Source organism: Eucyclogobius newberryi, unplaced genomic scaffold (assembly GCF_026437365.1).
Source record: "Eucyclogobius newberryi isolate DKJ021-1_F unplaced genomic scaffold, fEucNew1.0.hap1 SCAF_14, whole genome shotgun sequence".
Classification (NCBI taxonomy): domain Eukaryota; kingdom Metazoa; phylum Chordata; class Actinopteri; order Gobiiformes; family Gobiidae; genus Eucyclogobius; species Eucyclogobius newberryi.
The window spans coordinates 15,938,875-16,199,768 of NW_027315768.1; the positions used below are offsets into that span (position 1 = coordinate 15,938,875).

General features: G+C 40.3%; 18 protein-coding genes and 2 long non-coding RNA genes across 36 annotated transcripts; 9 read left to right on the plus strand and 11 right to left on the minus strand.

The window, feature by feature from the left end:
* The first annotated feature begins 46,344 nt into the window (after positions 1-46,344).
* Positions 46,345-49,195, plus strand: hnrnpa3 (heterogeneous nuclear ribonucleoprotein A3). Its single transcript, XM_072444507.1, has 10 exons — positions 46,345-46,433; positions 46,739-46,861; positions 46,952-47,098; positions 47,160-47,370; positions 47,471-47,560; positions 47,635-47,730; positions 47,905-47,955; positions 48,030-48,143; positions 48,234-48,350; positions 48,449-49,195. The coding sequence occupies exons 1-10, from the start codon at positions 46,428-46,430 to the stop codon at positions 48,508-48,510; spliced, it is 1,017 nt and encodes a 338-aa protein (XP_072300608.1). The 5' UTR covers positions 46,345-46,427; the 3' UTR covers positions 48,511-49,195.
* A 1,674-nt stretch (positions 49,196-50,869) lies between these two features.
* On the minus strand, positions 50,870-56,306 carry nfe2l2a (nfe2 like bZIP transcription factor 2a). The gene is made up of 5 exons (XM_072444489.1): positions 56,198-56,306; positions 53,677-53,943; positions 53,348-53,437; positions 53,107-53,280; positions 50,870-52,362 (listed from the first exon to the last, which is right to left on the minus strand). The coding sequence occupies exons 1-5, from the start codon at positions 56,222-56,224 to the stop codon at positions 51,172-51,174; spliced, it is 1,749 nt and encodes a 582-aa protein (XP_072300590.1). The 5' UTR covers positions 56,225-56,306; the 3' UTR covers positions 50,870-51,171.
* LOC140359528 (uncharacterized) lies at positions 53,943-55,204 on the plus strand. The gene is made up of 2 exons (XR_011926866.1): positions 53,943-54,180; positions 54,408-55,204. It is a non-coding gene; the product is annotated as an uncharacterized lncRNA (long non-coding RNA).
* A 909-nt stretch (positions 56,307-57,215) lies between the features above and the next one.
* Positions 57,216-58,241, plus strand: LOC140359164 (uncharacterized). The gene is made up of 2 exons (XR_011926833.1): positions 57,216-57,315; positions 58,027-58,241. It is a non-coding gene; the product is annotated as an uncharacterized lncRNA (long non-coding RNA).
* An 852-nt stretch (positions 58,242-59,093) lies between these two features.
* On the plus strand, positions 59,094-78,004 carry agps (alkylglycerone phosphate synthase). The gene is made up of 20 exons (XM_072444504.1): positions 59,094-59,299; positions 60,266-60,355; positions 61,718-61,808; positions 61,881-62,001; positions 62,073-62,147; positions 62,879-62,950; positions 63,113-63,192; positions 64,094-64,174; positions 64,911-65,036; positions 65,190-65,298; positions 67,126-67,253; positions 67,398-67,449; positions 68,721-68,797; positions 68,872-68,984; positions 70,812-70,881; positions 71,527-71,588; positions 72,132-72,221; positions 72,970-73,069; positions 73,177-73,234; positions 76,512-78,004. Exons 1-20 carry the CDS (start codon positions 59,121-59,123, stop codon positions 76,631-76,633), a joined length of 1,896 nt encoding a protein of 631 aa, XP_072300605.1. The 5' UTR covers positions 59,094-59,120; the 3' UTR covers positions 76,634-78,004.
* A 1,181-nt stretch (positions 78,005-79,185) lies between these two features.
* On the minus strand, positions 79,186-110,581 carry pde11a (phosphodiesterase 11a). The gene is made up of 20 exons (XM_072444500.1): positions 109,562-110,581; positions 108,845-109,003; positions 99,631-99,720; positions 99,024-99,164; positions 98,819-98,883; positions 97,630-97,762; positions 97,075-97,150; positions 95,115-95,182; positions 94,933-95,025; positions 94,213-94,263; positions 90,794-90,940; positions 90,604-90,711; positions 89,710-89,819; positions 88,328-88,418; positions 86,472-86,572; positions 86,150-86,227; positions 85,665-85,728; positions 85,154-85,228; positions 82,787-82,870; positions 79,186-80,056 (listed from the first exon to the last, which is right to left on the minus strand). Exons 1-20 carry the CDS (start codon positions 110,348-110,350, stop codon positions 79,835-79,837), a joined length of 2,745 nt encoding a protein of 914 aa, XP_072300601.1. The 5' UTR covers positions 110,351-110,581; the 3' UTR covers positions 79,186-79,834.
* Positions 110,582-111,565: 984 nt separating this feature from the next.
* LOC140359529 (cytochrome c-b) lies at positions 111,566-112,698 on the minus strand. The gene is made up of 3 exons (XM_072444490.1): positions 112,568-112,698; positions 111,962-112,136; positions 111,566-111,883 (listed from the first exon to the last, which is right to left on the minus strand). The coding sequence occupies exons 2-3, from the start codon at positions 112,131-112,133 to the stop codon at positions 111,738-111,740; spliced, it is 318 nt and encodes a 105-aa protein (XP_072300591.1). The 5' UTR covers positions 112,134-112,136; positions 112,568-112,698; the 3' UTR covers positions 111,566-111,737.
* Positions 112,699-116,233: 3,535 nt separating this feature from the next.
* Positions 116,234-140,650, plus strand: osbpl6 (oxysterol binding protein-like 6). 7 transcript variants are annotated; one of them, XM_072444491.1, is made up of 23 exons: positions 116,234-116,477; positions 120,613-120,871; positions 125,816-125,938; positions 126,115-126,168; positions 126,833-126,946; positions 127,031-127,201; positions 128,172-128,316; positions 128,418-128,521; positions 128,805-128,897; positions 130,020-130,188; positions 130,383-130,513; positions 131,918-132,028; positions 132,344-132,475; positions 133,266-133,353; positions 136,292-136,545; positions 136,708-136,845; positions 137,024-137,087; positions 137,187-137,265; positions 137,475-137,619; positions 137,692-137,836; positions 137,922-138,048; positions 138,140-138,262; positions 138,344-140,650. In XM_072444491.1, exons 2-23 carry the CDS (start codon positions 120,716-120,718, stop codon positions 138,453-138,455), a joined length of 2,778 nt encoding a protein of 925 aa, XP_072300592.1. In that variant the 5' UTR covers positions 116,234-116,477; positions 120,613-120,715; the 3' UTR covers positions 138,456-140,650. The 7 variants fall into 7 exon arrangements, with proteins under 7 accessions (XP_072300592.1, XP_072300593.1, XP_072300594.1 ...); XM_072444492.1 differs by having other exon boundaries at positions 131,918-132,025; XM_072444493.1 differs by having other exon boundaries at positions 128,175-128,316.
* Positions 140,651-142,105: 1,455 nt separating this feature from the next.
* Positions 142,106-144,708, minus strand: prkra (protein kinase, interferon-inducible double stranded RNA dependent activator). Its single transcript, XM_072444499.1, has 8 exons — positions 144,521-144,708; positions 143,976-144,148; positions 143,774-143,855; positions 143,484-143,553; positions 143,088-143,205; positions 142,924-143,018; positions 142,690-142,852; positions 142,106-142,411 (listed from the first exon to the last, which is right to left on the minus strand). The coding sequence occupies exons 1-8, from the start codon at positions 144,562-144,564 to the stop codon at positions 142,254-142,256; spliced, it is 903 nt and encodes a 300-aa protein (XP_072300600.1). The 5' UTR covers positions 144,565-144,708; the 3' UTR covers positions 142,106-142,253.
* A 239-nt stretch (positions 144,709-144,947) lies between these two features.
* Positions 144,948-148,633, minus strand: casp10 (caspase 10, apoptosis-related cysteine peptidase). Its single transcript, XM_072444506.1, has 12 exons — positions 148,534-148,633; positions 147,797-148,080; positions 147,613-147,718; positions 147,409-147,541; positions 147,212-147,282; positions 147,103-147,130; positions 146,969-147,010; positions 146,798-146,893; positions 146,646-146,707; positions 146,448-146,556; positions 145,736-146,234; positions 144,948-145,162 (listed from the first exon to the last, which is right to left on the minus strand). Exons 1-12 carry the CDS (start codon positions 148,555-148,557, stop codon positions 144,997-144,999), a joined length of 1,620 nt encoding a protein of 539 aa, XP_072300607.1. The 5' UTR covers positions 148,558-148,633; the 3' UTR covers positions 144,948-144,996.
* Positions 148,634-153,594: 4,961 nt separating this feature from the next.
* adam23b (ADAM metallopeptidase domain 23b) lies at positions 153,595-168,200 on the minus strand. Of its 6 annotated transcripts, XR_011926868.1 has the most exons (28): positions 167,908-168,200; positions 167,191-167,408; positions 166,758-166,834; positions 164,250-164,313; positions 163,581-163,663; positions 163,429-163,492; positions 163,085-163,157; positions 160,944-161,011; positions 160,789-160,854; positions 160,640-160,708; positions 160,189-160,355; positions 159,999-160,083; positions 159,841-159,928; positions 159,236-159,287; positions 158,877-158,976; positions 158,722-158,793; positions 158,126-158,212; positions 157,958-158,038; positions 157,762-157,812; positions 157,624-157,687; positions 157,431-157,536; positions 157,183-157,302; positions 156,934-157,102; positions 156,593-156,704; positions 156,158-156,248; positions 155,312-155,402; positions 154,428-154,615; positions 153,595-153,766 (listed from the first exon to the last, which is right to left on the minus strand). XR_011926868.1 is itself a non-coding variant. In XM_072444501.1 (26 exons), the coding sequence occupies exons 1-26, from the start codon at positions 167,981-167,983 to the stop codon at positions 153,721-153,723; spliced, it is 2,349 nt and encodes a 782-aa protein (XP_072300602.1). In that variant the 5' UTR covers positions 167,984-168,200; the 3' UTR covers positions 153,595-153,720. The 6 variants fall into 6 exon arrangements, 3 of the variants coding, with proteins under 3 accessions (XP_072300602.1, XP_072300603.1, XP_072300604.1); XR_011926867.1 differs by lacking the exon at positions 156,158-156,248; XR_011926869.1 differs by lacking the exon at positions 154,428-154,615.
* A 3,809-nt stretch (positions 168,201-172,009) lies between these two features.
* Positions 172,010-174,285, plus strand: cmklr2 (chemerin chemokine-like receptor 2). 2 transcript variants are annotated; one of them, XM_072444508.1, is made up of 2 exons: positions 172,010-172,137; positions 172,739-174,285. In XM_072444508.1, exon 2 carries the CDS (start codon positions 172,751-172,753, stop codon positions 173,825-173,827), a length of 1,077 nt encoding a protein of 358 aa, XP_072300609.1. In that variant the 5' UTR covers positions 172,010-172,137; positions 172,739-172,750; the 3' UTR covers positions 173,828-174,285. The 2 variants fall into 2 exon arrangements, with proteins under 2 accessions (XP_072300609.1, XP_072300610.1); XM_072444509.1 differs by having other exon boundaries at positions 172,742-174,285.
* A 954-nt stretch (positions 174,286-175,239) lies between these two features.
* Positions 175,240-183,905, plus strand: ino80da (INO80 complex subunit Da). The gene is made up of 10 exons (XM_072444510.1): positions 175,240-175,496; positions 176,723-176,969; positions 177,054-177,904; positions 178,005-178,107; positions 178,192-178,416; positions 179,526-179,635; positions 179,759-179,892; positions 179,964-180,178; positions 180,319-180,476; positions 180,637-183,905. The coding sequence occupies exons 2-10, from the start codon at positions 176,752-176,754 to the stop codon at positions 181,620-181,622; spliced, it is 3,000 nt and encodes a 999-aa protein (XP_072300611.1). The 5' UTR covers positions 175,240-175,496; positions 176,723-176,751; the 3' UTR covers positions 181,623-183,905.
* Positions 183,906-185,627: 1,722 nt separating this feature from the next.
* Positions 185,628-191,574, minus strand: stk24a (serine/threonine kinase 24a (STE20 homolog, yeast)). The gene is made up of 11 exons (XM_072444511.1): positions 191,206-191,574; positions 189,752-189,982; positions 188,834-188,890; positions 188,635-188,743; positions 188,392-188,549; positions 188,006-188,191; positions 187,801-187,937; positions 187,587-187,713; positions 187,441-187,509; positions 187,212-187,348; positions 185,628-187,143 (listed from the first exon to the last, which is right to left on the minus strand). Exons 1-11 carry the CDS (start codon positions 191,245-191,247, stop codon positions 187,110-187,112), a joined length of 1,287 nt encoding a protein of 428 aa, XP_072300612.1. The 5' UTR covers positions 191,248-191,574; the 3' UTR covers positions 185,628-187,109.
* Positions 191,575-192,256: 682 nt separating this feature from the next.
* cfap91 (cilia and flagella associated protein 91) lies at positions 192,257-196,592 on the plus strand. The gene is made up of 17 exons (XM_072444512.1): positions 192,257-192,443; positions 192,534-192,610; positions 192,845-193,002; positions 193,080-193,160; positions 193,253-193,309; positions 193,377-193,555; positions 193,719-193,896; positions 194,158-194,315; positions 194,393-194,551; positions 194,638-194,753; positions 194,825-194,929; positions 194,999-195,070; positions 195,147-195,293; positions 195,354-195,575; positions 195,796-195,944; positions 196,028-196,110; positions 196,391-196,592. Exons 1-17 carry the CDS (start codon positions 192,356-192,358, stop codon positions 196,564-196,566), a joined length of 2,205 nt encoding a protein of 734 aa, XP_072300613.1. The 5' UTR covers positions 192,257-192,355; the 3' UTR covers positions 196,567-196,592.
* Positions 196,593-198,059: 1,467 nt separating this feature from the next.
* On the plus strand, positions 198,060-202,135 carry nr1i2 (nuclear receptor subfamily 1, group I, member 2). Its single transcript, XM_072444513.1, has 9 exons — positions 198,060-198,195; positions 199,235-199,407; positions 200,060-200,190; positions 200,284-200,453; positions 200,530-200,831; positions 200,899-201,044; positions 201,528-201,644; positions 201,796-201,901; positions 201,974-202,135. Exons 2-9 carry the CDS (start codon positions 199,241-199,243, stop codon positions 202,116-202,118), a joined length of 1,284 nt encoding a protein of 427 aa, XP_072300614.1. The 5' UTR covers positions 198,060-198,195; positions 199,235-199,240; the 3' UTR covers positions 202,119-202,135.
* A 425-nt stretch (positions 202,136-202,560) lies between these two features.
* gsk3ba (glycogen synthase kinase 3 beta, genome duplicate a) lies at positions 202,561-219,859 on the minus strand. 4 transcript variants are annotated; one of them, XM_072444515.1, is made up of 11 exons: positions 219,069-219,856; positions 214,370-214,563; positions 210,267-210,350; positions 207,343-207,453; positions 206,990-207,120; positions 206,755-206,861; positions 206,336-206,433; positions 206,142-206,237; positions 205,789-205,975; positions 205,249-205,347; positions 202,561-205,137 (listed from the first exon to the last, which is right to left on the minus strand). In XM_072444515.1, the coding sequence occupies exons 1-11, from the start codon at positions 219,154-219,156 to the stop codon at positions 205,067-205,069; spliced, it is 1,266 nt and encodes a 421-aa protein (XP_072300616.1). In that variant the 5' UTR covers positions 219,157-219,856; the 3' UTR covers positions 202,561-205,066. The 4 variants fall into 4 exon arrangements, with proteins under 4 accessions (XP_072300616.1, XP_072300615.1, XP_072300619.1 ...); XM_072444514.1 differs by having other exon boundaries at positions 206,130-206,237; XM_072444518.1 differs by lacking the exon at positions 205,249-205,347 and having other exon boundaries at positions 219,069-219,859.
* A 1,439-nt stretch (positions 219,860-221,298) lies between these two features.
* On the minus strand, positions 221,299-230,745 carry gpr156 (G protein-coupled receptor 156). Of its 2 annotated transcripts, none has more exons than XM_072444520.1 (10): positions 230,580-230,745; positions 228,425-228,573; positions 225,518-225,645; positions 225,314-225,437; positions 225,130-225,240; positions 224,922-225,047; positions 224,748-224,843; positions 224,287-224,523; positions 223,620-223,778; positions 221,299-223,248 (listed from the first exon to the last, which is right to left on the minus strand). In XM_072444520.1, the coding sequence occupies exons 2-10, from the start codon at positions 228,533-228,535 to the stop codon at positions 221,971-221,973; spliced, it is 2,370 nt and encodes a 789-aa protein (XP_072300621.1). In that variant the 5' UTR covers positions 228,536-228,573; positions 230,580-230,745; the 3' UTR covers positions 221,299-221,970. The 2 variants fall into 2 exon arrangements, with proteins under 2 accessions (XP_072300621.1, XP_072300622.1); XM_072444521.1 differs by lacking the exons at positions 228,425-228,573; positions 230,580-230,745 and adding exons at positions 226,516-227,687; positions 228,170-228,307.
* A 3,042-nt stretch (positions 230,746-233,787) lies between these two features.
* LOC140359545 (leucine-rich repeat-containing protein 58-like) lies at positions 233,788-240,964 on the minus strand. Its single transcript, XM_072444519.1, has 4 exons — positions 240,286-240,964; positions 236,352-236,480; positions 235,997-236,274; positions 233,788-234,829 (listed from the first exon to the last, which is right to left on the minus strand). The coding sequence occupies exons 1-4, from the start codon at positions 240,741-240,743 to the stop codon at positions 234,636-234,638; spliced, it is 1,059 nt and encodes a 352-aa protein (XP_072300620.1). The 5' UTR covers positions 240,744-240,964; the 3' UTR covers positions 233,788-234,635.
* Positions 240,965-241,437: 473 nt separating this feature from the next.
* On the minus strand, positions 241,438-258,190 carry LOC140359547 (follistatin-related protein 1-like). Its single transcript, XM_072444522.1, has 11 exons — positions 258,006-258,190; positions 257,839-257,895; positions 246,081-246,182; positions 245,852-245,981; positions 245,395-245,427; positions 245,101-245,231; positions 243,592-243,710; positions 243,331-243,443; positions 242,809-242,919; positions 242,634-242,728; positions 241,438-242,498 (listed from the first exon to the last, which is right to left on the minus strand). The coding sequence occupies exons 2-11, from the start codon at positions 257,893-257,895 to the stop codon at positions 242,457-242,459; spliced, it is 933 nt and encodes a 310-aa protein (XP_072300623.1). The 5' UTR covers positions 258,006-258,190; the 3' UTR covers positions 241,438-242,456.
* Positions 258,191-260,894: the final 2,704 nt, after the last annotated feature.

The window sequence follows — 260,894 nt, forward strand, 5'->3', positions numbered from 1 at the left end:
AACACCTCATGTCCCAGGTGACCTATTTTCCCAATTACTGCCTACATTACTCAGCACTTTCCTGCCCATCAGGCCAGATGAGACATCCAGATTACTGTAGGTTTGGAGAAATGCCTGACGACTACATTAGTGTACATTTTTTTGCAGTCTCTTCAGAGAGAACAAGAGTTACAGCTCCTCTCAAATGAATGGGACTGGAGTGATAAATCTGCTGCTCCAATGTCTACGCTCTGAGTTTTGCACTGTAAATAAAGACATGGGAGACAAGCTGCACTTACTTTGGGAACGCGAAGAGGAAATGCTTTTCTTGAAAACAGATGGGTGTGTACGAATCCAGCCAATCAGAAGGCATCTACGGACTTTCCTTTTCTACAACCAACCCTATATGGTCTGGCTGTTGTCTTTGTCATTATTTATACTAGTAATGAAACAAACACATTTCATGTGATCACATTCCCATGTAAGGGATAGAAATATCCTCAGAACACAACTTTGTTTAATGCGGGGATGCTGGAGATCTGTGAGGGATAGTCTTTACAAAAGACAATAATACTGTCACTTAAATATGTAAAGCTTAATAATATACAAAAAAAAAAAAAACGTTTTTCTTTTTTTCCCTTTTTTTTACAAATTCACACACTACTTTGATCTATCTTACCTGCGAGGCAAGTTGAACAATTGCAATTGCAAGTTTTCTTCTTATGACAACATTGTGAAATAGCATGAATATGAGCCAGGACATGAGGGAACATAATGTAATACATACCTCCCAAACTGGCACATGAACTTTTTTCACTGGATCCCCAAATAACAAATTATTAGACAATGTAAACTAAGCAATTAGATAACTGTCTCAGCATCCTCTGACCTTACCCTCCTTCTTAGCGAGTGTTGTGGAAATTAATTAAAATATGAAAGAAGAATTCAAGGAAAACAGAATATCTTTTGCAGAGTTACAATCTTCCCCAAAAAAGGCTGTGCTGTTTACAGTTTCTATTCATAGGTCTTCACATCACACGAGAAAGGTTGAGCGAGGAGGAGAGACGAGGGAACCAGTTTGTACCCTCAGGACACAAAGTGAAACTGTTATGATAGCAATATCTCAAGATCTTTTTAGCAGTTTCTCACAAAGCACAAAGCTTCATCAGTAATTTCCCATAACACGAGAGGGAAAAAAAACAAGAACGAAAAGAAAACAGGTTAATCATTATTATTATATTATTACCATGCACTGGGACGGTTTGCAGCCGAGTGTGAAGCGGCTGGGATGAGAATCAGCACCTCCAAATCCGAGGTCATGGTTCTCAACCCGAAAAAGGTGGCTTGCCCTCTCCAGGTGGGTGGGGAGTCCTTTCCCCAAGTGGAGGAGTTCAAGTATCTCAGGGTTTTGTTCACGAGTGAGGGAACCGGTCAATCTACGTCAATCTACGTTTATGCCCTCACCTATGGTCATGAGCTTTTAGTAATGACAGAAAGAGCAAGATCACAGATACAAGCGGTCGAGTTTCCTCCCCCAGGTGGCTGGGCGCTCCCTTAGATAGGGAGGAGCTCAGTCACATGGGAGGAGCTCGGAGTAGAGCTGCTGCTCCTCCAGTTGAGGCAGCTCGGGCATCTGTTCCGGATGCCTCCTGGGCGCTTCCCTGGGGAGGTGTTTCGGGCATGTCCCACCGGGAAACGGCCCCGTGAAAGACCCGGGCCAGCTGAGAGACAGTCTCTCGGCTGGCCTGGGAATGCCTCGGGATCCCCCCGGACGAGTTGGAGGAAGTGTCTGAGGAGGAGGAAGTCTGGGAGTCCCTGCTTAGACTGCTGCCTCCGCGACCCGGCCCTGAATAAGCAGAAGAAGATGGGTTGGGTGGGTGGATGGATGGATATATTATTAATATTTAGTATTAAAATATATATTTTTTTGTAAACCGCAATATTGATTTACAACAGCTTAATGAGAGAAACGGATCCACCGACTTGCAGAACTGAGGCCTCTTCATAGTGACATTTTCATTTCTGTGTTTTTATTGTTGAATAATGTCAATGTGTGCTGCTCGGTGGTCGAGTGGACAGCACATGTGCGTGCTATGTGGCCAGGTTGTGGCATCGTGAGTTTGAATCCGGCTTTGACAATTTCACGCTTTATCATCCTAAAAAAGCATCTGGGCAAAGATCTTGGTGTCTACAATAGGAAATGTGTAACCACACTATCTGAGAAGAACCACCTATTTGTGCCTATAAGTGATTGTAAAGCTCCATTTTGGACACCTTTAGTTAACTCTTACTCTCTGCTGGTGATGTAAATTGTGTTGCATTACCACATACATATGACAACTATCCTCATGGGGTCAATATTGCTTAAGACCATCAAAACCTCATCCATCCTGACTCGAGCTGTGGACACTGTTGCAACCTTAATTGCCGTCCTGATACATTCACGCTGTCAAAACAAGGTGATAATCAAGATCTTTCCACCACAGCCATCGATGTTCTGCACTAATCAGAGCTCCTTCATTGATAAAACAGACATCTGTATATAACAACGCCGTTGGCTTTGAAATAAGGACCTAATTTCATCTTTGCAACGTGCGCTTGATTCTTGTCATTATTTTCTCATTCATCAGTTCAAACAATACAACAACTTCTCATGCTTTACATTAGCATTGCGTGGGTGGAAACCGCCTTCACGCAGACCATCAAAAACAAATTGCTTTGGAGTGGAGTAAATCAAAGAGCAGATTTTAGATGAGGCCTTCAGTGATGGAAACATCCTTTAAGTAAATGTACTAGTCTTTTGCAGCACACTGCACCATGCTTCATCCGACCTGGCCTGTCCGATTGTGCACAGGTGACAGACAATTCATGCTTACTCCGGACTCTTACCTTTTGCTTTAATGAAGTCCACAGTTACACTCGGAAACTTCTCTGGGTGGAACGTATTTGTGGCTTCCCGATGGGACACGGTACAGATGGAGCAATTAAAGCTGAGCCACAACAATTGTCTTGGCTGCGTATCGGAGAATGAGCACAAACAATGCTTTCACTTTTAAGAATTTCTAACTGAAGTCCACAGAAAACAATATAACTAGCCACATGAGGACACGGAATGTGAGGCTGCAGCTAAACAGCAAGCCTCTGTTTTGTTCAGGGATTTCAATATTTTTCTGCTAAGTGCATCAGGAAAGTGAGGAGTATGTTAAATTTAGCCGATTTGTAATGCTGGGAAGAGTCTTTCTTTCCAACTAAATGTGTTCTGTTCTGTTACATACGTCTCCTGCACACTGTCCTCTGGTTGTGGGTTCAGAGGGAGAGGGAGGGTTGCAACGAGATGTGAAAATTCAGATTTTGTCCCATCTTGTAGTCTTCTTCTAACTAACAATATTATTCTGATAATATTATACATTTATTACATTTATTACATTTTAAATTCCAGGATTAAAAGCTCAGTATGACACTTTCTGCAGGTGGAAAGTCGTCTGCATGAATCCATTGAAATACCTCTTATCCATCTCTATGCTGATAGATAAGTTTTATATCATATTGTGGAATATTGGAATGTAGAATAAGGAGAAAAATTACCATGGAAACAAGAAGAAGGAGGCTCCTCCTCCAGGCCACGTAAAAGTCAATTTTGTGGAGATGCCAACACGCTTACAGTAAGGACAATTTTTCCTACATTTTTAGAGCAGCTGGATTTTTATATTTTTATGTAATTTAGTCTTTCGACATCTTTTCCCAGTATGCAATGATTTAATGCCTTTTATTCAATTTTAATACCTTTTTGATACACACTATAAACTGCAATTTATTCACATTGGTATAAAACATAGATATTATTATATCGCACTTGGCTATTTCAAAACATGGTACATATGGTGGGTCCTATAAGAATCTATAAGCCTACATATCATAGCGTGACAAACACCCATATTATTTCAGAGAGTGCACAATTGTACCTTCGTTGTTCATTTCTAGACAGGGCAAATCTTGGGATACACAAACACTTTGATTATTATTATTACAATTATCATTATTAAGTACAATTTCAAAATATACATATTATTTTTTTATTTAAGTTAAATGGCAAAATGTCGTCTCTCTCCGGGCAGCACTATTGCAGTCTATAGTGAGTGATTTCAGACACATTCCCGTTGTGTTGTTGCAGCAGAATCACAGATGGGCCACACACTCAGCTCATTATTCCATTATAGCAATTAAAAGAAGACTACCTGGTGTGCAAAAATGGAGAGCATCCTGCTTGGCTAAACGGTATGACCGCGGGCGAGCTGGTCAGCAAGTCGCACACAAGTTTGTAAAGTTTAATTGAACAAGCAACATGCTTTCTTCTAAAGATTCTTAACATTTTGTGGCAGTATAAAACATGCTCACACTATTTATGTTGATGAAACAATATCAGAAATTAAATGCTCATTGAGAAAGTTGTGAAAGACTTAACTCTGTTTGTGGCAGCTTTCCAGACTCATCTAGATTACCTTTTGACAAATGATTATGATGATTGTGATATTTTCCACAGACAATTCGACTTTTTCATTTCCGGCTAAATTGTCTCGGCTCCAGTCTCCGTGTCCTGGTGGGCTTCCCTCCAGTCTCATCTGTGCTCAGTGGCTTTATTAAAACTTAACATTTGTCAGCAGGATGATAGTGGATATGCAAAATGTGGAGCGACGCTTTAGTAAGTCTGCCCGTCGGAAAAATGAGATATGAAGAACACCCGACACAACAGATAAGACTCATGACTAATGTTGGCAAGATTTGGGCGTTATTATCCTTTTATTATGTTTTTTTTTTTTGGATGAATACACACACGCACGCACACACGCACGCACGCACACACACACACACACACACACACACACGCACACACACGCACACACACGCAGCATTTCAATGTGAACAGATTTAATAGCATCTGCACAAGCTGAAACTAACAAGCAAGTATGGTTACCAAGGCCTACATGTAAAAGCAGCATTGTTTATTAGAATAATACTTGTGTTATAGTGTGTTGGGGCGGAGCATCGCTATTGAGAACAAAAACAAAATGACAATCTGAAAAAAACGACTGGCTCGGTGGTAAAGTCTGGTGAAGATCAATGCACAAAATAATGGGGACAAAACTTTGAACTGCTCTGTCTCTCACAGAGCATAATCTTCATCATGTCTAATGAAAGTTCCTCTGGTAAAATTGGGAATTTGGGAAAATATATAAAAAAATCTTCTAACATACACTGATTCAATTTGTGTTATGTGAATATGTGTTTTTGATCAGATTCAAAGTGTACATTTTAAGGGAATTGAATAAATGACTATTTCAGAACATGTTTGTGCACATCTAAACTACAGCTTAACCCATTTTTATGCCGAAAATATATGTTTTGTTGTTTGTGGACAAAATTACTCCAAAAATTGAAGCCTTTGCAATGTGGTAAATGCTTCCATTCAAATTGTGATTTTCATTAGAATCTTGCTGCACTTTCCCCTAGTGAGGGAAACTCTTATACCTGCCTCTGTGTGCTGTAACAATGAGCACCTCAATCTTTTATTGGTGACATATTGTATCTTTATATATTCGGCTGCAACTAACAATTAATTATCCCTTGAGGCCATCCTGATTATATATTTAGGTTTTATATCAAAAACACTAAATGTACAATCTTCCTGTGTCATTTTAAAGTAATCATTGCTTTGTATAAGACACAACACTTATTTTCTTATTATTTTGCACAACTGACCATATACTGCTGCAAATGCAGTTAATGTATTATACTCTCAAATGATGAGTTGCCCTTGACTTGTTTTTCATCCAATGTTGTAAAACTACTCACACCATCTTATTTGAAAAAGTATTTTCTACTAAAAAAAAAGAAAAAGAAGCCTGTAGAATGTATTTAATATTAGATAAACATAATTTTCATTAGAGTCGTATGTTGCTTTGTTGCTATGGTGTGGCACTAAATGTATAGATGTAAAGTCATTTCAGTGAATACCATTTGTGCTGGCTCCATGAAGCCAGGGGAGCATGCTGTGTGAGGAAATTGTTCTGCTAAGTGACTCTTCCCCTCACATCGCCGAGCGGCATTTCTCTGTATAAATGACCGTCCGGGCTATTTGACAGGAACACACATCAATCTTTGTGCGTGTCACTGCAGAGCCAGGAGGTGAGCGCTGCAACCACCAGTCACAATGTGTTGAGTTTGTCTCCTCCGGCCAATCTCGCCCTGTACAGCATCAGCGCTGAGCCGTAACAATGTTCTGAAGAGTGGACACATTCATTAGAAAAATCACCACAGAAGACCACACCAAGATATACCTGGCATTGTATGTTGTTAGGTAGGGGAAAAAATGAAACAAATGATCTTGTAATTGCCTACTTTTCTTACCAAGCACAAATAATTGTTAGTTCCTACGAATTACCATGCAGTAATTTGTACGATTTCATTCGCCAGTAAAAATCCGTTATCATAAAAATGGTATATCTATAGTTGGGTTTTACTGGTTCTCTCATTTTTCATGCTTACATTGTCATGACCTAGAAGAGTGTGTATGTTTCTGATGTGTAGAATAATGCGGCGTGCTGGTGTGTGCTGCTGCGGCCAGGGGAGCGCGTTGCCATAAAATATTAACGACTTGGAAGCCCAGCCTTGTGACAAGATGAATGTAATTGGCCCTCGCAGCTCTATCTGTGCATGTTAATGAGAAGGGCTGGTATTTAAATCAGGGGCGCCCCAGACTCTGAGGCTGCAGTCCAGAGCACGCAAAAACAAAGACACCCTCAAAGAGCACAGATGTAATGAGATAGATGCTCCAAAGGAGGCATATCATGTGCTATCTCTTTTTTATTCTTCCCTTTGTTCAAAAGGAAAGATTAAAATGGAATAAAAAATGTCTTCCATATGAAAAATACTGGCATTTATTAGTTATGTTTGATTTATTTTACTATTATTATTACAAGTTCTTAATAACTCACGCTATGGTTGTTCATCCATAAATGTAGAAAACATACTCAAGACACAAGGTCTCAGCAATTGGTCCAGTAATTTGTTTCTGTACATATAAATACAACTCGTAGTTCCTCTGAAGTGTGTTTATTATTGTTCAGAAGGACAGAGTTGTAGGATGCACACGTCTAGGCAAGGCAAGTTTATTTGTAGAGCAAAATTCGTACACAAGGCAATTTAAGTGCTTCACACAACAGGAAAATATTCTATAAAATCAGGGACTGACTTATGTGAAATTCTCCCAGCAAACTCCGAGAGCTTTGACATGTTTTGACTATGTTTGTCATAGAAATATTAAAACATCACATAATGGAGCTTAAATGATGTGATAACATGTGCTAGAGTGTATTTTATTATGTGCTGACTGAATTTACAGAGTCCTGTGCTGTACCTGTCCTGCAGCAGCTGGGGTCAGAGCACACTGTCACTGAAAGACAGGACTGTGGAGACAGGCTAGTCTCGTACAACATGACCACCTCAGGAGAGAACACAGGGCGGAGGTAAGTGCACACAAACAGCTTTAGACTGCCCTCCTAGGGGGCAGGACATGGAGCTGGAGCAGGCTGCACCACCAACATTATCTGGATCTTAAAGGGGAAGAAGGCCACCTTGTGCAGAATGCATGTGTGGCTAATGCTTTGTTCAAACTGCAGGGAATTCTACATTCAATTATATTAAATGAATTGATTAGATGCAGTGCATCGCTGTGTTTGACCTCTAACCGAAGGTTAGCCAGTTCAAATGTCACCCAATTCCAAACAGTCATTGTGTCCCGGAATAAAAGAGACTGCTTTCTGCAGTTTTAGAACCATTGTCGAGTGTGTTTCAATACTTACTTGAAACATGTAATGTCGGTTACCTTGTTGTAAATTTTGTTTTAGTGTGTTTTTGATTATTGGCATATACTAATCTAAGATGACCAAATCTGATTCCAGCTTCTTTCATGACCAATGCAAATTTGCAGTCTGCAGATGTGAAACCGTGTTTCTTTCCTTTTGTTATTGGTGCGGTTGAACTTTGATGTGGCAGTTGCAATGTGTTCATCCTCAGTAGCACCCTATAAAAGCTCGCCCACGGGCGGTGCTCTAGTCACATGACTCTGGTGAAGGAAGCTGTGATGTATCTGAGTCCTGGTTGGCATGTTGCTGCGTTTGTGACTCTGTACAGACTGGGAAAGACCTGACACCCTAGGGTGGGGGAGGAGCAGGTGTGAGGACAGATGGTCTCCCTCATGGTGGCTGAAATAAAAGAGGGAATCAGAGGACTCTGAGGTGTAGACTCTTGACGGCAATTACAGCAAATAGATTGGAAGTGGACCTCCAGGCACCTGGGGAGTTAGCTCTGTGGGGAAGCTCCACCTCTCCAGATCAGAGAGCAATGCAGATTCAAACAGTGACAGAGTCCAAGTTCACTGGTATTAGCATGCTATTGCTACAACAACAAAAATAACAAACCTGAAATTGGATTTCTTTCTCGACATTTTCTTTGTTTGTATCTGTGTAAAAGACAACTTTACAAAACCAATTTCAGACATCCCTGGGAGCTGTTTTGGTTAGTTATTCAGCTGCCTGCAGGAGTTTGAAAACAGTCAATTATTTTTGTCTTGCTCGCTTCCGCCCATTGATTCTCAAACGATTTTCACTGCCCTCCCAAGTAAGGATATGCAGCAATTGAATTAAATAAGCTCACCCAATCAATATAAAATACGTAACACGTCCACAGCTCTTTTCTTTTCGCCTGTGGAGACTTTGAAGTCATTGTGGATGAAAATGCAAACAAAGTTGATATGGACTTTTATAGATTTGGGAACATCTTTTTGAAGAGAGTAGATATCTAACAAATATTTGGGATGTAATGTTTAATGCATGTCCTCTGGCAATATTTATGTTTAGAATTTCAAGTAGGATTTAGTGTCTTTGTTCTTTTCCCTGTATTGCGAAGTCATTTGAAATAGTAGAGATCAGCAGATTCCATTAGCTCTGCCCTGTGGCTGAATGAGTGAAATACCACTTAGAGGACAAGTGTCTCTAACCCCAAAACCTCGCGTTCCCATCAATGCAGAAATGATAAAGACTCACCCTAATGAAACTAAAGGCTTCCTGCCAATGCCCGCCATAAAAGTAACATTTGGGTGAGAGGAATCTAAAGCTTATCCATTAACCTCAGGGATCTGTCTACAAGACTGTGCCAGCGCTTCTGAAATACAGACAAGATGGCTACAGTAAAGCTTGATTTACTTTGTTACATCAGCACTAATTATTAAAACTTCCAACAGCTCCCCAAACCTCCATCCTATTATCATAGGCTAATTAATACTGGTTTGTATTCAATAACTGGCCCCACATTATCTACAAACTAAATGAGGAATAAGCGTTATGTATTGTGTACAATGTAAATAAGGACAACTTTTGGCTGGTGAGTTATGGCCTCCTGCTCGGGCTGCTTTCCCTCGCTGCATAAATGCATGAACAGTAAATCACCAACTTCTAAAAACAAAAGAGAAGAGTCATGCATAAAATATAATTAGGACATGAACATATGTAACTGATCAAAGCGGTACCCACGTTTGAAAAGTGTTCAGAATGGCACCGCTAACATCCACACAAGTTCAAGTTGTATTTTGTAAACGTGAACATATTTTTTATTATTTAACCCTGCGACAAGCTGGCCCCTGTCCAGGGCATACCCCGCTTAAGGCCCTAAGTCACTGGGACAGGCTCCGGTCACCCGCGACCCCTAATGAGAAAAAGCGGTAGAAAATTAATGAATGCACTTATTTGTAGTTGTGAAAAAAGAGAAACAAATTGGAAATGCATGTTTTTCAAGATGTTCAACAGAAAGGATAACAGGACAAAAGAAAGGGAAAGTCCAAGTAGTATAGTTATTGTCTATACACAAACAAATAACACATTTACATTCGGTACACACCACATGTTACAGTGTGTCCCTGATTGACCACACACAGTCGACATAACTGTATACAAATGCATAAAAGTGCACACAACCACCAGATGGTTGCCCTGATCTTGCTATGACAAAGCTCTGAATATTCTAGAATAAATGTATATAAATTACACAGTTTCTGCGACAAAACCCATGAAACTTTTCAAATGTTAAAAAAATACCCATAAATCTATACTATTACAGAAACCTCAAAAGTATATTATAGTCTATTTATATTTTACACAGTTGGTTCTGCTGTTAAAGGCATGCAGACGCAGCTAACACCATTAATTACTGCATGGGAACAAAAGCAAGCATTGCAATGACCTAATCCACCTCAGATATTTCATTTCATGGTTTGGCACATGCAATTAGATTATTATTCATTTAATACATTCAGATTGCAGTCATGTATTTCAACACGCATAACACATAATGCACAATGTAAACACACACCAGTCTAAATGTAATAATCATCAATAGATTTAATCCAATAAAAAGTAAATCTTATCAGCTGTGTGGAGTCTTTAAAGAACTATTCAATATCCTCTGTGAATGATTTTAATAGAGTGAGTCATATTTCAGGTGGCCTGCATTTCAGATTGTATCACAGCTCAACATTCGTCACCTGTCAAATTATTTTCCCCTGCATGTCATGTTCATTTGTCAAGAGCGCCGTTGTTCAAAGTTGCCTGCTGCTTCGCATCCTCTGAAATCAGATTTGGAGGGATTTTTATTTGGATGTCATATTTATGGTAATGCTACAATAATAAAATTGCTCGCAAGTCTAAATGCTATTTATCTATGTCTTAATGTATTAAAGCAAAAATATGAGACTAATGGAGGAATGAGAAGTGGAATTTTTTCACAATGTAAATGAAAAACTGTTTGTTGTTTAATGGAGAAGTTATTATCAGACGTTCACTCATTATTATCATGATTGCATTGGTTGGCTATACCACTTAGTATTGAATTAAAGAATTAAACTAAAATACAGACCAAAGATAAAAGTTTTATTATGAAAAAACACAACATCATTTTATGAAACATCAGAATGGAAAGTTCTTGCTGATATGGACCTTTGAGATGTGTGTAGAGACAAACATGATACTTTTCTAAATTCCAATAGAGGGATGTCAAGATGATTTAGTTAATTGATAGGTGTGATTATTCAGGTCATAATAATCATGAGAACTAAAAAAATATAATTTTGACAATGTAAGAAGCAAAATCAAGAATTTCTACTTCAATTTATAGACTTTTTATCAGTTTGTATTTGTCATATTGACTTTACTATTATTATTATTATTTATTTATTTATTTATTTTCCATAATGTTAAATTTTATAAAGCTGGTCTCAAACTCTAGAAATAGTGTCATGTTAGACAATGGGAATAAAACTAAACTGAACTAAATATTTCACTGATGTTTAGTCATGTCTCAGTAATTGGGATAAAGCGTTAACTTTTCTCATAATAATCATAACTCTAAAATGTGATATTGTTGTGTCATAGATTTGACTGTTTCCACCTTTGCTAAAGCAGTTTTACGAAACATGAATCACTTGTCAGAGGTAAACAATTGCTGCCTGTTAAGTGTAAAAAGGAAGTCGTTACACTTAAACCCATGTTACCTGAGTTCTGAAGGAGCGTTAATGAGTGCCGGACCTGGCTGGACTCTGGACCACCTCAGACCGGTCTCCTATGAGCTCTTGTGGCTTACCAGCTTTTTAACACCTTTATATTTCTTGGGGCCCTGATCAATGCCAGAGGAAACCATTTCTTATCATTCTTGCAGCTACTTAGCGGCACGCCTGAATTATAGCCGGTGTATCCCATGCACATTTATTCTTCCATCCTGACAGTTTTATGGAACTCATTATCCGCTTTGTGGCCATAGCTGTGAATGGAGAACCTGTGGGGGTTTTATGTGTAGCTAGTAGCTCCTCCGCTGACCACTTTTAATGTCCTCTGAGAATCGGGGAAAAAAAGAAAAAAAGCATAGATGGGGAGCGGCCTGGAAGGGAGACAGGCGAACGTATAGTAGTTAGAGTCTGTTGATGTAAGGGCAGCCGAGAGAACTGGACCCCACTTTTATTTACCTCAGGTGCAATGGCTCATTATAATGGTGTTAATGAGCAGCAGATGTAGTGGAGTGAGGAGGGAAAAATATGGCAGGATTGGGTGGATGGTGGGGGGGTGAGGTGTGGTGTGGTGTGTCCAGGACTGGCCTACACGGAGGTCCGGCCCCTGGATCCCATATTTCCCCCCCTGTCACAACAAACGAGCTCTTCACGCAATAATATCTACTCAGCAAGTGCCATTAGCAGACTCTGAAAAAGCAGGATTTAGCGCGTACTCCAGGGACGCTGCTAAGCTAAGAGGTTACTGCACATTGATTAGTAGTACTTATCTATTAAAGTAATTTATTTGAAAATGCTTTGTGTATTTTTTTTTTCTATTTTCACGACAGTATGTGTGGACAAGACGCTTTGACCTGTCCTGTGTGGATGTTTCAGTCTGATTGTGTGATGGTTGAAAAAACAATCACACTCCATGACAATTTTTCCTGTGGTAAATAAGACGGTAACTAACGATTATTGCAGTAGTCGACTAGTCAGCGATTACTTTTGAATTAGTGGATTAGTCAAACGATTAAGTGCGCAGGGATTTTTAAAGCACATTTTTCACCAGATAAATATGAAAATATACAGACAAAAGACTAATTGACAGAGAGTATTTACAGATAAAGTCTATCATCGAGGAAAATTGACATTATGATGATAAAACGTCTTTTGGCATGTGTTTTAGAGTCTGTATCGATGAATGATTATCAATGCTTATTTTAGTCGTTTAGTCATGATCATCCTAATTAATTGTTGCAGCCCAAGTGCAGAAAGATGGTAGTCTAAAAGTGAAAAGTATTTATTTTCATTGATTGGTTTATTAATGGACAGGAGAGAAAGGCAGAAGAAAAATAAGCAAAATAATGAAAACATGCAGGTCATTAGGATCAGCTTATACAGTTAATAGTAAAATAATGCGTTAAAAGGATACATTAATTTACGTTGCACTTCTACACTGTCTTTCTGCCATCATGATTTTCCATATAATGTCAAGCCACCGAAGTGTTTATTTATTAATCAAAATTAGCACAGAATGACAAACACCAACAAACAGCTTTTACACGCACCAGACTGAATCAATTTAATGTTTTGTAAAGTTAATGAGGACGTCTGATTTGTTTCAACATTTGCTAAGAAATGAGAAGGGCTTGATTGGCTAAATTTTGTTTTTTAGTGATAATATATGGAATTTATGTGGAAAGGAATGTGTATATGATTATACTAGATGGAAAAACAATGCATAGACACTCTTAACAAATATATTATAGAACTGTATATATCTTTATTTAACAATTCTGAGCTGCAATACATTGGAATAAAAATAAAATACACATTGTAACCTTGTGTAGTATTATTTGTACTGTAAATCGTGACATATTTCATGTAGTGACCGGTACTCATTGTTTGTGATGAGTACGCAGCTTTGGTCCCGTGTGTTTCCCTGGAGACGCTGGTTGTGGAGGGAGAACAGTGTTTGTTGGAACAACACATTTGTCTCCCTGTTGAGTTTATTATTTTCTCATTCATAAAAAGTAATGTGCAGCTAAAACGCTCCGTTACCCTGCACCATGTATCTGCTTTATAGCAATGTAAAGAGAGCTTAGGTCCACCACCATTAGATGTATAGAAAAACGTTTCAGAATATAATCAATATAACATAATGTGAAGCATTAAATATTGTTAAATGACACACAAATATGTAAATGACCTCCCTAAAGGCACTTTTTGGTCGTATTTCACACTAACTGAACCATTGAAGTTAGATAAATGTGGAACTGATATGTTGTCATGCACTTGTTACTGCTCTAGTTCTTATTTTTTTGCTTTTCTATAATTGTTCCCAAAAGGAGACATTTATCATCTTTATAAGTAAATGTTGCCATCAAAGTAAAAAGGAAACTTTACCAAATTCTTTACCAAAATGTAAAATGTTTAAGTCTAAAATGTCCAAAATGTTTATAAATGTTTTTTGCTTGCTATATGTGACTGTTTGCTGTACAGAATATGCTACATGGTCTTATTTGCAATGCCATGTTTGGGATTATTTAGGACTGAGATGTGACAAATAAATGTTGCTGTAAACCCTGATAAACATGAGTCTCACAATCAAACCAAACTTTATAAATGCACTTTTAACTTTTTGTCATTTATATAAGCTTGATCTCTGAAAAGCAGTGAAAATGTCACCTTCACTCTCTGACGTTTCCCATTGAATGCGCTGACAATGGAGCGGCTCAGCTTTGAGTTTGCCTTTGTGTGTTGTTCTGTGACTGAGGGCTGCCAGTAATGATCTCCAGGAGACCAGTGTGCATGCCAATGGAGGGCCGTAACAGGCTTTATTCAGGCGAAGGTCTGCTGTGGGAGCATCCTCGTCCCCACGACAACAATCCAGGCAGCCGGGGCACACACTCACTGGGCCCTCTTTTACCTTTTTATGGGCCTGGCCTTCCCCCTGCTATTCAGCCAAATGTAGGCCATCAAACTAGACAATTTACGACCCAGGCTACATTTGACCTTGGGCCCCTCAAATGCCATTGCCCTAAGAAAAAAACCACATGCTATAAATTTGAAAACGTCCATATTGAGACACTTTAATAGTTTTGCTGTTTATATTTTATTGTAAGATATAGATATAAGATAAGTTATTACTCACCTTTGCTCCAACTTTAAATTTTACCCAATTTCAAAATAGTTGACATCTACTTAAAACTGGGATTGTCCAGTTCAGAGGTAAATGCACTATGTCATCAGCTATGATATTTTTTCATTATGAAGCTCAAAAGTCCCACCCTCCTTGAAGTTTGCTCTGGTTCCAGAAGTAAAATTTCCATTATTTTTTCCCAAAGACTTGAACATTTAAACATTGCAGCTGTGTCACCTGATCCTTAACGCTACATTACTTTTGACCTAAAAGTGTCGGCTAAATGTCTGTCTAAATTTGCAGTTTATAAAGTTGCTGAAATATATGAATACAAATTTTAATGTATTTATTAATGTATTTATTTGTTTATTAATTATATAAAAAAGTCACAGTATTTAACTTTTCTGGAGGTGGAAAGTCACTTGCATAATTCCATTGAAATAGAAAGTTAAAACCATTCTCCATGCAGATAGAAGTTTTATGCCATACTGTGGAATATTATAGCTAAATGAACTGCATTTCCATGGAAACAAGCTGAAGGAGGCTCCTCTAGGGCGAATACGTGTCAGGTTTGTGGAGATGCAAGTCCTCTCACGGGAAGGATATATGTTTTTGTGTGTGTTTTAGTCACTTTTTTGGCTAAAAGGTTATGTGCTGTGTCTTTAAGTGATAGGTCTTTAGTTGGCACATAGCTGCATGCATTCAAATTATATCAAACCAGAACACAAGAAGTGGGCGGGACTGTTGAGCTTCATACTTAATAAACCTTTTTAGACAAAAATTTAAGTTCTTCCATTAGTAACAAAGTTTTAAAATAAAATAAATATTCAATGACCAAGAAGGCATTACAAACCTACAAACTTCCAAATTGCTTAACAAAAACTACTGACTCGTACTGGCAAAAGCAGCACCATCACGGCACAGTTAGACCCCAGGTTACACAGGCTTTTATAATGTGCTCTTACTTTCCTCCACTACAAGCCATTGCACTCTTTTCGTCGCTGCATAAAGCCTCTATTAGAGATAATGGAGTTGTCCTTCACGCTCAGAGCCTCGGAGCCACTGCACCTTTAGGGCCTGACCTCTCATACCTCTTCACTGTTATTTCCCCCCCCATTTCCTGACGCAACACCCTGACCTGGCTGACTTGTGCCTTCTGGTTTGTGAGCATGGCTGTAGGGAATTCCATATTATTTACTGCAGGGGTGTGCCCGGCCCTGTCTTCATCCTCCTACAAACCCACACTACCTCGCACGACAAACCACTGCTGCTATCACTTTTTTATAGCTCCGGTTGTTTATAGCGCATTGGGGGTTTTTTCGTGGAAGTGCAAATCCCCAAGTCACTGATTGCGTCTTTCACACTGGTCTTTGTAAACAGTGTAAGAATGCGTAAACAAATCCTGCGAAGAGAAGATTGCATGAAAGTCGCTTCCGCCTTAAATGCGTTACATTAGGGGTGTTTCATTAGCATGTGCACATTGGCGTAAGAAGCATGAATGATACAAGAGCAAAGCGGGGCTCTCCATCTCTGCTGCGTTCCATGGATTCTTCTCACGCATTTCCCTGCGAGACAAGGGCTTCAGTAATCTGTATCCTTTAGTGAGAGAACCCCACCGAGATGCATTAAAGAGATAAATTGGTATCATCCACGCGGTGACAGACTCCTCATCTGTCTCTGCTCGCCCCCATTGATCACAATTTATTTTATTTGTGTTGTTTCATTATTAGGCGGAAGAAAAACATTGCATTAATAAAGCGCTGATTATAAAGTGAAACAGAAAGGCTATACGGCGGCACAGGAAGATCGGGTTAAAACATGCGGGCAATGGGACGCCGGTCCTCGTATCTGCTTACACAATCAACAGAGATGGAATTCATTTCTTAACGATTATCAGACTCTCTAATTGTACACACTCAACTAAAGAGGGCACCAAATACGATTATGTCCTGTTGTCTTCTCCAATAATGGTGAATGGTGAATTTATGTTGTAACTTAGGAACATAGATTAGATAAAAGATAAAGAGCTTTTTTCTCCCAACATCAATAAAAACCTTTAACCTTATAGTTATAGAAAATATTTAGAAGTGTAACAATTACTCACTATTTTCTGAATCAAACCTATGAAGAGCAATCTGTACTAATGTAATACACTGTGACGTTTGTCTCAAATGACCAATTTCTGCTTCTCACACAGACTGGGAAATAACTTAAAAACCTGCTTTAGGAAAACCTTACATTCAACTTTGGGGCAAGTAGACTTAGATAGATTTTAGACTTAGACTTAGGCTTTATTGTTAGTCAGATAGACAGAAGAGTACATAGAACAACATTTTTTAGTATTTGTGCACAGAATTGGAAAAAAACATCTGCATAACATTTAATAAAACTTTAGGTATTTAAAAGCAGCAGATATAGGTGACAGCAGTGCAGTAGTAATGTAAATATACATTCCTAAATCTCAAGAAACAATATAAATCTTAACCTGTAAAAAAAAGGTTGAACAGAATCCAGTGCTGAATAAGGCTGGTGTTGACGGTGCTGTTAATTACTGTAGGTTTATTCAGGTTAGCAAGGCGCTGCCAGGAACAACACGGTGCTAAATGTTCAGGTCTCGGTGTGCGTGGCCTCAGCTGTTTGTCATGAGGTGATGTGCTAACGTGCTGACAGCGCCATACATCAGCACCATTTCAAATGACCTGTTTAATATTATACCTTTATACGTTTCTGCAGTTGACCATAAACACGCCTCGGCATACAAAATCCTGGACTTGCCTATTGCCTATTACAGCCCATTATATTCATTATAGTTGCAATAATAACTTAATTTAGCGAGATATAGTGAGCATAAATTTCTGTTTTTGAGTTTAATCATCCTTTTTAAACATTACTGGTCAATATATTCCGTACCAATTTTTTCCTTTAGTGCCAGTTATTGGCAGTATTCCAAAGGTCCAAGGTGAGGAGACATCCACGGTCTAATGGCTCTCGTAAAACTGCTCACTGATTGGATATAATCTATATTTCCTTTATTGCAACTCGGGGGTTATTAAAAGCCTTTTCACTTTCTCAGATCTGGCCAATAAAAGTCACGGGGAGCGGATAAAATAAGCTGTAATACGTGAAGTAATGGTAACGTGCCCGCTGAGATTTGGGCACTGGTGTTCTTGATTTCATGCGTTGCTCCTACAGCGGAGAGCTGCTGTCCGGGTTATTTTTACCCAGGCACCTGGATGTCTTACACGCTCACACTGGTCTTAGCATGATATCAGGTGCGTGTGAGAGCAAGTCATTGCAATTAAGATTCTGCCTTCATCTCCTCTCAGCGCACAATTACCGCTCGGCTGCTGTTGGCTCTAATTGCTCTTTCTGCTGGGGATTGGTGGAAAGCCAGTGCTAGTGATGGGGCTGGGGATTATCTCCTTTTCTTTCTTACTCCGGCCCCTTAAAAAAATCATTTGTAAACTCCCCGGTGTAATTACTGAGCTGCATGATTAATTGTCTATTGAAATTAGCCCTGCTCTAGCTTTCATTTTTACGGCAACGAATATTAATTACTGTTAACGCTCTCTTTGCTTTTCACATCCTTTTGGATATCTTTTGAATATTCATCACCGAGCAGCGCCTTCGAGCCACTGAACTGACACTTGGCAATCAAAAAAAATATACACATTCCAAATTAAATATGTGTTTTACTGCTATAAATAACACTCACAGGAGGTCGGCAGGTGAAGATGGCATGTTCGTATTTAAATCCAGGCTCATCCGTTAGTCCCGGCGTGTCAGGGAATATGCAAAGCAGCTTTTGTTTTGCTTTGGAGAGCCAAGAATGGCTACATATAATTCAGTTTGTTTTTGTTTAACCCTTGTGGAGAATGACACGTTGAATAAGTGCTATATAATCACATTCAGCATATTGTCATGGTGTAATGTGTGGAGAGCAATGTCACCTTGAATAAAGCATGTGTCCGGAGAATACATTTGGGTAATAATATGGAAATCACGCTAAGGTCTGAATCAGATTATCATTTGAATATCTTCATATTCTATCAGCAGACCCGCGCTCTCATTGGCCTGGACCCCAACCCACAACTCCACGCACTTAGACATTCAAGTAGATGGAGCGAGTGGTCAGATAATGAGATGATGCACCTATCTGTAAATAGAATGAAATGAATGAAATTTTCTTTGTTTACAATGTCTTATGGAGTCATGATAAGAGTCACTGGGGAAAGGCTTTGTTTCAATTGCTATCAACACCAAAACTGAACAACAAAAATGCTTTCCAGACAGAAAGGCAAAAATAGTTTGATGTTTAATTCCCACAGCTTCACTCGAAATGAAAAAAAATAAATGTTGACTTTAAACAAATATAATAAATGTATGTATTTTTTTTTAATTATTATTTTATGTTGATCTGAAGCAAATTATTCATTTTTAATGGGAACTATTTAGATAATATACGTACATTTTGCATACAGTATTTAAATTGAAAGAGTGGTACAGTATATCTCTTCGTTTGTGGTCTTATATGAAGTACTCTGGACATTGGCCCATTTCTTGCACAATGCTGGCCAAACGTGAATAAAACAATGCTTTGTTAGATTCAAATCTATGAAATTGGTTGGATTCCCAGTTTTGCCTTCCACTTTACGCATGTGTTGAAAGACATTATTATTTTGACAGTGAGTGTCAGTTAATGATGTTGTTCATGTTGGCATTTACAAAGGCAAACACGCTCTCATTCATACCCCAGCGTAAACAGACCAAGGACATAATGACAATGTGCACCATCCGGAGCTGGCACTTTCCGTGTGAAAGTGAATGCTGAGCCACTGCTGCTTTATTATAACATCACCATAAATAACTAAGGTAGTATTATATGTTTTGAAACTGGATTTCCTTGCTTTCATGATTTTTTAAAATGATTTTTTTTCCTGCTACAGAGCCCGTCTTCTAGCATTTCTCTGTTAAAGCTCTTGTTTAGTGTAGCTTCCCAAGAAATGAATTCGACCTTGATCCTAAATCTGCATTCCTGACAAATATTTCAAGGTGGTGCTTCTGCATATAGCCGTACAGATGTGTGAATGGCTGTGACATAAGTTGATCCATGTGGTGACGATGCACAGCTTCACTTGCTGCCTGTAATACATCAGTGCCAGGTGAAGCTGAGCTGATTGGATTAGAGGCCAGGCTCTGGGGACACTTCATCTGGACTTAACCAATACTCACTTTAACTCTATCTGTGCTAACATAGTTTAAGGACTTTGAGGACACTGCTACAGCCCCCTTTAGACGGAACAATTTGAAGCCAGAGGTGTTTGTGTATTATTGGCAAAGATGATATGGCTATGGTTTATAAAGTCTGCCCGTCCTTCATGTATCTTCAGTTTTCCTTCTACTTAAAGGGTCTGAAACATACTACTCGCCATCAAGGATTCATCACATCTTTTTCTCATGCAAATGCTATTGTTTCACCTGGAATTTGTATCAAAATGGTATAAAACTGGGCAATCTCTATGGATACAAGCAGGCGACTCGACTATTTTCTATATCCAAGTATTTTATGGCACTACAACGACCAGTTGAGTAAAAGAAAAATAGATACTGAGGTGGACACTATTTTCTATGACTTACACACAAAACATTTTATTGTGAAGGGACTCGGGATGTGTTAGGTCGATGTTGCTCAAATGTATGTTAACTGTCGTGTTGTAGAAAAAAGATTCAGTTGTCATCTGGACGTTGTTTTTTGAAAAACAAGTCGTTTTGACTTTCATCCAAAACTCATTCTCAATCTGTAGATCTAGTCTGAGAACTTTGAGCTAAGTAAGTCCTGCCCACTGGGCGGAACCTTCAGATAATAGCATGTCCTGTTTATCTATTAGTTTGCACTGTTTTAAGATTCCCCTGAAACATCTTTGTTACCCTAACAGCCCTGTAATGGGTCATAGAAATTCAGTTGTTAGCTGGCTGCAGCTCCCTCATCACAGATGAATACCTGGTTAGCATCTGAATGGCCATGGCTGATGCCGCCCTGTGGATTCAAAATTTACTTGTACTGTATATTACCGGTAAATTGAACCTATAACCTCCATTTCTGTTTAAAAAGAGATTTTTTTTTTTTTTTTAACAAAAATAGCTTCCTTAACTCAAACCATCTCTTCTCCTGCTTACAATCTTCACCTCACTGTGTGGTTTGTGGCTTTAACTTTGAGTTTTGCGCTGTGTTCATCGCTACGCTGTGATTGGATATTTTTGAATGAGATCTCGCATAAGAGACAAGGTCAATTTACTTTAAATAAAAGTTATTTAAAATATTCTATAAAAAATAGAAGGAGTGGATTAATTTGGGTCTCTTTTTCACATCAGTTATTTCTGGAGCTGCCTATGCTATAGTAGTGAATGTTGTACATGAATGTTATTCACACATTTAATCCATCTAAATACGCGCACATTTCCACCATCCTCTGCTGAAATGGTTTGAAGCTTTTGTGAAACTGAACGAATGAGGAGCACATGGCTCCTATAAACACAAATACGCACATAGTCCTGGTTAATTACAAACATGAATAGCCTGTAAAACCCAAGTCATTATGGGCTCAAATCAAAGTCAAGTCACAAAGCGCCGGTCCTAAGTCAAGTCTTGTTTGTGGTATACTCACCGAGTAAGTCTCAAGTCGTGAGAAAATTGAGACTCGAGTCTGACTCGAGTGAGGTCAAGAGACTCGATTCTCTCACCTCTGCAAAACGTATATAGTGCACCTTTAATATGGAACTGTATGAGTGAAAGGGAACAATTGAAACAGAATCAGATAACTTTATTCATCCCGGAAGGACAATTCAGTTTGTAGCTGTCATCTAGAGTAAAAACAAACATCAATACAAGCAGTGACACAGTCTCACTGTGTCACTGTGTCACTGTATTGATGTTTGACTGTCAGTGTCAGTTCAGTAAATACAGGCAGAGGTTTTACATTCTCTGCACTAAAGTGCAAAAGCTAAAGTGCTATTTCCAAATAATATATATATTTTCTAAATGACAGCTTTAATTTTGGTATTAAAAACCGTGATCAGAGTAGCCTACTCAATGCTACTGTCCACTGAGTTTAGAACGATTCTCTGTTATGCTTCAGGATAATGAGTTACAACAGTCCAAGATGTATAGCCTTAATGCTCATCGAACTGCCCTCGCCACGCACCCACTACTAATCAAATGGTGTTCGTAAAGATTGCCCAGCAATTATTTGTTACAACACGTTCCAGTGAGGTTTTTCTGAAGTTCTAGGAATGTTTCCTATTTCATTATGCGATATATTTAAAGTGGATATGACAGGTTAGAATACACATTTCACTGCAACAAGTGGACATGATTACATAAAAGATTTTTACTTAACTTTTTGCCTGAATTCCTCAGATTGACAATTTTGGTGATAGTTGGAGATGGGCAACAGATATGAGATAAGTAGAGGTTGTAAATTCTATAATTGTTACCTAGCAACCATATTGTAAACAAAGGCCAAAATACATATAAATTACACAATAGTTATGATTTGACAAATAATAAAACCTGATTATACTTTTTTTTTTTAAAGTGTGCATTTTCTGAACTTGCACAAAGTGTCTAAGGGCACAAGGGCGCAGGGTTGTGAAGGCGGTAAAGAAAACAGCTGTTTAAAAATATCCACAGCTCAGGTTAGTTTGGATCATTTGCTGAATTGGCCACAAACAAATGAGGACAAGCTTAAGGTTTTTCCTGTGTGAGTCACAGATTTGTTTAAAATACCATCAGTGTAACTGTTAAGATGACATTTCTTTCCATTGTTCTAGTCTTGAGTATCAGTGTGGACGTAAATGTATTTGAAATATGATTTATAATTTCAGTTAATGTAAATGTACATACACAACATTAAATAATGCACAGATTCAAGTTCTTCCAAAAATAGACACAAAAACAATTTTGAAGATAAAGTTCCAAGCAAATAAGCTCGTTCACATAACACTTTTATCACTTTAGAATTACTCACAGTGGGGAGAGTAACCAAATTGTTTACTCAAGTAAAAGTATTTTTACTTCCAACTAAATATTACGTGGTAATAATAAAGGTGTTGTACAATTTCTTGGAAAAGTTACTCAGGTAAATTTAACTCAGTACTACCCACTTCTGGAGCTCCGCTCTACTTCCTTTTAATTTAAAAAAAGAAATAATAAAAACGTGTCTTCACAAAATGCAACTATGATAAATGTTTACCACATTTTCTTTTCCATTTTCCACCATCGTACTAATTAGAAACACATGAAAACCTGTCACATGCACTTCCCTTGACAAATGTAAGATAATTGAAGACAACAATCTGCTTTAATTAAGTTAGCATTGCCTGCTGAAACTATTCTAAAAAACATTTCAACAAATAATTGACATTTCCCATCTGCATTATTTACATAAGAAATCACCTGTTTGATGGACTGGAAGTAAAGGACACTTGATGAATGACCAGTGCCTCAGACAAATGATTGTAAAATTACCTTTAAGAGAGAGATAAGAGGAATCTGATTCTCACAACTTGTCCCTACCCTGTTTATATTCACTGCTACATTTGTCTTACAAGGTAAAATACATATAGCAACTTCTACTTGGCATATTGTATACAAATTATACATTGTTATTGTTCCACCTGCCAATAATATTCTTGAATGGAAATAATGGTATATAATTTTGTTTCAGCTAAATTTGCATTCTTTACCATTTGAACCTTTAATTGTAAATAATTATTACAAGTTGTATTTGTATTTTAACATTCAACGCTTTATTTCACATAATATAATTTATGGTTAAATATCATGCATAGTCGTGGCTATACCTGAGTGTACTGGCATGGAGCAAGGACAAGTGAGGTCTTCTGTGTTGTAGGCCACCTCTCCTAAAACGAATGTCCCATCTCATGCACCGCCGTGACCCCGATCCTCTGTGGACTGCTAGAGCCCCAAAGTAGCCTGAGTTGCCATAGTTACCTCCTCCTGGCTACTTCCTAAGGTCACCAGCTCCAGAGCATGTTCCCTCGGAGAACAGCATAACTAATGTCCTGCAGGTTCTGGCTTGTTGTAAATAGTCTCCACTGACAGCCCACTGTACAAATACTCAATAGGTTTGCTTAAAGGAAATGATTTGTTGGGACGCACGGCACTCAACTTATGTGACATCAGCGTTGCCTGGGTAACAGCCGCTGATTGCATGGACTGGAATTAGGTATTGATCAGAGGAGGGGGCTTGGCGCCAGTGTGGGACTGGAGCAATTTACACAGAAAAAGGGGGTGGGGGCAGGCTGCATACTTTGCCCCAGCTCTATAAGACCAAAGCCCCTCAGGAACCAATTTACACAGCACCACAGTGCAATATCTTCAGCAGTCAATAATGGAAATCTGATGCCCCCTCGCCATCAATGTGACCGCTCCTCACGCTCTCGTTAGAGCACCTTGAAAGTTCTAGGCCAATCCATGGACACCATGGATTTCCAATAGTGTGAGGATATTTTGACTTTGGAATTCTCCCTGTAATTACACTTTAAAGTAAAGTACTGCCTCAAAACAACAGCACATTGTAGTTCTGCTCGGATCTGTGTTGTAGCACATATCCAGAATGATGTTAAGTTGTAATTGTAAGAGAAAGGCTTATGAGATATTGAACAACAATCGTGGAGTCTCATATTTCAGCTGTCTTTGTTTGTCTGTTTCTGTATATCCAGGTTAAGTCATGCTGAGAATGTATTGTGCCTAATTTAACACATCAAAATGGTGGCCGTTTTAATGTCTCCTATTTTATTGGAAAGAACATTTACTTGACTTTAATAATAATAGTTATCATTATCAAACAATAGACAATAGATTCTCTCTTTTTCCAGCCACATATCAAATTTCAAACTTTGTGCCTCATTGTTGTATTTGTCAGTGAAGCTCAAATACAGCCAAAAGTTACCATCAAAAACTGGCCATGCACTCACCAGAGACGCTCCATCTGGTGGCAGTTAAATGCAGTGCTGTCCACTGTGTCATGCGGGTGATGAAACACTCTTTGACATCTGAGGACATTTAACCCTGTATTTATCCATTATCTTGCTCCATGCGAGATAGAGCTGTCTGCTTGACACTGACCAGACCCTCTGTATGTCAACCTCACGTCTCATCACGGGAATCGATTAGGCAATACATTTGCCATAATATGATGAATGCATATTAAAGTAGAGCACAAAAGCAGCAGACCTGGGCTTGTTAATGCAGTCCAGCCATCCTCAGGAGTAAATTCCAGGACATAAATGTAATGGAAACACAGCCTGCCTGAAGACCAGGTCTATTCTGGGCTTTTAGAGGTGTTTATGACGCTGGGGCACTGGTACCTTTCCTTTAAGTGCAGTAATTCAATGACACCAAATACACAGTGACAAAATTATGACCCGTTCATCAAGCAAAGCAATAAGAGCTTCATAAAATGGGATTTAATTGGATAGGCGATGATATAGAGTGAGTCAGATATAAGCCAACGCCAGAAGAAGAGAAATCATCCATTCCTTAGTAATTCCGGAGAATCTAATCAGGACTCCGGTGTGAAAACAAAAATCAGATACCTCCTCAGAGCGGCTGCCTACACGTCTATTCATTTTCTCCTGTTTGTTTGCCATGATTACACAGCGGCTGGCACTCCGACTTTAATATGTTGTACATCTTTTTTGTCTCTTTCGCAGCAGTCCGTTCAATGTCATCTCTTTGTTGTCTCAAAATGCAATCAATGAAGGTGTTCCCAGCCCATCCAGTGAAAGTCACAGCCAACCTATCCTGGGCCTCTCTGAGCTCTTCTGTCAAATCTTCCAATCGGGCTCATATTTCTTGGAGTCATGTTGTGCGAGGGCTCACTCCAGTTTGTGCGCGCATTCCCACCTAATATACAAAAGATCTATTGAAATATGCATGAGGCCTGTGATGCCGGCACTAAAAATACACTCAAATAGGGAATACATTGACAGCTCTGTTATTGAGCTCTCCTTGAGATTCTTCTGTCAGCGTGGCCACGGATCGCTCTCAGACTCATGTATTATCAAACACACGCAGCACCTATCCCTCCTCCCTCTGCCTCGCACGCCAGCCCCTGTAATCCATCTCTGCACCGCGCCAGCACTACCACTTTTTAAACACATCACTCTTTGATTTGCACACATGCAAATTCAAAGACATTGTGTTTAAATGTGTCTTTAATATTTGATTAAAGCTATGGGAACACCCTGCATACACCAGTGACACAAAGACTGCTGTTGATACTTAAGTAGGAGCTTATATCAATCAAACCTGGTTTTGACTGTGTGTAGGTTGTTGTACTATGACTAAACACACCAAGTCTCCCTGTTTTCCTTCTGTCACTGGGAGACACTTGCAACTAAGAGAGTCGCTGACCCAATGACATGAACAAGATAGCCGAGGCTATATTTCACACTCCCAAAGGCAGAACATTTGAGTATAGATATGGGAAAAAAGTAAACCAGCATCTCACAGAAGATAACAGGACAGGAGTATTTATAACATTATGTTGTTATAGAAGTCTATCTTAAGATCATTTAAAAGCAGATTGTTTAAAGTTGTTTCAGCAGATTTTCTAATATTTCTGTCCATCATGACAAAACCACTGTACTTTTGCAATAGACTTAAATGGCCACATTCACCAGCATCAGGCCCTGTTACACCTCTGTAATTGGGAAAATTTCAGGAAGGTGCTATGAAAAACACCTCTGCAACTTTAATAAGTTCCCGTGCTGGGCTGCAGTTTGGTGCTCCCGAGGTGCTGGTCTTAGTGGCCCAACATTTATCACACAAACATCGCACACCTCTCTTGCTAAAGCAGACAAATGCCTTCCTGCTCTGCAAGCCCTTCCTCGGTCGTCAGAATCAGGGCAACAAATCCCGCTTTAATAGTTATCTATGGACTCGCTCGCATGCAATGAACACCCACATTTACTTTAGCACGTTCTCCCGATGAGGGTAAGTGGATCAATTAGTGAAGACTACAAGTTCAGCATCTTTACACATAGTATCAATTGTTAAGTTGGGCCACAGCAGGTCCCCAGATTATCTGTGATCTGCTCCTCCTCTCTCCTCTGCCTGCTATCCCTCTCCTTTGCCTCCTGCTCGGGCTGTGCGGGATCCTTACATTACAAATGATCCTGATGCACACAACCTTGGCACACACCTTAGCGCTAATGGCCCACAGATTGATTTTTAATTAGTAACACTTTTGGAAGCAAGCCAACTCAAATGGACTTTTATGAAAAACTAATCACCTTTTAGTTTTAAGCGTTGAATAGTGCGAGTAAGTGGACTCTTAACCGCATTTGGACATCCACATATGAAAACAGTTAGAATAGCATTATACAGAATAAGTCTCCATTTGTCAAATTATTTTATAACTGATAATTACATATATAAGTGTCCATGTATGTGTGTTTACAGCACGTATATCATGTATGCTCATTTGTTAATTTTGGTGTCCCAACCAAATAATCAAATAATAATAATAATAATAATAAAAATTGGAAGTGGACATATTTTAGACTGCACAATGTTTTAACCAGCAAATAATAATTTGAACAGAAGGTAAAAACTGAAAAATTATGTTTATGGACACACTCAACAGCAGAGTGTTTAGAATAGCTACATTTTAGTGCTTCCTGGTGGTTGAGTGGTTATAGCAGCAGCACATATGTCTGACTCCATGTGCAGGTGACGGCAGTGTCGTGAGTTTAAATTTTGAGCTGGTTAAATCTTGATTATCATTTTAGCTACCGTACTGTATACTTTTGAGTGCAGCTTTGATTTGAATAACTTATCTTGATCTCCTTTTAGTTGTTGCTTTTATCTACTATTGTTCTGCGCACATGAATGTTGGCTGTAGAAGTTACTAAAAGTTGTGTGAGGGGACAAAAGTGGGTCAGGTGACGTATGGTGGCAGGTTTTGGGTAGGGGCAATGTGAGTTGGTCCCACTCTCAGGTCAGACAGTGCACATGAGTTCACCCGGCACTGCTCATTCCCTCAGTGCGCCCGCCCTCTGCGTCTGAACTGGGCCAGTGTTTGTGATGGCACAAAGAGGCCCATCTGTAATACTTCAGACCCACATGTGCACTCAGGGCAGGGCTGTGTAGTCTAAGCACAACCAAACATCCATCATAGAGACTTACTGTCACTTTTGAAAAGGGCCTGGCCTAAATATATTATTAAAATGACAATAGTTTCATTTAAACTAGGTTTGTTTATTGATGTTGGAGTATCATTTCACTTATTTGTGCAATTTATGCTGCATTCATTTATTTTATTTTATTTGGGCATTTTTCTTCTTTTAAAAAATGTTCAACAGAACTTGATAAGGGAATCTTCTTTGTCATTTTTTCTTTCTTTTTTTTAACATTTTCCTCTACATAACAGATTTAAGCAAGAAAGGATGCAAAGAGTGGAGAGAGACATTAAGCAATCTGGGATCAGTCTAGCTCCAATATTACACATTTATTAAAACATGTTACATATCTAAATACGTAGTGGTTTTTTGGCTTAGTCAGCAAAGAAAACACTGATTGTATTTGATTTTATACTGTACTTTTTTTTTTTTTTTTGAATCTCAAAGATGCGTCACATTGTATTTTTCATTCCCTCCACACCTGGTTCTGGTAAGCCACTATTGTAGCCACAGCTGCCCTGGGGCCAATTGACAGAAGCGAGACTGCCAATCGGCCCCTCTGACCACTATCAATCAGTCACTCACTCACCGTAAGATAAGATAGCCTTTATTTGTCCACACAATGGGGAAATTTCGGTGTTGCACGCAAGTAGATACGGACGTAAAAGAACAGATAACTTATAGGAAGCTTTAAAAAAAAACTCTCTTAATAGTACATACATTCTAAGCAATGTGGCTGGAGTGTCTTGGCTAAGGGAGCCCTTTCTGTGGCCCCTGGTGTTCCCCTTTTTATTTCATTTTTTTATTTTTCAAAAAGGTATTTCGAGTATTGCACATTGCACACTCATTTTAGTTTCCCTCACCAAAACTGTTTGCTTGTTCAGGAAAATTAACAAATGGCCAATGTGTGCCGTTTTATTTATACAAGCAGCACTACAAGCAGTTAGCCCTAGTCACAGCGTTTATTAATACAATGGGATCACACAATATGGTTTCAGTCCAGCATACTCCACTGCACACCTCTACTGGCTGCCTCTGTGAGCCATTGTTGTGTGTTTTTGTTTGTGTTGTGTTTACCTTGCCCGGGGGTGTGCTCAAACGTCTGTGGGTGATCAGGGCTATCGCACACTCCCTTCATGCGCGTGCGCACACACACACACACACACACACACACACACACCTCCACTTGTGACCTAACAATCCACTCAACAGTAATTTATTGGTGCGATCCATCATTATCATGTTTTACTATGGCCACCATTGGAGATATATTTCACAAATAGTTGCTGGGCTGGGGGGATGACAGTGAGCTAGAGGGATGTCCTTTACCTTTTGTCCTCTGCCAGGAGTCTCAGTCCCACAGACACGGCCCAGGAAAGGGGCAGAGTGTGACTGGGGAACTGGCTTATTAGCACCGCTGCATTGTGGGCCAGCTGCAGGACTCCCAGGGTAAGAGGGAAGAAAGAGCGTGGTCCTCGGTAACAGCAGCGTCTATGCCATGTCATGTGACCACCTTTGTATTCGCTGGCCATAACTCACTGCCTGAGCTGTGGGATTGATCCGAGCCTGGACACTCCCCGGAGGAGCCTGGCACTCAGCGTACTCGGAGCCCACAGATTAATGCTATAGGGATCCTTGGTCCGGGTCTTTGTCTCCGGCCAAACACTAAATGTCCCCCGAATTTGTATCCAGCAAAGGTTGAGTTCCATGTTTATTTGGGTAATGAATTGCTGTAATTAATGCACCTATTGATTCCTCCTCAGTGTCTTCCACAAAGGCCAGTCCGATTTCTAATTTAAAGGGAGTGGGAGTGTTAGGATGAGGAAGGGAAAGAGATGCTGGCGTTATACAATCGGACCACGGGTTTGTAGAATGGGAGTGTAATTGTTCAATGAATCACATTTGAATACATTCAATTAAATCTCTCCAAGTGCAGGGCGCTGTGATGCAATAAAAATGTAAATTGTCAGAGGGCACCAGAGAGCCCGCGAGCACAGTTGCCAAGCGCCATCTCGGATCTCTGGTGCCACACTAATAACCACAATGCAATTTTCTCACACAAACAGGCCAGAGTGCATTAGCATACAATCCCCTAGAAATGTGGCTGCACTTATCTCCATCAATGTGAAGATTCCTCATGCAAAGGTGGAGTCTGTGTGTGGAGCAAAGCAACTCTTCAAGGTCAGAGTAAGTAGAAATGTAATCCACTTATCTCACTTTGATAAAAAGTGTAATATTATTATGACATTGTGTGGTCTCCTTTAGGTGCCCTGCTCCCTCCGTGGTCGGTCCTCCACTAAACGTTTAACAACAGCTGATTCATTTATTACTCTGTTGGCTGCACCTCCCTGCTGTGAGTAATTACACAAAATCAACCTTTGACCTTTGATGTTTATTGGAAAAAACTTGCACTTAAGTGTAATAATGTCAATAAGTGCATATTGATCTGACTGTAATTGCTGATAAATAACTGGTCAACCCAGAAGTGTAAGGTTTAACTTTTAAAAGAAACATAAATTACACCTGTTAACGCAGGCCTTATAAACTAATCATGAGGTGGTTCCCTGATGTTGATGATGTGTGATATGTAAATCCAAGCACTGCACCATTGTGCGACAATATAACACAGCCGGTTCTTCGTCTCATTAATAACAGGCTTCAGTAAATGATATCAAGCAGTGGAGTCTATTGCCCAGTTTTCAGTGTTTTAAAAACAATGATGATGACTAATGATTCCTTCGAGATTTTCCCAGAACCTCTGGCATGCCTTATTAAAGACAAAATAGGTAAAAGACTAATTAAGCAGACCAAACAGCAATGACGGCATGCCCAACCGCCAGAGCCAAGTAAGAAGTTGAAAAATGGCTCTGGTGCGATTTCAATTAATCAGATGTATTTTGCCTAATTTTGTTTGACGTTGGCAGAGGATATGTCCTCTGGGAGTATCTGTCCTTTGACCACTAATGCTTTAGTAATTCTTCCATCAGTGAGAGCCGTGATTGAAACAATCAAGTGTGTGGCCAGTCAGTGTATGTGAGTGTGAATGTATAGACAACATCTGCAAGGGAAATAGCACAAGTGTTTATACACAGTATAATGTGAGAGGTAGTGAGAGCTGAAATTATACTTCTGATTCATGCAGCTCTCCATATAGTTATATCCCTCTATATATATATGAAATTTCCCCATGTGGGACAATAAAGGATTATCTTATCTTATACAGAATATGCCCTTGTGTCTTTTAATACTATACAATGCAATACAGTACAAAACAATACAACTCTAAGGACGGTGGGTCTTAGTAAAACAATTATACTGAGAAATTAAAGTTGACGCCTACATGTTTTATAAAAGCAGACCACACAAGATATGTGTCTTGGAATCTTTATAGTCTACATGGTCTATGGAGCACTTGTTCCTGTATTGGTGGGATAATTCTGCTCTCACCAGTTGTATTGGGTTTGATTGCAGAGCCCACACAACAGTGAGACGAACCTGATTAACCTTACAGTGACTCCAGAAATGTGTGAGCACCCACACTTCCCCCGGTTTTAGCTGGAACCCGGGAAGGAGATGTTGAACTTAACCTCTGCTACAGTGATGAATTAACAATAGAACAATTCAATGCCCCAGTAATTACCAAACAGTGTGGACATGAGCACATTTTTCAGTGCCAGCAGCTCTGTCTTTATAGGTGGCTTTCATGTGGAATCCTGGGGCTCCTTGCTCTTCCTAACTTTGTTTTCTGTGACGCAGATTAGATCTGCCACCCCATTACAGATTCATTTTCCTAATTTTTCATGTCTGCGCCTCGCCCCATCTGCACAGGCCTGATAATTGTGGGGACCAGCCCTGGTGATTAACATCGGCAGAATTAATTACGCCCGCCATTAAGGCTCCAGGTTGCACACAATGATCAAGAGAAATTAACTTTCTCCCAGACCCCTAAATCATCTCACCTTCAAGTGGAGTGATGGCAGACAGACAGGCCAGAGTCCTGGACCTTCAAGCACCCCCTATCCAAACACAAGGTGCACATCCACAAGGAGATGAGGAGCTTGTGTGTGTCATTTACCCCGACGTCTTGGGGGATGAGTGAGAGCTGCTCTGGGTCTGGTGACAAATGGAACTTGGCTGGAGCCACTGCCGTCCCAAACTAGGTCTGAGAGTGTCCGGTCCAAGACGGACAGATGCTGAGGGCTCAGATCAACAAATAACAGCCTTACTGCTCTCTGTGGGAGGGTGACTGTGTGAACTCTGTGTAGCCATAAAGAAGAACTGCAGACTGCTTTCGTAGTCTTATTGGCTATCTTTAGGTTTTGGTTTTAGTTTTAGGACAGTAGAGAAACACAGATTGGTGGCAGAGTGGTTTTCACCAGCTGGCAACTGGGAGAAATATTTATGTTTATTGTGTTTGAGAACTAAAGTGTACTTTTCTGCAAAAAAGAGAAACTTTGTAAATTGTGAATAACTGTTGATCTCGCCCCATCTCAGGCCCAAAAGGCCATAGCTCTCTGCCACCTTCACCAGTGAATGCTGTATTATAGTGGTCACTACATATGGTTAAGTCCCCTCAAATGATCAAATGAAGACAACAGCCTAAACCTACTCAGTACACAGCTCAGGTCCAGATGTCCTGCCTTACATGTGTCAGACAGTGCCCGCCAGTGCAGTCAGTGTGCAGCTCTTCAAGGGGAGACGGATGTGTTTGTAAGTTATGCTAATGGAACAGGAGGCCCTTTGCCCTCGCAGCAGGAGAACAGTAGTAATGTCAGCAGCCGATAAGCAAATTGCGTTGCTATCATATTGACTTGTCAAGGTTAAACAGTGTGCGCCAGGAGGGAGGAGGAGGAAGAAGCTAAGACTTGACAAGTGAGAAGGGCACCTCCCTTCTCACAGTCTTTATTTAATTTCAGTGGAGTTTAAATTTCAGTTGCTCTTAATACAACTCCCTGTTGTGATAGCGGTCACATGGACAGCAGTGTGTTCAGATGGGAAGGCTGGGCTCTCTGCTCTCGTTTACACTGATTTGATTTTACTATGCAGGATCTAATTAAGCTCAGACCCAAGCCACTTTGGAGTTTGGAGCGTCCATATTGAGTATATCAGGTTTTGAGGGATGAATTTGAGCAATCAAATATTCAAGAAATGTGAATTGGTAGTTTAGGGTAGACACACAGTTGTTATGTTAAGGATTAGCAGCTGTACAAAATGTTGCAAATGCTATAAAATGTTTTCAGGTGCATTATATAATACTAATTTTAACATATAATATCAACATGCAGATGGAGATATTTAGCCTTGTCGTTAAATACCATTCAGGTATGTACATTTAGATCTCCAATTGTAACCATCACAGCACTAATCCAAGTGCTTGGCATAACTTTATTATATATTAAACAACAGCTGTAGCATCTCCATTGCATTTTAATAATAACTAAACAATAATGATGTTGTTGCTGGGTAAACCTGATCAAAGAGATGCTACAAGTGCAGAAATAGGGGGAAACACACCGGCAGAGTCAGAGGTGAGTCCCGCAGAGATTGTCACGATACCTCCCTTTAGCTCTAATTAGTTGCTGCAGTTTTGCCTGGATTCACTGGATAATCCCTGGATGATGTGCAGTCAGCATCTTTCCTGTTCCTAAAAGCACAAGAGGTACAGTATCATCAGCTCCATCTTCTCCAGCTCTGCCTTTGGAAGATTTAATAAGGTTAAAAGACTAGTCAGCAATTACCCCCAGCTCATTGGAGGAACACTATATTGGATTTGTACTGTAGACAAATGCCAGACTCTACGTTTACAAAGAAGATGGCAAACTTACATTGGCACAGAGGATTGTACTAATGCGAAAGGTAATGAAATACAATGACTCTAGATGATTCTATACATGACAAACATGGTGGCATTCAGTCATTGCATATCACATTTTGTATGTTGTAATTATGGTCAGGGAGTCAATTACTAACACCATCATGTATTTAATATTCTTGCCCCAGTATTTTTCAGAGACTAAATGTAAAGGTCTTTAACTGATTACTGATTAGATGTTGGGATCAGCAAATACACTCTCCTCTCCTGCTGGATATATAACTTGTAATTGGCATATATTTTAATAAATATATTTTAATTAAAATCATTAATAATAATGATTTTAATTAAATACAATAAATGTATATGGAAACGCAATGTAAACAGACTTTCTGTGTGGAGTTTGCATCTTCCTCCACCACTACAAACACGTAGTGGTCACCTTTGGGGTCAGGACTCAATTATTCATTCCAAATCTCAGTGGGACTATCCTGGTCAAGTAAATAATAAATTAATTCATTCAACACTTACAAATATAGTGATATATATGGTTCACTTTTCTATTTTGTGACAACTACAGCCATGTCAGCACCTTCACCTCCTATGCCCTTACTCCTTACTAAACTCTTTTTTGAACTCACCAGTCTTCCCTGTGTTTGGTCTATCTCCTAATGGCCTGGCTGAGACTGTCCAGAGAACGCCGTTCTTTGACATTTACTGCCTCTGCTGTTTGGAAACAGGTAAGCAGAGCACACCATCTACAAAGTGGTCCCCTTTGACACAGGCACTTCACAAATCAGGTCTGAAGGCCAGGTCTGCACGGAGGGTTGCTCACACAGAGGTCCTTAAGAGTGGACCAGGAATGTGGCAGAACAAGCAGGCGTCTGGGACTTGTCTGGCACCGTGTACTTGGTTTTTACTAAGCTCAGCACAAGACCAAAGTCCTGGGAAGTGAAGGGGAAAAAAGAATCTCGTTCAAACTTGTTCCACTAAAATAAGTCAACACTTTTAGCCCAATAATAAAACTTCTATGTAACAGGCTTACACAAGTCTCCTGTACAAAGGCAAGAGTCCAGTGTACAAACTATATATATATTTTTACTGATTTAGCTTTTGACTAAGAACTGATTTGAACTTTTAGTCAATACATTCAACACTAGATTATTTTACCAGATTGAATAGATGGTTCCTATGATATTCCTTTCAGAACCTGTCCTTGTGGGTGGTACGGCCTCTGCTGAAATTAGTCCTGCTCTTATTTGATAATACTTCCTGTATTAGTTGTTCAGGGGTGATTGCAGGCAGATTTACAGCTCTTTACCACAGAGCGACTTGTGCGGTGCTAACTCTGCTCATTAAACAGAGGATGTCATCACTCCACACCAGCGCTGCATGTACCGTGTCACATTTATCCCCCATAGGCTCAGTGTCCGTCCACCTCCATCCACAACATCCTCTAAATCAGTCACTGCCACCTGGAGAGGCCACATGTGCCTGGACATTACACCTACTCCAATACAAGACCCCTACACCCTGCTACATGTGTGGAGGGGCGCCTGGGACTGTGCTCGGTTCTTCCCTTATTGGCCGAGGTTCAGGCGTGACGCTCATTACACACCCAACTTCTGTATCAGGCCCGATAAGAGGAGCAGGGACAAGATAAGGAAGCAGCGGCAGCCAGATCTCAGAGATGAAAGTGGCACAGAGACACTATCCAAGCATTTACTGGTCACCCCTACTAAGGTAAAACCAGACTAGAGCTAATACTTTGCGTCCCAAAGTTAGCCCTACATTCAATTCAGGAATACGTACATGTTTAAATTTAGATTTCTTCTCTTGAAGTGTATCAACAATCACACTTATTCTGAATATATTAGCAGTGTTTTTCAAATAGTGGGTCTGAATGCTGACTAAAAGGTCTCTCTGAAAGTTCTGCTCCTTTATACAGTATGTATTGTATTATATATCTAGTAATGGACAGACTTTAAATGATCCACACGCCAGATCATAGCCATGAGCTATAGTCCATCCGTTCTCCTTCATTCACTCTCACAAACACACTCTCATTCATGCACCAGTTTACAAGGACACTGAAAGTAAGGTGAATGTAGTGTATTGTCTATAGAGACAACAGTAGGCACTACAGAACTTGCCGCACCTGGTGTTCCCAGCGTAGAACTAACCAGATCTGTGATCTGACGAGATCGGACATTCTCTAGTCCAGGTGGTATGGTCATAACTAAAACCTTTACCTTTGATTAAAGCACATATTCACTTTGACATAGTTTAATTAAGCTTCTGCACTATCCAAAGATGTATGTCTATCCAGTGTTGCATTATTTTTCACCAGTTGATCTTGTATTGATGATGGAGAGTGACCACTGCACAAAGCCTTCTCCAGCTCCTCTCAAACACTCTCACTGAGGTTCAGATCTGGAGTACATTAGTTTCTGCTTCTCCTTAGATATTTACTCTGCTTGATGCCAATGTTTTGACCCCTTCTCAAACACACTGGCATCTGTTCCATGACACTCACTGCATCAGTTGAGTTTAAATACTGTGTTGCAGCTGAAATATCATCATCCATGCAGCAATTATCCTGTAGGAGGCTCGTACCTACTGTATTTGCTTAGTTGAATCCAAGTGGCGGCTTTTGTTCAGTCAAGAAGACATGGCAGTTACTTTACAATTACAATTGCATTACATTTTGAGAGAAAGCAACGAGCCTCTAATCTTAAAATTTCTCTCAATATGTTAATTAGAGAATTATAATTAACAAAAAAGAGAAGATGCTCCCTCCAACGTTACCTAGAATTATTGCAAGCACTTTTCTTATATACAAATATTCCAATTCATTAGGACCTTGTTGGCTATACACCTTTATAACTACAGGTCATTATTAATATAATATATTATTATAATTCTGCCTATTAATTGTTTATACCTAATGACAAGGCATAATTAATGACAAAACATATATGACATATATTTTGCCTGGTCAATATGTTTTAACTAGATCTTTCAAACATATTGTATATCTTTCCTTAAAAGGAGCTCAAAGAGCAAAGAGGATTTGCTTACAGGTTGAAAGGCAAAATGACCCATGCCAGCTCTTGATAAATGCTTTAGCATTTGACTCCTGTAACTATCCCTTGTACTTATTTTTATGGGATGCCAACTTATTAGGCTTGAAATGAAAGATTGTGTTTATTGACTCGCCGCCATGATGAGAAAGTGTGCCACAAATGAGCAGGGGCCTGTAAGCTCAAAATAACATTGGACCCCTTGGTGTGAAGCTCATAATTCAGCCTCCTCATGGTCATGCAGATAGTGTCCAAACGGTGCCATTAGACAACTTGTCGACAGGAATTTAACCATCGCCTCTGCCAGCGATGGATTACTACTCTCACCGTCAACACTGCAATCATTCTGGGCGATAGTAAGTGCAGGGGAGGGACGTGAGGAAGAGGCCGGCCCAAAGATGGATGTGTGTTATTGTTTGTGGGATGACAGTGTGTTTCAATCAGGTCCTTGGTGCCCTAATCCCAGGTAGAGCTGTCCAGAGTGCTGAGTCAGGGCCTGCTCTATCGATCCATCATGGCGGGTTAGTTGTGGGCAGGTGTACTCCTCCGCTCCCCTGGGACGGAGGGAACACCTGCCCCACGATGCTCCAGTCTTCATCATCCCGCCATCCTTTTGTCTCCCTTCTGCCGCCAGCTCAACGTCGGGGCCACAAAAAAAGTGTGAAAGCTGCACTTTTCTGCTCGTTTGTCGCCCGTACACAAAAATTAGAGGCAATCGGGAGAAATGGTTTTCCCCTGTCGCCCAAACCTACACCCCTCCTACCTGGTGTACACACAAGATATAGTAAATGGACCGCACATAGACCGTTTGTCCCAACAGTGGCAGATTTCAGAGGGGCAAAGTAGAAATGATATTCTCAAGACTCAGGTATAGTTAGGAATACTATTTATATATACTGTCATATACATACTCTTTTAATGTAGCTACAGTTAGTATTTCTTTATAAGAACATAGATTTAAACAAAATTCTATCACAGTATATTTTGAGTCAAGTAGCTGGCCTTACACACATTATGATCATATATTTTAATAGTCAAAAGTCTCCAAAATGACATCCATCACAGGTAAATGTCATGTGACTGAAACCCTTAATAATAAAATATAATATGAAAAGCTATCTAATGTGGTGTTTTGACTTGGTTTATGGTTATAGGTGTACTATGTATTTGCATGGAATGTTCCACAGTATGTCTTTATTCATTTACAGGCCTTTCATGAAGAGAGATACGTTTACTGAACAGGCAAAGCAATAGGCCTATACATCTCCATGGAGATAAGTGCAGGAAACAGAAACTGTCAGCACAAACTAGGCCTAAAGTTACAGTGCATTTGGCGTACCCTCATGTTGTTTGTAATTATTACTGAACTTAGTGGGATAAAACTTGTGGTAAATATTTATCATAGTTTTATGCCAGTCAAGTGGCAGTTTTTGTAGACAACATTGAAAATGAAAGTTGAAAATTACAGGAAGTAGAGCTAAGTTCCCAATAAGTGATATTCCATCCGTCGTGACACATATTCATGTGCAATTACTGTCGTGATCACATGCAATGGTATTTATGTATTTATTTTTATCTTTATTATTTTTCCCCTCCCTCCCTTGTTAGGAAATGGGAGGTTTTGTCTATGAGAGTTAAGTGATCTATTCTTTTCTTATGTATCTACCTGCGTTGCATCAATTAAATTTCCCCATGTGGGACAATAAAGGAATATCTTATCACATGTACACCTAACCTTTTGGACGGATTAAACAATCATTTCACAAATAATATTACAATCCTAACTATTGTATAATTGATATGGATTCTGGCCCTTATTTATGGTTGTTGGGTAACATTTACCTATGTCACATCTCCCCATGTCCAACCAGGAAGTAAAATTAAAACTTCACTGAAATGATCAAACTGTGAAAATATTGGCACTTCAGATTTTAGTAAAATGTGTAGTCAAACCTGTCAAATGCTCTTAAATGTCATGAGATATGTATGTGTTCACTATCACGAATGAGGTTCAGAATTTGTGAATATTCTGTGTCTATTCTAAGTCTGAACTCAACCAATTGCAAGCTAAGGTTACGTGCCTATTAAAACCAAAGTTATAATGTGATGATGTCATAATCTCAGATGGGGGGCAAGAGTCAGAATCCACTATTCATCACATTGTACCTTGCTGTGAAATATCCAAAAGGTAAATTCACAAAGGTTTTAATTTGATGATTTTTATTAGTGACTTGACAAATTTTTTTGGATTGCAACAGTAATTTGCTGTCCCTATCTTTATTAGATAGATCATCTGAGATTCAGCAATAGCATAAGAGTTGTAGTAATTTCTCATCTAGATTATGGGTCAAGTACAGTATTGCCTCTAGAGTTTGTTTGTAGTAGTGTGTAATAAATTATTGTTTAATGTTGGTGCTTTGAGGACCCATAGGGCATATGTGTGACAGCATTGTTCTTAAATAGCAAATAACAAGATAACAAGAAGCCACAGCTGCCATGTCTGTGACTGACTGAAGCGAGGTTGTCAATCTGTGCCATCAGGCCCTCCGAACACCGCCAATCCCACACACACACACACACACACACACACACACACACGTATACACATGTATTAAGTATAATAATAATTGATGGTATAAAATAACATAATAGCGCATGTAGAAATCGAGGTATAGTATCGGTTGTAGAATTTAGCTGTTGTATCAAATGATAAATGTACTTTTATTAGTAATACTATTTGCAATTAATAATACCATAAGTAAGAGAACATCTGCACCCTGGCAATTCCCAAAATGTTCATTTCATTAGACAGTGTGTTCTAATACTGAGCTTTTATAATAACTGCAGTACTGTTCTTATTGCATGTGAGCCGCTTCAGTGAGGGGCCACAGTCTGTGTTTCTGCTGCAGGCAGTCAATTAGTGCCAGAGGGAAACACAGCTCTCTCTGTAGCCCTGCACCAGGAGCTGTAAATAAAGCTTTTATTACACTCACTATCTACGCTTCTTCTCTCCACATCAATAGACACTGGGCTGTTTCCGAGCATAATCACTGCTCCACTTCCACTCAATCTCAGGCGCAGGGAAGGTCATGGCCACTACTTTTAACTAAAGGGAATGTAGATGATGTCCATATAGTGGAAATCATCATGTTTTAAGTAATTGTTGGAAGCAAACAATTTTCCAGATACAAAAGTCCTTTCTTGACTTAAACCTATGTATATTCATCCACTTATTTACAGCACTATATATCACTTTACTCGATAGCTACACTTTGAACTATGACTCCGTGAATCTGTACCTCTCACAAGACTACTTTAGTTAGGTTAAATTATACAATGTGTGTGTGTGTGTGTGTGTGTGTGTGTGTGTGTGTGTGTGTGTGTGTGTGTGTGTGTGTGTGTGTGTGTGTGTGTGTGTGTGTGTGTGTGTGTGTGTGTGTGTGTGTGTGTGTGTGGGTGGGTGGGTGGGTGTGTGTGGGGGGGTGTGTGTGTGTGTGCGTGAGTGGGTGAGTGGATGGGGGGTTGCACTAGTTGTAAAGCAAATTACAAATAGCGCTGAGTTTATTTCTAATTTTTATAGTCTACAACAAGTTGCTGTTTGTTGCTGTTGTTTGAATTCATCTAAATTGTTAATGGCTGTTTTGTTTATGCCTATTTATTGCATTCTCAATGATTCTCTTGTGTCCCTTTATCTTATATCCTAGAATTGATTTATTCAATCCCACAGACTCAGATCACACAATATATTGTAGATTTTAAATTATGATTGAGATAAAACTGTCTCCGAACCATAAAGTATATTTTATTTTTTCCCATAAAGCTAAAAATCTAAAACCCCCTTGAGTTTCTGGTGACAAACCTAATTCGGTGGCATGTTTTCTATCAAGTGCAGACACACACATGTCAGAACAAACCAACCAAACCAACCTTCGCTCCGGCAAATCCAATGTTGATTCTATTTTTATTCTGATTTACAACACACAGTTTCCTTGATGTGAGCGAACAGGAAACAGATGCGAGGAATTGTTCTTTCCCCCAAATTCCTCAGAGAAGCATTGTAGCCCCGGTGTGTGAGCAAAGCTTTGTACTCGCATGTGAAAAGGTAGTTGACGGCGACTTAATTGACTCTCTGGTTCCCCTACTATGAATGTACATTTCCTGCTCAAAGTTTCCATTTGCGTAGGTCTGTGCGTCCAGTGGCGGCTTGTGGCAGCCATGCGCCGTGAAGAGCGTCTGCAGAACTGAGCAAGGTCAAGCTCCCAGGCCTAACGCGCCTGAGGCCCCCGGCCGCGAGCTGAGGGTCTGCCATCAACATTAGGCCCAATCAATGTCCAATGACAATTCAATATGACAAAAGACAAGATTTACACGTTTTCACCTGTTTTATAAAGCTAGCATGCGCATTTTAACGGTGGACTAGGCTTTTATTGAAGTTGATCAAATGTCATTGTATTATGATCAATAGTCAATGAAAAAGCGGTCACGTTTTGGGGGAAATTATAATTTAGCGTCTTGAAATGTCCCTAGTTTGACGTTTATGTGATTTCCAAAGAAAGACCTGTTTTTTCGTGGACCATGGTGCCATCTAGAGGATGCGTACAGCAATTGTTTACAATTATGCAATCAGTGATTTTGAGTGAGCGAATGTATTTAAATAGCAAAAATCCCAAAGGTTATTTTAGTTTGAAAAAATGTCTGTGTTAACTGTGTCTTTATTCTATTTTGTTTAATTAGTCCATAACAAAGTAATTAAATACACCAAAATATGCGCCTATGTGTGCTATTCAAGAAAGAGACATGTTTTTTTTTATTGTGTAATTGTTTACATCCCACTTTGCTGTGATGGTGTCAAAGGTTATGTGTATGTCATCCCTCACCTCACTCGTAACTCGCCACCACACAACTCCTCCCTTTCCATAATTCACTATAGCCTATAGAGAATGTTTTTGCTGACACAGTCCTCAATCGTTCCGCCTCAGATTAATGGCAAACCATAATTTGGAGGTGTAAAATGAGTATAAAACCTATATTAATTATTTAATCATACCTTTAAGTGCTGCCTTTGTGCACACGCAAGGATGTCACTCTGATATTTAGCCTATATCACTCATTTGTCAAAAACATAATTACAATCAGACTGACCAGAGTTCTGTAAGGTAAATCAGTGCAAATTGTGGCTGTTAAACAGTTTATTATTTATTTCTTACAAGATTTGTTTGACTTAATTTCCGTCTTAACTGCATTTAAATGTAACTAATTTGCTTAGATAAGGGCTATTCATGAAATATTAGAAGAAAGTATAGCTGTATTCACCCATCCCGAATGTCCCCAGTATTTAGCTCTGTGATGGTGTCAGAGTGCAGCTGTACAAAGACATGGATGCCTCAGAGATATACTGTATTATGAAACTGATGTTTCAGTGCAAATAGTACTGTAATCTTCGCATCACTTTGTGTTGAAGAGCCCATAAAGTAGCCTTTTTTTTAACCTACAAAACTGGACACATTGGTACCACTATCACATTTATTTTCACAATTGCACATGTTTTTAATGTGTTTGTATAAGTTGCTTGTTTTGACTGTTAGAACAAGGTGCCCATCAGGGTTTCCCTATAAAAAGTAAAAAAAAGATAATTTTTTGCAAGGGGAGATCTTGCCAACTTCACACAGAAAGCTCTCCAAATAATTCTGCAACTAAACCTCTGAAACATCTTGCTTCTAGACCAGCTAACCACTGAACCACCTTAAAATACAAAATAATAAAATACAAGTTGTCTATTTTTTAGTCGAACATTGGTATGAATTACATTTAACATGTCACACTTTTGGGTCTTAATGTGTCAAATACGTTTATAATACTGTAATAATTCATTACAGTTACATATATAATGTGTATGTATATATATATATATATATGTGTGTGTGTGTATGTATATATATATGGATGTATATATATGGATGTATATATATATATATATATATATATATATATATATATACATATATATACATACATACATATATATGTCTAAGGACAGGGGAGCTTGGGACATTTTGTCTAAGGACACGGGATGCGGGGACATTGCCAAGTCCCTATGAACATTGTTTAATCCGTTTTACACTGCCGCCCTCCGAGACGACCGCTGTTGTGATTTCGGTGCGTTACAAAAATAAATTGAATTGAATATAGGTCACTTGTGAATGTGTAGTTTAGTCATGTTCTATATTCACAACCTTTTTCAAAGCAGCAGGCCTAGTCCTTACTCTAAAGTTGGGTCAAATGTTACAGCTTTTGTTGTTGATCACTGAGCAGCAGCTTTTGTTGAGTGCCTCTGCTTAAACAGGCCAAGCCTACAGTAAGTGCAGCGGGATAAATTGAGCCAAACACTGACTGGCCAGACTGTGCTATGGGATCATAAATTATCATCATTAATAGTGTCAGAAAAACATTAGCCTTTTATTGGGGTTGTATATTCCTCACACTCTACAATAAAGTTAATGACGGACATTGTCTTAACCATAAAACAGTCATATATTTGGAGATGCTGGTCAGCTTCAACAAGCTTCAACTGACTCATTCATCATACTTGTCCAAGAAAGTGTCCATGTCATTTGGCTGAACAACAGACGCTAATGTAGCCTAAAACTTGTCCCCAATAGTGTGAAGAAATGTAAAATACAACTCAGAATCAAAAAAGTTTTATTGCCATTGTCAATGAACAGAATTCACAAACATAGGAGCTTGTCTTGGTGATTCAGTGCAACATAAAACAATAAACAGTGAATAAGTCAAAAGAGAAGCAGTTTAAATCTGTTATGGGATAAAAAAAATAACAATACACTATAAGATAAAAAATAAGAATACCAATTAAAATACAAATTAAAAATAAAACTCATAGCCTATAGTCTTAAAACAAATGTGCATGTGCCTTATTTGACTCTACAACTGTAGCCTATAATGGCCAAGTCGTTTATTGAATTAAGTCTTAGTGACCATAGCCTCTTTACGCTAATAATCTGATTCTAAAGCCTTATATTATTATTATTAGGCCCGAGCGCCACAAGCTGGCGAGAGGCCTATTAATCTCGTAAGGCCGTGCGAAGCACGGCTGCGAAAGTGCGCACGTAGTGCGCACGAAATCGAGCGCGAAGCGCTCGCCCACTTCCAAACACTCACTAACGCACTCCTTCACTCATGCACGCCCCGTGCATACTAATTAGTAGTAGGAAAATGGAACTTTACCGTTGTAAACGGGCGAAGCCCGTGCAAAAGTGCGCACTAAACGAGCACTTTAAAATGGGATGGTCGTCATCCCCATATAAAGCACTCATTTGCGCTAAGTAGCTCACGAATACGTTCCCCATATCTTGCATGTTCCGTGCATATAAGCATGTAATGCAAAAAATGAACATTATTACTGTATAGAGGGCCAAAAACACAAAGTGGGCGGAGCCCACTCAAAATTAACGAAAGTACCCGTCAGTGACCAGGGAGCCACACCATGAGGTAGGAAAGCGCGAGCGCTTTCCGAAAATGTATAGTTTATGATATTTGGAAAATGGGAAACATTGTTTTCGCATCGGAATATTATTCTTTCTTCTTTCTTTCTTTCTTCTCGGGACCAACCCCCCTATTTTTCACCCAGTGAACATTGACAAAAAGTCACAAAAAATTGCAAACCTCTAAAAATCGTGCCTCTACATTCTGGCTATTTCCCTTTTCTAAAATAAAAAAAATGGCGCGTCAGCGCCCCCAAATGTACCAAAAATGCATTGAGAGATGGGAAATGACCCAAAAAAAATCTGATCGTAGAATCATGAAATTTGGCGCAGAGGTAGATGGTGACAAGAGAAGTAAAAAATATTATTACGGCAACGCCGTCCGCCCAACCAAATGTCGGCCATATTGCTTCAAAAATGGCTAAACATGACTTCGGAGTTTTTCCAAACGTCGTACTTTTACGAACTCCTCCCAGGGCGGTGGCCCTAAAAAGCTGAAATTTGGTGAAAATGCTACTGAGGAGTGGGACATCAAAAGTTATCCAAATTACATTGATACCTCTCACGGTCTCTGTGCGGCAAAGCCGCAAACTGTAGCAAGAATTTCAGAAATCTCCCAAATTTAACATTTCTGCCGTTTGCGCAGATAAAGTCCGAATTGCGTCAAATTAGAATCAGTTGTTAAACTCTTTGCCCTAAACCTACTTGAAGTGAAATAAATTAATTTGGAGCCACAGCGCCCCCTACAGATTTTATATGGAGGTTAAATATTTAGTTTTGCGAAATTATATGAAATTTGACACACAACTCAATTTTGGCATCCCCATCAAAAAAGTCAATGACTCATGTCATAATTGTTATGGCTTTGCCGTAACGATGACCGAAACCTTCCATGTTATTCCAATGGGGAAATCGCCAGAACATGTTTACACTTTAGACTTTCACAAACTCCTCTTAGGGCGTTAGACATATTAACCTGAAATTTGGTGAGACTCATCTTCAGGGGTGGACCATCAAAAGTTATCCACATTTTTATTCAAAGAGTCACGGTGTCTGTGCGGCAAAGCCGCACATTTTGCCAAGAATTCAAAATAAAATTGCTTTTTGATGGTAAAACAAAGGGGAGAAGATGTGACAGCGTCACAGATTCAGCAGTAGGCGTAATAAAAGGACAATTGGGGCGCGTTAGCGCCCCCTCCTCTTGCGGCGTGGCGGCGGTGTGGCGGCGGTGTGGCGGCGGTGTGGCGGCGGCGTGGCGAGGGCCGATCATTGCCGCTTGCGGCTATATTTATTATTATTATTATTATTATTATTATTTCTATTCTTGGCCTGCACAATTGCACAATCAACCAAAAGGAGGCGCAAAGAGACAACAAATATTTAGCCTTCAGAGCCAAAACTCTAAAATAACAACTCAGATCCGATCTACTTTGGAGTTTCCGGTCTGCACGAGGCTTCGGGGCGTTTTTCTGCGCCCTCATTGGACACTTCAACTTTCGCCGATCATCCAGGCGAGGCGCAGCTTAACGGAAGCGCCTCACATCTAACTATTAAACAGGCGTAAAAGTACTCTAATAATGTGATACAAGTAAACGTATAACATTAAACCAATCTACTGAGTTAAAGTTTTGAAGTATCCAATTTAAAATGTACTTAAAGAATAAAAACGTATTTCACACAAATTTTAAGTTCTATTTTACTTGTTGAATGTAGACATTTTGATAAAGATTGTGCAGATCTTTAGTCAACAAAGGTCAATTAAAATGTATTGAAACCTACTTGAACTCAAAACCTTGTCACAGGATGTCACCACAAAGAAAAAAGAAAAAAAAACCTCAAACCAAATGAAATGTGTTCTATATATATATATATATATATATATATATATATATATATATATATATATATATATATATATATATATATATATAGTACAGATACTTAGCTCCTCTGTCAAATGGGAGGGTGCTCATTAGTTTAGGCTTGGTTTAGCGTTATGCTTGGAGCGTGGTATACCCATCCCATCCACCAGGGGCAGTGTTGTAATCCAACGCTTTATTGCATTTCCTGAAGTTGTCCCGCTGAAGCTGAAGACACGTCCACGCGCATCAAAATGGAGGTGAGGCGTTTTCTGTGAATAAAAATCTGTAAAAAAGCCTAACATCGTTAAATGCAATCATTTGGTGGTTAAATTATGATTTACTTTACTTGTGCCGTGGTTTGTGCATCCGTAATAACAGTATTAAGTCAATATTTGTTGAGTTGGCGTAAACGTGCCTTTGTTGCTAGCTTGGCGCTAACATGCTACTGTGAATGCCTCATGAGCGCTACGTGTCTACGATTAAAACGTCTTCATATACAAGATATCTTCTCCGAAACAAAGTATGGGAATATTAAATGAACACCCCCGTCCTTGTGTTGCAGAATCAGGACTGCAGAGAGCCTGAGCAGGTCAGGAAGCTCTTCATCGGAGGCCTAAGTTACGAGACGACGGAAGATTCTTTACGAGCCCATTTTGAACAGTGGGGGACGCTCACAGATTGTGTGGTATGTAATTTGGTGTATTTTATGTGACTTTAGACCCATTCAAATGCTATAAAATAATCCATTAATCGTGTAATTTATCCCCGTCAACAGGTTATGAGAGACTCTGAGAGTCGACGCTCCAGAGGATTTGGGTTTGTTACTTACTCCTCTGTAACTGAAGTGGACGAGGCCATGAGAAATAGGCCTCATAAATTGGATGGCAGGGCAGTTGAATGCAAAAGGGCCGTGCCCAGAGAGGTGAGCTAACTCATATTTTCCTTTTATAAATGTACTATGATTTAAACCAATAATCTTTCAGGATTCCAACAAGCCCGGAGCCCATTTGACAGTGAAGAAAATCTTTGTTGGAGGTATAAAGGAAGACACAGAAGAGCACCACATTCGAAATTATTTTGAACGTTATGGAAAAATTGAAAGCATTGAAATAATGGAAGAACGCGCCACTGGAAAAAAGAGGGGCTTCTGCTTTGTTACTTTTGATGACCATGATACTGTGGACAAAATTGTTGGTATGTGTTTATTGTCTACTTGGAATATGCAGATGAACAAAAATGGTTATCTAATGTTAAAGTGTTCAAGGCTAATATCCTGATCTCCTTGTCTGTAAAGCTCAGAAATATCATACCATCAACACCCACAACTGTGAGGTCAGGAAAGCGCTTTCCAAACAAGAAATGAATACAATGTCGAACACCAGAGGTATGAATCTGTTCTAGACTGTAATAACGGGTTTTGTGTACTTGTAACACTCAAAATCCTGTTCATCATTCCAGGTAGAAGTGACCGCTTTGGTGACCGCTTTGGTGAGAGAGGTGGGAACTATAGTAGTGGCGGTGGTGGTGGCGGCAGTGGAAGCAACTTTGGCAGAAGTGAGTAGCCAAGGTCTCCGATGACATACCACAACATTTTTGTTAATGACCGTTAAAGAAAATGTATTTACTATTGAAAAAAGGGAGAACACTAAACCTTTGTCAAGTTGGCTTAATTTAGACTTCTTTTGACCAGTGATTTATTGATTTTAATTAAACCATTTCTTCTTTTAGGTGGGGGTTATGGTGGGGGACGGGGTGGATACGCTGACGACTATGACAATGGTAAGCAACTATAGTTAGGGCAAATTGATCTATCTAATGATGTGTTTATCTAATTGTAATATATTACTTTGTAGGCCCAAGTGGAAATTACGGTGGTGGTTATGGAGGAGGCAGCATGTCTGGATCAGGGTATGGCAACCAAGGTGGAGGATATGGGGGAGGCGGAAGTGGAGGCTATGGAGATGGAGGTGGAGGTAAACCTTTTGCATCCACCAATAACTGACACTATTGCAATTTTTGAAAATCTGTGTTTATTCTTATTTCATGCTATTTTTAAGGATATGGAGGAGGTGGAAATTACAATGACTTTGGAAATTATGGAGGGCAGCAATCCAATTATGGGCCCATGAAGGGAAGCTATGGTGGGCGTGATTCTGGAAGCCCATATGGTGGTGGTGGCGGCGGTGGCGGTGGTGGTGAGTATCAATGTCAAATGGACTTAAGAACTGTGGTGCTTATAATGGTTTTCATAACAACTACTTCTTCAACACAGGTGGATATAGTTCTGGTCGTGGTGGTGGTGGTGGGGGCAACTATAACTCGCGGCGATATTAATAACCATTTTTGGTAAGTCTTTGAGCAATTGCACAACACCACCACAGTACAGTATAGTACAGCATACGTCTGTGCAAAGTGCAGAATAACCCTCTGTTTTATCCTGTATCCATCCAACAGGCTTCAGTTCTTAGCAGGAGAGACAGAGAGAGAGGAAAGCTGCAGGGCACTATGAGTCACCTGAAAGCATAAGGAGCAGACAGCAGTCAGACATTACTGCAGCTAAAAGACTGTCTAGAAATTCCTCATCTCTAAATGTGATGTTTCACTGAGCTTTTTTTTTCTTCTTTTGTGCGTCTAAGTTGTGTGTATTGTGCCTATGGTATCAGGGGTCCTTTTTGTATTTGAAGCCAGTTATTAATGTCCTTACTTTTTATATAGCTCCTTCTGGTTGCATTTCAATTTGTCTTTTTGCTGAACATTTAATTAGGCCCTTCATATGAGCTAGAATTACTCACATTTTCAATTTTATTATGATTGCTTAATTACAAGTGTCAAGTGTATTTTCATTTTGTATGTGACAAAGCAGTGTGAAATCATTTTATACCAGTGTCAACAAATTTAAGAAGTGTGATGCTGCATTTAGGATCTCTCAAAATTCGTGTCTTGTTCTGAGCAAAGTATAATAGATTGTTCCAAGTTTGATCCGTAGAAACAAATGAATAAAATTGTGTAGTAAAGTGCAGCAAGGTCCAGTGCTTTATTTAGAAAAAAAAAAGTTGTCTGTCTGTTGAGCTTATGAAACCTGTCACAGAATATGGAACACCTTTCCCTTTTTATCTAGGTACCAAGCTATGCATATACTGTATGTAGGACAAGCAAACATGAACTGATAAACACGTGTGTAGAGATATGCAACCAGAAGCTCCAGCAGTTGCACATGGCGATCAGACAGGACCTCTCCAGCGCGAGCTCAGCATTGTGAGACAGAAAGGCCAAAGACAGCAGCGAGCACACTGCCAATGGAAGAGGCTGGTAGTGAGCATCTATTCTCTCAAGGAAGCTGCCACTAGCGAAGAAAGACTAGTTCCTGGACACATTGGAATTCCTGTTGTCAGAAATGCGCCAGGCCAACAACAAAATATTATATTTCAGACGTTACAAGTTCAGAGCCAATAATGCTGATACAGAAGATTGAGGTAAGAGTAACCACTTTGCTTGATTTTCAGATGTGGAAAGAGGAAATCTCTTCTTGCGGAAAAGAAGTGATAACATGGAAGGTAATGGATGGGTAAGAATGTATCCCAAGTGCAACTAATGTCCTTTGCAACAAAGGTATTCATAGTGTTTTGTAATCCATGATTAGCCTTCGCTTTTAGTCACGGCTTAGCTACTCTTTTCAACAATGGGGCCCATTGACACATTAAATGTATCTCAATTGTGCGCCCCCATTAAGAATCACAGGATGTAATTTTTTTTTTAAAAGTGGGAAGCTTGCATTTATAAAATGAGTTTCAAACTAGTCATGTATCTGTATGAAATGGCCCATATTAGGCTATATAAACACTAGTCTATTGGCCAAGGGAAAAAGTGCATAACCCAGGCTTTAGTTAATGGATGTAAAAAATCATGTATATTTCCCTGATAGTCTATCCAAATAAAATGACTACTGATATTTTCTGCAGATTCATTTTTATATCTCAGGTTTAAATCTGCATGTACACCACTTCTGCAATTGGAAAGTTTTAAATCATTTAATGTCAACCTTCAAATGTGAAGTTAAGAAAAAGTTGCACAAACATCTGGGGATGCTTGACTAATGCAAATCATTTTACAAAGTTGATTTGAAGCGAACCTTTATCTCTGTCATGAAGATAAACTACTTGGTGTTTAACATCTTGTTATAATGTACATGCGATGAAAGTCAAATTAAAGTATTCATAACCGAGGGGGCTGAAATACAAACTTCATGGGGACCCAAGAATCGGACAAGTAACTGCACCACAAATGAACACGAGTGTGCTTTGGCTACCTTGACTAACCTGTTCTGCGGCGGAGGCGTAGTTTGTGTGTGAAAGTGCCCTGACGGTTCCTTTGAATAGACTGCTGGTAGGTCACAAGTCATGTATACATTTACTGTATGAGTATTGTGTGATCTAATGGGTGCTGTGGGTGTGGGTTCTTGTTGCATGGCAGTTTTAAGAATTAAGTTACTGTAAAAACATTCCGGCTAGAACAGATTGTGAAAAGCGTCTTAAGGCAATGGCTTTGTTTAAACACAACTTGCCCTTTGTCTTAAACCACTGACATTGACTAGCTGGAGCATGTGGAATGTTATGAAACTAGTCTTTACACAGCCAATTTAACAGAGTTGCAGCCATAAGTACAATGTTAAGTTCTATAAAACCGGAGCCCATATAATCAGAACATTACTTTATTGAAAATATTTCAGACTTTAAAAAAGGCAAATCAGTTCTAACAATATAATTGAAAGCACACAGAAATATATACACAGTATATACAGTAGAATAACTCAATCTGACGCAAAAGCAGGTATATATTATATACAAATAAGATGGTATCAGATATAAAATAGTAATGTTAATATATTACAACATTGTATGCATGAGCAGAATCCGAGCAATACAGTACTAAAGCAAAAATACTGTACGCTACGCAACACCAAATTATTGCATAGTGTTTCAATGTCAAAGCAGTATGTTATTTAAGTGATAGGTGGTTGCCTTCTCTCTTAACAATAGTCTTCTTAATGCGAGGAACAAGAAATACGCTTCCATCAGTGGACTGTTGTAGTGAGTAGTCGGAGGGAGAGTAACCATTCCCCTTTTCATCCTTCAATAAACTGAAGACCTCCAGGTAAAGGCTGTTTAGCTGCTTCTTCATTTCCTTCAGATTCATCAGGTTTTTGCTCTTTTCACCAAGCAAGCGCTCCTTTTCATCGTTTAGAGAATCCAGGTCAGTCTCCAAGCCTACTATGTTTTCCATTTTACGCTTTCGACAGTTTTGGGCAGCAACCTTATTCTTACCACGCCGGCGGATATCTCTGACAAGGGCAAGCTGGGGTTCATTTAGTTGGTGCTTTGACATGAGCTCATTAAAGTCATCTACAGGTAAATTGATTATCATATCAACTGTGAAGGGAATTTTGAGGGTCTTTGCCTTCTGTTCGTCTCTCGTGAGACGCACATCAGAGCGTTTCTTTGTCTTGTCCTTTGTGAAGGGACCTCTGTTATGGCCACTTTCCTCTGCCAGCCTGATCCTGTGCGTTTTTTGATTTTTATGTTTTGATTGATCCGATATGGAAATGGATGTACCTGGTAACTCATCAGGGATGAAATTTATTGTAAACATCTCTGAGTAGTCAGATTGTACACTTCCTGGGTTCTGGTCCATCTCATCCATGTCAGAATCACTGTATCCATAGCCATCGTAGACAGATTTACCTGGTGAACTTGAATTTGGACTTGCATTTGATATTCCAGAATCAGACTCTGTCATTTCCACAGTGGGGCTTGGTTTGTCTCTTTCAAATGCTGCTTCTGGTGAGAGGCTATACAGATCTATTGGTGTGAATGGTGAACTACTTGACATGACGTTGCTCTCATATTCATCACGACCACTGCTCTCAGCTGCCACATTCTCTGTGTAAAACATGTCACAGAAGTCTTCGGTACCTGCAGTATAGTTTGCAGGAGCATCCACCTGGTTTTGATTGTCAGAAGGAAGGACATTGGGTGTGACTGCATTAAAAGAGCTCAGATATTCAGTGGCACATGCACCGTTTGTGCTCTCTGACACAGGGAAGTAAGTGTAGTTTAGATTCTGCACTTCTGAGCTGTTTGGATAAATGGTTGTCTCCAATGTGTCCTCCATTTGCATGTGCATGCATTGCTAAAAGACAAAGAACAAAGTGTTAAAATGCATATAGACACATGATAAATAATGCCGTATATTTGTACAGTGCTTTACGGGCCTGACAAGCCTCAAAACGAGTCACTGTTTTGTTCATTCACTTCATACTAATGGTGGAAAGCAACTTAAGTAGCCACAGCTGCTCTGGGCTAGATAGACCAATCTGCTCCATAGGCCCCTCCGACCATATTAATACTAGGTAAAAGTGTTTCTAGGTTAGGCCACGACAGTATGCACCACAAATGTATCCAACTGATTATGACTGGTGTGAGCAGCACATGCTTTTAACTATATAATGGTTACACAAATTCAGCAAACGCTTCAAATGTCATTTGAAGTTGACAGAATTATCACTGTCAGAAATTCAAATTGTCCCAATATTCACTTTAATGGCTTCCTATAAAAACTATGATTTCAGAGTTCAACTTCAACATCCACCTAATTCAAATAAAAGTGAATAAAGCAGCTTTCTACCAACTTTTAGAAATTAAAGCAATCAAATATTTCATACCATATTCTCTCCCCTTGTGATATTGCTATTTAAACAATTTACGTTAACTGAGTTTGCTGCACACACCTGCTTCCACACTAGTGCCAAATCCCACACTCAAACAAAAAAACGTTTGTCCTGAAAGCCGGGCTCCAGCCGTCCGTGCATTCTTTTGATAATTGTAACAGTGCAAACTACGACTCCATTGAGGCAGTAGAATCCATGTATTATACCTGCAGCTCGGGGAGAGACAAAAGCTCCATCCAGGCCTGCTCCAAATCTATGGACATCCTCTGTGAGGGCAGTTGAACTGGGGAAGGTGTGGTGGGCAGCAGAGATGGCTGTTCAGGAGTCATCACACTGGTGCAGGGCGAAATGTCAGCAGTGCACAAGCGCAATGAAGTATTCTGTAAGTAAAACATCAAATGAGCAAAAGATATGATCAAATATCTACAGTTTCATTAAAGTATTTACCTCAGTTTCCTCTACAGGAAATGTCTCCGACAGTAGCTGCAAGCATTCATCAAATGAAATGGTATTATTTTCTTCAACGAATGTCAGATTCTGCAATGACAATACAAAAGTAATTTAGATCGACAGTATTTTAAAAACTGCACAGTGATCTCAATACAGGCGAGGGCCTATGTGTTCTATTTACACCGATGCAAAACACCTGACCCACCTTTGCCTCTGTAATGGCACAGGATGGGGTGGTTACCTGGCTACAGCAGCGTGGGCCTATCAAAGGTAGAGGGAGCGGTCCTACAGCCATGACATGAGTAATGAAGCTTTTGTGCATTTACCTGTGTAACCTCCAGAGGTGTGCCTGCTGACTGCAGTGAGGTGCTTGGCGCGGGGAGGGGTATGTACTCCCCGGTCTCTTCATCGAGCTGGAGCTCTGCCAACACGGCCTTCTCCTGCTCCAGAAGCAGATGCTGCCTTTTCTGCTCTTCCAGCTCGCGCTGCCTCTGAAGTTCATACTCCTTCTGTCGATGGTTGTAGTCAAAAACCTCCCGCCTCGCACCCAGATCTATGTCCTGTTTCCACAGGATGTCTATCAGGTCCATGTCCTGAGGGATACAAACACGGTCAGGCGCACAAAATGGTTAAGCATGGTGGCTGCAACTGCCACATCCCTGCCACGGTACCTGTGCCCTAACAAGACAGGCAATAATGTCAAGTGGTAGGCCTGGAATGAATAATGGATATACTTCTCTTTTTTAATGCTGCCAAGACACCGCCACACCAACGCCACTCAGTCACCTTACCCGAGGTGACTGACCCGTTGCCTGTCTGATTAAGGCAAGGTGTGACTTTCATCTGTCGTCTCCAAAAGGCAGTTGCTCAGTCAAAAAAAAACTGAACAATTGTATACAAAATGGGTACCATTACTAAAGCCTTTTTTTCTGATTTTATTTGTCATTTAATGATTTCCAATCTCTTTACTGAAGCAACTTTCACAAGGGAGAGGTGTTGCATAAACCAATGATCCTTCCTGTAATGTTTCAGAGCATCTGACCAGCTTGTTCCTCAGATTTGTTATAAACAGAACTAATGGACTAATTCTCATGACACAGCCTGGGGAAGTGGAGCGGAAACTGCCCACAGAAACAACCTAAAGATACAGAACAAAGAATAGTAAACACCATAAAATTACTAGTTAATATCCCCATGCCACTTTACAGGGATCTAAAAGAAAACACAGTTGGCAGATCACTCACTTGGATTTTACCTCTACAGGAATAAAAAGCCACAAATCCGTTGTACCTCAGCATTGCATCAGAGCTGTGGTTGCCGAGGATTACATGTTACTTAGGCTGCCTACTATAAATCATACTCGCCCACTGAGAGGTGCGCACACAAGCAGACATTAAGGCTACTGCGGGAATAAGGAAGTCTCCTTAAAATGCCTGCGCACACATCTTGAGGTCATTTAATTCCAAACATGAAAACCCGACACTTCTTTATTTGCTGGTCACACCTCATGAGCCTATCAGACAAGTCATACAAGTCCTTTAGAAAAACAAATAACCGCTGCAATGACCATAAAAGGAGGAGTTAGGACTTTTCATCCGGCCCTTCAATGTGAAGGTGATATCGGTTATTTATGGTGTGGACAATAAATTGATCGACATATATTGTACCTAATCTAATCCGATCAAACACAATGAGAGGAAAAAAGGGTGTGTAACATATCAAGTTATCAGTAACCAGGCTCATTTGGCAGTTGCACAAGGAAGCTGGCAATTACCTTCAATACCCTGCATGTATTTTTAAACAATGCTTGTACAGAATAGTATAACATGTCAGTAAAATCCACACTTCTAGGCTCTGTTGTGTATTTCTCTATCGATCCAATCAGGTTATACGACGCTTTAAACACTTTTTAAGATAAAGGATCAACGCCGAACAGATATCAGAAAACCAAGTTAAGACAGACACAGCGCTGAAGCTGGAAATGACCTTCGAGATACATTTCAGCACGAAGCACAATACAGCAGCTGTGCCACGATCACAATGTCGTCTACCACCACCACACATGAGTTCAAAGTGTGTGTACTTTTAGTTCTGGAGTTGTTCATTTACCACTCTGAGGCTGATCACCAGAGGGCCTCAGGAAGGACCTGGCTCTCTCATCACACGCCATGGTCATCCACCCCTGACCATGGATGACGAAACACAGCTGCAAACGTTCCAAAAACAGCAGGATCACTCAGCCGTGGACCACCAGTGACCTCTCAATATGACAAGCAAAGATAAACTCTGAAGCCCACGGACGCATTAGCTGCATATTTCACTGCTTTATATCAACATGATGATTATTTCATGGCCTGTCCCCAGAGAACATGTCCAGGACGGTGTCTACACGGTGACACAACCCACACGGGGAAACAGAGAATATGACTTTAATATTATTCTCAAAAGGTTATAAACTCAAGACTCTTTTGTGGAAGATAAGAGATCACATGCCTTGAAAGGGGAGGAGTAAAACGAGGCAGTTACGAGAAGGATCTGAACGAAAGTATGTTGAGGTAAAACAAAAACAAACGCCTACAGCATTACGTGAAATTCAACATACAGAGCTGGAGATGATTATGTCTAATGAAAAGAACATTATAATGGTACAAGCCAAGGCTCAACACAGCAGCTAGTTACATGTAATAACCCGAACTGTGACCGAAACTCTTTAACTTCTCTGATTCTAGGCAACGACACAAAGTTACAGTACGTCAAGCACAGACTGACAGTGTGAGGCCCGGTTCTCCTCGTCCAGGGAAAGTGTCCGCGTCCATGTCAGGTGATGTCTGGTCACTTTTACAGTACCTGTTGACTCTGATGCAGCACCTCCATTTCCAGCAGCGGTGACACAGACTCTTACTGTCGATATGTGATTTCCCGTACAAAATGTTGAACAATCCTACACAGTACGAGTCCTTTTGCGTTGCGGAGTTGAGAGAAATATTGCTGCTTCCTCTAATCTGATGATGATCATTACGGAAATAAGAGCTCCTCCCCCCGCGGCGGCGTCAGTAACGCCCCTCTGCGCCGACCAATGAGAGACGCGCTCGGACTTCCTCTCGTCTGGTAAATAAAGGCCTCCATACAGTTCTCCCCCATGAAATACGTGGTGATAAAAATCCAACCACATTCTTATTTCTAACGTATCTTCGCCAAACCCGCTCGGAAAACGTCAGTCGTGTCAGATTTGTTGTGTGGTGCCCCCTGCTGGTGGGATAGATTATAGCGTTAAACTCCTGGACACATCCGCGCTTAAACGTCCCAGATTATATAACAAACCTTCTGAATCCAACTACACTTATTCAGACTTGACCCACAGTTAGTGTGACTGTCTCCAATGAAACACTATCCTGGACGGTAATGGGCCGTGTTGTTTAATAGTTCGCCTATAATTACTGTTCCCAGTGGTATGATGGTGAATGCGTGATAAGGAAGCAGGTTTATAACATAGATAATTACAAATATGTCTAGTTAACGGCTTGGGCTACACAAAAGTTACGCTGAAGTTGCCTAACAAAGCAGTAATGACATTTCCCCTCTATAACACCTCTTTGTAAAGGAGCTGACACTGAAGTGCAGTCTGCTGTGCCGCGGTGCGAAAACACACTCAAAAGCCCGTTCCCTCTGAAGCGCGCTCCTGAAACGCGTTCACGTTTGGCAGCTCCACGTCGACATTCTTCCAGCTGCATATGGTGAACTGCACAGGACTGGGGGAAGAAAAGATAAAAGCAGTCATAGCCACCTTACGACCAGAGGACTGCATGCTCCGGGACTACCGCACCGAAATCTGCCCTTTGCATTGACATTTCTGCTTTTGGCGTGGTATGTGAGGAGATTGTCTTCTACTTTAATTTGTAATCATAGCATTTCTGGCTCCTGTCTGACTGCAGCTTGTCCCCCTGCGCCAGCCTACATTACATCAGGTACAGTATGACATAACTTTGTTTTATTTTAAGTTGCAACTTCATAGTTTGACTGAAAACAATTGTTATTAAACGTGATGTTGTATAGCCTATATTTTTAAATTGAATAAAATTTTGAGGTAAATTGTGTGTAAAAAAGTGTAGCTTAGTTTCATGTAAGAACTGCAGCTTCTACCACTTTATTGTTGCTATGACTTTGAACATTTTCTGCATTCAGGATATGTGGAGAAAGTTCTGAACTCAACAGGTAGGTCTATAGTCTCTAAAACACAGAGCACTCGAATGTCGATTAAGCATATGGCACATTTGTCATTGGCGGATATAAATACATTTGGCATTCATATCCAAATGGTTAATTGTTAGGAAAGTGAATGAATAGGCTATACTATGGGCTGCACACTGGCTTCACAATACCATAATATGGGTTGAGGCATTATAATTCTGTTGATAACAATATGACAATATGTAAGATGACTCCACCTGGCCTGCTTTACCTGCGCGACACAAGGGAGGAGCACCCAATCCCATCAGGGCCAAGATTCACTCATTTTCAGGTTGTGTCTAATTCATTTCCCATTGTGTCAGCCAATCAAGTCTGGGGTTACAAGTTCCACAGGCCCCAAACAGGGGGCCTCTTATTATATTAGATTTCCATTGGGGCTGTTTAGGGTGAGATGCAAAGTATTATGTCTATGCCTTTGTGTTTTTCAGAAAAGAGGTGAACCCTTGTGATGTGGCTTATGTCTCACACAGACATGTGAGGTGGCAATGTGGCTTTCCAAATGAAGTTCTGTGATACACTTAGACTCTAGTTGTTTGTAGTCAGTGCATTACAGAACTTTGTTTTGGGAGCCAGTATCTTTGGAAATCACACGTGACACTGTGTTTAAAATGTTCTTTCTGTTAATAAAGCTGTTGACTTTTGAGAGGCTGTGTCGTTTTGCTCATGATTACTCAAGTGCACATACTCAGCTCGGCTAGGTCAATAGACCTAGTGTCCTAGAGTTAACATTATGCAAACTCTAATCAGCCTAGTAAAGTGCATCTTTTGAAAAAGTACCTTTACTTTCAACATTAGTCTTATAGGCTATAGTTTTAGTTAGATATTTTTCCACTGTTGTTTTAGGCCTACTCCTAGAACTATTTTTAGATACCAATTTATAGATAATATGACATGAGAATGATTTTGGCAATGAATTTCTGCACTATACTATTTCATCTGATTGTTGTCAATCAAGTTTTAATCAAGATATTAAAGATATACAGCAGTCCTAACCCTTTCAAGTAGTCGAAAGAAAAGAACCACTGGTAGATTTTTGCATTTGAATCAAGTGTCTATATATTCAGCTCAGTATACTTTATTACATCTTAAAATGAATACTTCAATGTATAATGTATGCACACATATCTTATGGCGTACGTGGTTCCCAAAGAGGGGTTCGGTGCACCTTGGGGGGCCTCGGTGGTACAGTAGGGGGACCATGGATGTAGAGGGGGGCCCATAGGTCGAATTATTACTGGGGGGGCGTGAACCACCGGATCTAAAAGGGGGCCATGACCATGTGGACTTTTGGCAAATTCAGCTAGAATTTAAATGAATATATTCAAGACTATTCTGCACGGTGTGTATTCTTCTTGTATGCGGGGGGCTGCGTATTCAAATAAAAATTAAAATAAACCAAGTGACTAAATGTAACAAAATGTAAGGGTTGTAAATATTAGTTTTGTTTGAACTGACCGTGATGTCCGTGAAGGCGGCGCGCGCGCCTGCTCCCCCCGCCCCTCGGCACAAACACGGAAGCAGCATGGCGGCCAACAGCAGCGGCGGCTCCGACAGCCGAGCTGCACAGCAAAGACTCAGAATCATCGCCGGGCATTTACAGAGACCCTTAGACCACCAACTGGACATTACAGCCGCTGAATGTAAAGCCCAGGAGAGTCAACCCAAAGCGGCCGAGGAGGAGCGGAGCGTGCCGAGGAGGAGGTGAGCATCCTCTTTAGCTCGTGTGCTCCTCACACTTTTCTCAGCTATTTAGCCTCACTTCTGCTGCTTAGGAGACTTTTGGACAACACTTTCTGTAATTGTACTCATTATACGCGTCACCTTTCCTCAATTATATGCTACCAACCTTATTTGTGACAGATAAGAGCCATTAATGTGCTCCACTGAGGGTGCGGTTTTGACAGTTTTATATAACCGGGGTTTTTTGGCATTTGCGATGCCGACTTTATACAACATATGTTTTGACGTTTAGACTTTTATGCAGCCTTAAGTTTAGCTTTGGCTGTGTTATAAAGAGCCTAAACGCTGTCACTTTTGATAATATCTTGCATTGATTTCCTTGTATGATTTTCAGCAACATACATTATTGGAATCGTTTGTGACAAATACTCTAGACCTACGTTATCAGACGTTTATCTCTAGGAGAACAACATACTTTTTTATGATCACACAAAGAATGTGCTTGATAAAAGTTCAAGAATGGAATTTAGAAATGACAAAAGTGACACAGTGACACTTCCTCCTCAGTTGACCTGATTGGCCAAGACAAGTGGTGGTCTGACTTTCTGCACTTGTTTGGAGTCAAAGTGCTGACATCTAGCGTCTGTCTGAGGAACATGACTCTTATCTATGGCCTCAACTGCTCTGCTTATTATCAAGGCCCTGTAGCTTATCTTTAAAACCCTGACTACTCCAGGGTTGTTCCTATAAAACTGGATTTTCAGGTTATGCTACAGTATAAATCAGTGAGTTTGTTATTAGCTGTGCTTGCTGTTACAAGACAGATCTTTGAAGGGAAATTATTCATTTAAATGCATTTATATTAATTGATTATATTAACTACTACCTAGCTGCTTGTAGAACCTGTTAATTGTTTATTTTCATGTTTTAACACTTTTCTGAACTGAATGTAAGCTGTGGTTTCTATCGTATGTGTTCTTTTCACAGGCAGGACATTATGAAATGGAACGGGTGGGGTTATAGTGACTCGAAATTTCTCTTCAACAAGAAAGGGCAAGCAGAATTTACTGGGAAAAGGTAATCAAATCAAATGTAATCTAATTGTAATGATCTGAGTCAGTGAATGTATTTCTATGTGAGATGCTGCCTCAGTATTGACACACACACAACGTATTTCACCCAAAAAGTGTAGCGTATATTACAGCTATGTGTTCCTACTGACACCTAGTGGTTGGAATTACAATTACGCAACTGTCATCCATAAGATCAATTGTGTTTCATCTTTCAAACCCCAAACTTTAGAATAAACGGCTTTTTGTCTTTACCAGGATCTATTTCTTAATTTTACTTCTTTTTTTTTAAACATAGCTCACATGCCAAAGCTATTGACTTTTTTTTCTTTTTTTTTCTCTCTTTTTATCAAGAATTGTGCTGTTTGTCCTTGCTATCTTGCGGTCATGACCAAAGCTGCCTTAGATTGTAGATATTTGTTTTGTGCATGGCATAAGTATTAGAAGCAATGTCACAGCCAGACGCAAGTAATCTGGTACAACCTGGACAACCTGCTTCACTATTACTTGGGAATCGTCCCAACAGCCTCTGCACTGGTAAAGAGGCTTTTCCACTGTGTTCATGGTTTCTTGTACAAAGACATAGTGGTACACAGCGCTGGTCTGACCCTGTGCCAGCTGCTCAGTTACACAGAACTCTGAGGTCACAAAGACAGCTTTGTTACATCTCTAGAGTTCGAGGTAGGGTTTACTCTGGGCTCTTGCTGGTATAAAAATAGGAGCTACAATCATAAAGCCGGTTGGTCTCTGAAACAACAACAACTATTCTAGTCACAAAGACATATCATGACCTCATGGGCTTTGTAACACCAAAGCAATGGAAGGAGTACTTTTACGGACTACGACAGAGTGAGGACTACGAAAAGTCTGAGGAATAAAGTCTGGCGGTAATGCAACAATTGGATGCCAACCGCCATAAAACAACAACAACAGCAACAACAATTGAATCTGGGTTGCCAGTGCTGCTTGGTGGTCGCTGGCACACTGTGGGGTCATGAGGTCACAACTGGCTCTGACAATTTGCTGCATATCCGTCCCCAGTCTCATCCCCATTTTTTCACGCTGCACTTTTCTGTCCAACAAAGCCTACAGGCCAAAGGAGCCATACAAAAAGAAAAGACGGATATATTATATTGAGGACAAATGCATTTTTCTCATTCTAAGTTTATGGACAGGCCATGTTGTCATGTAAAAATCAAGCACAATTGTATTCTCTCCACACTGTAGTTGTACTACTGTATCTTTTCACCTTTGCCTGACTTTTATTGTGCTACTTCTAAGCCATTTAAACGTGCTTCACTGCCCACTTTATCCTTCTGAATCCAATTCTCAATCCAACTGAAAGAGTGTTCTGTTTTGCATGTTATAGGTATAGACTAAGTGGTATGATTCTTCCTGGACTCAAAGACTGGTTTGAAGGCACATTTGGAGCAAGTGTTCATCACAAAAGTCCCGCAACAGTGAGTTCTGTGACTATCAAACACTCAACATGTGAAGAGCCTCATTTCTAAAATGATTCATGTGTTTTGCAGCCTATTCTAAATAACACTGCCGTACAACCTCCAACTATTAATGAGGCCTTTGTGGAGGAAGTAAAAGCCACAGAGATTCCATTCTCAGTTGATGCAGAGGACCGAGTATTCCGTGGCCATGGTAAGCAATGTTTGATATGGCTTTGTACAAGTGCTTACAGTATGTATGCTCATATGTGCCTTTTCTAATAGGACATTGTCTACATGAGATCTTTGCCCTGCGAGAGGGAAAGATTGGTCGTGTTCCTGATATTGTAGTGTGGCCAAGTAAGTTTGAAAACGGAATACCTGCATTTGATTGGTCTGTTTCCATCCACCCACATGGTAAACACTGATCCCACACTTGCTTTGTGATTTAAAGGGTTTTAATCTCAGCAGAAGCCATGATATTAATATGTATGAGTGGAGGTTTAATGGTGTCAGTGGAAGGATGGTATAAACAGCAGTTGGGCTTTTCACAGTGCAGATATGAATTATGATTTTGAGATTGGTTTCAGTTATTTCCAGCACACATTTTATTGCATACATCTGTTCATCCACAGTCATAAATTGGAAGTAAGCAACATTCCACATAACAACTTATAATACTCATTCACAACTGATATCCTTATCTTACCATTCACCGCCAGTAAAGCTTTTATTCTGTTGGCTAAAGATCTGTCTTCTAGAGACATTTCTCCAAAGCGGTGGAGGCCAGTCAAGCGTATCTATGTAGGTGGTGGGTATTGCTGCTCTTGTCACTTGCTCGCCGCTCCTGTAAATGGATGAGGGACCCATGACTAGCTAAAACACATTTGTATCGATCCAGTTCATCCCACTCTTAATAGCTTCACACTGCCTGTGAAATGTCCTGAGCACTCAAAAGCATAAGGAGCAAATAACACTTTAATAGTTAGTTTTACAGTAAAAGGCTTTCCATTTTTCTTTTTCTAGACCATTTTGTATTTTCACATTCCTTGCTGTTCTGTCATGATCTAAATGTGTCTTTTTCTTTTCAGGCTGCCACAGTGATGTTGTCAAAATTGTAGAACTGGCTTGTAAACACAATGTCTGTTTGATGCCATATGGAGGTAAGCAATAGAGACATTTTCTTTGTCCTCATTAGTCAGATAGCTCAACAGTTATTACAGTGCTGAGCTGTGCATTTACTCATATTTTCTAATGTTTAAAATGTGTGTTTAATGTTTAAACCTGGTGTATTGGAAACTGTTGACCTCTCGACTGTTGCCTAGGAGGAACAAGCGTCACCAGTGCCCTAGAGTGCCCCCCAGAGGAAACTCGTTCCATTGTGTCCTTGGACACTTCTCAGATGGTATGTAACAACAGCAGAATGTTATTTTGATAAAATACCATTAAAATAATTTAAAAATAATTTACATCGGTATAAATGTTTATTTTATATTTATCAAAATGGCTTACTGCCATATACAAAAGTGTTGCTTGTTCTTTAACAGTTGAAGACAGGAAGCAGCGGTGCTCCTGCTCACTTTACATTTGAGAGTTCTAATAAAATGGTGAATTTGCGCGCTCAGGCCCTTTGATGGCGGTGCACATAGAGGTGATTTATCAGCTGTCCTCCTGCTGCTCGCCTACTGGCTGTGGAACCTCGACACCAGTGGTCACTGTTCTGTGTCAGGGGTCAGAGGTCAGGTGACTCTAGAGGAAGCACATGAAAGGGGCTGAATGTGTAGAGCGTAAACTTTTATTGCCTCTTGAACATAATGGATGGCAGGTGTAAAACGACCTCCTGTAGGTAAAGCTAGGCCCGTTACCCAGTGCCCTTAATAAGAGGCATATATTTGTAAATGGATGTTAAATTTGAGTTAAGCCAACTTACTGTGTTTTTATCTGCCCAAGCAACATTTATTTTTGACCCATGGCGGTCAAATTTAAGAGGCCAGAATTGCATAATTGCAGCATTGAAATTTGTATTTATATTATAGTATTATACTGTATTGGATTCATTGTTAGTATGGTCATAAATTTGCTATTGTCCTAACTTGTATCCGTGGTTTCCTTCCTTTCCTTCCTAGTTTAGAGCTGACCTCCCATCGTGGTGCCTTTGATCAAGCTTTGCATTCATGTTTTAGTTTCAATATGCAGCTACGTGATGTCCATTCCAAACCCATCGATTTGTATTGCTTTCTGTTTACATTGCACGTGATACATGGCCTACAACGTGAACAAGAATATTGCATGTGCTTAACTCGCAGAATCGCATCCTGTGGATCGATGAGAAAAACCTTACTGCCCATGTAGAAGCTGGTATTGTGGGTCAGGATTTGGAAAAACTGGTAAGCACTTACATATCCATATTCATCCACTACACGCTCAGATTTGATGCTTTTAGACACAACCCCGTACAGCTATACATGCCCTTGGCCTCAAATGTGGGTGTTGAGTTTAGGACGGGAGCAGCGTGGTGGGGATTAGGGACCCAGGCTTCAGTCATGAGCAGATGGCATGGCACCATCACGCTAATTCAGAAAAATGGAGAAGGAGCAGGTCTGTGATGTAGGGATTGGTAACGCGTGAGCTGCATCCAAAGCAAGTCACCTCTGCATTTTATCCACTGCTTTTATGGAGCAGATGGATCTGAATTATAAAGTACTTGCTTGTGGAGCGATGTGATAAAACACGGTCTAACGTTACCTCCTGGTGGGATGAATGCCCCTGGGAATTATGTATTGGTATTATTCTGACTTCAGGTGACCATATATCTTAAAAGTGCCTACACCCACTAACACAGCATCAGTTCTTTGCCATTTTCAGAATGCATACACAACCGTAGTGTTTATAACTGGGGATTTTTTTTCAACACAAAATAAATCTATATGACTTGTGTAGATGTGGCATGCACCAATCCCTCTGTAAAGCCTGCAAACTGCTACAAACCATAGTTTGAGCCTTGAAACATTATAGCTCAATTATTTTACCCTCTTGCTTGTTATTTAAACATTCTTGTGGATTTGCATGGTTCCAGTCTTTACAATTACGGCTTCCCTGATTCCAAGTTGTTTGTTTCTACAGCTTAATGAGAGTGGTTACTGCACTGGGCATGAGCCTGACTCCATGGAGTTTAGTTCCCTGGGGGGCTGGGTAGCAACCAGAGCATCAGGCATGAAGAAGAACATCTACGGCAATATTGAAGATCTGGTAATAAATACTTAATGACACCCAGAATGGTTTAAATTTAGACCGTAATCGACATTTATCTTGCAAAATGTTGTTTAAATGCTACCATACGATTTGTAGTAATTTTGCAAAATGAAATGTTTTATACTTTTCCTAATTCTGATGCCTGTGTAGGTGGTCCACGTGAAGATGGTGACCCCACGTGGTGTGATGGAGAAGAGCTGTCAGGTCCCACGAATGTCCACCGGCCCAGATGTCCACCACTACATATTGGGCTCTGAAGGTGTGTTGACTCTGACGCGACTCCACTTGTGCGCTCACACGTGTTCTGTCGTGTTAGTCTACGAGTCTGATAAAAGGTAACACCAGGATTGTTCTCATGTGCCGGTACATATTAACCAGCTACTGTCGGATTTGTTTTAGTTGAGGAGGACATTTGCTAGCTCCCATCTCATCTCTGCGACCTGTCCTTGTGCGCGTCCACAGAGGATACTGCCATATGCCTGGTCCCCCACAACATAATGAGCATATTGAGACTCTTGGCATCTCTGTGTGAAACAGCTGTGCCCACAAACTTTTTATTCGCCCTACAAAGCTCAACAATCTGCTCTCTGGCCATTTTTGGTAGTTCCAGGAATATCAATTTGTAGATATTAGTCAAAATGTTCATCGACTTCTGTAATGAGTGGAATTTTCAAAAAGGGCCAAATAGATTTCACCATCTCACGACCACCAGGATGAGGCCCTGATGCAGACCCACGTCGAACTGGAGGGAAAAGTATCCTAGTTTAGGCTTGTACTTTTCTCTTTTTAGCTGTTAATAGTACAAAGTCCATTGAAGCCTGGTCTGCGGCAAAAGTATTTTCTGCATTTAGCATTTTATTTGTTTAAGACTTGCCTTATCTATAAAATGAGGCAAAGGTTGCATTATCCTATCAGAATTATCTGACTTTTCACCGACAGAATGACACAAAACAAAACACACAAAAAACACACAGTTTAACGCTCACTATTTTTCCTGAATCTAAAATTTAAGTGTGTTTTGTGTTTAGGAGATCAATTGTGAAAACTCTTTTGTATTTGTTTTTAATAGACAAAATTAAATAAAATTCAAAAAAATAGTGAGCAATAAATATGGCGATACATATTGATGCTAAGTAAAGAGGAGAGCATAGTGGTGCTAACCTAATGCACTGCTCGATATTACATTGTTGAGACTGTAGTTTGTTTTGCAGCAAGAATCTAAAGTTGAATTTGACTTGTGTTCCACGCATCTTGTTTATTTTGTTGTAGTAGTAAAAGGTTACTCATACTGCGTAGTACCACATTACTCCTTTCACTTATTCCCCTGAGTTTTTATGACCTTGTCTCATTACAACTCTCCTACTCAAACTGTTGCCCCGCCCCCAGTGTCTCTCTCGCCCCCTCTCTCTCCCATGTGGCTCCTCCCATTTTGTCTTCTCAATAGCCCCTCCTTTCTGTCAGATGGGAGGAGCCTGCGGAGCTGTCTAGGCCCCATGTTCTTTTTTACTTGGCCACTAGGGAGCAGTGTGTTGTTTAGTGACACGTAAAGACCCATTAAAAGCCGAATCGCCAGAGCTGTACTCACGAGCCATGAGGACATATTCATCTTGAATATAATTCATGATGGCTGTTTACTGCAGTGCCCAAGAACACAAAGCATGATGCAGTATAATTAATTAAAGTAATAATACACATTTTGTTATTTGAATTTGTTAAACATATAAAACTGTTTGTTTTACTGGATGGCCTTTTAAAGGGAGATCACAAAATGTAGTATATGTAAGGAGACTATAAAATGAAATACATTTTAATCTATAATTCTGACCATATTAAAGGCAGAAGCAAAATGTTGCACTGTGCCTTGGTCACAATGTCAGACCTGAATGCTAATCGTTTTTGTTCTGACAAAGCTTTTGTTTTCTTCCATTTGCTGACAAATGGTATTCATCCACAGTGATGTTGTTGGTAGAAAAGCAGATCTACTGGTGGTGAAATGTAAGACGCAGATCAAACCTAACCCGCCTGACATGTACCAGAACCTTTTAGAAACATATGTTCATTCTAGCTCATGCCTTGTTTTCTACAGGAACCCTGGGCGTGGTTACGGAGGTTACACTGAAGATCCGACCCATGCCAGAGTATCAGAAATATGGATCGGTCGTGTTTCCCAATTTTGAGAAAGGTGTTGCTTGCCTACGAGAGGTTGCCAGGCAGGTATGTGTGTGCAAATGCAAGTGTGCCATTCATTTGTTTCCTCTGCCAATATGATTTAAAACAGGACATCCAATAGGTCACGGCGTGGAGCCACTATTACTGGTTTTAAAGATTTATAGTAACTGAAATCTCTCTTCTCTGCAGAGATGCGCTCCGGCATCAATACGACTCATGGATAATGAACAATTTCAATTCGGTAGGTTTTCTGTCTTCATTAGGTTTTGGATGGTACTTGGCATCAGAATGTCTAATAAGAGCTTGTATTTAAGATCTAAATATTTAACTTGAAGTAGCACTCTATACCTTGGAAATCCCAGCGATGTATCTTTATTTATACTTTTACTCAAAATAACATCCCACTTTGCTCATAGAATTTACTGCTAACTGACCAATACTAATCATTCATTTTAGTTGATTTTAATCATTTTAATTTCTTTAGCAATTGAATACAGAGTTGTATCAATAAAGTGCTTGCCAGTTTGATTTACCTACGATAACCAGCCAAGATTTGAACGTTGTGAAAAATGACCCCAGCCAGAAATAAGCAATTGTTAACAGTTTTATGATGTTGTTCAAGAGCAATGTACCTGGAATTGCTAAAGATTTCCGTACAGTTCACCAGTCTCCAGAGACCTCATTATCTTTCCCATATTTCCACTTTTCTCCGAGTAGGTACTTCTTAGCATTAAGTAGGGAAGATGAAGCGGCAGGGTTTTCCACTAATAACTGGAAGCTCTGGCTCTCCGATACCTTCTTGGGTCTTGGGCCTATTAGTGGCACGTTCTTCCATTCTTCTAATCACACAAGCTGTTGCGGAAGGAGACTTGATGTATTCACAGGTCCTTTCAGTTTGGCACAGACTTGAGGATGAAATATTACAAATACTAGAAAAGGTGTATTAGTTATATCTTAAACAAATCAAAAAAAGCAATTGTTGAATGTTAAATAATGCAAATGCAGTGGATGTTATTAGTATTTAATTATTGACTATGATGGCTGCAAAGACCTTGAAGACCTGCAATCAAATTTTGGAATGAAAACAATTAGTATCCCGAGTGATAAAGAGTCTTGAGCATGGGGGGGAAATAAATGAAGTGTTAAGTCTCAGTAAGATCACCCGAGACTACCCTGCTGTGATTGATTGTCGTCCCATTGGCCCAAGCCCCTCATTTTCACTTGTCCACGGGCACTTTTGTGCGTCCGATCAGGAATAAATCAAAAATTGTGGCTGAGGAAGACGGATATCAGCACGTCAAACCCACTTCCCTTCGGAAACCCTCTGATTTATAGCTGCTGTCGCTGGTAGCCACTGGCCAGCTGAAAAAGTTATTTAAATGTTACAGTTTATTTAGTTCCCTCTTTGTTCTAGAATTGGCTAATTTAATCAGTTTGAGGATGTCAACATCATTATTGCATGCGTCAATGGCTGTGTCCCAGTAAATAATGTCTTCACTAATGTTTTGACAGGGCATGCACTGAAACCCCAAGTATCTTCAATGTTCACATCATTTTTGGATGGCCTGAAGAAATTTTACATCACAAAGGTAAGTTGCTGTCAAATCCCGCCTTGACATGACTGTAGCATAATGACGAATGAATCTGCCTCTTAAATGTGCAGTTCAAAGGCTTTGACCCCAACCGCTTGTGCGTGGCCACCCTGTTGTTTGAGGGAGGCCGTGAGAAGGTCCTGCAGCATGAAAAGCAAGTCTATGACATCGCTGCCAAATTTGGGTAAGGTTTTATTGAGTGGGAAGATTTATTATGATTGTTGAGCCACTTGGAGCCCAGACGACGTGTACAGTATTGTATTTATTGTATGCACACTTTTGAGTGGTTAAAGACAACATATTATACTTTTTTCTTGAGTATTTTAGTATTGAACTATAACTTGAATATTACCAACTGTTTAGTTCATGGTAACACAGGTAACACAACATTATAGGGGGTAGATGAAAACAGACATTTTGTGAGCACTCAGGCCTTGGACAATGCTGGATTACTCCAAAATTCAACATCCTAAAGATAGAATAATAATAAAAGTCCATTTTTGATATGTCACACATATGTAATGTGGGTAAATGTTCCTGGAAAAGTTGCCTCCTTGTCTGCAGTCATGCACATATAACGTTTTTAGCGTTTAAGTATTTTTTTGCCGCCACCTTCTTCATCATCCACTGAGATTGACACTTGTTCCTGAGTCGAGCCGTTATGGTAATAGTCGTCATATGTCATTCATAGCTTTTTTTTTTTTTATAATATTAAGTGGTACAATAGTGCAGTACAATCAATTCTATTCAAATGTTCCCATTTTACATGATTAGAATAATCTTTAGGTCGTTTTCACACTAGCACCAGTTCTAGGTCGATGTATCAGAGAGTGGTGCGGTTGTCCCGTTGTAAACAGCTGCTCCCAGAATGCTTAAAACGGTTAGCGCTGATGGGAGAGATATGGAAGTGATCAGGTTTCCATGGGGCTAGTAGATGATACCTTTGTTTTTTAAAGTCATTGTTGCTTATATGTATTGATGTCTTACCAATTTAGGACAATATTACAATTTTAATATATTGCAATACATGATATTGGTACGATATTGGTAAGTACTGCAATACTTTACCTATAATAAATGAAACACTAATTGTTCAGTATTATTAGCAACTGCAATACAGTCCCTGAAATAATTAATTTAAATAATGCATGAATCAAATTTCCAAAATTGATAAACTAATACCGGTATTTTGCATATTAACACAACATGACACATTTGCATATTTACATTCAAAACAAAACCACAAAAGTCTGGTTATTTTGAAAAATAATTTGATTATGTCATAGTGTTCATCGGATCAAGTAGTTACTTGTACTTTTTCCTCCAGTAACTCTAACTGCAGCTTTATTATAAACATGATGTCATTAAAGTGGTGCGCTTGTGTCCAATAGGATACAACAAAACAATGTCTTACCCTTTACCCTGATGCTTTCCTAATCTTACCCATTTCTTTAAAATTCATAAATTTGAATGACCTGCTGCCGGCAGAAAGATGAGCGATGCATGTGAACAGGACCGACCCACAAGTGAAGTAACAGAACTAAATCTAGTAGAGCGCGCTAACGTGTGAACACCACCTTAAGCATGTTTAGTTTACATAACTGACTTGAGCTCTGTCAGTGGCTCGTAATGAAACGTCTTTACTGAACTATATCGCATTGTTTCAGATCAGATATTGTCACCCATCGGATAAAGTGCCAGTGATAGATTATTGTGGTTCTGTGTGAAATGTTTTTTCCTTGAGTTAGGAAGCGGGAGGAAGGGTAAAAATCAATACAACGATTTTCTAATGAGCTTGCCCTGATTAGTTTGGGAGGTTGATGAAAATTTGATTACACACTACAGGTGATGGATGTGTGGCTGACCTGTAGCAGCGCACAGAGCATAGCACCATTGATCCGTACATTGTGGGATTGACAGGCTCCCTGGCAACTGTTAAAAGGAGGAGCAGTGGCGCCGACAAGGCTGAAAGAAAGCGCTGTTAAATATTAAGCCTGTTATCTTCTTGCAGAGGCCTGGCAGCTGGAGAGGACAATGGGCAGAGGGGCTACATGTTGACCTTTGTCATCGCGTACCTTCGGGTGGGTCACTACTCTGGCGTTTTGACGGGCAGTTGGGGAGTGTCCAGTCTTGACGAGCTCTCTTACAGCAGAATGCTTAGTGCACAACACAAAAGGTTGCAGAGTGAGACCTGGAGCGCCCCCTTTGAGGTGCTGTGGTCACTTAGATGTCAGTGTCTGTCACTCAGGTGTCCACTTCACACACAGCTCAGTAGGCGCTGTCAAACCATTATAGGCAGTGAGTTTAGAATAAAAAGTGTGACAGGGATTCTTCTGAATAGCCCTGTCATCTTATTGAGCAAAAGGTGCTTCTGTAAAGGAGAGGAGCCCAGGATTTCTTTTCAAGCAATTTAATTCTCTTAATTCCTTCAAATAAATTGTGTTTAACTGAAATGATTATTTCTTTTAACAATGAAAAGTTTTATAGCATTACAGGAGCAGGGGGTCTCCCTAATTTATCTCTGAATATCTATGAGTAGTGTTTAAAATAAGCCTAAATTTAGACTTTTATCCATACATAAAATAATCTTGCTCTGGATTCACACAATGTGCACGTTATGTTTTCATTTGACAAACAGGAAAAACAAACAAAGATTTTTTTTTAAATATGTATTTGCATGAATGGCTTGAATGTGTTTATAATTCTAACATTATGCATTTTTACAGGACTTGGGTATGGATTATTATGTGATTGCCGAGTCATTTGAAACCTCTGTGCCTTGGGACAGGTGTGTAGATGGACAAGCCACCAAATTGTTCTTTTACTAATGTCTCATCATTCTTAGCATCTTTTTGCATCTTCATCTGTATTTTTTGTCATTGTTGTTTTGCCTCCATACACATCATCGGTGTTTCTGCCTTGCATGTTTTTCACTTCCTTCATCATTACACATTGTTTTAGAACGAGTTGTCTCTAACACATACATGTAGACGCTAACAGACAAGTTTCTTGTGGCGTAGCTCAGCTGATGGAGAGAGCAAAGATCAGGCACTGATGCGAGCGCCTGTGTCCGCCTCATTACCCGTCCTCCCCCCATCCTCCCCCCCATCCTCCACACGCCACACTCCACTGCACATGCTCAGCACTGGCGGCCATTTGCACTCCAGTGGGGACCTCTCCTCCTCAAAGCTTTTTGTTCATCTGTGGCTATTTACTTTCACTATATACTATACTTCACTATATTTCTGTTTTGAGGCCTTAAATGTATTTTTGTATTTTGAGCATTTTAAAAAAAAAATATGTTTAAATATTGTATGACAATCTTTTGCAGGGTCTTGGATACTTGTCGAAATGTAAAGGCAAGGATCAATAGAGAGTGTAAAGACAGAGGAGTGCAGTTTCCACCGCTTTCCTCTTGCAGGTATCGTTTCCCTCAAACCTGGTCAATCTCATCCTCTAGTTTCGGGGTAAATGCTTGATGCATACATCAGAGGTTTAGATTTTTTTTTTCGTGAAGCGCACACTACTTTCAAGATCAAATTAATCATTTGGTGTTCTGGCATCTTAGAAAAAGTTTGTCACAACTTAGGAGCCAAAACTCGCTAAACTTAATCAATGTGAAAACGAGTGTGAGAAGGCCTCCCTTACAACGCCGCACTGACGGGCGCTGAGCCAGGCAGCAGGAGCAGGCTGCTGCTCACAGATTGTGCAAAGATTAGGCCTCTGTCTGATTATACTGCAGCCATTCATTTCCCGGCTGCAGTCTGTCAAATGATTGATTTGTCCATTTAACCTCGAGAAGAGTCAGTGTGCCAGGTGATGGGCCATGTCAAACGAACAAGGGCTCTGCAGCCAACCCCTCTGCAGAGGCCCAGCCCACACTATTAATGCAACATCCAGAAGAAGCTTTGTGTATTTTATTACATTTGGACAGAATTGATACAAATTCAAACTCTGACTTAGATTCTGTTTTTCTGTTTTTTTAGATTCTGTTTTTATGCAAACACATAATAGCAGAGTTTAAAAAATGCAAACTTGGGTGTTCAGATTTGGTTGTGTTTTATGTTGATAGAGAATTCAACTTGTTTATAAAAATAGGTAATCAGTACATAAAAATACAAAGTTGGCGCCAGCAGTGTCTTACATTTATATTTGTCTCTTTATCACAGGGTCACACAGACGTATGATTCTGGTGCCTGTGTGTACTTTTATTTTGCCTTCAACTACAGAGGACTCAGTGACCCGGTGCATGTGTATGAGCAAGTGGAGGTAGGTTCACTGGTAATGTTAAAGTGGACTTTAATTTGCCATTATTGACCATTTAAATGACAATTATATGGGCTCTACAGTTAAGTTGCTATTTTATTTCTGTTCAGCGTGCAGCTCGAGAGGAGATTCTTGCCAATGGAGGGAGCTTGTCACATCATCATGGAGGTATGTAGTTTTCATAACTAATAGAAATACCTAATATATGTAAAAACTGGTGCAACATGACATATTATGAGCTTTCACTTGCTAGTGTTTTATAATGGAAGCTTATACTGATCTGGGCAGATTAAAGTTTCCAAGGATCATTTCCTTTGTAAAGCCCTGATGAGCGTTAGTTGTGTAAATGTACATTTGGATGGAGACCTTTCACTACTACATGTCTAAAATATTGCTCTGCAGTTCAGTCGATTGGCTCCAACTTTGCCATTTATTCATTTCAGCAGAGGCCAAATGAAACGTGAGTCGAGGGGGGGCGTATCTCTGCGGCCCCCATCAGGGCTAACCGAAATGGGGCTTTATCTATATTGCCATCCGCCTCGCTGTTTTCATACATCACTTTGGGCTATTCATCACACCTGTCAAAAACAGTATGCTGTGAATCAGCTGCGATATTAAACCACAATTTTTCCTGAAGGCGGGGACGGGTTCAAAATTAAAAGATTGCTAATAAAAAGGAGGCAGTGGGCCACGGTAAATGATGCCGGTGTTATCAGTGGCTGTATAGTGACCTCCAAACGGTGGCCTGGCCACCCCGATCTGCTCCGCGTTGACAGGGGAGAGGAGGGGATATTGATGCAGCGCCTGTGTTCGGGGCCCTCTCTGTAATTGTGATTAATAACGGTGGGCCTTGCTATCTTGCCACAGACAGGCTGGTTTGTCTGCCCACAATCAGTGCTTGACAAATGGAGCTAGTTTCACTGGGTTTTGTGTATCAAACAAAACAGATGTAGTCAAGGATGGAGAGGTGGGAGGGCACCGCAGGAAATATACATTTATGTGGCCCTGAATTTACAGCAGGTCAGAGAGCTGCTGCCGGGTGTTGCTGGCACTCGGGTGCGTAGAAAGCACTGCCGAATATAATGTAAAGTGTGTTGTTTCTGGCCGTAATTGTGCTCAAACCCTTTGAAATGTGTAAACACGTGTTCTATAGGTGAAGCTGTGTAACTGGGCCAATAGCGTTGCTGCAGTATGAAGTTGTTAAACATCCATCAGCTGGAAGTTGTCCATCCATCAGGCCTGTTTTAACCTCTACCATATCACAGACGTCCAGGTCACTCCTGAAGCTCGTCTTTCATGTCCAATGTGCATTTTTCAATGAAGCCAGAGGGTCAAAGAGCTGCTGAGCCCACTTTCTGCAGTCACTGCTGTTGCAGAGCCACTCTGGGGTGCCCAGTGCCCACAGTCTTCAATTACACCGATGCAAGTCCTGGCAGGTTTCTGAACTTTGCATAGAGAAAAACGACCTATTTTAGTCAAGTTTGGTCGTCTTGCTCTTCCCTTGGCTTCTCCACTCAAGAGAGAAATCTGTCATTGCAGGAATAACTACCTGCATCTCTTTTCAAGTCTCTGTAGCACTCACAACGCTGGCTGAGATTGATTGCAATAGGACTCCAAAAAGAAAGAATATGACAAGAATAGATGTGTAAATTACCACTGTTATGGAGGCAATGATGCAGTGGCAGCACCTTCTGTTTTCTCTCTTCTTGGTGAGAGGAGGGAGGGACGGCTGTGGGACCAGGATGAACTCAGAGGTAGAGGAGTAGTTAGTGGGCAGCAGCCGATTGGTGTCTGTCACCATCTGGAGGTGTGAGAGGGGCGCGCTCTCTGGTGACCCCACTGTCTGCCTTGGTGTCGGGAGACGGGTCTCCCCAGCCTCGACGCTGATCCCCATCTGGGGTTTCCCCGCTGGCCCTCCCTCATTCATCAACTCTCTCTATGCAGCCTATTAACATGGGCTTCCCCTGGCACAAAATAACCCATCATGTTATGAACGTGAATGTTCTACTGTGCACTTTCCATCTAGTTTCCTCTGATAATCAGCCTTTAGTTATCAAACTGAACCTACTATGGCCACTTTGTTCTCACAATAAGGAATAAATCAAAATACGAATAAGAAATACTAACTTCATTATGTACTATTAAATATAAACATTTCCGGATCATTAATTAAATACATTTACTAATTCAATAAGGATAGTTTTCAATTAAACAGTTGTTTATTAGCAAGAAATAACGTTTACTTTCCTTAAGTATCTCAAGGCCTTCAATTAGACAAATTGTAAAACCAGTTTCTTCATTGAGATTTGTTTACTAACTATTATTTCAAAATGCATAACTACAAGAGTTATGCATATTGAAATAATTATATTCTTTTATCCATGGAATTTGAAATTCCCCTTTTGGCCACCAGGTGTTGCCAAAAACGTATTTAAAGACCTTGACCTACAGTTGACAGAGTAGTGGAAGTATAAAGTGAAGTGAAGTTTGCTAAATAGTGTTTAGTCCAGTCAGCAGACCTGTCCATGTCTGGGACGTCCTGCTAAGAGCTGTGGGGGGCCGAGCTGTAGAGGAAATGACAGGGGACAGCTGCTGGAGCAGTGGGGACTGCTCCAGGCCTACTGCCTCAACAGAACACTTCTGTTGGACAAAGTTCTGTTGACAGCCGCCCAGACAAAACTGCTCTAAGGACAAATAGGAAGTAATAAATACATAGCAGAAATTATTTTCAAAATGTTTTTAGTCAAACCGGTTGCTAGAGATATTCTCCTTTGTCAAATAACTTTATCAACATGGTTTTACAGAGCCATTATGTCAATAATTATTGCAGTATTATGGCCATGTTGTGTGTGTTGTGGCATAACTTATGTTCAGCCCCCAGGTCAGGTCTGGAGGCCCCTGTGCACACAAGGGGACACAGCACACAGGCGGGGTCTGCTCAGAGACTGTTAGAGGGGCAGTGAAGGGAGAGGGTGGGTGGGGGGGAGAGAGAGGGAAGAAGGAGAGGGATGCTGAATGGAGAGAGGAGGGGGAGAGAGGAGGGGGAGAGAGGGGCACTGGGAAGTGTACTGAAGAGAGGGAGGGAGAAAGAGAGGGGCACTGAAGGGAGAGAGGGAGCGAGATAGACACTGGGGAGGAAGAGAGGGTGAGGGAGAGAGCGAGAAAGCAGGGGACGTCCCGCTCCAGCCGGCCCCTCCCCTGGGAACACACACAGCCTAATGAGTTTGATAGTCTGCTGAGCTCCATAAATCATGCCATGCAAAACATTTCTCCTCCCTGAATAAAAGCATTTATCACCCTCTGTTTATTCACTCACTCTCACAAGATTGATTGGCTCCCAGCAGCCTGCTGAGCAATCAGCCGTGCCCATTCTTCTATTTCTCCCCTTCGGTCTTCTTCCTCCAGTTGTTTTTTTTCTTCTTTTATTTTTTTTTCTGTCATTTAGTGGGGAAACTTCGGAAGGAGTGGATGAGAGAGACGGTCTCCGATGTGGGTCTAGGGATGATCAAATCTGTGAAGGACTACGTTGACCCCAATAACATCTTCGGCAACAGAAACCTCCTCTAATTTCCTGCTCCTGTCCATCTTTGACTCACCTTTTCTAACCACATGTCACATTGTGGGATACTAAAGGTGAATTTAAAATGGACAAAGATCTGGTATTCTTCATCAAAATGTCATCGGTGCCATTTAATGATTCACCCAAACCTTTATTTTAAATAATATTGCACTTAATATATGCTGTAACAATCACTTTGTTTAAATGGATACATGTCTGCCGTTGCCCTTAGACTGTACAGATAATGGAACTGTCACAATTCATCTCTTACTCCACTGTGGCCGCTGTACAACCCCATCGATGATACTGTTACTTTATATTTTGGCCAATAGTTACTGTTTAGTTCCAGTGGTGGAAGAAGTACTCCTTTTGTTAAATTAAAGTACAGATATAATTCTACTTAAATGTATTCCTTTAAGTACTATTGTAAAGTCAAATGTAGTTATCTGGATAAAGAGAAAGAAATTCTCTCATTGAATCAATTTAACATTCCTGGTCATTTTTATTCATACATTTTAGTTTGCTCAAAACCCAGACTAGAACGTTAGGCAAGATCTCTCAATAAACATGCTAAAAAGAATAAACCCTCTGCCATTTCAGCAGATCTCATACTTAAACATAAAATACTGCTACTTCAGTCCACTGTAGTCACTGTAGTGGATTAGAAAGTATTGATACCTGCTCTCAAATTAGTACTTTTACTTTTGTGACTTTCCACCACTGTTTAGTGAGTTCCTCATGTGCGTGTGGCACTTCTTTAGTGGTAACTTCAATGAATCACTCTCTAAAGCTCTGTGCCTTTCTAACAAGTTGTCTGCTTGTTCCTTGTCCATGTGTCCATACCTGAGATTATTGTACTGACCAATTGACTTTAGTGGACTGTGTGTAGTCTAAGCGCTGACCATGTGAATAGTGTGTTTAGTCCCTCTACCCACACAATTGTTACTTCCATATGTGCATAGTTTTGTACCAACCCTTGTATGGTTTGTTACTAAGCAAGTGAAGTAGAAAAAGCCATCATGTTTAGAGTCCTGCCTGCTTCAGTGAGAGCCACGGTAAAGGCCTGTGATCCCGGTGCTCTCTTGTACCAAAGATGCAGTGTAAGACCTCATCACTCACACATAATGCACATATGCAAACTCCCTGAAGAAGTTTTATCTGCTCAATACAGTATAAACGTTTCATGAATGGTCTTACCAGCTTTCGAGGCGTTTCTTTTTAGCTTCAGCCGATTAATGAAGAATACATGGCTACTTTTATGCCTATCTGAATGCAGCCATTATGTAGGCGGCCTATAGTTTTCCACTTCTCTAACAATGTAACATCCATTTTGTCAAAGCTGTTTGTGCAATAAATGCAACTAAAACGTATGTGTTTTTGTTTTTCCTCATTGTCCCTCATGTGTACGCCTCATTTGTATTCATCTCTTAGTTGCTGTGTTTTATTTGGAGCAGTTGAGCGCATCCAGTCCTCTGCCTCCTGACGCGTTCTTTCCCTGTGCACGCGCTCGTTTGCGGTTCTTCTTCGCCCACGCGCCCGCCCACGCGCATCATCAAAGTCACTACAGTCCTATCTCTTATTAGCCTCTCCCCTCGGATTGTGTGCAGGGATATTTTGTGGCGTGGTTTGAAACTAAATACCAAAGAGAAAATTTGTTGTGTGTTTAAAATATGTTGTTTTATGTGTAGCATTCAGTATTGGCTTGAAATGCGCGCGTAAACAAAGCAATTATGTCTGATTTCAGTAGTTTGTTTTGTGTCCACACGAGGGCGCCACATAAGGGAGCGTAAAGCGCAGAAAAACACTGGTAGAAGCATAAGAGATATTTTTTTTATTTAAAGTCTTTACAGAAACATTGCACGTTGCCGTTTCATGCCTTGGATCTCCCATGTGGGCCCACTACAAATTAATTCATAGTTCAAACGAGGAAGAATAAATATTTGCATGTTAGTCTGCAAAGAAACGTAGCCATATAGGAAACGTATTAGAAAAATAGAACAACAGCAATATTTATACTTGATGCAATAAGGGCTCAAATCATGCATTTAAGAGTACTAAGCCTTTACCTATATGACGTTTCAAATATGAGGTATTTGTCAGCTCACATGACTGCTACATCCTACAAATTGTACTTTGGGATCATTACAAACATGCAATTCAAATGTGTGGTGGAAGTCAAATTTAAAACCCAATTACAGCAGCACACAGATCCATGCCACACATTGTGAACAACTTCAATTAACAAGTCTACAACGCAAGGCATAAAAGGCATAAACTTTCAAATCAAGACTAACAGACTATTTCAAAACAAGAGTGTGGGTTTCATGGGCAGCTAAATACAGATACACAAGAGAATAAGTGTGGAAGCTGCTTTGTGAGAAAAATGCTTCAGTGTTTACTAAAGAGGGCTGTATTATTCTAGAGAACTGAGATCCTAGAGGTTAAAAAGGCACATCGAGTTAAGTCTCTGGGTGAAGAGACACTGTAAAACTGGGTGAATTGATTTCTGTAAATAACAAAATTGTGATCATTGTTTTTTTAAATTGTGGCCCAAAAAAAAAAAAAAAGCAGTTTTCCAGGTGGATTTTCATTGTGTCTATGAGTCCTTGTGAGGAGCCATGCATTTTTCATTAGAGTCTTAAAACAAGGCACAGTAGGGAAGGGAAAGGAGCACTCAATTTGCATTGCACTGACATAGGTCCTGCTGTTACTGCACTCCTTCATCCTTTACAATCAAACTGCAATTTAAACATTTAAACTGCACTTATAACATTTTATCAGTAGCCTATATACACATTTACAAAAAAATAACTTATCCAAGACACAATGTGCGAATAGCAAACACTAATGCAAACCCTCTCCAGTATTCTTCATGTGTTGAGCTGAAAAATCTGTGCAATGCCCAGAAAAGGAGGCGTGGTCACTGTTGACATGTGACAGTGGTTTGTGTTCATCCTGACGACGTGTCATCAGTGTATGTGTATCTGCTCCCACAAGTAGGCCAAACACAAATGTGAGCAGCCCTCAGCCCTCGAGACTATTGGGAGCAGAAAACTCAACATAGCAGCGCTCTCAAGTCTAAAGCTCATCTAGTTGCAAAAGCGAGGAGCAGAGCTCAGGAGCCTGCAGCAGCAACTGCTCTGCTTACAATGCAGGCTGCTTTAAGAGGAAAGAAGCTTCCAGGCCAAGCTGTGAGGCAGCAGCACCAGCTAACTAACAGGTTTAGAAGGTGCACCACTGCAACATGGTGTGCTGTCCATTTTAGCTCTAGCGCCACCACCTGGTTCAGTGCTGTCAGCGCTGCGGGGGCTCGCAGGGGCAGAGATGCTCTGACTGCGCTGTCTCTTTCTGTTTAGTTCCTCCCATTTGCATCTGTTTGCTTGGATCATGTCAAGCATCGGCTGAAGTTTAGGATTCAACTTGACCAGCGTCTAAAGAAAGAAACACATGAAAGTAAAATTACATACAAGACACAAGTACAGAATTACACAGCAGCATTCATCAAAGGCACTTTGATGAATGCCTCAGATTAGGGGCCTCGGTTGTGTTAGAGCTGACCTGTCGTCATAGAGCTGTCATCACGTTTAATAAATGACCTGTAAGATGTGGGGATTGTGCTCCCTCTGTTCTCTGAACACTGTCTTTTGGATTCCCTCACACTCCATGCAATTAGTTATTGTTTCATTAACCTCGCTTCACATGGAAATTGAACGTGGGTACGGCTCCCACTCAAAAGCTCCTCTTTGCTTTAGAAGAGCCGTCCACCCATCACACATTATGTTCCTACTTCTATTTGAATTATTTTCCTCAAATGTTGGCTTCCCTTTTTAAATTCAGCATCAGACATCATGAAACAGTGGAGATTAAAGTGATGCTTCTTTGATTGATTGCCACATTTAAAAGCATGTGTGGGCTAAATAAATAGGTACATTTGTCAGTGTGGCTGCACTGGGATTGCCTTTTGACTTTAAAGGGCACTTTTACAGCCAGCAAATGCAGAAATGAGAGAATTGAAACAGTTGTGTAGGTGGTGCACTTACTCAGCACCATAATGTCACATCTTCATCAAAAGTTATGAAAATTGTGCAACTAAATAATTCATACTGCTGTAATTATTGGAATGTGTCTGACTAATTGCTAGTCACTTTACCAGCACACAAAATGGATTTCTACTTACTGTGCATTGATTTGAGTAACAATGCTTGTGTGCCTTAATATGGACTGTTTTCTGTGAGTGAGGGTCTGGACACTGTATAATGCCTACAATGTCTCCACAGAACTGTCAAAAACAATGTTTTTTTTAAGTGTGGTTCAAATTCTAATTCTTTAAAATGATTATCTACAATAAAAAATATCTAAAAAATAAAGCATTTATTATATTGCATTATTGCATATATATTGCATTGCCTCGTGTTATAAATACTGCTGAGAAAGTCCTACTTGGTCCCAGCATATTTTGTAGCTCCTGCAGAGTCCATCCATCCATCCATCCATTTTCTACCGCTTGTTCCCTTTCGGGGTCGCGGGTGACTGGAGCCTATCCCAGTGACTTCGGGCCTTAGGCCCGTGACTTTAACGGGAACAAGCGGTAGAGGATGAATGAAGGAATGACTTTAAGAAATAAGCAAAGCTACAGTACGTGTGTCTACGACTCCTCTGCCTGGTTTAATCTGCCTGTCGCTCGTTCAAAGAGCAGACTCCACATGTCTCCACTATTCCAGACCCACAGCAATATATTTTTAGGCCTTTCTTTTCTTTTAAATAATTAACTGCAGAAATTCTTGAGTGATTCTGTTACTTGCAAAATCCAGACTGATCAACCAAACCTTGACTAGAACCACAAGTTTACAAGGCTTAATAGATACAACATGGTCTAAACTCTGGTACATTACTGCACGTGGCAGCTTTTGCATTGGGCTTGTATTGTTGGTGGGACTGATCAGATGAGGTTTGACACTGTCATGAGCCGGGCCCTGCAGAAACAGGCTTATCTAACACAGAAGGATTAATATTCTACCAAGTGAGGGAGCACCGCCCGAGCAGAGATCAGAGAGCTCAAGCTGGAGATCGTACGCCCACGGACCAAAGCCTCTGAAACTCCTCTGTTCTTCCCCCGTTTTGCTGAGTTTAATTGGCAGCAGCGTCGTGATTGTGTGGCAGCCCCCATGCAGATAACACAGCAGCGCATTGATGCTTTTAGAAAGGTTACACCATAACACCACAATGGTTATACGTTTTAACACAAATCCTCTCAGAATCTCTAATCAGCGTTTGTCTCTGCCTCTAGAAGACAATGCAGTATCTCTCTCTCTCTCTCTTATTGTGTGTGAGAGGTAAAACTGAATCAAGCGCTCTGTCCTTGAGTCTTTTTCTACAGCTCCTTTCATAAATTTACCTCCGGGCTCAGTAAGTCAGCTTTCTTCCACAGCCGCCCACGCAGCCGCTGATGGGAGGGGCCGCTCAGGCTTTGACGTCATTCAGAAAAGCACACACTGGTGACGAGCATGGCACTGTATGGATTCCATTGATGCAAAATGTAACCCTCAGATGCCTTCACATTGGATGCAAACATGTATAATATTGCAGTTATTGTTTCGGAGATGTGCAAAATTAGAATATTAAAGTCTTGTACTGTTATTTGAACCCTTTTCTGGTTAATTTCGTGGTTTATTCACGTTTTGTGCTAGACTGTGAACCTCAACCAAGATATTTATTAAGGCACATTCAAGCACATTTCAGATGATATTGAGATAACGCAAAAAATAATTGAGACATTAATTTTTGTCAATAACAGTCACCCCTGCTTTATTTCGTTGCGCAACCTCCCAACGTGCTTTCAGTCTTTCTGAATAACCTTGAATAATTCTGCTAAGTCAGGTTGTTGTTTTAGTGAAAGTCAAAGTCCAGATAAAGCCTGACCACTCGCCGCTGCGCAAACACACCTCCGGCTCTGAGCTGCAGCACAAAACGCACAAAACATGATGCAACCTTGAAGTCATCGCAAAGCTTTCAATAAAACCCTTTTCTGAACGGGAGGATTGAACAGTTTGCTCGCTGGCGTCAATGGTGACGCGGCACAATAGCTGATGAAGGACAGAAGCACGGCTGATGTCAGAGGAAGAGGATGTGAGAGCGAAGGCCGTGCTGAGTCGGGCCCATACCTCGTAGAGCGGAGAGCAGATGCCGTCAATCCATTCCAGCTGCAGCCCCGGCAACTCGTCCTTCCTGTTTCGATCAAAGATGGCCTGCAACGCACAAGTGACAGTCAGACATTTTACGGGAACATTGTTTATCAGGGTTTGTAGAGTGCATTTTTTCAAAAAGGAAAATCAGACTCTTTCCAAACACTTTCAAGCTCCTTTATACGTGACTCGAGAATGTGATGGAAATGCTTGTGAAGTGTGCTCTGGGGGTCGTCTCCCTGGAAATGTTGAGTAATTTCCAGTGTTTTATGGCATTTTAGAAAGCAGCATTAATGAGCACGTAGTTCATGAATATAATCCCCAGGCAAGATTCATAGGTATCATTCTGAATTGAGTTCAAGAGTTTGTGAAACAAATATTGCGAGAATAAATCTGGCTGGTCAGATTATGAATGTGCATGGAAACACACATGTGCATTTATTACTCGTTCATATTAGTGATGGACGGATCAATATCACATATCTATATTTTGATACTGAGAAATCAAACAGTATCAGTATTACAAAATTATACATTGTTCATATTTTAAGCACATATATTCACTTTTCATAATAGTTCAAGCGGAGGAAATTAATTATGACCAAACTAAGATTGTTCATTGTCGAGGGGTTTCAATACATTTTAGTACAAAGTCATTGGTATCAGTATTGGGCCGAAATCGCAATATTTGCCAAAGTATTACTTGGTATCGGATCGAATAAAAACATCTGTGGTATCGGCCATCACTGCAGGTCATTCACTCCATCGCTTTAACTTTCTGGTGTGAGAAAAAGTCCTGCCTCTGTTCAAGTAATTCAGTCAAGGCAAACGCCCTGAAGCAGAAATCAAAGTGCGAAACAGATTTGCAAATTAAAATTTCAAGCATCTTCAAGCACTTTTACAACCTTAAAAACAACTAGTCAAATTCAAGCATTTTCAAGAATTTTAAGCCCATACAAACTCTTATTATTTTTATGTGTGTGTTTTATTAGAAATTCACACAAATATACACACAGCACTATATTTTATGTCTTTCACATATAACTAGGAATAATGTTTGATCATCTATACAAGTATTGGGTGAGTATTTGTAACTTCTCATACAATAGTGCCTCTGTGCACTTCCTCCATGTCTGTTCTTTCAGTTCCTGCGTTCTAACTCTGAGCCTAAACCTGAGAGGATCCGCGGAGGCTGTGCTGCAGAGATAGTCCCTGGGCTAACACTTAAAAGTTCATATTTAATTTCTAGCTCCCACACAGCCCGCTCTAAAGGTTTGACACGTTTCAGCAGACCTGAAGCTACGACGCTACTTATTTCCGAGGAGAGACAATGTGGCACGCTTTGATTAGTCAACGGGCCATTAATGGTGTGCAAAAATCTGTTTCAATATCTTGGGACTGTGAATAATTAAAAAGTAATGGTCAAATTAAATCCGGTTTCTTTTTAAATTGGCAACAAAAGTGACAACACTGTTAACGAGGTGAGATCTTCTGAAATATTTGAAAGCTTCTCCTGTTCTAAGTATTTGCTGGGCTTTAGATTTTTCAAAGAATAATTTACATAGTCCGCAGTTTGCTCTTGGCGGCCCAGCGACGCGTTTAAGAGGTCTCGCTGACAATTCACTTTTCTCACAACGGACTCTCATGTTTCCAGCCCAGTGATGTGTTCGTATGTTCAGAGCTGCGGAGGAAATACATCTTCATCAGCAACATCGGTGCAGTGAGGTCAAGCGGAGACAGGGATGGGACAAAAGAGCAGAGACAGAGAAAGAAAGCAAAGACAGAGGAGCAGAGACAGAGGAGCAGAGGAGCAGAAGAGGAGAGACAGAGGAGCAGAGACAGAGGAGCAGAAGAGCAGAGACAGAGGAGCAGAGACAGAGGAGCAGAAGAGCAGAGACAGAGGAGCAGAGACAGAGGAGCAGAAGAGCAGAGACAGAGGAGCAGAGACAGAGGAGCAGAGACAGAGGAGCAGAGACAGAGGAGCAGAAGAGCAGAGACAGAGGAGCAGAGACAGAGGAGCAGAGACAGAGGAGCAGAGACAGAGGAGCAGAAGAGCAGAGACAGAGGAGCAGAGACAGAGGAGCAGAGACAGAGGAGCAGAGGAGCAGAGACAGAGGAGCAGAGACAGAGGAGCAGAGACAGAGGAGCAGAGACAGAGGAGCAGAGACAGAGGACCAGAGACAGAGGAGCAGAGACAGAGGAGCAGAGGCAGAGACAGAGGAGCAGAGACAGAGGAGCAGAGGCAGAGACAGAGGAGCAGAGACAGAGGAGCAGAGGCAGAGACAGAGGAGCAGAGACAGAGGAGCAGAGGCAGAATTAGCACAACAGTGTTTTGGAGAAACTCACTGAGGGTGTGAGCTTCAGCTCTGATCGCTCTCGATCTCCCTGCTCAAAGAACTCACTGGTCACCAGCTCAGCCACCTGAGACACACACACACACACACACACACACACACACACACACACACCACACACACACACACACACACACACACACACCAACCACACACACACACACCACACACACCACACACACACACGCACGCACACACACACACACACACACACACCACACACACCACACACACACACACACACCACACACACACACACACACACACACACACACACACCACACACACACACACCACACACACACACACACACACACACACACCACACACACACACACACACCACACACACACACACACACACACACACACACACACACACACACACACCACACACACACACACCACACACACACACACACACACCACACACACACACACACCATTAAAAACATACGCCTCATTTTGTCCTGAGCACAGAATGGAGAATAGAGCACTTCTGACCTTCTTTGAAATATCCCAAGGCTTGGTCACTGCACCAAGATCACACGCCGTCATCATCATGGATCTGAAAATATGACAAATATGAACCACTGATGAACGCAGTAGAGGACATTAGTAGAAAATTATTCTACAAATAAATCTAGATCTGGTTATGGCAATAACTGAAATGTTGAATCAGTCTGACGGGTTAAAAATGTGTCTTTTTAAAGATAATAATACTAAAAACTTTCTTTGAAAAGGAGGGCGTACAACACACAGTTTTTGATAGTACGAGGAGGTTACACAGAAGATTTGTACTATTTTGATAGCTTTTTTACATGGACTCTAGAACCATAAATACATACATTACCAACAGAAAGAACAACACATGTAGAACGAGTGCAAATGTTAGAATGCTTCTATTTCTCTGGCTCAGTTGATAATAATACAAAAAAATGTATAAAGTCTAAAATGCTGTAGTGTGTGTAAAAAAGCAGCTCCATTACCTGCACATGTCTCTGTGCGCCTTCACGTTCCAGTTGTACTCTTCTTTACTCACCAGCTCAAAGAAAGTATTCCTGTTCCTGCAACACAAGCGCAGAGCATAAATGGACTGTAATCCACAAGGGGGCAGTGTCAGCTAAAAGAAGCCTGAGCTAATGGCATGTTGTGGCCTCTTCATAATGCATGAGGAGCAGGAGATGGAGCAGGAGATGGAGCAGGAGATGGAGCAGGAGATGGAGCAGGAGATGGAGCAGGAGATGGAGCAGGAGATGGAGCAGGAGATGGAGCAGGAGATGGAGCTGTGTGTGCTGTGGTGACACATACTCGAAGTAGAGCGTGAGATCTGTGGCCAGGATGGACTGTTTGAGCAGCTGCATGAGGTCGCTGTACTCTGTGGACGACAGGTTGGAGAAGATGTTGTGCCCCTGTGGAGGAAGACGTGCAAATATGAGCATTTCTAAAACATTAGGATCAAAGGGAAATAAACCAAAAGCATTCAAAAAAACAACCTTGAAAATCTTTTAAAGGAGAGAACAAGAAAGAGTCGGCAGTCTTTGTGGTTTAAAATATAAAAATAGTGTTGCATGGCCATTATCAGGAACTGAGCCGATGTTTAAAATGAACTAAAAATAAACATATCATTATTGCATTATTTATATATTTTCCTTGTAGAATCAAAATGAGTTAAGAGTTAATACTTGACTAATAACATGCCAAACATTTGTATCTGATGCTACTGGCACAAGAGTTTAACTATTTGAATAGTTTTTTTACACGGACTCTAGAACCATAAATACATACATTAGAAAGAACCACACATGTAGAATGAGTGCAAATGTTGGAGTACTTCTATTTCTCTGGCTCAGTTGATATAATAATTAAAAAAAATAAGTATAAAAATCTAAAAATGATGTAGTGTGTGTAAAAAAGGAGTTCTTCCCATTACCTGCACATGTCTTCATAAACCATACACTTAATTATAAAAACTGAGCGTGAAATCTTTCTCTGCGCCACAACTGGACCCCGGGCCTCACCTTTAACACTTTCTGTCCCACAGCATCAAATTAAGGGAGTTATCCAGTGTAGGACAAGTACACGAGCCCAGCAACAAAAGCATTTTACTAATACTTTGTGCAATAATAACAATACCAAGCCCCTCCCTCTTTCAGGAGCTCTTAATAAGTAAGCAACGTTTCTCACTCGAGGCTCCTGGCATAATGTAACATACATTTATCCACCACTTAGCCCTTCTCCAGAGGCTGTGGCGTGCCAGAGCAGAAATAGACGGATAATGAATTAAGACTTTAAAATCTGCCACAGATTGAGCACAGCTTCAGAGCCTGAGCCTGAGGAGCGTCTGTGCAGCTGTGATTCTGTCATCAGCTCATGTGTTCCCGTTAAATATTGAACCAACCCAAACCCGTCCCGTCACAGAGTAAGAAGTGTGCGGAAAGTGTGAATGACAATCCGCTATGACGGAAGCTCGGCCACACTGCAGAGGGAGAGATGTTTTAAAGTTTACATTTTAATTAATGGATTTGTAAAGGCCAGCTGGATTGAATTGTGAGCCTCCTATCGCTCTCAAATTAGCCACACCTTTCATTTATATGCTAATAGGACGCTGGTAGTTCAACTCTGCTATCAACAGAAGCCATTATGATATTCCAAGCAAACATTTGTCAGCTTACTGTGTTGTCAGCACTGTGATAATGAAGCTACTCTGGAACCCACCCCACTAAGCCGCTTCTCAGCTGCTCCCTCAAAATGTTTTTAATTACAGCCTCATGTGAACGCACTCACCTGGTAAAATGTCTCTCTCAACCAATTACGGCCAAATCTATGGTCTCTGTAATTACATTGATTTGAGGGCAGCTCCAGCCGTTTGTTTGCTCGCTCAGACACATAGCTGCACATGCATGCCTTTGGGCACACTGGGCATAAACCAGCTCTCTTAATTTATGGACTGCAAAGAAACAACATTGATCCTTTTTGATGAAGCACTGGTCTCAAACGGGTGAAGTTCTGAAGGAAAATGAGCACCAGGGGACGTAAAGATAAAGTAAAGTTCTCTTGGTATTTGTCAACGCCGTCATATTGAATTGTAAGGTAAACCTCGTGATCCGCAGCCCTAGTGTGTGTCATTTGTAGAGAAAGCAAAATGCAGGAGACAGTAGAGTCACCTCGCTCTGCAGGATCATAACAGCATGGTTGAAGTGGTGGTGCTCCAGTGTGGCAGACGTCCCGTAGAGCAGCGCCAGAGCTGATCCCGTCCTGCCACACAACAAAAAACTGTCAGTGTTTCATTTAGCCAAAGATGCAGCGGTCTTAAAGTAGCACCATCTCATTCTGGTTGTGGTTAGGCCTCTTCACCCTGCAGGTGTTCTTCACCCTGCAGGTGTTCTCTGCATGCTCAGATTCAGGCATCAGCTTGGCCCATAGTGGACGTGGCACATGTCGCAGCAGCTCAGGACTAAACCTCTGTCTGATTGACATCATTTAGTTGTACAACTTGTGAATGTTAAAGATAAATAACGCATTTTGAATTTTGTTGTTTTTACGCTTCTTCTAGACTATTTTAACTGTTGTGATTCACACTTTAAACTCCACATGCTTCTTACGTGACTGAAACAAGATAAAAGAGCCCCATTCCGACACAGAAGTGTACAACAGATTCAGAGGTAAATACTGGTAAATACACCACACAGCAGTTACTTCAGGCAAATGAACTACTGAAGTACCTTCTTAAATACTCACACCTAAAATGTTATTTCATGACCAACTTGATGCTCAGTGTAACATATTTGTATGACATTGTTTTATAAAGAAAGTAGACAAAAGTGTTTATAATTACATTTTTAAAGAGGGTCAAATTATATATAACCATGTTATAATGGTGTTTCCCCATTATTTTCTTACTCATGTCTGGGTTATCTTGTATTGTCAAACATTTGAGGCTTGAGTGCTCAGAAAATACATTTTGACAGACCCTGGATCAAAACTGTCACTATTTTTCAATGGCTTTTTTTCAACATGTGAAAAACAATCTGTATTAGTCAATCTCTGTCGAAGAAAAAACAATATTAAATCAAGAATAATTTAGACTAAATAAGAAAATAAAAAATCTGTCAGATGCAGGAGCTTGGTGTTATTGCAATATATTTTTAGGTTGTTGTTGATTATTGCGTTAGCCAATATTGCGATGTCAATACGTTTGTAATACGTTGTGTGTTTATATGCAGTTATAGATATGAGTAGTATAATGTGTAACAAAATAAACCCAAATCCATGCAAAAAATAAGCCAAATAGTTCCAAGGTGGGATGTACCTACATTTCCAAATGACAAACAGTGTTATAATAGTTCCATTTCTAGCTGCATATGTGCATTGTGTCACAGTTGCACAGTTGTAAAATGTGAATAACATCTGTTGCTTGCTACAATGAGGCTCAGAACTGCAGTTTTGAACAGAAAGGGACAGGACAGTGGACTGCAGGTGGGACACGGAGGCCTAACTGTGTGAAAGAGGCCCGGACATGATGTGTGCGGTAAAGACGTGGGCTTACTTTGCTTGAAAGGCGTTGTTGGTGCCGCGGTGGTCCAAGTCATGGCACACACAGCCTACGATGAGGGCCAGGATCTCCACCTCTGTGAGCGTCTCTTGAAACCCCGCTGTCTGATGATGCAGGGGAAAGAAAGAAAGAAAGAAAGTCGTAAAAGAGCAATGCAATGACAGTACAGTTTCCTTTGTGATCTGATAATGCTGTGAACTGTACACTGAGTAAAAATGGAAAACAGTCAAACAGCAGCATCTTCCTAAAACACAGCATCTCCCTAAAATGCCAGTGGGACTGCAGTAAGGCAGCCACGCAGAGAGATTAATGGCTTGGATGAATGGGTTCTGGAGGCCATGTGCTGAGTGAGTCACTATGGGTCACTGTGGGGATATGAGCAACCATAGCACTGTCCTCACACCACTTATTAAAACATATGCACAGCAGAGAGGGGGGAAAACGCTTACATTTGACTATTTTCTTCAATCTGAAGTATGTGGTATGTAGTAGTTATTGAGTGGGATCACGCCATGTCCCAGAGATCAGATTTAGTGGTTTTAATTGTTCAGCGGAGAACTGAAGTCACTCTTCTGTGATCACTATAAAATGAACATCTGCTGTTTTCAGAAATGAGCTGGAATTTAGCAGTTAGCAAAATGGATTAGCGTCCAAGCAATGGCAGCAGCGTTTTCACTCGCAAATTCATCTTGAGCCTCACCTCCTTAGACCTTTTCTTTAGATACCTTTCTGTCAGGACTATTTAGTAGCAACGGTAACAACTAGTTTACTTTTTGTGGTTAACGGCAACAGCATGTCATTTCTTTGTTGTTTCAGTTACACCATATTGGTCATGGTTAATATTGCACATTTCCATACAGGCTGTGAGGTTGTTGATGTGTGTTTTACCGTGAGCATAGCAAACATGCACTGGCAGACGTTGAAAGCATGTCTCCAGTTGTGATAAAGAACCATTCTGTAGTTTTTTCGGACCGTCAACAGCCATCTGCACAATGTCTAGAGGGCAGAAAGACACGAGTGCAGAGGTTAGACGTCATGAAGGAAACAATAGTAACAGGATTTACATGTGCAGTCTCACCTCGTAGTCAATCTTAAACTTCTGCACCATTCCCAACTCCATAAACATCCGCAAAGCAGCTGTAATCATGGCGTCCACGTCCAAAGAGAAATCGTCAAAAGACAATTTATCAATGCCCAGCTCGCAGACAAGAGGAATGTTGGCTGCCTGGAGTTTATAGTGGGGAACAAACAAAGAGAAAAGAAGATTTGAGCAGCCAAGTGATGCAATAATATGTCATTATCATAGAAATACAGAGAGAAGCTAATTAAGACGCCAGACTCAGGATGAATGAGCGAGTTCTACTGACACTTTGACACTGCGTCTGGATTTATGAGCATCTGGTACAAATCATGTCTTTTAAGTCTCAGGTGCACTATGGACTTTTGGGGTGGAGGGTCCGTCATTTGCCTCCATGGAGATGTCATGGCTTTGCCTGCAATGTTTTACAGTGTATACTTTAGCAATAATAAGTAATTGAAAAAGTAAGGTAAGTTTAATGCCATACTGTGGAACATTCGAGTACAGGGGTCACCAACCAAGGGTCGAGGGCTACTTTATGAGCACGGACTTAGTCGAGGGCTCCCTGTTCAATTAGCCTCAATGGGCCTATCATTACATTTGTAACCAAATTACATAACTATTAAACTGTGAGTAAATATTTGATAAATGTGAATGCGGGACATTTATTATGTGTATTTATCTTGTATTTCTTTATTTTAAACCCAAGCTTTATTTTAAACCAGTGAGTTATCCAGATCCAGTGCTGTCTGCGCACGTGTAGGATGAGAAGAGCCACTTGTAACTACATGATTGTTGGGTATATTTTGAAAAAATTAAAAGTGACATGGAGCAGGCTATCTCGTCTGTTTCCGTCTGTACATGTCCAGGTCTCATTTAAACAGGCTGAGCAGCATTATTGGCGAAACAAGAAAGCTTTGACAGAGCTGTTCTAAATTTAGAACAGGTCCAAGCGGGCGACTGGGAGAGGCCCAAAGGGCGCCCAGGTGCCCGCGGGCACTGTTCCAGGCAAAGTAGTAACATATCCATACAAACAAGCAGGTGGCATAGCCTTGATCAAAAATGGCCCTTTTGAGGTTTTTTATATTAATTTTGGAAATTATTGCGACATGTGATGTAGCAATCCTACAATATCAATATTATTGCAATATTTTAATATACTTTTTGACACCATAATAATTTCATTGTAGAAAAATATTCAGTTGTAGTCATCTGGACTCTGTTTTCAAAAAACAAAACGTTTCGACTCTCATTCGAGAGTCATTCTCAATCTGCGAATCAAGTCTGGGAACTCAGGCTTTATATCTTACTCTGTGTAGGCCCTGCCCACTGGGCGGGACCTCCTGATAAAGGGAGTTTTTTGGCTTCACTTGAGTTTACTCTTCATTGTTTTCTAACAGCCCTGTAATGAGCTGTCTACATCCTATTGTAGTCAGACTTTCACTCCCTCCTCACTGAGTACCTGATTAGTGGTTTGTGGCTTTAAGATGAAGATGCACAATAATTTCAGTTAGCTAAAAATAAAAAATAAATCATGACTAATCTAGACTGAATAGAGAAAATCATGACTAAAAATCTGCCTGTGATTTTCTGTCAGTTGGAGGAGCTTGGTGTAATATTTTGTTTGTCGTTTGTTGTGTATCGGTTATTGTGTTAAGATAAGATTCCCACATGGGGAAACGCAGGTAGATAGAGGTAGATACAGAAGAAAAGAACAGATCACTTATAAGAATCAATATTGCGATGTCAATACTTTTGGTATATGTGGTGCAGCCCTGGTTTATAGGTGCACATTAGACACATGAGTACTGAACAAATATATAATGCAACATTTTAAATTTTGCTCTAATTTTTCATGAGCTGAACTCAAATAAATTAAATATTTTCTATAAACACTAAAGGCCCAAATCTCAATCATATTAATATTAATAATCCATCTCACTGACATATCATGATGCGGATGAGATGGTATGAATAATGCACAGGTGTGCCTTAGGCTAGCCACAATAAAAGCCCACTCTGAAATGTTCCGTTTTTGCTTTATTATTGCTGAACCAGTGCGTCCCAAACATGCTCAATGGATGTCATGTCGGCAAAGCAAGAACAGGGATGTTGGAATAATTATGTACAGTGCATCGTGCGAAATAAACCGAGCCTGATCCGACTGCTACATGGAAATCTCAGGACTCATTTTCTCCTCTTTGTCACATAATTGTCACAACGGTGAATTTGTCTGATGCACATTTTTCTAAATTCTTTTTTAGAAAAGAAGTTTGCCAAACGGGCTGTGATTGCCTGTGCCATTTGCTCCTGGTGAAGTCCCAGTCAAGTGTGCAGCGTATGTAGAGCAGTTATGAAAGAGGGAAGTGAGGCAGAGGCTGAGATCACACACGCACTCTGAGAAGCGGGGTTCCTTCTCTGCGATAATGGCCACAGGGGAAAATCTAACGCATGAAAGTGCAGGAAAATAGGTCATATCTATATTTCAGAAATGCCACACCAATTAAAAATGTAGATATTTTCATTTTCTCATCTTAATAAATAATGCACTTAAGAGTTATTTGCTATTGATTTGGCAAATCAATTTACAAATACCACAATATCCTCTGTGGCCAACAGTTATGGCAATGTGCAGCGCAAAAAAGAAACAGAAATGACAGAAAGTGGCTGCCCGTAAATCATCTTTAATAACATGCATTCCACGTTAATTATGGACCGTCGAAAAAGAATGAAAATATTGAAATTCGTGTTAGAAATTAATGAGTCTACATAGAGTATAAATACTTTAATGAGTAAATACATGCACCTAAAGGAGATCAATTACCTACTGAAAGCAGCGCTGACCTAGTTTCTGGTTAGGTTTGTGGAATGGAAGCAAGCAACAAAGACTCAACACTGTGTACATTTTTACACTTAGCTAAGCACGCATGAATGATGAAATGTGACAACCACATCTTATGCTTTATACTTTAGGTTCTTGTGGATCATTGAGGTGTTTTTGACAAATGCGCAAATGTAAAAATGTATCCTTTTTTATTTGGGCTGGTACAAAAAAACAAAACAAAAAAGTAACAGTTATTTTTTACTAATTTACACTGATTACCCTCGACAAATATGCAAAAATAAAATAAAAGTACCTGTTCAAATCTTAAAAATAATGTGGAAAGAGTACACATTTTGTCATGCGCCGATGGTAAAAACCTAAAGCCTGAACAAGTTAAGTATATATTGTACAATGATAATCCACATTCAACACACATCTACTGGGGTTATGTGTGCTGTCACTTTCAGATGATGTAGTGCTACTCTTTCAAGTATTTTGGAATTAATCGTGGCTTTTAATCATTGAAAACTGCATTCCCTGACTATGACATATCATAAACAAGATTGTGTAGAAGACAAACCTGAGCAGCTGTTACCTTAAATTTGTCAACTTCTGTCTTTGAACAAGTGGCATGGTAAGACAGCACCTACAAAACAAAGACACATGGCATTAGCGTCAAAGGCAGGTGTGCCGTAAAACGCACAACATTTCTGATGAAGAAGCTTAGGGGAACACCAAGCTCAAGTGTCAAACCTGATTTCATCGCCTTTTTGCCTTTATTTCCTGAGAGAATCCCTCACAGACCTGCACTCACTTATTGGATCATAAGCCCTCATGTTTATTCAGCGCTGCCAGGAGCAATGCATCTACATATTTTATTTTGTGCCTCAACCTTAAATGTTGTAACTCCACTTCTCTAGCTCCCCGTTCTTTTCCGTACAGAAGAACTAACGGCCTAAAAGCGCTCCATTGTAATCTGCGACAAAGGCTGACTAGAGCTGAATGGCTATGTACGCAAGCAGATGAGGGATCGCTTTTCACCGCCTCTCATTAATTTTCAATAAAACCTTTGTGAGGAGGTTATCTGCAAAGAGAGATCAGCACTTTTTTCATCGCTTCTTCTGGAAATATGAGAGATAAAGGACACCCCAAGCAAAAAAGTCAGTGCAAGTTTGATATTGGCTTCCGATAATACAATAATATTAGGTAAAATGTATCGTTGCAGTGCACATTGAGCAAAATCACTGCGGACATTGCAGTCTATAGATGGTCTTTTTGACAAATCAGAGGATGGGGTATTATTTTATGTTCTTACATCCAAAGCCACAGACTGCTTGGCCCAGGACTTCTTCACCTGGTCATACATGATGGTGTTGTTGATGCCCAGTCCACAAAAAATGACAAATGCCTGCGACAACACAAACCACATCGCTAAACTCAATAAACATACTTTAATTTCTGAGGACTTTCTTAATGTTAGTAGTGACAATACACCACCTCAAAAAGACGTTGATCTGCATCGTCAAACGGTTTTCCATCCAGTCTGTTAAGCACTTGAGCAACACCTGCTAGACACAATGTGAGATAACATCAGACACTTTAAAATATCAACCAGTCCTGCTAGAGTGCAAAAGAAAATGTTTTATGATAGAGGAATCAGCAATAACCATTCGATTCTAGCGCCTTTTCTCATAGTAATAATTATTATCATAAAAAGTCATACAATAGCCATAAATCTGACACATAATTCTTTGGCAAAATGCTTCTCTTTGTAGCCAATTTTAACGTTAGAAAGCTGTGGAAGAAAGCGGTGGTATTAATAGGATAAATATTGTTTTATTAACCCTAGTGTTGAATACTGTTACAGTTGGTGCATCGATGCAGCAGGCTAAGCTCTCCTTTTCAAAACAAAGCAAATTAAAAACTAGAGGTGAATAAAAATAATTATTTGTTCATGTGCTCAATTCTTGGCCAATAACCCCCTCCTATTCTTTCAAAATCAACAGCCGCAATATGAACACATTCTCTTCTGATGACGCTAGCCGTACAAATAATAATAATGCTCACGTCAAGCTCACAAGCTTCATTTTTAGGCCTGATATGCCTAATTTCATTACAGTGACAACTATATTTTTGCTCTGACGGGTTTCAAAGCGTTGCCTCTAGCCTTGGACATAATACAAGGATGTTCATTCAACTGCGTGTATCCTTGACGGGAGAATTTCATCTCCTGTTGCTTTGTTTGTATAATGGTTTTTCACTTCAGGTCCTCAGGTGCCACCCACACACACAAATCTCTCCCCCTCACACTTTCCTTCCTCGTGCCCCTCCCTCCTTCACAAAATCACTTACACCTACGCAAAGGGACCCAGGACACAACACATGACACAAGAATACAAAACGCACAACTTCCACACACACTGGATCATCAGGCTGCTACCATTGGCCTCCCGCAATATCAGCACTAAAACCAGGCTAGAAATCAGTGTTTCACTGAATTATAAAGACGAAGCACACAAATCGGTGCAATCCCTCACTTGTCCAGGAGTGTTCCATTGTTCATTATCCATTGAAAAAAATCAGTTGTATCATCTGGACTCAAAAAAACAAAAGGGAAATAGAACCAAGAAGAAATGGTGTCCCTATCCCTTATGTGTCAGGACTGTCGGAAAAACTGCAAAGAATTTTTAGGCAACACAAAATGTATTTTAAATCGGGAAACACTTTAAAAGGAGTAAGTAAAGAGTAAAGAGCAGTACAAAGACGCTTTATCAGCTCAGACATGCACATTCAGGACCGCAGAGCGTCCTGAATGTGCATGTCAATTGAAGATTCAAAGCAGGGAGAAAAGATGCTTTGAAAGAGGAATTAATCTTTGTTAATGAAGAGAATCCTTCTTTAAACCGAAATGGAGGTTTAAGATTCAACCCTCCGGTCGTATATAATAGTGTTTCGAAACCCTGGAGCAGGAGACACCCGGGGCATTCTGATGCTAATCAGGTACTCAGGGAGGAGGGAGGGAAAGTCAGGTTACAATAGGATGTAGATAGCCCATTACGGGGCTGTTAGAAAACAAAGAAGAGTGGTTTCAAGTGAAACCAAAAAAACTCCCTTTATCAGGAGGTCCCGCCCAGTGGGCAGGGCCTACACAGAATAGGATATAAAACCTGAGTTCCCAGACTCGATTCACAGACTTTGGAGAAAGTCGAAACATTTAGTTTTTCAAAATACAAAGTCCAGACGATACAACCGATTTTTTTCTAGCAGACTGTAGAAAAAGGGAACTCCAGTTCCAGTTCAGTGTGGAGAGCAGTGAAGGAGCACTGTGGAGTTAATAACATACTACTGGTTTATACACACTGTAGAGCTAATCCAAACACATGAAGAGTCACAACGGGCAGGTCAGTCACTCGTTTCACAAATGGTGCAGTGGTGTGTTCTAAGGCTATTTACATACCAATAATTTGGTGGTTGCTATTCCATATAGGAACACAAAGCACAGAACGGATGTGAAAGTCTGAGAACTGGTCAGCCTAAAAAGCACAGTGGAGTATATTAGTACACAACACAAACAATGCAAACAGTAAGAAGTGGTTGGGCAGATATGTTGTTGAATCCAGAAAAGATGCACACAGTGAAAATATCTCTGAGGTATAGTCATTCTGTTTTATGTTTTTAAAAGAATGTGCTTTTAACTCTCTCACTCTTTTTAGATAATTGAAATCATGATAACATCAGGATGAACACTGACAGCCATTTTGTTATTTATTAAGTGAGGCATTTTATCAGATGTACTTGAACTTGTTGGTGTGAAGATAACATTAAAATAATCAGTTTCAGTGTATAAAATAAAGTAAAATGCAAAATATAGTTTTAGTTTACGTGGGTGGTATCCTCAGCAGAAGACAAGACAATTTATGTTTATTCACATATATTATATACTATGCTTTCCAAACTTGTCGTATTTAGAGAAATTCCTATGATGTCACATTGACAGTCATTAAGAGATTACCTCAGCATCAAAGCGTGGATCCTGATAGGCATCACTGATGTTTACAGGCAGTCCTGTGGAGGCTACCAGCTCTGCAATGCTGTTATTAATGAGCCAGTCCGAGTAAGAGGATTTCTCCATGCTGTCTTTGAAACTGTCATGAAAGAATGTCAAATTACATATGAGTTACAATCAAATGTTTCATGTATGTTGATTCACCTTCACATGTGTATAATAGACTGTCCTAGCACAGAGCTGTATGCCTCTTCTGCAGCCTCAACTAGTAATGAACAGCTAATTGTGTGATTGTCTTCTTCATTGCCAAACGCCCACACGCCTGCCTGGCTACAGCTTACGAATATTGTATGGCCAGAGCTTGAGTTTACTCTCGAGAAAGAAATATCTAATCAAAATGTCTTGTTTTGTCTTTTGAGACTAGGATGGAAACTGTTGTTGAATGTTGTGATGTTGTATGTTGTAAGATTGTTTGCAAAACTGTTGATATTTATTTCTCTGGTTGAAGTGGAAAAATACCAGTATGCCTTTCTAGCTGGATCTCTTTTCTTCTGTGTCTCCTGTCGGTCATATAGCTGCTGTAGACATCTACACTATCTCAGCATTATCCTTCTCGTGGGGGTGGTGAGGATTGTGAGATACTTGCACTGGCAATCCTACAGCTCAGTCTTGCCTTTTGACACAAAATGTAGAAACACACATAGACCTCCAACAGCAGCGCTTGTTATTCAGATGTGAACATTTAGAAGGATTGGTCCTACCACAAATGCAATTATTTGTAATGAATATGTTAAATAAAGCTAAAACAACTGTATACGTTTTTAAATGACTGGTCAGGGGCTTTGGTAAGTGACAATAGGGTTTGATGATCTTCCTTAAACAATTGAAGCTGTCTTCCTTTACCCAACAGACCCTTACAGAAGTACACAGGCTCAAAAGCCAATTATCCAGGACTGTTACAGTACACCTTGTAGTCGCAATATGACTGCAAGTGTATCTGAGTGTCTAAATTACTTTGGTCATGACTAGTTTAAGTATAATTTGTTCAAACATAACATTATGGAACAGCCAAAAGTGCAAATTATTTATTCAGCCCGCAGGAATCGTGACATTCCGATCTGCACCACTGTCAATAAAGTTGAATAACCCTGGTGTACTATATATGCTTGTACTTTTAGAGGACTGGAGTACGTACCTGCTGTCAGTGTCAGCACTACACTTGGGAGACAGTAGCTCAAATGACTTTGTAAACTTGACCACCTGAAAGGTTGATAGGAAACATATCACTACGGCTCAATATCGATAATGGCTCCATGATGACAGAAAATTACAGGGGAAAGGATGTGCATAAATCAACACACACATATTCATACACATTACACAGAGAGAAGAAATGGTACCGGTGACTCAATGTCCTCTAGCAATTGCACTGAGCAGCGCTCGCACTTAAGCAATGTCTGGGCACGGTGCATGATCTTCCTGACAATCTTCTCCAGGTCAGTCTGCTCCTCAAACAGATCATTGACGACCTCCAAGAGCACCTGAACAGCACAATAAAGAGGAAACATGTTACTGGATTTATTCCAGTCTCTACAACAACAGATGGAATGTGCCATGTGAGTTAATACACAGCAAAATCATTATTATTAATGCCATTGCATAAAGCAAAATGCTCATCCCCATAAAAGTGGACTTTAATCCAAAGCTGTGCCAATGCAATTTCAAAAAACCCGTGTCTGCATTTGTTGATCTGACTTCTTATTATCTTTCCTTCATCACAAATCAATGTATGACATAAACTAGGTGCTCTGAACTTGTCTCTAAGCCTTAGATCACAGCCCCGTGTAGAGCCCATCCCCCTCAGCAGATGCAGAGAAAATGTCCACACTGGGGTGCATGCAGCTCTGCAGTGGCAGCAAGTGGGCTGAGATCAATACACAGCCACAATGTCAGCACTGGAGTGAGGGGGTGAAAGGGGTGAGGGGATGCTGGCCCCAGAATCCTTACCCTACTCCTGTCATATTCCTTTCTGGAGGCAGCAAAGAGTTGAGCGTTGGAGATGGCAATCCCACAGAAGGGGAGGTACATCTGCAGCACCTGCAGAAAAAATATCACATATATTTAAAAACAGCAATGTACTAAATTAAGCACTCATTACTGATCAAAGTAAGAGGTTCTAACCAATTTCCCTTCTAATTCTTCATGTGGCTGAGCAAACACACAAACACCCTGAGCGGCCCCTTGGATCACTGTGAGCAACATCAGACGTACGCACTGTGGTCACGCCAGTATCACATCCATCTAAGTTACATACTTTGTTAAACTAATCAAATTACAGCAGCAGTTTCTGTTAGATTACTTTTAATTAAGTGCTTTCCACTTGCAATGAAAAAGACAAAAATCTTGTTCATGACCTGTGTAGCAGGGGCGGACTGGATGAAAAAAGTGGATTAGGAGTTGAAGGCAGACTATGGCCACTATGATACCATAACATTACAGTAATATTTACTCCTGGGAATCCTATTCATTGCAAAGGGAAAATAAAAATCAGAAAATAGGTTTAATTTACTTGGCCATAGTTGTATGATATCCTACTATAACATGTCAACTTGATTCAATAGGTTTGTTATATAAACAGAGCTGAATGTTGGTTTGTATAGATTTTTTTGTGAATTTTATGATCATCACCCTTTTTTTTAGTACAGCATGTAAACAAGTACACCCTTTTCCCACATGATCAGCACTTTCATTGTAATGGCACTTCCGGTCTAGCAGGAACTCCATTGGTTTAAATGGAGAACGAGAGAAAAGTCTCGCCACTAAAATATACTATAAAATAGATTTGTTTGTGGAAAATATAACGTTCATGTCCACCAACAAGTCACACCAGTATCGCTGTGTGGACCAAAAACGTTAACTAATTCAACCGGAAGAAAGTTTACGTGGCGTATGCTGGCGCCCAGACGGGCTTCTGCATTATGGTGAATAGCCTACTCTCTGTGGCCCATTTGTGAATCCTCACCCACTGTTGGAGTACCATTGCTTTAAACCAATGTTAACATACACAATGCAGAGAAAACCTTCAAATAGACCCTGGTATTTGAATGCTATGGCCCGGTCCGGACCGTTGCAGACCATATAAATGAATGATAAAGTGATTAATAAAGACAATCCATGAATGGCCCACGTTTAGACAGGACTGAGTTTGAGCCCTGCACAGGACAGTCTTTAAATACATAAACTGAACTAAACTAACCCCACTGAAACTGTTCGGAGGAAGAAAGGTTTGACAAAACGCTCATTCACAGACTGCGCTGCGCTCACGCCTCTCGCATTGCTCTGAGCCTCATGCATAAAGTTTCACCAGCGTTGTTCTACTCACATGGTCAAAGTGCCCTGTGATAATACATTCACCTGACGCAGAGCTCTCCTCCTCCCGTCTCCACCTGCTCTGTCCTCTGTTACCGTGAGTGGTCACGCGCTCTCACCCTACACACTGGGGGGCGCTCTCGTCGATTGTCGATCATTGCCTGTCACTTACTGAATCCCATTGTTATGAGTTTAGTTTATTTTCAATTCATGTTGGTATTTATTTTGTGCACAGTTCAGATTTCCTGTGTGCAGCGACCTTTGGAGCAGTGCACAGTTGCACATGTGCACAGTCTTACTCTCTTTTTTAACTTAACAATTTTACCTCCACTTGATTTTGTAGCCTAAAAACATTCAATAGCATCATTAGCAGTGAACAAAATAAATCCATTTGGCTGACATTTTACCATTTCACTATTCCTACTCACAGCACCGTAGGCTGAAAAAGGGAATGTAGTATCATACTCATATTCTCACATAAATAATGCAAGCTCTTGATGTAGTGTGGTAATAGATTGGAAAAGCTAATCAACAGCTTATTTTGACATTGACTAAGGAAGTGAGAATGCCGTTCACAAAACCTTATAATGACAAGAACTACATTCTACAGCTTCACCTGGTCTGGACAATACGAAGTCCTACAAAATAATTCCTAGATTTTAGGGGTAACATTTCCTCTTCCAGGCCCTTAGTGTAAAGCACCTGTCTTTAGCATCCGGCTGCTTTGCAAACAACACAATGAACACAACAGAGCCACCAATATTTACCATTCTCAGCGCAACCTGAGGCTCCGTTGTGTGATAGGGAAGTTAGTCAGCTGCAGTCGCTGATAAAGGGAGCACTCTGTCACCTCTGAAGACACAATGTTTCCGTTTAGCCATGAATGACCAGAATGAACACAAAGGCCAGCACTGAATGTAAGCTGTACATTGATAAATTGCATTTTTTTTTTTGCTGCTAACAGGTATAACAGAATGAGCTCAAATATGTTAGTATGACAGACTAAAGAGCTAACCTCTTACTCGCAACCATTGATTCATATAATCACATGAATACTTGTCAACTCTAATTGCAAGGCTCGTGATAATTGTAGACCTTCAATGATATACTTGGGAAAGCTACCACTCCTGACATAAAGTGTATAGATTTAAGTCCTTAAAATACACTGAAAGAGGGGTTCCAGTGTTTGAAATAAAACAATATATTTAAATCCTACATGTACTAACTTTATTTTATTCTGAAGAACAATGCAAGAAATAACTGCTGATTTACAACAGGTGACTTTTTTTTACATAGAGTTAACAAAGTTTACATCTGAAGGTTATGTAAAAAAAAAGAATTCCTCCAAGTAGGTAACAATTTATGGAGGACCTTGAGGGGCCACCTTAAAGGGGGTAAAGCTTTGATTAAAGGAGTCTATCAAATACTTTGAGACAATTTACTAAATTAATTTGTAAATGCTTTTGTTGAAAGGCGTAATGGACGATTTTTCGGCGATTTGATAACTCAGGGGGAAGTGCGCATGCGCACTCCCCCGTGCGGACTGATACAACACACACGTGCGTTTGTTTTTTAGTGCGACGGATCGCATCACATCTCTCGTCTCCCGTAGATTTCCGTCTCTTCATGAGTCAGCTCAAACTGTCTTTCTCCGTCTTCATTTTGTCCCGTACACTGAGGGAACTATATTATGATAGATCAATGCGCTTAGACATGCGGAAACGTGCTGCTCTCCTGGGGACGAGCCACACGCGGCTGCGTGTGGCTCGCAGCGATAGGTGCGTTCTATGATTGATACGTGGCAGGACTAATCGGCGGTTCACGCCACGAGGAAATGAGACTCAGATTTGGGCCAAAAAAATTGTCCATTTAACCTTTAAAGCAACTTTTTAAAAACACGATTTTGTCCATTTTCAACCCATCCATCCATCCATTTTCTACCGCTTGTTCCCTTTCGGAGTCGCGGGTGACTGGAACCTATCCCAGTGACTTCGGGCCTTAGGCGGGGTACATCCTGGACAGTGGCCAACTTGTCACAGTCCATTTTCAACCAAAAGTTTATATTGAATCAATGCATATACAATTTTATTTTTCTGCTTAGCTTCTCTGTTTAGCATTTCCGTGGCACTCTTGGTCCTCCATGGATAAAGTCAATAATAAAAGTGAACTCTCAGGATCTCTCTGATTGGGTAAAGCAACTTAGTTCATGTTGATTATTTGCTCTATCTAAGCCAGGAGGACCATGGGATACACGGAAAAGCTAATCGAAGAGGTGGTTGCATTCACGGTCTCTGTTGACTGCATTGGACTTTGCCATATCTCAAAGGTAAATTCACAAATGTTGAACCGGATGATTTCGCTTAGGGACAAGACCTAAGAACTCAAATTACAAAAAATATTGGCTGATGGAATGTTGTGATGTCACGTGAACACAAACTATTGTGGAAGGTAATACAAATTTCAAAACATTTTCTTACCCAAGAATTTATAAATTAATAATGTAAAGCTTTTGTAAATCAATTTATTAAATTGTCTTTTAATTGTTACGACCCCATTAGGGGTCGTAGGTGACTGGAGTCTATCCCAGTGACTTAGATACGAGCCAGCTCATCGCAGGGTTAACACAGCGACATAGACACACAATCTAGTGTTCTTTTTCACAAGGGAGGGAAGGATGGAGTGTGAGATTGACGGGCGGATCAGTGCAGCGTCTGCAGGAGCTGGAGGAAGTGTCTGGGGTGAGGGAAGTCTGGGAGTCCCTACTTAAACTGCTGCCCCCGTGACCCAGCCCCGGATAAGTGGACAAAGATGGATGGATGGATGGACATAGACACACTTCACTCTCACATTCATTCACTAGGGGCCTTTTTAGAGTTGCCAATTGACCAATTAACACATGCATGCAGAGCAAAGACTCTAACCGCTCTGCCACGGTGCATTTACAAATAAATATATTAAATCGCTGAATGAGTCCTCCATAACATTTTGCCGTTGATGATTTGTTTATTTCCCGTTGCAGATTTATTGGAGGGTCCAGCTGCAATCGAGGCATGGTGTAGTGGTTTGGAGTAGTTTGGAGTGGGTGGAGCATAATTATGTTTGCCTGTGATCCTGAGTACATACTTCATGTCTCCACCTTGAGACATTGTGCTGATGTAGTTACTCCTGTCTTCAAAGAGATTTTTAACACCTCTCAGGAGGCTTGCTATGTCCCTAAGTCGTCTACAATCACCCCTATCCCCAAATAGCCCAGGGTCACTGGACTTAAGGACTACAACCTTAAAACCTAAAGAGGGGAAGGATCGACTTGACTGTGCCTCATATAGACCAATCTCAATAAATCACTAAATATGGACTATCGATTATACACCTCAGTTATGTCCAAAATAATGAAACAAATACTCCCAAATTTGATTCACAATGATCAGACATGATTTATTAACGACAAACACAAAATAACATAAGACGATCCTTACACATAATGAACCAAACAAAAACAACAAAACAAAGCTGTAATAATAAGTCTCGACACTGAGAAAGCTTTTGACTCTGTTAGCTGGCCTTATTTATTTAAAGTACAAACCAAATTCAAAATAGATTATTTAATAATAAAAATATTGGGGCTCTCTATGATCGTCCAACATCAAGAATCAAAATTAGTGTCACTTGACAGACACACATACTTTGGAAAGAGGGGTGAGCAGGGTTGTGCTTGGTCCCCTGTGTTGTACTTGGAACCATTGGCCCAATATATATATAATAAGAACATAAAATATATAAAAGATATAAGAACATAAAATTGCCTGCTATGCAGATGATGTCCTCCTATATCTGGAGGAAGTTAAGAATCCCTGGGTAAAATCTGTGCTTACAACAACGTCAGAAGGAACTAATCAAAACATACAAACTGACCAAAGAGGTTAACATTTTTAACTAACCCTTATGCTTTGTACCAAATAGAACAGACTTCAGATACAAGGCCTGGATTACAAAAGGCATAAGTTTTTCACCAGATTGTAAAAGATAATCATATGAAAAGCTTTGATATGTTAAAATAATCCTTTCTTTGACTTGGAGAACACAGAACTTCTATAGGTATTTACAAATAAGAGTTATTATTACCAAGAAATAAAACAATGTATTGAACATTACCGGTATAACCCTCAGAACTTTCAAAGGGAATATCCAAATTATATCATTATCTGGTTATTAATCTGGACCACTATAGAAAAACAAATGGGAAACTGGGAAAATGTCCTCCTTTCTCTCCCATCCCACATTTCTCACTCATCTGTCCTGTCTAATAAAGCCTCCGGGCTAATAAATCTTTAAAAAAAAACTTTTAAATTTTCAATGTTAATTTTGCACAATGTCCAACCAAACTGTAAATGTGTTTATAGTATCTAGTCTATGTCCATTTTTATTTTACAGTGGTTTGCAAAAGTAAACTCGGACTACACCATGCCCCCTGTCAAACACGGTGGTGGTGGCAGCGTCATGCAACAGGGACAGGGAAGCTGCTCAGGAAGATGGATGGAGCCAAATACAAGAAAAATGTTGGTGTCTGCAAAAGACTTGGGACTAGGGTGCAAGTTCTCCTTCAGCAGGACCCTAAACATAAAACCAGAGCTACAATGGAATGGTTTCAAACAAAACATATGCATGTTTCAGAATGGCCCAGTCAAAGTCCAGACCTAAACCCAATCTGCCGTTCACAAACACGCTCCATCAAATCTGACTGAGCTTGAGCTGTGTTGCAAAGAAGAATGGGCTGATTCATGGGCAATTTCATTCCGTAGGTGTGAAAAGCTGGTGAAGGCCCATTTGTTTTTTTTGTATATGATAAAATCATGTATAATTTTCCTTCTACTTCCCAGTTGTGTGCCACTGTGTGTTGCTCAATCGCAAAAAATGCCAATACAATTTATTTAAGTTTGTGGTTGTGATGTGACAAAATGTGGAGAGGTTCCAGGGGTACACATATTTATTATGTGTAAATCCTTATATTAATACATGCCTTATATATTTGTTATTATTATTGTTGTTTCATGTTGCACCTTATCGCCGAAGCAAGATTCTAGTTTGGGATTTTTTGTTCACTGACAATGGCAATAAACCTTTTTTGATGCTGATTATTCAATTCTTTATAAAGAGTGAGTCTGGTCCCCCGCCCTCCATAAACAGTTCATTGCTCATCTGTCATTTAGAACCTGCCTGCCTTTTTTACTTGTAAACAGCCAAATTTCATTTTGGTCTTCATACCTAAGGAAAGTCAGAGTGACTTTAACGTGAATTAAACACGAGTTATTAAGAGTTAAGCCAAGTGTTTTTCTCTACCTGCAGAGTTCACCCACCAAAAACTTTACTTTCTTGCATTGATCCATATCGAATATTACTACTTATTAGGAATTGGTACTGGTTGTTGTTGTTGTCGTCGTCAGAATGTGATATAAATTATGACTATGGGTACAATGAAAACATGATTATACCGCAGCTGTTTTAGTGAAAGAACACATGATGGAGTAGCTGACAAGGCAAATACCATCTCAGCTGTCCGAAGGAAGTCTCCAGTGAGGCTTTCCCTGAAGGGCAGTGGACATCAATAGCCCCAGCAGGAACACATTCATTAGCAGACTGGACTTTGGGGATCTGACTATAGATCTGCCATGGAACTAACAGAAAAGAGCTTCTCTCTAATTACATTCTGTCAGCCGGGCCATTACACAAGGTTACATAACAAACAAGATGCGTTGGACCAGGTTGTATAGATTAGTATATAGGTAAGTGCCACGGGCTGAAGACACTAAGTCCAGTCCCATCTCACCTGACAAATGTGAAACACCAGGTCCAAACCCTCAGCTAGACACAAACATGTATTCATCCTTCACTCAGAATGAAGAGAGTATTGGGGAGCCCTGATCCAGTTACGCACACACAATAAAAACTTTTTACATTGCTCTTTCATTCATTCTGCATTTGAACAGAGGAAGGAGGGTGGCTTGAGTAAAACCAACTGAATCAAAAGATAGCACACTTCACTCAACCAGACAACTGGAGTTTGAGAACAAGTTAACAGTAAAAAAAAGGTTTGTTAAGATGAAATGAGATCAATACTCCTGATCGTTCCAGCTTGTGGCAGCACTCAACAGAAAAGCACATTGAAATACATTGGGTATAAAAGATTTGTTTTGTTCTATTGGGACATCAAATATTCATGTGTCTACACTTACTTCATAGAGTAAGTCACTGCTGGCTACACCACAAACACCTCAGTAAATAAATGCATTACAATTACTGCAATACTGCCCCAGCGAAGCACTGCTTTGTTGTACACATGAGAGGGACATGAGCAGGAGTACTGACAAATTCACTCATCTAAAATACAACAGGGGCTCCAGTCTGTCCTACTTCTGAATTATTCAAGTTTGACCATTAGTTGCAGATTTGGCAAGGAGTGAACAGTAAGAGGTATTAGAATACTAGAATAGATGAAGACCTGTTTCGTTATTGTTGGGTTTATAAAGCCAGTCCAAGCTGACAATGATGTAATATCTAATATATGTTAAAAAAAAGTGAATCTTGAAAAACTCCTTAGCCTCTTGACTGAAACATGTGTCTAATTCCTGTGCATATCATATACAATATCAATAGCTATTTTTCACCATATAAGATGAGACAATGCAATTATACATGGGTTGAACCATAATATTCCCACAGGACTGCAAGCTATCAACACAGCATCATTAGGACAGTGAAGCCAGTTCTATAATGTGTTTAAAGGTCCTATAAGGTTTCAATTTGTGATGGGCGGCAACAGGTTTTAATAAAACAATTATCTCCAGGTAACGGTTACTACTGCAGTGCGCTTTAAAGGGGAGCATTTTCTTAAGTTGCAAACCAGAACTCTGATGCTAACATTGCATTTCATTACTAATTCAGCTGCAGCCATCCTGAGCATAAGAGCGATGGTAATGCAATGTGAAGAGCACTGATAAAGTAAGGAGAATTTAGGTGTAACAACACTGTCACACGGCCCTCACACAGAGGTTTGGTCTTAGAGGCTTTAGGCCATTCAATACAAAGGGAAGCAAGAGAGTGCACTAACATGTTACTGTCTATTTCAGAGCTGTGACAAAGACAAACTTTTTTTTTTTTTTTAAACAAACTATAGCCATGGGGCTTTTAATACACATCACATTATCGTATTTCATACATCTTTAAAGTTGGTGTAAACCCTCATTCATCCAGGAGTAATCTGTTGCAGAAAAAAAGATCTTTAAACATAATTATGAAACTATGATAGAACTTTTTAGCCATTCACACACATTACACATTTTTGGGAATATTCTAAATAACAAAGCAATACTGTATTTATATTTTTTCAATGTGCCAAAAGGAAAATTAATCCTCCCACTCGCAATTTCCACAAATAGCATATTATTGTGAAATTCACACAAAACTATTTAAGCAACTCACAGGTTTCACAAATGATTTGGTGCCAAAGCACAAAAACTTTGAGCTGGTTTTGAAGAGTGAGAGTAATAACTCTAACCCTATATTGGGAGACAAAAACTGACCAAAAGATGGTTGCAAAGTCCAACCACATTTTAGCAAACAAAATTAAACAAAATTACACATTTCAGCAAACAAAATTAAACACTTTAGAGCAAACAGGAGAGATGGTTAACAGTGCATACGCTGCAAACAATACCCTAACTTATGGGTATTTTTTCTGTGATTTAATGAATATCTAACAATACATTTAGCCTATATTAACTTTTGTGATTACTTGCACATTACAAATATCATTACATTTATAAATAGCTATAGATTAATGAAAAAAGAGTCTTACCTTTTCATCGTCTTCAGTGAAGAGTTCTCTACTCGAGGTCTTGTTGATAGCCTGAGCTACTCCAATAATCTCTCCATCACTGTTGCCAATGGGCATGCACAAAAGTGACTTGGTTTTGTAGCCAGTCAGTTTGTCAATTTCATCACTGAATCGACGGTCCTACAAACCCAGGACAAAAAGGTAAAAACAAGTAACGATGTTTCCCTTTCATATTTTGCCTACATTTCTGAACAAACATTTTTAATCATTGTCTTGATTGTGTTTTCATTCAGCTATATTCAGGATAGAATGGTAACAAAAAATATGAATTGCTCACTTATTAGAAGTATAAAGGGAAACAGTGAATGAAGCACTGTGTATGACTTGAGGCTAATACCGATAGTGATAATACTGTGTATTATGATAGAAAAGGTTTCAGAGGTAGTCATCTGGACACTGCTTTTGAAAAAATGACTGTGTATTATTTCAAACAAATACACAAGCTACACAGATGATCATATTTGTGCATGGAGGGCCCGTCATTGACCCAGATCTGCCACAAAGAATGGGCAACACTGCAATACAAAGGAGATGCATATATATATATATATATATATATATATATATATATATATATATATATATATATATATATATATATATATATATATATATATATATATGATATATCTCCCTGTGAGTGACTCATGCTGAACGCACGCTTTCACACAGAAGCACCTGATAAGCGTCAGGAATGTTCACTGTCTCTCCGTGTTCAGCCACATAGCCGATGATGCCTTTTCCCCAGGGGACTTGAACTTCGTCAGAATTCATTGAGGGTAACACTGTGGTACCCGCGTGCACATCAAAGAATTTGGACATTAATGTCTTTTTGTTCCCTGTGCCTTCCACTAAAAACAAGGAGCACCGGTCTGCGTCGACCATAATACAAACAAACACGAGAATTTTATAGCTTAGGCTAGTTAAATCCAAATCATTTGAAATGTCTTTGACCAGTTCTAAGAAAAACTCCCTTTCGTTGTGCTCTTTGAGGTAATATTTAAAGTCCACAGCGGTGGACGGGTACTGTGGGATGTTAACTCTGGACTCCAGCAGAGCGCTCAGGATGTGCGCAGTGGTCGGGGGCAGAGAGCTGGCTTTCCTCAGCAGCGCTCTCCTCCTCATGCTCGTCAGAGGCTCTTGTGTCCGAGAGTTCGCATATTCGTCATACGTTCTGTTCATATTAATCGCCTTTGACCTCGCAAAAGTTTTCCGGAGCTCCTTCTGCGACGCTCTCCTCTGGAGCCCGTCACATTTACTCGCCCAGCTGTCCTTACACACGCTCTTCTCCTCCCGGGGCCCGCTGGCAGCAGCAGCCGCTGAAATACTTTTGCTCGTCTGGTGGGTTTTGAGCCATTTCTCCACCATGCTATAATTCCCTTTTCGGTTCAAATAGTCCTCAAATAACTCGGGATGTGAGTCCAGAAAAGTTTCAACGTCAGAGAAGAGCATCTTTGACACTGCCATGGCTCTTCAGAGGGTCCTCAGAGCACCAAATCCATGAAGTTGAGCGGAAAAAGCTCATATATGATCCCTATGTGGCACGTGGATGAGGTTTCATTCTAAAAACACAACTTTCAGGTTGTTTAGTGTCGGGGATTCCGAGGCACTCGATGCATGTCCAATGTCCAGTCAGGAGCGTGAAGGCTCCCCGCGCGCGCACTTCCATCTTCAGCACATCCACTATCACATGAATGAAACAGGCTAAATGATGCGCTTCTTTCTACATGTTTGAACTGCTGGTGACCGTTTCAGGCTTTGGGAATCACACAGACTCCAGCTCACGCTGATGTGAAGACTTCTTGTGCGCAATGGCGCAGGTTGTGGTTGGCTCAGTGGCGCTGACGCTCACTTCGTCACGCACAGGATCAGTTTAATGGTCATGGCTTTTTGACCTGATTTAGCTTATTTTATTTTCAAGTGAGAATCAAAAATCGTGTTATAAAGTACATGCATGCCCTGCTGATAATGTCTTGCCTATAAAATAAATATTGTGCCAGTTATAGTTCCACAGCCAGTTTATTGTCTCGAATTCTACATTGGATAAATTCGGCTTGGATGGACTAAAGAATAATTTCAACAGTGAGCCCAAGTAATAATTGGTGTTCTGTATCACTAGCAATAGAATAAAGAAATTCCTTTAGAACTCACATGCAGGTTAGTGTGCTGCAGTAACGCGATGCACGCACAAGATGGCGCCACAGGCTGCATTTTGAAAGCAGTAAAAGATTTAGATTTAGGGCCCATAAAAATCCAGACTTTTGACAATCATATAAAAATAAAAAAATAATTATTCCTCCAACACATATTTTACTGACAGATTGTCTGAGGACCTCGCACCTCAAACCTTACTTAAAACAGCATAAATTTACAGTAGATGTTGTTTAGATTGTCTCCTTAGTCAGATTTACCTTTTTCAAAACAAAATAATTTTATAATTTAACTTTTTCCTTGGCTCATAAATTAAAAAAACAGCATATGAAGGGTTAATTTTAATGTAATTTTATTAAATTGAATATATGTTCAATTTGCCCAGTTATAAAACATTACAATATTTGTAAGATCAAAGAAACATGTAGTTATTACTACTCCAAGGTTTCTACAACATGACAGCTCTTGAAACCATTATCCATTTATTAAACCATCACAGTCAAACCTTTTTGTACATATTGTATAGATGGGGTATTTCAATAATTTATTAAGAGTTAAGGCAAACAAAATATGTATTGTGTTGCATTTGGAGGTAGAGCTGTGATACATGCTGCAAGTCGAGAGGCCAAAACCACTGTGGTTCTAATAGTTTACAGATATTGACATTAAAGATACAGAGAAAATAAGATGTGTACAAAGTTCCTCATGAAGTTGCGGACTTCAGATATGCTATGAGATCAATTCTTTCATTCTTCTTTTTGATGCCAGCAAAGATCATCTTAGTTCCAGGAATGTACTTCTTTGGGTTCTCTAAATAAATGTTCAGGGTGTCCTCCCCCCAAACAATACCTGGAATGAAAGAAATCAGTGTGAAAGCCATATTATACAGAAGGATGATATTTACTGCTACTGTTTGGATGAGCTTACCCTTGCTTTTGTTGGCGTCTGTGTAGGAATATCCTTCACCCTGGCCAGTCTTACGTCCAAACAAGCCCCAAAGGTTTGGCCCGACCTTATGCTTCCCATTCTCTTCCACAGTATGACACTGGGCACACTTCTGCACGAAGGCCTTTTTACCCTTAGCGATATCACCAGGCATTTTCTACGGGTTCAACACACAATTAGATTATTTGAATTTGATTCTAAACATTAAGTATTAAAAACAACAAGCAAAGCTAATGCTAACGAAAGGATTAACGTTACCATAACATCAAGTAAAAAGTCATACCGAGCTAAGCTAACGCTAATGCTAACCAAGAGATTATGTTATTCTGGTCAATTTTGACACGGTTGGTCGAAATTATTTATCTTGAACCATTTTAACAATGACATCTTACATAATAAAGACCAAAGTTATGAAACTACATGTTAAGTAAACTCCTTGTTGTCCATTACAAAACTAGAGGTCACAACATACAAAGAAACATGTTCAGATTTGTGGCAGAAAAGTTGACTGTACTGGGTTGGAGGGGAAATTCATTCCCAAACTTAAGTGAAAAAATAAATAAATATAATGTTTAAAGATTGACTTACCGGTCAAATAATCACAGCCAAGCCTAAAAGGACTTCTCCTCGTGCCGGTAGACGACTGAAGACGACCGGAGGACACAAACGTGGTTTCTTTCCGCAAAGTTACGTCAGCTACTACGTCTATGCGTCAGCTGACTCATTCATCACGTATGATTACGACACGAGTTAGGAAACAAGACAAAAAAATAAAAAGTTATCTAAGGTCAAGGATAAACGCAAAACTCTCTCTTTAAAAAAAAAAAAAAAAAACTTATAATAATAGTATAATAGGATATGCTGTTTCTGTTGAATAGTTAGTGTAGTACGTAAATTGTTGTACACTAACAACTATATATATATATATATATATATATATATATATATATATATATATATATATATATATATATATATATATATATATATATATATATGTACTGCGGAGAACAAACAGTCGTCTTACCCGGAGATCGCCACGTTATCCCGGCGGACATCCTAAGATTTTTATAGGAGATCTTCTACTGGGAGTGTTTTTCAGGCTTCCTATGAGTTATTTGTTCTTTTCTTCTGTATCTATCTCTGTATCTACCTGCGTTACATCAATGGAATTTCCCCATGTGGGACAATAAAGGATTATCTTATCTTATCTTATCTTATATATATATATATATATATATATATATATATATATATATATATATATATATATATATATATATATATATATATATATATATATATATATATATATATATATATATATATATATATATAGCGTTCCATTCCAAGCGTTCTACCCTGAGTACATCAAGGACAAGGCTCCTACAGATGACGTGCTCAGTGAATGGATGATGAAGTGCTGGAGGGACCATCATGGGAGGACAAGCCCCTACACGGACAGCACAGAGGCCCTGATCATGGCAGCACAGAAGCAGGCCCTCCACACCAGATCAATAGAGGCCCAGATCTACCACATCAGACAAGACCCAAGTGTAGGCTGTGCAAAGGGGCCCCTGAGACCATCCCACACATAACTGCAGGGTGCAAGATACTGGCAGGGACAGCTTACATGGAGCACCATAACCAGGCGGCTGGCATAGTGTACAGAAACATCTGTGCAGAGTACGGACTGGAGACCCCAAGGACAAGGTGGGAAACACCTCCAAAGGTGGTGGAGAATGACCGAGCCAAGGTCCTCTGGGACTTCCAGATACAGACAGACAAAATGGTAATGGCGAACCAACCGGACATAGTGGTGGTCTCAAGGGGCAGAGGAAAGCCGTGGTGGTGGACGTTGCAGTACCATGTGATGGTAACATCCGGAAAAAGGAACATGAGAAACTAGAGAAATACCAAGGCCTCAGAGAGGAGCTGGAGAAGGCCTGGAGCGTGAAGGTATCGGTGGTGCCCGTAGTGATCAGGGCACTTGGGGCAGTGACCCCCAAACTGGAGGAATGGCTTGAGCAGATCCCAGGAAAAACATTACATCTAACATCAGACATCTCGGTCCAGAAAAGTGCAGTGCAGGGAACAGCAAAGATACTGCGCAGAACCCTCAAGCTCCCAGGCCTCTGGTAGAAGACCCGAGCTTGAAGGGGGAGAAATAGAGACCACCCGGGGTGGGTGAGAAAGAGTATATATATATATATATATATATATATATATATATATATATATATATATATATATATATATATATATATATATATATATATATAATGGGCATCTTTCATTTAAACCAGGTTACAGATGAAAATCTAGATAGGAGGATTTATTTATATTTGCTAATGTGTTTACTTTGTCCTGCCTAACATATTTGTGCTATTAAACTAAATTAACAATAAAGCTAATCAACTCAAAGGCTAATTTCTTCTAAACTTTTGGTCTCATTATGTTGGGGTTTGCCAGGTAATAATTATTAACAAGGATACAATATTTATCTCGTTTATGAAATAGACTGTGTTACCTACCTGTAACACGACATATCTGTACTATCTATCTGCACTACATAAGTATATCTGTACAACTGTAAATGTGTGTACATATTAAGCTTATTTTTAATTTGTATTCTTATTTTTTATCAGATAGTTTATCAGATCAGTTTCAATGTTTGTGAATTTTGTTCATTGACAATGGTAATAAATGCGTTCTGATTATGATTTGCAGATAAGTTTGCAGACGACACCACCCTCATCACCATGACGACACCACCCTCATAGGGCTCATCTTGGACTGGGATGAGTCTGTCTACAGGAGGGAGATGGACCCGCTGATGTCCTGGTGCAGCGGTGACAACCTGGAGTTCAATGCCCAGAAGACAGTGGAGATGATCGTGGACTTCAGGAAAGTCACAGCCCCACAGCCCCCCCTCACGATCACAGACTCCCCCATCACCACTGTGGACTCCCTCCGCTTTCTCAGCACCACCATCACCCGGGACCTCAAGTGGGGGCCCACCATCAGCTCCCTCACCGGGAAGGCCCAGCAGAGGATGTACTTCATGCAGCAGCTGAGGAAAGCCAATCTGACAGCGGAGACGATGGTGCAGTTTTACACGGCCATCATTGAGTCCATCCTCACCTCCTCCATCACGTGTGGTACGCTGGAGCCACAGCCAGGGACAAACAGAGACTACAGTGCATTGTGCGCTCTGCTGAGAAGGTGATTGGCCGCAAACTCCCATCTCTGCAGGACCTGTGCGTCTCCAGGGCGTCTGCAGGTCGGATCACAGCCCTTCTCACCCTGGACATGGACTATTTGAGCCACTCCCCTCAGGCAGGAGGCCACTCCCCTCAGGCAAGAGGCCACTCCCCTCAGGCAGGAGGCCACTCCCCTCAGGCAGGAGGCCACTCCCCTCAGGCAAGAGGCCACTCCCCTCAGGCAGGAGGCCACTCCCCTCAGGCAGGAGGCCACTCCCCTCAGGCAGGAGTCTACGGTCCATCTGGACCAGAACCTCCTGTCACAAGAACAGTTTATTTCCCTCTGCAGTTGAACTCATGAACACTACCTCAATTCAATTCAATTTATTTTTGTAACGCCCTAAGCACTTTGCACTCACTGCAATGTCACTTCCGATTGCACTTTATATTTTATTATGTACATATCACCACTTCCTATTGCACTACCACTTCCTATTGCACTACATAACTTTATACTCTACATTTTATCACGTACATATCATGCCGTTTAGTATTCAGTGTTCAATGTTTTGTTGTTTGTGTTGCATCGAATCACCAGGACAAGTTCCTATGTCTGTGAATTTAGTTTATCGACAAATGGCAATAAGCCCTATTCTGATTCTGATTCTGATTCTGATTATGTAGTTGCCTGACATCCGCCGCTCCGTTCCAGTTTAGGTTACTCCAGTGCGGCTTTTAGATTCCGGTCCTGCCTCAGATCCAGACCGGGGCTTGTTTCCCGCTCTCTTCCCGCCTCGCGCTCGCGCTCGCGCTCGCGCCCGCCCTGCTGCTGCTGCTGCTGCTGCTGCTGCTGCTGCTGCTGCTGCTGCTGCTGCTGCTGCTGCTGCTGCTGCTGCTGCTGCTGCTGCTGCTGCTGCTGCTGCTGCTGCTGCTGCTGCTGCTGCTGCTGCTGCTGCTGCTGCTGCTGCTGCTGCTGCTGCTGCTGCTGCTGCTGCTGCTGCTGCTGCTGCTGCTGCTGCAGGGCGGAGGCGGAGGCGGAGGCGGAGGCGGAGGCGGAGCGAGCGCGGAGCTGAGCCGAGCATCACCACGACCCGCATTCAAGGAAACGGGCTAACACAGCACTTTGCACTCGTGACTCCCGGTTGACTGTGCGAGTCTACGTGTAAAATATCGTTTTGTTGTGGACGTGTAAAGACGCCATCGGTGTTTGGAAAGCTGGGAGTCAGTCGAGGGGACGTCTCAATTGTTTTCTGCGCCAAGAACACTTAAGACATGGTCATTACACCGTATTTGTGGTAAGGAAATCAATCATATTTTCTTCCATTGGCATGTCATGAGCCATCCGTGTTTCACGCATATTATGAGGAGATGAAGAAGCATTTGGCGGCAGTGTGCCTGCTGTTCAGAGCAGCATCTCCGTGTGCATCCTGAGTGCATCACCAAGGACCAGACACGACCATCTTTCCACTAAACATGGAGCTGGTAAAGCTTTTCTTCAGAGCTTTCATGGAGACTGCGTGCACTAAATGTCCAAGAGGAGCTGTGAAGTGTGACCAGTAATTAGCCCACTCCTGCTCACTTAATAGTGTAGTAGCATAGCCTACTGTAGACGTAATGCGTCACTGACACTTTCACAGATGAATTCATACATACATTTGTCAACAGATTTGAATCTACTCTACATGTTGCATTATGTGGGCACATTTAGAGCAGGCTACGTGTTTCCAGACATCCTCTGCTCTGATACTGACCTACCGTCAATGTTTATAGCTCTGTCATTACAAGAATGGCCACTCTTTGAAAGTAAACTTCCATTGCTGTGGCCTCCCTTCATCCACCAACAGTAACTGGGTTTATGAAGGTCAAATTGTGACTTTGCAGTTTCTTGAATAACTCCAAATCAGATGAAATGTACCAGGCCATGGCTTCTTGAATACACAGGGTTATTCAGCATGCATGATGGATTTTCCCAGTCCTGCTCAACGTTCTCCTGCCCCTAGTCTTTGCTCATAGTTTTACCCTTGATTTAGTAAAAAAATAAATAAAAAAAAACAGTAAAGTGGTAAATATAGTTGATTCTGGATAGACAAAACAACAGCGTGTTTCCTTTGCACAGTCAGTGCTTTAGCCGCCACAAGATGCTGCTTCATGTAGTTTGACACATGACTAGGGATGTCACAATATATCATTTTAGTGTTAGAATTATTGTGAGAAAAAACATCACAATTATTGAGACTGTGACCAAACAACAGTGACATGTTTCCTTTTCTTTCATTCCTGTGATCTAACATGTTACTGTTCCTCAAGTTTGTGACCGGCTTTACAAAATGTAACTTGAAATCAAAATAAAGTTACATTTGATAAAAACAGCCAGATTAAACCATTCTTTACATGTATTTCAACTTGTTGGACTATAAATTGAACAAAAAAAGACTTAATTTTGCTTCTAAAATTGTCACCATTATTATTATTTGGTTCTTACTATTATATTGTGACCTGTATAATCACGATTATCTTGACATGCCTACACATGACACATCCTCACAGTCAAAACATCTTTGTACTGATCGATACGCATTATTAGCCACTTGTAAAAAGAATAGACGTCCTCAGCAGCTCTGTAATACAAACTTAGGACACAAGTCTGCTTTTGTTGATCCACTTTACATCAGCAAACCTGCACAGTGAGGGTGGGTCGATAAGGTCAAATTGTGGCTGGCTTGGATAGCTGGACGGTGTAATAAACATTTCCCTCATCTTCATTATGATTAGAACCAGTGTAAACTATTCAGAGTTTAACATTTTAGACCCGGTTCTGCAATGTTTGCCCTTTGAGTTCTGTAAAACGCTTATATTAGGGTTTGTTTTAAAAAATGGGAAGTTTGTGAGACAGCTTGCATCTATGTCCTTGAGCCACATTTGAGCTCACGTGCACAAACCGTCCATTTAGCAAAAGTTAAGTCTACACCAAAGACCCGCTCTGAAAAGTTAATGATATGGCAAAGAATGTATGAAGTTTTCTGTACTCTCATTGATCGATCACGTTTTTTCTCAAACAAACAAATAAATAGGTTTATGAACAGGACAAGACAAGCTTAAACCACAAGGAATGCCATTTAACACTAAAAAACTATCAAATGTATTCCTCTAATTAACATTTACCTTAGCAGACACTATTGAGCATTTGTCCGCTTATTGAAACCTGCATGTCTTGTAATTAATCCCATAAACAGAATGAACAGATTTAGATATTCTCGTTGATAGTTCAATATAATACATGTCATTTGTCAGACTAATACTCATGTGTACACAATCAGCAACAGTTGAAAAGAGCTTCAGAGAGTTACACTGAGTTAATTAGAAAAGACAACACTCCAAAAAAAAAAATGTATAAACTATGATTATGACTGCACTTGTTTCCTTATTAGGTCAAGGAGTGAGTCTAATATTGTGCCCTGAGCTTAGCAGCTTATATCCTGGTTGGCTTAAGACAGGCATGATGATGATGAGAGAATCTGAATTATAGATTATGGTGTGAGTATGCTCCGTGTGCAGAGCTGCTCAGAGCTGGACCTTTGGAGTCGCCTCTATACGACACTCAAGAGCTGGAGAGGAAAACATCCTGCTGCTCAAACACGTGTGTCACTCGGTCTGTGTACTCTGTGTACTCTGTGTACTCTGTGTACTCTGTGTACTCGGTGTACTCTGTGTGTGGGGGAATCCTTGTCATTAAGGACATTCTCATCAAGACTCTTACCACAAAGGTCATGCAGATTGTAAAATACTTACAAAATGCACCATTGATTCACCTTTTTTTGTCATGACCACGTTCTTTTTGTGCAGACCCACATCTGTGAGATGAACATTTTAATTTAGAATAATTGTATTCAAAGTCATACATTTATGGAACAAAAACAATCTTTACAGAAAAATATAAGTTCATTAATTGCTGTTGATCTACATTCCTGTCTATAAACAGCATCATCTTTAATTCTGCTTCGATTATGCTCCACAGCAGCATAAAATAATATATGTTTACATTTACATAAATGTATTTGGGAAACAGGAATTTAATGTACAATTACACACATGAATCTATATTTAACGTATGTATAGAGTAAGTACTTGTTTACAGTATAATTTATATATATTCAGTGCAACGACATTGTTAGAGAAAAGTTTTTGTTATCAAATGAAAAATGTAATTGTCAAGGAGAATCTGATCAAGCTCTATTAAGTAAATATTACCTACAGTCACTCAGTTGTAATTACCAGTATGTTGCATGGGAATGCCACACATTAGCTTCACCATATTAGATGTGACAGTGATAACTCTAGTCGGAGTTGTGGAAGTCTGTTGACTGTGACGCTTGTAAATATGATAAATGTTTCCATTTGTAATGCAGAGTGTAATGAGAGGATAATTAAGGAACATTTCAAAGCTGTTTGAATCTGTGAGAGGCAATGATTGAGGGAATTCCTGAAAGACTCAAGACTCTTAGACTCTTCTCTGGATAAAAACTCATGAGTGCTGTTTGATCAGTGACAAAGGCTCCATCACAACGTCCTGAGTGATAAAGTGAGGACAGCACCAAGCTGGAGCACAAGGCTGGACTTGTGCTTATTACAGACACTCACTTGTTTGCACTTTCTGTTTGAAATGTTCAGTCATATTGCATTGCTTTTTTAGGAAAGCTTGGCAATATCTAGGACAAAAAAGCTTCTACGTTCTGCAAACCCACTTTACACTATGATATAAGCTCCTCTACTGAAGCAGCATGCTTGTTGTATGTTCAATTTTATATGAATAACTTACTGCAAATGTTACATTATATTTTATAAGAGCAGCTTGAACGCACTACTGTCATGGGATTCCATGCTTTATATTTTACACTGCGCAAAACAATATGCTATTCACCGGTTACATAGAGCTTCACATTGAGGCGTGGCTCAGTGTCTGAAAAGCTGTTTGCCATAGCATTTTAAGCAGTGGAAGCTGGCATCACAAGGAGGGAGTGTTGTCACAATATCTCATTCTATTGTTAGAAAAAACACTGTGAGGAAAAACTTGACAAAGACATTTTGCAATTATTGACACCATGACAAAGCAACAGCAAAATCCTACATTTAGTTTCATTTGCATTGTCATTCATCAAATAGATTTAAATTTATTTTATATTTGACCAGCTGAAATCAAACTTTTGAATGATAAAGTAAAGTTATTGTGCCACTAAAAACACTTAAAATGCAGGTTTCGGTAGATGGAATTGAGATGACGTAATTTAGCAGTTTCTTATACAAAGTATATTGTGACAAAATTAAATCACAATTATCAATAAACAAATAATCTTGACATCCCACATCAAGTTATTATTGTTGTAGTTATTCTAATTAAAGAATGCCAGAGTAACTCCCCATTGTGTGTTACAGATAAGAAGCGAGCAGTGAGCAGAAGGACGTGTGCTGCCCCGGAGGATGTTTCTGACCCGGGCTGAGTGCTGAGGGACGCCCACAGAGACACCCAGAGCCCAGCATGTCCCAGTACCAGTCGTCCCTGCCGCCCCAGCCGCGCCTGCCCCACGGCCGCGCCTTCAGCTCTGAGGAGCGGAGTGCCACACCCCTCAAGACCTCCACCCCGGTGCACAAGAGCGCCTCGTCATCCTCCTCCTCCCATCGGGACAGCCGCCAGGTACATCTCTAGAGTTACATCTAGGAGACAGATGCACTTTGAATGACTGACACTGTAGAGCTGTGACAATCGAGACGGAGAAAGGAATTATGGTAACGGTCAAAGCCTTTTTGTATCCATCCTTTGCTACAGGCAAAGCCATGTTGCCTTTGAAGGATTTCTACCTGCCTTCATGAGTCATCTTTATTGGTCGAATACAAAATGTACCCAATCTGAGCTATACACACACTATAAACAAAACTTATATTAGATTTAAACATATTATGAAGAAGTGACCATGCCTTATTTTACTGTAATAATACAACGTAGGTTGAATGTAAAAATAGCCTCAACTAAAGTAAGCGTGTGTTCACACTTGTACATTCACCCACAAACTGGGAGTAAACCTAAAAATAAACCTGACTAGATCAGGATCAAACCAAATCCAACAGAACACATTTTCTTAGCAAAAAACTGAATGCAGCTTAAACTAAACTATAAATATATTACAATGGGAAATATACTGGTTTCAATTATCATCGGAACATGTGAAGGAATTGGTCCAATATAGATAATTTAGCAAATACTTAGCACCATTATTTTTTCTAATATGAGAACTATAATTTAACATGAGCATTGTTATGGGTTTTTAAATCTTGAAATTGGTTTCGGCAAATAATGGATATTGGCCACAGCAGTAAGACAAATATTGGACCGTGATATCGGCTAAAAAAATGTGCGTCACTACAACATTCAACCAAGTATAAATAGCTGAGATTAAACATTGTTCACAGAGATGCTGCTGTTTCTTGTAAATCGGACCATTTCCCTTTTCGGTCTGACTCAGCAGTTTCCCCTCATACTTAAAAATCATGAATAAAAAGCCCTCTGGCCCTTTACGGTCGAGAGGACTAATCAGCTATCGGAGCCCAGACCTCACCCAATTGTGTAAATTAAAGTCTTTAGTGGGCAGAGAAACCCCTCTATTTCACAGTTCACGTGTCAAGCAGCACTTAAATTGAACCGGATCCAAACCGTTAGAGCCCCCTTCTCCTTCCTCCTCACCCCGCTGAGCCGCTGCGTCACCATGGCAGCAGAAACAGGACGCCGCTACCGGAATCTCTGACATCATAGCTTTTCCATCGCACACGCTTCATTAATATTTTATAAGCAACTACTGGAGATTCGGGGCTCTGAACATGTGGCATTCTCTGGAAGTAGTCGCTATGGGAACTGGATGTTGGACAATTTTTACCATCCTATCTGTTATGTTCTAGAATAACTCACATTTGCAGATTTAATTACATGTGTAAGTGTTTCATCTTGTAAGACCTCGGTTTGTAATCCTTTTTCATCTCTTTTTAATGAAGTCCTGGGCTGACCAAAGCTGCTTAGATATTAACAGGCACAGCTTCTCCTAGCAGCTTCCATTTAGTTTCACACACCTGCTTGATCAAGAGCTAAAGATTAGTTGGCATGGTTTGGGACTCATTAACATTTAATTGGGATGTAACTCTTGGTGGATACAGCTGCTCTGAGTCATGATGCAGCAGACTGATCGAGCGCTGAATTATCCTGGTCCTTTTCACCCATGTTCAAGGTGATAAACGAGACATGCGTGAAGTTAGTAACTGTTCTCTTAGAGCTTTGCAGGGGAAATGCCCAGTACCTCCCCTTTTTTAGTTATTCATTTGTTATTTAAAGTAACTGTATGTAACTTTCTAGAGGTGGAAAGTTAAAACCGTGCATGGACCTTCCAAGTTTGTATGTACAATAAAAAAAAGTGTATGTATATATATATATACACTTTTTTATTGTATATACACTCTTTGATCTATTTCTTTGGCAATTTCTTTTAACTGAGGCTTTAATTTCCAAAATAAAAGTAATAATATTTGATAATTTTATTAATTGAGCCTATGATTTTAATCTAGTGATAATAAGTGATAATTGTTGGTGTTGACCAGCCATTTGCTAAAAAATATGTTTCATGACAAATATATTAGATCAAAATGAATTTTTGAGGTTTAAGGTCCTCAAGAACACCAGAGTATACTATTAGACTATTATAATAACCATTAGTTGCAGCTCTTGTGATCGATAAGATTTGAGAAACCTAAAAGTAGATACGGTTTGAGATACCCCTTTTGATTAATTTCCTTTTGATAAAACCTGTTCTAGACTCAAGAGAAATGCCTAATTTGGGCCTAGATCTATACTATATATACACTACTGCAAGAATAATTAAATATAATGTGTGTTTAGTTGGATCAGGCCCAAATTTCCTGGTCAATAGTTGTGACTTTCCTGTGTGCTGACAACTGCTGTTTTCTCTCCTGAGAGCAATTAGCGCAGCACATGCAGAATGTGCACTCACACTGCCACTGTTGCTCAGTCCACATATTACTTTGTTGATTAAGTCTGACATCAAACCTGTGCGATGTAAAATCCTCTGACACTCCAGGGCGTGACTTCATAAAAATGTCTGCCACACTTCAGTTGTGGGCTGATTGTTCTAGTTTAGGGGTTGTATTTTTATTATAGAGTGTATTATGGTATTAAATAATTGAAGATGCTGGATATTCCGCCCTGGAGTAAGTCTAGTCTGCTCTCAGCATGTGCTCAGTGTCCCTGTCCTGGTGTTGTGCCATCATAATAGTCAGATTACTTGTATTTGGATCTGTGTTCCTACTATCCTGTGTTTTGCTGTGTCAGTGTTGACCTCTGGCCCACACAAGCTCAGGGAGCAGAGCTGAAGTAGTTGCATTAGACAGAGACAGTGCTGTTTCTCGCTCACAGTGTTAACTCCTCATCCATGTGTCAGGCCTCCTCCTCCACTGAGCTTAACTGCTGAGCCAGCCTCACACTGCAGTCAAATTTATCCTCTCTACTTTCCCTTTGTGTCTTTGAGCTGCTACAGCCTAATTGTACAGACATACAGAGGAAAAGCCTTTTACAGAACGTAGCAAAACTGAACTTGTTATTTGTTTGTAAAAGCAGTAAAATGGTTCCAGTTGTACGCCGTGTCCCAGACCTCAAATATCTTCAACCATCAGCGTTTGTATAAGTATACCATACTAATTATGCTGTCATTACTTTCTGCTGGCTTTTGAACAAAAGGGCTGTAAAAATGAGACAATTTATCACCAACATTTATTACCAAGCCATATTTGCTCTGGCTGATTAAATCCAGTGCAGGGAATAATTTCTTTGGTCTATACAGCCCTTGGCTTGTGCTACGTACTGTTCTCTCTATAGTGTTTATTGAGTGTGGCAGTCATTGACTGTGTGATCAATAGAGACTTTGCAGTGCTGGTTCATGACGTAAAATGTCCTAATTCTTTTGCACTATAATGATGATAACTGTGTTAGAAAAACATGTTGCTTGAATGCTTATATATATATATATATATATATATATATATATATATATATATATATATATATAGTGATGATGAGGCCCAAAGCTTCCCTAAGGACATGTGTCCTCCTTCCTCCATCAAATGTACCTGCAACAGCTTGATTCAATGTAGCATTACAGCCGAGCCACGCTTAGGGCACTGCAAGGAGCTTTGGCGCTTCAAAGTAATTATTTTTTCTTGAATGCCCTGTGTTTTGTTGCATGCATTCCATGCATTTGTTTCATGTATTTTATTATTTTCATAGACATAGGTGTTAAAGAAGGAGACTTTCACTTCAAAGGCTCATAATGAAAAAAACTTGACGTGAGGAACTCTCTGAGGTATCAACACTTTCACTTTGAAATCGCTCTGGCTCTGTGTTGTTGTTGTTGTTGTTGTTTTATGGCGGTTGGCATCCAATTGTTGCATTACTGCCAGACTTTATTCCTCAGACTTTTCGTAGTCCTCAGTCTGTGTTCAGATCATAGAACAGTCACCATCACCTCAAATGGAGCTGTGGCTTTGTGTAATAACCAATGTATTGATCTGTTGTGAGAGACGGACTTCTTAGAGTCTTTTCACCAAGCCACAATATGTGTGGAATGGCGCATGCTACTTTGTGAAATATTGAGCTATCTTTTTATATTTAATGTTGATAAATAGTAAAAGACAGTAGCTCTCAAACTACATCATGTCTATGATCTTCCAAATACCACCAGGACTAGACCAGAACTCAACCTAAAGCCTTCACTATGAAATCTTGACTGTCTGTAAACAAAATAAACACCAGCACAAGCCTGTGCATTAAAGCTACACAGACTAGTAAACAGCAGTGCTGGTGTCTGTATCACAGACGACCACGTCTATGTGATAAATCGGTACAGACGCATTGCATAATGTCTTCATATGGTTCGAGTTCTGCATATGCATGAAGCAGCTGACAAGAGTGCAATCAGTGTAAGGAGAAACATGACCTTATTACAGGACTGATGTGCTCCCCTTGCTCATTACATTAAACAAGCTGTTGGCTTTTTATATTAATGAAATGTCCCACAAAGCAACGAGGTGTGACGCCAAGTGTGTGTGAAACACACAAATCGCCAAAATCTTATAATACACATTTTACAGTACGACTGATAATAAACATTATTTGTATCTTCACAAAACATTTTCAATTTGAGCTGGAAAGCTTCGGTGTATCACTGGTTGCTGCATTCAGCTGAAGACAGAGCAGAAATCTGAGCTTGGAAAACATGACACAACACTGTCTCCTGTCAGGGCAGTACAGTGAGGAGGGCATAATGCTCTTGTCACTCCGAGGACACTCTTGGTGAAACTGGGGTCTCATACCTGTCCTGTCCTAACGCTTTTGTCCCTCGAATCCTGACGCGTCACTTTGATATACAGACCTTGCAAAGGGAAGGACAGCGTGGTCAGGGGAAAGCTAATAAAGTGGAAATGCTGAGGGGGCAGAAGGAATCTGAATGTAGTAGTTTTTGTGATGTTTGGTGACAGTAAAAGTTTAGTCTTTGCTACATTAGTTACATTATCTTATCTCTTTTAGGAGGCAGACAGCTGGGAGATCGTTGAAGGGCTCAAAATCGGCCAGAGCAACGTCCTGAGGCCAGATAAACATGAAGGTTTTATGTTGAAGAAGCGGAAATGGCCACTGAAAGGCTGGCATAAGGTGAGTGTGTTAGCAAACAGTGACACAAAGACTACTGTTTCGGCACAGCTGCCTCACAATGCTAAACAGAACAAGGTGCTTCAGTCTCATACACAAACCTTTGCCAGGCCTTACAATTAAATGGAAGAATTGAATGTAATATCAGTTTAAAATCTATTCTTAACTTCTCTTCACAGCGTTTTTTTGTTCTGGACAATGGCATCCTGAAGTACTCCAAGTCCCCTCTTGATGTAAGTGACTCTGACGTCAGCCCTAGGACAGCAGCGGGCAGCTCGCTACCTCATGAGCTGTAACAGAAGCAGCTTGACCCCGCTGTGCTGTCAGAGAACAATGTGGTGCGCAAATGTGTAAACAAACATGGTGGGGTTGGATTGAATATACTGTATGTTAATAATGATAATAGTACAAGGAGGGATTACACGCATTAATAATCTTTCAACTTTAATAAAGCTCTTAAAAAAAGACTCAATTGCGTTTTACAAATCAGCACAATTACAAATGATACTGGTGTAACAAAACGGTGCTCTGTTGTGAATGTTGTCCTCGTAAAAGAAGAAGTACATAATTTGTTAGAACAACTGGCATTTACAATTCTACCAAATGCCAACATACAAATGCAATAAGCCAGGTTTAATCTTTTCTAATTCAGTTCACTTTGCACATTTTAAACCCATTTGAGTGAAGACTGAAATGGTGAAAACTAATCTAAAAATCACATGCATTTCAGAACAAGTTTGTAAATGCTGGCACTCTTGTCCATTCAAATTGTGATTTTGTCTTGTCTGCAGTTCATCTTGAATTTACAAAACTATTAGAGACCCTTGAATATTTTAGTTGTCCCTCTCGTTAAGTTGTTTTCTTGGTTTAGACGTTCTTAAAGTCTTTCTCTCTTAGATCCAGAAAGGCAAACTCCATGGCAGCATTGACGTGGGCCTCTCTGTCATGTCAATTAAAAAGAGGACTCGGCGCATTGACCTGGACACAGAGGAGCATATCTATCACTTGAAGGTAACATGGATCGATACTGTCACCGCGGCTTTGTTGAATAACATCACACACGCCACTTAGTTTCCCGTCCTTGGTTCACTTTAGGTCAAATCCCAAGACATTTTCGATGCCTGGGTGTCCAAGTTACGACACCACCGGCTTTACCGACAGAACGAGATTGTGCGATCTCCTCGAGAGGCCACCATGAGGCCGTTTCCTCCTTCAACTTCCATCGAATCTCCCCAAAATGTATCCACTCTGGGACATGAGGCCAAGGTGAGTTCTTGCGTTAATCCCACGGCTAAATTAGGTTTAGCTTTCCACACAGACTTCAAAGGAAAATGTGGGGTAGAAGGAAAATGTCAGTTATGGGATTTGCCTTGAGCGGAATATCCAATTCACTTTGGGTTCATCATGGGAGTTATTTTTTTTTAATAGAAACTTAAAATATCACAGACAAGGAGACATGAGACCCACACTATAGTTACTGATTTTCTGCCTTCTCCACTATTGACCTTGCTGTGGTCCCTGATTTAAACGTTAAGGACAGCCATTGTGATCAAACTGGTAATTGGATCCAGATCATTCGGATAACAGAGTGGCTTGTTTGTCAGGACTTGCAAAGTCTAAATCCCTTTTAAGTGTGTGAACCAGTGAAGCCAAAACCTCTCAGGTGAAGGTGTCCACTGGGACTGGGACTTTGACTCCCGGAGCAGATTATCAGAGATGATCAGTGCCATCTTTAACCAGAGCAGCTGGATATTCTCTGCTATGATGAGCGCTCTTTCCAGACTACAAACTACAGCGCTACATCATAGACTCATGTAAAGGCAAAAGACAGTTTTAGCTCTGCATGGTTAGTTTTATGTTGGGTTTAAACAAGTAATCGAACAACCTGGACATGCACAGACTTCAAAACCTGCCATGTGCTGAGAGAAGAAGTTTTATGACTCACACAAAGGAAGAATTACACCAAAATCGCACAGGAACCATGTACATTTAGTGTTTCGGATGTAGAAACTATCACGCACGTATACTCAATCAAGATGTCCTCAAGCAGCATTTATTTAGCTTTATCCTGATCAAATTAGCTAAATAGGCTCTATTTCATGGTCTAAAAATCAAATCAATCAAATAGCAAAATATTCATTACCTGCAACAAAACAAAACTATACATAACATTTATTCATAAAATCTGAAATCACACTTCGATATGTAAAAATAAAAAAATCTGCTTCAATTATAGCAGGCAAAACCCAGCAGCTTGCCATGGCAACCAGTTGCCCCCAGTAACAGCAGCAACAGCAGCCTCCCGGCCTCCTACAGCAACGGCCAGAGCAAGGTGGCCGTGTGGCTGCAGGAGTCAGCGGAGATGGATAAGTGTGCAGAGGGTAAGGGCCATTTCCCTGCTTATCTTTGGTCCTAATCTGATTAAACAGGCAGAGGAGTGCTGTAATGATCATACTTGTTACTCTTTGTATTCAATTGTTAGAGCTCGCCCGATGCCAGTCTAACCTGACCGATTTGAGTCGACTATTGCAAAGTCTGGAGATACTGCAAAGAACCCAGTCGGCCCCTAATTTCACTGAAATGCAGGTAAAGATTTCCCCAGCTTAAAGTAGGTGCCATATAATAACAGTCCTCTTGCTAAATATAAAGTTTATATTATAACATTGTGTAACTGTGTGTGGGTGTTGTGCTGCCTGCAGTCACTCACTCAAAACCACTCACACAGTCACAGCCATAATTGATCAGCCATTTTACTTTTGTAGTTTGCACTGCTTATGTTGTCTAAACCCTTTATAATTTGCTTTTTGCTGCAACCTGTGCGTGAAAGTCACTGTAATCACTGTGTTGTGTGTTGATGTGTGCCACTTAGACAAATTGTGTAGAATTGTCTAAGAAAGAAAAGCGCATGAACAGAAGATGGAGAACCAAAAGTGTCGGCAAAGATCCAAAATTCCAGCTTCAGGTACTCGTCTTCTCACCCACAAGCTTTCACATAACACTTGTATTGTAATTGTTCTGATGATTGTGTTGTAGCTATGCACTCAAAGATGAAAATGGTTGTACTGAGGCAAGGCTGAATCATTTTTTTCTGTTTCTTTCATTTCTTTCTTATTGTTCCTTAATGAGGTTGCTGTAAAGCTGGCTTTTATTAAACTAGCACTCACAGAGAAATGCTTTTTTTGCCCATTAACATTTCTTTCTTTTTGCTTTTCACAAATGTGTTTTCTAAAATTCACTTCTAGGCAATGCTGCTCCTTTTTCCATTTGAAAAGAGAGATTTAAAGTGCATATGACAGGTTAGAAGACACATTTCACTAAAGCATAGTCAACACAATTATATTTGATTTGAATGTTAAAATGCTTCCTACTTTATCCTACATATTTAGTGAACTTTATACTTTTACTTGCTGTTGGACATGAACAGCAGATGTGACATAAGAAGTGGCAATTACATAACTGTTACCAACAATCTCATATAATTTACCCAATAGATGTGTTTTATGCAATACTGTGGAAAAGGAACAACATTTTTAAGTGCAATAACATCCCAAATTAAAAATAATGCTATGTTATGTCTATTGTTCGCGCACCAGGGCTTTAAATAAATGCGTGACCACCATTTTCTCATTTTGTTTAAACTGACAGAAAAATGTGTCCCCCTTAATTTGGGATGGATTGAGAGACTGCTTTTTAGAGCGCTACTTCCTGTAATTTTCAACATATTTTCTGTAAAACATTTCTAAATACTTACAACAGGTAGAATCACACTAAACAAAGTAATAATTTACACACCATGAAAACCTGTCAAATGCACTATAGAACCTGAAATCTGCCCTTAAGAATGACCATAAGCACATCAAAGACTGGGTTTGCTAACGTTCTCGTAAATGATGTGTAGTGGTGACACTAATTGGCCAACTGGCTTCTTTATAGCCAGTAAAGCTGCTGAGTAAAGGGAAAGCTTCAATAAGTAATGGGAATAACCTTGGTTGGCTGTCATGTTAAGAGCGCGTGAGCTCACAACTCCTATTCCCTCCAGGTGATCACTCACGCTTGTCTTCTGTGGACACCATCTTGTCTCCAGGTCCCACTGTCGGCGAGCATGTCCCCTGTCCGCCTGCACTCGTCCAACCCCAACCTCTGCGCCGATCTCGCAGACTACCAGCCCCCAGTGTCGCGGCTGACGGAGAGCGTGGAGTACACTAGTGACTACATCAAACTACAGGAGGAGTTCTGCACCATCGCCCAAAAAGGTCTGCGCAGACGGCAGCGTGCACAAGTTTTAGAATCAGAGGCCATTAAAAGTGTCCAGTCACATCTAATTAGATTGACTTTCAAAGGTTTCATGTGAGGCTTCATCTTAGCTTCCAAAATGTCTGTAAAAGTACATGAAAAGTTTATAAACGTTTAAACATTTCACTACTTACTCAACTGCTTTTCCTTCCAGTGCACTCTCTTTTGAAGTCAGCTTTTAACACGGTGGCCATAGAAAAAGAAAAGATAAAGCAGATTCTGGAGAAGCAGGAGCAGACTGAGCAGGCAGCACAGATCACCTGTCTCAGGAAATCGCTCTCACAGGTAACGAGAAAACTCAACCTGTATTTTGTTTGTCTTCCAAACTGTGTTGCAGAGCTTTCAGTGCAAATGACTCCATGTCGTTTACGCGTTGGCCATGGCTAGGGATTCTCAATTCTCATATTAGTCACAGTTGTGCTTGAGTCCTTTACAAACCAATTTCAGAACACTGCTTCAGGATTAAAACATGACTCATTGCTGTAATTTATGTCTTTTCCCACACATTTGAATCTGTTGTTTGTCTTTTGCGCTCATTATCACAGGCCGTCAGACTAAACAAACTCACAATGTTTTTATTTTGAGCCGTCTCTGTTAATCACAGTTGGAAAGCATGACGCGTGAGTCGTGATCACCAAATTATCTCTCTGTCCTAATTGCTGAGATAAAGTGTGCGGTGCAGTTCATTAACTCTAGCTTCTCAGGCTCGTCTTCTAACTTGTCACCTAATTGGTCTTTTCCCGCTAAGAGTTGACACCGCTTCAGCAGAACGTTTTTTTTCCATGTTTTCTGCAGTCTGCCCCTAATTGGGCTCGAACATGGCAAGACTGTTCAAGGCGAGGTGTCAGAGTGGATAGCTGAGTAGGAGTTAAATGTGAGATAGTAATTCAGGAATTTGAGAGCAACAGCTGCTACTGTTGTTAAATCCAACACCCACAAATAATCAACGTGGCATTTCTGAACTGATCGAGTGGTAAATACAGGCTGGATGAAGTCAAAACACCATGTAGTTGGTTAAACAACTTCTAACGTCATCTAGAACAATGGATAAAGGTTACACTAAGGGGGTTTACTACTATTACTACTATCCGTGTGTTTCAGAGTGATGAAGATCTTGCACCATTGCCAATAAAACTTAAGTAATATTACTTTGTTTGATTTGCACCTCACCTTAACTTTTGGGTCTATTGTTTGGAAATAAAATAATTTGTGCATTATATTTATGTTTTGTCTGTTCGATAACATTAACTCAAATCTTAAATCAGATTTGAAATACAGTAAATTTCACTTCCAAATTGTTCAAACTTTATATTTCTACTTGAGTATTTAGCTTTTGGAAAGGCAAAAGTCCCCAAATTGAGGACAGGAAGCTGAAACCCATGAATGCTACTGTGACTTAAAATAACTCAAGGGTCAGGGGCAGATAGAGTCTAGTGGGGCAACTATAAATGTGAGAAAAATGTGTAAAATCAACAAAACTGTGAATATACTGATGCCTTGTTGCTGTGTTCTTTGACCCTATCTTGCAATCGTTCAGAATCCTCTTTTGGTAAATTATTTATTTCACTATAATTTCACAAAATGTAACAAATATCACCAATTTAGTACTATTCATCATGATTCATTGTGTATTACTTTGACAATGGAATATTTGAGTTATACCAAAAAATTAAATCAAATCTTTTTCAGGCCGTGTCCCAGAATGCAGAGCTCCGAAGCCGTCTAAATCGCATCCATTCTGAATCCGTCCTGACTGAACAAGTCGTCAGCGTCAACATCATCTCGACACCGGACGAAGTAGTATGTCACACACTGGTCATTTTGTCACTGGTTGGGCTAATTTTCGGCTCTCGAGGCTAGCATGATAGTGAAGCGCTTGTTTGCGTCCTGCGTCAGTTGCTTTATTGATTCCTGTCCGCACAAATTGATGGTCCTTTCGGTGAGTCCTGGCAGGTGAGCTTAAAGGATTATCATTCTGTAGCGGCGCATGACATCAGGGTTAATGGAAAAATGACTAATTACAAAAATGATTACCGCGCGAGCGAGTTTGTTTCTAAATCTGTCTGCGTTGTTACAAAAAAGCATTGTGCCATGAATTGTGTTTCTTTGCTTCAGGTTGGAGAACAGATGGGGATCCCTCTGACTCAGCAGGCTTCCAACGAGAGTCGACTGTCCATGTCAGAGTCGGTTTCAGAGTTCTTTGATGCCCAGGAAGTGCTTCTGTCAGCCAGCTCGTCCGAAAATGAGGTATAATGGGGCAGCACAATAAGCTAATACACATTCGTTGTTGACAGAGGAAGGATGTTGTAGAGGAAGTTGCTGGAGAGAGAGATAAAGTTTCGCCAATAGTTGAGAAATATTGTTCAAGTTAGAATTGTAATGCATCTTGTCAAGTTTGGTTTGCAGTTCCACACTTTGTTTCAAAATGTAGTTTAATCTTTGAGTTGTACAGTTGCTTTATTGTCACAAGAGCAATAGCACTCTGGGGAGACTTTGTTGCTCATGCATTGAACAAGGATTACTCTCCAAGGAAATTTATCAAGCCCTTGTCCTTTAGCCCCACTGGCACCAACTGTTAGACTTTTATTACACTGTGGAAGCTACACCTTATTGACTGAAATAATAGACTTGAATCAGAAATTGGCTTCAACATGCTTCCCTTTGGCAACATGCGATGTCCCTATTGTCCCAAAATTGCAAGCTGCCGCCATGTTGTTTCTAGATTCCAGTGTAAACAAAACAAATGTAAATCTCAAAAACCTGCATTAACTGCCCAAATGACCAGTAGTACTAGTTTTGAGAGGTGATTTTGAGCATCTCTCCGTGTTTAAGTATAAAATCCAAGTATAAAATCCCTGCAGTGTCTCATCTCATGATTACTGCAGTGGCATAGATAGTGGGTCACTGCTGCAGTTTGTTGGCCAATGGCAATCTGCAGTGTGTGTGTGTGTGTGTGTGTGTGTCCACATCTTCTGTTGTGTCATTGAATCCTGTACAGCTCTGACTCTGCCCACTTTGTACCTGTCCCCCCTCACAGGGCTCAGACGATGAGTCATATGTCAGTGATGTGAGCGACAATATTTCCGAGGACAACGCCAGTGTCACGGATAATGTCTCCAGACAAAGTAGGTCACGTTTTGCCATTTTGCATCTGAATCGAGCATCAAACTCATCATTAGAGAGGAAAGAAAGCAGGGGATCCCACTCTGCACACTCCAACACTCACAGATCCAAGGTTATTAATCAGTGTGACTGAGGTAGTAGAGTGTGGAGGGCTCTTTGCCAAAGACTGTAACTGCAGTGTGAGTGGAATCTCCTCTTTTATCATTGTCACACTTAATAATGATGAAAGGACCAAGGCACTTGAAGTTTTCACAGAGAACTTGAAAGGCAAATGCTTTACGAATTGATTCAAAATGATGTAACAAATGAAAAGGAATGACAATCTATTTACATTTAGGTTCATTTTGAACTGTATTCATACACTGCAGCAAGAGCCGCTATGGAAATAAACATTAATAGGCAAAGATTGTTTTTCACCTGAGCTCCAACTCCCTGTTTGGGGAAGTAAAACTTAAAAAGGAGAAGGAGACTAACTATAAACATTCATTAATAAGTCATAGGTTTAGGTCCATATACAGCAGCACCTGACAGGTGGTGGCCATTCATTTTATTTATTTATACAGGGAAACCCCAATGGAAAAAGTTATCTTTTTCATGGGTAACCTGTTAAAAAACAACACAAAATAAACAACAAACTATTATTATTTTTATAATTAAATCGTCGATTTGAAATTTGTTTAGCACTTAAAACAATTATGGCCAGCTAACGGAATCAAAAGCCTTCTCACCGTCCTAACACATTTTTACAGCTTTGTTTTGTTGTTTTTGTATTTGGCTCATTATGTGTAAGGATTTCTTGTGTTTGTCGCTTGTTAATGAATCCTGTTTGATCATTGTGGATTAGGTTTGGGAGTATTTGTTCCATTCTTTTAGACATATTTCAGTTGTATATAGTCCACATTCAGAATAGAAATGGGTCTGTATGGGGCACACTCCGGTCGGTCCTGCCCTTCTTTTGGTATCAGGGATATGATGGCTTCTTTCCAACTAAGAGGGGTCTGAGTTTTCTTAAGTGCCCTGTAAGTTGCCAAAAGGAAAGGTGTAAGTGTGTCTTTTAAAGCTTTATACCACTCTGAGGTAAACCCATTGCTCCCGGGAGATTTATAGTTCTTAAATCATTTGATTGCACCTTGTTATTTCAGCTCTTAATTTTTTTAATTTGAATTTGGTCTTGTTTGGTTAAGATTACATAATTTTGCCTGTCCCATATTTAAAAAAATGTTCTTTCAGCTTGTTATTTTTTAAGTTTCCAAGATAGCAATTTAGATTTTTTTATCCACTCTCATAATACCTTTGTTTGGTAAAGAGCATTTCCTTTGAAGTCAGATCATTCATTTCTCCTCTTATCATTTAATTTCTTGTAGCATTTTAGGACACCCCTTTTGGCATGGCTATCCTCCAACAATTTACATTTTCATTCATTTAGCTTTTTCGGAGGCTATGGCTATAATTTGTCCTCTCAGGACTGCTGGGGAGACATTTCCCCAGTGTCATTTTCCTCCAGATAAGGTCGTCGTTAAGCAGGCATTGAACCTCCACAGTGTGTGTTTGTATTTCCTCCAATTCAAGTCAGAAAAAGTCAATGCAGCCCTTCTACGTTTGCCTTTGTATGATGAATAATAGTATTTTTTCTTACAGAATTTTATTAATTTTTGATGTTTAGAGTCATTCAAATATGTCTCTTGTCAATACATATTGCCTATTCTTTCTTTTTTTTTTTTTTTTTTAAGATTTGTGTTTGTTTGTTTGGTTGGTTGGTTGGTTTGTTGGTTGGTTGGGTTGCCATTCACATTGAAGGATGCAACTGAACGCAACTTAACACTATTGGGTTGATTGTATTGATCCAACCGTTGATAACTTTCAGATGTTTTTTATCTCTCTGGTTGGAAATAACAAACATACACAAGAATCATGGGAATACAAAACCACTGAAAGGGTAAAGAGAAAACAAAAGGGTTTATGCTGGAAACAGGCATCCAAACCAAAACCTGATAAAAAAAAAATAATCGTAAAAGGGAGGAAAGTCCAATCCTAATGAAGGCCCCCCCAACAAACTCCCCCTGCACTGCTGACACCAATCCTCAGAAGGAACTGGATATATGACCTCCCTGGCTCACCACGTCCCCCTGCTGCACATCTGCAAGTACTTTCCAATTTCCCACAAATCCAATTTCCCACATTTGACACATCGATGAGTTGATGTTTTTAATCACATAGTTTATGTACAAAAGCAGACAACCACGCTGCTCGACTTCGTCCATGCGTGCTCCCACTACTTTCAGCTCAGCAGATACTGCAGCAGATACGGCCGGGCCCATGGCAGCGATCGCCTCGGCTCTAAAAGACTCCCTCTTTTTTTAGAATTCTGCAATAAGGATTTAACCAAAATTTAGCAGAATTTCCCTGTGATTCAGAGAGAGTATTGACGTAGTAAGATTCTTTGGCTTCACAAACAGAACAGAAACATTGCACTTATGACAAAACTTAAAGGGGGATCAGTACGCGAGCACAGATGGCTAAGTAAACGCAATTGACCAAAGCCAGACTTTTTAGACCATTCTCTTCCTTTATCAGAATCAGAATTACTTTTCCCCTCCCAAGGGGAAATTGTTTCCATTACAGACATGCAACTGAGCAGCAGAAGAAATCGTTATCAAAAATGAAGAAACTGTGCAGTTCAATTCCCATCTCCGACAATTTACAGCATGTCCTCCCTTCTCTCTCATCCCCCATTTGCACTCTGTGCTTTCCTGTCAATAAAGCCTATGGGCAAACAAATCTTTAAAAAACAAAATAAAGACTATAACTATAATATTAAATATCAGTCTCACACTAACACAAGACTGTTCTTAACATTAAAAAAGAACATGTTTTCTCCAACACAAGAGTCAGAGTCCAGCTCGTCCAGCCTTCCGGATGATGAACTGTTTTTGTTCGCAGTGGCCAATGGAGACTTTGCTGGCAGTGCCTTCCGTAACGGGCGTCGCACCTGCCTGCCCGCTCCCTGCCCCGACATCAGCAACATCAACCTGTGGAACATCCTGAGGAACAACATTGGCAAAGACCTGTCCAAAGTGTCCATGCCAGTGGAGCTGAACGAGCCGCTCAACACGCTGCAGCGCATGTGTGAGGAGATGGAGTACAGCGAGCTCCTGGACAAGGCTGCCGAGACCGAAAACCCATTCGAGCGCATGGTAACGACTTCAAAGAACCGTCTCTTTCATTAGTCACTTAAGTGTTGTGCAGATGCTGATTAATGAACGAGCCATTCACGAGGGCCCTTTTTAACCTGCCTTATGTTGTAACTGTTGCTAATGCGTGCGTGCACTAATTTACTGTTCTGTTTCCACAAACAGGTTTTAGTGGCTGCGTTCGCTGTCTCAGGCTACTCCTCCACTTACTACAGAGCAGGAAGTAAGCCATTCAACCCGCTTCTCGGAGAGACTTATGAATGTATACGTGAAGATAAGGGCTTTTGTTTCTTCTCTGAACAGGTATTAAGATTATTATTCAAATGTATATATTGAAGAATATTATTGCTCAAATTGTTGTAATGGTTACAAATGATGTCTTGCTGAACAGGCATTTAATATACATGATGATATATTTTATGCAACACCTTTCCAGAGAAGCTGTTAATTTTTCATGTTTTTGCTTGATGTTGTTTCAAAGGTGAGCCACCATCCCCCCGTCTCCGCATGCCACTGTGAGTCAAAGAACTTTACCGTCTGGCAAGGTAAGACATGGTTCCAATTAGTGCCATGTGAAGAGTCATTACTCTACACGTTTTTACTTTTTAGGCTTATAAGGTCTTATGTACTTCTCTTTATTCTAGATGTTAGATGGAAAAACAAATTTTGGGGAAAGTCCATGGAAATATTACCAATTGGCTTTGTGAATCTAACAATCCCAAGGTAATGTACTTATTTATTTCTCATGTGCGGCTATACAATGATCAAACACATGTTACTTTTCTACTCAAAAAAGCAGTGAGCATTCAAGTGAAAACAACTGTCCTTCTGCAGCGACACTTCTAAAACGAGTCATCACTAGCATGGAAGTACGAACTAAAATCAGTAGATCGATTATAACACTCCTCTACTGTGTACTTAATTTCTTGTAGTTTTGGAGATCATTATGAGTGGAATAAAGTCACAACCTGTGTTCACAACATTCTGAGTGGACGGAGATGGATTGAACACTATGGAGAGATCACCATCAGGAACACAAAGAGCAGCGCCTGCCTTTGCAAACTCACCTTCGTCAAGGTATCACCAGCCACAATAACTCTACTGTATGAGTCAGCATTTTACTATAAATCCAGGGTTTTGCATTTCTAGGGAAATTACTGGAGTTCAAATGTCAATGAGGTGCAGGGATTTGTGATGGATCAAGAGGGCAAAGTCGTTCACAGACTTTTCGGAAGATGGCACGAAGGTCTTTACTGTGGCGTCCCACCTTCTGCCAAATGTGTCTGGAGACCAGGCATGCACTTTCCGTTTCACACTGTCTCTTTCACCCAATTTATACGACCTAATCTTATTCTCCTTCTCAATTGTTCTCTGTATAGGCTCCATGCCCACAGACTATGAGTTATATTATGGCTTCACCAGGTTTGCAATTGAACTAAATGAATTATGCCCAGAATTAAAAGATGCCTTACCGCGGACTGATGCTAGATTCAGACCAGATCAAAGGTAATGTCTTCCGTCTGTTTTGTTTCTGGAATCTTTTCTTCGACAGTGTAGGAATGTATATTTAGTGACTATTGTCTGTTTGGCTTTACAGGTACTTAGAGGAAGGTAATCTCGAGATGGCAGCCTCAGAAAAACAGAGGATAGAAGACCTTCAGCGAGCCAGGCGGAAATGGAACGAGGAGAACGACATCAGGCAGGAGCCGCGCTTTTTCAAGTTAGTTCAGAGGAAATGTGAACATCTTGTGTAATCGAGTTTCTGTAAAACTGTGAGGTAAAATCATGTTTTGTTTTTCAGGAAAGTGGTAGATTCTAATCACAGGGAGCGCTGGGTCGCCAAAAGCACATACTGGGAGCTCCGTCGAAATCCTGGCTTTATCAATATGGAGTCGACTGTACATCTGTGGTAGTACATTGAATAATCACAGACATGAAGGAAGCTACCTATGCACAAAAAAGAGGGGATGAAGTATTAATAAAACACGAGTGCATGGTTTAGAGCTGTGGTAGAGCTGAGAGGGGGCCGGATGCCCAGCGACCCTGCTGAGGTTTAGAGGCGCTGTCATGTCACCCATCCATGGAAACACCCTCTGGGGTCACCTTCATTGTGCTCCATAAAGCTGGGTTGTCAGGGCAACAATCTAACCACTCCTATGTATTTGTGCCCTCAGCTCGTAAACGTTTGTCCTTGCCTTAAAAAGACATGCATCTCAGTCACAGTAGTGCTGTTTAGATGAAGACATCATCCTCACTGTTTTTTGACTTAGATTAGACTTTAAACTGTAAGTTTTTTATATTAATTTCGATACCATGCATGCTTAGAGTGCAGCTCTTATTGGCATCGAGCATCATTATATAATTGTAGAAAAAAGAAGTATTTTTATATATTAAAAAATATTGGACTATGAATTTAGTGAAAAGGGATATTATAGTAATTGGTCAATTTTATTTATTTATTGCCTTTCAATACTTTGGAATGGGGAAGGCCGTTACCCGTGAGGGAGAAAAATTAAAAGGTCTTTTTTAAAAAAGCAGCAGTATTAGATGAAATATAGTCTGATGTTTTGTTTGAAGCTTTTACTGATAAATACAGCTGTAATATGTTTCACAATATACTCACAACAGTGTCCAGTGTCTCTGCGTATTACTACTCTTAACTTACACCAAACCAAATCTGACCCTTTGCTTATTTTAGACTCAGTCACAAGAAGAAACCTGAAACCACTCCTTCCACTTTACTTGCCCTTACATAACACAAACTCACACTAGCCAACTAACACGATGCATTCATTGGGTGTGTCATATTTTCTTGGACCATTCATCTGTCATAATCCTGCCACAGTTAAGAACATTTTAGCTCTTATTTTGTCGCCAACAGTTGCTCACCCGTCTATCCAGCCTCCAACCAATCCTGCTAAAAAAAGATTATTTTATTTCTATTATAGTTTTTTATGATGCAAACCTATTATTTCACCAAAATTATTATCGTTATGATGTGAAGAAGCCAAAGAATGTAATCCTTCTAATTCAAACTGAAAATAAACTGATAAAAAAAGATGTTTAGATTGTGCTAAACCAACCTACCACATATCATTACCTAAACCAGAATGAGGAAAGCCTAGTAAACATTGTTCACTTTTGCTTTAACCACCAGAGCCACCTGCTGGACATCCTGTAAAACTGCATTTTTCATTTAGTTATACTTTTTATCCAGTATGTTTGACAAATTACAGAACATGTGACTGTATGTTGAGTTACTTTTTCAGATTTCTTGCCGTCATATTCCACTTTTTTTTGCATAAAAACATTCTTGTGGAGTTTTCTTGCCATTGAATTTACTGGCATTCAAACCAATATGAGAAGCTCCATCAATGCACACCTAAAGATAATAGATTTGTGTGTACTGTTGTGGATTACAGACCAAAATGAACATAAATGATTTGGCTTTACATCATAGTGTCCCATTTTAATAATGTGCTAACAATTCAATGCTGAATCTAGTCATCATTGGTTTCACTTGCTGTGCCTTAATGAATTTGACTAATGCATCACTAACACATTTGGATTCCCTTATAAAGACCAGATCCTGCTTACAGCTCATGTGGCTCACATTTTCCTCACGTTAAGTCATCTCCGGTGGTTAGAATATGCAAACAGCTTGAAGCGCTTGCAGATTTTATAAGATGCTGTCCCGCTTCTAAAACCAGAACCACAAAACATTTAACTATAAATACAAGAGCTTTAGATTGCGAGTCAGAAAAAAAAAAAGATAGCCATTGGTTTTAAGAATTCCAGATTGAAAGGATATTAATTTATCATTAAAAATAAATAAATACGTGTTATAGGGTTAGATGTCATCCATTGTCTAGACTACACAAGCTTGTCAAGGAATGAATGTTGCGGATGCTTATGAAAAGTTTTGTTTTCTGAATTGGAGTCATTGTGCAGACTGATATGTTTCACAAAAAAAGCACTGTCAGATCAGTTCATTTCTAATCTTCCAAATGGGTACCTTCTGAAGTGCAATTTAACAAGAACATATCTTTCCATAAACACTGTACACTGCTGCTACATAGTGCTTGTTCTAATAAAAATGGAAAACCAACTTGTGTTTGTCATTTTACCTTTTTGGTCGCATATGTTGAAGTCACTGGACAAAGAACAATTGTGAGATAGCACCAAAATAAACAGTCAATTTGTTTTTAAATGTACTCGTTATTTCTTTTAGTGATTTATTGTTCTGATTAGGAGGACCTAAACCAGATTGTCAATTTGTTACACTGTGAGGCAGGAAAAAAGTGACAACATACTGCACACAATTTTCACATTTGTATGTCATTTCTGAACAGCAGATGTGGTACGTAAAGAATTTGGACAAGATGCGATCTAAATCACTCAGATGTGTCTCAATAGGTTAGAATTTAGGAAATGGAGTTCCATCCAGCGGGAGACAGACCCAAAATTGATAAGGATCAACTTTGTACAAATGGTTTATCTTGCCACCATCTAATATGTTGTATGGATCCTGAAGTTAATTCTTTCAGGCATGACCATTTTTTTCACTAAATATTGATGACCCTGTTTTTTTTGTTTGTTATTAAATTTGTCTTAAATAATTTCTATAGCAAATACTGCAATCAGTATCTGAAGTATTAAATTCGACCATCATTGCTGAACAGGATATAACATAAAAGTCTTTAGTTTACAAAAAGGCACAAAGGGGAAATGGAATGAGATCAGATTTTAGACAAAACACTACAACTCAAAATGTAAATCGAGGGTAAGCACACCTAAAATATATATATATATATATATATATATATATATATATATATATATATATATATATATATATATATATATATATATATATATATATATATATATATATATATATATATATATATATATATATATATATATATATATATATATATATATATATATATATATATACACACATACATACATACATACATACATACATACATACATACACATACATACAGTACAGACCAAAAATTTGGACACACCTTCTCATTCAAAGAGTTTTCTTTTTTTCATGACTATGAAAATTGTAGATTCACACTGAAGGAATCAAAACTATGAATTTACACATGTGGAATTATATACTTAAAAAATATGTCTTATATTCTAGGTTCTTCAAAGTAGCCACCTTTAGCTTTGATTACTACGTTTCGCACACTCTTGGCATTCTCTTGATGAGCTTGAAAAGGTGTATTTTCAGTTGTTTTACACTTTTTTATTAAGTACATATTTCCACATGTGTTAAATTCATAGTTTTGATGCCTTTAGTGTGAATCTACAATGTCAATAGTCATGAAAAGAAAGGAAATTCATTGAATGAGAAAGTGTGTCCCAACTTTTGGTCTGTACTGTATATTCTTTTCAAACAACAATAAAGTACAAAACCAATAAATTAAATTATAACATCAAAACTGTAACTCGACTATGTACACATTCTAAATTCAGCCACTTCATGTTTGCAAGTAAGCCAAAATGGTTAAAAAAATAATGCTTTTTATTGCTTGTACTATATTACTAAATGTTTAAACAAATGCATGGGAGAATATAATCAAACTGGTCAAAAACAGGATAAAATATAACATCGCTATAGTCAACATTGACAGTTATGACAATACCTTCACTGTGATGGTGATGATGGCAGCAGAAACATACAATGGGCTTTACTTTGAGGAGGCCATAATCTTGATATATTGAAGCGCACTGTGGGCTGCGTCGTTGTGCGCGTTGCTACAGGAAATGCCCGTGCCGTGACATACAGTGACCGGGGAAGTGGACAGCTCTGCCAAGCACTGATACTGGCCATTCACCGTGAGTTCATCTGTAAGAAAAACATCAGCAGACAAAGTTAAGAGCCATAAAAGACCATTTTGCCAATTATTGACAAATTCTTAATTACTGTCATTACAACTTTATTTCAGCAACAAATAATTGGGGAATAATGTGGTGCTACAAGCAATGGCACAGTTATTACAGTTCATATTTAATATTTTTGTTGCAACCTTGAAATCACAAAAGGCTGTTTATGCCTTAATGATTCACAGATACAATTTTTCAGAGAGTTCTTACATTCTTTAAGTGCGTGGCCGGGTCCCTTACCAATATCAAAATATGTGACTTCAAACCCTTGTTCTTTGGAAAGGTCCAGCATCATCTGGATGTAATCTGTGTTGGGAATGCTTAGCGGGTTTCTTCTTAAAAATGAGATTTTTTCAGCTGTTGAGTTCCGCAAATTCTCCATTCGAACACTTGATTTAAGTGTCTGAAAAATTAAACATTCAGGTCACAAGACCTCACCTCTCTGAGTGAGAAGGCCAGAAATATTTGTCATACCCATGTTATTTCAGAACCGTCAGAGAGACTTTGGAGCTTTGCCATCATTTTCTCTGCAGCAGCTTTCTTTGCAGCTTTCTTGGTGTGTCCAACCGCTAACAGAGAGTACATAAGAAGAACAGCACTGATTCTCAGTCTTTAAAGAAGCTTAAAATCAAATGTACCTTTCTCAGTCAAGGACTCCATTCGGCAAGTAACTGTGAACTCTCTTTTGTGAGGAGGGCCCGCCTCCATCATGATTGTGTACTCTGGCAGATGCCATCCTCTCTGTAATGCAATCTCCTACAGAGAAACAAAAACATCCATTTGCTTCACAATTTTGAGTGAAGGCAGACAAGGGGGGGTCTAAACAGTCAAACAATCTATGCAGCCAAAATAGTCAGTCTATCAAATAAGTTTGAAATGTTAGGTAATTTTAGTATATAATAGAACAGCAAAGATACATACTAGATCTTGATAGAGTAGATGTTAACTTGAGTTATAATACATTATAATACATTATGACTAATTCATATTGGCCATGTCCTGTTCCTGCAGATTAGAAAGTGCAGTCTGGACACCTGTAGTTTCCCCACTGAGTTGCTTGTGTCTGCTGCCACACCATTGCTCTCAGACTTCACAGGGACATTCCTGATGAAAATAACATCAAAGCAGTTAGTACAGCTGCAACAGATCTGCATTCAGAGCAGCCCTTTAGGCCGTTTATGTCAGCTGACCCTGAACTTAAACCAGGCCCAAACACACTCAATGCCAATGACCAAAAGCATTACTTTTATGGCAGGCAAAGATAGTAGTTATAAGCATGCATCAATACTATTATTTTTTATAAAGATAGAGAGCCCATACTCACAGTCCTCCGCCCTCAATCTGAAGGGCTTTCAGAGCAGCCTCAGCAGCCTGATGTTTTGCAGCTTTTTTACTGGAGCCTTGGCCTAAAATAATAATTTAACAATATTATGCCATCCAATTTTACCAGACAGAAGTGCACACACACACAAACGCACACGCACACAGACAAATACATATACACTAATACATATACACACACATACCAGTGCAGTTCACATCTCCGATCTGCACACTGAACACAAAGCTGGGCTGGTGGGCTTCTCCTTCAGACTTCTCCAGCAGGTACACAGGCAGGTTACCAGTTTTTGTGCCATATTCATGAAGGATTTGAATGGGCGTTTTCTCAGAAGCTCTTCTGTGCACCCCAGAGTCCAGACTGTGTTGAGAAGCCAAAAGACAAGTCCTTTTTACACCATAATACAATGCGACTGTCACTTAATATTGATCATAATCAAAAAATAGAAGTCAGATGTGGGTCACATGCACTTAAATGTATACAACAGACCAAAATGTTAATTCAAATATGTGTGAATAAACCCTTGTGCTATATGTATCTGTGCACAAATCATTTGGTACAGAGAAACAGGTATTGGGAAACAGAAATGTATTTTGGTACATGGTTTAAACAGTACAGAGAAAATATACTAATACATAATTATTTAAATCAAAGCTCCCAAAGGCATTGCCAGTCCACTGAGCACACATTAAAGAGTGTGAAACTGAAACATGTTCGGTTTATAAGACTGACCTCGTGTCCGCGGCCAAGTTCAGCGCGCTCTGCTCCTGAGACATGTCTGCGCTCACTCTTATGTGATTAACACTGGAATACAATGTGTTTACGCTTTCACAAATAACCTCACATACCAACACAGAATTGCATGTATCTCAAATTAAAACGCTAACAGTAGCTTCGCCACAATCGACCGGATGTTATTGAAATAAACATCCGGGTAACTTACAGCTAAACGCACTGTATTGCCACCTAGTGGCGAAGAGAGTGCGACCGTCTGTGAAGATTATTAGTATGTTTTATTTTTATGTATATTGTATTCTATTTTGGGTAGAATTCTGTAAAAATAAAATGAAATAAAATTTCATTGGCACTGAAAATCATTTATTCATTTAATCACATCATTCTGCAGACAAAAACACATTTTTATGTATTATTTGTATTATAAAGAAGACAATAAAACAATAAAACAATAAGATAGAAAAGTGTTTTCCTTATGACGCAAGACTGGGAGCACAGGTTGTTGGCACAGGAAAAATGACTTTCTTTCGCAGGGAAAAGGCTGGTTGGGGCATCTGTTTTTTTGGCCCATCACGATCAGCGGTCTTTAGGCTGACATCTGCATTCACCTTTGTCAGGATGGAAACAAGATCCAATTGCCTGTGGAAGAAACAATGCATTTGTATCAAAATATGTTTAGCACGCCAGGCAGCATGACTTCCTTTTTTTTAAAAAACAGAAAACAGAACAAATAGAGGGAACAGTGCTAACAATGACTCTTGAAGGTTCTATTATTGAATCGCTACCTTATAATAATAACACTACAGTTTCTAGACTACTACTAATTACTACTTCTTACTAGTTACTTAGCTGCTGAAATCACTGTTATCAATCAATTTCTTATGATCTGTTACCCGTTGTCATGCCCCCATGCTACATTTCAGGCATGTGTTGTTATTAAATGCATTAATTCAATCTTAAGCAAGTTATTGTTTATTGTTAATATTCTTACTACAACACAAATGCCTCAGGCTCAATACTATATGTTTTGGCTGAATGATAGTGAAGACAGTTTTTGATTTGAACAGGAAAAAAACTAATGTTATTATTGATTACTCATTTTCACAGCTGAAGGAACTTTACATCCACTTGCTCACTGTTATTTCTAATGAACACAAATGTCTGAATAATCTGTGCCACAATATACAAGTAACAAGAAATACTGAAACCGACCTGGGCACCATCTGGACAAGGTTTTTACACAAAGCCTGAATAAACCAAGACCCGCTTGACCTCCCTCTGTAGGACACAAACGAGGGAACTGTGGCCATCCCCAGCAGGAAATCAGCATCAGACGGGATCGAGTCTTCAAATTTGGCAGCATCACTTTCGATACCACAAGGAGTCGGACCATCAGTCTCGATGCTCACTGCATTCTGTTCAAAGATACCCTGGCAAGCTTGGATGAAAAAAAGCTTTGGTTTATTAACCAGAGAGGGGCATTTGGATCCATTGAGAAACATAGTCAGCTGCTTGATGGGGACAGTTTGACCATCTACTCCAAATACGCTCTCCTCCTGGCCGTGGCTCAGAATGCAGCACACCACACAGTCCATGTTTCTGTGGTCTCTGCTGCTGACGTCCTTCATCACTGACAGCATCATGTCCCTGGTGCAGTCAGGATGAACCTCCACCTCAAAGCCCAGCCACTGGAATACTCGCTCCAGGCATTCTGCAACGTAAAGAAACATGTATGTTTAGTACATGTATATATGGCTTTATTATAGTAAATATTTCATTATGCTTTGAATAGTTCACATACAATGATTTGCAGTCATATTAAACAATTTGATGGATTTGACCACCAGTCATCTGTTGCCTTGTTTTTCACATATACTTCCTGTAATTTTACTGCAGATAAGACTTCCTTGACTACAACACGTACCTTGATCAATTTGTGTCCCTTCACGCGGCTTCTTATTGTCAAAGTTGTAATTGTTTACTATCAAACAGATGCCTCTTTTTTCTCCAGTCATTGGATATGTTCCTATTTCCTGTATAATTGAAAGCAGAAATAGGCTAAATAATCATATCAAGCAAATTGACTGTAAAATGCTGATAACATTAAAATACAGAAAAATACCTCACAATTTGTGATGTCAAACTTAGGCACAGAGGCTGGTTTTTCAGGAATGTATGTGCAATCTGACAGTTTCAAAGCATTCCAAGTCACAGTTTAAGGATCAAATCAGAGTAACAAAACCCATTGAACAAATTCATTATTTAAATGTTAACCTTTTAATGAGGAATTATTTGTCACAATGTTTGAATCCCTGACTTGCTGGGGGCTCATGCCAGAGTCGTTAAAAGAAGATAATCCACATGGAGAATCTACAAACAACAAAATTCACTCCATCACAATTATGGTTTTATTTAATAATTGATAAGAAATTACACAAAACTCACCCACAGAGGCATTTGGGGGATTCAATGAAAGCTGTGTAAAGCCTATGTATATGAGTAAAAGACAGTGGAGAATATTTACTTGAATGTTTCAATGTGTTACTCAAACAAGACAACACAGAATAGCCTCTGCTCACCTGAGATGTTGCTCCCTCCATACGGAACCTGGAGACGGCCACATGGGGAATACTCTGGTTAGAAGCAGTAATTCTGTGCCAGATTGAAAAATAATTAATTGAGTAATACCTGGTTCTGCTCCACAGGAAAGGACATGGAAGGTGATACATTCCTTTGTTCAGCAGATCCCACACACATTGCTTATGATCCAAAAGGGATATAAAGTTAGATGTCGAGTAAATGTACGATTATGTTATTTGGTGATATTTGCATGTTGTCTGAATGTTAGTCATGTTAGGGGTTCTTTTTTCTTTTTTTTACTATACCCTGTTTCTTGAAGTTGTTTATTTTCTCATTCAACATAGGGGACACAGACTCAAATATCTTCTGTAGTAAATCCAGATCAAATTCACTGAGGAGGTCCGTGTGCTCCATAAACAAGAAAAGCTCCAAAGTTGTCTGAAAAATTATAAGATCATTACAAAGCTACAAAGTTATACTGTTGTTATTGGATTGATTTGGGCACTTACAACATTTTCATCCAGCTTTCTTCTTGGGAGCTCTTTGTTTAAAAGGAATTTGATATTTCTCAGGTCTCCGTCAGTTATATCTTCAGAGAGATTGTACAGCAGCTTTCTGAAAATAGACATATGCTTTATGCTTTATTATATCAATTATTTCATTCATAACAAAGCAGATTTGAGTTTCCCTGACCTGTACGGTGAGATGAGCTCTATCATGTGTCCTTGGTGACTCATGAGGTGGTCCCGAAGGAGGCGTGGTCGGTGTATAGTCTGCAGCAGCTCTTGCAGGAGCTCTGGTCTTTCAGGTGAGAGCAGGTCCTGGTCCGACAGGATGGAGCACAGGTCACTGAAGAGCTCCACTGACTTCAGGCTGCGCTGTGTGACGTCCGTGCAGAGGAACACCAACGCCTCCGTGTCTTCTGACCCCAAGGACTGACCTATCTGTAAGAGCAGCCGCTGAAACTCCATCTCCATCTGTAGTCACACCACATGGTCAGAAATGGGAGTCAGTGTGCTCATGTGAACTGCCCTCAATGATTGTTTGGGCCCCTGACGACTGGTCTATGATCGATGGTGATGTAGGTCTTTTTTGTGTTGTGTTTTGAACATAGACTGAATAAAACAATGTTTTCAGAGTTACTGGTCCAACTAACTTGAGGTTAATTGACATTTTTGGGCCCCTGGAAGAATCTCCTCTTGATATGGGACGTAAGAGGATAAGACACATCAGGCTGACTCAACACATTTCCCTGGAGTAGACCCAAACAATTAAGATGTATCTAAATGATTATATACAAAGAAAAGTATGGTCATAATGGACAATAGAGGTCACTGTCAATTTATTATTGACCAATTGCTATATAAAGTATATTCCACATTATAAGCTGGCCATTCCCAGTATCGCCTACCGTACAAAATAAATCCTACCTCTTTAGTTTCAGATCGAGACATTTTGTGTGCAGCAGCAGAGAAAGTAGCCTAGGTCCATTACGTAGGAAAATAAAGTCAATAAAACTGAGAAACTGAGAAACGTTCGTCTGCGACTTTTCCGAAGCGCCCGAAAGAGAAAGTGAAAGCAACAGAGGGAAACCACGCGTCACGTGACCCAATTCTCTATTCTGAGCCTGCAAATTAAATTAAACTTCAGAAAAACTTCAACATTCAACGGTGATCACATTTCTGCACATTTTTTGGTGGATACTCCACTGTGAAAACGGCAATGAAGGACAACATTTGATTTATTATACTATATTTTAATAAACATACATACAAAGTGATCCAATCCAGTGATAAAATAGCATTTAAGACATACAGAACTGCTCTTCTGATCTTAAAGGTCACTTGCACAGAAGAAGAATGACTGTTAGTGGAGTCTTGGTTGTCCCTCTGTGGCTCCTGTGACGCGGAGCCAGTTCAGCCTCCGGCCCTGGAAGCGGAACCTCTCTGTGGGACACGCAACATTTTAAAAAGTAAAAACACATTTTTATAGTGGTATTATGTTGTTATAATGATTTAATGTCTGCACAAATAGAAAATGTAAAAGTTAAGAACAATCTAACCATTTTATTACACACTTCAGTCTTGGAATAATTTTCAAAAATACTTTAAATTGGAAGGTATTTGATAAGTTCAAGAAAATGAAAGTCTAAGAATTATATGTTTCTCTTAAAAGAGTTGTTATATTGGGTGAGTTTCTGTACTGTATTTATTGTGTTGGCTGCCACATCGACCAGGTCTCACTTGCAAAAGAGATTCTGAATATCTATGGACGGCGGACTAAAAAGATAAAAATTGAAAAATATATTTTGAGAAACCCGCATGCAGTCCTAGCAGTCCACAGCCTAGTTAATGTCTCCACTATATAGCCCAATCCTATTCTTTTACATTTAATGCATGAGGTGCATCTATCTTTCACATATCTTTCAACAAATCATGATTTCTTTTTTTTTGTTAATTTGAACAAATTGATTATGTGAAGCACTTACTGTCTGTGAGTGCCCAGCGTTCATGTGCCTCCGGCCCAGACCGTGGCTCCGGGACAACACACATTCCAGGTAAAGGTTCCAGAAAAGTCCAGCGAGGTCCCAGAAAAGCGCAGTGAGTTTGTTGTTGTCAGACGCCTTGAGAAAGACCATCAAGTCCCAGAACTCGGGCACCGAGTCTGCGATGCGAGGAGAGCGCATCTCCAGGAGTAACGCGGAGGACGAGTCCCAGCACCGCGGGTGTGCCCGCGGCACCAACAAGGGGTCAACCTGGCCTGGTTTCTGCGCCATGACGCACAAGCAATAGAGCGACATCACCGTGTGTAGGGACAAGTGCACTGGAATCATCTACAAACAAATCAAAGGCAGTTTTAAAGAACTTTGCGGACGAAAAAAAATAATAATGTTGGGCTGTGCGTAATAACCCACAGCCTCATAGAGCACAATAAAATGTCTGGAAATCACAACAAATTATGAGGTTCAGCTTCCTGCTATAGACAGTATTTTGAGGGCTTTTTACCTTTCAAAAGATTTATAATATTGTTTTAAATTAGATCGTTTCTATTACAAGCGTCCTAATCCCATTCCACCATCACCTTGTATGTCGCTGGATATAAGGTCAAACAGAAAACAGCACCTTCAGCCCATCATCAAGAAACCGTTTAACTGTAACTGGCTTTGTTTAAGATTATAGACAAAGTTACTAATTCATATCTCTGTGATAATGTAGGATACTGAGAGAAAATCAACTTACCATTAAGTGAGACCAATAAAGAATCTTTAGCGTTTGATGGAGTTTGATCTGTCAGTCTGTCAACTGACATCATTCCTCCTCCCCTGGGAGAGCTCTGAACAATTCATGTGACGTTCAGTACTGATGTCAGACCATCATCCATAGTACAATCTAAATGTGTAGTTTTAATCACTGACCAACATGCAGAACACAGAACACATAGAACATAGAACATAGAACACAAATGATACCAGTATATGGTGATTTGTAAACATATTTTTTATTGCGTAAATCAGGCTAACATTTAGGCTGCCGTGAAGGTTGGTTTAGTTTTGCCTAAAATTTGCTGACAATAAAAACGTCCGAAATACTGTTTATTTTTGCTCCATTGAGTTCATGCCCAGACAACAAATCCAGTACTTCAGAATATCCAATGTCTATAAATTCTTTCATCATACGTACCATAATTCTAAATGAACCACGTGGACACTTGCAGCAAGGGTTGAGGTTTTCTGAACAATATTGTCACCTCAGAGACAGAATAATTGCAGCTAGAACTATTGTTCAGTGAATGGTTCACTAGTCACATTTTTATGCTTTTACTGAAATGTCAGATGCATAGCTGATCTCAGGTGCAATTACTTTCACAGTAAGAGGCCTGCATTAAATGTACTGGGAGGATTCACTCCTGATGATGCAAAGTGTATATGCATAATGAGCGTTTCTGCACTAGCCCTCAAAGTACAGAGGAGGAAGACATTTTTTATGTTCTTGATTCATAAAGTGTATTGTTATAGTGCTTTGAAAATGTAAATGGAAGGAAAGAATGGCTAAATTAAGAAATGAGGAGTGCATTGTAGTCAGTTGGGAACAAGTTTCAAGAAGCAGAGACGCGCTGGCTGCAGACAGAAATCAAACCTGCTTCCTGTGAGCTAACATCGGAAATGTACTATGATGCTCATCATAAACATATACTCATAAACACTGACTGTCCAAAAAAAGCATGCAGGACATCAGCGGCTCCATCTCCCTCCTGTAGACAGACTCATCCCAGTCCAAGATGAGCCCTATGAGGGTGGTGTCGTCATGGTGATGAGGGTGGTGTCGTCCGCAAACTTGATCAGCTTTACAGAGTCATGGCTGGAGGTGCAGCAGTGTGTATACAGGGAGAAGAACAGGGGAGAAAGTACACAGTCCTGTGGAGCTCCTGTGCTGATAGTCAGTGTGTCTGAGACATTCTTCCTCGGCCGTGGCTACAGAGCCGCGGCGCGGTCAAATAGCCCAGCAGTTTCAGGAGCCGTGGCACCGCCATATAGCCTCATGGCTAACCCTAACCCTGACCCCGACCCTGACCCTAACCCGGCGCGGTCTAACCCGGCGCGGTCACATAGCCCAGCAGTTTCAGGAGCCGCGGCACAAAATAGCCTAGCAGTTTTGGCCACGCGCCGCAGCTCTGTACACTCCCTAAAAAATAGGCAGTACAGTAAAAAAATTCTTGAAGTTTCCTTAAGGAGTTTAAGTAAATCAATTGGTATCGCTATGCTTTTTATGTAATGTTAATGTACTGAATAATGATTATCTACAATAGCATGTTTGCTTGAATTGTCAGGATACTTTTGGTCAAATGGGTTCTCTTGAGGCACGCAGAAAAATGTATCTATCTACTCAGATACACAGTGAAATTAAGGCTTGTCTTTTTGATCGAGACAAAAAAATAAGACCATAGGTTTTGTTAAATAAAATTGCTTTATTGAACATCATTGTTTGACTCCCCAAAAAAATACAATGACAAAAGAAATGCAGAGACAAACTATGTCTGTTGTTTATTCGCCAGTCCAACTGTACATGATGCAGTGAGACACAAAGACAGTGACATCATGGAGGTTACACTGATGCCAGTGCTAGAGCAGCACCAGGAGCACACCACCTGTCAGCTGGACTAAGAGAAGCCCTGCTCGAGGAAACTGGGCCTCAGTAAGTACAGGCACCATACAGTGTGTGTCTGTGCGTGTGTGCACATGTGTGTGAGTCATACAGTATTAGGTAAAACAATGACCGTCACATAAACATGTTTCATATGTAAAGGGTGCTCGCTTGTATTATTAGAATTTTAAAAAAACAACTTTTATTTGTAGGGCGTTTAAGCATCATGAAATGAGACATATGACATGGCCAAATACAAAAATTGCAAAGGACTTTGTAAATCCTTGTTTATATTGAAATTGTTATTACGATACATTTGTGCAATATCTCTCTTTGCATAGTAAATAAAAGTTTAAATGTTTTCTTGTTGTCATGCACTTATCTTTTGTAGAGTATTTTGTTGCAGATTTGAGTGGACTCCCATACAGAATTATAAGCCCACTATAGTGAAAGCATGCAGCGTAACCAGTAAAGCTGAACTCGAACTAAAATGTTATGAAAGCGAGGGCAAAGCCAGTATAGTGGGTGTTGAGGAAATGGTTAGTGGACAGACTTCACACCCCAGCATGAGGCACTGCTGGCTGCAGACAGAGGGAAATTGCTCTGTGTGCAGCAACATCCATTAGTTCAGGAGATTACTTCTTTGGCTTTGCAGTTACTGCTTGAGGGTACAGGGTTTGTAGCAGTAACCAGACATGTTTTCAGCTTTAAGATTAGCTTTACAGGTAACATTTGCTCTTTCTCAACGGTCATGGCAAGTTGAATTTATTAGTATTATTATTCATTGTTTTATAATACTATTTGGTCCATAACACCCGCTATACAGTACAACATGCTAGAATTTTATTAAACAAAAGTGACTGATGTCCTTGTTGAATATGCTGCCGATCCCAAACTCTTCCTGTACGTACACTATAGGATGTGTGTGTTGACTATGTGCACTGCACCACCCTCTTGGGCCCTCTCATGCACCAAGCTCCTTAAAATAACCTCAGGAGCCTCACCCAGTTTCCACAGGGTTTCACAAAGGCTATTCCGCACTGGAACTTATTAACTTCAGTATGTTGTTTTTTGCTGTATAAATAGTCGTAGCTTTCATAGCCATGCAAAGCCCCGCTAACTGGGCTCCTCATGCCAGGGCACCAGCAAGCAGCATACTTTGTGCGGATTATCATGCCAGGTAAGAGAGTGGTGTGGCTTCCGCCTGAACGCCTGCACTGGCACTTAAGGATGGAAGAGGATCTGTCTCTAGATATGGGTCAGGGGGCAGCTTGAGAAATGGGTGGGGTTATTTTGAAAAGGCTGTATTTCTATAGTTCTACAATGGAATTTGTTAAAACGTCTACTATGTTTTATTTAATTTTTTCAAGTAAATCTAATGCCAAAGATCAGCAGCAATAAGTGCAGTCCAGCAGTCAGGTTACCAACTGAAGAAGCCTTGGAAGAGTCCATCTGTGATTGCCAACTCTCCTTAGGTTAAATGGCTGAGGCATTGGGGTCGTACCGTCGTTTCTTCACATTTCTTCGGGCAAGACAAGAGAAAATGGTTAGCGTCAGTTTTGTGTATGCATGTAACACATTAAGTGCAACCTGGACAAGCTACCGAACTCACATCTTCAGTTTGGACACAAATTATGACATAAAACAACAAAAATACTAAAGACACTGAAGTGAGGAAGGTTGGTCCATGTTGGCTTGGAAAATACTGACAACAAGGCAGTGGGAGCATTTCAACTTTTAAAGGCAACTATTTTGGAAACTAATTGAATTTGTATTCATAGATTATTTTAATCTGGTGATGACAAATATCTCCAATTGCCTTCTTGGAATCTAATTTGTGCATGCAATGAGGAGACAAAGTGAAGAGACGTGTTTTGTTACCCGTTTTGATGGAAAAGACATTAGTTCCACTCAAAACATAACCAGCTGGGAGGAAAGAACTAACACAAATTTACTGTATAGAGGAAGAGAGGAGACAAGCACACAGAGGATGACTACAGTGACGGCAGCAGAAACCACAACATTGGGACGACATGTACAACACCAGGAGTGATGCGTAACCTCCCCGTACTGTGGCTTGTTGTGGGGCCTTGTCACTCTCTCATGCATCTGTTCCAATAGTAGGCCATTTGGAGGTGGCACTATTGCTATGATTCATGCAGTGCAATGCGCCGTGTCTGTACCAGGTCTGTGAAGCAGGCAGCAATGGCAGCTGGTGTGGGCAGGTCCGAGAGTCCTGCTCTGCACTAGGGCGGAGCCTGGGAATCCAGGTGGATGTGGCCAGCCATGGCACAAAGGCTGCCAACAAAAAGGTCCTGACTTCTGCCTCTGCAGCCCTTAACCACTCCATTTAAAGTCTCACCCTCAAACACTGACGGATTGAGAGAAAAGTGATGGATGTGATGAGAGCATGACAACAATGGGACCTGTGATCAGCCTTTGTGCAATGAACTGGCCTCCTCCAAATCAAACAAGTCAACATGCAGAATGTCTTCAGATATTTGCTCATTGTCTTGCATGATGCTTTGCTACCTGGCATGCTTTGGTGGCTGCAGGATTGGATAATTAATTTAAAGCTTAGGCCTATTAAGGTCCAAGTTAACACCCCTGTTGCTCAAGACAGCAGGCTAATTAGTCATTGATTGGATCTTATTATATTAAGCTCCTGTACAAAGAGTACTTTACTATTAACAAACTCTATGCAGTGTGTTACTGAGAGAGAATCTGAAACATTTGACTCCACTCTCATTTAAATTTCTGATCCCTCATTGTACATGTACATCAAACATTGAGACCGTCCAATCAGTTTGAGTTCCTGCTACAGATTCAGAGACAAGCCCCACATGATGTGGAGGTTTCTTCCAACACATCTTAGTCTAAATAAAAAAACAGCCACACACAGTGGATGAATGCCAGATATGTACTGTTAATGTGCAGGTAAAAAAGAGCAGGATTGCATCTCGTCCAGCCCAAGGCTTGAATTCGGTAGCAGGAGCTCAAACCCTGTGTCTAGAAGCAGCAGGGATGCTAGAGTTAGAGCAGGAGAGGCATGCGAAGTGTTGCTTACTTAAAGCCCCATCCAGTCCCCCCCAGCACTATGGCAGCCACAAGGATGGCTCCGGCGATGGAGCCTATTATAAGATTGGTGGCACTAGGACCTGTAAAGGGTTATGGGGAAAAAGACATGAGTTTGTGCACTCACTTGGTGTTATTAATGACATGTAACTGTACAATGATGATTTAACATGGAACAAGAACATACCATAGTATACTATTACAAAAGAATGACTGATTGTGAATTTGGCATGCTTTTCAGACCCAAGTTATAAATCAAGGAAATGATGCAAAAACCCAGTTACAGTACATTTATCTGGTGTCAGTTGAGGTAGTGCATAGTGATATTTATATTATTGTGCAGAAGGCTAGACCACCGGAAAATTTAACACTTTAACAGATGATGTATGTAAATGATACCCACAGTATGAATGGTGAAGATACATATTTTAGGGTCCCAGTCACCACACAGCCTACCACTGACTGACAAGCCAGGTCACTCTGGACACGTCTCAAGACTAACATCTATCTCAATGCCCCACATGCCCCAGAAAGGAGAGGATCATAGGAGCAACAACATAATGACTAAGAATAAGAGGAAGAAAAGGGGAGAAGAAGATGAAGAGAGACGCTTGTTGTAATGCAGAACAACAGGAAGTGAGCAAGAGGGAAGGAGGAGGAATCCATCAATCACACAACACCGACAACATCCAATAACAACAGTTATATGGTCATCACCGACACACACGAGTAAACACAAAGCCACCGGGACACACGGGCTCAGGCCGGCCCACGAGACCGCCCGCACACTGAGGCACCACTATGAGAGGAAGAGCTGTGAAAGGGTTAAAATGCTTACTCTATTCCCCACCCTGTGCCTCCAAATATCACCCCCAGGGCCAGAATGGTCCCTGCTACTGCCCCTATCAGCCTGTTAGTGGCCACGCTCACTGTGCAGAGGGAAAAGCAGCATTATTACCACCTGGTCAAAACAAAAACAGCAGGCTTCTGTGCCCCCTATAACCACTTCCTCGTACCTCCAAATCTGCTCCAGTTAGTGAAGTCTCTCTGACCATATACTGTAACAAACTAATAATTTGGAAGTGCTTTCATCAAATTATGTTTTAGAAATTGCCAAAAAATTGACAGTAAAAAGATTCAAAGATTTAACTTATTACACTTTCATCACATCTTTGATATGCCGTGCAATCTTAAGCTGCATTTTAAGGCACTAATATCAAATCATAAATAGAGTCAGTAAAATGATACAACTTGTCAAAGATATAAAACCAACCCTTGGGTCCTTCGTCCTGAGTGGCCTTAGTCTCTTTGGGTGGATCAGGCATGCTACAGTCTGTTCCTGCCCACGTGGCATCACAAGTGCATGTAGCTTCATTGTTGCACACCTGCATACAACAAAGATCAAATATGAGTTGCCATACATATTTTGCAGTATTTTGTTTTTGTTGTGCAAGTAATAAACTTAACATTTCAAAGAGAATAACAAGAGAAGTGCTATAATGACGTAGTTTATATGCTGTCCTTTTTAAGAATTGGTGAGGCAAAAAACAGGCTATCATGAGTTGATTATTTTTTTTATTTAGAAGGGATTTGAGTACATGTATGTGGACTTACCCCATGGGTGGAGCACACCTGTCCGTTAGGTCCAGAGGGGCAGGTGCTCATGTTCAGGGACTGGATGGGGAGACATTTATGGTCAAGGCACATCATTGACGGCCCACAGAGAGTGCCATCCTCCACGTATCCTAAGTCGGTGTCATCATCTAAGAGAACATGGCCGCCGCTGTAGAACAAGAGATGAAGAAATGACAATGATTATAAAGTAAAAGGAGCCCATGCTTTCCCCAACACACACATGTTTACCTGCAGTCTACCAGCTTGCCTTGATGGTTAAAGGTTGTGGGGGTAATTTCTCCTTTCATCATGCCAATGCGGGGATTGCGTCCAATGTTGGAACACAAAAGGTACCCACAAAAAACGTCACTGTAACACAATTAGCAAGATTACAACTATGGAAGGGACTATAGTATTACTCTAAAGATGTTATTCTTATTTTTAATGATATTTGTATTGATATTTATATAATATAGATATTTTAAAGCCAAACTAACTGCTTGCTACACTGGATCCACTTGTCTCCATCTCTCCCACAGTTGCCTTTCTCTGTGCCCTCAGTGTTGAGCTTCTCATAGCAGAATTTCTCTGAGCCTCCGGCCTCTAAATTAAAAAGAAATACACAGGATATGTGCAGTACAATCCTAAACATGTGCTCTGTAATTAGGTCATTGTAAAACAGACACTTACTAGGACCCCAGATATATTTACATTGATTCTCTCTGGTCTTGCACTCTCCATTGTAACAACGGCCCTGAGAAGGAGCACATACACATGGAACATAGTGTAAATAGTTCACATTCAACTTAAGATCTACAGTATTCTTACCTGGCTGACCTGACAGAGGTAACCATCTTGTTTATGGAGGTTGGGAGGGCACTGCAGACAATAATAAGATTCCAGATAACAATTTACACAATACAAACAAAATGTAATAACATTTTAAATAAAAAGTGACTAAGATTCCAGATAACAATTTACACAATACAAACAAAATGTAATAACATTTTAAATAAAAAGTGACCTGTCCAGAGTCCCCAGAACAGGTCTCTGAAATGTCACAGTCATTCACGGCATAACGGCAACTGTAGCCTCGAGGAAGAAACTAGAAAAGAGAAACTAGGTTGGTTTGGTGGCCAAATTTAACTGGTGTTGTGTTCAGCTAAAGCTGTAAACTTTCAAAGGTTCATACCAGACAGGTGCTGTTGCAGCATGGCCCGTCGCTACAATGTGCCCCATTTGCCAGAGAACATTTCTTGCAGCATTCTTTGTAGCACTCCTGTAAATGAGCACAAATAATGCGTCACAACAGATTTCAGTAGAGAAAAGGGGCAGAAAGTAGAAAGAAACGTGTTTTCTATAGTTTCAAACACAATGTTGTTGAGAGAACATTCTATTATATATGATGATATTGGTAAAATGGATGAGTTTGCTAAAAAATATAAAATGTATTGTCCTAACCAGGAAAGTTCCACTGAGGGGACTTTTGCAGGGGAGTCCTGGCCCCTGAGGGGAGGAGCCTACATGTTTTATGGGTTGGGGAAACCAGAGCACCCGGAGGAAATCTACCCACACACAGGGAGAGAATGCAAACTCCACAGAGAAAGGCTCCATGAGGGATCGGGAATTGATCCCGGGACCTTCTTACTGTGAAGCGAGAGCACTTACCGCTTATTAATCTTTCAATGCATTGATCCTTTAACGTCTAAGTGCAGTATGCAAGAGTCCCAGATTGGAGGAGGTATTGGCACATTATGAATTATGAAAACATAATCATTAGTAACTTACAGCTCTCCCTCCGCAGTCACAATCCTCTCCTACTTCAACAAATCCGTTCCCACATTCAGTCGGTTCAAATAGCTGCCAGAGAAAACCAAAGGAATGTGAAGGACAAACTGATTCTTGATGATGTAGAGTGAAAGAAAGCACAGGCAGCATGTCACCTTGTTTGGCCTGTTAAAAAGACACGACCCTCCACCTTTTAATAGAAAATCCTTGTAGTCAGAGATGCTGCATTTGGAAAATTTCCTTGAATGCTGAACTCTGGGAAGTAAAGAATGAGAATGGAAATAATATGTTTTGGTATACATTTTAAAAAATCACCATCATTCTAAGATAGACTATTTAGAGTGCTTTCTGCATCTTTAAATAGCAGACAGTAATTGTGTATGGAAATGCGCCATATACAATCTATATACTGTAAGCCTTTGTTCAATCATTTATGTATCTCTTAACCTTCACTTGGACTTAATGTATCGAGTGAAGTAAGTTTCCTGCTTTTATCACTATGTCAGAGTCTTACCCAGTGTCTTCCATGAGGCAGCCGCTCCACGAATCAGCACAACCACATTCCTCTGCAAACAGACAGCAAAAAAGTCCAACATTTAGTTACCAGTAATTAGAAGTTGCCATGTAGGTATAGTAAAGTTTGCATCAAACTAATTTTGTAAAATGTACGTACATTTAAGTAATGAAATGTTAACAAAAAAAATGGGCATAAATGTATTCAAATTGGACCCCAGGAAGAATAGAAATAGATTGTTTGTGCTGATGAGGATCTTATCAATAAACAAAATATAAACACAGTTGTTCTAGGCTAATTGTTGGCTTGTGTTTGTAGCACAGTACAGAATGTTTCAAACTATGTTGATAGGGCAGTTATTTACGCGTCAATATTGCTGCTAATTGATTTTTTTTTTTTTTTTTTTTAAAGCTGGGAAAACCTTCCCAAACAAGGTGTACTACCATCTAAAACATCCTGTTCATAGGTTTCAGCTTCCTGTTTTATTTCAAAGACTTTTTCTCATTCAAAATAATAGTTTGGTTTAATTGTGAATCGCTAGGTTCTTAGATTCACATAATTTTTGTTTGTATGAAAATTGTGTGTGATGCAAGTGTGATGTGTACTTCTTTTGTTCGCTGGGTCCCACTGAATGGCAAGATTCTGAGCCAAACTCTGAGAGAGCGATGTTGCCATAGACCATGTGGTGCCATACTACAAACAAGCAGAAGAATAATTATTGTCATACACAATCACGCAAATGACAATATTAAGCAGAACTGACCTCGTTGACCCCTACTCCACGGCTGACAGAACACATGCCCCCAAAATAGGCCGCACTGCTTCTGCGATAGTGGAACGTCACATTTCTAGATACATTTGAAGTAAAAAGAATAAAGTCATGATTAGATTTTCTAAAAGATGTTTGTGGGGATAATTAACCCAACATGGCAGAGGATGCAGTCATATCTTACGAGAACAAGTGCACAGTATCTGCATGGTGTTTGATGCTTTGTTGTCTGTACTTGGCGAAATCTCGGAGCATTTCCAGTGGCCTCACACTGATTGGAATCTGATCCTTGTCTGTCCAGATCTCCACAGCAATGAGCACCACACGTGTGTGAAGTTGTTCTTTGAAGATCTGCCATTGACATAGAAGGACAAAAAACAGAAGGGAGGGGGAAAAGCGAGGAATTATCAGAATGAAGTAGTGAGAAATACACACACAGGGAACATGAGAAATATAATAAACCTTTTGGCAAAAGGAATTTACTTTTTATGTTTAGCAGTGCAATGAAATAAGGGGGTAAATCATGTCTAATGTCACAATATTAAAATAAAGTCTTACAACATATGCCATACAAGGCAGCATAGCATTACACATAAGCTACACAAATACATTGTGACAATATACAAAATACTCACAGCATCCACAATATTGACAACAGACTTTGCAAAGTTTCTTGTATGCTGCTTGTTCCTATGTCTCTTGTGCTACAAAGGGAAACAGAAAGCAAAGCAGACATAAGCTGAAGCAATACATGCCATAAACTTAAATAATAATTAAAGAGCACCATGCTGTGATCGCTGACAATCATAAGCTCCAAATACTTCATCTCTTCAAAGATATTTCGAGGCATCTGTCACACAAACATTAACAGACATTATTTAGTATTTAGACATTATCATAGATTCGTTTTTAAAGAGTAAAGCAAAACTTGTGTCTTACAGCGCGCTTTTTCCTTCGCTTAAGCCAGGACAAGTCATCCAGCTCTGAGAAAAGCTGTTCCTCGTCAACTGCAAAACAACACACAATGACTGCATAACAATGGCAAGGCAAGGCAAGGCAAGTTTATTTGTAGAGCACATTTCATACACAAGGCAATTCAAAGTGCTTCACACAGCAGGAAAAATGCATTCAAATCACAAAGAAATTACAGAAACAGAAATACAATAAAAACTAAATACAAAATTATCAATCCAACTGATTGTCTAAACTAATAAAATCACAAACAAAAGAGAAGAGTGCAAAGAAAAAATCCTTTCAGTCATATGCGCAGCTAAACAAAACAGTTTTTAGCTTAGATTTGAACTTTGTCAGAGTAGAAGCCTGTCTCACATCTTCAGGAAGACTGTTCCAGGTTTTAGCTGCATAAAACTGAAACGCAGATTCCCCATGTTTAGTCCTGACTCTGGGCACCAGCAGGAGGCCGGTCCCTGAGGTCCTCAGAGTCCGAGATGGTTCATATGGCACTAACATATCCAAGATGTACTTTGGTGCTAGGCCATGGAGAGACTTGTACACAAGCAGAGCTGCTTTAAAGTCTATTCTCTGAGCCACAGGGAGCCAGTGCAGAGACCTGAGAACAGGACTAATGTGATCATACTTCCTGGTTCTAGTCAGGACCCGAGCAGCAGCGTTCTGGATGTACTGCAGCTGTTTTACAACTCGTTTGGAGAGGCCAGTGAGCAGGCCGTTACAGTAGTCTAATCTACTGGAGACAAACGCATGGATAAGTCTCTCTAAATCTGGTTTTGACACTATATTTTTGATTTTGGCAATGTTTTTTAGATGGTAAAAAGCTGCTGATGTTATTGATTTGACGTGGCTATTAAAGTTCAAGTCTGAGTCCATTATTACCCCCAGATTTCTAATTTGGTTTGTAGGTTTTAGAGCGAGACTCTGGAGGTGACCGCTAACACTTTCTCTTTGTTTCTGTGGGCCAAAAACGATTATTTCAGTCTTGTCTGAGTTCAGCTGGAGAAAGCTGTTTTGCATCCACACACTGATCTGTTGGATGCAGTGACAGAGTGAATCTACTGGTCCATAGTCACCTGCCGATAGTGAAACATAGATCTGAGTGTCGTCTGCATAATTGTGATAGGACACATTTTCACTGCGTATCAACTGACCCAACGGCAGCATGTAGAGGTTGAACAGAAGGGGACCCAGGACTGACCCTTGGGGCACTCCACAGGTCAGGGTCATGTGGTCTGAGACACAGCTACCAATTTCAACAAAGTACTTCCTGTCTTCCAGATAGGACCTTAACCAGTTTAGGGCAGTGCCAGTGATGCCCACCCAGTCCTCTAGTCTCTGTAAGAGGATCCCATGATCGACAGTGTCAAAAGCAGCACTCAGATCTAACAGAATTAAGACTGAGGCTTTGCCCGTGTCAGTGTTCAGGCGGATGTCATTTGTCACCTTGACAAGAGCAGTCTCAGTGCTGTGATGAGGTCTAAAACCTGACTGAAAAACATCAAATGAGTTGTTTATTAAGAGGAAATCTGTGAGCTGTTGGTAAACAACCTTTTCAAGGACTTTGCCCCAAAATGGCAGATTAGAGATGGGCCGGTAATGACTCAGTACTGCGGCATCAAGACTGCTCTTCTTTAGGAGAGGCTTTATGACCGCAGTTTTCAAAGACATTGGGAATGTTCCAGATTGAAGCGACATGTTAACTATGTGAGTGAATGGTGCTAACAAACTGTTCAGCACAGACTTTAGAAATTTGGTGGGTAACACATCAAGGCAGCATGTAAATGAACTCAGACTGGTGATGATCTCATGGACAGTTTTGTCAGTTACTGGTGCAAAGTGAGTTAGCTCTAAGTGTCTTGGTGGTCCCAATAAAATGGGAAATTTTACAGAGCACATTGTCGAAGGGTCAAATCACCAAGGACGCATTAAAACTGTCCTGTCACATGAACGTAAAAGAGTAAATGCACAGCTATAGCAATGACAAACTGTAGGTGTTGACCTCAATCAAGTGCTGGTGATGTCAGTGCATAGAGAGCGGTGGTAAGAGTGAGGGGTGTGGGGCACTTGGAGGAGTGATCTATGATAATGCAGAGCCGGGGAAAGTTTACCCTGTTCATCTGAAGCATTGTTCCATCGAAGGGAGGTGGTTCGTTTTACTGTGTGAGGCCTTGCAGCTGTATCCTGCAAAAAGAGACCAGCTGCTGATATGGGACTCCTGAGGAACTGAAATGTGCAGGGGCTGGTGATAAAATGTTCATTATAAAAGAAAAACATATTTTTTATTGGGTTTGGCATAGAGTATTGGATGAGATTGCTCAAGGTTTCTGCCCAAATGCATTAGAATATTTGGGGTGAAAAATGAATTGCTAACTAGAAAAAAACAATAAGTTTTAACTATGGAATTTACCAACAATCCTCTTCTTAGTAATAGATTTACTATAATAATACTTACAGGTAAAGTGGTCTGGTTTAAGGGCTCTATTAGATACATGAAGTCTCCATCGTCAAACATCCCACTGTTAAGAAACAAAGGGATTGTCATTTGGACCGTAACAGCAGAGGAAGACAACCATATACAGTGCATTTGCTTAGCACAAAACTTACTGCAGCCCGTTGCAGGTAGATAAGGCCACATAGGAGTTATCTTTCCCTCTCACCTGACCGTGGTAGTAGCAGTGCTCACCACCCTGAGGAGAGGAACAGTGCTGATGCAGCTTCAAAGCAGCACAATACATTGCATACAGATCACAATTTTCAACCCCAAGGATTACAGACAGCTTGTACCACAGCTGCATGTGTAGTAGATGTGTTATGGGGGTCTATGGGGGACCTCATCACAGGCTTATTAAAACTATATGAGTTAATGTGTTACAAAGTGAGTCCTCCCACTATATGTTACTCAGCCCAGGGTGAGCAGAGGACATCCTAACTCTTTTCCACTCCAGCCATCCTCCACACTGCAGAGTACTTTCTCTCCTCTGGTCGAGCATCCCTCCCTCCTGCTGTCACATGACCACAGCTCCAGCAGGAGGCTGCAGGGGAGAAAAACCCTGCTGATTCAGCTCCAGCAATGCCAACCCAGCCCTCTGCCTGAATCAGCAGCAACAACAGTAAGAGGCTCTAATTCCCTCTCTGTCATCTTTACTTTGTTTTTTAAAGAATCCTTCCTCCACTTATCAAGCAATGCACATGAGTCAAATCTAACTGGATATATCCCAAATATATTTTTACGTATCTAAAAATTGTCTACTGTTTAATCAGAAGAAATCTTACCTTTGTTTTGACTGGTTTTCCATCTTCAAAGTGAATCTCCACATAATCTGAAGATAACAAATCACTGAAATGCAACAAATATGCACGCAAGTTAGACAAGCATATTGAGGTAAGACAAACTCATTTTAAACAGTTGAGATGCATTTGGTGAACAGAGATACCCAATTGTCACTGTGGCTGGATTACTCTGCACTAGAGCCATAAAAACAGAGTTCAGTGATTTCACAGGATAAACACACAAACAATACAGTAATTATCTTAATAAAGAGCATTTTTGTTATTTTCTCCCTAATCATTCAGAAACTGTCTGGACAAATGTAATGATAAGAAATCGAAGTAAATGCAAGATCAGACAATGAAGCTAAAAAGTGTTATGTGATTGTAAAGGCCTTCTAGTTTCACCTTGAACAGTTTTCCAGATGTCTGACTCAGCGTCTCTGGCTATAAAAAGAATACAAGCTAAACCAAATAGTTAATTTAATAGAATAGAACTTTGAGAGCACAAAGTCTAACTATGATGCTGGAGATGCACTGACATTTGGAGTGATGCTCAGCAGCATATGTGGAGGAAGTGTGTAGCATTATGAGTTGCTGGTCATAGGATGGGAGGTCTCCAAGTGAGGGCTATTTTTAGCCGCATGAGGCAGGGAGAGCCGAGTGGCCTATCGGAGTTTATCTGTCTTTGTACAAGTGTGTGGGTGTGAAAGGGCCTGCACTACACAAGGTAAAGTGTGTTCTTCTCTTCAGTTACCTACAATAAAGTTATAGGTCTGGTTAAAACTAGAAAGAAGATACAATTTACTAAACATTAAAGCAGCCCATATATTGCTAGTGCAGTATCCAGCCATGCTCTGACACACTAGGCGTTTATATGTGTGTTAGTCACATACTGCAGTTGTTGCCAATGTTGATCATGTTGTTGACCTAAAATGATTTCATTGGACAATGTTTTTATATACCTTTTCCACAATTAATGTGTATTTCTTTTTTATCCTTGGCAGGATTGCGAACAGTCAAAGCATCAAAACCACTGACTGCAACATAGCTGAAAAACAATTATTTAATAGTTGCAGGTTGCTCCCTAGTTTTGTTAAAGGTTTAACATAAAAGAAGCATCCATTGGGTCTTTATATTTAGATAAGCCTTGTCAGAGTTTTGCCACTAAGCAGAATTCAAACCCTATATTCTCACTCAAACAGGCTCATGCAGAAGTTAGCTCATGTATCTCACAGATAAGCTACAAAAGCCGCAGCTGGAGTCAAGGTCACAGTTTGTTGTTCATGCACAGAGGTGCTGTTTGTTTTGCAGCATACCACTCCTGAACGCCTGAACGCGATAACATCGGTGTGTCCTCAGACTTCTCTTATCAATGCTGAAAGTGACAATGATAGACAGGACAGACGTGTTTGTGTCTAGGCTGTCATGTCTCTCATAATGATCCAATTAAATTTAAGCAAATACAATTTACATTTCATGGGTTGCCAAAGTAATCCAATTGCTAGATTTTGTTTTGTTTCATAACACCGGATGGCCATTTTGTTGCAGCCTCATCATTGGGACTGGGTGGACAATAACTCTTACCCATGGAAACAGCAGTATACAAGCATCAAACCAGCTACGTTTTGCTCTGATGCAGAACGCTTACCCACTACACCCTCCACGTAATCATATAAAGATCATTTCATGTGTTGCATGTGGAACATCAAAAACATGAAATTAGATCATAGACAAAAGAGTCTCAGCTTGTTTTTAACATAATCTTGTTGTGTTTGTAAAGGTTACATAACAAATGTCAAGGTGCCAGTTCAGATGGAGAACTGTATCTGTATCTTACCACTACAAACTTTCCAAATCTCCCATGACAGTTGAGTCACTGGGCACTCAGCCATGTTAACAGAATTCAATTACTATATTCCAGACTGAGTATTAAATCACATTAGGGGGTTGAAACTAATTCTGATGTCCTTGTGCATGTGCCTTCCCTTATGTAGAGTGGCTAATATATATATCATGAGGAGGGAGAAAATCAATATAAGCCCTGTGTCTATGGATAGGACAGTGATCTCACTCAGTTCAACACAAAGCAATTCAAGCTAACCACAATGATGGCTTCCCAGATCATTTTAAATGCAGTTTGTCTTTATTTGTTTTTTTATTCTTCAGTTTAACCAAGTAAGTCCCACTGAGATTTGGAATCACGTTTTCGGGGGAGTTTAGGTCTATTATGTTTTAGTGGTAAGGGAAACAGTAGCACCCGAAGGAAACCTATACAGACACGTGGAGAACATGGAACCTCAAAACAGATCAAGAACCATCAAGAGCTCGATGGTTTTGACTTTTTAGACAAGGACACTGTGTACTCAGTTGTTCTATCAGTGTTAAGGAGTCTGCTATTCCCATGAAAAAATAAATTATATCCATAACATAAATCAAAAGATCCGCGTACATAAGGTCTTAAAATTAGTGCTTTATTTAAAGTAGTCAATTAAGAGGTGGTGTAATTCTTACTTGTTTAATGATAGATCCAGGACAAAACTGGAGCCAAAAGCTTCTAACTGAAAGCTGGCCTGGGCTAGGTGGACTAGCTGTAAAGAACACAGACACAGTAATAAAGTCAGTCATGGTGTAACATCTTTAGACTACAGCGCTGTGAGCGCAGAATCCTCTAGTCTAGAATTCACAACACTGCACAAATAACGGATGTGGACATTATATCAAAGTGACATGGCAGTACTCAAATGGACAATCGAGTTAAAATGCCATCTTCAGCACAAATCAAAGAATCATTTCCATTTTTGAAGACACAAATAGCCAGTGCATACATAAGCTATGTGTCATAGCACACTGAGGAAAAGGTTATGCATGAGGGAGGGCAATGTAGACTTAAGACATCAAAGCTCACAGCATGACACAGAGATATCAAACACAGCCGCTATCTCACCTGTCCTGCTGTGACTTGGTTTTTGGCTTTTGTATCCAAGTCATGATAGGCACTCTCAGAGTCCTCATTCAGGTAATATACCAAGCGCGAGGGATAGGTTATCACAAGCTCTGCTGCATGGTGTGTTTTGTTGTGTGAAGCAGGTGCTGCAGTTGCCTGTTGCTTCAGCAGTGTTAGCACTGCGTCCCTCTCAACCTTGTCCTCTGCTCCTTGAGAAACTGTAAGACATTATCAACATTAAATACAAGCATTCTTCGGAGAGCCCTGCTTTATTTGGGATGCATTTTAGATCATGATTCAGCTAAAATGTCAGTCACACAATTCAAGTGTCTAATAAATTCTCAAGTGTTTTCATAGTTAGTCTGCAAGACATACAATGTGTTCATTATGCAATCTAAACAGCCGCAATGACTAGACGCAGATGTCTGCCTCGTGTAGAATACTTGATCAGTATGAATACTGATGACCTTTTCTCTTTACATAGGACTTAGATATTACAAAGAGAAAGGTCTACGGAGCTGGACAAAGATGATTGAGTGTGCCTCACAGCATCCTCACGCAGACTCTATGCGCAGTCTGAGGAACATAATACACTCTTTCATATCGCCCAATGCGAATACAAGTAGCTACAGCCCCCAGCCCAGTATCTTACTCTAATAGTCGGCTGTAATTACATGTGATAAGATCAAAGGTAACATGCTATGTTGCAGTACGTACCGAATGACGCTAGTGATGGGCACAGCCAACGCGAATGGATGCTGACGAGCAAAGTGGCCAGAGATATCAAATGCATGATTCATATTTGAGAATTGGAATATCTCGATATCAACACGTCAAGGCGATGGTTAGCTCGCGGCCCATTGTGGTGGGGAGGTACTCTCTTCATGGAACCCGGGATAGAAGCGCGCGCACACGGGCAGATAAAGCCACGGACCGGGTCTTGGTGGTGCTGATGCTGCTGCTGCAATAGAGGGCTGGATCAGAGCTGGAGGAGGCGATGGAGGAGGAGGAGGAGGAGGAGGAGGAGGAGGAGGAGGAGGAGGAGGAGGAGGAGGAAGAGGAGGAGGAGGAGGAAGGGACGGAGCGCAGAGGAAGGCGGTGGCCACAGCAGCAGCAGCAGACTGATTCCTCAACCAAACATGTTCTGTCGCTCCCGCCCTATAGCCTCTCCACTTCCCGTTTAGCCCATCAGCAGCGGGCAGGCCACAGGAAGCAGAGCAGGTGACTTCAAAGGCACGGATCAGACCAATATAATACATCCATGGATCAGACACACGGGAGACAGAGCAATTGACCCGATCCGGTAAAGAGGAAGGCTGAGTGCACTGAAGCTCAATGCATTAAAAGGACAACCTATGCCCCCCGTAGCAGTGGATCTTATGATGACTATTGGACTGACCGGGCTTTATCCATAGGCTATATCAAGGGTAGGGAAAGGAAAATACATTTTCATGTTCATACATCTTCTTTATCGGCCTTGGCAGTGTCACTCCTTACAACCCTGTTAGCCTTATTTTGAAAGGCTAAAGATAATGTTATTAGGTATATTAAGCTATTTTTCTAATACAATAGGCCCAAAAATACCATAAAAAAAGTGTTGACTTTCAACCTTGATTCTTGCAATAAATTATAAATTATAGCTTAATTTATAACTTTATCTAAAATGATTTATTTTTGCCATTTGCTAAAGATGTCATAATAATAAAAGGTATTTAATGTGTACATACATACATATTTATTTATTCTGTCTATTTATTCTATTTACTTACTGTAGTCTTATAATTTGATATGTATTGTATTTATGACCTAGTTTCGTTTTTATGTCCAATCTTTTATTTCGTTTTTAATAATATTAGTTTTAGTCTATTAGGAGCTCCATTGTTTCCTCTGAGGAGCCCGCTGCACTAGGAGAGGTGGTCATGTCTCATGGGCCCCTGGTGTAGGTTTGGTCTCTGCCTCGTCTCTTCTCCTTGTCCTGTGGCTGCAGACTGTCCTCTTCTCCTGGTGCAGACGGCTACTTTTCTGCTGCCTGCTCAGCCTCATATATTTTAATGCATGCATGCATGTTGTATTAATGTATGCATGTTTTATGTATTTTATGAGGGTGCATGTGCCTGTGTCGGTGGGTGAGTTGTATGGTGGTGTGGGGTGTGGAGATAGGATTGGATAGGATGTGGGCTTGTAGGTTTGTTTTTAATGTACTGTAATGTTGTGTCACATTTTATGGAATGAACAAGTGTTTATGTGCCAAACAGGCTTCAAATAGATGACTTACTAATACAAAATATTGGGGCTCTTAACAATACATCAAGAATTTGAACTAAAGATCACTTGACAGACCCACTGAAATCAGAGCATTGCTGTACTGGTATGACCCGGATAATGAAACTCAATGGAAAAATATTGCGTGTAATGTGGTGCCTGAGGATGCTGTGTTGTTCCTAGTCTTAGATCACTTGTAGAACGCTTGATCTGCTCTGACTAAGCAACCTGCACATCTTTCAACCCTGATGACACGCTGACTATTACTCTGACAAACACTAATCTGTCTCTTGTTTTCCTCTTGAAGGTTGTTGAGAAGCTGTTGACGTCTATCAATTTCAGCTTGAGATCTTTCTTGATGACCACCTTAGGGATCATAGGACTTTTTAAGCCTTCATTTTCAGACTGAACCATGTCTAGATGCTTTCTGTAGGCTGCATTCTCTTGATGATTTTGCTTTGGTTGTTCCTGTAGATCGTAAAGAGCAGTTTTCACCACCTCCAGATCTCCCTCAGTCAAAGGGCTTTGGTTAATCTTCTCAACTTGGACAATTTGGTGGAAAAGGACAGCGTTGAACTCTGTCAACAGCTTTCTGCTCTTTCATTTTCTCAATTTCCTTGTCCCTCTCTTCTTGAAGTTTCTGTTGGTGGCGTTGATTGACCTCCTCCTGCTCTTTAAGGCAGTCCTGCATACTAGGTTTCTCTTCCTCGAGCTTACCCACATTCTCCAAAACAACCTCCAGCTGTTTTGACCTTATACATGGGCGAGTCATTCACCACAAAAGGCACAAAATCCATGCTGCAGCTTCCATCAAAATTTGACAGGAATTTGTTGATCTGGGCATCTGGGTCTCTAAACTCTTCACCGTGAATACTTTTTGGAGCATTCCTCCGGCAGCAGGGGAAAAGCCCATTACAAAAAAATGGATGACAGAAACTGACTTTGGACCAAATGGAACATATAGAGTACATGGGAGTACACCCTTAGGACTATGTAAAATGTTTGTATGTACTCTCTATCTTGTTTTTGTAACATGTTACGTATGCACTGTCCCTATTTCATCCTAAGGCTTTAAGAAATAAAAGTGTCCCTTTTATGCTTGGTTGTTTTGTTGACCTGGATGAATTAGAGTAGGCCTTATTTTCATAAATAGGCAAGGCTAATGTGATATACAATTTACAGTAACATTTTGTATATATATTATTTAATTTGTTTCAAAAAGTGATACCATTCCCATTGCAGAAATATCCCAGAAATTGACATAATTATGAACATGTCATGTTATACATATATAATAGGCTTTTGGATTCACAGGTTTACATTGAATTTCACAGGCAGTTGTACAAAATGTCGATTCATTTTAAAGATCTTAGGACATATTTGCCACCAAAGAACAGAATTTGCTGACATACACCACTTTATTAGAAGAAACTACAGCCACAATAATGAAAACTAGAGTGACAAACAGAAGCTACAGTGGATGTGGAAACGTAGCCTTCATTTAGGTCATTTGCATATAGTGTTTGGATCAGAAATGGCCTTTTGTAGTTATTTAAAGAAAGTATACAGTTAAACTTACTTCTGTCTTAAGTCTTTTCCACGAGTCTAAGTCAATAGGTCCTATAACTTAATATGTTCATTTAAGTAAACTTCATCTTAAATCTGAAACGCATTCATTTTTAAAGCTCTATATCCCGTTTTGAACCTTTTCTCTCGTGGGACAGATTGCGCCGGTGTTATGAAAAGCTGCAGCTCCGTCCTCTGAATGAAAGCATTCTTCTTTCCAGGCGGCCGACCAATAACGGTTCTTCATCCTGTGGCCCGTGTGTGACGCGTCAGACAGGCGCGCCTACTGTTCATCTGCGCAGCCCGTAACAAAGTTTAGTTTGGACGGACTCACGGAAAGATCACACATGCCACATCAATACTTGCGCAGGCGAGAGGAGAAATCACGACAGAGCTCGAGCCCAGCTCCCGAGCTAATCTAACGGAGCTATAGTAGTCTTTTTACACCAGTCTGCCTTTTATCCAAGCAATTAAAGACAAACTTTCCTATTGGGTAAGACTTTTTTCAACTAAAAAGATGACTTCATTTTTTTGTGCAAGTTGAGAGTTAGTCTACTTCCAAATGTAAGACAATAAACAAAGAGCTATTGTGAGCAGCATCGATGCTAGTGTATCCATAGTGATGTGAGATTTACATCCATAAAGTCGCCTCTACTTCTGCTAATAAACATATGTTTAGTTCCAAAGCTGCAAGTTTAAAATGTTGTTGTTATTATGTTATCCACTAAAGCCCAAAAATAAACGTAGTCACGGCAAGCCATAATTGGACTGTTTACCCCAAAGTGTGTTTGTTGTTAGTCATCCCTGATTACATGTGTTAAAAATTAACGGAATGTCTTTTTCACTTCCATAAAACAATGTTTCATTTTAATGACCTTCATGACTTCAGTTTTGACATAAGAATTTCTAGTTTTGGAACACCCTTTTCATGTACGCACAAAACTGAGGCAATGATTCATAACAGGGTGGTCTCTGTGCATCTCATGGTCCTAATCGTTGATGACACTATGTTCCAGAAGTTACGTTCACCACACCCTGTCCCAACTTGGCTCCAAAGACTGAATGATCGCTGACCACACACACCAGTGGATGGTTTAAGGATAAAGAGAAACTTCAGAGGTGAGATGAGCAAGTAAAAGTATTCATGTCATTTCACACCAACTTATTTATATTCTGGAGACAAGCAGGTGACACCACAAGGCCAAGTTACAGGTCAGAACTGTGGAAAGGCTCACTGAAAGAATTTTAAGTTTTCAAGGTTGTTTTGAGCCATAAAAACGCCTATACTTGAATTAATGCAAGATAATCTTTTACTTGTGTAAAAAAAAATCAAATAAAGATAAGGAACAGTCCTGACAACATGTAAAATTGCAAAAATATTTTTGACACATTTTAATTATCAAGCATAAAATTTGACCTGCAAAGAAATATTGGAACATACGCCTACACTACTGTTATTAATTAGAGTTCTTCTATTGAGAGTGTTTTTTTAAACTTCCTATATTCTGTGATCTGTCCTTTTCCTCTGTATCTACTGCGTTGTATCAATGAAATTTCCCCATGTGTGGACAATAAAGGATTATCTTATCTTATCTTAATTCATATATTGCAGTGCAGTTGCTTTAGATACAACTGCTGCTACCAATCCCTACTCAGCAATAATAAAAGAATGGCACTTATTACCATTACAACACTTTGACTTTACTGTGTTTTTTTGCAGTAGACTTGAACAATGGAGCACAATGAAGACTATGAAAACTACACGTACGATTACTATGTTGAGTATGGCGACATGGACGATGTGAAAACTGGTCACCGGCAGAAAGAAACCATGCACCTTATCTCTGTGATCATCTACATAATTTCATTTGTGCTGGGCCTGATTGGAAACGGAACTGTCATCTGGGTGACATCCTGCAAAAGCAAGAAAACTGTCAACAGTATATGGCTACTCAATTTAGCCCTGGCTGACTTCATATTTGTACTTTTTCTACCCCTGTACATTGACTACATCCTTAGGGAGTTCCACTGGGACTTTGGAACGGTCATGTGTAAGCTCAACTCATTTGTGATTGTGATGAACATGTATGCGAGCGTGCTTTTTCTAACAGTCCTGAGCATAGATAGGTATATTTCTCTAGTACACCTAAATTGGTCTCAGAGGCATCGAACTGTGAGGAGGGCGTGGCTTGTATGTGGATGTGTTTGGGTTGTGTCGGCGGCCCTCAGTTGTCCAGCGTTGATTTTTCGGGACACTATGCTCTTACATGACAAAGTGGTGTGCTTTAACAACTTCCATGCACATGACAGACACTTAGCAGCAGTTTGGCACATAGTAATAGTGGCCATACGAACAACAGTAGGCTTCCTCTTACCATTCACAGCAATCTGTGTCACAGGCATTCTACTCACAATTAAAGTGCACCAATCTGAACACTCTGTCCGATTCTCAAGCTTTACCAAAACAGTCTCTGCAGTTATTTTAGCTTTCTTTCTCTGCTGGGCACCTTTCCACATTTTTAGCCTAATGGAGTTATCAATACATTCATCGTTACACCTTCACGAAGTACTCAGGACTGGCTTTCCTCTTGCAACAAGCTTAGGCTTTTTTAACAGCTGCATCAACCCTGTGCTATACATGCTTTTGGGGAAAAAGGTTCGCCATATTCTGAAACGTGCGTGCCTCAACATAACCAAGAGTTCACTCAGAGAGTTGAGCCAATCTATTTCTGCGACTGAGATGGAATCAATGCCTGAAGCCTTTCAGGAGAGCCTCCCAGAGGGGCCTTTAGCTTCCTCTACTCTCTGATTGGTGAACAGTTGATAGTAGCAATAGTTGATGGATAATTTATTCTTTATCTGAATCAAAATGTTACTGTCCAAAGATAAAGGTGATTCCAAATTATTATTTTGCTTTCATGTTAATATGTAAGATAAATGTTTACCACATATTAACTTATATTATAGATATGTATAGTTTGATATAGTTATACTGTTCATATCTAATTCATGTAATAGTTACATCTGCTGAATTGCAGAACTTTCAGTGTATGTCCTGTATTATCTTCACAGGCTGTATGTGTAGACAGTGGAGATTAAACCCCTCTGCAGCTACAGCAGGCTTTGGTGTATTTCACCTTTAGGATTTCCTTGTTGATTCACAGAGAGCAGTACCAGAATGATGTATATCCAGATGTGTTTCCTTCCTCCTCCCAAGGAATTGTTTACAGATAAAGCTATTTCCTGTTATTTTTAACAACGCATTCTTAATGTTATTTTTGGCATTTGCAACAGGTATACTGTATTTTTTTGCAATAGTGTATGCATTATACATAGCAAAGTATATATTTTATAATGTAATAAACCACATGAACCTATGAATACTGCTTGAATTGGTACAGTCTTGTCAATGATTTAACTACTTTAAACTTTAAACTAGACTATGAGAGAAAGTGTGAACTCTGAGGGGTAAAAGTTGGTCCACAAGAATGAGACAAGATGAGATTTTGGCATAATTAATGATACATAAATGACAGTAATAATAGCTGTTTAATTTTGAAAAATGGCTATGTGGCCTTACATGTCAGTCTTATCTTATTCCAATAATGGCAATTTAAAAAAGAAATGTGGGAAGGGATAGGGGGAGGTGAAAACACATTTTCATGTATTACTCAAACATACAATTGTTTTTGTATGCAACTTTAATGATAAGGAAATGCCATTGTAACAAGGTTAAAACTCAATAACGCTGATTCAAGATAATAAACTTTGAAAATTAACTTATATAAAGTGTATACATTTTTTTACTTTTTATCCCATAGCTTTGGTATAATACAAACATCAAATACAAAATATAACATCTATAAAATTTTGTTTTAAGTTTTTTTTCCTTCTAAATGTCCTAAACAGTTATTTGATCGCGGCTCTCCTGGCAGCGCACCTCACCGTCATCACTGTGGCAGGGCTGGTAACTCATTCATGTGAAGAAGAGCCGTGGACCAGGTTGATTTTACACTGTGCCACTTTACTGGACCTTTTTCTATTGTATTTTCTCTGAAATGTCCAGAAAAGTTAAAGAACGGAACCCAATCTTACCTCAGAAAATGCAGTTTATGTTTCAGACAATAAAACTACGATTTCTACAACAAAACGGCTTTTAACAAAGTTGAATTTCCAATATGGTGAGAGGTTGTTGTTGTTCGGCGAGCTGTTGTCATGTCCCCCCAGTGCCTGTAGTGGTGCTGTAAGGACTCTGCTGTGGATCCCACTAAAATCCACAGCAGTCTCCCTACTGCTTATAATTTGCTCTGGATAGCCTATTTCAAATGCATCCATATTTTTAGATATGCGGAGCCCGATGAAGATTGCTATTACCATCTAATCTCCGATATCGATGCACATTTAGCTTAGCTGATCGTAATAGACAATTCGGCCGTCTGTGTGGAGCGAATACCGTGCACAGCCCATATCAATTCAAGGTAAGCCATATGCGATGAAGCCTCGGCCTCAATTTAAGAGAGCCGCGCGTTGCACACTCAAATAGCGGATAAGCGCCCTACGCTAGACCGCTGTTTCCTGCAGCTAAAGGGGCCTCGAAACATGATGGTATTTTTATTGTCTAGTACTAGTTTAGGGTATAAAGATTATAAGTAGGTAGTCAATGGTGACTTACTGACCGCACAATTCACTTTCGATGCCATCCAATGTCACATTATGTAACAACAGAGGCTAACATTCATAAAACATTTTTTGGAGGCCTTGTGGTACAGGCCGTGAGTCTAGTTTGACCCTTTGTTTAGACCTATCTGTCATTAAACGATACACCTTTTGTTGTCTAGTCCTTCCCGCATTGTATTATTTCATAATACATTATTATTACGGCGCTTGAAGTTTTCAACCATCGAATAAAATAAAAAATGATAATTTACAGCGTTGCTTATCTCCGATGTTTCCGTTTCCTGGTTAGCTACCGCCCACTGATGTGTGTTTTTAGCTTTCGCTAGCTTAGCATGTTAGCGTAATTCTATCTACTACTTACTTTAAAAATAATCTTTAATTCAAACACATATACCAACGTGGTGTTATTCTGAAGCTCATGTCCAGCCTTTAAGTATGACTTCCTCTGTGCAACATCGGCGTAGTACAAAGTAAAACCTGTTAGTTTATTCAATGCTAATATGCTCTAGGTAGCATCTAGGCTATACAGTGCTGCGACTTACTTGCCAAAACTAGGGTTGATTTAGTTAATAGTCATATTTGTAAGACTATACTGACAGCTATCGTTGGGCTATTAATGAAGCATCACACTTTTCTATGAATAATAAGCAAGTTAACCAGGGTAGTTTTAATGCCTGAAATGGTGACAAACACAACTGTCGTTATTTATTTTATTTTATTATTAGTTTATTTGAACTGGGACAGTGCACATTAATTGACATTTCTGTAAATGTGCCAATATTAGCTGTAGTTTAGCTAGTTTCCAACTGTAGTCCCATATTGACTTCTCTACCTTGGTAACAGCAATAGAAAAAAAAAAATATAGCTGTCTACCAACAAACTGCAATCAATATTTTACTTGGTTGATTATGATGTAAATAAAATTATTGAATTGGGTAAAGGTTATTATTTATATGTTATATTCCTTCTGTTGTTCTGTTATGAACTTTTACTAATAATGTTTTTGTCTTTCTCAACTCACCATCAGCTCATGTTGTCAAGGACAAGAGTCACGTGATGTATGAAGGCAAACACATACACTACTCAGAGGTTGACAATAAGCCGCTGTGCTCATACAGCCCAAAGCTTTGCAAGCAGCGCAGACTGAACGGTTATGCCTTCTGTATCCGACATGTGTTGGAGGATAAAACGGCACCCTTTAAGCAATGTGAATATGTGGCCAAGTACAACAGTCAAAGATGTACAAATCCCATCCCCAAGTCAGAGGACCGCAGGTATGTTTTAATCTATTAAAAAACAGCAATTTTAAGCGCACAGTTGTAGAGATAAATAAAACGGTTATGTTTTTTCTTTTTTAGATACTGTAACAGCCACCTACAAGTCCTGGGGTTTATTCCGAAGAAGGAACGGAAAAAGAAAAATGACACATTTGAGGAGATTCGTTCTCGGGCTCATCTGGAATCAGTAGCTCTTAACATAACTGTACCTTCTTTAGCTTTAAAAGCTCCCAATGGCCTAGATGAACTTCCACCATCTCCGCCCTGTACTCGTCTATTTTCCCTTCCCGATGGGGAATTACTGGACCCTTTTGCCTTTTATGAAGATGACACAGATGGGGAGGAGATAAGTACTCCTCGGAAAGGCAGTGCCATCAAGAAGAAGCTACAGAATAAACTAGTGCTCAACCAGAAACTCTGCCATGAAACAGACCTCTTCCAGACACCTCCTGAGCACTTTAGTCCATCCCCTGTCCCCCGCGTTCACCCTTCCTCACCCCTAAGCGCTCACCTTTCACGGCACCAGTCAGGACTTCAGCCAGTTCAACACTCCAGTGTGACTTCCTTCAGCTTTCCAGGGCAGCAGCAGCAGCAACAGCAGCAACAACAACAACAACAGCTGCAACAGCCGCCGCAGCAGGGGTTAATATGCAATCCACCTCCACCTCAGACAGTCAACTTTCTGCCTCCAGGGATGCCCGCTAGTGCGGCACCCAGTCCCGTTCAAGCTTCATCACTTAGGAAAATGCCTTTCACCTCAACAAACTTGCCTGTTACTTGCAAAGACAGCAGCAGTAACTGTCAGCGGCATGTGGTAGTCATGCACCCTGCTGCCTTCTCACCTTCTACCACCTGCTTGGCCAGGCTGCAAAATCTTGTACAACTATGTGCTAAAAGACACAATGAATATGGAGACCTCTTCCCTCATTTAGGTGACTTAATACATTTTTAAATAATACATGTTCAATATTGGTATAGACTAATCCAACAAGTTACAAAAGCTTTAATTATTATATGTGTAATATTGTTTAGGACTGGACTGGTCTGAGGACAGTGATGATGATTATGAAATTGATGAAGATGATGCAGATGAGAGACTGCATCCTCTCCACAGCTCATGGGGACCATTAAATGGGTTTGTGATATATGTTATCTCTGTTATTACATACTAACATTATGTCTTGGAAGATATTTTTAATGTTGTCTACTCCGTTGACAGAGTGGAGGAGGAGAGTGGACTGCCTCGACGATCACGACTTCTAAGGCTTTGCTCATACCTTCAGGAGAAATACAAGCACATGTGCAGGCAGGAAAGGGCCAGTATCCGACAGAAAAGATATCGTTATGCCTTTCGCAAAGCCCTGCTCCATGCTGCCAGTAAGAACCCCGACTGTGCTGGGCAGCTATTCCAGGAGCTGCATGGTGTTTCTGAAAACTCATTAAGGTACTCACAGTCATAAAATTATATTAGAATGAGATTACCTAGATATACTGTTGGGTCCATAATGCCAGATAAATGCTTAAAACGTGTCGGGTACTGTTTGGGTTCTACAAGAAATCCAAGGTCATTTAAATCAATGCATGCAGTCACACTATCCTCATCGCATTGCTGGTGCGAGGCTGTGGAAAGAATCACAAAGACTCGCCTGGATCAGTTTTTTAGTAAAGCTGAAGGAAAGAATAATTGTTATTGCATGAACCCATGTGAACCTGCACTCCTGTAGGTCAGATACGCACCAGTCCACTGTGTATAAACTGCTCAAAATATGTTGTGAATCCGGCAAAACTGTTTGGATAGTGACCCAACTTATGTGTTTTTATCTGTTTACCAAATTAAGGAGGATTTATATAGAAATGTAAATGTGTAATTGAGGTTATTCATGTCCAAATTGGATTACAGCTCTTTAACATGAGGGCAAAAGGGCAAAACAAAAAAACATAGGAAATGTATCGTATATCTGCTGTAAAATCCTGGAACAGCACCACTTAAAGAGAACCCAGTGCCTGGTTATAATCATGGGTTCCAGACCTCAGACAGACGTTGTCAACAAAGGATTTTTAAAATTTCCTTTTAGTGCACTGAAAAAGGCGGTGTCATAATGCAGAGCTGTGATGGTGGCATGATGACTCGCCTCACATTAAGACGGTCCTGGGTGGGACTCCTGGGCGGCGTGACATCCATGCAGAATTTGCATATTTCTCCTCATGTCTGGGTTGGTTTCTTCTAGGCATTGGTTTCCCCCAATAAACCAAAGCATGCACAATAGAAATGAGGCGTAATGTGGCCTGTCTAAGCCTTCAAGATCTGAAGATGGTCCCACTGCTCCTGACGGGTTGCCCCAGTAGCATTGAAGGATGGATCAAATACAAATGACAAATTTCCCTATTGGGACAATAAAGCGTACCTTAACCTTATACTAATGCCTGAATGCTTCCTCCAATTTGGACGTGAATACCTTGAAATTATATAACTATGTTGAATAAGAAATTCCTTGTTGATACATCAGCAAGATATTTCTGGACCAAACCATGTACACCTCTCTGTTTGTACAGTGTGGCTCAAGGAAAGCACCAGAATACAAACGCAGGAATCTGCACTGGCAGCACAAAGGGTCAGGCCTGCAACAACAAAGCTCTGCCTTTTACTCGACACTGTTTTCAACGTATCCTTTATCTACTGTAAAAAATAAATAAATTGTAATGTATGGGTTTTTTATGGATTTTGCTTTAAGATATGTTGAAATGTAAATTAAAAGTAGCAATTCTTCCTTCATTGAACATTGTAGACATTCTGTTGAACCGGTCCCAGCAACTCTTTTCTAGTTGCACAGCCAAATTTGCAGATGGGCAGCAGTGCTCCATTCCTGTGTTTGATATTACTCATCAGACACCTCTCTGTGAAGAACATGCCAAAAAAATGGTTAGTCTTAATTCTACACCCGCACATTTTATTTCTCTTTGTGTCTTAACCTTTATCTTGAATGTTAAAAGGACAATTTTTTGCGTGGAGATGGACACAGACGAGTGCAACACCAGCAGCAGCGCAAGCCACGTAAAAAGACGAAGCCACCAGCTCTTACCAAAAAACACAAAAAGAAGAGGAGGAGAGTGCCTCAAAGGCCTCAGAAGCCCATCCCACCGGCTTTGCCACAGGGGAACCTTGGAATGCCTTCAATCCTAGCAATGCCTTCTCAGGCCTGCATCAGGTGCACACATGCTTTAGTAATACATGTTGATCTAGTTACAGTCTTAACTTCATTCACAGGCTCAAGTGTCACACGTTTGAATAGCTTAATTTCTGCCAGGGCCTACAGTGTCTCGCTAACCAATTTGACCTCTTTGGCAGGAGCCCATCAACACCAGAGCTGAGTACAGATGAACTTCCTGATGATATAACAAATGACATCGCAGACATTCCAAATGATCTTGAACTAAACCAGGAAGATTTCTCTGACGTTTTACCTAGACTCCCCGATGACCTGCAGGATTTTGACTTGTTTGAAGGTTTGTTTGCCATCAGCATAGATTTATAAATAATTTTGATTACAGTTTTGATCTGACGCTGTGGTAAAGCTGCAGTGTATACAGGACAACTCGCCTGCCTGTTTTAATGAAATTGTGAGTTCATATGCAGCTTAATCACAATGATTTGCATTGTGCATAGGTAAAAATGGAGAACTATTGCCCACTACGGAGGAGGCAGAGGAGCTGGTGCGAGCACTACAGGCAATGGGGTCCTACCCAGATTCTTTGGTGTGCCTGACCTCCATAGGAGATTTAACACCCTCTGAAGGGGTGGACCACAGAGCCATGACAGTGTTCCCTGGGCCTGTGCAAACTGGGGCCATGGGAGACCTGCTCAACAGCCGCATGCCAACACCAAACTTCACCAGCCTTGAACTTGCGGACAATCTATTGCAGTCCACTGGAAGTCACTTTCCTCCTTCACCTCCATCAGAACCTGCAAATCAGCCCGCAACATCATGTTCCAACATGACATCTCCTCCTCCCACTGCGACCCAGTCCTTAACAGAACGGACGTTTACTCAAACTCGCACATCCAATGTCCTGACAAAGTCAGACGCCCCCACTCCGTCTTCCCAGCGCAACCACTACAGCAGTGACCCTGTGCCATCCCCGTACAGTGACCACATATCTTCACCTCATGCCCCCAGCTTCCCGACAGACAGCCCTCTGCTCCTGGAGGTCCCTCTGAGCAGTGCACCAGGGGCCCCTCGCACTTCATGGAACAATATTACTCTCCCTATCACTGATCCCTCACAGTTTGGCAATCTTATTGGCTCTGACAGTCATCTTATATCCACTTCTTTGTCCACTCCCCCAGCGAATACTCACTCTGCCACACTGCAGCCCATGGCGGCACTCTCAGCAATGCCTCAGACTGGTCTGACTGGTTTAGCGAATCCTCCTGCCCCCTCCTCTTCTTCCCATGACAGTTCCACCCAGCCCAAGCAGCAGCTCCCTCAGTTCAGTGCGGCCTTTGGCCATCAATTGGCCTCTCACAGTGGCATCCCAAAAGATGTGCAGCCTAGCCACAGCTCCACAGCGCCTCCTGCTGGGTTCTCCATAGTGAGTGCCACCGCTGCTAGTGCCAATAGCGCCACACCGCCATTCACTCAGAGTAAATGATGTGGCCTGCAGCGGCAGTGAGACTCTTGTGGACTCCAGTCACTGACAATCTGCTTTGGTTTAGATTTGACCAGCTTTTATATCTGCTATGTGCAATATGAAAAAGGTGCACTATTTGATAATGAATTTGCACAATCTTTGATTACCTTCAATAATTTCTGGTTTCCTTAGTGTACTTGATAGCCATGCAAGATTGCCAGTCACTGTGAGTCCATTTGTCTGATACCTTGTGGTTACCAGGGATTACAGTCAAAAGTCATGTAATGGTGAAACCCCGCAGAAGGACCTAGCAGAGATTATCTCAGATTTCAAAAAACTTAGATGCCTCAATCAGTGGTTTGTTTTTATTTGCGTTTGCCAGGTAACTCCTGGCTTTGATTCATCAAAAATAGACCCTGCCTTGCTCAGATGGCCATAACATTTTTATTTTTCTGTCACGATCAGCAATTGCCACCCTGTTTAGAAAAGTAAAAGAACTGCCTTTGTCAGTGACCCATTATGTATGAAGCTATAGTTGTTAGTCATGTTTTGTCATGATATAGAATCTCAAGTCATTTCACAGACATGAATTTACCAAAATACTTTTAAACCGATGTTTTTATATTGTGTATACAGTGTGGGCTCATTTATTGGTTTGCTCAGATGTCATATCTGACCTCACCATTGGTTGTGGGACTCTGAGTGGCCTAGTAGACACTTGAAGGTAAATCAAGTTCAAAGCAATAAACACATTATCATGACACATCATGAAAAGTATTTTCTTGGTCTCGTTACTTGTAGCTCCACTTGGTAAATTTTATCAGGAATATATTTTAGCCCTCTAAGTGTTGTTTTTGACAACAGTATCTCTCAGACGGAGACCAGCAATCAGGTTAGCTCACATTCTTAGTGAATAAAGGATCAGAGTGTGTTGGTTTTATGATGGCGACGGTGTAATCCAGGGGCTTTAAGTGTCTACTTCAAAGGTACTCTGGTCCACATAAAGCAATGGCCTTGCATGTAGTATTCATAACAAAACAAATATGTGTAGAATTACGTCGATGGTGTCATGGTTGTTGTCCCCGGTAATGGCCTGAGTAAATGCTTTTAATTGACAAATTAGTTTGAAATGTTGTACTCATTTGCTCAGTAGATGCTCATATATCATTGTGCTGAGGAAGTTGCAATGTGCTTTTTAGAAAAATAATAAAGGTATGTCTGGTTAGACTCAATCAACTTTTCCCTGTTAGTGCAACAGCACAACCATGGCTTTTGATCAATATATCACACCAACATTGTAGACTATTTGATATATAGAGTAGAAATCTATCTTGGGGTTTATTGGTGATCATTGAGTAGCAACTGACATAGTTATTTGCAATGTATTCAGTGAAAGCTGTGTTTTGTAGAGTTCAGTCTCCAATGGTTTTTAATGGCTATCAAAATGGTTGTGTGTTTTTGTCAAGTTTGGAGGGATCAGTGTTTGGTGTCATTTGCTGTCCTTATGCTTTCAAATATTCCAGTGGAGAGGGACACTTTTGATAGCTATTAAACTAGATGGAACAGTGTAAGATTGCATGGGACAGCCACACTTTGTCAATATTGATATTTAATTATGGTCTCTGGTGGTATAAAGCATAGGGATGTATCCATGAACGTTACATGTCAATGAGAAGAATGGAGTTTTATATTGTTTTACGTTAATTTGCACAAAACCGAAGGATGCTAACACGCGGCACGTCTTTTGCCTTTTTTGCCGGGTGCCCATTTAACTCTACAGCTGCTCTGAGCCTGCACCAGACCCCTTATCCAGCTGTGAGAAGACCCCCATTTCTGCCCCCACCCTTCTTCAGACAGAGGTCACATGATCAAGTAGGCTGCAGTTCTTTCAAAATGTTGGATAACCTGTTGAAATAAGGTAAACTGCTGTATCCACATAGCATGAGATTAGTTGCACCCGTTTCACTCTGGAACACAGAACAAATGTAACAGGGCTCGTAGGCACATGTAACTGCTTGAATTCAGAGCTGGCTGACAAATTCCTATACTCATTGAATGTACTGTATTACAGTTTTTAAAGATAGGATCAGCTAATCTAGTCACCTTTTGTTATTGGTCCTTGTTTTAATTTGTCTAAGGTATTTTTTGTATACAAAGGTTTACATTTTTATGTATATTTTTCTTGTGTACAAATTATGTAATGTGTATAAACACTGTATGTAATTATCTGTATATAGTGTGAGAAATTTGCTTTTGTTTTTGGATGTAAAAATAAAACTTGCTGTGAGGTATTTACTGATATAATTTGTTTGTTTCTTGTCTAACAATACAAACAAAAGTTTAATGAACATTTTGATTTTAATTTTTGCTGTCAGTTAACAACTTTCAGTAAAACACTGTTCAAAATTTGCAATTGCAACATCACAAAACCTTTTATTAAAAAAAAAAAAGTGCAACACAAACTATTCAAAAGGTGAATGATATATGAAATTTGAACATATCTATTGAATGGTGTTGCATGGCACATATTACATACATTTACAAGGAGAGAAATTCAATTGTATAATTTTTCTGTGGAAAAATCAGTATGAACATGAAACATACTGAAGTATTCTCATACCTTTATTTAACACATTGTTTCAGTTGCACTACATTCATAATGGAGAAAAACAGAGGCAATAATTCCTCATATGTTAATTTTATTTATATCCTGAACCAAAGTTAAAGGTTTTAGTTCAGGAACATGTGCTTCTATGGAATATCCATTTGTGCATTGAACAAAATCCAGGAATGCAGGAAAGGGAACATACATTTCTCATTGAAGTGTTGCTGCATATGCATTATCATTTAAAAAATATATATAATTTATTTATACAGGGGAAACCCAAAGAAACTCTTTTTCGGGAGTACCCTGTTAAATACAAAATACAGATTAAACAATTAAAACACCATTGAAAAGCTAAAGCTATTCACCACAAACACTAAGGCTGATTTAGCGCAGGACTCGGTCCTCTGGTCCCAGAGTATGCTAAAACACATACTGCTCAAGTCATAGGTGTTAGAACTATCAAGAACATAGTAGTAGCAGTGCTGTACTAGTCTGCATCTCAGTGCACTGTATACATAACATATAACTGCAGGTCTAATCCTTTGCTGAATAAATCTGAAAATGTCTGCCTTGCATTTCATTTCACAAAGTTCAAATAGAAAACAACAGTTTTGTTTTTTTCAGCCAAAAAGTGCACTACATGAAAGCCTCAGTCAAAGATGGGGGAATCAGGGGTCATCTTTGTGCCACTGACAGCATGCGCAAACCTGGAAAATAGTTTCATGCTACTCTTGTATGGCTACTTTGTTTAAGTAGAAGGCATTTAATTTCGAAGTGCAATTCAAGCTAGTATGCTGTATACCCAGTGTAGATAGTACACTGGGTATACAGCATACCAATGCAGCTTCAAGGAAGACCTGAAGATGGCACTGCCCTCCAATGAACAGACACTCCCTCTACCACAAGGCACACACAGGTGCACACTCTCATACAAAGGATGAAGCACACACAGGATGAAGCACACACAGGATGAAGCACACACAGGATGAAGCACACACAGGATGAAGCACACACAGGATGAAGCACACACAGGATGAAGCACACACAGGATGAAGTACACACAGGATGAAGTACACACAGGATGAAGTACACACAGGATGAAGCACACACATGCACGCACTCTCATACACAGGATGAAGCATGCACATGCACGCACTCTCTCATACACAGGATGAAGCATGCACATGCACGCACACAGGATGAAGCATGCACGCACACTCTCATACGCACACACACGCACGCAGGATGAAGTACACGCACTCACGCACTCTCTCATACACAGGATGAAGCATGCACATGCACGCACACAGGATGAAGCATGCACATGCACGCACACAGGATGAAGCATGCACATGCACGCACACAGGATGAAGCATGCACGCACACTCTCATACGCACACACACGCACGCAGGATGAAGTACACGCACTCACGCACTCTCTCATACACAGGATGAAGCATGCACGCGCACACACACACACAGGATGACGCAAAAAACGTCACAAAGGCGCCGGTCCAGCTGGCAGCCCGGTGCAACGCTCCGCTCTTTTTTCACACTTATGTGCTTTATCTTTTGTATTTTGTCGGCGCCGGTGCGTTTATACAAAGGAGGAACTCATGAAACTGCGGAAAACCATCGTCTTACCCGGAGATCGTCACGTTATCCCGGCGGACATCCTAATTTTTCCCCTCCATCCCTTGTTGGGAAATGGGAGGTTTTGTCTATAGGAGTTTTTGTTTATAAGAGTTCTTCTATTGAGAGTGTTTTTTAAACTTCCTATATTCTGTGATCTGTCCTTTTCCTCTGTATCTACTGCGTTGTATCAATGAAATTTTCCCATGTGTGGACAATAAAGGATTATCTTATCTTATCTTGAAAGCCCAACAGGGGCAGGGGCAACAGGGGCATCTTGACTGGCATTTAAGAATCCAGTGTTCAAACTGGGAGGAGTTTGATTGATCCAGCCACGTTATTTTTACATTCTCCACATTATTGACCACAGTCACAGCATAAAGTATGAAATCCTAACAAATCTAAATTGTTTGCATATTCAGGAATGCATGATAAATGAACACAATCAAATCTGATACAGCGCAGTCAAAAGGCCACATGCCTATTGCGTACTAGTGAAATCAAAGTGTGATATACACAAAGTTCAAAAAGGCAAAAATATAATATACAGCCAATATTTTATCAAAATATTTAGAATGCAACCTTTATCTACATTTATTAATTTGGACATTTTGTACACAGTGGTTTTGTTATAAACAAATATGTGGAATAAGTGGATAAGCTTATTTACAGATTCCACCCCACAAAGCTCTTTCAAGCAAAATACCTGAGTTTCTCCTCACTAATGGCCACGCATTTGACCACACTCTTCCATAATCACAAACTCAATCAAATGTGTGAGACAGCAACGAACAAACCTGACTTATTTCCTGCAATCAAAAATATAAATTTGATACTATTACCGGTATTTGATTGATTGAGAACTACACTTCAGCCCCACCCATGTAAACAAATGTACTTGGGGACAATGTGTGGAGACAATATTGTTCTTGACGTTCTAAATTGGAAAGTTGGGTGTGAAAGGGATTTTGTTTTGCTTTCAAGTACAGCACCTAAGACGACACATTTTTTAGTTTTACCGAAAATAGTCTTCACACTGAAAACAAAAGGTTAGGAAGGCGGTACTAGAAGACAGCGTGTAGCAGCAATCAAGTCAGCTATGTGTGCTGCCCTGTCCCGACAGGACCCTCTGGTGGTGTGCTAATACTTCAGAGACTGTATGCAGGCTGTGGTTTTCTGGTGGCAAATGAGTGGTATAGACTTTCCTGTAAACTTCTTCTCAGCTGAGGTCAGTCTGATGAAGTACAGGACCATTCAGTGCAGAGGGTCTAGTGTGTGGGTGAAGTCTGAAGCACTGAAAACCTATGAATGAAAGTGGTTCAAGACATGTAATGATAATCACTAAATATAGATGCTCAGAAGGTTGTTACCTCTGCAGCCTCTGCACCAGCTCCACAATCAGTGAGTCACAGATACCTGGGTGAGTCTCCTCGGCCACAAACAAGGCCTCCCTCAGCTTCTCAGCAGCTTCGGGCTTACCGTTGCTCGTCTCGCCTTTATCTTTCATCTACAACAAAGCCGTTAAGTAGTATACATCCAAATCATAAACAATAATGAAGAAGGAATTTTATCTGAATTAGGATGGAAAACTACAATTACCTCTGAAAATAGTGGAGTAAAAATTTCTGCCAAGCTCTGGGACAGAGGCAGTGGCGGATTCTCCTGGACCTAAAGAGAGGAACATGTATTTAGTCTGAGATAAAAATGTTTTGTTGTTAAACAGCTAAATAACAGTTCTATTCTACCTGGCTCTGGTCCGCCTCTGCAGACTGTGGCAACGATGCTGCTCCATTCGGAGCACGGCCAGGGCTGATCGTGCCCCACAGCCAATCATCTTGGTCTTCATTTCCAGAGGTCTTAGCATCTGCTTCCCTATTCAGATGTGACACTATTAACACCTGTGCTTACCAGAGCCCTAGTTTATAGGCAAAAGTTCTGTGTCATACACTTGGCACTCACTCGTCAGAGCTGGACTCATCACGAGACTGCGCCGCCTTCCACCTCTTGTATCTGTCAATCAGCTCTGTTAGGTATGACGTTTTTTTGGCATGCCTCACAATAAACCTGTGCTTCAGCAGTTCTTTGGCTGTAGGCCTCTGAGGACACAATAACACAGGCGAAATTAGACATGAAATGTATATAAATATACTCTTACTACACTCACAAAGCTGGGCTCCTTGTTTAGACACGCATCTATGAATTCTTTTAGAGGCTTGGTGAAGTTTCCCTCTAGTGTCGGCGGATTGTTCTTTGGGATCAGAAACAGGACCTTCATGGGGTGGAGTTCAGAGTGAGGCGGCTCTCCTTTAGCCAGCTCGATTGCAGTGATTCCTAATGACCAAATGTCTGCCTGTTGAGTGCAAAACAGATTAACCCGAGCAGCTGGTCGTCACTGTAAACGCAGTCATTCGGTTTGAGGAAGCTATTTTTTATGAAATTAGAGAAGTTATTACCACAGTTATTATCTATAGCTACAAGATTTAACAAGAAAGAGGCCGCATGCCAACCTGATTATATGTTTCTGTTATAAATTATAAAACATGGTTCAACCTTTGAATCATAGGCAGATTGTTTAATGACTTCAGGTGCCATCCAGAAGGGAGTGCCCACAAATGTGTTCCTCTTTATCTGAGTGTCTGTGAGCTGACCCGCCACACCAAAGTCCGCCAGTTTCACATCTCCTTGTTCTGATAATAGCACATTGGCCGCTGAAAACCACAAAAACATGAATTCTATTAATTCAAATATAATAGAACACGATTGTGGTCAATGTGTGTGGGTGAACAGTCTTGCCTTTTATATCTCGGTGAATCTTCTTTTCAGAGTGCAAGTACTCAAGGCCCTTCAGGATTTCCCTCAGAATTGTTGCAATCTGTGCTTCGTCAAGAGGCCCTGGTTCCAACTAGAAAAACCCAGAGATGCCACAGTGTTCTTATAATATGTTCGTTTCATTTGCCTGATATACATAACGCATTTAAAAGATAAATCTTACCAAGTCAAGTGCTGATCCTCCACCCAAATACTCCATAATAATCCATAACTTTGTACCCTGAAGCACAATATATATGTATACGTTTTTAACTGTAAAACATCCTGCATAGTTTTAATACTTTACAATACAGTATACACAACATGCATTATGAACAAATTATTACAAAATACCCCAATAAGAGTGTCATGTAAGTGCCGTTATTGTACACCATGTGTATAATGAACAACAGAAAAAACTAAATGCACACAAAAGGCCTATAAATCAGGCTTTATTGGCTCTCAGAGGCATGACATAGGCTAATGGACCACTACTTTTGCTCTTACTCTAAGCACTACTCCACACTCTGTGAGAGGCACTCTAAGCACTATCACATGTACAACAGCATGAGAAAAGACGCTGTTCAACAGTGAAGCAAAGCGAGCACAGGCTGTCTGAGGTCATTATGTTGACATTTTACTCACTTCAGAGCTCATTAAGTTAAACAAATAAAACAATTAAAAAAAGAGTCCAAGAAAAAAAATGTAACCAAGTAAAAACACTGTAGCCTACATTTGTAGAATTATCCATGTTCATTCTGCCAGAGGTCACAGCAATCACTGAACCTGTTTATGCGTTCCATTTGTTTGCTCTCATATGCTTCTCTACACTCCTCACGTTTGCTTGCCTGCGAGTGTTCAAAAGTCATGCTACTTCCTGGATTTGGTTCGAAGGTCAAAACTACACCTTACAAACGACACAGGCCTGAGTCTGTACTGAGACGAGCTCTTTTTTCCTGACGAAACTCTAAACTATGGTCGACAGCAATGGAATTGTGAACGCACTCTGAACACACTACAGCATGTATAATACTATGACCACAATAAGGAAACACAACATTGTATTATTACATGTTTTTATGGAGAATATGGAAAGGTTTACCTTTAAATAGGATCCATAATACTTGGTGATAAAGGGGCTGTCGCACTGACTGAGAACTGTTATTTCCTGTTGAATGTCTTCAATTTCATCTTCTGCTTCTTCCAGATCGATAATTTTAATGGCCACAACTTTCTGAGTCAGATTATCAATGCCTTTAAAGACTTCTCCAAAGGAGCCCTTGCCAATTCTCTCCATCTTTGTGAATAACTCCTCAGGATCTGCTTTTGAATTCTGGGGGACACAGAACAGGAGGGACAAAAAAACGTTTATAACCGGAATGCTGTTACGTCATTTGCAAAAATATATATTGCAAAATAATATGCACTGCAACGATTATTAACAATCAGCCCAAAACAAATATTGCCCCTGTTGGAGCTTTAGGGCAGACAGCCAATATCCTAGAAAGTGCAAATATCAAATCAATACTGTAAAAAGTAATATAGGACTTTTTTTTTCTCTAGTCTGTGTGACCTACTTGTAAGAGTAGCACAAACAAATACTGAAGCTCGATTACCTTCAGCATTAAGGACTACACGCTTGTATTGACTGAGCTAAATGGCCTAAGTCCCAGAGGAGCAGCAGACTGGCTGTAATGGTCTTCAAAATACCTACTTATGCTCCCTGTAACTATGGCAATGGTTTGTCAAAATTGAAAACCTGAAATGATAAAAATATACTTTTTATTTGTGTACATTTTTGATAAATGCACCTTTATCAGAAAAAAATCATTTTTTTCATTTAAAATTTCCCCCAGACTCTCCCGAGACCGGATTCCTGTAACAGGGCTAATGCACAGAGACAGAGGGAATGCAGAGACTGCCTCAGTCCAACTCCACAAGGCCAGAGACACAGAATAACGTGAAGTAGCACTAAACTACTTTCATAACTCCAATGTGGTCAGTCACCAAGGTGAATATTTTGTAGCAGATATCACAGAACGTTTTGGAAGCATCAGCAGATATGCAGACACAACCACAGACACACGCCCTTTGAAAACAACTGTTGATGCTCTGCACTCTGGAAGTGGGACAGATTATGATCGCAAACAATATCATTATACCAAACAATATTCGAGACATTTATCTTTACTGCCAACATTGTCCAGTACTCTCAGAATGTGAGGTTCACTGCAGGGCCGTGAGTTGTTGAGTCGGTATCAACATTGGCAGGATCAGGTTGTGTTTGGTTTAGTCGGGGCAGAAGTATTGCAATATACTCTATTGTCAGACATCGCGTTTAAAAACATATTAAATACTGTCCTTCTAAACATATTAATACAAAAACATATTCTCCTTCCTAAAATAAACCTCACCTTTCGGGCTATTTGAGCTGCTGCAGTTATCTATCAGCAGCAGTAGCACTAACTGTGACTTGACCTCGCAGATACAGTTATTCACAGTTCGCATCGCAAAGCACTTCAATTTCTCTCAAACACAACAGACGTGTATAATTACCTGCATCCCCGGTATTGAAGCTTGTACAGGAGAATGAGCCATGGCGCCAACTTAGCACGGCCACCTTCACTTAGTAGATGTTTAAGAGCAGTTTCGAACTCAGTTGTACTTTGAACTCCTCGTTTCTTCCGCAGTCCTTACGCGATGCTACTGTAGCCGCTATTTAGCAAAACACTTCTCCGTCTTTTAGATAAGTCCCGCCGCAGGGGCTTTACGTTGCAGTTGTTTGGAGCAAGGTTTGAAAAGTAGATGATGAAGAGCAACAACACACTTGTGAAGAGTTGTGTGGCTTGTTGTTCTGTTTTCCTCTCACTTTTTTCTTTCACTCAGCGCCATCTTGGTTAATGTCATTTTCAATTTCCGGTTGGACAAAGGATGTGTTGCCAGGTAAAGTCATGAAGTGGTGGTCTTCTGGCAACGTATATATTATCATACATATTTTAATTTTCACGAATATTATTAATATTACTGTCATTATTTGGCATTCGTATGATATCTTGTATCTTATAAGTGTTTTAACGTGATGGTCTTTTGGCCTTGTGAGTGCAAAAAACAAACATACATAACATTCCCCCTCTCAGGACAATGAATGGATGGATTTTTCCCAAGAAACAAGTGACAAATTGAAGCATCACTTTTCATTGCTAACGTAAACAAAACCCTACATGTCTAAAAAGTTTGAAGTCAAGTGCAGAATGACGTGAGCATGCAGATGCGTGGTTTTGTGGTGTTGTATAATGATGAAACATATATATTTTTACAACACAGATAACAAGCTAATAATAATATTTTATACTCGGCAGAGCATAGCATAACCCAAATGTGTGGCTCAGGCTACTCCTGTCCCTGCTTAACCGCCACCTAGTGGTTATGGCTGTTTATTACTAAGTATTCTGAATGTTCCATGAAGATGTCATGTAGTAAAGTTTTAAATAGGGGTAAACAAAATACAAATATTTAATAATATTTGCCTTAATATTCCTCCTAATATTTCTTATCTTCTATGCATAGTAGATAAGCTTTCATCCATACCGGAAGTTCAACGCACATGCCGCCTATTACCATGGTTACGCGCCTAAATACTCTGGAGCTCTAGGCTTGCTTTTCTTTTTCTTTTTTAAAGAATAAAGCTAACGTTATATTTGTCAAGATGAGTGTGTCAAACACTCGCACAATCCCCCTTAAAGATGTTACAAGAAAATGTGTGAGCCGGGAGCGTACTTATGACTACCTGTACGGTAAGAGGCGAGCCAACCTGCTAAGTTAGCCACTTTCTTGCTGCTTAGTGACAAAACCTGGTCAACTCTTTCATTTTTCTTCCCATACAGACCCAGTTTACACAGTCTCATCAGAAGTAGACCATATCAAGTCCAGCTTCAAGGCCTACACGTCCCAGGACCGAGTGGTAAATGCTTTTATTTTCTAGGTTGGATCTTTTTAAACTGTTTTTGTGTAAGATGTAACCCTAACCAGGTTATCTTTACCAGCTGAATTGAGACTGACCAGTTGATAAGCTTTACAAAAATGTAATACAAAAACTAAATACATAAATGAGCTAACTAGTAATGAACTGTTTGTGTTGTAATGGGCTATATGCATGTCAGTCTAGTCATTTGTGTGTGTTTTTTTCTTCACGCAGCTGAAAATCCCAGAGTATGGATCTATGTTCAGTAGTCTTCCTCACTATCCGAGATTCAGATTTCACCTGGACCCTACAGACCCTGTGCCAGCCACTATTGACCGGCGATGGAGAGGTCACAATGAGCAGTACAAAGAGGCACTGCATCAACTGGCCAGGTAATTGTGTTCGGTATTGGTCTTCTTTGATGTGTTTTGGACTGTCATAGCAACAATCAATATGACTTGCATTGCAGTGTTGGTAGAAGTGCCTCATCATGGCTGCAGAAAGAGGAAGGTCACGTGACAGGATCAGATCATTGGAAGTATTTCACACGGTGGGTCTTGGGCTTTTTGCTTATGTTTCAATCATATGATACTCAACATATTCTGTTAACACTAAATCTAACTTTTTATTATACTTATTTAGCCCTTTGATTCCATTCGGACAGCAGTTGCCCCCAGATGTTATCTTTGCTTTGCCAAAGTAAGTTTTGATAATATTTCAATTTCTTGTTTTATCCCTGTTTAAACATTACTATATGTGTGAATAGAGAAGAGTTTGTGTCCACTGTGGATCAAATCCCAATACAGAAGCCCACGCATGTTACTGTGGCAGTCCAGACTGACTACAGAGAGAGTGAGACACAAACTGACCCATACAGTCCAGAATATAGCATCCAACCTGTGACAACGCCCTCTGAACTCTTGACTCTAGCATCTCTGACATGGGGTATGATATTATAATGTATTTTTATATTTTCATTGAAAGTTGAACATTCAATCTAGTCTTGTGTAACGATCAGAATAATTAATTTACCAACACATAGATGTGTAAAACTGCTTTATGCTGTCCTTTGAAAATAAGTGGTCTCTTGATATTTGAACACCCTCAGGTCATGGACTACCTGCGGGCTTGGCAGAGGTAGAAATGATAGAGCGTGCTCGAGCCAAACGAGCATGGGAGGCTACCCTTCCTCCACTGGATGACCTCCTTCAGCTGGACAAGAGGAGACGCATGATGGAGGAGATGGAGGCCAAGGAATGGGCTTTTAGAGAGGGAGAAATCCACAAGTGGGTATCACTTTTTTCAACTACAGTCTTTGGTCAAAAAAATAGATGCTAATGAATATTCCAGAAGTCTTAAGTGACTATGTGCAACCTCCTTTCAGTGTAGTCTACAATTTGAACACTAGGAGGCAGCATACAATAATAAAACAACACACAGTTCAGCTTGAGTTGTGTAACACAAGTTATTGACTATATTTCCCTTTTATAAATACAAACTTTTCCTGTTTCTGTCTTTTTTCTCTTTTGCACCGGGGCGGTTTTCAGACTAAAGGAGGCCCGTCTTGCTGTGCTGACAGACCTCTTGAGAAAAAGAGACGAGATTCAGCAGAATTATACACATGACAGACTGAAGCAGATTAATCATAAACTACAGAAGGAGAAGGGGTCTAAAATCAACAAGATCAGCAATGACTATTACCGGGGTAAGAGACAAGTTTAATATGTGATTCACATCAAGAGACAATAAAGCATGGTATTACTTTTTGTTTTTCAAAAACAGCAATTCGAAAACTGGACTCCCGCCATAGTGTCGCAATGAAAAAATTAACACATTTTTACAACTTCAAGGATTATTCTGATCTTTACTCTCACACACACCCAGCTGTAAGAAGAAAACTTAATGCAGACATGGCTAAGAACTACAACTTTGACACTGAAGGTCAGGATACAAATTATTATAGTAGCTAGAAATGAATGTGTGTTACAATGGTGAGATAATAATGTTTTATATCTAATGCTTGACAGAGCTGGAAACTGGGCTCTCTGTTTCCTCATTGAAATCATCAGTGAAAAATACTCACCAATCCTCCAGGAGCAAAAACTCTAGTCAGAGAGCAATTCAGCTGTATGAGCAGTACAGGGTATGTCACTAAGATGATATGAATGGACATTTCTTCTATGGCATATCAAACACCTAATAGCATGTGTTTAGGCTCTACAGAGAGGTGACAGGTCAGAGAATCCTTTGCAATGCCTTGTCAACATTGAGAAGCCCTCTCCTCCACCCGTCACCCCTGAAGTAGTGGAACCACCAAAAGTTAGTTCATGCCAAACTGCTACTGACATGGTTATAGACATTCTAAATACATTTGTTACCTTCATTAAGGGGGAAGAAGAGAGAGAGATTGCTGTCATCAACTTGCAGAAGCTACTGAGGGGAAGAGCCATTCAATATGAGGTTTTGTCATATCCAGACATTTTCATTTGGCGCTGCGTGTTTGTTATGTTTACTCATGGTATGTGCTTTGATTCAGCTTATTAAAGGTAAAGAAAACCACCTGGACCTCATCAGAGAACTGAGGACAGTTCATGCTCTTCAGAGTGACGAACAAGCACTACAGAAAGCCCAAAAGGATCGAATATTGAACCTTAAACGGGAGAGAGATCTACAGAGTTGCAGGGTAAATCTACCTCCCACATTTTACAGGATTCTATAAAAACCCTTACACATGTTTCTCTAGACTGAACAGGTGGAGGCGTTGCAGGGCAGAGCTGTGGATACAGAGCTTGAATACATGTTTGACACTTTATCCAAAGAGCTGATCAGGCTGCAGGAGGAGCGCAGGATCCATGCCTTCACTCTCCTCGCTGAGCGAGACCGTCGTGTGCGTGAGGCAGAGGAGAGTGGGCGGAGACAGGTCGAAGAACGCAGAAGAAAAGAAGAAGATGACATTTTCAGACAAGTGGGTGTCAATAGTCTTTGTTGTTTGTTTTATTTATTTCACTTTGACTGCGTTCACGCTTGCAAACACAACACCTCAAAATTTGGATTAAACCTGGACAAGACCATGACTAAACCAGGACTAGAAGAGGCATAAAACTAAGTCCACATTACGACTAAACCAGGATCACCCCTTGACCAAACCAGGACACGTGTGAACACAGCTCTTGAAACTGTTGTAGGTGGTCCAGATAAACCAGGAGAGTGTTGATTTGTACTTGGAGGACATCATTCTGGAAACCACAGAGAAAGTAGCAGATGAGCAGGCAAGAAAGGAGATCCACCAATTGGCCAAAGAGGTCAATGAAGTAGCATGCGCCATGGAGGAAAGGTCCGTGATGACAGCATGTGCTGTTTCATTCAGAAGGTGACAGGCGTTGCTAAAAAGCAGAATGTTCTTGTGTGTCTGAGCAGCCTTCAGTCTGAAGCCATTGTCTATGAGTTGGTGTACAGCTTCCTCATCCCAGAGGTGGCAAAGACCATCGTCAGGCAAAAAGGTAAGTGATGTGCAAAACCAAGACAAATTCACAAGAGCTTAATTTGAAAATATATTATTTCTCATGTGCCACAGCATCAATCTACAAGATATGGATCAGGTCCAATGATTCAAATTAGTAATATTATTTAAAATGTTCAGCTTAGATATTTTTCAATCAAATTAGAATTTCCTATAGTAGCTACAAAAGCTTTTTTTTTTTCAGGCTCAAATAAAAAAGCATATTCTCTGTTGTTCTCACACATTTTACGTGAATTTTTGTTTTGTTTTTGCTCACTCAGTTCAACAAAGACAAGAGAGACACTTGCAAGCAGCTCGAAGCATCATCCAAGAAGCTTTTGAGAGAGTTTCGTCCTCATCTGGCTCTACTCAAAGCCCCTCTAACGCTCTCACTCAGGACCCCTGCGACGAGAGGGCGAAAGAGCCAGAGCTGCCTCATACAGACACAAACAATTAAAGTGCATGTCAATTATTCATGTCTAATTAGTAATATATTGTATGTGATAGTTTATTTTTGATCAGTGTGTGAAATTGTGGTTAAATGTCAGTGTTCTTTAGTTGTGATTATTTTTCCTCTACATTAGATCAGCCTTGTAAGATGAAGTCAAATATAACATAACTAGTTTCTGTCATGAGATGTAAAGACTTTTCCTAGAAGCGTAATGAGACAAATCCTTTTCCTCCAGCACGTGTGATATTCATTCATTTATTCATTCATTTTCAGTGTAGAATATGTGGTGAATAGGACTATGACTAATGGTTGATTCTGAAGCTTCCCATGTCACAACCTCTGTGTAATCTATCTAATTGGAGGGTTTCAGATGACAACATTTAAGTCCCATTTTGTCCCAAGTCTGTTGACCATGTTTAAATAGAGTCTGAATGTCATTTTTTTTCCATTTCATGAATGCCTATCACAATGTCAGTCGGGTCCTTGATTGTTGGTGAGGTAATGGTTTTCTTAGTATGCTCCAAACGTATACATTTCTGGAGTCCATGGCAGAAGTTTTAAAAGCATAGATCTGCATTTGTGTAGGGTGGTGAGGTCAAGGACTGTTTGTAGCGCTTTATCAATGATATCACCACATTCTATAAGCTGATAATAGATGGGGGCAGCTAAAGATGACTATTGTTATTGGGTATGGGTCTAGTCACTAATAAAAACGATCAGGTTCAACATTTGTGAATTTATCTTTTGAATATTTCAAGTACAATTTCAAGTACAAGCTATAGGTTTCAGAATGATGAAACCCATAGATTGTACCATTGTGATTAACAATTTAAAATAAACATTAGGCTATATATTTTGAGAGGGTTGATGTCCTCAAAATGTTGCTGAAACCCACGAATAGGACAGAATATCTCTCCTCATCTGGGGGTATGACAGCATCACATTCTAGACCATAATAGATTCAATCAGATAAAACAAAAGAAAAAAATACTGCTTCTTCAAGTGAGCTCTACACATAATACCGTTCCATTCCGGAAGTGTCTACAGAGCCGCGAAACTGCCATGTCATTTTGTGCCGCGCCTGAAACTGCTGGGCTATTTGACCGCGCCGGGTTAGGGTTAGGTCTTGGGGTTAGGGTCGGGGTTAGGGTTACAGTTAAGGTTAGGGTTAGGGTCAGGGCTAGCCATATGGCCGTGCCGCGGCTCCCGAGACGGCTGGGCTATTTGACCCGCGGTTCTGCAGTCACGGCCATTCATTCCAGCCACAGCATATGAAAACTTGAAAAAAAGAGACACATATTGGGTTTGTTTGCTGGTTTAATTTCGTGTTCTTTCCAACTAGATAACTGTCATAAAGCTTACACAATGCCGTACTGGACAGAGTGCTGTAAAAGACGACTGATGATACTTCCGGTGATAGCGCACGTGAGCGGTCTGGGGGCGGCACCTGACATGTGTCCCCGCCCACTCTCCGCTGCAGCTCCAGACTTTGGTCCTGCGCGTCTCCAAAATCCTAAAGTCGTCCAACAGGAACCCTTGACTTTGAGGACAGTCTGTCATCTCGTTATTGACACTTCAGCAACACGTCTGACCACAAAGTCCTTCAGCTGTCTTCACATCTGGACCAATAGCTTCGTAAGTACAATCATTTATTCACATTCGACTGACCTATGGCCCTAAAGAGCAGGCTGGGGAAAACAGTCCAAAGTTCATCTGTAGGTTCAGCTTGCTTTAGTGAGTGCACTTTAATGACCTTGGACTTACTGCTGCTACTGTAGTAATCACAGAGCCTTAAACTTTATTTCAAGATTCTTCTTAATTATATCAGTGACCATTTTTGAGGTGGACATCCTACCTTTAGATATCACAGTTTCTCATATACATTTGTATTTCAGTGAAGAAAAGAAAGGTTCAATTTTTAGTTCAGCAAGCTCCCCTAAAACCTGAACAAGAAAGAAAACAATGATAGTTTTGTCTATGGCTCCATAAAATACAATTTCTGTCAAATAATTATTACCCACAAAAGAAATGTACAGTCTGCTGATGTTAGGAATATTACTATATATTTTGGTCATCATTATGATTACAGGAGTACACACACCTGGGCATACACTAATTTATGAAAAAGTTTAATTGTCAAAATGTGTATTTAATTTACTCTCACTACTTCCTTGTATGACCAAGGTTTTTCTAGAACCTTTAGTGGAAGTTCTACATTTTAGGCGTTTGTTAGTGAGATTACTCAATTTTTAAAAATATATCTAAATGTCTTTAGCCTTTGGGATAGAAAAAATCCTGCATATTTTATTGATGTGGCAAAGTCAGACCCTTTTGCTTCCACCAAGTGTTTCAGCCTTTGACCAGTAAAAAGACGCTGAATACAACACTCCTGCCTGACTCTCCAAAATGTCAACACTTAAAGCTACTGAGGCCAGTTTCAGAACTGATTTCTGACAAAAAAACTACCACTTTTTGTACATCACAGTGGCTTCCTGGCCCACCTGAGCAGAGTTTCATGTAGTGAACATTTTGCCTGTGTGAAATGAATAGAACATAATATAGACTTCCACAGTGGCACATTCACTGTTTATTATGAATAATAACCCTTGATTGTGTAATTTAACAGTTTAGGCTTTTGGCTACCGGTGATTTCAGTGTTCTTTGCCCTTACCAGGTTGAGATGAATAATATCAACACACAAATACAACCTTTCTGCCAAGCATTTACCATTGAAGATGATGAGGAGTCAGAGGATGAAGAGTCCAAGTGCTGTGGAGTGTGTGGGGACCAGGCCAAAGGCTATCACTTCAACGCACTGACGTGTGAAGGCTGCAAGGGCTTCTTCAGGTGAGGGCATGCTTTGAGTTAGAACCAGGTTTTAGGGTCAAATCACATTTCTATTCTATTCACTTTAGACGTGTCTACAGAATGAAGGTTTTTAAATGATCACAGGACCAAAATTGAAAATTCCTCCATTTGGTTGGCTGCTCTTGTGGCTGCACAATAAGCAGTTTTCCAATCTTTTTGGAATGTTTTATCTCATGATATCTTGGGATTTCATTCAAATAAGAAGTGCAGCCTGTGCAGTTTTGGGAAAACTCCAATCCATCATCCAGGTCATCTGCATAATTCCATAGACGTAACGCCAGACTGTTGAATACTATAGTCAAAGAAACAAAAATGTCTGTTAAACAAACAGGAGGAGGCTCCTCCAGGCCAAGTAAGAGTCAGGTTTGTGGAGATGCAAGCACGCTCACGTGTTTTTCTACATTTTTCAATACAAACAAATTGAAAAAACATTCACATTGGGACATTAAGAAGTGATTTCTTTCCTAAATGAGCTCATTCCGTTTCTCATTCATGTCACTTGTTGTGAGATGTTTATTATAAAGCCCTTTGCTGGTGTCATGATTGTGGGGTCTTGGCTTACTTGCTTAGTACGGTTATTATACCAGATTTTCTACCAAGTAATAATTTGAATGTGTAAAACTTCTTGCAGGCGTGCCATAAAGCGATCAACTCCCCATCAGTGTCCATTTCTGAAAAAATGTATAATAACCAAGAACAACCGCAGATCATGTCAAGCATGTCGATTCCAAAAGTGCCAGGCCATCGGGATGCGCAAAGAAAGTAAGTTACATTTCAGTAAAGAAATATGTTGTTGTAATACTTAAGATGGTTGTATTGACTCAAAGTGCACTCAGATGTTGTGTGTTTCTACAGTGGTCATGTCCGAGGAGAAAGTGCTGGAGAGAAGAATTAAAATCAAGAAACGTAAAATGCGAGCTGTGTCGTCCCAGCTCTCAGTTCAACAAGAGAAAATGATTGAGGAGCTGCTAATGGCACACCGCAAAACATTTGATCTAGATTTTTCACGTTTTACAGGATTCAGGGCAAGTAACTGATTCACACTATAGACTGACATTGTCTCTGTGAACGTTTCCTTACATCCTTATCCATTTCTTATAGCCAATGGACAGAACAATTGCTCCAACCAGTGACTTGGACCAGTATATGAATGACCCGCTGTACATCACAGGCTTCAGTGCTGCTGCTGCTGAGGAAATGTCCTACGACTTCCTTTTACCCTCTTTATCTTCTTCTTCATCCTCCTCCTCCTCCCCCAGTCTCTACCTGTACCATGACAAGGAGCAAAGCAAAGAATCTGACGAGAAAATCAAATTTTTCACGTCACTGCCACACTTTTCGGACCTTGCCACATACATGATCCACGACATCATTCGATTCTCCAAAAGTCTACAGGTTTTCAGGTAAACTGCTCACATTAATCCTCTTGTTTTGCCATAATTGTAGTATTAAAGGAAGTTTTTCTTATAGATCTTTGAACATGGAGGACCAGATAACACTGCTGAAGGGTGCGACGTTTGAAATTATGCAACTGCGCTTCAACATGGTGTTTAATGCCAGAACATGTATGTGGGACTGTGGCCCCATTTCCTACTACAAAGATGATGTTGTACGAGGTGAGACTTGCATAACAATAGATTAGATATGCACCACACATGATTATTCTCCAAAACACACATTCTCATATAAAATGATTTACATGGAAGGATAACATGTGAAATAGACCTTTTAACATTTTTTTTTTATATTTAGGAGATTCATTTGAGCTGTCAGGTCCGAGACTATTAGTTAGGTCACTGGTAATGCAGCCAGAAATAAAGAATACCTTGAATCACATAGAGCTTTAAGTAAATAACTACTAATTTGTTTTTTTTTCACCAAAGCATAGAACTTGGGACTCGGGAGCAGGAGCCGAATGTGGGGAAACCAGATTTGAATTAAGCTGTACAAAATGCAACATTGAATGAAGGTTATCTTTATCTTCACTGTCATCTTGTGACTCTCTTGACATACTAAACAAACTAACAACGGACACATGTTTGACTGTCTGCAAAGCTACCTTTTTAACAGATTGAGTTGTGGCCTCTTTTGCCCTGTAGCGGGTTTCCAGTCAGTCTTGGTCGATACAGTGGTAAAGTTTCACCAAACCCTTCGAAATCTGGGCCTACAGGAGGAGGAATATGTGATCGCACAAGGCATCTCCCTGTTTTCTCCAGGTAATTCTCACACCAAGCAGTTAAAACTGTTACTTAAATCCCTTAATCTGCTGGGGTTATTTAGTAGTTTAAACATACAGTAGTAATTTTCTCATACTCACTGTAAATGTATAGCTTGGTTAGTCAATCATGTAAACTTCTAATGTTTTAGATCGACCAGGAGTTCAGCAACGCGACTTGATTGACCAACAACAAGAAAGCCTCGCACTGGCATTAAAAACCTACATTGACAGTAAAAGAAGCGGCCCGGAGAAGCAGTGAGTGTCACAAGCCTTTACACACAAGCTCAGCACATTCATTACACTGACCTGCTCATAACGTGTGTGCAGTTTACTCTTCCCTAAAGTGCTGGCCTGTTTGACAGAGATGAGAACTATGACCGAGGAGTACAGCAAACAGGTTCTGCAGATCCAGGACATTCAGCCTGATGACATCTCTCCTCTTATTATGGAGGTGATCAGTAAAGACTCATAGTGTTGTGGGCCTAGAATAAGCTCACATCTCTTTATTGTATTTTATTCAATGAATAATTAAATTATATATAAATGTAAGCCAATTATTGTGAATAAAGGGTTGGTCCTCAATTTTAAATGATATGTGTGATTCATTGTTTATTTTAGAGCAGTTCATTACGGTGCACACACTGACTGAACCCTATTTTTTATATATATATATATATATTAAGAGCCAAAAACTTTGTATGCATTAAGCAATCTACTTGTTGCATATAGGCACGTTCCTTAATTCAAACTATTTCACATTAAACGTCATTACACCTGACCTTTTCAAACACATCATCCGTTTTTCATTTCTAAACAATATTTCACTTGAAGTGTGGCCAACACTGCCTGTAGTGGCCACACTTAACACAAATTAAGTATCTATAGTGTTGAAATTATGAAACTGACACAGTTAACTCATTTCCAGGCTATCCTACTCTTTATTTAATGCAAATTACAGTACCAGGGAACTATTCCTCAGAGCACGCAGAAGGAATATTTACAGAGGCGCACATTTAGCATACCTTCACAGAACAAAAGAAAAAGACAAAACAAAACGGAACTTTTTAAAAATTCAGTCACAGAGGCATTCAAGTAGTATTACTGTTATACAAGATGGTTGAATCTTTATGTTCTTCTTTTCTTTAACCGCAGATAAACCCAGTTAGCAGGTTACAGTTAAACATATGCTTCCATCTGTCTGGCATATGCTATCACCTTACGTTCTTGTATTTCTTCTTTTTGGTAACCATTGTGGCGATTATTAATATAGCTAAACATGATCAAAAGTTTTGGTGGAGGATAGCAACACGTGTCATGAATGCAAAAATTACAGCAAGCAGTTTTAATGAGAGAAAGGCTACATGACTCTGACCCCTTTAGGTGCTACTGAATCCCCCTGAATAAATGTGGACACAGGAACGAGTGACAAGGAACAGCAGAATACATTATTGCCTCGGAGGATGGCGATCACAACCATTTCATAGTTTGGCTTTGGTAACGTAACCTACACTGAGAAATACAGAACCTACTGTATATTTTATACAGTAAATGAGGCCTTTAAGACGCCCTGTTGCAATCTGGAAAAAACAACAGCCACTTAGCCACTTCATGCCCTGGACTTTACAGCAGGGCCAGGGTTTGTGCACGTGTCCAAGGTAAAATAAGACTTATCCTCAGGACAGCTTCCTTATTATTGTCTGTATATTACATTAATGTGCAATGGCAAAAACTGAAGGAGCTTATGGTGGAAAGGGGAGTATAAAGTCAGATGCAACAGTGCTTTGTCAAGGTGTTTTTGAAGAAGCAGGACGTTCAACAGCACCAAAGGGAGAGTCACAATACGAGTGGGGGACTTGGGGTGAACAAGGCGAAGGTGTATGAAAGCAAAGGCACTCCAAACTATAGTTACACTATACATGACTAGTTCTTGTTACAATAATACAGCGGTTCCTACTGTACTGTACAGGTAAATTGAACATATGGCTGGATAAAGCTCGTCATCATCTACAGTATCCATAAACATCGGTTCTACCCTGATTCTGTTTTTGAATCCTTTTTTTTTTTTTTCTTCTCATTCTCAACATTTGTCATCTTTGTTTTTGCTCATCAACAGTACATGGGTCTGCATATATACATACTTCCAAACACAACATGGAAAAAATAACATAAAAAACATACAAGTCAGACTTTTGGTGAGGAGCATTTATACTGTATGTACAAATTACGATGTTTTTGTAGTTTACAATGTAAATGAAAAGCGTAGACCGACTGTACCAGGTGGTTCTATGTGCGGCACGTGGAAGGAGAGAAAAGGAGGCTCGGTTAACGTTTCCGTCAGTGGTTAGAACACGCTAGGCTTGGTGTCACTCAGGCCAAAGACAGAATGGTTTCAAATGATGACATTTTTAAAAAGTGAAGACAACCAGAGAAAGAGGAGAGAAGAGCTGAGATAGAAACGCTTAAGAGTTGGTACACAGAGAAGACATAGAGCAGTGCCCTAAAACCATCTATAGCCTTACAAACAAACAAACAGAAAAATAGTGCTGGAATTTACTGCACTCCAGCCAAAGAAACACCATTTCATCTACTTCCATTGTCTTTACACAGCCACAAATATTGCCGCTGCTCTGCCAGATATGAGCTCACCATAAATGATTTCTGAACCATTGTAGTTAATATACATATATCTATATATACCTTTTATACATAAGGAAAAGTAATATATAAACTGTATGTATGCATGTTTTGTATGTATATAATATACAAGCACACAGGACCAGATACAAGTCACATCCATAGCAACGCCTGGGTAATAGAAAATATAATCAAATAAAAACGATGGCTAACCATTTAAAAACAATCCCAGGCAAAAACAACGAAAAGAAGTAACGTGTCCAAATGTGAGCCCTGCCTGCGTCTCTCAAACATCAGCTTGTCATGCATCCGGGTGGCGACTGTTGGGATGGGTGTGAAACGCGTGCCTCATGCCTTTGTCTGCAGAAACTGGAGGTGGAGAGTGAGTAGTCCTAACTGGATTCAGGCCATGCACTACAGGGGAAACCGAGGGGCCGGGGGTCTGGGGGGGCGGGGCAGGGGCAGAGGATGCATAAAAATTCAACACTGTAAGAGCGGGCCGAAGTTTTGGAGCTTTTTTTCCTATAGATTGTCCTCGTAAGAACATTAGCAGGCTAGCGTTGTGATTACATTACATCTCTGGCACGTGGTTTTCCACCGACAGTGCACAGAGACTGACGGGAGGATGAAGAGTCTGGATGAGGAAGAGGGGGTCGTTTGGTTTGTGGCTGTGGCACGGGGGGCTGTTGGCTAGCTGCTGACCCCGGAACTGTCTCAGCAAGGTTCGGCTACTGTCGCCCCCCTGGCCTGGGGCAAAGGAGAAGCCCGCGGCGCTGCACCCGAGGCTCAGGAGGTGGAGTTAGAGGCAGAGGCTGAGGCTGTGGTGGTGGCGGGTCCTCGCTCTGTGCTGCTACCATCTATGGGCACAAGAACACAGCGATAAACAGCAGACTATGGCAGTTCGCTAAATGGAGAAAATGAGCTGAATTCCCTTTCAAATAGCTCTCAATCTAAACAGAGCCAAGTACCTGTGGTAGCAGAGGCATTGGTGGGAGTGGAGGCTGCAGCCTGACTGCGGGCGTGAGCAGGGATGAGTATGGAGGCCAATGAGGGATTACTGGACAACTCTAAAAATGAACCATAAAAATATTCAGAAAAAAAGCCTATCCCTGTCATTGTTAGTTTAGGAAATAATAAATGCCCCACAAATGTAATTAGTTTAGTAGTATGTTGTGTTAATAAGGGCTACAGCAGAATGCAGTGCCTATATCCAACCTGACATAAACACATGGGATTTGAGATTGAGCAGGCCTTGTGTGAAGACCGAATTGCCAATAATTTACATAATAATAGCTTGTTAATCATTGAAAAGGTACATTAGATGGAAATGGCAAAAATAAAAGATAAAATGCAGTATTTTGATGGAGTAGAGAAATAAGAAATACATCGAAGATCACCACTGCCTTATCTGAAGAGAATAAGCACCTTCTCAACATCGTAATCCAAATGAAGGTGAATCGTGCGTGTGTGTGTGTGTGTGTGCGTGCGTGCGGTGTGACTGTCTGTACCTTGAGTGGTAAAATTGAAGAGGGACGGCTTCTCTCTCCCGTTGGGCAGTTTGACATTGGGGTCACGCAGCTCATCAAAGAAAGAGTGTGCACAGGCCTCTAGAGGAGTGAGGCGGGCTGTGGGCGTGTACTCCAGCAGACGCGAGCACAGGGCGATCGCCTCTGGAGGTGTGCGCGGCCGAAACACCTGAACACAACACAACGTGATTGTAGCAAAGGCTGAACTTGAAAGTATTATGATTCTCCTGTAAAAAAATAATAATATTAAAATGCACTTAAAGAGTTTACTCATGCGAATATTGTGAATTTAATTACTATTAAAGTATTAAAAGGGCTCATACTTTTTGACCCACCTTAGTCCAAGGATGTGCCTTGATTTGGGGGAACTTGAACTCAGTGTAGTTGGGGTTCATTTCACGGATCTGCTCTCGAGTCGGAGTACCCAGAACCTTCGGACACAAACAACAGACAACACATTAGCATATGTCAGAGTAAAACACAAAAGTGAGAGTGACTAAAACTTGATGATCAATTTCTTTAGATGTACCTTTATAATTTCAACCAACTGATCCACGCCACTGTCACCGGGAAAGATCGGTTGTCCTAGCAACAGCTCCGCCAGGACACAACCAGCTGACCAGACATCTGTGTTAAAGGAAATAGAAAACGTGTTAAATTAAAGGCCCTGCATTTGATTTGTTTACGTTTTCAAATGGTGAAAGACAGTTATAGAATTTAATAATTAATTTGAACAGTCGGCAGTGATCCAAACTCACTCTCATTTTTAACATCCTCATTTGTCACAGTGAAGCATTTCTAAGCAAATCACACAATGTCCCAAGAACACTGAGGGATGGGTCCAATGCAGAGAATGATTTCTACTACAGAGGGTTTCATAAAGCAAACCTAAACCTTTAACACAAGGGCTGATTTTAGCTGAGAGAAGCTGAGGCAGTGCGAGTTTACCTATGCTTGAAGTGTAGTCAGTGGCACCAAAGATGAGCTCTGGGGCCCGGTAGTAGCGAGAGCAGATGTAGGACACGTTGGGCTCTCCGCGGACCAGCTGCTTGGCACTGCACACAAAATAATACGGTTAAACTTGCTTCTTCGCTTTTCTCCGGCTGGTATTTTTGTAAAGTAACGTTTGAAAAATACAATAACAGCTATTATTAGTTACATGTTTCGAGTAAATGTGTCCCACCTGCCAAAGTCGCAGAGCTTGAGCACAGCAGTCTCTGGGTCGAGCAGCAGATTCTGGGGTTTGATGTCCCGATGGCAGATCCCAAACGAGTGTATGTAGGCCAAGCTCCTGAATAGCTGGTACATGTACAACTGCACGCACACACAGACACAGGTTAGGACAGCGCACACAAGGAGAGGCGGTTTTATTGGCGCACTGACGTATAAAAGAACATGTTTCCAATACAGAGCTTTTTATTAGCAGGTGTCTAATGGCTTACATCACGGTTTTCTTACTTCTGCAATTTATGTTACAGTGTGACACAGTGCGTTTCTGTTGAGATGTAGCAGAATGATGCAGAAAGAGAATCGCACCTTGACATAAACCATAGGAAGGGTCTGTTTGGCTCGGCTGTAGTGTCTGGCCACTCTGTACACCGTCTCGGGTACATAGTCTAGGACCAGATTCAAGTAGACTTCATCTTTCTGCAGATAAACAAAGACATATTGGTCAACAGTGGACGTGACTAAAATACTCACATAAAAGCTGCTCGTTAAAGCATTTTCAACTCCACTCTTTCCCATTTCCCCTCTTTGTTACAATCCTTCTTTGCTGTTGGAAAAAATCATTTTGAAAAGCACTCATGGCTTTTCCTCCAAGACAAACTGGGGATCTATTGTGCAGTTCTTCCCTTCAGGGCCGGATATTCTGGGACCTGCGTCATAGAGGCCCTGGGAGCCACAGACACTGACATCATTTACCCACTTCCTGGATGGGATCTGAACTTCGAAGTGGGTATATTCCTCGCTGGAGCACACTGACCCACAAACAACTTCTTCACAGATTTATTGATGGAGAGCAAGGAGCAAGTCTACGCTGAATGAGTCAATGGAGTACTTAAGAAAAATGACTAATCCCAAGACTAACAGTTAAAAGTCTATGCATCATTTTTATTTTAGATACACATACTTAAATTCTCTTAAAGTGCACTAATGGGGGGCACATGTGTTGAGCCCAGCCATCTGTGGTATTCTGCTCCATGACCAGTAGGAGGCGCTGTGTTTCCCTCTCGTCAGATATTAGACCCTTCGTGCACTTTATGTCTTTGCCATCACTGAACGCTCCTGTCTACGCCTTCATGTTTCCCCCATGGAGGCACCATCCCTTCTTCATTGATAACATAAGAGTACAGCGAGTGCGCCGCCTCCTGCTAGCACCAAAGTTATATTTAGCCTAGCAACAGTGATGACTCACTTCCTGCCTCACTACAAAGCCACTTCCTTGGCTTGTTCCCAGATAGTTACCCTGTCATATGATCGGCTCCTCGAGCATATCGAGCTATGAGTTTCTATGATGAGGCAGTACAATTAATATGCCGTCTGGTGCTCATTGGATGAAACAGCGTTCTAGTACTTGGGACTCTGGCTGTGATTGTTTTTGTTAATGGACTAAAAATAGATGTAAATCAGTCATTTAACGGCTCATTTACATAATCCAGAGGCAAAAATAAATCCTGCATGTTCAAGGCCACGGTCAAATTACAATTTTATGAGTTTTACGGGGCTGCACAATATATGGTTTCAAATCAGGATACAGGTCACAGTGCAGTTGATTGCCTGGAATTAAGGTTCTCTGTATATTCTGAACGGAAGATCTCAGTCTGGTCACCACCTCTTCCACTGCCTCAAGCCAAACTCAAAGTCGTGCCATCAGATAGTCTTTTCCATTGAGTCATGGGAAACAGAGGAGCTCCCCTTTCATCTATTTTGTACAACAAAATCAAACTTCTCTCACCTCAGATTACCAGTTATTTTTGCAGAAATATGCAATGTCTTTCAGTCCTTGAGATTTATTTCCTTTATTTTTTCCTTGTAAACATTTGTGTTTGTTTTGATGTGGATGTGTCTCTGATTAGCTAATCCACCTGTCGATCACACCCATTTGAACTTTGGGAGATGAAACGGGAGACCAGACTCACGTCTTCGAGTATGTATGTGCATGTATTCTTGGCTTTAAAACACATCCAGGTGCATTTACATTTGAGAAAAAAACTTTGAACAGCTAATCTACTGCACATTTCAGAACATGCTTCACAGAAAGACAGAATTATTAGTCATTTGCGGAGCACATTCTATTACATAAAACCTTTGATAATTAAAACTATTCAAAATTTAAAAAGTGCTATTATTGTGCAACCCAATCTAACAATAATTATTAGTTGGCAACATTGTTTTATTGAAACATCATTGTCATCTATTAAAAATAACTTATTAGTTCTCAATCACAGTCACAGCCAACATTTGTGCTCAGTGCAGATGAAAAAACAAGAGGCATTCATCAAGCAAGACCAGCGATATCGACAAATTCAAATATATTTAAGTACATTTGAATATTACTTGACGGTTGGTTCATGAAGCAAATACATGTGGTGGCGTCTGGGAGCAGAGGTCGGTCTTGTTTGGCATTAGTAAAACGTGTTTTTGACTGCCCACGCTGAGCCCCCTGGCCTGTTTGGACAGTATTATACAAGCTGTTCAAGGGTAAGATAAAAGGCTGCTGTGTGAGTGGAGAGTGGCAACAGCAGCAGTTACATAAGAAAATACCTGGACTCGGGCAGAGAGCAGTGTTGCTCATGTCTATGCTAAAGGTGGGAGATATGACAATATTGGGATTGGGAGACAATCTGGGGAGACTTTTATATTGTAACTCTGTGTAGTTCTGTTTAATGCAGCTCTATGCGGTGAGCCCAGAAGGGATCAGCTCAACAGGTGACCTACATGAACTTTTTGTCTATGGTAAATCTAGTGTCAACTCAAGTCTAACTGTCAGTGTCAGCATTTTAAAAAAGTGATCGGACTATATTGGTCAAAGAAAGAACTACTTACAGAGAGACTACAAAGAAGGAGAGTCGGTAGAGCAGAGGTGGAGAGAGGGACTGAGCATGTGCAAAGTAAAGCAGAGCCCAGACACGGGAGAGGTCGGGGTGTAGGAGGAGGACCGTCCTAACATTTTCCTTGTCTTTTAGAAGTAAGTAGCATTCCCAACTGCAGTAACGGTCCCACCAGAGCTATGCCAGGCACATGTGCTGCTCAATCTGACACAGAGACCTAAACCAGTTTGTCACAGACCACATCTAAAATGTTTAAATTAAATGTCCAAAGATGTAGAACAAAACAATACGGTTCATGATTCACGGTTTACATGTACCCATACTGCCTTGGGGAACTACATATAGTATTTTCACAATTTACAAGATTCCACAGAATGTATTTTACCTTGGGATGAGCAGCCTACTGACCTTGTCTCCACTGGAGTAGAAGAAGTAGCGCAGGCGAACTATGTTGCAGTGGTCCAACTTCCTCATGATCTGAAGTTCACGATTCTAAACACACAAGAACACAGGATAGAGTTTTATTACAGCAAAGGGACAAGTCTGGTGTGCTCACTCGCATGTACGTAGCACACGTCCTTCATGTCCTCCCCATGTCACCGTGGGTTCTCTCCGGGTTCTCTGGCTTCCTCCCACCGTACAAACACAAAACACATGCATGTGCTTGGTAAATTGGAAACTGTGAATTGGCCCTAGTGAATGAATGTGAGAGTGAATGTTTTTCTGTGTGTCTGTGTTAACCCTGTGACGAGCTGGCCCCTGTCCAAGGTGAACCCCGCCTAAGGCCCAAAGTCACTGGGATAGGCTCCAGTCACCTGAGACCTGGTAGAAAATGAATGAATAAATGTTTTGATTAATAATATTGTATACCCATGTAGTTTTGTAGCACCATACTTTTACTTCTTACCAGGGAAAAGATTGACAGAACATGTAAAATAAGAGAATGAAAACAAATGTGGAACCACATGTCGTCGATATGTTGACATGTGACCAGTGAATTTATGCTTACTGTCATTATACTAATTAAATGACCAGAAAGAAATCGTTGCACATGTGGACATTGACGTTAAAGAGCAGAGAGCAGTTTGACCATTACATAAATCAATCAAATCATTTTGTTCCCATCTCTCAGTTTCTCCATTTGTTACACAATGACAGAGCAGTATTTGAATTCAATGGCTATATTCAATGTATACAAATGAAAACCATCACACTTCCAGCACCAGGTGCCGTTCTACACCAGATGTAATCGGCCTCACAACTTCCACATTTTGTGTCTCATCCGTCTACAGAATATTATTGATCATTTTTTTCTGCTGTGGTTTTCACCTTGAAACTCTCCCATTGTTTTCTTTTTTGCCCAGTGTTTTCTTATGGTTGAGCCATGAACACTGGCCTTAACTGAGGCCAGTGAAACCTGCAGGTCTTTGGATGTCATTATGGATCCTTTAGTGACCTCCTGAATGAGGGATCGTTGCACACTTGGGAGAAAATTATGGTTTCTAATACACTGTCGAGAAGACTCTTTGAAATCTTTCCTCCTAATAAGGTTGTGTCTGCCTTTCTCTTTTCTGATAAACAGCTCCATGTCAGAAGATGTGCAACTAGCAAGAAACAATTTCAAGAAATCATCTCTAGTTTGTCACTAACATCAGCACTGATCAAATAACCATTGTTTGATGATTCCTGAAACATTATTAACATGTTCTGTGTTAATTATTGCCAATGTAACTCATTTATAGCATACGCAGCTATTTGTCTTCCAAGAGCCTCTAATGACAATGTTCTGTGTGAGCCAGATCAATCCTTACACAAGCTTCCATTATCCAAGAGGCTGATGTGTGATGTGGCAGCCCAATCCCACAATGTATGAGGAGTGTGTTGTGAGCCCACCACAGTATTGTCTGACACATTAATCAGCTGCAGAGCGATCACATGATCACTTGTGAAAATAAACCTGTCTACTCCGCTCCTCCTTTAACAGCTGAGACAAAAATACAAAGAAGGTAACGGATATGCAACTGTGCAGTGTTTTGATAGATCTGCATAAGAAGCTGCGGAACTGTGAATGTTCCTACCAAGTCTCTGAGTTCACAAAGAGGAAAAAGCGCATTTGGCAAGTTAGAATATACATTAACATACTAGTCACTAAAATATTTATATTTAAGGTTTGAACTAAACGTTCGCCATTTTCCCCCAATTGACAATTTTGGCGAAGGGTCATAATTTGACTTCCTGGTTGAAGATGTGCAGCAGATGTGAGGTAGGTAGACGTAATTGCACAACTTCAATCAAGCAACCAGAGTGTCAAAATGCATACAATTTACACAATAGTTATGAATGGACAAATAAAAATACCGTATTGTTTAAAAAAAAAAAAGAAAATACCATTGTATGTAAATTATCCCTGTATCTTGCATGAACTGTCGCTTATTGATGACATAGGCAGAGGAATTCTATTTTGAAACTCCGGGACGTAATTGATGTAAAACTATGATCAATATTTATGAATTAAGAAATAATTAAGAGAAAAACATGAGAACCTGCCGTATGCATTATAATAATTTCAGTTATTAGGATTTGTTTTCATAATTGCACTAGAAGCTGACCACCTGCTAACCATGCAAGGCGACTTAAGTGTGTGGCCACAAACTGTTTGACTTTAGGTGACAGATGGCCTGGCTGGTGAATGACCCCCCGACACCCCCCCCGACACCCACTCACACACACCGTTTAGCGACATCATTTATCTTGCAAATTTAGGGGGGAGAGACCAACACCTGCATTAAAAACAGGCTGAATGCAGAAAGGTTATAAACAGGCCACTGGGGAGCAGAGGAACTTTGTTAAACCAGCAAAAAAAAACATGTGTGCAACACTGCAAGCACATTTTCTTCAAAAGGATAGATTGTAATACTAGCACAACTAGTAGTGAAGCTATTATGCCCCAACCTGGAATTAAACCAGAGACCCTTTAGTTTGCGGATAAATTTATATCGAACCCACTAAAGATAATAATGACCTACTTTCAGTGACTAACAACAGGACATGTTTTTAAGTTTCAAACTGTAAATACAAATAAAAATAACCTCTTGGATTTGTTTCTTAGACTTGTTTCTTAGCGTTTCTTAGTCATGGACCTATATCCTGGATCAAACAGCTGTGCGGCTGGTCATCTCCAGTCCTTGGTGAGCGAGCGGTGAGTTAGCAGCACGAGCAGAACAGACAATCTGGCCCCAGTGACGGAGCAGAAGCCATCAGTCAAATCTATTCAAAGCATAAGGGGAGGGGCACAAGGGGCACCACCAGGCAGGAAATATGACATTAGTACGGCCTGGGCTGATCAAAGCAAATATTTAACATTGCTTTAATGTACTGAAGAAAAGCACGTGTCAGATCTCAGTGAATGTATATTCAGATATCCAAGTTCTAAAACAGCAGTCATCACAGTCAACTACCGAGGCAGTGGAGGACAATCCCGAAGCTATTTGTGTTTATATGTCTGAAGTACAAGTGGTCGTGGATAAATGCGCTGAACAGTCCTACACGGAAGTCCACACAAGCACGAGTGAACCGTGAGCCCACCACAGTGAAGCCCAAGAGTGGAGCTGAAGGAAAAGAGAGGAGGAGACCGGTAGTGCAGCAGCCTAATCCTTTCTGTTCATGCCTTTTTTTGTTCTTCTCAAAGGAAAGTTGATTTTCAAAGTCTCAAGCTCCTCCCCTGAGCGTTACCATGGTTATCACCTGTGACTAATAACCAAGTTACAAGTGCTAAGCTTAAACTTCTATTTGCCTATTTAGTTGTGGCCACTATTGTTTTATTTTCAACCTAATTTCAAACTAACCCCAATTACCTGTAACTGTAGGCAACTGTATAATGATAATATTTCTTATAACACATTTTTCTATTATATATTGCAGGTTTACATTGTAATAAAATGTCCTCATTAGGCCATTCAAGTAATAGGACCAATAAGCCTAAAAATCCAGTGAAAAACCTGAAAAAAACAATATAAATCTAAAAAGGTAGATCGATGGGCTTCGCTCAATCTAAAAGAAGCTCACGAGCCGAAAAAGATTGGGGACCACGGCTATAAAACATTTCCTTCAGCTGCTCTGAGCTCACTGTTCTTGTGAAAGACACTCATTATTTCTCAGATTGTCACCGTCTCAGGCCCATTAAATATAAAACAGCTAAATGTGCCAGAAAACAATGCCTTGTTTTAACCAAGGGTTTTTGTCTTTGAAAAACTACTTTAAAAAGCTAATTCTGAGCCATTGAAAGCATTTCCCAGTAAAAATGAAAAGGTCCAATAATATGAATTTCTTCTAGCATTAAAAAAACTAAATAAACATACAGCCAGCTAAACGTTGCAAATTGATGTTATATATTAATGCATTATTAAAATGTAACCAACTCTTAGTTCTGTGCATAAAAACACAGCTGCTTCACAATGTACAGTAAGTGTGGTGATGTGGATCAGAATATAAAAGTGAACACATGCATTCACCTTAAACCTCTTGTCCTGCAGGACTTTCTTGATGGCCACCATCTCTCCAGAGTCACACAGCTTGGCCTGGTAAACTACACCGAAGGAGCCGTTGCCGATGACTTTGGTGTCTGTGTAGCTCACTTCCTGTGGCCGATCAGGGCCTTGGCCGGGAGTCGCCACCACTGTTGTTACTTTACTGCCATCTTTATCTCCTGGAAAAGAAGACACGGCACATTTGTAAAACAAATAAGGATACCATCAACTTTTTTAAATTCAGTTATATTATTTTTACTGTCATAGGAAAACAAGTGCTAATGATTGACAATAGTAAAATCCAGGGTTATGGAAAATGAAAAGTCACACATTTTCTGAACTATAATCTCATTTAAAAGGATCACCGTGCACTTCAGTGTGTGTGGCAAAGTTCACATTAGCAGGCAGCTAAGTAAGTAAGCAAAAGTGAGTCGTGTGCCTTCAACATGTGCTGGCAACACACTGTGCCAAAATTAACTCCAAAATGTCCTTCTGCAACCCCCACCTTCATAACGAGAGGAATTTACTGTCAACTGTCATAGGTTCGAAAATGTCAGAAAAAAGTACAAAAATAAAGACAAAGGAGTGTCAGAATTGGTTACTGTTATAGAATAAAAGTCCAAGTTGGTCCACAGTCGGTTAAATTTGTCCATTTCCAAATTGAGTCCAAATGTTAGTTTTTCCATTTGTCTGTTCCCATGTCAGTCCAGTCCTCGATCATTGGTGGTGTTTGTGTCATCCATTTCTTTGCGATGGTCTTTTTCTGCCGCCAAATGTACATTCCAAAAATGGTATCCATTAATCATGTCCATGGCAGGAGTTTTGAGGCCCAAATACATAGTTCTAAAGTTACATTTAAAATGTCTAATCAATAAATTAAATATGTAACAGCGGGAGAATGAGGGGGATTGCGACCCCAGCTCTCCAGGATTCAGGTCTAGAAAGCAAGGCGATTCAGCAATGACAGAAATAGACTTTCTGAGAGCAGAGTGTGCGTAAAGAGAGAGACACTGCCTACATACAGTATTCCAGTACTCCAACGCCTCTGCGCTTCCTCAAACCGTGAGAAAATCATGCAAACACTACCACCACAACAACTACGACTTTTATCATTGACTAGCATCCCGCATTGAAGCTGAGAGATGACCCAGGAATTAGCCAGCCGTCTCAGATAAGAGCACTTTTCTACACTTTAACATGGACATCAAGGATGTAACAAACTTATTTCAAACACAGAAGAATACATTTTAAATCTTAGTACTTTGGAATATATGCAGAAATAATGATTGCTCTACATGCTCATTTTGGAAAAAGACATTGACAATTCAGTTTACCTCACCGTGAGAAAAATGTGGATATTGTTACAGTGAAGCACTAGTTGACCACTGCACTGAATGACTGAGTCACAGCAAATTTTAACCCAGTGCAACAAAAGCTTTGAGGTCATCAGACTGAATCACCACTGAACATGACCAGCGCCTTAGGCTTGAAAACATAGAAACAATTGAGACAATGTGTGCCAACAGTGAAAAAGTGGTACATCAAGGCCAATGCGTTCTCTGAGGAGGCAAGATATCACTTTAGTTTAAATTATAGAAATATTCAAAGTGATTAGTGCAATACGGTCATACCATCGGTTTGGGCGTAAAATCATTAGAAAGCCAAATTTGACTTTAAGAATCCTGAGCATTAGTTCAGCAAAATGATGTAAAGTACTTTTAATAGTCACTGACATAGTTAATAGAACGTTGTCAAATGGCTGATATCAGGATGCACCAGCACAGAGTGAGCAGTTGACAAGTACATGCGCTCATCAGAAGTGCAAAGTGCTCTCCCACTTGTGCAGAGTTGATGAGATAATTCACTGCATGACTGGAACAGCCAGTCACAAGAATGTCACAGCTGACAGAGGCAAACGTTTGTGAGTCTAAGGCTTTTTAAGACCTCTGCTCATACTTTAGAGACTTAAGTTTGTGTGGTAGAGCCTGTCACTGCATCACAAACTGATCATCTTATGTCCAGGATGTGCCTCCTGCTTTCAAATCCTGAGTGATTGATAGCTCTTGTCTTCCTCTAGTGTTTGGATTTTATGTGAAATCAAAGACTGTAATTACTTCATTTTGTTTCAACATAATGGAGAAAAAACGAGAGAGAGGAAGGGGTTGCAAAGAGGGGGAGAGGGAAAACTCTGGCTTTGAAATGCTAAACAAGACGCTCATTGTTCTTGGCCAGCTGCCTCATCTCTAAAAGCTAAATCTGAGGCTCATGTGGGTCTGTGAATGTATATAATAGGTAATATTTGTGTCCTGCGTAGGAGAGGTGAGGTGATTGGTCCAGGTTCATCACAGCAGCTTCAATTTGATGACAAAGTCAGTTACTAGAGAAAATTGCCAAGGCTCTTTTGCCTTTATTTGTTGCAGACTAAAAGGGCAAATCCGCCTCCAACAGTTAACTTTTACAGACACAATTTTCCGGACGGAACATCATTCTGAGACACAACGGTCTGATCACAAAAGCATCACATGCCTCCTACTCACAAGCTGCAGCAGATCACCTGAACAAAGCATGATTGAAGGAGAAAATTAAGACGCATCAGACAGGAATTCAAATAAAACCATACTAGCATTACTTTAATAAATCATTGTCTATCCTCATGGGTGAACAGTGTGGAACATTATTAGCCTGTGGTTGGCCACAAGAGTCACCATGGATTGAAAATGTACGTCACAGAAATAATGCAGTAAAAAAAAAAAAACCTCAGCATCACAAGTAATGATTTGTGTTGGAATTTGATGTTTCATCCAACAACCTGCCTTGTACGTTTTACTGTAATCACAGGAGGAGTAAAGTCAGTGGTTCTCAAACTTTCCAGACTTTTTAGTTCTGCAACCAACATTTTGCTAATAAATGAATCTGTCAAACATGATCTGATTAATTGAGTAGCCGTAACAAACCTAGATCAGGGGTGTCAACCATTCGGCCTGTGGGCCACATTCGGCCCCCCAGACCTTTTAATCCGGCCGGCAAAACATTTCGGATTTATATTTATACATTTTTGATAAATATGTAGCGTTTTTATTCCTAGACCTATGAGTCTCACATTACTTTGTAGCAGTCGCCACTCCCCTGTGCTGCTCAGTGCTGTTGTGCTGCTGGATCGTCGTGCCAAGAGCTGAGTTCCAACGCGCACTAAACAAGACTTGAGCAGGGAAAGAGAGGTGAGGTTTTGGGAAACACATGGAAGAAAGAAAGGAGGCAGTTTTGTGGATATTAGAGCGGTGCTAAAAGTGGCGCTAATGGCGCTAACAACAAGAAAACAAACTTCTATGATGATGCTCTGTGAGGAAAGCATCCAAACAACTGCAAAACCTGGACCGATCAGGAGGAACAGTCAAAAACACAAGTAATGAGGTGTAATAAAGTATTAACATGACAGAGCGAAGCCGCTGTGAGCTCTGACCGTGTCCACGCTAATGTGACTGAAGAGCTGGACACGGCGAATACAATCAACATGGACTCATTTGATTCACTACATGAATAATCTGTCACTAAGATAAGCTTTAACTGTCAAAATAGTTTGCTCATATTGAGCAGCAACAGCCAACGGGTCTGAGATAAACATTCCATATCAGAAACTATATCACAAGTCCATGTTCCTGCTGCATGAATATTTGCAGATTTGTGCAACAGTGCCCACAAATAACTATTACTAGGCTATATAAAACTACTTATTTATTTATTCATTACATTTCTAATTGGCTTTATTTTTTACGTTATGTTTGGCCCTCGACCCAACCTGCGCATTGGAATTCGGCCCAAAATGAGTTGACACCCCTGACCTAGATCAAGATGTCAATTTCATCACAATTCTGGCTTTTAAGAAGGTCACTTAAGGAATCTGAAGCTTCTGAGAATTAACTTAACTGTGATTGGTTAAATCTACCTGTGTGTCACTCAGAGCAGGACCAATAGAGATAAGAGTGAGAGTAAAAAAAAAGAGCAGACCAAGCTCAGAATCAGATCACGATAAAAAAAAAATATCACCTATTGTCCAGCCCTAGTGGCAATTTTGATTATTTGCCTTTGAGAAAGGACCATTTCTGTAGTTATTAAACTGTACACTAACTGGTCACAGTGGAAGACCTTCAGTCTTTTTCCTCTAACAGAAATCCTTGCCACTAGAGCAAGGCTGAGTGAATCCAGGGCTGAGCAGCTGTGAGCAGGTCCAGGCACACGCTGCTTCATGGAGGATGTCACAGCACAGACGTGTTTCTGCTCCGGGACGCACCGCTCTCTCGCTCCAGGACCACGTCAGTTTCGACAGAGTCAATGGGCGCACCTTCTTTCCCAGTTGCGTAATGGACCCCGGCCTCTCGCCGTACCCCGCAGCCCGGCCATGCCGCTGAAGCGGTGTAGCAATACTCTCGTGTGATCTGGCACGCGTTTAAATGGACGGCCATGAATCCTGCGTTAAGCTTGGGTTTAGTGCCATTGCTGCTTGGCCCAGCCCGGTGCGGCCTGCTGCTGCTGCACAGCCTGAAGACTATGGGCTGAGCCTGGTCAATCTCAGCATGTGACACAGATGATGTTTGACCCGTTCTCAGCTCAGAGGACTGGAGACGTCCAGCAGGACATGTGGCCACAGTGGGCCTGCACAGAAACACTGGATTACATGGTTACTTACTGCTGACTTTCATGCTGCCGAAAGCCGAGGGCTGCGGCACTGGTTTGCAGCTCTCTGCGAAGGATGTGGTCCTGGGCCGACCCGACATGATCCAATCCCGTTGACACGCTCGTCTGGCAGACTATGACTTGCTAAAAGGCTGGGCAGGTCTTTTCCAAACCTTCTCATGCAAAAAGGATGGCTGTGGATGAAAGTAGCTGTAATGCAGAAAGCCTGCCTCTATCCCACCGTCCTACTGTCGCCCTATAAAACGTTTCCCCACCGACACTAAGTCAGAGCATCGTTTATACTTCAGTATTCCCAGTTTGCGCTCAGCAGGCCTTTGGATACACGTCTCCGACTAAAATAGTCATGAATCTGGCCTCTCCCTGAAGCCCCCAGACCAGTCACTATTCTCCTCAGTTTGGGCTGTGATTTACAAAAATGAAGGAAGAACCCTTAGAAAAAAATAGTCAACGTGCACTCCCAAAGGCGAACGCGGGCCGTTGCTCGGCGCTTTGAGCCACATGCAGCTCCTCTTCATATCCCGATATGGAGGCTCGCTGATCCGACGGCCATGGCGGCTCGCACTAGTCACAGCGTCCAACGGAAAATCTGCAGCTGCTACGGTTTTCAACAACGACTCTCTGTGACTCCGACCTGTGGCTTTCTTCTGCCGCAAAACACACCGGCTAACATAGGCACAGCTAGCTCTTTCAGAAAATCAGGTCGGTGTTTTAGCAAAGAGTGGGACGGTACTGGATTTCTTTTTTTATTCCTTCCCCATAGACTTCGGGCTCGATGTCTTTGTCGCTACGTTCGTCAGTTACGCTGTTTACGTAAAGTGGTAGTGGGAGAGGCGCATTTGGACGGATAAAGTTCACGCTGCTTACGTAAACTAGAACTGCGAATCCGCTCGTCCATCGTAGCCAATCAAATTGTGTATCCTTTAAAAATGGGCGTCGTCCTGATATTGGTGGCCAATGAGAGCGTCGCTTCTCAACACCACATGGCATAATTTTCCAGTCTCCGCCCATGCTCACTTCAATGGCTCTTTCCGTGCAGCTGCAGGGCAATGGGCGGGTTCGACTCTGGGATTGATTACTTTGTCAGCCAATAGAAATCTGAGATCCCACCGTCAGTTCAAATGGCTCCAGCTGCTGTCGCTGTGCTCCAGTGGACAAGCAGCACTGTTGCTGGTTAAACCCTCCTGGAGCCAGTTCATGGATGTAAGCTCCTCACACACGTCTGGCACGAGTTAATACAGCATGATTACATAGCACAGCCCTTGTAGGCCTGTTTCACATTGATAGTTTTCACTAGTTAAAATCCATAGTAGCTACTGTGATAACTTATTTTTGCTGTATAGGCAATTATAATGCACATTGCCGCAATCCATGTCAATCATGTTAGCTTATTTCCTATAAGTTATCTGTCCTTCGTCTGTATCTACCTGCGTTGCAACAATGGAATTTCCCCATGTGTGGACAATAAAGGAATATCTTATCTTATCTCATATCTAAGATCTCATCTTATAATGCATGATTATGATCAAATACTCTCAGCCCTACTGAGAAACCTATCAAGGATCATTTCTACAGAGTTCAAAAATAAAAATTACAAAAATAAACTGACGCATCATGTAGTTCCTCGTGCGTTTCCTCATTAGAGGAAAAAGGTTTACAACTTCATTAAATGTGTTTAATGTTCGAATAATTTGCTAACCCACATTTAATTAAGATACATATGATGCTTTTTTTCAAGTATTCAGTATGAAACCATAACATATGGGGGCCATTATTTTACATTTTGTTAATTGTAAATCATAATATTGAGCTAAAATGGCTTAATAATAGAAATAGGTCCATTGACTTCAGAATTTATCAGCCCTGCCTCAGTAAGCAGTAGGCCTAGCTTTTCTTGATATGTATGTGACATTTTTGAGCCATAGGTGAAAACATCTATTTTCTAAGCACTCAAATGACAGTCGAATGTAGAACAAAAAGAAGAATACTCAAACATGCATGAATCGATGGGAATATACCCGATAACGATGAGGGAACACCATTGTGACAACATGGTTAAAAGCTCATAAAAGTCCATTTTACATCGTGTGTGTCCCTCCCCTTTAAGGAATTTTCTTTGATCCAGTTGCGAAAGTTATACTTTTCAACGTCACCATGTGATGTCTTGCATAATCATCAAAGTTGTTATTTCAAATGCCAATCATTCATTCAAACTATTTCATCAGTTTAAAGTTCTGTCCTTCAGATTTTATTCAACCCAAAGAGGCCTGCACAGATCAGAGTTCACAGAGTAATGGACTCGATGGACATAAAACGTTGTTAGAGAGAATGAGAAATTAAAAAATCCAAACCAATCATAAGGATTTTAAGAACACATTATTATACGCTACAGGGAAGTGCTGATGGAATGCAACTAAGAAAAAATAAAGATGAACTCAAAACACAAGAAAGGAAGTTATATCCAGTTTAAATCTCTGTTAAGGTGTAAACATCTAAAATACAATGGCATAAATATTACAGTACATCTGTAAACAAATATATTTAAAAAATAAATATTCAAATAAATACTTGCGTCATAGCTTTCACAGTATATTTGTGTTGTTTTTGTAAAAATACACCACTGTGAAATGGGGGTATATATCAGTCAAATTTAGCATAATCTAAGAATCTCTTTAGCTTGGCTTTTTTAATTAAAATATACCAGTGTCATTCTTGATATGAAACATCAGCAGATAAAGCAATCATTCCAAAAATGTGCAAAGACAACCCTTTTGTTTGGAGCTAGTTCACATCTCTTCAAACAAAGCTACATTTTCCCGATTTGTTCCCAGCATGGGCTAACAACAGCAAAAATGGCTGTAACTGAACACTGTCATTATAAAGTGCTGTAAATGTGATCATACAAAAGTAGGCTTGAGGTCTTCTTTAAAAACGACGGGGTGTGGTGACCGGTACAGGCCCGTATAGTCCTCATACTCGCTGTCGGAGTCGGAGGAGCTGTCCGAGGTGGTCAGGGAGCCTCGCTGAAGACAGGATTCACAGTAGGGCCGGTGGTAGTAGTAGTAATCTGTTGAACTGCTGGAGTCCGAGTCCCAGTATCCAGACGAATCTCGAATGTGTTTCTTACAAGGCATTTTACTCTTCTCTTCCCCCGCCGCTTCAGCTCCATCTATGCACGGGTGCTTTGTACACGTTCTCACCGGACATCTATGCACTCTCTGACCTTTTCTCCCAGCGGCATGTTCCCCTGCCTCTTCAATCTCACTGTTCTGAGTATCTTCTACCTCTCCTCCTGGCAGCATGCTCGGGTCACATGATTGTACATGATCTTTTGGTTTGGACGCATCTCTCCTTTTCCCACACGCACTCTCTGAACCGGTGTAGAAACAGTGAGGCGATAGGACTCGTCTGGGTGAATGGAAAGGGGGTCGACGTTTCCTCTTTGAATGTGGAGAAATGTTTGGGTACTGGAAGACCACGGGCACGGGGGGAGAACGGGGGCTCCACATAGACAGAGGGGAGAGCGCTTCAGAGCATCTAGTTTGAGAAGCGGAGATCTGCCCGGGAGATCGAAGGGCCGTTTCCAGAATGGTGTCCACGCTCAACTCCTGAAGGATCTCCTGTAGCTGCACACTGCTGACAAAACCAGCCATTTGATTGTTTGATGGAGATGTTAATTCTTTTTGGTTGCCCAGAGCTTCTACAAGGGAAGGGTTCAACAATCTGCGCTGTTCTAGGGACGTGACAAACGATGCAGTCTCCTCTGCGGCTCTGATCAATCTAGATGAAATTTGAGGGGGGTTTTGGACAAAATTTGGAGAAGCTTTAGAAATGGCTTTGGACATTTCAGTTTCATTTGAAGGAGGAGAGGATGCGGGGACAGGGGATGGACGCTTTGGAGCTGCGGGGGGTGGAGAAAATGGTAAAACAGGAGAAGTGAGGACAGGGGAGAGATCTCCAGGTGAGCTACTGGATTTACTATCCCTCTGAAGAAGACTTGGGCCCTCTGATAGCAGCTCTGTGGTCTGGGTGCAGGAGGAGTGGAGATTAGTTGTGGATGAGAACATGTCTTGATCCAGGTTGGGGGAAAGTATTTGGCTGGTGGACACGAGGCGCAGAAGTTTCTCCTTGGCGTTTTTGACCTGTTCCTGGAGACTGTCAATCACTGCATTTTTCTGAGGATAAAAATAATACACAATCACAATACTGAGATACATTTACATTTGAAAGCATTTATGTTATTATCTGGATCACTACTTTTTAGTCTACTTGAGTAATATGACTTTAAATTGAGTGTCATCTTGCTGGAAAGTAAAACCATACATTTTTAGTATAATAAAAATACAACATGCTTTTGATTTAGTCTATTTTTGGGCTAAAAAGTTACATACAACTCATTAATGTATATACTTCTAAAATATATATATATAGACAATAAATAAACATACACTTTAAAATGGCATGTATAATATTTAAGTTTTACGCAATAACCCAAGTGTGTACGGTATATTCTCTTGACAAAGAGGTGCACAGAGTCATGCAGTACCTCATTAAGAAGCTTCTTCATGGAGTTGTTCTCTCCCAACAGGAAGTATATCTCCTCCTGGCTGTACACTGATGCCTGGCTCTTGCTGGGACTGCTAAAATACTTTGCCATCTGACTTGGGTTGTTCTGGTCATCCTCAAACTGCCTCCATTGGGTCAGCTGCAAACAAAGATTTAAAAAATGACCATGAAAATGGCATCATTTTGCATAAAGAAGTATGTATGGGTCCAGGTGCACTTGACTGTATTACTCATGCTTGAAATATTTCCGTTCCACATAAGATGCACCCTTTTATCCAAACATAAAGCCAGAGCCAGAAACTTGGAAAGCTATAAAGCTGTTAGCAGCAGGCTACGTAGTTTTGACTCATAAACGCCTTTTGTGTGACTCACGCTGACAGACATGCTTGTTGGAAACTGAAGGTGCCACTATAGATGCGTATAATTTAAATAGAATAAGTTATCATACAGTCCTTTACTGACATGTTTTAATTCATACTTCACACTACTATTCATACTACTTCATCCTTATTATTATCATCATTAATAATAATATAATAATGTTCATATGTTTACAGTGTATGGAGGTTGAGTAACAGCAGCTTGTTTGACTTGTGAGACTTCCTTCAGGGCTTTGTATATTTTAAGTATCATGTCTATGTTCTTACCTGAGGGACAAACAGCATGCAGTTAGTTGCCAGAGTGCAAGTGAAAATGGCTCCAGCGACTGTGCTGTAGACCAGGTTGGGCCAGCTGTGCAGAAAGAAGGACACGGGGACGACCACAGTGGAGGCCGTGGTGACCAGAGTTACAGCTGTTATGATGGTGGGGGACTGGTTGACTGGAGGATGGCTGACGTTACTTGTGAGCCCGGCTAAATACGTGCCGTAAAGGAGGAGACAACCCTAAAGGCATCAAGGAAATTAGTTAAGAAGATTAAAAAAACAGCAACAGAGTTTGTCAGTCAGGGAAACATCGTAAATCTTTGTCTCTATAGGATTTAACTAACTTTAATAACAGTGTAATTACTTGACCTAAAAAACAGCTCTAAGCTTCCATATACAAATTCCCATAACTGCAATCAGCAATGTTGCATAACTAAGGCATGTTTGAACAACAAGAGACTTACCTTTTGAACAGCTATAATGATGACCCACAGATGTGAGTGCACAGAGCTGCAGGAGTCCACCTGAGACAAAGAGTAAGAAACCTTACTCTCCACAATCTGTGCAAAAACACAAGACATTGTTTTCATGACCAAATCTCTAAAGGAACCATAAACCTCGAATGAAGTTTTAACTACCATAACAATTGCACCAAGAGAATGGGAACATTTAATTGGATCTGTGACGTCCCAAACCACGAGAATCAGTATGTCAACCAGGATTAGCAAAGCCACCATTAGCATCAACTGGATATCTCTGATGATCTAAAATAAAACAAAGAACAACAATAAAGCTTGAGTGATAAATACACAGGAAGGATTACCTTGGGGAGTTGTAAGAGCGTACCACTCTTTTGTCTGGAACCCTTTGAGTGAAAACTCTGTACAGCCGCCACGTTTTTCCCAGAATTGGACCAAATACCAACGTACTGCCAAGACACAAAGTCCATATCCGAGCCTGTTGGTAATGACAGGGGGATGAGCCCACAACAAAACTGTGATCTTGTCTATCATAATGACTGTCAGTTTACCTGAATGATGGCTCCACTGGACAGTACGTGTTCATCAGCTGCAAACAAGAAGCCGCTGCAGTAGGTGAGGACACTCCCAAAGATGGTTAGGACATTCAGGTTGGGGCTGGACATCTTTACTATCCTGATTAGTCATACACACAATTACATGATAAAAACCTCAAAGTGAAACGGGTCCATTCTAGAATATGATATTTACTTCACCTATTGTTTTTAAAGCGCATTGTGAAGAAGAAGAACCCACACGCCAACAGGATGCCACAAGACAACATGGTCCAAACCACAGCTCGCAAAACTGGGGACAATGTTCGTCTGGGAAGCTCCACTGCCATCTGCAGACAATTGGAAATGTTTTAACTTATAACGCCTATTTATCAGAACTAACTTTTACATATATCTTTTTTTATTTTTTATAAATGACAACAAGAGACAACACAAAAATACTTTGTAAACATTTATTATTCATTAGATAAGATTAAGACATATTAGTTATAAACACAGGAAAGCAGTATATTCAGAAATGGTCAAAGTCTTAATAGATGAGTCTTTACCCCGGCTTTCACAAGTCAGTTAAGCAATGGTAAATGTACAGTCACACATTGTTTATACATTGACATCTTTTAAAAAACATTTTTCAGGAAGTAAAAGTGAACTAAACATTTAAGCAAAAAAGTAAAAAGAAAAATGATTGAATATTGAATTTAGGTTAAAAAAGAAAAAGGAAAAGGATAATAGTAAAAAAGGTGTCAAAGCTCTATGTTGATTGGAGAGATGATCAGAGGGGCAGAGTTGGTGCCCCCATGGTTACGACGGGGGTTGAAGTATGGGAATATTTTTTCAGTGAATGAACAACCAGTAAAAGAGTAAATGTGACTGGCAGAATCTGCATCATAAAATGATACCTGGCCTCCGCCTATGTCCACATAGATGCCCATTTTCTGCAGCATGCGGACCAGTGGCACCACAATGGGGGTGCTACTTAGTGCCCAGTAGCTCATTGGATTCCTCATCCCCAATGCCCAATATCCACTTTCTGGATTCAATGTATTCCCTCCTTTTCTCTTCATAGATTCCCGTCCAACTCCGATATCCCACTCTGTTTTCCCCTTCACCACGACTTCAAAGTAAAACCTCCCAGATGAGAAACCCTCTTTGCCTAAAACACTCACACAGGGGTAAAATCTTTTGGGATTTTCTGGTACATTGAGAGCAGTGTCATTATGATACACTTGCCTCATATTCTCTGACAGGACCAATTTGGGGTGAGCAGTGTCAGGATCCAAAGTTACATTGACAGCACATTGTCGTGCCCGCTGGAACTCAGTGGAGCACAATCTTTTAACTTCATCCTTAACGGTCTCATCAATTTTGGATGCTACATTTTTCCTCAAAGTCCCAAAAAAAACAGCACTGTCAACCACAGTAGCAACACTGTCAGGCAGTTGGGACAGAGCAGGAAAGCTCTTGAGAAGATATAGATTGTCGGTAATGTTTGACAGATGTTTCAGTTGGATGCTTCTTTGGCGTAGCTCATTTATTTCTTGCTTTAGTTCTAACATAACTCCTTTGGCATTCGCTTCCACATGCCTTTGTTTTGTGTCATTCACCTCTCTCATCTCAGCTTGGTCTTTCTGGATGAGCTGCAAGAATGAGGTGAAGATATGCAAACCTTCTTTGGCTTCAACTTCTGAGTTGTGTTTGTTGAGCTCAATTAATTCCTGAATCATGTCCATTTTCTGGAGCCGCTTTTCAATCGTCTTCTCCACCTCTGCGTTTATCTGTCCAATTTGCTCTTTTATTTTTCTGCTCTTGTCTTCAATGGGGACAGTGTGGTGGTCAGTGTGGTCCTCTTGGAAGCAGATTGGGCAGATGTATGTTTGGTCAGTGTTACAGAACAGCTCCAGAAGTTTCTCATGCTTGACACACACTCTCTCATGCATGTTCATTTGAGGATCGATCAGACCGTGCTTCTTAAAGGTTCCCAGGACGTGGTGCGGTTCTAGATGGGTCTTACAGAAGGAAGCCAAACAGTCGAGACAGGACTTTAAAGCTGGGACCTTTTTTCCAATGCACACGTCACATAAGATGTTGGATGAAGTTTGATCTGAAATGGGGTCAATGATCTGGGCTTTCGATTTCCTGAATTCAGAAGCCACCTCTGCAATGAAGGTATTGACTTTGAGCTCTGGTCTCTTGTAGAATTTGTGTTTGCACATGGGGCAAAGAGACACGTCAGTGCTCTGCCAGTATCCTCGTATGCAGTCCCCACAAAAGTTATGGCCACAGGGAGTGGATACAGGCCGATTGAACAGATCCAGACAGATAGGGCACCGGAGCAGTTCCTCTGACAGAAAACTGCCAAAGGAAGCCATGGCTGCGGATAGAAAGAGAGAAATGTAAGACTTAACGATACGGTCCAAACCCCTTTGACCTATTTATATTTATAGTACTAAATCCACGGTGTTGCCTTTCATTACAAATTCTATTTTGGGTCGGATGCATTTATGTCATAGTATAGTGATCACATATGTTTACTGCTACACATGGATATACAACGTTAAACTAATTATCAAATGTGTTTTTCCTGTTAAGCAATGAATGTTTAAATGTGGCCAAACAAGTGCTTCGTGTTTCCATGTTTGTGCAAGTACATAAGCACACACTCAAACTATTCTTATGTATTATGTTTTAGCTTGTCTTGTTCTGGTTGCTCATCCTTTTAATTTACCATGGACTTACGTTTCATATTGTACATCAGTTTACTGTTTCCTGATTTACACTACCGTAAATATGACGTGGTTATAAGTCATACAGTTAGGCCACAGTGTCACACAAACAGATAAACAGCCAACTTACCGTGATAATGTTGTTACTCAGAGCCTGGAGCAGCCTACAGGTGTTACTACTCTCTAACTGCTGCAGGTATTTGTAAAAGGCATTCCCGGAGCCTGTTGCAGTCTCTTAAAGCACACCACAACGCTGCACTAAACATAGTACAGTTATAGTGACACAGGGGCAGACCGTAAAGGAGGAGTCAAAGAAGGAATGGGCTGGGCTGGAGGGGGGCTCATGGGGTCATGGACAGAGAAACAGCATGGTTAATGAAGTTACCGTGCTCAGGCTGCACATCCTGTGGAGGATCAGGAGGGCCTCAGCACTGTTCAGGCCTGAGGGGATGGAGCACCCCGAGGAGTCACAGGGGGTGCTGCAGTTGGGCTCCATGTCTCAGCTCCCAGTCTGACAACTGTTACATACACATCCTGGGACAAACACAAACCATTTTAGTTTTGATCCCTACACACTTTTTCTGCAAATAAACTACTCCCTTTGCTTGTCCAGACAGTCAGGGATTATTAGAAAGTGTCTAGGGACTACAGTCCACTTATGTGTGCATGAGTGGACCACTTGCCCACTAAGTCAAAGTGCGATAGCTAAGCAAATAAAAATGGGAATGTACTGGGCCAGCGCAGTCTGATTGTCTGGTTCATGGGGGCGCTTACTCCTACGGGAGCACGCACTTGCTTCAATAAGTGGTTTTAAATAAGGTGAAGCAAGCACGTACTACAGTCAGAATGAAGGGGTTCAAATCCAGGCCTAGGTAAATGTACCCCATGTTACAGTAAGTAATATGAATCATTTTAATCTTAGAAGATTCGGCTTTGATGAACTTGTAATGCTGAATTGCGTTGTAAGTTTTCTACTATTATATTGGATGTATTCAGTTGTAAAGCTTGCAGTCTCCACAGAGTGATGCTCTTACAAAAATATAAAAGAGGGAGCGGACATGGCTCAGTCAAGCACACAAACAAGAGCTTAGTTAACAGTTTTTCTTATACCGATGCAGGAGCAAGGACCTCTCTCTTTGTGTTGTGAGATTCACTTGGGGTTAGGGTTAGCAGGCCACATGATGAGCCCTGCTATCATACCACTCTGAAGCACAGCGCACCTTCACCCACTGTTCTGTCACTGCTGCCACAGGCATTTTTATGAGACTCCTCTCGCTGCTCTGACATGTTACAGGTTTAATTATGCTGTGTGGATCAGCCGATACTGAGCTGTAACTAGGACGCTGAGTCATTTACACTGTTGGGACCACCTGAGGGTTAGAGAGGGGCAGACAGGTGACTAGTTTGTTTTTGAAAGAATCACTGTCTGTCCTGACTAACACATCTGTTGGGTCACAAACTCACAAGTTGATTAGTAGTGGTAGTTTTGACTTTTTAAATGTTAAAATGTGTCTTATTTTTGCCAAAGTCCACTGGTGTCTGCAAAACAATGCAGTGGCCAATCTATGAAATGAGTGCAGTTCCAGCCCATGTCCTGTCATCACTTTCCAAGTTTAGATCACAGTTCTGCCGCTTCCCACAGGAAAAAACGCTGCACACAGGCATTTCCTCCGGTCTGTAAGAAATGTGGCTCAGTTGAAGGGACCAGCCACCATACTGAGGGTAACAAAGGTTGTAGGAAGTCCCATCACAAGGGGGTCAGTGAGTGAGTGTATTTTTATGGGCATGTTTTGACATTTCAGGGGAGTCTGGGAGTGCCTTTTGTAATTTTAGACAGTTATAATACCTGTTCTACTTGGAGCCACTGTAAATGTGAAGGTAGGACTGAACAGCTTTCACTTTCACATCCATGTCAGAGCAGGGCTTTCATTTCCTAAAATCCATGGCACAGTTGGGATTTGCATTGATATCCCAGTCCCTAAAGCCATTCATTGTGCTGTCAGTCTCTCCGTATGCCTCCTTTAAGCTGAGTCTAGAGGTGATCAGGGAGCTGACAGAACTGAAGCCCAGTTCAGGGGCCAATATTCAAACATTCCTCCACGTAATCCGTTATACACTTTTCTTCACTAAGCTCAGTTAGAATCATATTATTAGTGTTCAGCTCCTGCTTTGGCATACAGTGCATTTACTATTTACAATTAATGTATTTTCTGATTCGAGACGAAATAACATGGGATCTAAAACTTCTAAAATCTCAATAATATAAAGAATAATCTCAATCAACTTTAGTAGTAAAAGATCATGCGCCACTGTTACTAATACTCTCAAATGAATGAATGAATGAACAGCTTTAGTGTAACTTTAGATAATAAAACAGAAAGCTTCATGAACTAGCATCTTCAGACATAGCTTGTCTTACACAATACGTTAACCCCATAGTAAAATATTTCTTGCACTATCTTGTATTGCATATAGTCGAGTACAGGAAAACTCAACTTTAAAGTATAGGTTTAAGGTGTAGTACTAAACAGATGTCAAACCTGACTCTTCACAGCGCATGGGGGATCCCAACTCTTCCACTGGCTCTCTGCTCCATACACAAAAAACAAAAAGTATCATCGTTCCATTAATCCCATTTTAGCAGGTTTTAAGAGGAATTGTGTTTGATAATGTGTCCTCAGCGTGAGGATCCTGCCACTGAGGAGTAGCCTGTGTGACGGGAGGAGTTTTCATCTGAGTCAGGGAGAGGAGGGAGGAGGGAAAGTAAGTGTGCATTTCTTTTGTTCACTCTGAGCTGCTTACCAAATGTTTCAGAGTGTGATGTTGGACAGAGTGAGTCCAGCACTATCCCGAGGGACTGGGTGACACATGGTACGAGCAAATACATTAACACCCAATAACAGCTTTAATGGAAAGAGAAATAGAGGGGTTTAGTTTCCTGATTACAACAGATGTTATGGTGTTCTATTTAAAACAACACATTTCTTTTAGCTCGCAGCAGGCACAAAGTTGTCTTCCTGAAGATCGAGCTGTCGTCACAAAGATTTATAGTAAGAGCCAACACTCACGGTCATTCCAGGTTTGGGAGTGTCCTTGCTGCAGCTTTAGCGTGTGGGTAAATGTCTCCTGAGGAAGAGCACATGAATATATAGTTATAGTACAGTAGGAATACATCAAAAACTTCAGAATAGTGATAAGTTTGTGTTGTAGGGAAGCACAAGTTGGTCTTGATTTTGGGAGATGACTGATAATAAGTTAAAAGCTACTTTGGAAACTCCTCAGTGTGGCTCAGCAGTGTAGCAGCACATATGCAGGATACTTTGTGAGTTTGCAAACTGCCAACTTGATTTTGCCAAATGTTTCTACACCATCTCAGTTCCATTCTAAGCTATATTGTACGTTTCCTACATTATAAACTAATGGGCCAAAAAAGATAACAAAATGAAATATATATATACATGAAATAAACAAACAAATAATAATAACTCTTAGTGGATCAAAGCTTGCTGGTGATATGTAACCTGCTGGTCTAGTAACATTCATGAAAAAGCTGGAGCAAAACCCATTGTAGGACAAAGTTGCTTCACATCAACGAATATTTCAGTCTCACCAATATATGACAGAAGGTATTTTATCTGCTAAATATCAAGAAAAAAACACATTGTCATCAACATAATCTGCAAATGAAAGAATTACATGAACACTTCTAAACAAACTCAATGAAAGCCTGAAACTGTTGTCAGCTCAGTTACTGGTAACGCGTGGCCCTCACTATCAAGTTCCTCAAGATCTGGTTCAAGACTTCTTCTGCTTCAGTGGCAGGTGGACAATACAACATCTCAGGTTACACACCTGAATATTTTATTAACTGGCCACGTGTCGTTTAGTCAAAAGCCAAGAGTCAAAAGCAAGAATATGAAGGAGCCAATGTAACTAGAAACATTTTGCTCTGCTGAGGTTACATGAGCTGCTGCTGCTCTTTAAAATGTTAGATGTTCAAATTACAGGTGTCTCCTACAGTTAATATCCTGACTTCATGATGTGTGCACCCTGACTTCATGATGTGTGCACCCTGACTTCATGATGTGTGCACCCTGACTTCATGATGTGTGCACCTAACAAAACAAACAGGCCCCATAACATTTCCTGTTGAGCACTGACACTGCTGTTTCCTGGCGTGGGGGCACCACCTCTGACAAAACACACCAAAAACTACTCTGTTTCAAAAGATACTGTTGGATTTGTGGGACTACATAAATCATCAGCAATGTGCAGTTAAAACACATGCACAGTGTCCTAAGCTCGACCAGGACACTCCCCTGTGACATGCCCAGGTTTGCCCTATGCAAGCGCACACACAAATCCACCATGTGTGACGCTGCAGCTCCTCTTGCTGTGTTGCCATGGATCATGGCTTAGCAGTGGTGGATCAGAGCAGGCGGGGGCCTCCAAGATGGAGCTTGATTAGCAAAGAAAGAAACATATCAAAGTATACTGAATTTGGTACTGCAATAGGCTTTATGGAGATTGAAAATAGTATTTATGGAGAGAAAGTAGTGTATAAATCCATGTTTTGACATTGGCTTTTCCCTTTATAATTTAGTGATCATGTTTTTGATATGGAATATAAATGCTGTATTAAGACTATATCAAAAACATTATCTTAATTAAAAATGAAAAATTGACTCAGTAAGCAAATTCCCTGTTTGAGGAATAAGTGGTCAAATACCTCAACTTAATTGTTATTAGGGCAGTGCCAAAATACAATTAGTTAATTTGTTAATACAGCATGGATATCTTGGGTTACAGTATTTTTTTTTTGTACATTTCAGCACTACAATTTTGTTGCTCATAAGAAACCATATTTACTTAAAACTATTAAATTAACTGTATTTTATAAATGGAATGTGCATGTAGTAGTTTAAAAAAACAATGCTGTAAGTAGGCCTTTTCAAACTGTAGAATATGAAGAGCAATTTATCATTTTTTCCATGTATCGCCATCACGTGATATTATCATAGTCTATGATCGTGATCCATGTAGTTTATTGTGTGTGCTATCGAATCCTGAGGAACCCTATTATGTTTACACGCCGCTATTTTATTGGTGAACAATGTAATCTTTCTGATGGAAGGGTTCAGCTCCACATGAAAACATGAGCATGCTGGCATGAAGAGAAGTTCAATAACCACTGTGGAATATTTCAGGCAAAGCACTAACATATTTATGGAGAAAAGCAGGCGTGGCCGCTCCACCAGGAAAGTTACAGTGTGCAAAAATGTTAGTCGCTCAGCCACCGTGACGCTTAGGATGCATTAGCAACAATCTATAATAATAATCCATAACTGATTAGCATTAAACAAGCATATAAAAGCATTTCCTTTGCATATAAATGGTCTTAGAACAGTGGTGTTAATTTAATGTTATGTGCTACTAGTAAACAGTAGTGTTGCAGTGTGTTCCACTGTAAAAAGGCTATAAGTAAGGGGAGAAGATCAGAGGTACAACGTGCACTACTGTTTATTGTAGCCAGGTGACACTAACTAAAATATCAGGATTACTTAGTGCTGCATCTCAGGTTATATCTTGGTGAACTCTCAAGTTATGCCAAGTGGGTTAAGTTGCCCACGAGTACTGCAGTTTTTGTACATTTGGAACTAAAACAAAGTAAAACATAAAAAAAGAGCCAAAAAAAAATTACAAGAATCTATTTTGTGACAAGACCAAAGACCATTTTTAAACCAAGACTCATATTTTTCAATGACATTTTTATTAGACAGCAAAAGTCAAAATACATGTGTAACTCTTGTTTTATACTGTACAATTAAGTTAGATAGCTTAACAAGAGAACATGAAATGAATACAGGTGTGTAGTGTATTTTATTACAATTATGAGTTGTGCGCATGTTAAAATAGTTATATTTACATCTATTTATCTAAAGTGTGTTATTGGTTAGGTCTGCATAAGCACACAATTACATTTCACATTTCTTCATACTCCATCTTCTTAAGAGATCAGTAAAACTAGTAAGGAACTTGGCAAACACAAGCATAAAAACTAATGTAACATAAAGGACCATTTATATTTTTTTCTAAATATTCACGTGCAAAAATAAGTTTTTTATACTCAATATAACGGTCAGAGTAAGTAAAAAGATTCTGTTCTAATTGAGTAAAACTCTTTTGCCATAAATAAACTCATTGCATGTGTATGCAGGAGTTTAACAGCCCTGATCAGAAACATGGAGTGGTAATGGCCACTAGTGTCTTAAAGTTGCCTCTGTTGTATATAGCCATTGTTCTTGGTCGATTTTCTCAGCTCCACTCCATGTTCACTTTGTGTACGTGAGCCTAGAAAACCTTTTTTTTTCCTCCAAAATGCTCACACACATGAAGTGGGTTAATCTTCAAGTATCAACCCTGTCCTGGGTGCTGCACGTTGAGCACAAACTTATAACTACAGTTTTAACAGCCTGGAGAATAGCCCTTGAAGTTCATATTTAATATCGCAGATATGGTTAGTGCATCACTATGTGTTTCATCACAGTGTTTCAGGAGAACCTTTAAGTGGGTGTAATGTAGTGTGTAGTGTGGTGCTATCCCAGAAGCACTCTCTGCAGCCGGTCAGCTGGAACACTGGACTCATCCTCCGACTCAGCGTCACTCTGAGGGTTGGAGCTACAGGGAGACGTGCACTCAGGGGAGCACAAGTAGTGCATCAGCGGCAGTCGGTACTTTCCACAGAAGTCCACAAATTTGATATGACGCACACATGAATCAAAATACACACCTGGAAACAGTCAGCGAATCAGTTTCAACAAGGATGATGCCATCAGAGAAATGCATTCTGTTTTCTCCTTCTGAGTGATCGCTGAGCAGTGCCTTTTATTCCATTCTTTATTTAAATTTCACATTTCTTTTATGTCCTTTTGTGAACTATAGACACTCAACTTAACTATATCTGCTTTTGCCATTCTCCGAGACCATTTTCTTTTGTTAATAAATAAGTGTTATCAAAAATAAAATGTATGCCAAACGTTCACCCTGTCATAGGTGTATTTTACAAAGTATTTCCTCCATAATATTAACAATGATGTATCATTTTCTACTTGAACTGATGTTCTGTGTTGAATTGGCTCATCAATTTGCATATATGCAAATGCATTTTATGTAAAAGAAACTGTTCTAACCCACAATTAAAGAAAATAAATTATTTGAAAAATATTTCCTTTATTGAATTATATAGCACTTAAGGGCATATAAATCCTGTAAATGCAAATATTATACTTTATGATTTTTATATTAACAAAAAATCATAATTTTAGCCAAATAGAAAGTGCAATAGCCAATGTTCCACTCCAGCTGCTCAGGGAACTGTAGCTTTAAAAGGCAAATTTGTAATCAAATCTTCAAGATGTTCCTTTCCAGAGCTATTATGATGGACACAGTAAGCTTGACCACAATGGACTAAAACAGAGAAAAGTTTTGAATCAATTTTTTTTTTCACCAATTGATTTCCTCACATATAAAGATAAAAATGTAAAAGGGTCAACGGGGCAGATTATGTCATACGACAGGGTGAACAAACATTTTAGGGACGTGTAAACGCTGCCATTTTGTATTAAATAAAATGTATCAAAATTATTAATATTTATTATAAAATGATTTATTATAAAATGATGGCATATAAAATTATAAAAAAGGTGTGTGTGTGTGTGTGTGTGTGTGTGTATGTATAAGATGTGCTACCTTAGACTATTTATGGCTTCAAAGCTTATTTTGAATATTTATGATATAGTTTTGGGTCCTAATAAATAATGATATAGGTGCTGGGACACACTTATAACCTGACAGACAAATAATTAATTTAATGATTTTTTAACATGGTATATGACTTGTTTATGCCAGAGACCGCAAAAGGCACTGCTCAGTGATATTGACCCTTCTACAAACTTACCGGCACATTTGGGGTTAGGGCACTTGCTGGCCAAATCCAGATAACACCGCAAATTGTCTGGCAAATCGTATGGAAAATATGGTATATTTCTGCTCTTGATGGTACGTCCTGCGATCTCCAACAGTGAAGGTGGGTCATAGGTCATTTCTTTGACAAAGCGCACCACCAGGGGGTTACCGCGGAGACTGAGTTCATGTAGGTGAACCAAGCTGAGTATCTCTCGAGGCAGGTATGTGAGCAAATTGTTGTGCAGACTCAGAGATCGCAGAGAGTTCAGCCTAAAAGTGAAAATCACAAACCTTAGCAGTCACATAATGGATGATAAAACAAAATATACATGATACAATTGATTTACCTGGTGAGCTGCGGGGGCACACTTTGAATGCGGTTATCACAGAGAACCAAGTATGTGAGGAAAGGCAGATTAGCCACTTCAGCAGGTATATAATTGATGAGGTTACCTCCCAGATACAGCAACTCTAGACTGAAAAAGAAAAACATTATTCTAAATCAAACAGTGTACTTTCAATAGTTTCAACTTACTACATGCAGTGCAGTTTCTAACCACAGGAGGGAGTTAGAGATACACAGAAGCAGTCAACTTGCAATGTGGAACAGCATTTAAAAAACAACTTTATACTATCACAAATAATCAAATGGCAAAAAAGTGAACGTGGAAGAAGGCAGTCAAGTTCATGGTAACACTGCCCACAATATGAGCAAGCATACAGCTAAACTGACTTCATCTTTTCTTACTTTTAATAACATGCTGTGCTTATCGTTTAGGGCCTGGTACAGAAAAGTCAATCAACAATCAGAAACTTAAGCTGAAAGATAGATCAGCGCTTAAGTGAACTGACCGACTGTCTGTCTGCTGGAACTGATGACACAGCGACAGTGACACAGGCCATTATACTGTCTTTGGTGGCTGAGCAGAGGCGTGGGACATGACAACGAGGGTCTGACAACGAGGGTCTGACAACGAGGGTCTGAGAGCGAGGCTCTGAAGGGGAGGGTCTGAGAGGAGGGTCTGGCAGCGAGGGTCTGGCAGCGAGGGTCTGACAGTGAGGGTCTGCCTGAGGCTCTCGGGCTGCTCCCTCACACTAAACATAGGTTTGTGAGAAAGTAAGGGAACGAAATAAAAGTATGGTAACTGAAAAGTACTGACATATATTGTGACAACCTGCTGCATTGTGTACGGTTCCACCAGGGCCAGTTTATTGAATTGTTGCGATACATTGTTATTTTTTTCCAATGATCAGCTCCAAGTGAGACAATCCATCTTCCAAGTGAGACCATTTCAAGTGAATTATAATAACTTGAGATTGTAGAACGTTATATGGTCAACATCTCAGAAGGAAAAGGGCCACTCTTTTACGAAAAGAGTTAAACATGAATTACTTCAACAGACTTAACCTCTATAATTATGACCTTAAAAGTACAAGATGATTATCAAATAGATCCAAAACATATCCATCTTTGAAGAAAGACGGTCATGTTGTGATTGTGGCAACTTATTGGTTCTTAGCTCCGTTTTATTCATAAAGTGTTTTAGTTTTGTCTTGTGAAGCGTCTCCAGGTCAGGTCACTATGGATTATACTGTAACTCACAGATAAACACTGCAAGACTATTGATCTGTAGCAGAGACACTGTGACCGATAGAGACAACATTACGTGTCTATACTCACATATGTGAAGCATGTTCCTCACATGAACCTCACATGAAGCACGTTCCTCACATGAACCTCACATGAAGCACATTCCTCACGTGAAACTCACATGAAGCACGTTCCTCACGTGAACCTCACATGAAGCACGTTCCTCACGTGAACCTCACATGAAGCACGTTCCTCACGTGAAACTCACATGAAGCACGTTCCTCACGTGAACCTCACATGAAGCACGTTCCTCACGTGAAGCACGTTCCTCACGTGAACCTCACATGAAGCACGTTCCTCACGTGAACCTCACATGAAGCACGTTCCTCACGTGAACCTCACATGAAGCACGTTCCTCACGTGAACCTCACATGAAGCACGTTCCTCACGTGAACCTCACATGAAGCACGTTCCTCACGTGAACCTCACATGAAGCACGTTCCTCACGTGAAGCACGCTCCTCACGTGAAGCTTGCTCCTCACGTGAAGCACGCTCCTCACGTGAAGCACGCTCCTCACGTGAAGCACGCTCCTCACGTGAAGCACGTTCCTCACGTGAAGCTTGTTCCTCACGTGAAGCATGTTCCTCACGTGAAGCATGTTCCTCACGTGAACCTCACATGAAGCACGTTCCTCACGTGAAGCACGCTCCTCACGTGAAGCTTGCTCCTCACGTGAACCTCACATGAAGCACGTTCCTCACGTGAAGCACGCTCCTCACGTGAAGCTTGCTCCTCACGTGAAGCTTGCTCCTCACGTGAAGCACGCTCCTCACGTGAAGCACGCTCCTCACGTGAAGCACGTTCCTCACGTGAAGCTTGTTCCTCACGTGAAGCATGTTTCTCACGTGAAGCTTGTTCCTCACGTGAAGCATGTTCCTCACGTGAAGCTTGTTCCTCACGTGAAGCTTGTTCCTCACGTGAAGCTTGTTCCTCACGTGAAGCTTGTTCCTCACGTGAAGCTTGTTCCTCACGTGAAGCTTGTTCCTCACGTGAAGCTTGTTCCTCACGTGAAGCATGTTCCTCACGTGAAGCTTGTTCCTCACGTGAAGCTTGTTCCTCACGTGAAGCTTGTTCCTCACGTGAAGCTTGTTCCTCACGTGAAGCATGTTCCTCACGTGAAGCATGTTCCTCACGTGAAGCATGTTCCTCACGTGAAGCTTGTTCCTCACGTGAAGCTTGTTCCTCACGTGAAGCTTGTTCCTCACGTGAAGCATGTTCCTCACGTGAAGCATGTTCCTCACGTGAAGCTTGTTCCTCACGTGAAGCTTGTTCCTCACGTGAAGCATGTTCCTCACGTGAAGCATGTTCCTCACGTGAAGCTTGTTCCTCACGTGAAGCACGTTCCTCACGTGAAGCACGTTCCTCACGTGAAGCTTGTTCCTCACGTGAAGCTTGTTCCTCACGTGAAGCACGTTCCTCACGTGAAGCACGTTCCTCACGTGAAGCTTGTTCCTCACGTGAAGCACGTTCCTCACGTGAAGCTTGTTCCTCACGTGAAGCTTGTTCCTCACGTGAAGCTTGTTCCTCACGTGAAGCTTGTTCCTCACGTGAAGCTTGTTCCTCACGTGAAGCTTGTTCCTCACGTGAAGCTTGTTCCTCACGTGAAGCTTGTTCCTCACGTGAAGCTTGTTCCTCACGTGAAGCTTGTTCCTCACGTGAAGCTTGTTCCTCACGTGAAGCTTGTTCCTCACGTGAAGCTTGTTCCTCACGTGAAGCTTGTTCCTCACGTGAAGCTTGTTCCTCACGTGAAGCTTGTTCCTCACGTGAAGCTTGTTCCTCACGTGAAGCTTGTTCCTCACGTGAAGCTTGTTCCTCACGTGAAGCTTGTTCCTCACGTGAAGCTTGTTCCTCACGTGAAGCTTGTTCCTCACGTGAAGCTTGTTCCTCACGTGAAGCATGTTCCTCACGTGAAGCATGTTCCTCACGTGAAGCTTGTTCCTCACGTGAAGCTTGTTCCTCACGTGAAGCATGTTCATGAACAACATGCACATAATCATGAAGGGCACAATAATGTGGTGTTCAGTCTTCACATACTCTAATGTATAATCTAGGACAGAGGTGTCCAGACTGTGGCCCGGGGGCCCAATGTGGCCCTCAGACCAATTTTTATTGGCCCTCCGGATTCCTGCTCAGTTGGCCAAAACAACAAAAAATTGAATTTTTAATGTAAAATTTGAAAAATGTAAACATGTTTCTGTTATACCAGCCTATTATTAATGTTCCAAGTCATATTAAAGGCGCAGAAGCATTGAAACTATGTCAAATGCATCATGTCTAATGTCACTTCACTGTCTCTGGCCCTCAGCTGCATAAAAGTTTCAAAATGCGGCCCTCGGTGAGAAAAGTTTGGACGCTCCTGATGTAGGAAACCATAGTGACCACTTCACTGAACCTCAGAGAGCACAGTCTGAAGTGAGACGCACATCTGAGGCTCAGCCCCGGGTCAGACGTGTTCTACTCGTGTGAAGTCATGTAGTGTTTAGTGTTCTGACCGTACAAACCTGTAAATGTAAAAGTCAACAACTGGCCTTTGATCAAATGCACGCGCGCGCGAGCAGCTACCAGGGCTAGCTAGCAGCGAGAACACCATCCTGACTTTAGACTACATTTCTCGACTTAGTCCCATACCTTGTGAGGTTTTCGATCTCGGGGGGAATACTTTTGAGTCTGTTTCCACCGAGAGAGAGCGACTGCAGCCGGAGCATCTGCGTGCACTGGAGCGGGATCTCCTCAAACCTGTTCCCACTGAAGTTCAGCACCTCCAGCTGCAACGAGCCAAAGTCTTTGGGCAGCGACGCCTCGTTCAGACGGTTGTTCTTGGCCAGCAGCGTCCTGAGCCTGGTCAGTCGTGTGATGCCCTCGTTCAGGCAGGTCAGTCTGTTATTGCTGATGTCCAGAAACTCCAGGTTGCTGAAGCGGCACATGGACGAGGGCAGCGACACCAGCCAGTTGTTGTTCAGGTACATTTGCTTCGCGTCGTGTCTCCTCTCGTCGCTGACCGCGTCCACGTCCAAAGTGCGGAGGTTCAGGCGGGAGTAGTCCAGGACCCCGTGGCCCGTCGCCGTGGCCCCGTCGCGAGACTCCATTTTTTTTTTTGACACGACGCTGTCAAAGTCCCGCGGCTCGTTTTGTCCCGTCAAAGAGGCGCTGAACCCGGGAGCCGCGGCCACTGGCGAAGACGGAGAGCGAAGTGGGTCAAAGGTGATTGTAGTCGAGCGGGGCCCAGTCTAAACCACATCTCCACTAAAGGAACCTGAGGCCGAATGAAGCGGAGGCAATGAGGGCAAACTTACACAAGCATTTACACCATTACCAGGCTCTGTCTGTCCCGGGGGCGGGCCGTGCGGTGCAAGCCCCGCCCACTGACTGTCTATTGGCTAAGCAGACCATCCATCAAACAGTCTTTTTTTTTTTTTTTTTATCTTTTTACAACTGTCCATCCCTTATTGTAATTTTCCCGTCGACCAGATCCAATATAGTTTTTAATCATTTATTTCACTGTTGTAACATGACGCAATGAGCTGCGCCGTGAGCCAGGCCGCTGCCCCCGTGATCACGCTTTTAAAGATTATGCAACATCTCACAACTCTTACATTATGCAAGGTTGGCATGCTTTGAATAAGCAGGTTAAATATGTGACGTCACTTAAAATACATTGATCATAATGGAGATTCGTTTCAACAAAGTCATTGTGGTAATAACGTCTATAACCACTAACTAGAGGGCCATTTCACAGCAGGAACCTAATACTTTGTGGACAAGCAAGCGTAAGACACGGACTAAAAGTTTAGTACTGGGTTTATTTTCATACACACAGTATATTGTCCATACAGTCGCAGCACTTTTAGTGGAATAAAAATATTAAGCCTGAATATACCATAGAAATGTATTTATCAGATATAAAGAATAAATCACCTTACAAAATGTCTGCACATTATGCCATTTGGCCTTGTGCAGACAGACTCGAGTCATGCTCTTTGCAGGTCTAAGGCACTGGTATAACACGCTAACAAACCCCATTACTCTCCACATCCACCATGCACACTGAACATGCATCCAGTTACTGGAGCACTACTGAGCAGAAAGACTTGATCTGTTAGTGATGAAGCAACAGGTGTAACAACAGGTATAGTGTAGTTGCTGGGTTCAGAGTAGAACACTACTCTGAGGATTATTAAACACATCATACAAACTTTGGTGTTAGTTATGCCGCACTGTTGTTCTTTTTCAAAGATTCCCACCCACAACTGAGGGTCGACCTGACAGGATAGATGAAGTAACATTAAAATTAAGAGAATCACTGAGATGAATATGAACAGGGTGAAATCAAATAATACTAGGTGTCATCTGACAATACATAATATAACAAACAGACAAACACAATTTGAAGGATGTGTGGAAATTTGTAAAAAGCAATAGAAAAGTAGGAAGTGCATTTGTCAAGTAGTGGCGTACTGTTCTATGATCTCACTGTCCTCACTTTCCATACACCACCATAAACTAACTTGCCAGTGCAGGAACCCGCTCATCTCTACCTGTAATGTCCATTTAAAAACAGGGCCAACTTGACTTTTCACTAATAAATGTAAAACAAATATATAATACCTGTAAAAAGCCCTTACAACAGGGGCACAGTACAAGAATCAATTGCAGAGTGACAGTACTTAACACAACATAAAAAAAAACATTTCACATAAATGTATTGTATTTAACATTGCAGTCAACAACGCATGGCCCCGAAGTCAGTCAAGTATGTAAAGGGGTGATACTGGGCGCCCTTGTCTTCATAGTCCTCTTATTTAGGCCTCCTTTGTGCTGGACTTCATCTTTTCCATTGTCTCCTGACAGGAAATATAGTGTAAGAAAATTAGGATTATATTAAGGGTTGCATAATTTTTCAGTTTCACAGTAATTCATATTAGTTGAATTTCTGCAAGAAGAGTATGTTTTGAATGAGTATTGTATTCAAGACAAACCTGATGCTTGTTGAGCTCAGCCACGCGGAGATTCCATTCTTCCTCAGTCATCTCAGCCCCAGTATCTGATATGTCAGCCATTGCAGCTGTCTTGTCTAGACAGACAATAGAATTACACATCTTTTAAGTAGATTCATACAGAGGATAGAGTAAGATGACAAAGAATGACAGTTACCAGTGCATGTCATGGCAGTGCAGACCCAGTTTCCACACGCACAAACACAGCTGTTACACTCAACCCGAGTCTCTGCTCCATCCTCATATGTCTCGTCCTCCAGAGCACACTCTACACAGAAGAAATGTTGACAAAGAATGACACAGCAGTTTACAGTCACCTGTACAAGCAACCATTAAGTACACATAAGTGATAATACTTATTGCCGATCACATGGCTTGGTCTAACCTGATTCAAGTATTTCAGTCAAAGTGGAGAGAGCTGCATCTGCAGTTAATGTTAGATTTGCTGTGTCCAGAATGCCTCTGTTTGCACTTTAACCAGCTTTTATCCAACTCAGAAAATCAAACATTTGGGTAGGCCTATACAGCATATCTTTTCTTAACTGTATAGCATAGTACGTAGCACTTTTTAACATAGAATTTAGATACAATTATCTATGTATTAAATGAGGTTACAACACATCTAGTAATGGCATTTATTGTTAGAGGAAAATAAGAGGAAATATAATTTTAAACTCACTCTTCTCGGGTGGATTAAATCCAGGCTTCAGGCAGTTGAGGAATTCATCAAAGCTGAGCTTCCAGTCAGCATTTTCATCAGAGAGTTCAATGAGGGCATCCACACACAGACTCCTGAAAGTACAGAGGTTATCAGGACAATGTCCGTTGTTATCCTGAATCCGTTTAGCATATTTATCCCATGTCCAGGAAGCATTCAGCCTTTTTATGGGTGAATAACTAACCCAATAAATTGACTTGTGCATATAAAGTGCAATCAGACCTCAGCAGTTTGTTGCTCTCCTGGTCAGCATAGGACTGCATCTCCACCACAGACTCATTGTGCTGGATGAACTTGAGCAACTCAGAGGAATCCATCTGGGCATCACCATTGTCATAGGACTGTTAGAAAGAGAAAAAAATGGAGGACTAATGACTCTTTCAGGGCACAAAAAAGGGCCGAGGGGTCAGAACTCCAGGTTCAATATGAGATTTATAAAGAAAAAATGTCAGTAAACAGCTTGACAAACTCCCTAAGTCAGATGTCGTTGGAACTAATTTCCATGTCTAAATGCAATGAGTTTGCAGTTTTCTTCACTTACACTCACTTTGCACCTGTGGCTTTTGTGGGGGCAAAATTGGGCCCTCCATGTGATTTAATCTGGCCCTCAGCCCACCGTCCAGGTATTCATTTATTGATTGTCATCTTGTTTACAGGTTTAATACTGGGTTAGCACTAGTTAAGACCTGGTTTGGTCTTGGCTTAAATTGGCTAAATCTGCTTTAGACCTGTTTTAACTGTTGGGGATATTTGTTCAACCCAAAATGTTTGTTACAGTAGTGGCATGTCGTCCACCTCTGGCCCAGAGGCTGGAAAATGAGTTGAATATTCCTGATCTACATGCGGTGATGCGTTACCCACTAGATTTTAAATATCTGTACAGAGCACTTTGCCAGCACCACTCACTAAAATAGTCAATATGTTGCTCAACACGGATTGAAAAGGGTAAAGGGAGCAACAGAAGACATCAAACCAAAAAGCTTTAGCACAAGGTCAAAATAGAAGTCTCATTTAGAGCAAAGCTGATCAGATTTGTCCATGATCAGATTAGTCCCGAATGTTAGTTTTTCTTAGTATGTCAGTCCAGTCCATAGATTTACCAGTGCTTTCTGAGTTTGAGACAGCCAATGCCGGCGGAAATAATTGGCCCATTTAAAACTAGTCTTTTTAGGGAAAAACCTATAGGCTTTAAAGCCTATTCAGTTCTGCCTAAATAAGAATTCCTTCGATGTTTTCCAGTTGAGTTTCAGATCTCCCCACAGTACTGAGACTGCTCTCATGAAGGTGACACATCCATATGAGCACTACCGCTGTTCTCCATTTTAGTCGCGTTGAATCCCAATGCTGCTTTCGACACTGATGACCATGGGATCCTTTTACTGAGACTTGAGGACAGGGTGGGCATCACTGGTACAAGCACAATTGGTTGAAATTGTCCCTTGAGAACACAAAGTACTTTGTTAAGATTGGCGACTGTGTCTCTGACCACATTGCGTTGATCCAAGGGTCAATCTTGTACATCTCAGACATGTTCGTGCCATATAACCAACTCGGACCAAGGGGACCAGACACAGGGAATCTGCGTTTCAGTCGTGTGGGGCGAAAGCCTGCAACGGTCTTTAGCTCATACAGCCGCTGTATTTGTCTGTTGTTACTTTAACAGTATGCTGGTCAAGACAGAGAAATACACAATGTGATCTGGAATCACTGGGGACTGGGGTGTGCTCCCACCTTGAAGTATTTCTGCAGGATGTCAGAAAAGTTGGAGCCTTTGGCAAACCATCCATCTGGAACAACTTCAGTCTGAAGCCACTGGATGATCCGACCTCTCAGTTCATTGCGGTCAGCAGCAAAGCAAACCACTGTGAGAGCAACAGATAAAAAACAGAGGTTAATCAACTTTATGGACATACACAAGTGCCACATTTTTATGATCACTGTAGCCTATTAGAAAAGACCAAGGTTTACAGAACACAACGACCCCTTATCTTATAACCATACAAGGTTTGGGCAGAGCACACTGACCTGGACTAGCAGCAGTCTTGTCTGTTTTCTTCTCTGAGGGCAGAAAAATAGCAACAAATAACAAGAGTAAATTACAAGGAAAATGTATAATATTTTGTGCTGTTACAATCTACAATGGTACAGAAAGAGCCTCATTCCTGTAAGGTAACCATTTTGGTAACCAAAAAGAATGCCAAATATATCCAGTGACATAGAGATTGCTGTAAAACAATAAAGCTTTGAACTCATTTACCCAACATCAGGTCATTGATAATACGCTTGATCAGAGATCACATACCAAGCAGCTTATCTCACCTGGTGAAAAAGTACCACTTTTCTACATTAAGAGCAAAGTCGAAAATACTTGTAGAGGGTACTCTTATTTTTACTGTTTTATTACTGGAGAAGACAGTAAAATTCAATCTAATTGCCACATCTAGAGAGCTAAATAGTTATTTTCTATATTGTGTGCTCATACCCTGGCAGTGTCCGTCATATGCTACTTGGATCTTCAAACCAGTGAGACAGGCATCTCTGTGCAGCTCGCAGTGGTTCCTGTAGGTTTTCTCATTACTGCCACACACAGATCTCTTGTGGGGCTTGCAGCTCTGCAACAGCAAACAATCAAATATCACCAGAGCTTCATGAAATACAGGCCCATATTAGAGCCATTAAACATGTTCAATCACATGCAGCGGGCCACTCACCTCTATGCACAGGCAGCTCGGCTCTCCTTTCTCATTCACGGCACACTCTCTGCCTGCTCCACAGAACACATTAGCACACACTTTGCTCTTACTCTGCAGCTCCTAAGCAAAAAGACAAACAACAGTTTTGCGGTTAGATATGGACTTGGTTCCCTCAAAGTTAATTTTGTTTTCACCCTCAACTAAATATATCATTTGAGGATCACCTCTAGATGGTGCTGCACCACTTCATTCACAATAGAAGTTGACACAAGCTCCATTTAAACTATTTAAGATTCAATATAATTCAACTCAAAGTATGTTAATACACAAAACCTGCTTTAAGGAAGCTTATACTACTCACTATACGTACAACGCACAATGATAAGCGTTCAAATGTTTTTTATTGTGTTAGACAAAAATGCACTGGTATAAAATGGCACAGAGGCAGCCATTTGAAAACAGTTGTTTGTTCAGTACATTGTTTTATTTTTGTGAACACAAATGCCCTTCTTGGACAAACATTTAAAAGTCAAAGCCAAATTCTGGAATTTCACAAGGCTAACAACACAAAATCATATACAAACTTATAAAATGCTACTTTTAGAGTTTATATAAACACAATTGGGGTTGGTATATGATCTGATTTACAGTCATGTAAAATTATGATGAATAAATATATCCTTAAGCTTCAGGACTGTAGTTGACGGACTTGCCAAAGGAGATTTGTTGAACTCACAGACCAATCAGAAGAAGCCAAGCGGAGCCACTTGGCTGGCCATTATTACCTCCTCCTCTCCCTGTGTGCACAGGGTGTTCCCACATCTGGAGTGTGAGCCATGTTTTTCCTTTGGGCCCATTCCCATGCTTAGTGAAATCTTTTTTTCCCCCTCCCTCTCTCCCTCCCTAAGCTTCCATTTCCTGAGTGAGCCAGACAGAGGACTGGTCTTGGGTCTTAGCGCGCGCGAGCAGGCCCTGGAGCAGGAATGGAGCAGGAATCTGGGTTTAAATCAAAAGAGATTCTTGTGACTAGAGCTCAACTCACTAATGAAAGCGGCAGAAAGTTGTGCGCCAAAGCTTTAAAGGAGATGTTTTGACCTGGAGCAAGTGAGAGAAACATGGAGACAAGTTTTTTGATTCAGTTCCATGCATGATTTAGGACTGGACCTTTACTCCAAAGCAGAGCTCTTGCAAAACCTTCAAAGTGTGGCCTTGAGCGTGTGGCAAATGCGGTGTTACAAATTGTTGAACCCGGTGCAAACCTGATGGGAACATGTATAATGGATAGCAGTTTCTCTTTATTGCTCTGTCTGTCCGCTGCTTCCAACAGAATCAGCATCCCTGACATTTTTTAATGAAAACACAAGGCAGTGGGTTGTTGCCATGGTGAAAGCATGTTCCAGCACATGTTGTGGCCGATCACATCTGTGTCAATCAAAAAGGCCTAATGCAATCACAGAGGAAGATGTGATGTGGTCTGTAACAATGCTCCAGAAAGAGGCTAGTAATCAGTTTGTTACATTAGTCCTTCTATTTATAGTGCATTCTTGTATATTATTTTTCTGCTATATTTTTACAGGCCTTAATGTGCTCTGACGATGTAGAAAAATGTCCAAGTCAGCAAAAACGGTTAGGGTTTTATATGTATATAGAATTGTCATCACAGCCAATAAATTCCACCTTATTTTTCAGCAGTGCCATTTAAAACCAATCACACGAGCTGAAGCCATGATAAACGGAAGATGATTTATAACAGATCCAGTGAAACTCATTATGAAAACACAGCTGCCTTCAGCATAATTCAGCTTGTATACAAACACATTCTAATCAAATTTATAATCGTTAAGTGGGGGTGGGCAAGTTATTTCAAGCTTTTAAGAAGATTAAAAGATTCCAGAGATATATCCTCCCTGTACATCGTCTTCCATCAGTGAGATGACTCTACTTTAATTTCTCCTCAGCTGTAACTCATGTTTTGTCATCCCCAGTGCTATGGTCTTACCGCTGCAGGAGCTGTGCCTGTCACTGAACATAGACCAGTTTTAGAGCAGAGCACGGCCTTTGAAATTGTACTGTATGTATGTCCCATCATAACCTCATATAGAATTGGATGTTTAAAAGTCTGATTATTACGTTTTGAGAGCCTGTACAATAAGAATTTAAAATAATCTCTTTTAAATATCCTATGTACCAGTAATGCAAACCATATCACCATATTATAATAGTTGATGGGTTGCTTCATTTGTGCATGTTTCTGTAATCCTGCATGTTTACTCCATCTTCCTCAACAGAGCTTTTGAGTTAATCATGAAATAAAAGTACTTTTAATTTCAATATGTTACTAGCCCCTTAGCAAGAGGGCTTATTTTTTTCTAAAATGCCTGACTAAAATGAGTCCCATTTCAAACTGAAGCTGTTCTTGAACCTTTTGGAGAACAAACAATTGACTGGAATGAGCTCTTTTCAGAGGGATATCAAATTTTAAATTCCACATAGATTTTCTCTGATAATATAAAGAGCAGTGAAGCTGGTGTTTGGAGGGATGGCCTGAGTGACACAAGTTTGAGGGCCCACCTCATCGTAACAGGCTGGACAAAGGCCTATAGAAATACAATAAAACCAGCGTTCAGTCATTTGTTTTCCAACATTGGTATTCAAACACTAACTTATCATAAATGTATTCACAAGTACAGACCCAGCAGTTTATCAGTTGGTTCCACAGCTCATTTGTTTCCAAATTCTGTTGTGTTTTTGCCAAAGCATCTCTATCTGGCCTGTAATATTAAGTTTGTATTTTTCGATCCCAAACGCTATAACTAACGGCGCTTTTTGTTACAACAAGTACATGCCATAATTCAGAGGGCCTGAGGTCCAGTGTGTCTAAATATACATGGTTGCATGATTGGGGCAGTGCACATGTTTTTAGGCTAACATTATAAGTCAAATATGTAATGTATGTAATAAAAACAGTATAGTGAGCACTCTGTGGGTTCGATAAACTGCATGACACAAACCCAAGTAAATTGAAGATACTGGTCCACTAGTGCTCTCTTCCTCTCTGCATGACTTTACTACACACTGTACACAGTCACGGTGCTGCTCTATTTACCTGTAGCAGCCTGATCAATGCACTGAACACCCCGAGTGGATCTAATCCCTCTGCCTTCTTTAGCATAAAAACATTGATTTACAGCAAAGACAGAGGGACCTACGGAGCAAACAGTAATTGGATGTTGAGCTGTAGAATGTCCGGAATGAAATATTATTGATTTCATTTAAGCTAATTAAGTTCTGTTTTATTGACTTAATTGAGGTTTAAATAGATTTTCCCTCCAGTTCAGGACATTACATGTGTAGGGCTTTTAGATGGCAGTCTCAGCATTATGTGCACGTGAACAGAGCAGTGGTGCAATTATAAGGTGAAAATGGTTCAGTGCCTCTGCGACAATGAAATGTGACTGACACTAATAAACGTGGTTATTATGGAATGGACGTGAGGCTGCATTGCACTAAACAGCATCTTATAAAATGGCGGCACAATGTAGAGAGGACAAACTAGTGCTTTGTCTGTAAAGAGCATGTCAGCCATGTTTGCATTAATAATCTATTGCAGTATTTTGCAGCTTTAATTATTAAAACAGGACATTTATGTCTAGTAAAGAAGACAGACACATATGTTACTGGCTGGATTTTGTCCTCAACGGTTTAAGACTAAGTGAAAATAAAATAAATATGTTCTGGAGGGAAGTAATGTAAACAGAATCTGGTCTGGGACTTCTGCTTGTAAAAACATAAAATACCATGGTTCATTGGGAAAATAAAGGTATACATTTTGAAGGATGCTGCAGGTTATTCCCTGAAAGCCTTATTTTAACAAAGTGATAACTAATTACAGTGAGAAATTGTGTTGGAATGTGGGGTATTAAAACGGGTTGCTTCAGGTGTAGTGATGTCACAAAATAACATTTTAGAGTTACGATTATTGTGAGAAAAAACATCACGATTTAATGATTATTCACGATTATTGAGACTGTGACAAAACAACAGAGGAATCTTTAATTTTCTTATGTTATGGTTCCAGTTTGTGACCAGCTTTACAAAATGTAACTTTCTGAAAGTTAATATAAAGTGAAATTAAAAAAACAAAAACAAAAAAAACAGCCAGATTAAAAATATATTTACTTTTTTTAGGCTATATATTGAACTGAAAAGGCTTAATTTTGCTTCTAAAATGGTCAAGATTAATATTTTTTGGTTCTCCCGATTATATTGTGACCTGAATAATCACGATTATCGATAAACCGAATAATCACGATGTCCCTATTCAGGTAGTGTACACATGGTGTACTTTTGGATACATTTCTACAATTAATTCAGTTCAGAAACAAATGTCCTTTTCTCCCTCTTTTGCGTTTGTCATTGTTCAGAAATATAGGATTTATGATTTATACCTGGCTTAAACTTAAAGTGTTTTGCCTAAAGCCACATCTTTTCCAAACTACAACAAAACAACATACAGTAGAAAAATGTAAAGAATGTACAGAAGAGTGGAGTTAAAGAGTTAGGGGAACATTCCTGAGCTGTGTCCAGCCTCAGCCGGAGTGCACAGCGTTCGTCTTGAGCCAAAACCCTTGTATTTAGGTCAGAGAGGTGTCCCTGTTTTACAACACTTGTACTGGGCCAACTTTAGCCCCTCTGCTCACACGGACCTCTGTCGAACCAGGCCTGATCCGCAGAGACACTTTTCTTCTAGCTTAATAGGAATTATGAACCAACTTCCTCCTTTGAGGAATTCGCCATTCGTTGTAAATTCCATCCCACACGGGAGAAAGATCACAGAGAATGGTCCATCTCTGCTGTAGCATTTCCCTCAATAATTCATACAAGTACATTCTCTAATGTCGAGGCAGTTCTTCTTTTGAATTGATCCCATACAAAAAAATAGGTTTCAGATACTTGAAACCACGTCATATCTGTTTAGTTATTTATTTTTGCAACAAGGGCCTAACAGTGGAACAAAGGACAATGAGGCCAGACAAAGCTAAATTGAGTGAGTTGTTTGCTGAAGTGGAGCGAGTGGCCTCGGGAGCCTTCTAAAAACACCAGGTTTGAGAGACGACCAGGAGAAACAAAGAAAGCCGGCTAATAAGCGCTCTGCACAAATCGGCCGCTTATTCACATAGAAAGGAATGCACCAATGGACGATGATGTCAGCGCGGGCCCCACAGCCCCCGTTATACAGCCCAAATGTAACATGTTATACAGTTACACCCTGAAGGAAGAGAAAAGAGGACAGACACTCGTCAATGGTAACCATCTTAGGCAGAAGAATACAAGTAACTTAGAATGGGCAAATAAAGATTTATTACAGGGAAACCTTAACTTTAAACATAATGCGATCCAATCCCAATGTTTTACAAACGCACTCAAGCAGATGAACTAAATGTTTTACAACTAGGCCAAGCACTTTATCAAAAGCATTGAAACTGCAAAGAGGAGGCTATAACAAATCCAGAGAAAGTGGAGTAAAAACAACAAAAGAAACACTAAATGCTAACAAAAGTAGCTCAATGGGGGAAAGGGTCTGAGAAAAGCAAGAAACAAGTCACGGTTTGGGAAGGGACACATCTGTGAGCAGTTAAAACGTCACAGAGAACATAAAACCCTGTAAACACAGACAGCAGCACCCTGGCCCTCCCCTGCTGCTCTGTGTCCCCTCTGTCCCCTCTGACTGACACTTATCAAGATGTCAGCTGTCCCATAATGCTTTCCTCAGCTTCTTCTCTGTCGCGTTGGCAAAAAATGTATGGTTTTTTTACATACTTAAACAATATTCATGAAATTTACCATGAGCAGCAGTGTGAGGTGATAGGTTCATGTTCTGGACGTGCCAGTTTTTGTTTTATGTGGATATGTCCTTTAATTACAGCAATATTAACCATAACCCAGGTCTGACTTGTCTCTAGCTCCATTTTAAACTATAGGGCTTCTAGAATGTTGTGATGAATGAGCATAACCTAATATTCGGCCTGGGACAATCTCTTTTAACCCATTGCAATTTTAATCCCAGCTAATTGTCTATAGAACTTTCTATCAAGATTAAAAAAAAAGACAAACATGATTTCTGCTAAAGTCAACAGCAAGAAGGTTTAACTGCGCAGTTAGAAGTCAAACATTGAAGTCGTACTTATTTCACATCTAGAAGCATTGAAACATCAGCTTTAACAAAAACAGGCGCTCTCGAACCCTGCTTTGGCTGAATGGAGACGTTGAGTAAAAATATCCGCCATTCCACTATTGTGTATGGAACAATACATCAAGTGCTGCCCGTTTGTTTCTATAAAAATACCCTTAACCTACAGCATGAACGAGAAGTGGCAGCAGACTAAAACGAGCCCCGCCCCAATGACTGGCACCTGAAAGTTGGAGGTGCTTTATATGAATTATAAATATAACATTATAACTAGGATATTGAAATTGTATGATGCAACCAGATGAAAGTGTTACCCGTGTTACCAATAAACGTCTTCAGGATTTTTCAGATTTGACCTTTGAGAAGGGAAATTATGTCCATGTCAAGATTATGGATTATGTGGTAAATGGATGAGACGCAAGAATTTTAGAAGCAAAATTTAGGAGCCTTTCAGTTCAAGCTCCAATAAACTCACAAAAAACTAAATGTAAAGATTTATATTGGATGTGGATGTTAATGTAATCTGTGATTTAGAAAGTTATAGTCCATAAAGCTGGTCACATAATAAAGAAAATGATAAAGAAAATGACTGATTTCACTGTTTGATCGTGATCGTAAATCGTAAATTTGAAATATTTCTTCTCACAACAATTACATTTTATATTGCAACATCGCTGCTTTATTGACATTATCTTTGGTATTCAGAATAATACAATACCCCAAATCCTAAATAAACTGTGAGCAAAAGGGTCTGGGCCTGCATCTGGATCACAAACTGGTATGTACACAACCCCCAATATAAACTCATTAAAAGAGGTGTTCAAGAGAAGTGGGTAAAGTTATTAAAAACGAGAGCTCTTTACCTAAACTTTGAGAGCATTTTGCTACACAGTAATTATCCCCGACAAGGCCTTGTGTGAGTAGGCGCTCCTTGTCATTTGTGCATAGTGCCTTTGAGAGTGGTGTCATTAGCGATAAGGCACAGTTTGGGCCGGAAAGCTAAACGAGAATTCCTTTTAGCCGTGCCAAGAATAAGCGAGCAAGAACACAGCGCAGGGACATGAAACGCTGTCCAAGCCGCCCACAGCCATAGTCTTACCTCTGCTCCCGTCTCCCTGGCTGTAATTGCACGACTCTACATTGGGCTACCTCTCCTTCCTACTCCATGATGCCAGGACGTTGAGCATCAGTAATTAGAGCGGGACGGTACAGACAGAGGACACAGTGGCCTCTCATGTTCTCTCCACCTGGGGAGGTATTTTTAGCCAACCTTGAATCCCACAGAACGGGCATGGGCATAGGAACATGGTGGGAAGGCTGGGTGCACGAGTCTCAATCACAAACTCTGACAGATCCTGGGAACTTGATCATAAAGTAAAAAGTGACGGTGGAAGATATTTGTGAGTGTGATATATAGTGTGATATATAACAGGTGTTGAAAATTAGCTTATTTTGCTATAACACTTAAAACATTGCATCTGGTTCGTCCAATGTAAATGCTATGTCCATATTAAATAAATAAATACATTTAAAAAAATAAAAAAATTGGCATTGTTATTTAAAGACATTGCTACTTTTTCAGGAATACAAAACAAAGTAGAAAAGGTATTGGTGTCTTGTATTAGTGTGTGGTGCAAACAATTTGTGCTAAAACAATTTTATCCAACTGTATTATTATTATTATGTGAATGTCTGAGGCCCCAGGTTTTTTTAATGTGACCAGGGACACACTGATGATTTAATTTGCAGGGAATCCTCGGATTAGCTGCTCCAAAATGAATACGAGAACCAAGCGATGGTCAACGTCTTGTCTGTATATTTTCAGTGTAAAAACCCAAATAACCATGGCAGTGTGGGCTAGTAAAGAAGAATAAACTCTCCCTGCTGTTGCTTTAGTTTATGATATTGCCTGAGGCTGTAGACTTCTACAACTTTCTCCGTGTCACTTTTAGGGACAACTTGTCAGTTTAAATGTGAAAACTTCATCAACTCAATGAGGAAACAACCATAATCTTTAGTTGAAGCTTCCTGGTTCACGACCGGCTTTATATGTCTGTGTAATTCATCACTGTTTTGATTTGCAGGTGATTTTGATCTCATCTAGCCTTTCCAAAACAAACACTCAAACTAAACGGCTGTGACCAGACAGTTTATCTTCACAAAACAAAGAACAGTGATATCCTCAGCGCATGAGAAACCCTCAGGTACATTGTCACTACTTTAAACAGCACAAACATGAACTGAATATAAATATAAATATAATTACAGTGCATTTTATTGTTCTCATATTGCTATCATGCCAACATATTTGCCTCTCATTTACAAGAATCCCTGTCTTCTACTTTTCATTCAGCGTTCGTTGTTAGTTACAAACAAAATCTCTCAAACTCATTCCTTCCAGACGCAGTCATCGAAGTCATCTGGCAGAAATTACCGTTTTTCTAACACAGACCAAAACATATGACAATGCCCGCTTTCATTACAGCCACAACCTACAATCAAATAAATAATTATGTCAATGTTGCAGACTGCATTTACATTCTTTCACAACAACACAATTCCCTCTAGCTAAACCAACACAGTGGACTGATCACATCCACTGTCCTTTGCTCTAACTCGTTGACCTCGACTTGGTATGCCAGTTCAAGCCCTTCTGGACAGCCAACAGGGCGTGTATTATCAGGGTAATTACCTTTGGAGAGTAGCTGCTTTTCCTAATGCTTCCTTGTTAACATAATGCTACACTCCAGACTCTGCATCATGTCGTCTTCATTACTGCTGCAGACCATCGCTGTGTGAATGCAATACAACGCCATTGTTTTTGTGGTAGATTAGCATGAAGCTATGAAGCTATGTGCCCGAGTGGTCCTATGGATGTCTGAAGAGGAGACAGGCAACAAGTGTAGTGGTCGTCTTGTGCTTATGCTGTTATGCTAGAGCAGGGGTGGGCAAACTGCGGCCCGCGGGCCACATGTGGCCCGTTTGTCTTTATAATCCGGCCCACCAAACATGCCAAGTAATATTATTATTTATTTATTTTTGCCCTTAGGCATCTGTCTGCACTTGTATCCTTAATAAATATGACGTGAAATTAATTAAATAATAGATTCAATAGCCTATATTTGACAGAAAAGTAATATTTTATTTGATATTTAATTATTTAGATTTGTTTTTTCACACCAATGATCGCGGGCCGCTACTTGCCTGGATTCGAATATGGCCCTCGGAGGAAAATAATTGCCCACCCCTGTGCAGCTAGATAGTATGCTCCAGAAGAATGGTCCGCTCTGATTGGTAAGTCAAGTTATAACTGAGATAAGGGTCAATGTGTTGTGAACAATTCCAATCTCAAACAAATGTATCTCAAATACCAAAAAAAAAAATGTATAGCAGTTTACGCCTGTTAATAACAACAGACGTTTACATAGAATCGTGGCAACGAGAGCTACGTCATCACTAGCACAAACCTTATGCTTTGCCTGAACTGCGTATCCTCTAATTAGACTTCAGCTATTGCTAAAATGAGGTCGCTCCAGCTAGTAAAAGCAGTGAGAGGATCTGACACAGGGCCAGGTGTTGAACAGCTGTGTCTGCTGAGGTTAAGGCCCTCACTGTTCACCAAGTGGGCACCGAGCAGTTGGTCAAACAAATGATGGTTCTTCCAAGAAAAGACAAACTCATCAGAAATATCTTAGATGAGAACTTATTTTCCAGGTTTTACTCACCCTCAGTGCCGGGCAGTAACTGAATACATGTAATGAAAAAAATGTATTCAGAATACTCTGATACAGTCACTCTTTCATTTGGTGGTATTCAGAATACAGTTACTTTTATAAAATCAGAGGAAAACAATTCAATATTTGAGCAAGCAATTTAGGCTTTGAACTGCACTGAATATGAGCGGAAAATAGAAAACGCAGCTCTTTTAGTGTAATTTTTCCTCTTTTCTTTGTGATAAAGGTTCTCATATTTTATAAACGGTGAGGTAACACTATATAGTAACCACACCTTAATTTAGCTTAACAGAGCATGAACAAAGACTCAATCTATGAACAAATCGTTTATTGGCTTATTAACTACTTAATCAAGGTTATGGTTGAGGTTAAGCAGTAACTAAGCCTGAATCATTCTGAACAAACTATTTGGTCACTATGAATTAAGTCTTTATTTATGCTTTACAAAAGGCAGGAATAAGTATTATTAGTTAGTTATTATGCCGTTATTACTAATAGTGTAACAAAAACAAAAAGCTGTTTTAAACGGCTGGGTAATTACTGCTACAATACATTTGTCATACTAATAGTGTTAGAAATCTTTTGAATGAACGCCAAGTTTAGTATTTAGCATATTCAAATCTCCATTTGCTCTATAACTCTCTCTATAAAGATTTAGGTCTGTTCAAGTCTTCCGATGTACAGAGTTTAATGTTATTAATTGAATCATGCATCTACACCAGGGACTAAACCAAAATGAAGACCCAATAACATCCATGTTCTCTACCTGCACCCTCTATTAGAGCTGTCTCATTGAAGAGTAAACAGTGTTGTGTTTGCTCAAAGGACACCCACTTGGCCCCGCGGTGAGACAGGCTTGAGGTGGGTCTTCTCACAGCTCCACAGCACACTGCCCACCCCTGAGTACACAGCAAACATGCAGCATGACTGACCACCCAAACACATCACAACTCACGCCAAGCACCAGAGCATGTTACACCAAAACATCCTTCAGTCTGATGATGAGGGTCCACAAGCTCCAAGGATCAGCTGCTGTGCACGTCAGGGCCATTATTACAGCTGTCAGTGCGGCCTAGACTCAAAGAGACCCTCAATAGCTTGTTTGTCCAGTCTGTTACTACACCTACACTATTCAGCCCTTTTTGGAGGTCAAGAATTATTCTAAGAAACATATTTGTCTTGATATTAAAATGCAGTTACGGTCGCCTTCACACTTGAACTTGTTTGGTCTTGGTTTGAGCCCAGTTTAATTCTAGTGCAGATTTGGTTTGGTCCTGTTCTAGTCCTGGATTTAGCCCCAGTTTAGTCTGGACTTTAATAAGGTGCTGGTGCAAGTGTGATCCCACCCTGAAACCCACACTAGTAACCTTTGAGAACAACTAGTGGGAACAAATCAATCTAAAAGTGATGTGTCCATCCCGGAGACACCTGTCATGCTGCAATGTCAAATAAATATGGGAAGGAGTGTCTGGAATGCCTGCCAATGTGGTCTGATACATTTGGATTTGGCTAGGTGTTTTTTTTTTTTTTATTTAGTTAATTGTATTGTGTTTCTGTTTCTGTAATTTCTTTGTGATTTTAATGCATTTTTCCTGCTGTGTGAAGCACTTTGAATTGCCTTGAGTATGAAATGTGCTCTACAAATAAACTTGCCTTGCCTTGTAGCCGACACAACGTTATTCAGTTATTTAAAGAAAAAATGAAAAATCAAGACCTGATTGTGTTTTCAAATCCAACTGTGCGTCTGTCTTTGTTCAGATCAACAATAAGAAAAGTGACCTGTCTGCAATCAACTTCAACTACCGGGCTCCAACTGTCTGTGATAGTGACAAAGACACAGTTTGAAACTTGCCTCTGCGTTGGTGAGGGCTGTGGAGAGCAGAAGCAGCACGGCCACACTTCGCAACATCTGGATGGAAAAGAGAAAGTGACGTTACCGCCGGGGGAGAAAAACGGAGCAAATGATCAAACATAATGATCCTTCCTGACGATGGGGAAACAAGAATGTAGGACAGTTACCTTTATGCTTTGGCTCGGAGCAGGAAGCGGCTGCAGAGGATGTTTGTTCGGGACGGAGCCTCGGCCGAGGAGGAGCAGGGGGTCGCTGGTTTCAAGAAATTTGAGGAGCGCGGAGGAATTCGTGCCCGTGAGTCCGCGGTGCGCCCTCCTCCCTCCGCCCGACGCGTCCAATCACAGCCTCGGAGTTGGTCCACTGGAGCGTGGGGGAGGGGCCGGGGGCGCGGGGGCGGGGACCGGGGGGATGTGGATGGAGATGCGCGACCCCTTCTGTCAATTACAAATAGTGTTCAAAAACAGGACTATAACCCTCTGACATGAAGCTTTATTAAGGCGTATGAAACTGAACTTTCAGGGGGAATAATAGCTAAACCATATAAATGTGTTAATAACCCGGGCAGCCGTTCTACTAAATATATTAAAAATAAGTGGGACGGGAAGGAGAATGTAATTTTGTTTTGACAAATGAAGAATGGGAACATGTATCACGGTGTATTATAACATGTCAAACAGATACTAGTTGTAGGAGAAACTGTGGTGATCCATCATTATCATATGTTACTGTTTTCAGAATTGACCTCCCACAGGACTTCAAACTTTGTATTTGTGTCTCAAAACACCTGCCATGGACACAATAAATGGATATCTTTGGAGCATATGTCTGGCAGCAGGGAAAGGGCGTGTTCCTGTCATGTTTTATGTTTAAGTAAAATAAATAAAATAAATAAAATAAATAAAATAAATAAAATAAATAAAATAAATAAAATAAATAAAATAAATTAAATAAATAAAATAAATAAAATAAATAAAATAAATTAAATAAATTAAATAAATTAAATAAATACAATACAATACAATACAATACAATACAATACAATACAATGAATTGAATTAAATAAATTAAATTAGATAGCACAGGCCAACAATCATGGAACTTTTCTCTGATATAATTAAAACATCTTTCAGTTTGTCCTACTGTAGTCCTAGGTTAAACAATTCCTGCCTCAGCCTTGGTCAAACTATCTCACTAGTGCCATACCTGATTGAAATTCAAACATCGTGTAACTACAATACAATCATGCAGTATTCAAAATGGTGGACAGAGGTAATAGCTCCTCTGAAGTGTGTCTGCTCTGCATCTCATATTCACTAACACCCATCAGTGCCTCCAAAGGTCATAGTTGATATGAACATGAACAAAAGTGTCCCTCTTCTCCCAATTGTGTATCTAGAAATACAAAGTGTGGATTTAAATACAATGAAAACCACAAGACATACAACAGGAAATGAATTATCTCATGTCAAGTACTACTCAGTGCATTATTACTTTAGCCTATTGCTCATAAAGAAAGGGTGAAAGACCACACTTCCTGCAAACAACTAAAGCCATTGCCAAGTAAAGAAAAGCAATTCAGCATCGTAACCTATGAGAAAAAAACTAACAAATGTATTTTCCTTGTATTCCTAAATATTTGCAAAACATAATCATATTACCAAAAAGGCAATAGGAACATGAACAGATAAATAGCCTACAAACTAACTGTGTATATGACTGAAAGGATTATCTGCAATATTTTCTTTTAAAGTAAATTTAATAATGATTATGTATTTGTTTCGTTCTTTTTCTGTAACATATTATAATTACTCAGTGTATGAACTTGAACAGTTATGTCCAAGTGTTTAATATTTGACCAAAGTCAGATCAAATCTTAATTGTGCATATAATAATGTTCCTGTAGGGGACACATTTACATTATATAATTATATCATGGTTGTTATTAAGGCTTTTGCATAATAAAAGATAATGTGGCGTGCTAAACAGATGCAGCGTTGCAGTCTCGGCCCATCACAGTCTCTCTGCTGAATATGGCAAACGGTGTCTGCACACTGCCATTAGCCAGGAACTCATCCGTTAACCTGGCACTGGCCCTTCACATTCTCAATAACCCACTAAATACACCCTAACTTCTCCAAAATACGACATGAAAAAAATATAATATACAAACTACTCAATACTGACAATACAAAATACACACCACAGGACAAATGGAGCATGACATTGATGCACCAACTTTCAACTGTTTCAATCTAGAGTCATCCACAAAACCCACATAAATCAACATAAAAAATACAAAATGGGTTTCACAGACACAAGCACATGGTCACAATGCATTATGGGAGCCACACTTACATTCATGCACGCTGGTTCAGATGTTTTGGAATAGTCACCAAAAGCTAGAGATATCCTGAGCTGCAGAATTGCTTTATATTCACTTTTCCTTCTCTCTGTCTCTCCTACAAAAAAAAAAAATACTTTTGTAATTATTGTGAATATTGTATAGCCCCTGTCACCTGGTGTTCAGTAAACAAAAAAAAACAAAAAAAACCTGGCACTGGGAACAAAGATGAAAAATGGTCCAAAATACACAACGAGGAAGAGTTAAAGCAAGTACACTTCTAAGAAGCTGTGTACACAAAATGTGACAGACAAATGACACCCACACTGACTTCATGCACACAAAACCTCATCGTGGAAAACATTCACCGATGTCAAGATGAAGCAACAATATTTACATTTTCATGTAATTTATATTCTCACTGTGAGACTCAAAGCTGAGGAGCATGATTGGTGTTTTTTCAGTAATAATGTCGGCTGCTGTGGACCTGTACTAGACCTTTTCCTGTATGACAGAGGAACATTAGACACTTCACTTACCACATGTTCAGACATAAAGCTGGTGCGATGGTCTCTGTGGTATCTCTCCTGCCACTCTTTCTGTTCTGCAGGCTCATTTTTGCAGGTAGGACTACGGTTACATTGTCTTTTACTACAATACATTTGTAAATTATTTCCTTTTCAGATTCAGTTAACATCACGGCATCAAAAGGAGA

Coding starts and splice junctions, on each gene's coding strand:
- hnrnpa3 (XM_072444507.1), top strand. Junction 47,099..47,159: donor AAAGGGCCGTGCCCAGAGAG/GTGAGCTAACTC, acceptor ATAATCTTTCAG/GATTCCAACAAGCCCGGAGC. Junction 48,351..48,448: donor TGGAAGCCCATATGGTGGTG/GTGGCGGCGGTG, acceptor TCTTCAACACAG/GTGGATATAGTTCTGGTCGT.
- nfe2l2a (XM_072444489.1), bottom strand. CDS start 56,224: ATGGAGGTGCTGCATCAGAGTCAACAG. Junction 53,944..56,197: donor TGCTGCATCAGAGTCAACAG/GTACTGTAAAAG, acceptor TGTATCCCTCAG/GACATGGACCTGATAGACAT. Junction 53,281..53,347: donor TTCCTGTAGAGGAAACTGAG/GTAAATACTTTA, acceptor TTTTACTTACAG/AATACTTCATTGCGCTTGTG.
- agps (XM_072444504.1), top strand. CDS start 59,121: ATGGCGGCCAACAGCAGCGGCGGCTCCGACAGCCGAGCTGCACAGCAA. Junction 63,193..64,093: donor CCTTGGACACTTCTCAGATG/GTATGTAACAAC, acceptor CTTAACTCGCAG/AATCGCATCCTGTGGATCGA. Junction 73,070..73,176: donor ATGTGTATGAGCAAGTGGAG/GTAGGTTCACTG, acceptor ATTTCTGTTCAG/CGTGCAGCTCGAGAGGAGAT.
- pde11a (XM_072444500.1), bottom strand. CDS start 110,350: ATGGCAGTGTCAAAGATGCTCTTCTCTGACGTTGAAACTTTTCTGGAC. Junction 98,884..99,023: donor TAGAGGACATTGAGTCACCG/GTACCATTTCTT, acceptor TCAACCTTTCAG/GTGGTCAAGTTTACAAAGTC. Junction 82,871..85,153: donor AGCTGAAGCTCACACCCTCA/GTGAGTTTCTCC, acceptor TGTGCGTTGCAG/GCCATCTTTGATCGAAACAG.
- LOC140359529 (XM_072444490.1), bottom strand. CDS start 112,133: ATGCCTGGTGATATCGCTAAGGGTAAAAAGGCCTTCGTGCAGAAGTGT. Junction 111,884..111,961: donor AGACGCCAACAAAAGCAAGG/GTAAGCTCATCC, acceptor CTTTCATTCCAG/GTATTGTTTGGGGGGAGGAC.
- osbpl6 (XM_072444491.1), top strand. CDS start 120,716: ATGTCCCAGTACCAGTCGTCCCTGCCGCCCCAGCCGCGCCTGCCCCAC. Junction 136,846..137,023: donor TTTGTTTCTTCTCTGAACAG/GTATTAAGATTA, acceptor GTTGTTTCAAAG/GTGAGCCACCATCCCCCCGT. Junction 137,620..137,691: donor GCAAACTCACCTTCGTCAAG/GTATCACCAGCC, acceptor TTGCATTTCTAG/GGAAATTACTGGAGTTCAAA.
- prkra (XM_072444499.1), bottom strand. CDS start 144,564: ATGTCTCAGGAGCAGAGCGCGCTGAACTTGGCCGCGGACACGAG. Junction 143,856..143,975: donor CGGAGATGTGAACTGCACTG/GTATGTGTGTGT, acceptor TTATTATTTTAG/GCCAAGGCTCCAGTAAAAAA. Junction 143,206..143,483: donor ACTCAGTGGGGAAACTACAG/GTGTCCAGACTG, acceptor GTTTCTCTGTAG/GAGATTGCATTACAGAGAGG.
- casp10 (XM_072444506.1), bottom strand. CDS start 148,557: ATGTCTCGATCTGAAACTAAAGAG. Junction 148,081..148,533: donor CTCGATCTGAAACTAAAGAG/GTAGGATTTATT, acceptor GTGTGACTACAG/ATGGAGATGGAGTTTCAGCG. Junction 147,719..147,796: donor GAGCTCATCTCACCGTACAG/GTCAGGGAAACT, acceptor GTCTATTTTCAG/AAAGCTGCTGTACAATCTCT.
- adam23b (XM_072444501.1), bottom strand. CDS start 167,983: ATGCATTTGATATCTCTGGCCACTTTGCTCGTCAGCATCCATTCGCGT. Junction 160,709..160,788: donor TTGTCAGCGATCACAGCATG/GTGCTCTTTAAT, acceptor TTCCCTTTGTAG/CACAAGAGACATAGGAACAA. Junction 158,213..158,721: donor GTGACTGCGGAGGGAGAGCT/GTAAGTTACTAA, acceptor GCTCATTTACAG/GAGTGCTACAAAGAATGCTG.
- cmklr2 (XM_072444508.1), top strand. CDS start 172,751: ATGGAGCACAATGAAGACTATGAAAACTACACGTACGATTACTATGTT.
- ino80da (XM_072444510.1), top strand. CDS start 176,752: ATGTATGAAGGCAAACACATACACTACTCAGAGGTTGACAATAAGCCG. Junction 178,417..179,525: donor GTTTCTGAAAACTCATTAAG/GTACTCACAGTC, acceptor CTGTTTGTACAG/TGTGGCTCAAGGAAAGCACC. Junction 180,179..180,318: donor CCTTCTCAGGCCTGCATCAG/GTGCACACATGC, acceptor CCTCTTTGGCAG/GAGCCCATCAACACCAGAGC.
- stk24a (XM_072444511.1), bottom strand. CDS start 191,247: ATGGCTCATTCTCCTGTACAAGCTTCAATACCGGGGATGCAG. Junction 187,349..187,440: donor TTACTCCACTATTTTCAGAG/GTAATTGTAGTT, acceptor GCTTTGTTGTAG/ATGAAAGATAAAGGCGAGAC. Junction 187,144..187,211: donor CTGGTGCAGAGGCTGCAGAG/GTAACAACCTTC, acceptor TTTCATTCATAG/GTTTTCAGTGCTTCAGACTT.
- cfap91 (XM_072444512.1), top strand. CDS start 192,356: ATGAGTGTGTCAAACACTCGCACAATCCCCCTTAAAGATGTTACAAGA. Junction 192,444..192,533: donor TACTTATGACTACCTGTACG/GTAAGAGGCGAG, acceptor CTTCCCATACAG/ACCCAGTTTACACAGTCTCA. Junction 194,930..194,998: donor AAGTAGTGGAACCACCAAAA/GTTAGTTCATGC, acceptor ACCTTCATTAAG/GGGGAAGAAGAGAGAGAGAT.
- nr1i2 (XM_072444513.1), top strand. CDS start 199,241: ATGAATAATATCAACACACAAATACAACCTTTCTGCCAAGCATTTACC. Junction 200,454..200,529: donor CACGTTTTACAGGATTCAGG/GCAAGTAACTGA, acceptor CATTTCTTATAG/CCAATGGACAGAACAATTGC. Junction 201,045..201,527: donor CAAAGATGATGTTGTACGAG/GTGAGACTTGCA, acceptor TTTGCCCTGTAG/CGGGTTTCCAGTCAGTCTTG.
- gsk3ba (XM_072444514.1), bottom strand. CDS start 219,156: ATGTCGGGTCGGCCCAGGACCACATCCTTCGCAGAGAGCTGCAAACCA. Junction 207,454..210,266: donor TCTACTCCAGTGGAGACAAG/GTCAGTAGGCTG, acceptor GTTTATCTGCAG/AAAGATGAAGTCTACTTGAA. Junction 205,348..205,788: donor CTTCAATTTTACCACTCAAG/GTACAGACAGTC, acceptor GTTCATTTTTAG/AGTTGTCCAGTAATCCCTCA.
- gpr156 (XM_072444521.1), bottom strand. CDS start 227,685: ATGGCTTCCTTTGGCAGTTTTCTGTCAGAGGAACTGCTCCGGTGCCCT. Junction 225,438..225,517: donor ATGCGCTTTAAAAACAATAG/GTGAAGTAAATA, acceptor ATGACTAATCAG/GATAGTAAAGATGTCCAGCC. Junction 224,524..224,747: donor TCATTATAGCTGTTCAAAAG/GTAAGTCTCTTG, acceptor TGATGCCTTTAG/GGTTGTCTCCTCCTTTACGG.
- LOC140359545 (XM_072444519.1), bottom strand. CDS start 240,743: ATGGAGTCTCGCGACGGGGCCACGGCGACGGGCCACGGGGTCCTGGAC. Junction 236,481..240,285: donor GAGATCGAAAACCTCACAAG/GTATGGGACTAA, acceptor TTTCTTTTTCAG/TCTAGAGTTGCTGTATCTGG. Junction 236,275..236,351: donor GTGCCCCCGCAGCTCACCAG/GTAAATCAATTG, acceptor TTTCACTTTTAG/GCTGAACTCTCTGCGATCTC.
- LOC140359547 (XM_072444522.1), bottom strand. CDS start 257,895: ATGTTGCGAAGTGTGGCCGTGCTGCTTCTGCTCTCCACAGCCCTCACC. Junction 245,428..245,851: donor ATATGACGGACACTGCCAGG/GTATGAGCACAC, acceptor TTCTGCCCTCAG/AGAAGAAAACAGACAAGACT. Junction 245,232..245,394: donor CAAGACTGCTGCTAGTCCAG/GTCAGTGTGCTC, acceptor TTGCTCTCACAG/TGGTTTGCTTTGCTGCTGAC.